The sequence below is a fragment of the Truncatella angustata genome (genome assembly GCF_020726525.1).
Source record: "Truncatella angustata strain MPI-SDFR-AT-0073 chromosome Unknown BKA67scaffold_1, whole genome shotgun sequence".
In the NCBI taxonomy this organism is placed as follows: domain Eukaryota; kingdom Fungi; phylum Ascomycota; class Sordariomycetes; order Amphisphaeriales; family Sporocadaceae; genus Truncatella; species Truncatella angustata.
This window is the reverse complement of record NW_025763381.1, coordinates 1-207,921: the sequence shown is the minus strand read 5'-3', so window position 1 is coordinate 207,921 and position 207,921 is coordinate 1. Positions and strand designations below refer to the sequence as shown.

At 48.7% G+C, this 207,921-nt stretch overlaps 63 protein-coding genes across 63 annotated transcripts; 29 read left to right on the top strand and 34 right to left on the bottom strand.

Moving 5' to 3' along the window:
- Positions 1-1,184: 1,184 nt before the first annotated feature.
- BKA67DRAFT_542981 (palmitoyl protein thioesterase) lies at positions 1,185-2,459 on the top strand. The gene has a single exon (XM_046101165.1). The coding sequence runs from the start codon at positions 1,367-1,369 to the stop codon at positions 2,360-2,362; it is 996 nt and encodes a 331-aa protein (XP_045963060.1). The 5' UTR covers positions 1,185-1,366; the 3' UTR covers positions 2,363-2,459.
- Positions 2,460-2,615: 156 nt separating this feature from the next.
- BKA67DRAFT_589256 (ribosomal protein L1p/L10e family-domain-containing protein) lies at positions 2,616-3,827 on the bottom strand (the record flags this gene model as incomplete). Its single annotated transcript, XM_046104438.1, has 2 exons — positions 2,616-3,432; positions 3,493-3,827. 2 exons carry the CDS (start codon positions 3,825-3,827, stop codon positions 2,616-2,618), a joined length of 1,152 nt encoding a protein of 383 aa, XP_045963059.1.
- A 340-nt stretch (positions 3,828-4,167) lies between these two features.
- On the top strand, positions 4,168-6,016 carry BKA67DRAFT_542979 (cyclin-like protein). Its single transcript, XM_046101164.1, has 3 exons — positions 4,168-4,548; positions 4,628-4,853; positions 4,915-6,016. Exons 1-3 carry the CDS (start codon positions 4,295-4,297, stop codon positions 5,767-5,769), a joined length of 1,335 nt encoding a protein of 444 aa, XP_045963058.1. The 5' UTR covers positions 4,168-4,294; the 3' UTR covers positions 5,770-6,016.
- A 675-nt stretch (positions 6,017-6,691) lies between these two features.
- BKA67DRAFT_510692 (cytochrome P450 51) lies at positions 6,692-8,299 on the top strand (the record flags this gene model as incomplete). The annotated part of the gene is made up of 1 exon (XM_046097346.1): positions 6,692-8,299. One exon carries the CDS (start codon positions 6,692-6,694, stop codon positions 8,297-8,299), a length of 1,608 nt encoding a protein of 535 aa, XP_045963057.1.
- A 1,505-nt stretch (positions 8,300-9,804) lies between these two features.
- On the top strand, positions 9,805-13,013 carry BKA67DRAFT_1465 (uncharacterized protein). The gene has a single exon (XM_046095095.1). The coding sequence runs from the start codon at positions 9,901-9,903 to the stop codon at positions 12,844-12,846; it is 2,946 nt and encodes a 981-aa protein (XP_045963056.1). The 5' UTR covers positions 9,805-9,900; the 3' UTR covers positions 12,847-13,013.
- A 595-nt stretch (positions 13,014-13,608) lies between these two features.
- On the bottom strand, positions 13,609-14,321 carry BKA67DRAFT_1672 (uncharacterized protein). The gene is made up of 2 exons (XM_046095201.1): positions 14,151-14,321; positions 13,609-14,048 (listed from the first exon to the last, which is right to left on the bottom strand). Exons 1-2 carry the CDS (start codon positions 14,186-14,188, stop codon positions 13,652-13,654), a joined length of 435 nt encoding a protein of 144 aa, XP_045963055.1. The 5' UTR covers positions 14,189-14,321; the 3' UTR covers positions 13,609-13,651.
- Positions 14,322-15,167: 846 nt separating this feature from the next.
- Positions 15,168-16,758, bottom strand: BKA67DRAFT_589253 (uncharacterized protein; the record flags this gene model as incomplete). The annotated part of the gene is made up of 2 exons (XM_046104437.1): positions 15,168-15,200; positions 15,262-16,758. The coding sequence occupies 2 exons, from the start codon at positions 16,756-16,758 to the stop codon at positions 15,168-15,170; spliced, it is 1,530 nt and encodes a 509-aa protein (XP_045963054.1).
- A 1,723-nt stretch (positions 16,759-18,481) lies between these two features.
- Positions 18,482-20,990, bottom strand: BKA67DRAFT_1427 (uncharacterized protein). The gene is made up of 4 exons (XM_046095065.1): positions 20,963-20,990; positions 20,781-20,907; positions 20,298-20,693; positions 18,482-20,249 (listed from the first exon to the last, which is right to left on the bottom strand). The coding sequence occupies exons 2-4, from the start codon at positions 20,813-20,815 to the stop codon at positions 18,692-18,694; spliced, it is 1,989 nt and encodes a 662-aa protein (XP_045963053.1). The 5' UTR covers positions 20,816-20,907; positions 20,963-20,990; the 3' UTR covers positions 18,482-18,691.
- Positions 20,991-25,439: 4,449 nt separating this feature from the next.
- On the top strand, positions 25,440-27,260 carry BKA67DRAFT_589252 (beta-glucosidase; the record flags this gene model as incomplete). The annotated part of the gene is made up of 1 exon (XM_046104436.1): positions 25,440-27,260. The coding sequence occupies one exon, from the start codon at positions 25,440-25,442 to the stop codon at positions 27,258-27,260; it is 1,821 nt and encodes a 606-aa protein (XP_045963052.1).
- A 47-nt stretch (positions 27,261-27,307) lies between these two features.
- BKA67DRAFT_589251 (FMN-dependent alpha-hydroxy acid dehydrogenase) lies at positions 27,308-28,649 on the bottom strand (the record flags this gene model as incomplete). Its single annotated transcript, XM_046104435.1, has 4 exons — positions 27,308-28,181; positions 28,253-28,334; positions 28,400-28,563; positions 28,600-28,649. The coding sequence occupies 4 exons, from the start codon at positions 28,647-28,649 to the stop codon at positions 27,308-27,310; spliced, it is 1,170 nt and encodes a 389-aa protein (XP_045963051.1).
- A 2,471-nt stretch (positions 28,650-31,120) lies between these two features.
- Positions 31,121-34,252, top strand: BKA67DRAFT_652197 (uncharacterized protein; the record flags this gene model as incomplete). The annotated part of the gene is made up of 4 exons (XM_046106111.1): positions 31,121-31,302; positions 31,457-31,646; positions 33,504-34,014; positions 34,068-34,252. The coding sequence occupies 4 exons, from the start codon at positions 31,121-31,123 to the stop codon at positions 34,250-34,252; spliced, it is 1,068 nt and encodes a 355-aa protein (XP_045963050.1).
- Positions 34,253-34,701: 449 nt separating this feature from the next.
- On the bottom strand, positions 34,702-39,880 carry BKA67DRAFT_665755 (uncharacterized protein; the record flags this gene model as incomplete). The annotated part of the gene is made up of 3 exons (XM_046108581.1): positions 34,702-35,129; positions 35,185-39,522; positions 39,587-39,880. The coding sequence occupies 3 exons, from the start codon at positions 39,878-39,880 to the stop codon at positions 34,866-34,868; spliced, it is 4,896 nt and encodes a 1,631-aa protein (XP_045963049.1). The 3' UTR covers positions 34,702-34,865.
- A 718-nt stretch (positions 39,881-40,598) lies between these two features.
- Positions 40,599-41,188, bottom strand: BKA67DRAFT_529108 (uncharacterized protein; the record flags this gene model as incomplete). The annotated part of the gene is made up of 2 exons (XM_046099014.1): positions 40,599-40,611; positions 40,728-41,188. 2 exons carry the CDS (start codon positions 41,186-41,188, stop codon positions 40,599-40,601), a joined length of 474 nt encoding a protein of 157 aa, XP_045963048.1.
- Positions 41,189-42,740: 1,552 nt separating this feature from the next.
- BKA67DRAFT_665751 (uncharacterized protein) lies at positions 42,741-43,662 on the bottom strand. Its single transcript, XM_046108580.1, has 2 exons — positions 43,080-43,662; positions 42,741-43,006 (listed from the first exon to the last, which is right to left on the bottom strand). The coding sequence occupies exons 1-2, from the start codon at positions 43,575-43,577 to the stop codon at positions 42,770-42,772; spliced, it is 735 nt and encodes a 244-aa protein (XP_045963047.1). The 5' UTR covers positions 43,578-43,662; the 3' UTR covers positions 42,741-42,769.
- A 1,289-nt stretch (positions 43,663-44,951) lies between these two features.
- Positions 44,952-45,692, top strand: BKA67DRAFT_1266 (putative sugar O-acetyltransferase). Its single transcript, XM_046094976.1, has 2 exons — positions 44,952-45,199; positions 45,258-45,692. The coding sequence occupies exons 1-2, from the start codon at positions 45,099-45,101 to the stop codon at positions 45,496-45,498; spliced, it is 342 nt and encodes a 113-aa protein (XP_045963046.1). The 5' UTR covers positions 44,952-45,098; the 3' UTR covers positions 45,499-45,692.
- Positions 45,693-49,063: 3,371 nt separating this feature from the next.
- On the top strand, positions 49,064-50,123 carry BKA67DRAFT_542947 (Sodium/calcium exchanger protein-domain-containing protein). The gene has a single exon (XM_046101163.1). The coding sequence runs from the start codon at positions 49,196-49,198 to the stop codon at positions 49,916-49,918; it is 723 nt and encodes a 240-aa protein (XP_045963045.1). The 5' UTR covers positions 49,064-49,195; the 3' UTR covers positions 49,919-50,123.
- Positions 50,124-50,179: 56 nt separating this feature from the next.
- BKA67DRAFT_589246 (kinase-like domain-containing protein) lies at positions 50,180-51,404 on the bottom strand (the record flags this gene model as incomplete). Its single annotated transcript, XM_046104434.1, has 2 exons — positions 50,180-50,615; positions 50,686-51,404. 2 exons carry the CDS (start codon positions 51,402-51,404, stop codon positions 50,180-50,182), a joined length of 1,155 nt encoding a protein of 384 aa, XP_045963044.1.
- Positions 51,405-52,301: 897 nt separating this feature from the next.
- Positions 52,302-54,161, bottom strand: BKA67DRAFT_1237 (maltose o-acetyltransferase-like protein). Its single transcript, XM_046094955.1, has 4 exons — positions 53,700-54,161; positions 53,337-53,579; positions 52,943-53,200; positions 52,302-52,595 (listed from the first exon to the last, which is right to left on the bottom strand). The coding sequence occupies exons 1-4, from the start codon at positions 53,801-53,803 to the stop codon at positions 52,553-52,555; spliced, it is 648 nt and encodes a 215-aa protein (XP_045963043.1). The 5' UTR covers positions 53,804-54,161; the 3' UTR covers positions 52,302-52,552.
- A 1,266-nt stretch (positions 54,162-55,427) lies between these two features.
- BKA67DRAFT_529101 (glycoside hydrolase family 5 protein) lies at positions 55,428-57,086 on the bottom strand (the record flags this gene model as incomplete). Its single annotated transcript, XM_046099013.1, has 2 exons — positions 55,428-56,589; positions 56,644-57,086. 2 exons carry the CDS (start codon positions 57,084-57,086, stop codon positions 55,428-55,430), a joined length of 1,605 nt encoding a protein of 534 aa, XP_045963042.1.
- Positions 57,087-61,714: 4,628 nt separating this feature from the next.
- On the bottom strand, positions 61,715-63,238 carry BKA67DRAFT_542936 (Alpha/Beta hydrolase protein). The gene has a single exon (XM_046101162.1). The coding sequence runs from the start codon at positions 62,828-62,830 to the stop codon at positions 61,961-61,963; it is 870 nt and encodes a 289-aa protein (XP_045963041.1). The 5' UTR covers positions 62,831-63,238; the 3' UTR covers positions 61,715-61,960.
- Positions 63,239-64,151: 913 nt separating this feature from the next.
- On the bottom strand, positions 64,152-65,718 carry BKA67DRAFT_652186 (Pre-mRNA cleavage complex II protein Clp1-domain-containing protein; the record flags this gene model as incomplete). The annotated part of the gene is made up of 3 exons (XM_046106110.1): positions 64,152-64,447; positions 64,526-65,615; positions 65,683-65,718. 3 exons carry the CDS (start codon positions 65,716-65,718, stop codon positions 64,152-64,154), a joined length of 1,422 nt encoding a protein of 473 aa, XP_045963040.1.
- Positions 65,719-66,613: 895 nt separating this feature from the next.
- BKA67DRAFT_589242 (inositol polyphosphate kinase-domain-containing protein) lies at positions 66,614-68,053 on the bottom strand (the record flags this gene model as incomplete). The annotated part of the gene is made up of 2 exons (XM_046104433.1): positions 66,614-67,858; positions 67,931-68,053. The coding sequence occupies 2 exons, from the start codon at positions 68,051-68,053 to the stop codon at positions 66,614-66,616; spliced, it is 1,368 nt and encodes a 455-aa protein (XP_045963039.1).
- A 2,171-nt stretch (positions 68,054-70,224) lies between these two features.
- Positions 70,225-72,867, bottom strand: BKA67DRAFT_652184 (uncharacterized protein; the record flags this gene model as incomplete). Its single annotated transcript, XM_046106109.1, has 5 exons — positions 70,225-70,592; positions 70,654-70,807; positions 70,857-70,866; positions 70,928-71,293; positions 72,761-72,867. The coding sequence occupies 5 exons, from the start codon at positions 72,865-72,867 to the stop codon at positions 70,225-70,227; spliced, it is 1,005 nt and encodes a 334-aa protein (XP_045963038.1).
- A 619-nt stretch (positions 72,868-73,486) lies between these two features.
- BKA67DRAFT_509109 (Argonaute complex, subunit Arb1) lies at positions 73,487-74,914 on the top strand (the record flags this gene model as incomplete). The annotated part of the gene is made up of 3 exons (XM_046097213.1): positions 73,487-73,929; positions 73,978-74,281; positions 74,459-74,914. The coding sequence occupies 3 exons, from the start codon at positions 73,487-73,489 to the stop codon at positions 74,912-74,914; spliced, it is 1,203 nt and encodes a 400-aa protein (XP_045963037.1).
- Positions 74,915-75,069: 155 nt separating this feature from the next.
- On the bottom strand, positions 75,070-77,087 carry BKA67DRAFT_508607 (sodium/hydrogen exchanger family protein; the record flags this gene model as incomplete). The annotated part of the gene is made up of 6 exons (XM_046097170.1): positions 75,070-75,476; positions 75,554-76,022; positions 76,084-76,627; positions 76,728-76,860; positions 76,915-76,983; positions 77,039-77,087. The coding sequence occupies 6 exons, from the start codon at positions 77,085-77,087 to the stop codon at positions 75,070-75,072; spliced, it is 1,671 nt and encodes a 556-aa protein (XP_045963036.1).
- An 878-nt stretch (positions 77,088-77,965) lies between these two features.
- BKA67DRAFT_1047 (thioredoxin reductase glit) lies at positions 77,966-79,227 on the bottom strand. The gene is made up of 2 exons (XM_046094849.1): positions 78,764-79,227; positions 77,966-78,694 (listed from the first exon to the last, which is right to left on the bottom strand). The coding sequence occupies exons 1-2, from the start codon at positions 79,159-79,161 to the stop codon at positions 78,136-78,138; spliced, it is 957 nt and encodes a 318-aa protein (XP_045963035.1). The 5' UTR covers positions 79,162-79,227; the 3' UTR covers positions 77,966-78,135.
- Positions 79,228-80,864: 1,637 nt separating this feature from the next.
- Positions 80,865-81,322, top strand: BKA67DRAFT_529093 (uncharacterized protein; the record flags this gene model as incomplete). The annotated part of the gene is made up of 2 exons (XM_046099012.1): positions 80,865-81,174; positions 81,204-81,322. 2 exons carry the CDS (start codon positions 80,865-80,867, stop codon positions 81,320-81,322), a joined length of 429 nt encoding a protein of 142 aa, XP_045963034.1.
- A 3,181-nt stretch (positions 81,323-84,503) lies between these two features.
- BKA67DRAFT_510573 (glycoside hydrolase superfamily) lies at positions 84,504-86,218 on the top strand (the record flags this gene model as incomplete). Its single annotated transcript, XM_046097333.1, has 2 exons — positions 84,504-84,960; positions 85,014-86,218. 2 exons carry the CDS (start codon positions 84,504-84,506, stop codon positions 86,216-86,218), a joined length of 1,662 nt encoding a protein of 553 aa, XP_045963033.1.
- Positions 86,219-88,507: 2,289 nt separating this feature from the next.
- Positions 88,508-90,817, top strand: BKA67DRAFT_542902 (S-adenosyl-L-methionine-dependent methyltransferase). The gene is made up of 9 exons (XM_046101161.1): positions 88,508-89,121; positions 89,173-89,261; positions 89,361-89,449; positions 89,506-89,528; positions 89,599-89,617; positions 89,674-89,793; positions 89,856-90,170; positions 90,227-90,530; positions 90,588-90,817. Exons 1-9 carry the CDS (start codon positions 88,900-88,902, stop codon positions 90,637-90,639), a joined length of 1,233 nt encoding a protein of 410 aa, XP_045963032.1. The 5' UTR covers positions 88,508-88,899; the 3' UTR covers positions 90,640-90,817.
- A 2,052-nt stretch (positions 90,818-92,869) lies between these two features.
- BKA67DRAFT_529090 (uncharacterized protein) lies at positions 92,870-93,223 on the bottom strand (the record flags this gene model as incomplete). The annotated part of the gene is made up of 1 exon (XM_046099011.1): positions 92,870-93,223. One exon carries the CDS (start codon positions 93,221-93,223, stop codon positions 92,870-92,872), a length of 354 nt encoding a protein of 117 aa, XP_045963031.1.
- A 1,756-nt stretch (positions 93,224-94,979) lies between these two features.
- On the bottom strand, positions 94,980-95,717 carry BKA67DRAFT_495508 (uncharacterized protein; the record flags this gene model as incomplete). The annotated part of the gene is made up of 3 exons (XM_046097026.1): positions 94,980-95,063; positions 95,120-95,433; positions 95,534-95,717. Coding segments are annotated over 3 exons (582 nt in total), but the record flags the coding sequence as incomplete, so codon positions are not given.
- Positions 95,718-95,752: 35 nt separating this feature from the next.
- BKA67DRAFT_894 (Muniscin C-terminal mu homology domain-containing protein) lies at positions 95,753-98,967 on the bottom strand. Its single transcript, XM_046109526.1, has 3 exons — positions 98,632-98,967; positions 96,841-98,522; positions 95,753-96,790 (listed from the first exon to the last, which is right to left on the bottom strand). Exons 2-3 carry the CDS (start codon positions 98,468-98,470, stop codon positions 96,081-96,083), a joined length of 2,340 nt encoding a protein of 779 aa, XP_045963029.1. The 5' UTR covers positions 98,471-98,522; positions 98,632-98,967; the 3' UTR covers positions 95,753-96,080.
- Positions 98,968-99,814: 847 nt separating this feature from the next.
- Positions 99,815-101,774, top strand: BKA67DRAFT_850 (kinase-like domain-containing protein). The gene is made up of 4 exons (XM_046109485.1): positions 99,815-100,065; positions 100,121-100,217; positions 100,532-101,482; positions 101,534-101,774. The coding sequence occupies exons 1-4, from the start codon at positions 99,998-100,000 to the stop codon at positions 101,570-101,572; spliced, it is 1,155 nt and encodes a 384-aa protein (XP_045963028.1). The 5' UTR covers positions 99,815-99,997; the 3' UTR covers positions 101,573-101,774.
- Positions 101,775-102,290: 516 nt separating this feature from the next.
- Positions 102,291-103,494, top strand: BKA67DRAFT_841 (uncharacterized protein). The gene has a single exon (XM_046109480.1). The coding sequence runs from the start codon at positions 102,371-102,373 to the stop codon at positions 103,367-103,369; it is 999 nt and encodes a 332-aa protein (XP_045963027.1). The 5' UTR covers positions 102,291-102,370; the 3' UTR covers positions 103,370-103,494.
- A 709-nt stretch (positions 103,495-104,203) lies between these two features.
- Positions 104,204-106,492, bottom strand: BKA67DRAFT_542877 (uncharacterized protein). Its single transcript, XM_046101160.1, has 2 exons — positions 104,489-106,492; positions 104,204-104,423 (listed from the first exon to the last, which is right to left on the bottom strand). The coding sequence occupies exon 1, from the start codon at positions 106,051-106,053 to the stop codon at positions 104,548-104,550; it is 1,506 nt and encodes a 501-aa protein (XP_045963026.1). The 5' UTR covers positions 106,054-106,492; the 3' UTR covers positions 104,204-104,423; positions 104,489-104,547.
- Positions 106,493-107,502: 1,010 nt separating this feature from the next.
- Positions 107,503-108,961, bottom strand: BKA67DRAFT_750 (HD domain-containing protein). Its single transcript, XM_046109409.1, has 4 exons — positions 108,891-108,961; positions 108,605-108,791; positions 108,457-108,548; positions 107,503-108,394 (listed from the first exon to the last, which is right to left on the bottom strand). Exons 2-4 carry the CDS (start codon positions 108,717-108,719, stop codon positions 107,624-107,626), a joined length of 978 nt encoding a protein of 325 aa, XP_045963025.1. The 5' UTR covers positions 108,720-108,791; positions 108,891-108,961; the 3' UTR covers positions 107,503-107,623.
- A 920-nt stretch (positions 108,962-109,881) lies between these two features.
- On the top strand, positions 109,882-110,826 carry BKA67DRAFT_529083 (D-isomer specific 2-hydroxyacid dehydrogenase; the record flags this gene model as incomplete). Its single annotated transcript, XM_046099010.1, has 1 exon — positions 109,882-110,826. The coding sequence occupies one exon, from the start codon at positions 109,882-109,884 to the stop codon at positions 110,824-110,826; it is 945 nt and encodes a 314-aa protein (XP_045963024.1).
- A 476-nt stretch (positions 110,827-111,302) lies between these two features.
- On the bottom strand, positions 111,303-114,275 carry BKA67DRAFT_652171 (uncharacterized protein; the record flags this gene model as incomplete). The annotated part of the gene is made up of 1 exon (XM_046106108.1): positions 111,303-114,275. One exon carries the CDS (start codon positions 114,273-114,275, stop codon positions 111,303-111,305), a length of 2,973 nt encoding a protein of 990 aa, XP_045963023.1.
- Positions 114,276-117,101: 2,826 nt separating this feature from the next.
- On the bottom strand, positions 117,102-118,778 carry BKA67DRAFT_529081 (monooxygenase; the record flags this gene model as incomplete). Its single annotated transcript, XM_046099009.1, has 3 exons — positions 117,102-118,056; positions 118,115-118,452; positions 118,524-118,778. The coding sequence occupies 3 exons, from the start codon at positions 118,776-118,778 to the stop codon at positions 117,102-117,104; spliced, it is 1,548 nt and encodes a 515-aa protein (XP_045963022.1).
- A 323-nt stretch (positions 118,779-119,101) lies between these two features.
- Positions 119,102-121,009, bottom strand: BKA67DRAFT_542867 (uncharacterized protein). Its single transcript, XM_046101159.1, has one exon. The coding sequence runs from the start codon at positions 120,623-120,625 to the stop codon at positions 119,492-119,494; it is 1,134 nt and encodes a 377-aa protein (XP_045963021.1). The 5' UTR covers positions 120,626-121,009; the 3' UTR covers positions 119,102-119,491.
- Positions 121,010-121,600: 591 nt separating this feature from the next.
- Positions 121,601-123,616, top strand: BKA67DRAFT_509876 (uncharacterized protein; the record flags this gene model as incomplete). Its single annotated transcript, XM_046097276.1, has 2 exons — positions 121,601-123,494; positions 123,549-123,616. The coding sequence occupies 2 exons, from the start codon at positions 121,601-121,603 to the stop codon at positions 123,614-123,616; spliced, it is 1,962 nt and encodes a 653-aa protein (XP_045963020.1).
- A 1,826-nt stretch (positions 123,617-125,442) lies between these two features.
- Positions 125,443-126,465, top strand: BKA67DRAFT_542864 (uncharacterized protein; the record flags this gene model as incomplete). The annotated part of the gene is made up of 2 exons (XM_046101158.1): positions 125,443-126,112; positions 126,226-126,465. A coding segment is annotated over exon 1 (289 nt), but the record flags the coding sequence as incomplete, so codon positions are not given.
- Positions 126,466-126,912: 447 nt separating this feature from the next.
- On the top strand, positions 126,913-128,892 carry BKA67DRAFT_426 (cytochrome P450). The gene is made up of 4 exons (XM_046096838.1): positions 126,913-127,329; positions 127,388-128,376; positions 128,432-128,569; positions 128,636-128,892. Exons 1-4 carry the CDS (start codon positions 127,143-127,145, stop codon positions 128,828-128,830), a joined length of 1,509 nt encoding a protein of 502 aa, XP_045963018.1. The 5' UTR covers positions 126,913-127,142; the 3' UTR covers positions 128,831-128,892.
- Positions 128,893-136,256: 7,364 nt separating this feature from the next.
- Positions 136,257-137,030, bottom strand: BKA67DRAFT_529077 (uncharacterized protein; the record flags this gene model as incomplete). Its single annotated transcript, XM_046099008.1, has 3 exons — positions 136,257-136,575; positions 136,758-136,833; positions 136,898-137,030. The coding sequence occupies 3 exons, from the start codon at positions 137,028-137,030 to the stop codon at positions 136,257-136,259; spliced, it is 528 nt and encodes a 175-aa protein (XP_045963017.1).
- Positions 137,031-137,826: 796 nt separating this feature from the next.
- BKA67DRAFT_652166 (uncharacterized protein) lies at positions 137,827-139,434 on the top strand (the record flags this gene model as incomplete). The annotated part of the gene is made up of 1 exon (XM_046106107.1): positions 137,827-139,434. One exon carries the CDS (start codon positions 137,827-137,829, stop codon positions 139,432-139,434), a length of 1,608 nt encoding a protein of 535 aa, XP_045963016.1.
- A 2,488-nt stretch (positions 139,435-141,922) lies between these two features.
- BKA67DRAFT_652165 (P-loop containing nucleoside triphosphate hydrolase protein) lies at positions 141,923-143,623 on the top strand (the record flags this gene model as incomplete). Its single annotated transcript, XM_046106106.1, has 4 exons — positions 141,923-142,080; positions 142,132-142,943; positions 142,997-143,073; positions 143,126-143,623. The coding sequence occupies 4 exons, from the start codon at positions 141,923-141,925 to the stop codon at positions 143,621-143,623; spliced, it is 1,545 nt and encodes a 514-aa protein (XP_045963015.1).
- A 1,828-nt stretch (positions 143,624-145,451) lies between these two features.
- Positions 145,452-151,924, bottom strand: BKA67DRAFT_652164 (NACHT domain protein; the record flags this gene model as incomplete). Its single annotated transcript, XM_046106105.1, has 4 exons — positions 145,452-150,631; positions 150,702-150,977; positions 151,034-151,373; positions 151,448-151,924. 4 exons carry the CDS (start codon positions 151,922-151,924, stop codon positions 145,452-145,454), a joined length of 6,273 nt encoding a protein of 2,090 aa, XP_045963014.1.
- A 2,078-nt stretch (positions 151,925-154,002) lies between these two features.
- On the bottom strand, positions 154,003-156,027 carry BKA67DRAFT_542837 (uncharacterized protein). Its single transcript, XM_046101157.1, has 6 exons — positions 155,578-156,027; positions 155,289-155,525; positions 155,104-155,236; positions 154,814-155,056; positions 154,320-154,748; positions 154,003-154,260 (listed from the first exon to the last, which is right to left on the bottom strand). The coding sequence occupies exons 1-6, from the start codon at positions 155,655-155,657 to the stop codon at positions 154,249-154,251; spliced, it is 1,134 nt and encodes a 377-aa protein (XP_045963013.1). The 5' UTR covers positions 155,658-156,027; the 3' UTR covers positions 154,003-154,248.
- Positions 156,028-157,148: 1,121 nt separating this feature from the next.
- Positions 157,149-158,139, top strand: BKA67DRAFT_529072 (uncharacterized protein; the record flags this gene model as incomplete). Its single annotated transcript, XM_046099007.1, has 2 exons — positions 157,149-157,168; positions 157,347-158,139. The coding sequence occupies 2 exons, from the start codon at positions 157,149-157,151 to the stop codon at positions 158,137-158,139; spliced, it is 813 nt and encodes a 270-aa protein (XP_045963012.1).
- A 1,506-nt stretch (positions 158,140-159,645) lies between these two features.
- BKA67DRAFT_529071 (uncharacterized protein) lies at positions 159,646-160,065 on the bottom strand (the record flags this gene model as incomplete). Its single annotated transcript, XM_046099006.1, has 1 exon — positions 159,646-160,065. The coding sequence occupies one exon, from the start codon at positions 160,063-160,065 to the stop codon at positions 159,646-159,648; it is 420 nt and encodes a 139-aa protein (XP_045963011.1).
- A 670-nt stretch (positions 160,066-160,735) lies between these two features.
- On the bottom strand, positions 160,736-164,408 carry BKA67DRAFT_652159 (major facilitator superfamily domain-containing protein; the record flags this gene model as incomplete). Its single annotated transcript, XM_046106104.1, has 3 exons — positions 160,736-161,086; positions 163,022-163,773; positions 163,838-164,408. The coding sequence occupies 3 exons, from the start codon at positions 164,406-164,408 to the stop codon at positions 160,736-160,738; spliced, it is 1,674 nt and encodes a 557-aa protein (XP_045963010.1).
- An 881-nt stretch (positions 164,409-165,289) lies between these two features.
- BKA67DRAFT_211 (phospho-2-dehydro-3-deoxyheptonate aldolase) lies at positions 165,290-166,936 on the top strand. Its single transcript, XM_046095490.1, has 4 exons — positions 165,290-165,613; positions 165,690-165,747; positions 165,805-166,707; positions 166,764-166,936. Exons 1-4 carry the CDS (start codon positions 165,608-165,610, stop codon positions 166,919-166,921), a joined length of 1,125 nt encoding a protein of 374 aa, XP_045963009.1. The 5' UTR covers positions 165,290-165,607; the 3' UTR covers positions 166,922-166,936.
- Positions 166,937-168,365: 1,429 nt separating this feature from the next.
- Positions 168,366-170,233, bottom strand: BKA67DRAFT_165 (cytochrome P450 family protein). Its single transcript, XM_046095185.1, has 4 exons — positions 169,684-170,233; positions 169,368-169,622; positions 168,686-169,317; positions 168,366-168,635 (listed from the first exon to the last, which is right to left on the bottom strand). The coding sequence occupies exons 1-4, from the start codon at positions 169,982-169,984 to the stop codon at positions 168,483-168,485; spliced, it is 1,341 nt and encodes a 446-aa protein (XP_045963008.1). The 5' UTR covers positions 169,985-170,233; the 3' UTR covers positions 168,366-168,482.
- A 1,164-nt stretch (positions 170,234-171,397) lies between these two features.
- Positions 171,398-173,904, top strand: BKA67DRAFT_652156 (putative phenylalanine ammonia-lyase; the record flags this gene model as incomplete). Its single annotated transcript, XM_046106103.1, has 3 exons — positions 171,398-171,531; positions 171,583-171,683; positions 171,734-173,904. 3 exons carry the CDS (start codon positions 171,398-171,400, stop codon positions 173,902-173,904), a joined length of 2,406 nt encoding a protein of 801 aa, XP_045963007.1.
- Positions 173,905-176,727: 2,823 nt separating this feature from the next.
- On the top strand, positions 176,728-177,818 carry BKA67DRAFT_508962 (uncharacterized protein; the record flags this gene model as incomplete). Its single annotated transcript, XM_046097200.1, has 6 exons — positions 176,728-176,802; positions 176,865-177,064; positions 177,113-177,249; positions 177,329-177,449; positions 177,502-177,544; positions 177,591-177,818. Coding segments are annotated over 6 exons (804 nt in total), but the record flags the coding sequence as incomplete, so codon positions are not given.
- Positions 177,819-188,594: 10,776 nt separating this feature from the next.
- Positions 188,595-188,873, bottom strand: BKA67DRAFT_652154 (uncharacterized protein; the record flags this gene model as incomplete). Its single annotated transcript, XM_046106102.1, has 2 exons — positions 188,595-188,752; positions 188,828-188,873. 2 exons carry the CDS (start codon positions 188,871-188,873, stop codon positions 188,595-188,597), a joined length of 204 nt encoding a protein of 67 aa, XP_045963005.1.
- A 926-nt stretch (positions 188,874-189,799) lies between these two features.
- BKA67DRAFT_615139 (uncharacterized protein) lies at positions 189,800-190,248 on the top strand (the record flags this gene model as incomplete). The annotated part of the gene is made up of 2 exons (XM_046105429.1): positions 189,800-189,830; positions 189,889-190,248. Exons 1-2 carry the CDS (start codon positions 189,810-189,812, stop codon positions 190,246-190,248), a joined length of 381 nt encoding a protein of 126 aa, XP_045963004.1. The 5' UTR covers positions 189,800-189,809.
- Positions 190,249-190,296: 48 nt separating this feature from the next.
- BKA67DRAFT_640231 (uncharacterized protein) lies at positions 190,297-192,853 on the bottom strand. Its single transcript, XM_046105755.1, has 6 exons — positions 192,734-192,853; positions 192,585-192,647; positions 192,431-192,440; positions 191,656-192,097; positions 191,013-191,103; positions 190,297-190,881 (listed from the first exon to the last, which is right to left on the bottom strand). Exons 1-6 carry the CDS (start codon positions 192,807-192,809, stop codon positions 190,607-190,609), a joined length of 957 nt encoding a protein of 318 aa, XP_045963003.1. The 5' UTR covers positions 192,810-192,853; the 3' UTR covers positions 190,297-190,606.
- Positions 192,854-194,802: 1,949 nt separating this feature from the next.
- On the top strand, positions 194,803-195,883 carry BKA67DRAFT_529062 (uncharacterized protein; the record flags this gene model as incomplete). The annotated part of the gene is made up of 2 exons (XM_046099005.1): positions 194,803-195,514; positions 195,639-195,883. 2 exons carry the CDS (start codon positions 194,803-194,805, stop codon positions 195,881-195,883), a joined length of 957 nt encoding a protein of 318 aa, XP_045963002.1.
- A 1,573-nt stretch (positions 195,884-197,456) lies between these two features.
- BKA67DRAFT_529061 (uncharacterized protein) lies at positions 197,457-197,867 on the bottom strand (the record flags this gene model as incomplete). Its single annotated transcript, XM_046099004.1, has 2 exons — positions 197,457-197,621; positions 197,661-197,867. 2 exons carry the CDS (start codon positions 197,865-197,867, stop codon positions 197,457-197,459), a joined length of 372 nt encoding a protein of 123 aa, XP_045963001.1.
- Positions 197,868-200,162: 2,295 nt separating this feature from the next.
- On the top strand, positions 200,163-200,693 carry BKA67DRAFT_511685 (uncharacterized protein; the record flags this gene model as incomplete). Its single annotated transcript, XM_046097417.1, is given in 3 exon segments — positions 200,163-200,350; positions 200,369-200,413; positions 200,450-200,693. Coding segments are annotated over 3 exon segments (477 nt in total), but the record flags the coding sequence as incomplete, so codon positions are not given.
- A 329-nt stretch (positions 200,694-201,022) lies between these two features.
- On the top strand, positions 201,023-201,484 carry BKA67DRAFT_529060 (uncharacterized protein; the record flags this gene model as incomplete). The annotated part of the gene is made up of 1 exon (XM_046099003.1): positions 201,023-201,484. One exon carries the CDS (start codon positions 201,023-201,025, stop codon positions 201,482-201,484), a length of 462 nt encoding a protein of 153 aa, XP_045962999.1.
- A 3,410-nt stretch (positions 201,485-204,894) lies between these two features.
- BKA67DRAFT_652150 (uncharacterized protein) lies at positions 204,895-205,534 on the top strand (the record flags this gene model as incomplete). Its single annotated transcript, XM_046106101.1, has 2 exons — positions 204,895-205,204; positions 205,278-205,534. The coding sequence occupies 2 exons, from the start codon at positions 204,895-204,897 to the stop codon at positions 205,532-205,534; spliced, it is 567 nt and encodes a 188-aa protein (XP_045962998.1).
- Between the last annotated feature and the right edge of the window lie 2,387 nt (positions 205,535-207,921).

Genomic DNA, 207,921 nt, shown 5'->3' with positions numbered 1-207,921 from the left:
CATGTTCTAATACATAGTGGGCACTCACCCATCTGACTCTTGTAGGAGACGTATACCTCGCCGACTATGGCGATATCTTGCGAGATGTCGTAAACGGCCCATTTGTCGAAGTGCGTTAGGATAGGTGTAGGTGCAAAGGAGATGAAGCATAGTTTATTAAAGATGGTTATGTGTTCCCTCACGTTCGAGTAGATCTGGCCATCCTGGAAAGGAATATCGCAGATGTTACTTGAAATGAGAGAGCAGCTGCCAGTAAAAACAGTCAGATAGCATTGCAAAGACAAGAAACAGTACTGGACGTACAAAAGGTAACTAGTTGAAGCAATGTGCCATGTGCGCGATGTCAGTACCAAGCTCGCTGGACACTATAAGATCCCAGGATCTCTGAAAGCACCGACTTTGTAGCCATTGGTTCAGGGATATCCTACGTAGGGAACTCACAATTCCCAGACACCACACGTATTTCCAGCAAATTTCACCAAGTGACCTGAGCCTAAACTAAAGGAATACCGGCTGCTCTACGTGATGTAGCTTTCACAGCGATCTGTGGGGGGGGGTTCCTTTCACCGACTTTTCAGGGTGCGGCAACGATACGCATTAGCAAATCTTCAATATGTGGTCTAGCTTGAGTTTCTTGGACTGATATATAACTATCATGATATTCTTATTGCTCTTCCAGAAATTGTAGTGCTTCCTATACACACTATTAACATGGGGATGAATGATAACAGACTCAGTTCATTTACAGATGGGTAGATGTCAAGTCGATAATTGATAAGTTTTCACTAATAACCCAGATTAATGCTGTGATTTGTTGTGCGGTTTTTTACGTTAGGAGCAATCGGGTTTCCATTTATTGTGATAGTTGGTGATTGCGACTTGTTATGATCGCTGGGGCATGGCTTTCAACAGGAACTTTGAACGTCTTTCGGGCAGCCAGCATTGAGCTTTCTGTTCAATGTAAATGTCTCTCACGAATAACTAATAAGTTTTCTTGATTTCGAGTGAAGAAGCACTATAGGCGTTATCATGCCATACGGACAACATGGCAGCATACTTGTCGAGGCACGTTTCCGCACCGCCCATTTGCAGGTATACATATGGCTTGGCAGGGGCAAAGCATCGACCAATAGCGAGTTTAGCGGCACCACCAGCGTCTGATGACCATTGCCTGCCAAGGCAGTACGAAACCTGTGACGCCGCCAGCTTGATCACCTTCTGTCTTCCACGACAACATCGGCAACACCTCTGCGTCTTGTCGTCGCACATACAAGGCTACCTGAGCACGCATACCTCGAGCGATCATAGAAAGCACATCATCAGAAATACAAATACCTGCAACGAGCGATACCCCAAATCAGCAAGGATGCCGTCCATCCGCACCATCCTGCACCTCCTGCCTCTCGCCACCCTCGGCCTCTGCAATCCCCAGCGACGACAACAGCAACGTCCGCTGTCCAGCGTCTCCGATGGGCCCGCCGACGACACACCCCTCCCCGTTATCATCTGGCATGGCCTCGGCGACAACTTCGCCAACGAGGGCATCCAGTCCGTGGGGTCTCTGATCGAAGAGCTGCACGAGGGGACGCTGGTGTACCTGGTCAAGCTGGCGGGCGACGCATCGGGGGACCAGTCGGCGACCTTCTGGGGCAACGTGACCACGCAGCTGGAGCAGGTGTGCGCGGAGCTGGCCTCGCACCCGATCCTGTCGACGGCGCCGGCCGTCGACGCCGTGGGCTTCTCGCAGGGCGGCCAGTTCCTGCGCGCCTACGTCGAGCGCTGCAACTACCCGCCCGTGCGCAACCTCATCACCTTCGGGTCCCAGCACAACGGCATCGTGGACTACAAGGTGTGCGGCCCGACCGATTTCCTGTGCCGCGGCGCCATGGCCCTGCTGCACGGCAATACCTTCGGCTCGTACGTGCAGTCGCACCTCGTGCCCGCGCAGTACTTCCGGGACCCCGCGCCCGGCCAGATCGAAAAGTACCTCGAGGGGTCCAACTTCCTGGCCGACGTGAACAACGAGCGGGCGCTCAAGAACGAGACCTACAAGAAGAACATTGCCAGTCTGGACAACTTTGTCATGTACATGTTCGAGGACGACACCGTCGTCATCCCGAAGGAGACAGCCTGGTTCGAGGAGGTCAACGGTACGGAGCACATCCCGCTGCGGGCGCGCAAGATGTACGAGGAGGACTGGCTGGGCTTGAGGGAGTTGGATCGCAAGGGTGGGCTCAAGTTCAGAACCACGCCTGGAGACCACATGAGATTGTCGGACGAGGTGCTGAACTCGACGTTTAAGGAGTTCTTTGGACCCTGGGGTAAGAAGTACACGGAGACTTTGGCCATCGGCGAGCTGTAGACTACGGCCGCATAGTACACATAGTTGAGTTGGTCATTAGTTTCAGTGTCTTCGTATTGGAGTTCTTGGAGTACGGCCAAAGGATGCATGGTCAAGAATCAATTGATATTCTTCTATCTCAAAATATGTTTTGCCCTCCAGAACGCCATGCAATGATCCCTTCTACTTGGAGTGGGACAGAATGCAAACTCCAGACGCCTTTGAGAATGTATGCGTGCAGCTATATGCGGTAAAATGTTGTGAGAGCAGCCCATTAAACATCGACAGCTTTCTTGGCTGCTGCCTTCTGCTTCTTCAGCTTGGCCTTGCGCTCTGCGATCTCGTTGTCCAGTTTGGCATCATCACTCTCTGGCAGGGCCTTGGGTTTGCCACCCTTCTTGACCTTCTTTGTGACGGGGGTAGCTTCCTCGGCAGCTCCCTCGAGCGACTTTCGCTTCTTTCCAATGTTGGCCTTCTCGGCGGTCAAGGCTGCCTTGGCCTCCTCGGACTCGTTGGTGACAATGTCCTTCTCGCCGTCCACCCAGAGCTCGTCGGCCATATACACTGGCAACGCAACTGTCTCAGATCCCTTAAGATAAATGCTGCGCACGTTCTTATCCTTCTGTGGCACAAACTTCTCGATGAGTGCTTCGGCGACAACCTTGGCATTGGCGGCGAGCTCCTCGGGCTTCCAATCGGCATAACCGATACGGATGGCAGTGTTGGTTGAGGGAGAAAGATGCACGAGTGCGGAGCCGACGGCCTTCTCGATCTCGGCGGCCAGTTCTGTGGGTGTGCAGGCATTGGGTGTGTTGTCACCCTTGACCTTCTTGACCTTCTTGCCATCCACCTTCTTCCTCGACTCCAGGTTTACGGGGATGGGGCGCTTTGCAGTTGACTTGTAGAATGTCTTGCCGAGGACCTTGGGCAGTCGTGTGATGATGCGCGAATCGCCGAGGAAGATATCGTGCTCGGCGTACAACTTGCGCTGTTCCTCGTATTGCTTGAACTTGGCTTGGAGCTTGCCGACATCAATAACTCTTGTTATCCTCTTGCGCCATTCTTCAGGGAATGACTCGTCGGCAACAAGGCTAAGGAGAACAAGGGTTAGCGAATGCCGGATGATGCAGCGAGAGGGGGCATCTACATACTTCTTGTAGTGGCGCTGGGGGTCAGCACTGATCAAGCAGATGCTCAACTCCGGGTCGGTGTTTAGCGAATGGGGCAGCGAGATCTTGCCAGGCTTGAGGCGGTTCGAGTCGACAATGTGTCGCTTAGTTGTGAGGGTCAACCAGACAGGCTGCTCGTTCAAAGCCTCCTCATCGTCTGCCAGGAGGTTCTTCTTGTCGGCGCTCGCAGCCTTTTCCGTGGAGGCCTTCTTCATATGCGCCAGAAGAGCTTTGGAAGCCTTCAATGTCTGATCCGGGTCGACAAGCTGCAGAGCAGCGTCGGACGAGCGTAATTGCATGGTCTTGGAGGCGGCCATGTCGTGGTATAGAGAACAATTCGCTGACTCTAGATTCCCATGTGTCTGTATGCTGAGAACGCTGAAATCCAAGGGACGCTTGAAATCGATAAACTTTTGGGACGTACGTGGGGCTCGAAAATTTCCAGCTCCAATGAATCTGGCGCTTGATAAGCTTATCATTATTAGCTTCCCAGGCTGCACCGCCACTTTTCTGCACTTACCACAAGCTCAAAAGCTCTACACCGCCACAACCACACCCACACCCACATCCACATCAGACCAGCAGAACGCACGCCGCCACAGGACGAACAGCGGTGGCACGTGCACCGTCCTCCACCATGGCCCGACGCAATGTGCCTTGGAGAGCGGCTCCAACTCCATGGAGCCCTCCATCATCTAGCTCCAGCATCAGTCCTCTGCAGCTAGATCATGACAGCGATTTTGAAGGTTTCGATTCGAGCCGCCTTCATCAACAAATCTCTGACATGACGAACCCCACGGACCAGGCCGTTCAAAACGGCAACACTGAATCTGCTGGTTCACAGAATGGTCACCTCCGCAACTCACGTGCAGTTGGCCCTCTACCTCATCCTGGCCGCGTCTTCACCAGCCAGCAATACTTGTGTGAGGAGTGGATCAATCGACAGGTGCTTCTGATGTTCAGCGATCCTGGCAATGAAATCCGCGAGCGTTTTGACGGTATCGATATGATCGACAATCTAGTTGATGTTTTGCAGCTGTGAGGTTTTTTTTTTTTTTTTTTTTTTTCTCTTTTTCAGTCGCTCACTTTGAGCCGCTAATGCTGACCACTTACCCAGTCCAATTAAGACTTTCGATACTGCATGCACCTTCTTTCACAGACTACGACTTAAGCATGGCGAGAACAAGTTCCTCGGCCAGGATGCCGCCATCGCTTGTCTCTTTGTCGCTTGCAAAGCTGAAGACACTCTCAAGAAGTCGCGTGAGATCATTTGTGCCAACTACAACATGAAGCAGGCCATCTCCAAGACCGATCATCTTGCTCCACGAACTCCTGACGATGTTGTAAGTCATTTATCTCCGGCTTATGTTATCTGTGTATCTTATGGTGCTGACACATTGCCAGATGTTTGAGAAGCCTGCCGTTCTCATCCAAGGCCTGGAGCGTCTGGTACTCGAGGCCATCGGTTTTGACTTTCGTTGTCGCTATCCCCAGAAGTACATGATCAAGCTTTTTAAGATTGTGCTTTCGAAGGAAGAGGCACAGCATGTCTATTCCGTGGCTCTTGATATGTCATACGACTTGTACAAGACCTACAATCCCCTCAAGAACACAAACTTCGGCATGGCTCACGCCCTCGTGGAGCTATCTTCACGACTCACTGGCGAGCACCTCGACAAGATCATGCAGCTCGATATCACACGCTTCAGCACACCCCGCATGCGAATTCGCCAAGGCATGCTGGACTTGCTTGATCTGTACACTAAGCATCACAGCAAGACCAAGCTCGGCGCCAGAATTGATCTTGATACCTTCATACGAGTCAAGATTGATATCAACAAGGAGATCGAGGAGGCTGGTCGAGATGCCCTGCCTCGCTGCCCCTGGCCCCTTCCCCCCAACGAGGACCTACATGCTGCTCCTGTCCCTCCCAACCAGAAGGGTGTCACTAACCGTTTCGTCTTCGACGTCGATGAGGCACGTCGCGAGCAGGGCATTGTCAGGCAGTATTTGGAGGATGAATACGAAGAGGTTGAGGTCGAGGTGGAGGAGGAGATTGGCGAGATCATTCCCGATCGTCCCCGTGACCGCCGCGGACATGGTCATGAGACCCATGGCCATGGCGGCAATCGTGGTGGCCATGGTCATGGTCACGGTCATGGAGGCCGACACGGTGATGATGGTGGATGGGCCCGTGGTGGTCGTCGCCAGAACGATCGTCGCCGTCGCGGTGGTCGTGGCGGCGGTGGTGGCTGGTAGACCAGTTGTCTCATTTCTCATGCATAATACGGCGTTTGGAAGGATGATACCCCCACATTGCATATACTGGTTTGAATGGCTATATAGCTAGTTCTAGGAACAAACAAAGCTTGACCATTAATACGGGACTTCTTCATGCGATATACTGCGAACGTACTGCTAATACTTAGTTCCCTGTAGGAACCGACAGAAAACCATATCATCGAACCGTGTGATTGAAACCTGCATGTGTGCTGCAATACAAGATTCTCTCGATAGATATTACAGCTCCTACGAATGCATGGGGCTCTTGTGTCTATGGCTTGGCTAGCCTCTTTAAGAGGTCTAACTGTGTTTTTCGCAATTGAGTGGATACTAGTTGTGATGCACGTACCAGCCCGCACTCGTATTCGTATTGATCAACCGCCTCCATTAGAGCTATATGGGCTCCGTACTTGGTATGAGGCAGTCGCCTGCTTCGGCCTGTATTTTTGGTAGAGAAAGAGTCCGATCTCCCATGGGCTATGCATATATGAACTCGCCCAAATGCATATAATATACCGATATTTGCAATGAATATCTACTTTCTGAAACTAGTATTACTGCTTAAGGCTTAAGCATCTATCAGGTAAAGTTGGCCAAGTGTCTCGCTCTGAATTGTGTGGTGCCTGGACGACGTGGTCCACGAATCAGTGATGATCAAGGACTCTTTCGCACACATGTGCCAAGGTCATCGAATTTCTCACGATTTATTTAGCTCGAATCTGCACCTGAGACTGGTCCGCTCGTGTAAGAGTTGATAAGTATATATATCTGAACTATGTTCCCTCTTGGTTCTTCCCAGATTATGAGACATATCGGTCAGGGCTCGCATGGTTCACTCCTCGTTCAATCTCATATTAGAAATTCACTTCAGTGAACGAAAAGATTCTTCACCTTCACTATGACAGACTACACATCAATATTCTACTTTTTGACAATCATATTACGCATCGGCTTAGCTGCCATCCTCTTCAATGCTCTCTGGCAAAAGCTACCCCGGTCCAAATCAGAGCCACCCGTCGTTTTCCACTGGTTCCCATTCATTGGCAGTGCGATCTCATACGGTACGGACCCGGTCAAGTTCTACCGCCAATGTCGAGAAAGGCACGGCGACATCTTCACCTTTGTCCTGTTCGGTCGGCACATGACCGTGTACCTCGGAGTCCAGGGAAACGAGTTCATCCTCAACGGCAAGCTACAGGACCTCAACGCCGAGGACATCTACCGCCCGCTGACCCGGCCCGTCTTCGGTAGCGATATCATCTACGACTGCCCCAACTCAAAGCTGATGGAGCAGAAGAAGTTCGTCAAGTTCGGCCTGACGCAGAAGGCCCTCGAGTCCTATGTCCCGCTGATCGAGCGGGAGGTCCTCGACTATTTCGCAGCCACGCCCGCCCTGAATCATGGTCACGACGGAATCGTCGACATACCCTCCATCATGGCCGAGATCACCATTTACACGGCCGGCCGATCGCTGCAGGGGTCGGAGGTGCGAAAGAAGCTTAGCGGGGAGTTCGCGGCACTGTACCACGACCTCGACCTGGGCTTTAGCCCGATCAACTTCGTCATGCCGTGGGCGCCGCTGCCGCAGAACAGACGCCGAGACGTGGCGCACGAGCGCATGCGAAATGTGTACATGGACATCATCAAGGAGCGTCGGAAGAGATCGGCCGGAAACAATAACAACAACGACGACGATGATGACGGAGAAGAAGAAGAAGAACAAGAAGACGAAGGTCAAGAACCCGACATGCTCCGCCATCTGATGGGCTGCGCGTACAAGGACGGGCGGCCCGTGCCAGACAAGGAGATCGCGCACATGATGATCACGATGCTCATGGGCGGGCAGCACTCGTCCTCGTCAGCCAGCGCCTGGGTGCTCCTGCGGCTGGCGTCGCGGCCGGACATCGCTGAGGAGTTGTACCGGGAGCTCTTACAGCAATTGGGTAGCGATGATCAAGGCACGGAAAGATCACTGCGGTACTCGGACCTCGACAAGCTCCCGCTGCTCAGCCAAGTCATCAAGGAGACCCTTAGGGTCCACTCGTCGATTCATTCCATCATGCGCAAGGCCACACGGGACATCCCCGTCCCGGATAGCGACTACGTCGTCTCCGCGGGCAAGGTGCTCGTGTCGTCGCCCATAATGACGCAGCTGAGCGAGGAGCACTTCCAGGACGCCGAGGTCTGGGATCCGCACCGCTGGGACAACGAAGATGATCGCCAAGTCCACGACGAAAACAGCACCAAGGCGGGGGATATGGTCGATTACGGCTATGGGGCCACGTCCAAGGGCACGAGAAGCCCCTATCTGCCATTTGGAGCCGGCCGGCACCGCTGTATCGGTGAAAAGTTTGCGTACCTCAACCTCGCTGTCATCATTGCCACCATGGTTCGGACTTTCAGGTTCAATACACTCGATGGTAAGTCCTGGGTGCCGCCGACGGATTATCAGTCTTTGTTTTCGAGACCGACTGAGCCGGCCAGGGTTGGTTGGCAACGGCGTTAGTTCGCGAGTTCTATAAAGCAGCGCATCCAGTCTCTCACTGTACTTTCATGCTAGTGATGTTGACAAACTGGAATTGAATCTAGACTCAGAATAAAACATCAGCACCATTCATTATATCACATCATTTTATATTAGTTTCCAAATCATGTACAGTAGTAAAACCTTGGCGCGTTTCGAAGGAAAGAACCAATTCAGTGAGAGCAGAATGGAAATAATTCATAGCAGCTCCGAGCAGTGTATTGATACGGGCCAACTCACAAGTTATATAAAGATCTACGGACTTGGAACCATGGTTGCCAGCGGACAGTCACTGATGTCGCATGGAATTACACCAATGTTCATCAGAACTTAATAATTGTCGTGTATACAACTGTTATCGAGTAGAGAGTCGTCGATGCAACATAGAATCAGACAAGCCATCACAGTGATGGCTGTGAATGTTGAAATCTATGCAACCTGTAGACCTCGGAGATAGAGAATTCTTGTGAACGAACGGCTTCCTTGGGAACTGCCAACAGCGCGCCCAGCACTTAGCTTCGATAGGTAAGGACAGGTAACCTTAGGTTGGTGGATTCCCCCCACAACTACGGATCCGTAGCTCTGATTGAATCGGATCCATAGCTGGAGACATGCTAAGAGTAGAGGATCATGATCTGTGTACGGTGTTCTGCTTGCGCTTTCACTGGTGGAGTTCAAGGGTATTAAGAATAAGCAACACGAAGTAAAGTTTATCCCGGAAATCACATTGAACGTCGATCTTCTTTTTTCAAATTTTTTATCCTTTCCGCGAAAAGTCTTTTCACGTCAGCTTTTATGAATGCAGGGTCCATTGACTCCAAAACATGCAAAGATCGCGCTACAGAGAGAGTATCCACCATCCCGTCCGCCCGTGGAACCATCAATTGTACGCACCAATGACGCATGTAGTTTCACTATCGGCGTCTATGAATCCTTGCAACGTCGCTCGCCTGGCTGCTCCTTTGCTCACTACCCCGCAAAGCCCAAATCACAACTGATAGCTCCCCCAGCGACGAGGCCCAGATATTACCTATTGCGTCGTCTGAGTTGCAAGCATGGCCGGTCCTCCTCAGGCTTGTGCTAGACGCTAAATTGGATCCAAGACGAGCATCCCCACAGTCAGTCGATATGTTACTCGCCTGCTCGCGGGGGAAGTTGGAGTGATGAGCGATGGTGCCATTGGTGCACGAGTTGTAGCTGCGTGAGTGGTGTGCCGTCTGGTTGCCTTGCAGCGCAAAGGTGAGGAGAGGAGGAGGGACACGTCGATTCGGCGTCTCCAACTTTCTTCTTCCCTTCTTTTATTCCACCTTTGATCCACTGACCTTGGGCGTGCCTCCATGCTTTGATATTCAAACCTGGCTGACCGGCCTTTGGTATCAAGTTATCACACATCCCAATCCCATTCTGTGGCAGCTGTACCTCGATAGTTTAAACCATCTCTCTGATTGCCCTCACGCAACATCTTCCGAGCTTCCCGCAGGGCCAAGTCAACTATCCGTGTGAAAACCGCAGCTCACAAAGCAATCACTTGTCACAAAAGCTATCGTGACGACTTCGATGATCTAAGTCAGCCCTTGTTCAAGATGTTTACCAACATCGCAACCCAATCCCCATCGCAGGCCGGCATACTTCGTGGCCATGCATTGAGTACTACTCTGCTACGACCGGTCGGGGCTTCGCTGTCCAAATCACGCCCCGGGCAACAAACCCGTGGCTTTCGCTTCGGCATATGGTCATCATACCTCGATCCCGAAACCCAACGTGATTTGCGTCGTCGCCATCGTATGCTGAAGCACAAGTATGCTGAGACAATCATCCGCCGATTGAAGTGGGACCATAGCCCTTTGTCCGAAGATCCTCGAGCTATACTCCGCCGCGTTGTGGGGCGTTACTGCTATCCGGCCGATGTCCACACCAGTCGTGGTGTTAGTAGTGACAGATCGGCGCGCTGGTATGGCAACATACCCAGCGGCGATAACGCAGATGATGGCCGAGCCAAGGCTTCTTCGAATAATACATTTGGGGGCCAGTTCGATTCGTGGAAGTCAGAGCTGGATAGTATGGTCAACTCTTGGACGAAGCAAGCGAACAAGGCTGCGACACGGGCAAAGTCTACTTCCACTCCAGAGGCAAGATCCCAACAGGGCAACACTGCCAGTCCGATCCAGGTCGGAGAGGACTATGTAATTGATCCTATCACGAACCGCAAGGTCATGAAGAAAAGCTATGGCTCCTTTGAGAGTGCACCAGAAGCAACACCTGCCGAAACGTTCAAGTCCTACAGATCTCAATTCGCCATGTTTATCCCGCCAAACATCAGCGGTCCAACCAACCAGCAGCCCGTCTACTCGGATGGACCACCTCCCCCTGAGGAACTGACCAAGTATAATGATGTGGATGTTGATGCGGCAGCGGATCGACTAGCGTCCCTAGATGTTGAAACTCAAAGCGAGGAGTACTCGTTGAATCATCTTCCACCAGAGGAGGCCGCCGAAATTCGAGAGGATGTCGACAAGTACAACGCATCTGAGTATGATCCAGTCCAATCGTCAGGAGAGACGCACACCCAAAAGTATGATGATCTTCACAAGTACAACCCATCCCAATACGACGAGGTCCAAGCGACCTTGGAGGAACCCGCCGAGAAGTATGATGATCTCCACGAATACAAAGCCTACAGGTACAACGAATCGGCAACCCCAGCTAAGGACCCGTCACTGGCATACGATGACTTACACAAATACAGGCCTTACGAACACAATGAAAGCGCCCAAGTTGAGAGGTCTACACCGCAGTATGCGGATTTGGACAAATATGCAAATTTTGAGCAGGACGAGGAGCTCAATACTGATGTTGCCGAGGAGAAGTATAAGGACCTGGACAAGTACAGACCATCGGTATTCTCAGACCGCGCCAGGGTTGAAGAGTCTCCGGCAGCTTATGAAGATTTAGACAAGTACAATCAGCCGTTCCATCATGAAGAAGGGAAGGCACCATCTGAAGCGCAGCAGAAATACGATGACCTGGCCAAGTACCAGCCCAGGGAGTTTGATGATCCTGTAGAGAAACCGTTTGAGCAATATGGCGATTTGAACAAGTACAAGGCGTTTAGATTTCAGGAGCCCGAGGGCAAAGCAGTTCTAGAGAAAGATATTGTTGACGCCTGTCTGAAGGATTTTGATGCAAAGAGTGAAACATGGGAGCACCTGGAACGGTCCCTTTCAAAACACATCGCAGCGTCAGACGCAGCTGATAGAGAAGCGATTGCTAATGTGCAATTATCGCGGCAGAGATCCAGTGCCCAACGGAAGTCAGGGATGACGGGCAACTTTGTCCGTGATTTCCCAGAGGAGTTCTCGAGCACGTGGAGCGAAACTGCTACCGGACTCCAACAAGAGGCCAGCGCGTATGAGCAGCAAGTCCAAGCTCGTGTGCAGAACGCCGAAAAGACCTATTCCGAGAGCCTCTTCAGGACAGCTAATAGCGCAGTTCTGCAACCGGCGTTGGATAGGCAACCCCAGTCTAAGGTTGACACTACATTGAAGCGCAGTAGGAAACTCAAACGTCAAACACCTACCTCACAAATTGAGATTGACCCTTATTCGAGGCCAGGCCCGTTGGAGACGAGCTATGCAGATGAATGCGGATCTGATTCGAGTGGTCCTAGTTACGTCAGAAACTATGGCAGCTATGTCAAGCCCGTCGAGGAGCAGCCCAAGTTCCCCGAGCCGTTCTCGGCGGTATCACTTGACCAGCTTGTCGACAATATCTCATCATCGCAATCAGCCCAAGGGACAAAATCATCCACGATATCAACATCAACAGCAGCAGCCAGCGCCGCCAATACCACCAATGCCGCATCCACATCTTATTCCACAATCAACGCCAAACCAACAATCTACAAGATCTTGGCCTACGACCCCACAATGCAAAACGTCAGTACCGCCGAGACGACGTCGGTGGTGCCGGACCAGGCCTCCCCTCTGACACCCGCAGAGGTTCTCCTCCGCCTCTCTAACCCGATCAAGTTCTTCCCACACTTCGCGCCGTTGGCAACACAGGGCTTTGAGATTGTCTCGGGGAGCGGGGATGTGCTCGTGTTCCGTAAGACCCGAGATGTTGTATCCCCAAAGAAATCAGAATACCAGGTACCGGTCAACCCCATTGACATGATGGGCAAGCCTATGCCCGCATTCCCGCGCGCCGCGGCGTTTGCGAGCCCGACGGGCTTCGTGAATTATGATTGCCCCCCGTCGTCGTCGAGTGCTGTTGCTGAAAGTGAAGAGGTACAGAAGTCCGAGGGGTTCAAGTCTAGTATCCACGTGAGACGCGAGGAGCCCGTCTTTAATGGTCCCAAGACCACTCCGTCCGAACACAGCTCCAGCAGAGAGAGAAGGAAAAAGAGGAGCTTCACCAAGAGGATCCTGATCGGCGGCGTCTCGGTCGCTGGTCTGTCGTACGCCCTAGGTGTCATTGGGGAATATTTCGCCACGGGTGGCGCGGACGGGAGGGGACCGACTGGCTTCTGAAAGGGATCGCTCCGTCCTCAAGGGTGCTTTGAACCAAGCTCGGAATGCGGCTGTTCTGTCGTACCAGAAAACGAACAGAAGGTGTAATTATAGTTTCTTAGGGGATTTCAGCTCAAAGGGTTGGGTTACCGGCGTTGGACTTGGAATTGTGGATGACTTGGGGAACAACCAAACTGTACCACCCGATGCTTTTTCTTTTTCATATCATTTAGCATTCCTGCAGACACCCCCATCATGTTCATGCTACAGCTCAGACAGCTGCCGAAGGCTTGTCATCTTAGGTGCGCTTAGATGCTGTCGGTCTAGTTTTCTCCACTCAATGCTTATAGTAGCAGATGGAAATACAACCATATCAAATGTATACCATAGCACAGGCGGCAAACGAAGTGAAAACGATCATGGCATTGGTTCAATTTGTCAAATTGAAACTGCATAACACATATCTCCTCCCCCTCACTCTGTGGTTTGGGCACTACCCGTGCAACCATCGCAGTCTCGGTTTCCCAAAATGTTTCTCTCTCGTGTTCGTTCTCGGTAAAAGTTCATCCCAACTGTACTTCGGCAGGACACATGGAACCCTCCCTTTCAAATCCACGCACATGTTCTCGATCAACTCGAACATAGCGGCCCTCGAAACCACGCAAGCACAGGCCGACGAGAGCCACCGCCACACAAATCACAGATATACCCCAGCACCACGACCTCCACCAGCCACATGACCGCCGGCCGGTCGTCCAAGGACACGTACACAACCTCACACCGTCCCCTTTTCCGCCGCTGCTTGATCGTTTTCTCTCCTCACTCTTCAGTTCCCACCGCCCTGGCTGAACCCAGCAGCCGGCTTACCTCCGCTCCCCGAGTCCGCCAGCCCAGACATCTTCATCTGCAACTCGTGCTTCTGGTCCTCCTTGTGGTAGCTCTGCTTGCGCTCGTAAGTCGGCTTCCAGGACGAGGTCGACGACATGGCGCGGGCAGCGTCCTTCTCTAGCTGTGGTGAGATGGGGCCTGGTGCGCCTACCGACGAGGAGGAGGTGTCGAGGTTGATCTTGTTTGGGGGTTGTTGTTGAGACATGACTGCTGCTGCTGCTGCTGCTGCTGCTGCTGGGCCGAAGCTGGTGGTGATGACGACCGGTGCTGTGGTGGTGGTGATTGGGAGGGGTATTCCGGATCGTAGATTCAGGCTCAGAAGATGGGGCGAGGGGCTGTTCAGAAGATTTAGCTCGTCAGTTCATTTGGCCTTCAGCATTTTGGAGAGGTGTAAGGGCAATAGACGGGTGAAATTGGATAGGTTGGTTGTAGTACACATGGAGGATCTGCAGACCAGGTGAGGTTGTGTATACATGCGTAGGATGAAGACGAACCCTTGATAGCTCTTCTCAACTGGTACCGGATAAAGCTGTCAATGCAATAAAGATCAAAGCTGTAGGTCTATCCTCACAGTTTGGAACATATGCTTATATATGCTTGAGAAAGGCAGTCAAGTCTAATTCAAAAGGTAGAGAAAAGGATCCGCGAGGATTAGCAGTTAATTGGATTTCCCCCATTACTAGGACATGGCCGACCCCTGTAAGTTTGGCTCAGTCTAGGCGTTTATCGCCACTAAATGTATCAAACGGGCAAGGAGCATGACCGAGCTTCAGTGGCTAATGCGGGGTAGTCTCGCCTGATAATCTTGAGTCGAGGAGGGGCTGAGGGGCTTGAGTTAAGCTCAAAGTGGAGGGGATGAGCTTCTATAGAAGCGGCAATCTTTCCTCGAAGTATGATCATAATCGACTAACCTTAAGCTAGGAACACCTAGGGTACCTCGCCTATGGACAATCACGAGATAGTTTCTGTAAACTTTGGTATTATTATACAATGCTTGAATCATGCCCGGCTTCTGCCTAATAAAGTAGTAGTACGTCAAATGACTTTCATTCAACGTCTTGTGTACAATCTTCCCAGCTTCCGTCTTTTTGGTGTCCTATTCCGTCATAATCGTTCAACGTCTCCTTCTTCTCCAACTCCATCCAGAACAACAATGCTAACAACAACAACAATAAGTAGGGCACATATACTTGAGACAGTCTAGAAACCCTATGCTCCAAGTGCACAACAAAACTGAAACCCGAACATTAGATAACGCCTCGCTATGCACATATCTGACACAATAACAAGATCATTGGGGGTATTGTGCCAATGTGAGAATGATCAATGGTGGAAAAAGGGAGGCCGGTCGTGGCGGCTTGGTGAAGGGGGGGAGAAGCAAAAAAACACCTTCGGAACGACATTGTTCAAATCGCCAATCAAGCAGAACTTCTAACCTATGACAAGTATCAAGTTCAAGGCGTCTTGGGCCGTTTCCAGAAGTATTGCTGCAGCACCACATATTAGTCTCGGCACTTTCCCACCTTGATTCACAGTAAGTTTAGTTACCTTGTGCTGTTTTCTACAAGCTCGCAAGCTTGGTTTTCTCAATCCGTCAGTCACGGCCAGACGTCGCGAGTCATCACTGTCCTTCTCAGGGACATAGTAGTACTCGCTCTCGAGTGGCTTGCCTGCAGCGTCTTTTCCATGTCGCGTAATGATGCCGATGCAGTCAGTTGACTCGATGATCCTTCGCAGATGTCTCTTGGTCAAGTCTCTTTTCTCCTCGGTCGGCAGGTTGTTCATGATACCAGACAAGGGGTTGGAAGACAGGCGGGAGTATGCGAGTTGGTTCACGACATGGTTGGTAATAGCTGACACGTTGAGGTGTTCGGGTAGAGGTGTTTCTTCTGGCTCGGGGATAGGCGGCATCATGAATGTTGGTTGACGGGGAGACGTAGTGAACGCTGCCATACGATTGGAGAGGTTGGCACCGAAAGGGCCGAAAGAGTGCACGATTGGATCGTTCTCCTCATCAGGGTCATTCTCGTCTTCTGGGTCGCTCAAGTCACTCGAAAAGCTGTTAGTCATTTCCGTGGGGGCGAACGAAACATCGACGTCATGGTGTGGCGCGGGTAGCTCTGGCTCGTTATCCTCCTCTGGGTCCTCGTAGATCTGAACATGATCATCAGCTTCATGGGTGGACAAGATGGCGTTCAAGCTTGCCGACGAGCCTGAGGCAGAGGCAGAGGCAGACTTGAGACCTGGCGTTGGTGATTCAGGCGATTGGATACGCGTTTGTCGACGAAGTGGGCTCAAATGAAGCAATTCCGCGTTACGGATGGGTCGAGATCGTGGTGAATCTTCCCACGAGGAGTCTGATAGGTTGGCAACAGACTCGTGGCGGTCGATCTTGGGCCACTGCAGCATGACACGCGCGTTTTGAACATCCACCATCATCTCAGCATCCTCGGTCTCCGACGTGAACGTATCGTCCTTTCGCAGATCCCACGTCTTTCCTTGGCAGTGCAGCTTCAATCCGTTCCATCCAGTACACTTGATCTCTACTCTGTTCGGCTCGAGTGGGGTGGTAGCGGGGATATAACGCGCCCGGACGTGGACACGCGATATGAGGCGATTGGCAGAGAGCTGATAGTGAGACGAGTTGCTCGACCGGCCCATAAGAATCTCCTCGCCATTCTCGTTCAGTTCCAACCTGGGAACTGCGGATAGGGGAGCACGCTCTGACACGGTAGACTGGGGGCGTGCCAAGGCTGGTCTTGAGACGCGTGGAGGAGACGATGATAGGATGCCGGTGCTAGAGGTCGGTACGGGTGTAGGATATTTGTGAATGTTGGAGCCAAAACATCTGTCACCAATAGACTGTCTCTTCGAGGGACGAGGTAGGCCAGGGGAGGAGGACAGAGGTTCGAACGCGGGAAGAAGTGTGGCAGCAGGTCGCTTCACGCCGGCCACGGTGTTAGTGGAGGAAGCAATCGTGGGCGGAAGACTGGGCTCGGCAGCCTCGATGCTGTCTGCCCTTGTCTTTTCTGGTGAATTTAACATTCTGACTGACCAGATCTCATGTCAATGTAGTTGAGTATCGAATTGACCAAGTAAAAAGAAAGGACCAAAATGGCAGTGGGAGAAATTTGGGTGACAGGAGGAGAGTATCACGGGTCTGATGAACTGCAAGGGTAGACGCGATTCGCTAGTGCCAATTCGCGGTGCCAGTGACGCGCATCAGAATTGGAAACTCGCTGGAGCGGCCAATGCCCAGCCAAGCCAATCTTTGGAGCCGGAGCCGATATTAGTGCCCCCTCTCCAGTGCGGTTGCTGCTGTAAGTCGAGAATTACAGGTACAGAACTGGCCTCCCAGCGATTCGCAGAACGGAAAAGAAACTGGTGTGTGTACACGAATTCGGGGAATATGCAGAAATCAAAAAGTCGGTAAAATAGGTCTGGAAACAATTCTGGCCAGACAATTGATTCCGAAATGGTCTGGGAAAGTGGTCGGGTCTGCTGGCAAGAGGCCCTCGAAAGTTGCCAGGGAACACTATTCTGCTTGGTTAAGCCTGGGTTAGTGTGCGTTTTCAAGGCGCCCGGGTCCTCTTCTTTCTCCTCACTTACCCTCCGCCTCCAACTTTTTTTTTCCTCGCGCAGCAAAGCACGCGCGACCGTGTTTCTCGCGTCCAGTGGAGTTTAGGTAATGCTCAGTGGGATTAGGTGATCCGTTAGTGGTCCAATTGGTTCGGTTAGCGGCCTTGTTGCTTCGCCATTTCATAAGTCAAGATGCACATCGCAAGATATAATGTTTCAATCCTTGATAATCCAGAATGCTCTTTGTACCTGCAAAGGATAGGTAATACACTGTGTAGCTTCATCTGCATAGTTGATCCATTTTGTCTGCAATGCAGATTTGACAGAGAGACAAAACATGTGTGAATGAGAGACAATGTCAGTTCTCGTTTGCATTGCCGCCGAGGCTGCTCGTAGTATAATTTTTGCACGCTTTCTTGACGCGCGCCGTTTCCTGTTATGCAGCCCCCCCAAAAGGGGCCTTCGACGACGGAAAACTTTCCCAGTACAGCCACTTGAGTCCAAATACTGCCCAGGATTTGCTGTTGGCAGATCCAGTTGCCTGATCGTTTAAAGACAACAACTGCATTTTCAATAAATTGTGGTGGTTGGTAGTGAAACTTACCTCAGCACTAATAGTTGAATCCACGTGTGATGTGCAGACTCTATCCTACTCTGTGTCTTGTCCTGTCAAACTACACAACGGCGCTATTACGAATGTCCAGATTACAGACTCGAAAAAAGTCAAGACGACAAATACGACGCACAGGAAACCCGCGTTATATTACTCATAAAACCATTGTCGCTATACAAGAGTAATACTACTCATCTTGGTATCATATGCTGTTGTCGCAGAAAAAGAGAAAAAGGTTGTTTCGAGAAATATATATCCCTCCAGCTTGTGCCCAACTCCAAAGATCAAACCAAACCGCTCCGCTCATGTCCAAATGTGTATAAGTCGAAGTATCCACTGGCACGTTGTTCCGCAACGGTGCAGTGAAAACCAGCCTCCAGCACAAAACTTTGCGTCCACCTGCTCCACCGTTGGGAGAGCGCCAATCGAACTAGCTTCCAGCAAGGAAATAAAGGAATCGTGATATCAACCGCCCGACCGCTCGAAATGTAGTAGAAAAATGTTGTTCGTGGATAATCTCCCTATTATCGGTCGAATCATGTTGTTGCTGGAGATAATGATGTCGTCATTGGCGAGTCCGGGTATATCCTCCTCAATGTTCATATATTGCATTGGGACGTATCCAAAATAAAACCAAAATAAAAAATAAAAATAAACTTGGGAAAGCGTGGGGAGGAAGCATCAAAAAAAGTTAAAGCCATGCTGAATTTGAGCAAAAGGCATTGCAAGAGTGCGCAGAGAGATGTGTGCATGAGAGAGTGCTATCGCCAAAAAATGTGTTGTAGCTCACCATGCGGCTCGACTCTTCCGGCCTTCATTCAGCATGATGGTGTATTCGCTCCGCTTCCGGATCAAGAAAGCCAAAGCAAGCATGAAATCGGTCGAGTATTTCTCCGACGAGGTGTGCATCAACGGCTTGAGTATCACACCCGCAAGCCTCTCGGCAGTCATTTCGTTCTTGTCGGCCGCATCTGCGATAGAGGACCACAAGTTCAACAAGAGCTTGAACAAGTTGCGAGCTGGGCCTCGCAAACCCCCCAGCGATTCATCCCAGAAGTCGATGCTCTGATCCAGACGAGTGCCATGCGAGCCGCTCACGCTTGCCTGCTTCGACAGCGATATCCATCGTTTGGCGATACTCTCGGAAATCAATGGCTTTGGTAGCTGTGAAAGGAAGAGAAGTACGACATCTGCAGCATCGTAAACCCCATAGTTGTCCCAGTTGATATCTTCACCATACTTTGGTGGTTCGCTGAACGACGCTTTGAGCTTTTGGACTCGGTAGCCATCACCAGGTTCGGCAAAGATCTCGGGTGCTTCGATGCCTTCTGCTTGCAAAAAGTTGACGCACTTGTGCACACACAGAGGGAATTCGCGCCGAGATGAACCGCTACCGCTGTGGTGGGTTTTGGCCTGACTTTTCGCGGCTTGCATGCTCTTAGACAGAGATACGCCAAAGATGGCGTTGGAGCCGGGAGATGCGGGTCCTTCGGGCTCTTCTAATTCCGTGTTCCACATGGGCAGTCTTTTTATCGATGTTGACAGTCTCCTGCTGCCTCTGCGGACGAGACTGGCTTGCATGATAGGTGTCATTGGTCGTGGTGCAGACTTGGTCGAAGACGATGACGATAAAGATGCAGCACTAGGACTTTCAGATAGTGCATTTTTCATGTGCCCAAAGAATTTGCCAAACCGACCTCGTGAGGCCGGCGGTCCATTGGACGGCTTTCTCCCCCCTGACGTGATTTCGGTAACAACACCGTACAGGTTCTCAGAATCCGTGATGGCTGGTTCGAATGGGGATACCATCGTATTCCGCCGTGCGGCAAGCCGTTTAAGATCCTTCGGCGGTGGAGTCGGTGCTCGGCTCGGATTGTCGTCGATCATCTCACTCATCAAATCGTTGACGTCTTGAATGTACTGGGAGGCTGTACGAGCTTCGAGTACAGGTGACTCGGTGTGCGATGCGTTGTCCGCATGAAATGAAGTATCCGGTGGTGTGTGGAAGTCCCTGAATGAAGACTCGTCGTTGACCTCGATCGCACTGTCTGGCGTCTCCTCTACAGATGAGCCTACTGTCGTCGCTTCACCCAAAATTACACCATCTTCCTCGTCTTTGTTAGGTATTAAGGAGTTGGCGTAGATCTTCAGAGCCACAAGATGTGTTGATAAGCGAGGGAAGAGACCACTGGGCTCAAATAGATCGGATCTCTTCTCTTGTATCTGGTTCATTTCCTCCACTATTCGAAACGCTTCATTTCGAACTTCCGCTTGCCTTTCTTCATTCTCCGTGCTGTCGTAGTTTTCCTGACCCCAGCTATCGTGCAGTTCGCGACCATGTGTACTGTTACCTCGTCAGTAATACTTATTTGATCGTGACAGCAATACCTACACTCCGACAAGATCCAGCGCCAACCCTAACATGGTTCGATGCACCTCGATGATTGGCACCAGTTCGGCAATTTGTTGTTTGCCTACTGAAATCCATTGCGACCGTTTTTGTGGCCGTGATAAAGCGCTTCCGTCTAAAGCCAACAGATCGGCGTCTAGTTCACTTACGACTCGATTACACTGCTGTAGCAAGGCTGGCGTCTCGGTCGCAACCCTCAAAGGTAAAGCCCCAGCGTCGTCCTTTAGCAAATCCAAAACTCTTTGCAAAGAATGTAACTCTCGAGAAACATTGTCCAAATCGGCTCGTGCTTCTCGCACTTCTCGAACAAATTCGTTTAACACCAGCGAGGCCCTCGATATGGTATTGCCAACCTCGATGCAGTCGGTTGTGATGGAACTACCGCCCATGTCGGCTTAGTTCAGGATCAAAAACGTAGAATGTAGCTCTCTATAGCGGACGGAGATTAGCTTTCCACGGACTTACAACGAATCCATCGTGATACTGTTTCTTCCACTCATTGCGGGCGATGCAACGGTTCGCTTCCAAAAGAACAAGATACTCCAGAAAAACAAAACACTCGCATGCAAGTTTCAAGAAAGGTCTACTCCGTCTTGGGAGCGACGGCAATGAGTTGCGAAAGCAAAAGTGGAGAGGGATCAGCTCACATCTCGAAAAGCTCATCAGAGCTGTGCTTGCGGTGTAGGGCCTCAGTTTCATTTAATACATAGTAATCCGTAATATGAGAAGCCTTGTCGTTGCTTGCGTCAGAAGGGCAAACTGACAGGGCTCAAGGGCTCCGCGATCACAGAAGGGATGTGCAAAAGAACATACATATTAAGATTACAGTATGGATCTTTGCTTTTCAAGGTGCGTTGCCTCCCTGCAGCTACCCTTGGCTCTTCGTACCAACGTTTTATTGTACATGGATGGCACCCCCGCTATTGTTCTGATACTACCCTAGGTCATCCCCCAAACCCCTTGGACCACACTCTAGACATACCCGGTCACGCTCAACCACGATGGGTGATATCTAGTATCGACGCGGATGAAAATGTAACTAAGTTATGTGGATTCACAACAGCTTTGCCACTAATCGGCGTTTGGGAACACGAACCACTTGTCTAAGGTTAGCAAGCCTAGGTGGCGCTGGGATCGTTTTCTGACTCGTCCCGTCCACCAAGAAAGCTCCCACATCCACTATTCTCCGCGGGCCTTGGGTACCGCGTTGCCGGACCTCCTACTCAACCTGCCACTAGAATACAGCGTACGATCCGACGAGTCAAGAGCATAAGTTACCAATCAATAGCTAGACAAAGCCCGACCTCCCAATCCTCCCAAGTCCACGATCAGATATCCGGATATCGCATGGTGGGCAAAACCAATGGAGACACCAAATGGTCAGCTAGTCGGCCATTTGTTTGATGGACCGGGCCATAGCACTCTTTCAGGTGCGATTCTCGGGATTTTCTAGTGCCAACCAGGCAAACGTCACCGTCCCCTGTCCATCATTGAAGTCTTCATCGCAACTCAAAGTTGTACACGATGCTACTTCAAAAGAGGGGCCTGGGGGCCTCGGGGGCCTCTGGGCAGATGATAAACTCCACTTGGGCGATATCCAGCGCACACCCTGGACGAAGTCGCTCCACCATTGTGAAAGCTTGTGCAACTTCGAGAGCTCATCGGTTAACTGCCTGTAATCAGGGGGTCTGCATCTGGATTGTGCATCTTGGCCAAGCAGTAAGCAGTACCCGTGCCCACGTGAACCAAAAGATGGTATCAACCACCATCCAACTCCTTCCAACTCTCATCAACCTGAAGGAGTGCGACAATTACTTCACTGCATGGGAAGGAGGCCATCCCTACACCTCGCCTATGCATCATCGTGGCATATGCTACTAAATCCGGCTGTCGTTAGAGCTGCTCTGCCACCACCAACGATAATGTTTGCGCAAACCATCACCATTTCCAACGAACAATCCTGAAGGAAAAGTGTTATGTGATTGTCGATTATTCCAGCTAGACTACGGATTTCTCCGTCAGGAGCGTTTGACTTTTCTCAGTTCCCGAAGACTGACAGCACGAGCCATGCTTATGTATTCCTGCCTTGAGGTTCGGTCTTCGAGTCGGCATCGATTGTGTGCGTCTTGCTGTTGGCCCACTTACCAAAACAACTACTCGGGACGACATCCGCGCTGGCGCTCGGACGACCATATTCTTCAATTCGGTGTGCAATCTGAAGTTGGAATATGTTATGAACTTCCTGTTGCTGGGCTGTTGCAAAATCGCTGGCGCTAAGGAAACGAGGCACGATACTGTAGTAATCCTGACCTTGTCTGACCCCAGATCGCAGCCGAAGTGCATATATAGTACGGCATAATCCCTACCCTTATTTGCCTGGCTTATGGTGCCGATGAAACGGTGCTCTGTTTGCACAGTATTGAGACTTGTCCGGACCAGTGACTCGTCCGAACACAACATGTTTCAACCGCAACAGATCTTTTCGGCGGCGTGTAGACCATATCTTGACATTCGTCACTATGTCTTCTTCTGATTGGATTCAAATTACGAATGACACTAGAGGTGTGATCATAATAACGTCGAAAAAAAAAACCGTGACCCGGTCAGTCAAAGCTTAAAGTTTGCAACGGTGTAGTTACTATGTAGACGATCGTATATGTAGACCCACCGTGTTGCTGCACAGCAAGCATGGAAGGTCTTGTGCAATGCAACCTGCCCGGACTACTCCTTCACGTTTTTGGGGTCAAATCAAGGTTGGGCAGAGCTTGGCCGAACTCCGGTGGATCAACGTCAGGAGTATGCACTCAATTAATTTTCTTGTTCCTGAGCTACCTGAACTGGAAATGCAGTAGTTAGCATCAACTACCGAACACGCTATGGGTGCGAAGACTATGATACTCCATTGCACGGACCCATTGCCGGTTTGACAATGGGAATATGCTCCCATTCTTGCTTTGCCAAAACGTCCAGCTTTCTAAATTTGGTTATAGATTTTTTTCACGAGCACACAATTAACTTGTTGCTTTCCGGCTGTGGCGTAGCGCCCGTGTTTCAGCGACACGGCACAGCAATCACCTCAATTTGTATGCAGTATTGAACCCAGAGCCAGCATGCAGATATCTCAAGCGCCAAGCATAAAGAGCATTGTTCGTTCGAGCATGCAACAAGGATCTTGCGCTGCAAGATCTGATTTAATTTTGGTTGAATTCAAGCAACGTCTGAGGGGTTCATGACCAACACCACCAATGAATACGAATTTATATTATCATTATTTTCTGTACCGTACGGCAGAGTCGAATCCTCATCCAATTTTCGATGATTGAGCAGTTTCAAGCAATATTAAGTTGAGCCTGTTGAAATCTCCAAATGCATCCGGCGAGCGTTGACGATGATCTTGGCTTGATGTCATGGAGGATCGTACGGCGTTTGCAAATATCAAATCAGAGCATGGATCTCATCCTCTGGATCGTATCAGCCTGCATGGCACGCACATATACCGCCTTACTTCGGGCGGTCCGAAGAATCTACTCTGCAATTTATTTGCGGGCAGTTGGGTAGGATTTTTATTGTGCCACAAATGCGTCCCTTCTCGGCCGATAGCATTGATCCTATGACCACGCTGCACCTTGACTCCTCGTTTTTAGCGCTGAGGCGTGAAGCAGTGAATCTGATCCCATTCACTTTCCAGGGCAAACTCAGCCGTGGTCTGCCCACTTTAGAACCCGCAGGGTCCAACTTACAACTGGTCCGTATTGACACCACAAGAAACACGGTTGTTATAGTCTTCGAAAGGATGCGGAATCGGTTGCTTCTGTACCTAAGTCAGACAGACTTCACTGGCTGGCTTAATGAAGGCTTTATTCAGCGCGCACAGACAACTGTCGCAGTCACCTAGGGTCTTTGAGATATCATCCTGATACTCAATATATGGAGCTGGTACCGTTTTGACACTCGACTACGGCCTCCCGGAGATAAATCAGATATCTGATTCAGTAATCTTCACATTGTCGTCCCCACAACCGACTATGCGGCTGAGTCGCGTTGACGGCTTTGTATCCAGTTATCTCTTATCTTTGAGTTCAACACCATCGTGATTCGACAAACAATGTGTTTGATCGAGGTCAAAGGTATTGTGCCACAAGTCTCCAACAGGGTATGCCGCAATCGATACGTAGCCTCGAACCACTACAACGCGGCTATTCTTTCAGATAATAGAACCCGAGCGTACACCAAGCGGTGGAAAATGAAGGCTGTGCAAACATTTGAAAGCCGTAAGGTCATTGCCGTGGGTAAATCAGGCAAGTGTAAACATCTCTCATTCCCTGTCTTGCAGTGGTGCTTTCTCTTCTCAACTTCATCGCGTTGAGCTTTGTCCCGTGATGACTCATGGTGCACTTGCAGCTAGGTTCGCCTGTGAGATTGAGAGAGACGAGGGCTAGTTGGAAAAATGTAGTAACCCAACAACCTCTATTGCAGCGCAAATAACTGCAGCGTGAGCCACCCGGTAATGAGCTTTACTGAGTGTCTATTTGCACTGATGATACAACCACAGTGAATGTCTTGCCCAAATTGGTACAGAGGAGCGAACCCACGATCCACATTCCGGATCTCTCGCTCTCGGCTCGGCTCTCGTCCGGCAGAAATGCCGGAGCCGTAACGTTCATACGAAAAGATCCGCAAATTCAATGTCATTGGCCGTCTGCACAGAATTATGGCCTCACAATTCCGGCAATGTGCAAATTTTGAGAATAACTGTCGTATATTTTCTAGTTCGGGAGCCTCTCTGACCCTGGCTATGAAATTTGGCTTGAGGACGCGTTGAGATGTAGCATCCGACCGATGCTGGCCAAACGACAATGCGGGGCCCCGCAAAGTTACTCCTCACCAGGTCGGGGCAATCGGTCCGAGGTTTACCACTGCAGGGTACTATACCAGTTTCCTAGAGGAGGAGACGCATATAACTCCTCAACCAGAGTTAAGTGGGTGCTCGAAGGGTGATCAGTGACGAATAACGGCAGATAGATGAGGCAGATGAGACCTTTGAATCCGTCGATATATAGCGGTCTTACTTGCCGACTACGTTTTGACCAACCACTAGATTATTCTTTCATTGTGGCATGAAACATGTTGTTGGAGCCTTCAATTGGCGCTCTTGTATGGTTGCTGGCCCAAGGCCATGTCACTCTGGCTGAGTCTGACTATGCGAACTTCACAACTGCGAGACCATGTCTGGTATCGACAGCTTTGCCGACTTATAGCTCATTCAGCTATGAGCAGATGAGCACCAATCGTTTTGCCACCCATCTCCCAACGCCACTTTCGTTATCAACATACGCCCCAGCATTCTCGATGGCGTCTACCCTCCTCCCAGAAAGCATTACTTACACCACGTATAGCCTAGATCGTCTGGCGACGTCATCTGATGATGGCCGCTTTGGACAGAGCGCATACGCGGCTCTCTGGGCAAACTTGACGTATTCAATAGACCCTCCGTTCACCACCACAGTATCTCCCACACCTGTAGCCTCTAGCGAGCTGGTTTATCCTCCTTCACTCCCTGGTCGCCCACTGAACGAAGACAAGTCCTTGAAGCTACCTTGCGATTTCATCTGGGGAGTAGCATCTAGTGCCTGGCAGATTGAAGGCGGACTGCAGTTTGAGGGACGGGGCCCCGGAGTGTTTGACGTTATTGGGGTGGTAGGTAGCAGTCATGGAAATGACTCGAACATCGCGGACATGCACTACCTCTTGTACAAGCAGGACATTGCCCGGCTCGCTGCCCTCGGGGTGCCATACTACTCGTTCTCCATCTCCTGGACACGGGTCATACCTTTCGGCGTCGCCGGCTCGCCAGTCAACACTCAGGCCCTTGACCACTATGAAGATCTTATTCAGACGTGCTATGACTACGGTATCACGCCGGTAGCCACGCTGGTTCATGCTGACAGCCCGGTTGGCATCTTAGCCGACCTCGAGACATTTCCGGAGCATCTCCTGTACTATGCAAAGCAGGTCATGACGCGCTTCGCCGACAGGATCCCGATCTGGTTCACCATCAACGAGCCGAACCTCGCAGTCCCGTACCAGTCCTCTGATTATAACGTCTTTATTGCTCAGGCCAAGGCACATGCGAGCGTGTATCACTGGTACAAAGAGGAGCTGCAAGGGACTGGTCGCGTTAGCACCAAGTTCGCCAACAACCTGGCCGTTCCACTGGATGTCGGAAACCTGAGCCATGTCGAGGCAGCTATTCGCTACCAGGAATTCATGCTTGGCATCATGGCGAACCCCCTGTTTCTCGGGCTGCAGATCCCGAACGTTGTTTTGAACACGCCCGGAGTCAACGTTTCGGCGCTGACATACGAGGAGATCTCTTACCTAAACGCTACGGTGGACTTCTGGGCCTTCGATCCATATGTCGCCCAGTTCGCATACCCGCCCGAGGGTGGCGTCGCGGCCTGCGCCGCCAACTCCTCGCATCCGCTGTGGCCGATGTGCGTCGCTACGGGTGCCGCGCAGGAGAACGGCTGGCTAATGGGCGTGCAGTCGAACGCGTACCCGCTGATTGCGCAGCAGTACGTGCGCGAGCAGTTTGGCTACGTCTGGAACACCTACAGGCCGTCCGGCGGCATCATGGTTACCGAGTTCGGGTTCCCCCAGATCGGCGACTCCGAGCACAGTCTCTTAGTGCAGCGGTACGATTTCGAGCGGTCCATGTACTACCAGAACTTCCTCGCCGAGACCTTGCACGCCATCCATTTGGACGGCATCAACATCATTGGGGCGCTGGCTTGGAGCTGGATTGATAATAATGAGTTTGGCGATTACGGAAATCAATATGGTATGCAGACGGTCAACCGCACCGACGGGTTGTTTACCCGCCACTACAAGAGGAGTTTCTTTGATTATGTGGATTTCTTCCACGATTACATCGAGTCATCGTGAAGAATTCAAGATGGAGCTATTGTGACATTTTTAATTATGCCCGAAAATTAAAAATTAAAGTTAGATAGGGGAGCGCCGAAGTATTCCAACTCGACCTTCCTCGTGTTGATGAAGCTGGTGTTTCCGCGCCACTTGTTCACGTCCACCTGCCCCAGGTTCTGCATCTCCGTGACCAGCTCCGAGTTGAGGATGTCGAGCATGGCCTCGACACCCTCCTGGCCGAAGATGTTGGCGAACATGGGTGGACGTCCCAGGCCCACGGCGCGGGCGCCCAGGGCCAGCAGAGTCAATACATGCGTGCCGCGGCGCACGCCGCCATCCGCGTAGATCTCAATCTGGTCGAATACCTCCGGGTACTGCGCGTGGACATCGAGTAGGACCTCAATGGCGGTCGGGGCGCCATCAATGACGCGGCCGCCGTGGTTGGAGATGTAGACAGCCGGGAAGCCGAGGTCGGCGCACAGCTTGACGTCGCGCGCCGTTTTGATGCCCTTGGGCACGATTGGCAGCGAGGTGAGGTTGCGCAGCTGGGCGAGGGACTCGACAGTGAAGGCGAGGTCGTGGCCCGTGTCGCCGCCCTTGGTGAAGCGCAACGAGCGGTCGCGCACTCCGCCCACCCCGGTGTTGTCCACCGTCAGGAAGATGGCCTTGAATCCGCCCTCCTCGATCTGCCGCAGCTCGTCCGCCACCCGCGTCTTATTCGCCCACAAGTACTCCTGGTGGAACATGATCTGGCCCTCGGCTTTTGCAGCCGCGATCTCCTCTACGCTCAGCGTCGCCGAGATGGACGGCACGTACAGAATCCCCGCCGAGGCCGCCGCCCGCACCAAGTTAGCCTCCGCGCCCACGCTGCCGTGCCCTGCGTTGGCCGCGGGCGCGATAAAGTACGGCGCTGCAAAATTATAGCCCAGGATGGTGGTGCTTTAGAGTGCACTTCTGTTAGTATTCAAAGCCGTCTTATCTCTACTCGAGGGACTGGCTGCATAACGTACTTGAGATTCAACTTTGTTACATCTTGAAAGGCGAAGCCGGTGAAGAGCACCTTGCGATAGACTTCCAAGTTGTTGATGTACGCTACACAGATTTTGACGTCGATTAGCAAAATTTCGCAGATGGTCTCAAGAGGGGTGCGTTCTCACTTGTCTCGTCTAAGGCACCGGTACGGTATTGCGTGTAGTACCTTGCAGACAAGTAGTTCTTGGCGGCGATCTGAAAGTCGTTGAGAGTGATCATGTCACTGATGTTCGGGAGCGTGCCGGTGGTCCAACTGGACGTGTCCAGACCAGTATCGGGGATGCCCTGACTGACCTCCTGGTCGATGACCGCCGCGGAGACGGACTGGGCGAGGGCGAGCCCGCAGGCTACACCAGAGAAGACACGGAACATCATTGCTGAGAATGAGCGAAAAAGAGGTCACAAACGAGCGTGGGAAGGAGAAAGTGCAATGAGCGGACAAATGTGGTGAGCATCAAACGAGGGCAGCACTGGTATTTAGAAGCCAAGAATCAGAGTGTAAGATGCAGCTGACATTGAGAGGCGTTCTGATTTTCCAATATTTGCTCTGGATAATGCTGCAGCAAAAAGATGCAGGACGCAGCATTAGGGTAACATCGGGGGGGCATGCTGCTGCTTTCGTAGCACCGTATAGAGAAGGTGGATGCAACATGCAATCGTCAAGCCCCCCTTTTTCTCTAACGATGATGCGGGTTTCTTTAAGCTCTAAGATCTCAAGAGAGATCATGCAAGGATTTTCTTTCTCTCCCTCTCTCTCTCTCGGAGTCGGATAGCACGTTATCTTGACTCGTTCGTTCCCAATGCAGATCCCTTCGTAAACTTTGATCTGTTATGGGGACCGATCGGCGCGTGGAATACTCCAATCGGAAATTCAATTAATCGAATCTAGGGCGCACCCGATAAGCAGAAGCTTTCATTTCGGTTGCAGAAACAAAAGCTGACTGCAGCAAGCCATGACTGCTATATATAGGATTGAAGAGATGCAGCCAGGTTTTGACTACGGTGTAGCATTATCGCGTCGCTGCTCGGAAGCTCCCGAGGACTGCAACACAATTATCACGATTCAATCAATAAAGCATCTCGCGCCAAGACCGAATCTCACGAACAGGTTCCATTGGGGAATTTAGAGGTGTGTCGTGATTCGCGACTTGTGAAGGCGTTAAATCCCCGCTTGCAGGAAGCGAGAGGCGCTATCGGCGCCCGGGTTTATAGCGTTGAGGGATCTACACCCCATCCCTCAATTCAAACTATATTGACAATTGTCACACCTTGAAACCATTCTGGGATGAGCGAATCAATGCCTCAGCAAGTGTATTCAAGCCGAGAGATACCTAACCTAGTATTGTAAGCGCCAGCCCCCGGCAAGATGGCGCTTTTTAATCTTGGTTATATGCAGCGGAGTATGCAACATGTTTAACGGCCTACCGCACGAGGTATGTTCATGGAGGCTTTAGCGGCAACGGCGGGCCGTTGTTCTTGATTATATCGAATTTTACATTAGTCTGACGTTAGACAATATCGCGATTAGTGTGGTACCTTTGGAGGACAATGCTTCATACATCTGAACGAAACGACCATGTCATACCATACACATGCAACGGATTTGTGGGCTACAATTCATTGTTACTATGAGACAGTCCGTCCTAGCTTGGTTAGAGTTTCTGCAAAGCTCGGTGTTCCAATTCGTGCAACCTTGAAATTCTGTGGTTGGCCTGGCTTTAGAGAGAAACAACAAAGGTAGGTATGACAATATGGTGTCAGTTCGGTCTGGGACCCTGCTAGGTTAGTGAGCTTGGTGCACCAGGCTGTCCCAAGCGCTGTACCCAGAGGCAATGAGATGGGAGATGGGAATTGCTATCCACCATGGAGCTGTGTGTTGATTACACTAGTCCTTTGGCAATTTGCTCTTGGCTGCAGGCACAGTGGTCGATTAAATCGAAAAATATTTGGTTTGAGGCTCATAAGGCGGGTTCACTGCAATTTTAACCCCCGCAGACGGTACGTTTATGTGACTAATTAGTATCTAGTCTATCTGCTCTTCCTGCTTTTCTAGCTGACCACTGGAATTGCAGCCAACCCGCTCGGCGACTATATCTCTATAAGTACGGGTATCGCTGTCTTTCGATGTTAAGTCTGATCTTTCGAATCCTCAATCCCAGTTGTCGGCTTTCGCTCCAAATACGCGGTGATGGCATTCGTCAATGTTGCATGGTGTTGCTCTAATAGATCTTGGGAACTTGGAAGAGCGAAACTATGCCGTGGCAAAGTTCAAGTAAAAATATCGTCACTGCCTGTTTCCCGGATGTTGCACTTCTGTATGCCGAATGCAAGGCATGTAGTAGAGTAGCCAGATCATTTCACGATAACACGGTAAACGTTTCGAGGACTTTATCGGCCAGCTCAGGCAGGTCTTTGTATATCCAACAGAACATGGTACAACTGTGTGGGATATATACCATACGGTAGTTGAAAGCGATGGTCGTAATTATTACTGAGAGAAATTATAGCAGAGGTCGTGTTTAACCTAAAATGCTGCCTAGTACACCAAATCATTCGAAAAGAGTCCGCCGTCGTTGTAGACAAGCAGAAGATACTGCCCACCAAGACCGTACAGCTAGCAACACCGATGGGAATCTTGAATAATGTAGTTATTGCATGGTAAGCTGCAGATCGAGCTTACACACCATGCCTCGTTTGTAGCACCAAACCACACCGCCTTTGGCCAAGGGCTCACCGGTCAGCTTGAAAGCACAGCACAGTACAGCACAGGATACAGTAGATCTTTTTGCGAGACAATATCTAGCGCACAAGCCTCATCAGAATTAAGAAGATCATTCTTGGTCACGATGTCGCCTACAGGTCTACAATCGAAAGAGCCTGCGAAAATCCAGGATCAATACCGCCCGCTAGACATCCCCAAGAATGAAATCTGCCTGCTCTCCTTCGAAGAGACTTCTTCAGAGCCTGCTGAAAACGCCTATTTACACCTCAAACTCCACTACGTAATCTTGGAGGACAGAAAACCTGAGTATGTCGCTTTTTGTGACCGCAACGTAACGATGGATAGCTCCCAGCTGCGGGAAGCCTGGGGCAATCGACTCGAATTCACGACTAGGGCTCCCCAGCACGAGATCTACAATAAGCGTTTCCAGATTTACCTTGGGAGACTACATATGTCTAAGCTATACATGGGGCGCCCTTGGCGAGGACAACGCCACCATCTATGTTGATGGCATGGCCACAGTCGTGAGCATGCACCTGAAGGCAGCTCTGCAAGACCTGCAGGAGAGCTACGAGTGCCGAACTAGAATGAAGGTCTGGGCTTCAATCATCAGGAGGAAATCTTGTGTTGTGCGAGGTGATTCTGATCGAGTATGGTAGGCATGTTCTGTAAGAACTTCTTGGCACCTGCAGTTGTGACTGGGGAGTGGCGGAGGATGAGGACAAACAGCGCATGAGACTAGTGGAGGGCGCTGATGTCTTAGTCTTTGATCAGTACCACTCGGATGATTCGCACGAAGAGGATGAATTTGGATTCGAACGCCATATATGTGATGTAGTTCATGTACAATTGTTGTTTATGTTTCGAAAGAAATACTGGTCGCGCTTGTGGGTTATCCAGGGGCTGGCCGTGATTTCCATGACATCCAAGGTGTACTGGGAAGAGTCGACATTTTACCTATCAACTCTTCAGACCGTATATGAAATTCTGCTTACCTATCACGAGTCTCAACAAGTTTCAACCTTGGCATTCTGGCTGGAGCTGAAGCCTAAATTAGACCTCTTGACATTCATAACCATATGGAGGACGTCGATCTCGTCTGGTGACACGATGGCTCGTTGGACGATACTTATATCCCGCATTTGAAGCTTCTTGCGCACTGCGCGACATGCTCACTTCAGCAAGACAAGGTGTACGGGTTGTTGGGGCTGCTTCCAGCACGTGTGGCATATGTTGTAGGAATCAACTATAATCAAGAGCCGGCCGAGATAGCGGCTGAGTTGATTTACAGGCAGTCCTTTCCGTGATTTTACAGTAGAGCATTATCACGACATTCAGGGCGTTTATGCGCATCGCCGAAGACCCTAATCAAATAGCGTAACGATAAACTTGTTTCTGATACTGTGCTAAACGACAAGCTTGGTCAGGCACCCACTCTAGGACTGCTGAAATAATGATCCATGTACGACTGCCAGCCAGGTTCTACAACATGGCCAACAGCTACGGGGCAATTGGCGGCGCCAATCATTCATACATGGCACAAGGGATTGCCGGTTATGTGTTACGACGTTCATTCTTGATGCTTTGGGCAAACTTCGAGCAACCAGCTACTGCCTGACAAGCACAAAGGTGCAACTTTTTATGAATCAGAATACCGTCTTGAGCGAAGGTACAATCGTTCTCAATATGATTGATCCGTTGACAGATAGATTTGACAGATTAAGCGTAACAATCAAATCAATACTAGAGGATTGCACAATACGACAGCGATCAACGACTTTGGGAACGAGCGTTTGGCATTTTGGATCAGAACTGCAACGGCCGAGGTCAACAGGACTTCGTCAAACCTCTGCGCACACTCGGCGATGGGCAGCGTCAATCAAACCTGAACAAACTTCTCTCCAAACATCATGATCGCATCAAGAAACTGGCTCGAACAGGAATTGATAGGATCGACAACCCGAATCCACAATCCGCGGGACTAGTACAAGCTGCCGTATGCTGGTATTAAGAAGCCACCACACGCAAGGACTTGCTTTCACTGAATGAGTATTCTTCGAGCTTGGACATGTGACAAGATTATCCCACCAAGGCCACGCCCTGGATGCTGAGGCGAAGGCTCAAAGGTCTGAGCAGGAAAAGCTGCAGATTAAGGAGCAATAGATCCAGTTTTGGCCTACATTTCTCCAAAACATCGTAGGTCGCACTTTGTTCGATCTCAAACATCCAACTGCTGTCCACATATACGGATTGTCTCCAGATCGTAAGAATGAACTCCCTGAGTACTTGTTCCGAACTTATGACATGAACAGTCGAGGTATCAACAACCATGCCGTGATGACCTCGGAAGCGACACGGTACGGCAACGCCAATTGCACGACAGACTTGGTGTCCCGGCCCCCAGAGCTAACCGCACAGATTTTGGCAAGTCATGGCTATAATTATCTTCTAGGCGAAGAGGGTCACAGTAATTAGAATGCTGGACGGGTTCTTTGTTTGCCATACAGTATGCCATCTACAAAGCATACAAGGATGCCAAACCCTCGAGAGAGGTCAATATATGTGCTCTACCAACGGACCAATTTCCATACGACCAATTCGCACGAGATACCCAAGTCCTTCATATCTATTCTGACTTCCGAGGCACTGAGCTTGAGAAAGCGCGTAATCTGTACGATTTCCGCTGCAGACACCATTGCTACTACAACAGCGAGTATTTTAGCCAAGAACTGATTGACCACTACGGAAGCTCATCTATAACCACTCTAAAATCGCTTGACGAGAACGGGCTCTACCTATTGTTTCCAGAGCTTGCCGAGGAAGAGGGCCGTGGCAATTGGACCAACCGTGTGCTTGATCTTCGTACGAAATGGGAGGTGCCGACCACCACCACGAAAGAGCAAGTACGTCTCGCTGTTTGTCTCGCTACCAAGTGTTTCGGGCATCTCGACGCTCTAGATATGCCCTTGTGCCTCTTGGCGTTCCAGAACCGCGAATTATCCCCGGATGCCATCTCAGGTAAGCAGTCCACTAGGTTATAAGAAGATCCGTACAGCTTGTTTAACTAACAGTTCTTATCTCATCCGACAAGCTGCAAGATGTACAGACGTCACTTAAGGCAAACGCTTTGAGACCGTTTGAACTACTGAGATTTGCGCTATGTTGCAGAGCTCTTGATATGAAGCAGCTGACCTTGTCGCCTGACACGAGAAGCAACGCCGAGAGCATACTCGATGTGATGTTCGGCTTGGATTAACCCCCAGAAGACGCCCTGCATGCGGCCCTGAGCTGCCCGTTGACTAGGTCACGATCGCCTTATCGCAATCACTTTGACTGGGGCACGCTGTTGCTTTTGATGAGCTATATTGTTGGAACATTGCACCTATCACTACGAAGATCGAAAACCCCAACTCATCGTCTCTGATGCTGCCCGTCGGCTGCACGTGGACCTGGTAAGTCTAAAATTTCCCGAAATGTGTGAGCCTAGTTATTCAAGTTATCGGCTTTAAGGAAAGCTATATAATCATCTTGATTATGTAGGTTTCCCATTTTGTGATGGACGTCGGGGCTGTTCGAGGCAAGATCAGATTACAAAGATTGACAAGTTTAGGAGCCCTTTTAGAACTTGATGTTTGTTGAAGGCAAGCAAACATCATCGTCATGAGATTCAGTAGACGTTAATAGGTCTTTATCAAATTAATTAATGACACATTTCTTGGCAAATCGCGCAGCTTTGATAGAACTAACAATGCGATCCGCAGACCTTGAGGCTGGGTTATCCACCAAAATATGCTATGATTTATGACGTTGGTTGGAGATATCTATTCAATCTATCATCTTTACCCGTAACCATCCAACCCAGGCCGCAATTATACCTTCCGCCTCCCCTTCGTATCGGCGCCCAAGTAGTCGATGGGGTTTCGGCAAAGAGGACATGTGTTCTGGTTGCTACTCTGGAACCACTTGTATAAACATGTCCGGTGGAAGAGATTTTTACAAGTTCCACAGCGCTTATCCGGCATCGTCTTGTCGCTGCTGATGATGCTGTAGCAGATGGCGCACTCGCTTTGGCCCTTGAGCGCACCGGTAATGTTGCGCTTGAAGACCGCCAGACCATCGATAAGACTTCCGCCCTGTGAAATTGTTAGTCGCGCAGATACTTGGGTTTTTGAATACGAAAAGACTGACCGAGAATGTAATGACACCCTTCGTTGTCATGATCCAACTTTGCCATTTTCGTTCATTGACAGCAACGCGGTTGACCCCAACCACTGCAACGGACTCGAGTGGGAAGGCTGGTGGTATCTTGATCGCGATCGAAGCTTGAAATTCGTCGACTTCGTAACCCGCAGTAACCTCTTTTGCAGTCCTGCTGATCTTAACAGCCAACTCCTTTTCATCATCTGCTGGTGGTTCCTGCTCTGATGCCCACTTGGCTACATCGTCAAGTGCCTCAGATACAATGATTGGAGAAAAGTACTTGACCATCCAGTCTTCCACCGCGATTTTGGTTTGCTTAGATCGACAGTCTGTATGCCAAGACTTGAAAAGCCCAGGCACAAATTTCAGCACCAAGTAGTAGAGGTGTATTAGCAGCCATTGCATGTTCCTTTCTTCAGTCTCTGATTCTGCGAGCTTAAGATCATAGTCTCGAATTTGCTCGACTGTAAAGTTCGCTCGGTCAAGGTTTAGCCCATGTGCAGCGGAATGGCCAAGTACATCGAATGTGAAGTTCATCAGAGGTCCGATATAGTTAGCGTTCTTAAGGTTATCTGCATAGTCTCCGCGAACCTTGAAAGAAGCTGTACTAAAAGCGTCAAAGACAAGATGCCACGTAAGAAGATAAGAGCGAATTGGGGTAGGGAATTGGGCCAATGCTTCATCCGAATAGGCTTCCAAAGTAGGCGCTTCGAGTAGAAGAGAAAGCAGCTCGTCAGGAAGCTGAGCAGTCTTCTTGTCGAGAAGAACGTCCACAGCGAGTTGTTCCTGCGTCGCCGGTAAGGCATTGTGTAGTATGGTAAAGCTTGCAGTTTGAATGGCTCTCGAGTCTGATGCTACAAGACTGTACAAGTCAGAGAGATCCTTGATGTGCTCGAGAGGAAGTCTCTCAACTTGTCTGCAAACTATGGCGTCCACCATTTCGAGGGGTTGAGTTTGCCTATCGCGGTCAAGTTTGAGCAGCTCAACCAATGCCAACGATCTCTCCTCGGCTGTTGTTGATAGAGCTTCAACCAGATCGTCATTAGGTTCTTCCAATGATTGGATAGTTGTAGACAGTCTTAGTGTGGTGTGTATAGAAGGGAGCCACTTGTTCAGCTCCTCAGCCGTCAAATTCTTCGTCCAGATATATACACAGAATCCAATTGCACGTTCCCAGTATGATCCATAGACGTCCTTGATACAAGGTAAGAGATATAGCAGACTTCGACAAGTCTCTGCTGCAAATCTGTAGTCCACATCCTGGGGAGCTTCGAGCCAAGACGTAAGTTGCTTGACTGCAAACACGAGACGGTTATTCGCTACAGGTAAATCGCCGGACTCGTAGATTGGCATACATGCATTCAATAGAACTAGGGTCGCCAATGATTTGTCCGTATTCAGTGTCGCGCCGGCAGCATCACTGACGAGTCGATTGCAGAGATTGCTGATGACCTTGAGGGGTGCAAGTGTCGCACCAAACCCACTTAAAATAGCCACAGCAGGCAAAATGGTCATAGGTGTGGACTTCAGAACATCCAAACTTGTTAGCCATCCCTCAGCGCTAGAGGGGAAGCCATGTTTCTCGGAAAGATTCTCAAAGAGTTGGCTCAATACCCGTGCACTGTAAAGTCCGAAAGGTGTCAATTGTTTGGTGCTGTCGAGGAGCTTAATGAAGATATCGTGCACCAGACGGGATTTTGGGGATCCGGACTCTGCGCCTTCTCGCCAGGATGACGCTTCTTCAGTCAACATATCAAAGATGGTTCGGGAAGATGAGATCAGATTTTCGGCATCGGAGGGTACGTCGGCGCCAGTTTTCCATACACTGCCATCTTGGAGCACAGCTAGTTGATCTGCCGTAACCTCGGCGGTGATAGCTGTCAAGATGAGCAGCTCAGCTTGCTTGCTGACCGGCAAAGCATTTTTCCACTCTGATTGCATGAAGCGGATAGTGTATTGGGCCATACGACCAGGAATAGAGCAGCCATTTCGGTCGCGCTTGATCTTGGTTTCTTTAGCTTGTTGTGGAGGAGGGATTAGGTAATAGGCGCCTCGAAGACTACTGGTAAGAGACAAGGACGGGTCAAGCGCATTCCTGTCCAATAGGCTAAGCAGTTCGTTCTCCCAGACACTCGTATCGGGTATTATAGAGGTTGCAAAATCTTCTCCATCCTGGACTTGCGACGCTTGGTGGATCAGAGTGTCGACACCAAGAGAAGATGTGCTAGCATCGTTGAGGTTCTGGGAAATAATACCAACAAAGTTAGCAGATCCGCCAGTGGTCGGCTGGCTTAGAAGGGATCTCAATGTCGCGACACCAGAGCTGTCACTTCTTTCAGAGAGGCTCAAAAGGCTCGTCATCAGACTCATATGAACTTGTTCTCCGGACAGAAGTTCAGGCTTCTTTTGCGCCAACAGAAGTAGAGACTTGATCACTCTGGAACCTGGTTGTTTTGCTAGAAGCGCTGTAAGTTCTTCGGCTAGTCGTTGCCCCGTTTCCCTATCGAGCACGTCGAAAGTTATAGCGGTATCGAAAACAGCCCAAGACTCTGCCGGCGCATCGCTTGTAGCACAGTAAATGCATTTCCGTGCAACTACACCTTGCACCTGGGGCAATTTGTGTGCCAATTTCGATCCAGTCGGACTTGACAGCAGCGTCGTCAGAGCTTGCAGAATCTCGGTGGAACTGTCGTCATCGACCAAGGAAACCAGAACTTCGATGCTTGCCCGCCATATCGTTTCAAAATCTTTGTCTCTTCCGGCAATACTCCCCAAAGAGTTAACACAGGAGAGTATGTATGGCGCACTCGGTGACTTCAACAGAGCAGGCAAATCATCGGATACAGCAGCCTCCAACTCCCGCAATACCTCGCCTGTTGATGCCTCGTTGCTCTGGAAGAGTGATTTGCTGTCCTGAAATGCCGATGCGATTGTCGCTGCGGCCCCGAATGGTTTCAGGTTGCGTTTTTGCAAGAGATCGAAAGCTTCAAGAATCAAGCTGAGCGATGGCTGCTGCACTGGCTTCGCTGGGATGGGGCGATTCGAATTCACAGTCTGTGCATGAGCCTCCAGTATTTTGCCCGTCAAACCGAACCACCGATTGCCTTCATCTGCGATAGCCTTTTGGGACTTTTGGAAGTCTTTCGAGGCTTCAGGGAGCGAGTCACGTATCCGTGACGAGAACTGATCCTTCATCTTCGACCAGTGTTGTGTACTTGCTTCTCTGACCTCGGCGTTTGGAGATGCCGCCGTTGCGGTGTAGGCCTTCAGAATCGGGACTGGACTGCCGACTGACCATTCTGGTCGTTCCGGGAACAGGTATTGCTCGATGAGAGGGAAAATAGAGTCTTGCACGAGTTGAACCTGTCCGCTTGTCAACTTGTCCACAAAGAACCTCCCCAGACTTATGTAGCAAGTCCAAGCATTGACCGCATTATTTCGAGGCTCTTCTCGATTTGTGATGCCTGACTTCAGTGACTTCATGAATTCAATTGCTCCTTCATGATCTGAAGACACAATTTCAGATGGTAGAGAGCTCAGTAATTGGCTGAGTGAGTCCCAGAAAATAGCGGCGCTACCCTGAGAACCCTTTTCGAGAAAGCCCTTGAGCCGGACTGTTGGGGCTTTCTTGCCACGATAGTCTGATGTCCAGATTGTGGGAAATTGTTCTGTCAAGGCGATCAGAGTCTTGACAAATTCCACGGCAGAACCGGTCTGGTTGCTCTTCAAGCCCTCGGAGATGTAGACCTTGCTCAAAAGCCCCAGGTTGGCCTCTATAGTCTCAGGACGCTTCTCAATACAGGTCGCCACGATCTGAGAGGCCAGCCTTCTCACCACAGAATCGTTGACCAGTGCGCTTGTCCAAACCTTGTCGACGCCAAGGAAATGATGGTAAGTATCCTGGTACTTGTCGAGATCGACAGTGTCCATCTTCTGCAGCAGGTTCAGCACCAGTGCTAAGCTGCTACCCAAAACCCTATAGTATTTCGCTTCGGCATCATCGGTACTTGTAGATCGCTCATCGCTAAGGGTATCGGGAGTTTCGAGGATTGCGTCCGAGGCGTACTCGAGGATCTGAGGTTGGCACTTGTTCCAGAACTGAAGGGTCTTGTCGGGAGTCGTCAGAAAAGATGACAGGCCTTCGGTGGCAGCTCGCGACACGCCTCGATCTCTGTCGAAAGTGCCGGCGATCCAGGTTGCGACGATCTTGGGTACACGTCGTTCCATGCGTCTCCTCGCCGACTTCATCAACTCAAGCTGCAGGGTATGGGAGAGTTCGCGCACGCGGCGGGCGTTGTCGATCGAGATTCGGGGGTATACTTGGACCTAGACATGTCGCACGTGAGTGAGTATACGGGGGTTGCGAGGGCGACATGACCGCAGATCTTACCCAAGCCTCCAGTACCGCGTCTTCGGTGCCGCCATTCTGTTGGTGGGGATGTGCTTCCACATAGGTGAGGAGGTCTTCTAGTGCTTTTGTCTTGGTGGTCGGGTCCTTCTTGAGCAGGTTCTTGAAAGAGACCACGGCATTGGCATCTGAGATGGCAGATAAGTCCGGGGGTTCGGTTAGATAGGACAGTTTGCTGCCGCTGGAAGCAGAGGAGAAAGCTCCGAAGCCACCGGAGGCCACGCTACCAAAGGCTTTCCCACTCGCGGCAGTCGATTTGAAGCCTCCACGTTTCATGTCGTATGTTGTAGCAAAGACTGAAAAGCACGGCGCAATGTTCGTCGCCTAGAGCGCAGCGCAATGAGGAACGAGGGCTTTTGAGATTTTGGGACCTCACCTCAGTGTCCTAGACCCCGCGGTGGGGTAGAGATATCGACGTCAGAGTCCAGGTCGGACTGTCCTCTGGCTAGGTTAGTGTGTACCTAGACTGCAGTAATCTAGGTCAGGTTAACCTAGTATCTTATGTAAGGTTACCAGCGCTCAAGTACTTTTCTTAGTACGGATCCGTACTGACCCGACGATGGCGCCAAAACGAAGATTCTAAGAGTTAGAGAGAAGAGCAAGATGGATGGATAAGCATCGCATCACAGTACATGGCAAAGTTGGAGAAAGACGTCCCCCAACTAACACAATCGCGAGATGTCAACAAGAGCTACTCATATTGAGCGTCGTATGTGCATGTACACATCTGGCCGTTGACTCATTGGCCGCCCTGGAGATTAGCGCTAACTTCCTGTGCCATGGTAGTTACTTAAGATCACAGCACTTCTGCAACACCCTGCCTCTAGACTACATAGAACAAACACCGAGAGGCACCCAAGGATTAGGAATTGTGTAAACTTCACCAAACATGGGCACTAACAGTTCGATACAAATAATAGGAATATCTTGTTATTCTATTTCAAATCTTTCCATTTTCATTTTCAAATTCTCTTTATTACATTTCCGTGGACGCTTACTTCTTTTGCCTACCCAGAACAACAATACACACAACTCCTAGTGCTGAGAGAGCATTGTGCAATCCTCAATCTTATAACCTCACCTACCTCGCTCTTTTCTTGTGAGATGGCTTTCCCCCACTTACCAGGCAAAGTCTCCGGACCCGCCACGAATCAGAGTTCGACCCATGAGAGACTCCCGTTGGACTGGCTCCTGGACTGGCTCCAGGACTGGGCTCGCGGGTTTTGCTGTTTGCGCTGCCATTTCGCAGCGAGGCTGAGGCTTTTCGAGTTTCACATCCATCTCAAGCTCATGATTGTTGTGCGATGCGCATTCGACATTGCCGTGCTCATCCATGTCTGTGCCGATTCCGGTCTTGGTAGTATCGGAGTCGGTGTCGCAACCGATGGCGTTGTTGGCCGATGTGTGATAAATCGAAGGCTTACTGAAACCTGTGTCGACAGGGCTAGACATGTACCCACTATGCCTGATAGTCCTGCCCTGGGGACTGACCGGACGAGTAGGCTTCGTGATTTGATGTGCGTAAGTTGGTAGCCCGACATCAGCCTCCGCTCTTTGACGCTTGGAAGGAGACTTAGCATCCATATCTACGTCGTCACTATCGACAGAAATACCCTTTCATTTTAAAGTTCCACGTAGAGTAGAACCAGCTTGATGACCATAACCACCACTACCCGGGGGTAAATTAGGCTTGCCATCACTCGAGAGTGTATCCAAAGGAGCACGGCAACACAGGGGGTTATCTACAGGAGGCTGCACCTCTGAAAACACGCCAGAATTGCTACTGCAACTGCGAAGCTGTAACCTCGCAAGCTGTGATTTCAACTTGTTGATCTCGCACTGGTGTGCATATTCTTCTTCGTGCAGCAGTGTCCGGAGATCCTGGTTCCTTGTCTCGAGCTCGTTGACTTTATTTTGCTAATATAGGTTTATGACTTTGGGGCCTGTCTTCTGTCATCTCGTCGTCGCCATTGCAGTTGTATTCGAACTCGTTTGGCATTTTGCTGCAATCCCAAGCCTGACGGTTCTCGAAGACTCGCACCCGCCTGTCGAGCATTTACTAGTAGGAAGTTCGCTGTTCGTCCCTCCCCATCAGCTGCTCGTTGACGTATCTCTCGAACCCGTTGATGTGCTCCTGGATCTGTACCTTTTAACGTCGGATACCCCCACCTCGTTCTGCTCGAGCAGCTCGAGGATCCTCAAGATCCACTATGCGGTCAATCACGGTCGTCGCGTTGTGCGTAGCAGTGATGATAAACCTCGCGATCGAGTGTTCCAGGAACTCTAGCTCCGAGTTGAGAGCTGAAATCTTCACAATGCAATCGCAATCGTTTGGACGCGACACTTCATGTTCGACACAGCTGGATCCCGCACAGTTTCCGTCAGAACTCGACGATGAAGTAGAACAATATGACAATGAGATGCCTTCAGCGATGGCTTGAATCTTGCTCTGCCGCGTCTTCTTCGCCTTTGCTTTCGGGGCGCTCTGCTTCTTGACGACTCCGGATGGGCTGGCATGTTTCAAAAATGGGCCAGGGCTCGCGCTGGTGGCGGCGCTTCGTGTTTTTGCTCTTGTCATTGCCACTGCCATGCGAATTTGTTGACTACCTTGAGGTAATTTTATAGATGGGAGAGATAACACAACATGGAAGTATTGTTTCTGTATGGGTAAACAAGAACCAAAGTCAATGGATTAGTGTCGGTGAGTGAAGAATTTTCTTTTCTCAGCCGTGGCCCATGGCTACTTTGAATATGTCATGACTGTCATAAAAAGAGTACTTAATAGTGAATGAAGATGTTCTGGTAAAAAAGTACTTGGGCTATTCTACTGCATTGCGGGACAAAGCATTGTGTGTAGGGATGTGTATCCGGGTCTAAACAATATTATTGTATCCCGTAAAAACCAGTAATTGACTGAACCCCTGGATTCATTGGATGATATGCGCAATTGGAACAGCTGGTAAATGACCGTGCAATGTTGCGATGCTTCGCCTGTGGTGGCATCGCGGGTAGTCCGGGGAAAGACTTATTCAAAATGGATACTCTGTGTCTATAACCACATGATCCCATAGCAATACCTATGAATGAATGGTTAATCTAGATTCTAAAGGTTGGAGAAGCTGGGGCAAAACAAAAACCCGTCACCATCGTTGCCTATAACTATGATCAATGAACGCTACTATCCCCGAGACACTCCCCCAATGTCACTAGCTTATATCCGTAACCCCTCGCCTCGTCGATCATGTACTTGGTGAAAGCCTCCACGGTTCCCTCATGGGTATCGTGGACGAGCACAATGAAACTGGAATTCTTGGGACTGGACGAGTTCAGTGCGCTGCTGAAGGTGTTGCGCGATTGTGCATAGTCTTCCTCGTAGTCCTTTGTATCGAGATTGGCTGTAACCTGTATGGGACGTGTGCGTGTGAGCCAATAGAAATTCACCAGCTGGTACAACGTCAATGTAAGGAGAACATACAATATGATAACCCCAGCCCGCCATGTCCCTCTGACAATCCTCAGTGCATGAGAAGAAGGGTGGTCTCATGTACCTGGGCGTGTAGCCGATAATGTCCTCCAGCGCCGAGTCGAGCCGGAACATTTCATCCATCCGCTGGTCCCTTGACAGCAGGGACAGATCCTTATGCGACCACGTGTGGCTACCGACATGGTGACCGCTGGCATAGGCTTTCTGGAGTATCTGGGCGTTGTTGGGATTCGTAATGGGGCCGTTAACATTATTACCATTGACGAAGAACGTGGCGTTCACCCGATTGTCCTTGAGGATCCCCAAGAGTTCTTCCGTGTATGGACCAGGACCATCATCGTAGGCCAGTGCTACCATGCCTGGCTGATTGCATTCCATAACGGTGGTCCCTAGGGGGTTCGTCGATGTGTTTATTTGGTGGCTGGTTAACATTGCATCGACAGGCGAGGAGAAAAACAGCAAAAGCTTCTCTAGAAGGGGGAAACTCATCCTTACAAAAGCTTAGATACCAAAGTGAGTGTGAGTGTGAGTGTTTCAAGGAATGATACTTTGGTTGTTGACTTGTCACAGAAACGAAGGGCACAGAGGTGTATAAATGGTAAAGCAACGCTGGGGTGTAGAATGTGTCACAAACTTCAAAACAGTCCTCGAATCAATACATGGTTTCCTGCATAGAGAATACGAGGCAAATTGTATTATTAGCTCTAGTCATTGGGCTCGACATGCACATGGATACGCTGAAGCTTGATCATATGTATTTGCCAGCGACAGGTACAGCTTAATTGTTAGACACGACTAGCCGTAGAGCACAGCTGCGTTAGCACAGTCGAAGTCCATAGTTTGAGACGCCCTACACATCAAGTCGAAGTTGTTTTCTCTTGCAATAGACTGCACGATAAAAAGCCTTTTCACGATGTCGAGATACTGTTACTGGGGTAACATATTGTTTGAGAGTCAATTGAGTTTGAATCAGTCCAGGGTTTGGTGATTCGCGGATGAGGATAGTTTGGGCCTCACCTTGCCGAATACCTCACCCAGCCAGTTGTCTCATTCGAACGCTACAATCGTTGTAGAATAGAAGACAAGTAAAACACGACAGCGGGATACATTGAGGTACTGAACGTGGGTTTGGGATCGAACCACTGTGGATGATCCAAACCAAAGATCACTAATCTCGACACCCGCAACCTTGACCTTGGTGGTGCAAAACCATCAGAATGTCCGAAGTTAAAATCCAGGTCAAAGTTTCCGGGTATTGCAATGACCACTGCAAATTTGAAGACCTTGTTTACTATCGCCTCGACAAATTCATTTCGTAATGTATGGTGGCGGCGCCACCTTTAATACCTTGGGAAAAGCTGCGCTCGATTCTCAAGAATTGTGCCATTGGTTTCTCATCAATGTCAAAGATCCTGCTGAGAATTGTTGGAGCCTGAAATAGATGATTCGCGCATTTTCAAATTGCTCGGAGTCCTATGCTTATGCATTCAAGAGATGAAACGAATTCTATCGTACCCACGGGAGATCATCAACAGCAGACTTCGCAAACGTGTCTCCAGCGATATCAAATGGTGGCAGAGTAGATCTTAACAGCAACATCCCCGCGAATAAATTCGTTGCTTAAGAGTGGATGGTAGATAAATTCTTTTATATAAAATGTGTGGTCATCTGTGTCCGAATGGACATGTGAAAGGAGCAGATATTGTTTCATGATGGGCAGCCGTGGAATCCAACGACGTTACCAGTTGATGTTGCCAGCTTTCCGAATGGACATTTGAGCCGAAATTCAGCCATGATAGCGTCTGTCGGCGGCTGTTAAAAACTGTATTCGGCATAGTGTAGGCATTGTGCTGGGCATCATTAGTGGGGAACACGTTGAGGAGGGACAACTGTTATAAAACTTTGGAGCCCGTAAGATATCCATTTGTATCTTCTTCTGTTTCTGGTAAGAAACACAATAATTTCTTCAGTTCTGATACCGGTAAAATTGTATTCCTTGAATCGTTAAAGATGGCCAGCAAGGAAAAGGACCCCCAAGCCATTGAAACGGCGAAGAAGCTAGCGAATGTGCCATGGTGTGATGATTACGAGAAGATGATATCGGGCAACTTGTCAGTATAATCCCTGTAGAAGATTAGATTGAGATCAATCATGACTGACATACTCCAGATATAATTGCTTGGCTCCCGAGTTGGTGCAGGGCCGCTTCAAGGCACGTCGTTTTATGCACATGTACAACAATCACTTTCCAGATGATGCTACACCCGAATCGCTAGAGAATGATAGGTTCGAAATGTTGAAGGGCATCATGGGTGGAGTGGGAGAGGGAAGTTTCATTGAACCTCCTATCAGCATCGACTACGGGTGCAACATCATTCTGGGAGAGCGCTTCTACTCCAACTTTAAGTAGGTGCATCTTTTTCACAACGCCGCAAATCGATACTTATATTCATAGTTTGGTCATCTTAGACTGTGGCCTCGTGAACATAGGAAATCGAGTGATGTTTGGACCGAGTGTATCTATCTTCGCAGCGACTCACGAAACGGAGGTTCAGTCGCGCAGAGACTACATCGAGTATGCCAGACCTGTGGCTATCGGCGACGATTGCTGGATAGGCGGCAATGTTACCATCATGCCTGGCGTGAAAATTGGAAAGGGCTGCACAATAGGTGCTGGTTCTGTTGTCACAAAGGACATACCTGATTTCTCGGTCGCAATTGGATCACCAGCCCGTGTTGTCAAGAAGGTCGAAGCTGTCCCAGATATTTGACATCCCGGGATAAGCTAGATCAGTTAGCTATGCACTTAATTGCATCAAAAGTCTAGCCCTAGTGTTAAGGGTCATAGCACTATACTTCGAAAATACCATGCTTATAGAACTCATCGTCCGCTTTCTCCGTCAGTTCAAATGCTCAGGTTGAGCAATCGCTTTTCCGTCGACTATAGCTTTCCTCCAAATGCATCAACACGTTGAATTCCCATTGAATTAGCGTGGCTGTGGTGCGCCTGCTACAAAGTTCTCGACGGACACGTTCGGGTACCACCTCTGCTGGGCTCACATCATACTGGTCAGCTGGAGCAATACAAATGCTGAACTGATATAACTTGGGCAGCTTTGAAGCCTCCAAACGATTTTCTATACATTGAATCATATACCATACGCTTTCCAGAAAATAGACCTTGCAATCGAGGGTGTCAGCGTTGCTGCAATGAAGGTCCTCGAGAATTTAGCCACTTAACAAATCGTCACCTGCTCCTCGGTCGGAAACAAAATCAACGATCCCCAACTGCCGAGGGACAATCCCATATGGCTACTTCCTCTGCTATCCACTGTAATGGTCGTTCACTAGAGTGATTGGTTGGAGAGTACGTGTTAGCTGGAAGTCTTGGACATCATTTGATTGTGATCGCCAAGGTGCCCTGATACGGGAATGCTTACCTGAACCGACACTTGCCAAGCCTTTGAAGTTTTGATAGAAACCTGTAAGAACGACGTGTAATTTTAAATTAATACATACAAACTGGTAAAATTTATATGGCTGCATTCAAGGCTTAAAGCTGTGGCCCATAAGTTTAGAAACTTGTTCAAGTTCTTTCGATAATTCTCTTTTAAGTAGGGACGATCTTTTGTGAGATTCTCCCAGCTAGATCGGAATGTTTAGAATTTGGGAGTATATCACCCGTGAAGTTTCAAGCATCAGAAGGTCAACGACAATAACGTCAATCATGACAAAAGTATCATCTATCGATCTGGAGTGTAGAGACGAGCGGGTGAATGTAGCAATATATGACTTCAAATGTAGTTTACATGGGTACATCCACACAATTGTGTTGACTAAAGGATCAACGATACTGTCCAATAAAGAGCAGCGGTGATCTCGTAAGCAACACTTGGCAATCATACAATGTAGCTAGTAGAATCTTCTTGAGGATATACACAAAACTGGACAATACAAGATAGCCAAACGTATTATGACCCTACTAAGTGCGGTATATTCTTCGCACGTAGCTCAGTGTCTAGTTTAGTCACAATTTTTACATGTAGGCCTAGATACCGAAGTTGTGCATCGAGGCTTTGTTTAATTGCTCGCCAAGAGCAGCACGACTTCACAAAAGCGTACAACATCGAATATTTACACGTTTTCGAGTTGTCTATGTTAAAATGCGATACTAATGATAGACCGCTAGGGATAAAACCCTTGAGGAAGAGCCCTGGAATTTTTGATATGGCGATGTGGCCATCCGAAGCCAGCCCATCAGCGACACAGTCAGCACATCGATCACACGATTCTGTGTGTTCCAAAAGCGTGACAATCAAAAGTCAGGCACAAACAGCGCGCTCTTGTGTTGTGAATATGATTGTAATATTCTGTTAGAACAAGCTACTCCAAGCTTTACGCCAAGCTGGCGGTTGATCTTGGTCAATTATCTACCCAGCGAGCCCAGCTGCCCAGACGCCAAAGTGTTGCTTGAATTAAGCCACGCGTGTAAGTGGAGTTTCGGGATGTTCCGAAGCAACATCCACACCGACTACCAGCCAGTGCTAGAAGGTGGTTGATGACAACCACGCTCTGACTAAGTTTCGCTGTTGGAACGTCAAGGAAGGAATGATTACCTGTCCAGTATGCTGTATGATAAAAGGCAACCCATGGGCGGACTACTAAGAAGATATCGTAACTGCAGAGAACTAGCAAATTTGACTACCGCTCGTAAATTGGAAAGAACAATCGAGACCAGCGTGCCGATCTTCAGATTCAGGGGTCGAGATGCAGAGTGACGCAATTGTTTTTCTTAGCGACGCGATTTAGATCCATCCCCGGAAAACCCACTGAAGCTACGGATTGCCTCCCTTATTTTAATGTCCCACATCTGCCATCTCAACCTTGAATCGGTGGACTTGAAACGTACGCCAAGACGATGAAATGCCAACTGCACCATTCAGAAGACGCCCTTATGACTACGCCGAGCCGCTTGTTGTGAAATTGGAAAGACCGATTTGATCAGCCTTTTCCCTGTTTTGCAGCAAATGCAGGCATGACTTGGTTCCAATTGAATTGAGACCTGGATCAAACTTAGGGCGTTGTTAGTGTTTTTGCTGATCGTGTCTGACTACAGATTACCATAAGATGAGTTATTGACCCATCACTGCATCTTCACTGCAGAGGCCGCCCCTCTAGTTTCCGCAATTTCTGTTTCAAGCGAAGCCATCATTGAATACCATTTAGTTTCATTTTGGACGTGATTTGTCTTCCGTTTCGGCAACTTCAAGGCCTACCAAACAATGAATTCGAGATCTTCAGGCCGAGGCGACGGTGTGGTCCACGAGAAGAGCCCGCGCTTATCTTCTCATCACAACTCTCGCGATCAAGCCCTCCCCAAACACCGAGGCGATATCGTGAACGGAACTCACCATGGCGGTAGAGGGCGGAGACGTGGCGTGCGTGTGAAGACCGCAGGCGAAAGTGGACGAAGAGGAGTCGACCCATTGCACTTCTTTAAGATTATTTGGTCTTCAACGAGTTATCTTTCCCGAGCCGTCAACATTCTCTGGCCATTCGTGCCAGCTGCAATTGCCGTCTACTACACTGTCGAAGAACAACATACACTCAAGTTCATCTTGCTCTACATTGCCATGATTCCCTGTGCCAACCTCATCGGTTTTGCTGGACAAGAATTGGCAAGAAAGATGCCCCCCGTACTTGGTGTTCTGACTGAAACAACGTATGTCACCATCCAGCCTGTAGGTTCGACGTGAGCTAACTTTGACGGTGCCGCTAGCGTTGCCTCATTCGTCGAGATCATCCTGTTCGTACTGCTGCTTGTTCGAGGATCGCAAACAGGAACCTACACGCTTCTGACCGGTGCAATCCTTGGGTCAATCTTGGCAAACATGCTGCTCTGCCTAGGAACCTGTTTCATTGCATCAGGTATCAGACGAGACGATGCAACTTTCGATGAGACCATTAGCGAAGCCGGAAGTGGTCTACTTCTCACAGCGTATGACTCATCTATACCCCTCAGCTACTTTACTGCATGCTGACCATTTAACAGCGGTGTGGGCTTAGCGGTGCCGGCCATTTTTGAGCGTTCAACAAGCGATCTTGGCATGACCCAACAGGAACTGGACTCAAAGCTCATTAGTATCTCGCGTGCTATTGCAGTCCTGCTGCTTCTATCATATGCTCTTTTTGTATGGTTCCAAACCCGTACACATCATGGCCTTTTCACCAAGATGTTTGAGAAAGACGAGGAAAGAGACCACGATCGCGCGAAGGATGCACGGAAGCCGAAGCTGACCTTGACCGAATGCATACTCGCTCTGGCCGTCTCTGTGGCATTGGTGGCCATCATTGCGGTCAACTTGGTTCACGAGATTGACCCCATAATTGAGGAGCACCATATCACGGATCCTTTCATGGGTCTTATCCTTGTACCGCTTGTCGAGAAACTGGCAGAACACCTTACAGCCATTGATGAAGCCTGGGATAACCAAATGAACTTCGCGCTAACTCACTGTGTCGGCGCAACTCTCCAGACCGCTCTGCTGGTTACGCCATTGATTGTGATCATCTCTTGGTGCGCGCAGTGGGATTTCAGCTTGGACTTTCAGATCTTCGACATGGCCATGCTTCTCTTGTCCATAATCACTGTCGGTAACTTCCTTCGTGATCAGAAGTCCAACTACTTGGAGGGCTTCTTATGTGTCGCCGTCTATGTCGCTATTGCCGTCGCAGCATTTTACAACCCCGGCGCCCATGCAGCTGAAGCCGCTGCCTCAACAAGCGAGACAGCTGAGCACCTGATCGCCAAGGTTGTTGGCTCGCTATAGCACCGGGCCACAGACATGATTCTTTTACTTAAATGTTTTTGACTATTAGAACAGAGCGAGCAAGGAGTTAGCTGGTGTTTGACTTGGATTCGGATTACTTGCAGCCTTGCTGCGGATACACGCTGAGCACCTCGAAAACGAATTTGAAATTGTACCAAATGGCTAATTAGAGTTTACACTACCCGATGAAAAAATAATGATATAGTACCATGAAGTTCTAGTATAACTTGCCAATAATGGTGGGTCTCTTCTCGCTGTTCATCATGACTTCGTAACGCCTCTGTCATTTACGACGAAGAGAGACGCCAGGCCACTGCCCTCAAAGAACTTTCGATCCTTCTCCCATCCCTTGATGATAAAGTCCCGTCCGATGGTCAAGCCGGCTACAATTATTTCTGGGGGGATCACCTTTTGGGGCCGCCTTTTGTACCAACCAATCAGATGAACACCTACATAGATGGCAGTCCGAAAAGCCATCTCATCGCTCAATTTACCGTAGCCGTTGATAACACCTTCCATCGTGGATATACCAGCGGCGTTATCATTGAACACTTTCCGTTCATAAAGATCTCCGACAATTTGACCAAGGTCATAAGACCGGTGTCCGAATTGAGCAAACTCCCAGTCGATGATGAAGAGCTTGTTAGTCTCGTCTGCCACTGGCGGCTCTCTCCACGGTGTAGTAGGAATCAGAATGCTGTTCAAAGGTATGATGAGAACCAGTTCGACGGGATCATAAGTTGGGGGGTGGGAGGGCGCGAACTTACTTGCCTGTCCAAAAGTCTCCATGCACGAGTCCCCAGCTGTCACCTGACTCCGTCGATGATTTCTCAAACTCCTTCGCTATGGCATCTCGGATGGTCTCCAGAGTCTCCCGATAGCCATCCAAAAGCTCCGGGTAATTCTCGAGCACCGGTAGAAAGCTGCCGTAGGTATACCCGTACTTCACCTTGCGCATCGGGTCATTCTGCCACATCTGCGCCCGGAGAGCAGCCTGCTCAGGCGCTGAGGTCCATTCATGAAAAGACCGGAGCCACGACCCTAACTGGCGACCGATAAGCGCTGGGCTCGGTTGGGGTAGAAGCTTGTCCGCGTTGGCTGAATACAACACCCATTTGAACCCGTCGGTACCGGTGAAGTCCTCCAGAACCTGGATGTCAGTCTCTCGGTCAAACAGGCAGAGACGCGGTGTCGTGATCACGATGGATGTGGCAATATCAAGGGCTGTAAATCTGGCAAGCGCATTGAGCAGGGACTCCTCAAATGCCTGGTATGAGGCATGCGGGTCGGTGGAATGCTTGATTATGATGGTGCCCGCGGCTCCGTCCTGGGTGTGAATTGGCTGAGCGAGGACGCCGCGGAATACGAAGTTAGCGGGTCGGGTGCTTAGCTGCGATAGCGAGGAGCACGCATATGGAGTTTTTGATAGTCTTTGTAAGACTCGCTTGAAAATAAGGTCTTCCTCTGTCGGTTCCAAAGCCGTCATTGTGGCGGGATTTTGATCGATTGTTAGTGGAAAAGACGATAATGATTTAAGCGCGCAGGTTGTTGGTGAGATGAGCGTATTCATTGCTTGCGGTTTTGTTGTTTATGTACCCAAGGGCGTTTTGTGTGGGGTCTTGCTGCATGATCACCATACGGAATACATAGCTCCATGTACCATGCCATAAGAAGCACAGCGTGAGATCCGTTGGTGCAGGGGGTCTGCATTTGGGTTCATTGCATAATCAGGGTCCAATCAAGGCTTTGGAATTGGTCCAATTCATGTCTCCATATAGTTGACCCTCACGATAGAGTCGGCTTGTCTAACGCTATAACTCCCAGGAGCATGATTTTGTGAAGATCTTCGAGAGACTGGTGGATGATCTCTTGACAATTCGTGAATGATGCTTATCCCCACGAAAAATAGTTCTAAGAACTCATTGTATGTGAACAAGAAATCCGTGATCGCTAATCGCTGAGGTAACCTGTTGAAAGCAGCCTCCTCGTCGTCTGCCACAATGGCCTGGGATCCGTTTGGAAATCGACTGTCGACCTCTATCAGCAGTCGGAAATCTCCCTGAAGTCATGGATTCTTACATACGACCGCGCGAGAGCTGGCCGGACAAAGATCTTGGTTATGCACACATGCATGACGATGTTACCGACGACTTCCGTGAGTTGATTCAAACTCTATATCCCGATAGTTGCTCGCGCATCATCTTGGTAGACAACAGAATAGGCGCACACGTCGCGCAGAAAATCTGCTGATAAGTAATAAACGACAAGCCCCATCCACATCGCTCTACTCGCGTTGTGGCCGACGGCTCACATCGGAGCTAGATACCCTACAATTGGCGAAGGAATATTATTTCTTGACTTTCACTCTCGAAAGAGGAGTGATTAATGATTAAAGTTCCTCGGGAAGGACCGTGATATATGCTTATCTGTAGGTGAACGCTTCTTCCACCGACTGAGCAGCTAAGTGAGTAGTTATAATATGTTGGAGAAGCACAATGAGGGACTTTCCAGGCTTACCAACTCAAACAGAGCAAAGGGCTACTTGTCTCACCAAATCTTGGACACTTATCCCAAGAGACAACCCGTATTTTGTCGCTGAACAGTTTGAGGAGCGATTGGAATGGTTGAGACTTCTCACCGAAGGATTGAAAGCTCTGATGGCTTCAGTGTTGGCGCCCTAGCAAGTGTGGGATTAGCACACGCTTTCTGTCGTTCGCGCAATAAACCAGTGCAACGATTGCACCAACTATATGAAATCTATTGTCACAGTGAACCACGCAAAAGTGCAGCCTCGAAATGTAGACAACAAATCCATCGCAGGCCGTGGTCATCGCGGATAGCCAGGAACTGCCTTTGCTACAAATGAATTCATGTTTTACTCGAACAATAGCAACCCGATTGTCAGCAGCTGAAAGGCATATTCCAGGCTCCGTTGGGCACCGATCAATCTCCATCGTTCAGTCGTGGTTCTGAATGTTATCAAACTTTCGAATGGCCTTGGCAGGCACACCACCTACTACATACCCAGGCTCGACGTTTTTCGTTACCACCGCGCCAGCTGCAACTGTCGCACCTTGTCCGATGCGAACACCGGGCAAGATAGTCGCACGTGCTCCGATCCAACAATCTGACTCGATCCAGATTGGCAATGCAAATGATGTACCATGGGCTTCCCGACGAGCTTGTGGGTGGGCGTCATGCGTCCCGGTGCAGATGCATACATCGGGTCCGATGAGAACACGGTCGCCAATCGTCACAGGCGCGTTGTCGTAGATGGAGACGCTGAGAAAAGGGTAAGTAATCGGTAGCAAAAGCAAGACTTCGGGGAGACCATGGCATTCTATGGGTCGAATTGACATATGATAGGCCAAGAGAATAATCAGACAGACGATGTTTCGCAAGAAGGAGAATTTCTCACCCGCGGTTGATATATACTTGATCGCCCACAAAAATATTACACCCCCACGTTAGAAAGAATGGCGGCTCGATATTGATATTTGCGCCAAGCTTCCCAAGAAGTCCTCTGGCTATGAGCATCCGTCGCGACGTAAGAGACGACAACGTGGCATCATCGGGAATGCTTTCATCATTGAACAACCGCATTTGTCTCATCATGGCAATCTTGTGTTGGACAAGTTTTTGAACTTTGCCGGCTGAAAAGCTGTATCGTCGAAAGCAGCAATGTTAGTGTACTTACATTCTAAGGCAGTAAAAAGTTGCAAGTATGGCCGAGAGTCCAAAGCAACGATTCGCAAGGCATATATGAAGAGGGACGACGAACTGCATTCCACTGATCATCTTTTCGAATTCATCGCACCATGGTACTGGCACTTCACTTTGCTTAACAACATCTATGATGACTAGGTCTTTGCTTGAAGTAGCCATCCCGGACGCAGCTTTCGACGCAGCTAATTCAAATTCTATGAGCGCCACGAAACAACTGTCTGTTAATGGATGCCGTGGTCCGTAATTTCGAAAGGGTTGGGCGGCATACAGTTCTCCAGAATTAAATCTTCAGTCAACTGACGCCCTTCCACACAGAACTGGCGGTAAAAGTTGAATACCCCGCTTTCACTCTGTCATAGATCCGTAGCGGCAGTGCGGCTAGAAGTTCCAGTGAGGTTACGGCTTGGAGCCATCTGATGATACAAAACTGGACAAACGAACAGTCAATGGATAGACTCGAAGCCTGTCGCATCACACATGTGTCGCAATTCTGTACTCTGATTGAATGAACTCGAGGCAGGTTTGAGTAACATTCGCTACACTGAGAGGTGTAATCTTTCCTCCTTGGCAATGCTTATTTACAATGGTTTTAGGTTATACTGTAGTTCACAACGGCCGCCCTTTGCAACAATCTCCGCCCAAACGTCCTGTCAGCATCCTTCAAGCAACAACGACGTACTCGAACATGTGATTGTCACGCATTCTAAGTTGAATTTGCCTAAAGGACGAGCAGTTAGCAGATGGTAGGATAGACGGTCACATTGCCCAGATAGCGCAGTTCAAAACCGACTGTCCACTTACAAGCATCCCACATCTATCTGCATCTATACATTTTCTGAAGTGGATCGCAATACGGTTAGTTTGACGGGTTCTGTCATGCTCTACGTATGCATGTACGTACTGTCCCGGGCAATTAACTCTCTTGTGAATGTTCTTGGGAATTTAGAGAAGGGCGCGGAGGCAGAAAAGCTATACCGACAGACGCTGCAGTTGAGGAAGGCGGTGCTGGGCCCACAACATCCCACGACCAAATTAAGCGAGACAAGCTTGTCTAGAGAAGTCTTTTGTTGCTCAATGCAAGAGCCCTTCGGAAACGATTTACGACGACTCGGCAGAGGAAGGCGGTGCCATCTTATAGGGCTCATTGAAATACAAATAAAACCGAGAACCTGAATAGTGGAAGTTCTACGGAACCGGTGGAAGCAATGTTTGCCACCAACATCAGCGGTGGAGAACACCGTCGAACGATAATGATGTTGTTTGTTTGAGGCAGAGAGAAAGGGGAATAAAACCAACGATACACTTCAATAGAGTATCTCCCTAACAATCTGCTGCCCTATTCTTGTATTCATGTGAAGGTGGTATGCACGGCTAGTTCGTGTGTCAACGTGTTGTGTTGTTTTTACACTGGACTCGAGGATGTCATACCTGGAGCAAATGCCACACATCATCAGCTTGGCGGCGACACGATCTCCCGACACTTGCTGTTGAGACAACTTTGAATGAACAAAAAGTAATTCTTATGAAACCCGAAATCTATGTTCAAGCATTCAATGTTGGAAAAGAACCCACGTGTTTCGATAAACCGTTGAATCGCAGAAGTATCATGGTAATTGAATGATCCATACTTGACCTTCATTGCGTTTGCTTTGCATGGCGTTATGGTCAGATGGTAGATACTGGAGGATACGGTGCCCTCTTGTAATGTTTCAATATGCTCCTCTTGAAGTTTTTTCACCATGTGGCCTATGTCTTTCCTGGCTTCGCTGGTCTGCTTGGCTATTCACAAACACTGTGAATAATAAGTGTTTGAGAAAGTGCAGCTCGATCCAGTCGCGCAGACTGTACAGCCAGTATAAGTCTGTCCACCGCATTGCCCCCATTTTTCGACAGTACAACTGCTAGCACTTGTTGTCGCCGCAGCAGTCGATGAGGTTGTTGAACTCGTTCGCGTGCTGGAGGTAGTACTTGTAGCAAGCGTGGTGGTGCTACCGCCACCAGATGACCCAGTGGTCAATTTGACGGTGACAACGCCCTTTGCCGGAACAGAAATGGTTACCTTGCCACCCGAAAGGGTCGCACCGGTAGCTGCGAAATTATTTCCCTGGGTTGTGAGCCAAGCGCTCACGCTACCGGCTGTAAAGCCACTGAAAGATACCGCTGCACTCTGCTCGTTCGTGCCGCTATTGGTAAACACCAGTACTACACTTCCGTCCGTGTTTTGGAAAGCTCCAGTAATCAAATTGGCGATGCTGCCAGACGTGCCAAGCATGACTGCGCCCGGGCGAATATATCGCGACCACATGGCGAAGGCCCAGAAGATCCCGCTCGGCGTCGGATTTACTCCATCAATCGCGTCGACGAGATGCGCGCCGGATTGGCTCTCCTGGATTTCGAAACCCTCCCAGAACAGATACGCTGAGAGCTGTGCGTTGACCATAGCGACAGCGATCTTATTGGCCCAAGTGAAGCCTTCGTTGTCGGCACCGCTGCTGTACCAGGTGGTTACGAATGCGGAAGATGGGCCGGCTTCCGTGTTCCACTTTGGCAGGTCGGTCTGGTTTATAGGAATCTTGGCATCGTAGCTATAGGCATGTGACGTGATCACGCCTAAGTATTCCGTGGTTCCGGCGTTTAGGAACGCGTTGGTGTACGTGCTAGCTGTATTCCAGCCAAGAGAATCGCAACACGCTATTTCAATATCCACTCCAGCGTCTTGTGCGGTTTGATATAGGACTGGAATGAATTCAATCGCATCTGATGCGTTGGAATTTATTTGCATCTGCGAATAGGACACTTGATAGTCTGGCTCGTTCAAGAAGCCTAGGTGTGTGACCTTCAGACCTTCTTGGGCGTAATATTTGACATATTGAACTAGGAAGTCGGCATAGGATTGCTTCCAGTCTCCCGTGCTGCATGAGTGACCGGTAGTACCGCATAAATATCTAATGAGTATGAGTGTATAGCCCTTACACGGAACATTTTAGGGGCTGGTTTACCCAGGAAGCTGATCACTACCGCTTGTCTTCATGAATCCAGGTGCACTCCACGCATCTGCATAGATGGTCTTAACGCCATAGCTGACAGCTTGCTTGGTGAACCAAATTTGTCCGCTATCATCACCATCCCAAACATAGGTCGGAGTGCTGGTTGCAGAGCCTGGACTAGTTGGCTCAATGCTGTCTCCAGTTCCATTCGAGCCGATGCGATTTCGGATGATAGAGAATCCAGCTCCAGTGGTCGTGTCAAACAGATAGTCCAGCGCTGTCTTTGCCATTGTCGCATCGGCATTCTGAAATTCTTTGGCTCTTCCAAAAGCCTGGGAGAAGCCGAAACCATTGATCGTTTGGTACTTGGCAGCCGCATTGACCGTGATAGCTGTTTGGGCAACGGCTTGAGTTGCGACGCTTGCAAGCGCGAGCAATTTCGTGAGAGTGGACATCTTTGAGCACCGCCAATGAATGGAAATTGACACTTAATCGGCCACATCACAGATTGAATCTCCGCGCTGTTTACGATATATGTTGTTGGGGGGGAGGATTTAGTGAAATATCCAAATGCGGAAATCCGGGTCTTCCAGTCCGTGGCTACCCCATTACTTGACTTCCATTGGCTATAACAAGGAGAACACGCATAAGCGAGGTGATTGATGTCGTATTGCGGAGAGACTCTTTTAATTTTACCTGGAATGCTTCGCGAGATCAACTCTGCGGCCACAACGAGTTCCGGTGATTGGAGGATTTGGACCTTTAAGTGCCCAAACGCAGGTCCGCACTTTGTAAACCGACTGCACCTATAGGAACGTTTCCCGTATAAGATCGTTGTCCGCTACTAGATTATGTATATGTGCGTAATTTGTTAAAATTCTCGTTCAGGTAGATGATTTTTTCGTCTATGGTTAAGTGGAAGGTGTACACTTGTATGGAAGTTCCACTTGAAAATCATTCTCATTTACTGGATACGAAAACTTTCGCCCGAAGAATCTTATACAAACTTGCTTGTAAAAACTTATGTTATAGAACCGATCAAGAACCTCAAATGAATAATTATACCATAAATCGGCCAGGTGTCTGAAATTTTGGTGGAGACAAACGCCTCACGTTCTGTGTGATCCTAGAGTTGGTTGTTATTGTAAGACGCACCGCTTCCCGCTGCGTTTAAACATAACTGCCCCATACTATACAATTCTTTCTTGCTAAATACCTTGCATGGTACAAGGATGCTATAATGTGTCTCGGGATGTGACAAGTGGTCTCCCAGACTAGCAAAAGCTTGTAGGTTGCACCCATTTAACGCATATTTCATCTTGACTATGTGACTGGGGTTAAGCGGCAAAGCCCATCTAAAATAACGACAACCATTGGTTCTTCGTGGTTTGTGATGAGGAGGGGGAAGGGTGGAGCGAATTGAAGAGAAAAAGGACATTTGTCATATTCATGGTTTGTGGTATATCTTCGTTAATGCTGTGTTTTAATTGACCCTTGATACACTTATGGCAGGGTTAGTCGATCGACGCTGTTGATAGTGCGCCCCCAATGGGCGGCTTCAAGAAAATTTTTTTTCAAGGTCAAGTATGCGACCATTTTCCATTGCCATTCATGCAACCTCAAATCCTCTTCTCCATTAACATGGCGTCAATGTTGCTGTTTGAAACACGCAGAATTGTTTCAGGTGATACGGTACTGAGCTGACTGGCGAGGATCAGGAACTATGACAATCTTGTTCTGTCCCTCCTCGATACTAGCCTGGCCACCGTCATCAGCACCGTCCATCTGTCGGCCGAGCTGCAGAAGTTACCTGAAATAATTTCTGACCACCACGGCCGTTTCTCTCGTCGGCCGTGAGTGTAGCCCGTGTCGTACGAAAGCTTGGCGTGGCCGTTGCTGACAAACCCATCTCATGGAACGTAGCATGTTGTAGCTCTTCATTTGGTGGTCTTTTAACTTATGCGAAGGGGTATGTTTCTCCAATGAGGCTGACATCAAATACTATATTGGGCTCTTTGTATCCGTTGAAACTGCAAGGGTGGCCTTTGGCATAACACTTGGCATATTGAGGGCAGTTGAATGGCATCCAACAAGCTAAGGCTTTCTAGAAGAGCCACCCATTGCGTGACAGACCGTTAGAGCTTAAGGGTCCCAAGGGGGGGGGGGGATTGAAAGAAGGAGGATATTAGGGTTGATTGGTGAATGCCAAAGAAGAACATATACCTTGGCCTAGAACGTCGAGTGCGGCGATGAATACAGCCTCCACTTTTGCCAACCCTGGAGATAGGTATCAAGGAAAAGGGAAGTAGAAAAACAATTGAGAAGTAGAAAAAGCTTCAACGGGACTTAAGTACTCTGTGAAATATGGATTGGTCTCACTGCACTCGCTGTAATAAGCCATCACCACACGCCCGGGTCGCAGGTTGGAGGTGTTTGGCGGCTGAACTAGAGTCTTTGGACATTAAAACGGTGCGTTAGAGATCAATTAGATGCACGATACATGTTTACATAGCGAGTAGTTGTAAATCTCCAGATAGATTTACAATGAAAATAGAGAAAAAACCTATAAAGGTGCCTATTATAGAAGCAGCGGAACGTAATTTTTATGTGCAAACTACATGACTGTTGTGGGTCTGATTATAATGTCATCAGATGGAGGTACTTAATTAACCGTGCCCACCCACTTTCGCACGCACCCCCTTTTGCACGCCGATCTTCCGACGCGTCAACAACACCACGCTTTTCTTGTAAATGCTAGAACTCAACCAATTGTAATCCTATCGATCTGATATTTTCAATATGGGTAAACTAAATGAACGCGATGTAGCAGAAGCAATTAGTTTGGTTCGAAACGGCGAAACGATAACGCGCGCAGCCAAAGCTTTCGGTATCGTACGGTCTACTTTGTCGCGACGACTTAACGGGTCGCAACCACATTCCTCAGCCCACGAAACGTCAAAGAACCTATCTGAATTGCAAGAAATGGAGCTTGAGCAATGGATTTTACATGAGGAATTGTGTGGACGCGCTCCGGGCTCGAATATGGTGCGACAAATAGCGGCTAATATCATGACTGGTATCGGCGAAATCGACGATACGGTCACCCCTGGATACAATTGGGTATACAAGTTCCTTAGCCGCCACCCACACTTGAAGACTAAGGTTGGACGTGTAATTGACGCTGAGAGGGTCAAAGGCATTGAAAAACAGACCGTAAAGGACTTTTACACGTATATATCACAGGTCAAAGACACCTATAAGATCCTACCAAAGGACATCTATAATATGGATGAAACAGGTGTACAAGAAGCCGAACAAAGTCAAGGCACAGTCATCGGGACGTCTAGGTCACGTCGTTCACGCGTTGCGAAAAACCCAGCAACTGGATGGATGTCAGTTATCCATAGTATCAACGCTATCGGGTTGAAAACAACGAATACGTATATACTAAGAGGAACAACACTACAAGCACAATGGTTACCTGAGGATCTTGAGGAAGCTGAGTATACAGCGACCCCTAAAGGCTGGACCAACTCAGCAGTGGCGCTGTCATGGTTGTTAGAGGTCTTCGAGCCAGAAACCAGACCACAAGAGTCCCCAGACTGCCCAAACCCATGGAGGATGCTCCTCCTCGATGGCCACAGTACTCATGTTACACCCGGGTTCATGCTAAGGGCATTCAGGAAGAGGATTGCCTTGATATACCTACCAGCACACACAAGCGAAGCGCTCCAACCACTTGACAAGACGGTCTTCTCATCGTTGAAGTCCCACTACCATAGGCTAATAAGCCTATACCGTGGTATTCAAGCTACTGGGCCCGTTAACAAGCAACGGATGCTTAAAGCTTATGATAAAGCTTGTGCCCTTGCTTTTACGAAACAAATTATCGAAAGCGGCTGGGCCAAAACGGGTATTTACCCCTTAAATGAATTAATGGTGTTAGGTGACCCTGAGTTCTTCCCACCATCACCTGACACTCAACCTACAACACCACAAAACGAGTCAGATCTAGCTGAAATTGGTCTGTTTACTCCTCATAATAGTAAGGACCTTCGACTTCAAATTAGGGACGTTACCATCAATCATTCGCAAACTTCTAGAGACGTAAGGGAGTTGCTTGGGAAATGTGCTAAGTCACTTGACATGGCGCTCGCAGAACTAGCAACAACACGTCAAGCAAACCTCGATTTGCAAGCTGAACTAGATAATCACAAGCCTGATAAACGTCAAACAGTTAGAAAAGACCCGAATAAGGTCTTTGCTAGTGTTGCAGAGATCAGACCAGCGCAAGACAAGCTGAAAAGGAAGATGCCTGAGCTACAACGCAATGAACAAGTCCCTATTGACTCGTTCCTCGAAATACAACCTTCCACGCGAAAGCGGACACGTAAATAACCTAGAGATAGTTTATTTGAATTGATTTCATGGTGTTATGGCTGGCAGTTGTTGTATCTATCTATCAGTGTGTTTGAGGAAACGTCGGTAAATCGGCGTGCAAAAGGGGGTGCGTGCAAAAGTGGGTGGGCACGGTTAGGGCATTTAGCTTTCTTGAATATGCGATTGGTGACAAAAGTATTGGCTGGAAATTCAAACGATCATACACTAGGATCAAAGTCGGATGGCGCTAATGAGGCTTTCTTCTCGTAGGACAAAGAAGTTTCAGAGGCTTCTTGGAGAGCTGCGGTCATGGGAAGTAGCAAAGCCAAAACTATGATGTTAAAAAATTGATTATCAGGTTGATGTAGGCAATAGAGAAGTATGGCAAGATAAGTCAAACAAAACTTTTTGACATTTCACTGCAGTTCGTTAGTTACTAACACTAAGTGATTTACAGCAAAGAACTTTTTAGCCAAAACTCAATTAGTATTAAAACGTAGAAGAACATGAATAGCGACTCGTTAATGTTACACAACCACGTAACGAATTATTGGGTGGACCAGGCGCAGTGGTTATCTCAAACCATATCTTCTAGTGTAGCGCTCAATTAATGATCGTGAAAAACATTGCAGTTGGCATAAGGCTTTTGATATCTAGTGGTATAGGTAAGTATAGATTTCAGAAGGTGATGTAAATAATTTGGTTTAACCTAATCAACATATTGGTATTCGGCTAGTGCTGGCCAGCTAGTAAGCTATACCCCTGCCGTGACAAAGTCCATCGCTATTCGCAATATATTCCTGCGTACGATAGGCGAAGATTGACCCGCGGATTTTGGCATGCAGCCATGCATGCTTCATCCATGCTACGAAACATATGCAGCTTAGCGCTGCAACAATCCTACTTAAGAAGTATGTCGGAGATAGTATCTCTCGGCAATGCCAGCAAGCTAGCTCAAGAACCCACCCTGTCTCAACCAAGCCTCACACAATTCCGGCCACCTGCTTACCGGCAAGTCCTTGGTGTCCAATGCGAACCCATGCGGCGCATCCGCAAAGACATGCAGTTCGACCTGTCCACCCGCATTTGTGATGCCTTCCGCAAGCCTGTACGCATTTGCCACCGGCACCACCGGATCGTTGCCAGAATACACGATGAACGTTGGCGGCGGACCCGTCGCGATCTGCACATCCGGCTGCACGACATTGTACAGCTCCTGCTTCGCGGGCGGGTCCAACGGTGCCTTGTTAAGCACGACTGTGCGACCTTTCGCATTGGTCGAGATGGGTCCATAACCTATAATGGCGAACTCCGGCTTCGGTATTTCTAACACCGGCGACGTCCAAGCAGACGGATACTCAGCCAACAACGCAGCGCCCAGATGACCACCCGACGAGAGGCCACAGATACTAATTCCACCATTGTTTGCGGCTGCCAACTCGCCACGTTTCTCAACGATCAGACTCAGCGCCCTCCGCGCATCTTCGAGCGGCGCCTGGGGTCCGGTCTCCACGTTCGGGAACCGGTGCACGAGCACGTATGCATCGAAGCCGAGACCCGTCAACCACTGCGCGACCTGCACGCCCTCGCGGCCGGCCATGAGCTGGATGTAGCCGCCGCCGCCGAGGATGAGGATTGAGCGGCCATTTGATTTGTCCTTCTTGGCTTGAAACCCGAAGAGATATGGACGATGGACTTTGCTCACCACGGCTTGGTCGTGTGGACTATTTGGGTTCTCAAGTTCGAATGCGCCATCTAGCGGTTTGCCGTCATAGAGAGACCATGCTGTGTCGGCACCCATGTCGAGAGATGATGGCATAGTTGCAAATTTGAGTTTGGCTAACTGATATATTTCGGGCAGAAATTGATGGCCAATAGCGATTGCAGAATGAGGAAGTCTATGGTGTTTGCTGGCTCAACCACAAAAGCAATGCGCTGGGAAAAGGTTGTACTAGCTAGACGATCCTTACTGTCAAGTATACAATGGCCTGCGGGGTATCATGTCGCGACGAAACCCACTGAGATGCAGGCTCCATGTCGCTGCCGTTATGGTAGTAGCGAAGCTAGCGCATGTTGTTCCACCAATCAGACTTACGGACCTTTGATTGATTGTGGTTATTGGCAATAGTATAATGAAGACTATACAAGTTCACAGCAAGCGAGGCAATTTCCATGGAACGGCACGCGGCTATGAGACTGAAATATAGACTAAGAAATTGAACAATACCTTATTTGGCGCCTCTACAATAGGTATGAAGCAATCAAGCCATCCGAAACGATACGTTGTAGAACGCGGTTAATTCGGCTTGTGTGCCGGGCCAGAGCCACAAATGAGACTCTCCGCCTTGTTAACTCTACCTGGTGCTCCAATACCTAGAGCCAGGAACCTTAAAACGTACGCACGTTTCGATGCGGAACGATACAGGCCGTTTCTCCTCCACACTGTCAGTTTTTCACCCGATTAATGAACGCATCTTTCGAGATGTCGAGAGGTGAACCTTCCCAGCGTGTTCCGCATATCTGGAGTCAGAATGGTGAAATGCTTCAATGACAATATTCTCTCGAATCTCGGCGTTGGGGAGAGGTGTGGTGAAAGGTGTGAGATGTGCCGCAGATGCGACCGGATGAGGTGGTTGGCTGAACGGAAATTGAAGTCATTTTGTGTAGTTACGCACCAAGGTTTGTAGATTGAAGAAACATGGACCTCGCGCGATGGACCTGGAAATAGTCTATCCTACGACTATTCAGATGGATGAAAACTGTGTATAGTCACGTATGATTGCACCGCCACTAGAACGCATTTCATGCGGGTCTATGTACAAGCTGACACCGGAGCTGATCTGGTCATAGTGTCTTGAAGGAACGGGTTGTCTTTTGAGTTCATGCACCTATGGGATTCTTGAGCGATACAGCCAAATGATACAATATGCTGTTATGGCTTCTGCGGTGGCTTCTGCGATTAATTTCGGAAAATGTTGGCTTGATATAGCTCCCAAAGCCATCTGGGAATATCCTTTTCTGTACCATACGGAACTACTGGCAACACAACACTAATAATATCAAGCCAGTACCGGGCTCCAAACAAAGCTAGGGGTAGCTAGAGTATTTGCCAAATCAAGTCATCTCTGTCTCCAGGCTCTCTAGTCCAGAAGACTGACCATAGGCTCTGGCCAGCTGCCCCATAACAATGGGCGATCTCCAAGTCTGGCATTGACAGGAGACAAAACTTTGAGTCGCTTCCTCGTCTCGTCCACATCGGTAATGTAGACAAATCCCATGACGTTGGCCTCACATACAGCCTCTGAGGAATCGCGAGGTTTCGCGTACATGATGGCCAATGTGCAATTGAGCATCATCATTGAGGGCTCAACTTTTTGAAGCGAGACAGTCGTGGCACCGGGGTCATAGGAGTAGTCGCTGTCGGAGGTTGACTCTGCTGTGATGAAGTCAGTATTCGTGCCACGGAGAGAAAAAAACTAATTTAAGCTGGAAGAGTTGAGCCGTGCAAACATACCTTCAGTTACCTTCCAGACCGTTACGCTTTCGAAGGCTATGTTCTGTGTACCAGGACTGAGTGTTCTCTTGGCATCTCCAAAGAAATACTCTTTAATAGTCCTCTCCCTCATCTGCCGCATGAAAGTTGAATCGCGCTCAACGACGCCGCTGCTCTTGTCCAGCCCAACAACGACAATGTCCTCGCCAAGCGTAGTCTTCAATCCAAAGAAGCGTTTTTCCAACTCGGCGGCAATGATGTCTGACCCCAAACAAATGACAATGTTGACGGAGAACTCGCTCACGATATGTGAAAGGAGATCATAGTTTGGGTTTGTAGCATTGACGGCGCCCGTATCGATCAGCATGCCGGTGTTCCTGACCTCAGGATCCTCGGACAGGCGACTGGTGGAAGCCATGGCGAGGCGGCTGAGCAGACTTCTGAACAGCTTCGCGTTGCCCTCTGGTTGCTCCAGCCCGTAGTAGTACGCAAGGGGAAGCTTGACAGGCACAGCCGCTGGCCCGGAACTTGGTGTTCCGCCCCATTCCGTGGTGATGTCCATCAGTGTTGCGAAGACGGCAGCACTCAAAGTGCCCGGCACGCTCAAAATGCCCTGCGTGGAGTCTGTGTTGACAACAAGTGGTTGTCGTCCCATACGTGTAGCCCAGCTTGCCAACATCCTGACGGCGCTCGTCTTGCCGCTACTGGTTGGTCCTACAACGAGAACACGAGGACCCATGGAGTCACTGTTCTCGCCAGCGGCCGCTGCTGCTCGAAATCCTTCCAACTTCATATGCAGGTTTAGATATGAGACTAGCGGCGTGTCTGCCGCCGTCAACTGGGCAACTTTGGCATTGTAGGGACCGGGGCCGTCGGGGCTGACCTCCAGTTGGCAGCCCTGCCATGTGTTGATCTTGGAGTTGGTGCCCTTGAAGGTGTATGTTACGTTGGGAGCGAGTTCAGAACCATCCTTCTCAGCGGTCCCAGATAGCAGTCGAATGTTCAACGATGAAGAGAAGGATACCTCGAAACGGTATTCCCAGAACGGCTGCAGCGAAATGGTGGTTGTCGTCGATGACGAGGCTGGAGTAGCGGAATTTGCCGGCGTTGACTGAATTGATCACTCGTCAGCAGCGAGGTATTTGGAGAGGGGATTGTAGTGCTTCGCAAGTACTTACCGCCGGGGCGAATTGACCCAAGCCAGGAATCGACATGATCAGCTCACTTCATCGCGATCCTTTGTTGTGATCTTGCTCAGAAGTTTGTTGTTGCTGCTGTGCTAATTGAGAATGCGTGTAGCCTTGCATGGCGGGGCGAGGCTGTTTTTAAGGGAGCTGCTGCAGTGGGTTGGGTTCCTAGGTCAGGTTAGTACAGTACCTGGTCTAGACTAAGGTTAGCTAAGTTACAACTGTAATTGTGCTGATCGGCAACTAATTACAACTGCAACGATGACGCCCGACTTTCGAGTGTCACATGCAAGCAATTGCGGCAGTAACAATGGCAGTAACATTAGGAGAGCAGCAAGCAGAGCAGCTGCAAGCAGAGCAGCAAGCAGAGCAACAAGAAGAGCAGCAGAAAGAGCAACGACAAGGTCAACTCACCAGGGAAGACTTGCCCACATTTCAATCTGACCGGCCATGCATCATTTCTACGAAAAAAAAAAAAAAGCATACTATACGTCACATATCTAAGTGGTGCACAGTACTAGCCGAAAGTATGAGATTGTCATTGTCGTCATGAAAGAACGCCTAAACTACCAGACTCCCTCCAAAGTCCTTTGAGGGTGTTTCTATGTCTAACCCCTGTGCGCCAATGTGATGAAGAGCCATGGCCTTTCTCACCCACTGCCTTATGCAAATGCGTCCTGCCATGGTTATTGTCTTTTTCTTTCTTCCCTTTCCAATGCGTCGCGGAGAAACAGTATGCTGGGAAATGCATTGACAATGCTCTCTCCTCTCACTCACTCACCCACACTCTCACCCTCTTGTTTGCTCTACCTGATATTATACGTTGCGTGGTAGACGCCGGTTCCCCAGCGACAGCGACTAGAATCTCTTCTGCCGTGTAACATAATGTAAGGAGCACTTATTGAAAGCACGCCCATGTGTCTCAATCAAGCATTCGCTTCAAAAGTTTGATGAGACCTCGTACACCTTGAAGTACATTCTCATCCGGTCCTTGTCCAGGATGCCATTTCGCATGGGCGAAATCGATGAGTTTCAAACTGTAGATGTAGGGTTCCGTCGAAAAGTCTTCCTCGTCTGAGTAATCCGACCCATCTTCGTAGACTAGGTCTGCGATGGTAGAATTGAAAACGGCATTGCCGTCTTCATCCATGCCAATGCCACTGTCGATACGAAGATTAGCGCATGGTCCAGATTCCGTGACCTTGTCGAGTACTGACGATCGTGCATTGCTGCGTGCCTCCCGTTCCTCTTCTCTTTTCTGTGCAAGGGCTGTCTTCTCCTCCATGGCAACTCTGAGAGCTTCGCCGTCCCCTTCAAAGACAAACAGCAGACTTGCTGAGTACATTCGACTCTCGTTGGCCATCAAAACTTCCTCTACCATCTCCAGATCTGCGAGGAAAGCCTGTACAACAATCCTGGCCAGCTCTTCGTCAATACCAGCCGACTCGATGAAAAAGAAGTTCTTCCAAAGCATCTCCTGCACGTTATTATCCTTGACTGTGTCGCGACCCCAGTATTTGTCGTAGATTTTGAACCCTTCGTCATCCTGCTTCACAACTTCCCCATCTTCCCCATCTCCGCCCGACTCCTTGGGGAGGTACGGAGTGCCTTGGTAGACACGCATGCCCGCGACACGGAATCCATAATTTTTGTGCGTCGTCGCTTCTGCGATTTCTCTAAAGCGGTCCTTCTTTGCTTGTGGCGCATCAGGGGCCGCGAGGTCGTATCCCAACTTTGCATCCATGATGTTGGCCTTCTTGTAGCCGAAACTCGAGTTGTGCAGTACCACTGCTTTATCAGTTGTGATCTTCCGACTCTTATTCGGGACCCAATCTCCTCCATTCCCAGGATCCGTGACAGTACGATGGAGTTCGGGAGCCGCACCGGGAGCGGGCGAGACTAGCGTGGCCCTCTGATCAAGATGCAGATGCGCCTGGACGTCTTTTTTTGCAGCCTCAGGTACATCCGCCTTGGCGACGATACCGGGGATTTGGGCATGAATCATCTCATCTGTCGTAGTCTCCGTGAGGGAAAGACTACCATAGTAGAGGGGCATCAGATCGGCAAAGTCGGGATGCAGTGTGTGAGCAGACTCGTAGAACTGGATTTCCGACTGGGTGCAGGGTTTGATGAACAGTTCCCCTCGGCGTCGCACAATGTACCAGCACTGTCATAACAAGTCAGTCGCCGCAAAAGAGCATGCGCCAGGCGGTAGAAGGCTGTCTTACTGTCCGGCGACGGCATATTTATAGTCGTTGAGTTCTTCGCGCTTGGGCATCGCTCGATCACCACTCAGGGCGCGTTTCGTCTGTGGGAAGGTGGCGGCCGCAGATAGCAGCTTAGGAGCAATTTCGCGGTCCATAGTGGCGTTGAAAAGTCTGAGGAGAAAAGGAGTACAGATTGTGAGACTCCTTCAGCTCGCCGTCATATCGTGATTTATCGTTGTTTGTTCTCAGGGCATCCGGCGACGTGAGGCTGAGGCTTGGAATGGCACCAGGGTGAGGTGAGGTGAGGTATACACTCTATGTCATATGCAGTGTACGGATCCGTACTTAAGGATGGATGAAATGCAGGGGAAAATGCGGGCGGACAAAGACAAACCAACAAAAACCAGTTGGTTGGCTTCGATCTATTCGTTGTTGGCCGTCAAGGTTTTAAAGAAACAAAATACAGTTTTCGCCGGGCCTCAATTAGTTGTAAATGTGCATCGCATCGCGCGAGAGAAAGGAATGGGGGAATCAAGGTTAGTAAATAAGGGAAGGAATGACCTGGCTGATGTTGCGCTTGGAAGAGGCGAAGTGCAGCCCAGAATCCGAAATGGAAGAAAAGGATCAGATCTCGAAAAAGTTACGCCATGGGATTTCCAAAATGTCAGTGTCTGACAGGGGACCTGTCATTTCAAGGGACCGTAGCGGATCTGTACCTAGGAGAAGATACTATGTACTTACTCCGCAGGTTAGATAGTCACTTGCTAACCCCCCCTTGCCTCCATCTTGCCTGACTTACATGTATTTCCCGGGCTAGTATAGTGCTAGCTATTAATTACATACCTAACTGTAATTACTTACGTAGGCTAGTTGAATCGCCTGCATTGTTCAGGGGCTCTTGGGACCTACACAGGCTATGTATACCCAATCCAAGAAGCCACAAAAGCCAGGAAAACACGGCACCCGAAACGTACCACGTAGGTAGCTGTCGATATCTTAGGCACAGACGGACCGGCACTCTGACTTTGAGATGGCGCCCGCGCCAAATAACCTGAATTTGGTATCCCCTATCCGTGAAAGTGACGAAATTTCCAAAATGCCAAATGTTACATCGTCATATCATCACCAGCGAAGAGCAGCTGATCGCAATTCGTCACCTCCAAAAAAAAAAAAAAAAAAAAGTCATGCGGAGAGTACATCTTTATCTAACCGCAGCTGCCAATACGGAGGTAAGTTTTAAGACAAAAGCAACCATCTGCTGGACCAGCTGTGCATCTGCATTCAATGGTGAGAAAGAAGCGCCCAACCTAGAAGTCTGAAGTTTACCCCACGTCGCAATCAAAAGACTCAAGCTGCTCGAAGCGGCCGGCTATAGCGGCTCCGAGCCAATGGTCCAGGCAGCGCACCACAGATTGTGGCGGATTGTCAACGATTCTGATGCGCTAAGCCACTGCAACTCAGTACCGCATTCTGCCTTGACCTCATAATTGGCTCTGAAACCCCCCTTCAGCTCGCCGCAGCAACAGCAAACACACATCGGGCAACTGTGGTGTGTCATCAAGTCAGGGCATCCACCATCACAGTCAGACACGCACTTTGTCAGCAGCGATTCAGCGTCAGCAGCATACGACAGCTATGCCACGAGGCATACATACGGCAGAAGCGGTCTGTACTTTCACACGAGACTATTTGCTTCAGCTTTGCAGCCAATATGCAACCCCTCCACTAAGGCACGCACGATATGGGACTTGTTTGCTGACTCTCCCCGGCGCTCAGTCTTTTGTTCCACCATCGAATCTATTGTCTCCAGACTTATTATATACCAAGCACATGCGCAGCATGTCGTCACGAAAGCGGCAGTATCGCCGTTTATACGAAAATCAAGGCCAGTTAACTTAGGTAACCGGGTCACGACGACGCCGTGATGTGACCAGTCTCCATTTTGAGTCATATGTTGGTTACTGTTTAACAAGGGAACGTGGTGTAGAACTTTTTGCTTTCTGTTGAATGCTTGTTGACAGTAATGAGCGCAAGCTCAAGTACTAATCGTGTCCTTGCTTATCTCTCAAGCTTTAATGCCTTTAGCTTCATACACGAGCTTCGAAAACCTTTGATAATCAGCGTCGGTGCCAGCCACTGCGGAAAACGGATTGCCTAGGCGGTGGCACTCTTAGGTCGACTCCAATCATGCTGTCTATGTCAAATGTTGCGATGGAGCTGTGTCTAGCATTTACCTCATCCTCGTTCAGGAGCAATGTACGCGCTAGCTTTTCCCTGAAGTGCCCAACCGCAGTTACGACAGCGTCCGCGGGAGAGGGCGCCGCCTTCATGGCTGCCAAGATGCTCTGTGTGCTGCTCCAGCGCCAGAGTTCCTCGAAGAATCGATGTAGGAGGCAACGTGGCTGCAGCGCGCATCCTTGAGCCAGAAGCTATCAGTGGCCGCACCGTCTGGGACGGCCTTTTGCCAGAGCGCCGGATCAAGGCCGATAACGACATGGTCCGGGACAGGTTCCAGCCGCTTGGCGGCGATGCTGGCCCCAAAAGGCTGGAGCAGGTGCTCTTCGTCAATGCCGTACCGGCCCTTGGGCTTGAGTATGTCTCCAAGGTCCACGTTCTCGGCCACAACAGCGATGCGTAGCACCATTAGGAGAACGCAGGCTGTGGTAGAGGAGCCCGCACGTACGCGGCGGTAAGCTATAAAAAAAATCTAGATAAGCATCTGCAGCCGCATTGGCAGGAGCATAGTTGCCCTGACCAGGAGTGCCGAGCACAACCAACACCGAACTTGTCATCAGGAAAAAGCCAAGCGGTACATCGGCCAGAACGGAATACAGGTTCATGGCACTAGAGACCTTGAGCTCACAAGCTGTCTTCCAGTTGCCATAAGGCATGGGATGGAATAAGCCGCCCTATATTGATAAATGCCAGCATGGCTGCTGTCTAGCTCTTGTCATCTACGGCATTCGGCCTGTGGAGGACATGAGCGGGCACCTGCTGAAAGCTTGATGACTTTCTGCGTGGTGACTCACGACGCTGCCAATTTCATGGCTAAGGGATAATCGGAGCCAGTAATGACCAATACTCCTCCGTTGGTCAGGGCATTGCCTTGAACCTGGGTCTTAACGTGGCCCTCTTCTACCTTTTCGTTGGCGGTGTCATCCTGCTGCTTGAAGACAACTTTACCATGGAGTTCCCAGCCGAAAATGCGATCTCTTAGAGCGAACTTGACCGGCTCGGGTGTATCGGACATTCCCAAAATGTCATTCAGTGGACGGGTCCGCGTGAGGCGGCTGATAAACGTCGTCCCATGAGATACACAAAACTCGCGCTTGGGCACGTCTCCGTTCTTAGCGGCCGGCAACTCGGCCAGGCCCCAACTGACCGAGTGGTCTGTACTGTCGTCAAATTATCAGTATCGACGTCCAGGACCCTAAAGCCCAGAGAGGCCTGCTCCGATTGACTGAGCGTATTGCCGCTGGCGGTGCTGATGATGAGGCCACTTGGCTTGACAAGACCACGCACCTTGGAAAGAATAGCTATATTCGCTAGTAACACATCGTAGTACGCGAGTACGAAAAACTGCGAATTCAAGTCTTCCTCTAGATCGTGATCTTTTCATCCGCAGTAGGCACGAGAAAACTGTCGACGTAGAGCTCGAAGGTCATCCCGCCGTATGGAGCAGGCAGTAAAGCCGTCTCATCCTTCTGGGAGATTGCAGCCTCATAAGTGACACTCCCTGGCTGCGCGGAACATGTTCTCGTGTGATGCGAATGGTAGGCCTTGCCGTTTATTTTGACAAGCTTGGCGCGGATCTGCTCCAAGAAAGCCACTGGGTTAGACTAGACTAACCTAGTCTAGTGTGTAGTGGTCGACACAGCTAGTTCTAAGTACACGTCGTCCGCACGCAAAGATATCATCTTGTCGACAGGAATGATCGGGTCGCCACAAATTGGTCAGGGGTCATTGGTTGGTCCGCAGAGTCTACTCGAGTTATTCGTAGCATCTGGGAAGTCAGTGTCCAAACCAATCTTGGAAGAGACGTTTGATCGTATCACTGCTTTCATTGACGAACCGTTGTTATATCCATTTTGGGATACCCATTGTTGCCTGGACAAGCTGTTGGTCCGCTGCCGTGCATGCATTATGCAATGTCAGGGCAATTTGTGGAACAACAACGAAGTCAATAAACCACTAATTTTCATGCCTTTGATGACTCTATTGGCTATGGAAATTAGTAAGCACTAAACGGTCGCCAGGAAAACAGCTGGATCGCTGTTTGTCATCTAAGTGACATGCAGAGGCGTTAAGCGCTTCGACAGCTTTCTAACACTCAATCTAGGGTGATTCAGCAGTTTAATATCATTTGAACACTAATCACTGCTATGGCCATCCAAACGAGTATATGGCTCAACTTGGACGGGCATAACTCTATAACTTACACTAACGTTCTGTGCATGCTTTCGGGCGCCATGAAAGAGCTGCTAGACTTGGAACATATCCGCCCAAGGATCCTCGAGCATATAGAGGCACCGATGGCCAGTATTATAAACCAAGTAAAGAGAAGCCGGCCGGGCACTAACGTGGATGAGGACGACTTTCGATAATTTGGACAGTTTTCGACTATGCAATGCCCTTGACAATTAGTGTGCACTACCTTGTGGAAATGGGTCTAACACTACCTCTGTGAATATATGTGTAGGGAAGATTAGATTGCCATTAAATAGGGGACCATCATGCTTGTCGGCAATAGCGCCTACCAATGCCATTATACTAAAAGCTGCACTAGTAAATACCGATACTTTGCAAGTTTGCAAACAACAGAATAATTCCCAGAGTTGTTTAAGCATTACCACATTATTTACCGGTAGTACATGATAGTTAGAGTGATGCCTCTTTGCTGAGGTGACGATCTGGATACGTTGTACATGAGAACGACAGCATTTACACGTCGTTGAGACTCAAGCTCCATAGCTAATTTTCTGGTTTCGAGAACACACTTATCCGCGATAAACTGGATACCATATGCACTTTCCTTTTATTTTTTTTCCTTGTAACTTTATCATTGCCATTCAATCAATTCTCCCGGGGCAATAATCTGTCACTACCCCCTAGCTTACCTGATACTGACACCGAGCTCTCCACCAAACGCAATCGCACGTTTGGAGGAAGGGCTGTGTCTAATTACCGGTAGCAAACATCTCACTCTTCATTTACCTTGATGTGATGTGGCTGCTCATTTTTAGGAGATTCTCGGCAACCACACCATTTCAATTGGCCTTTGTTCCTTCTCAAACCTTACCTCTCATCAACCCCAATCAACATTAACACAGACCACAAATCAGAGCTCACAACCTACAGCAATGGCTGAGTATAAGAGTCAAGTCCTGATGTCTCAGGCCATATACGTCATGGCTGACACTGACGACAACTTGCTAGGCCAGTCTGTGGCCATGAATGCAACAGCTTCGGCCGCAGTTTCCGAGGAGCAAGCTGGGGCTGTCACCAACCTCGCGGACGACCAGACCGAGGAAGGTGCAGCTTCTATCGGCGACATGTCAAACTCAACTGCCATAACTGAACCTATCGCCATGGAGGCACCGAAGAAAAAGAAGAAGAAGCGCAACAACAGACCTGGCAAGACCCGCCGCGCGATCACTGGTTTCGAGGAGTTCTACGCCGACTCCCCTACAACACCAGCTGAGCATTTAGAGGAGAAAAGTCTGTACTCAAGGGACAAGTCATTTGTTGAGCGCATTGAGCAAGCTGTTCAACGCTATCGCCAAAGTCGAAGATTTGACAACCAACGCAGCCATCTCTTTGACAAGTACCTCGCGCTTGGTGGTATCGAGAGCTGCCAACGCATGTTCCAAGGCTTGGATGCCGAAGATGCCAAGACTATGACCAACGACGAGATCCGTGCCATGAAGGCTCGGGATGTCATTCACTACGGCTTCGGTGGCTCCAAATTTTACGATTCAAGCGACCCAGGAGATTGGACTATTGACTTTCCCATCATCGTGAAGGGCTTTCTGTAAGTTCCAAGACATACGTCGACTGTGCTTTTACTAAATAGATTGAGATCTCGCTGGGTCCCCGAAAATTACCCTCGAAGCGATGAAGGCTACCTCCAAGACATGGAGCAGGCGGGCAATTTCATTCACAACTTCCTGAACTATCTTCAGATGCACGATGTCTGTCCCGAGTACAATGAACAGCTTCTTGTCGCCAAGTCCGTATGCGTTATCGCTCCAGTCGAGTCACGCTATTCTCGCGAGCTGTTTCGAGATCTTCAGGACTCTTTCAACACCGCCGCCAAGTTTCTGTTCTGTGACGGAGGTGTCTTTGAGACTAACAAGGATTCGCCTATAGACAGCACCACCGCCGTCGAAACCCCAGGTCGATGCCTTAGTCGAGATCCTGCAGATCGATTCAGGAAGCTTGACCCGTTCACCCAACTTATTATATTCCGTTTGACTGTGATGGATATTACGAAGAACATCGAACATCTAGCAGTTGGTGACGATCCTCGTAACATCCGAATCGAGTCCACCAAGACCGAGACCTATCAAGTTGTCTCGGTTGGCCGCCGAAAGAAGAAGGAGAAGGCTATGTTAGAGAAGCTTCTCGCTGAACAGGGTCTCTCAGGCAAGGTCATGCCAGCAGGTACAATGATACTTCGTCCTAACATGATCGAGCATGCTTATAGCAACATGCCTCGTCCTGACGAGTTCGATTGGACCAATAAGCCTACGGAGAAATTCATTATGGATGACGATATATTGGAGAAGGTACAGCCTGGCATGAAGATGCAGTTGGTTGTCTGCCAACTGAATGTAGGCATAACTTTTATTAAGAAGGTCCTTGATGTTCGCCCGACATTCGACACTATTTTGCCCCAAAGCCTCATGCTTACTTGGAAGGATCCCGTCACAAATGAGCGACCTGCTCCATCGGTCGATAAACCGGCTTCGGAGGAGAACGCAGATGGTAGTGCTGATATCGAAATTGAGGTCTGAAGACGCGAGCACAGATAATGATGGCAAGGATACTCACCCAAGATGTGATGCCACGTCTAGTTGTACAATAGAAGAACGAGTTGATTAATCATGAGGCATACTATTATGTTATGTTTTCTCTAAGACCATAAAACGCTAATGTCAACACCTTTTTGCTAAACAAGCCTTTCGCCTTTTGGACCTTCCATGCTGTCATGGCGCACAATGCGGTTACCTCCTGCTTTCCCTGTGTCACTATCTCCTAGGCTGCTATGAACTGCCAGTGTCTCATTGGTCGAATTTTCGCGTGGTAGATAACTAGGTCGCTGGAAACGAGGCAGAATGTTTACTTTGACATGAGAATCCTCGCCATCGTCCGGCCGATCAAAGCGATTGAAAGCAATGAATCTGCCGTCCTCCGTTCTAATAGCGTTTGTCGGGGTGGCGACATAGACACTCCTTCGGCGGATCTGCTCGGCATCTTCCTTTAAAGGCTCAGTGCCGCAGAATGTATACGCTGCATTCAATGCTGGGATAGACAGTCCATGCACCACAATCGAGAAGAAGGCAAGAAAATACACGACTGCGAGGTTGACTTGTCAGCATGCGACTTATCATGTGCTCGGGATGTGAGTTATAAGTCGGACTGCAGTAGCTTACCCGGCGTCAGCGCCAACAACAGGTCCTGCTCATCTTGCGTTGCCATTCCGAGAGATAGGAGCATCAACTGTGTATGCTCGAGATAATAGATAGCGCCGACTCCAATGGGACCAAAGTATCCCATAAATACGGCCTCTTTCCAGTTTTGGACTACTGCCGGCATCATCTTGCAGCAAACAAGTAGCGCTGGAATGCGTCTGAATATGAGCACTATGAAGCCAAGGCCGATCAGTCTTGCCCAGGTTATACCTGTGATGTCGGGTTGATGGAATTGGTCCCATGGTAGAGTCACGCCGATAAACATAAATCCGCCATAGCTCAGGAGCACATCAACGCAATTATTGACCTCGTCATGCCGTCGTTTTGTTTCTGCATGGAACCGACCGTCCCAATTCAAGGCGCATCCGGCAATGAAGCATGCGAGCAAGTCGCTCGTACCAATCGCACCGCATGTCCCGACAACAAACAGCTGTGCAAAGTGTTAATTAAACAGCAAAGGCTGCCTAAGCGGGATTGCGACTTTGACTTACACCTAAAGCGGTCGGGAATAAGAGATAACTCTCCGAATCAATCCACTTCCGCGACACTGAATACTCCACGACCTTCCTGCCAACATACCCCACGACAGCTCCATAGGCGATCGCCAGCGCCACGGTATACAGAAGTGCTTCCACAACCCAGTACCGCAGCGCAGCTCCAACTTCCGCTGACGAGAGCTGCGATGATCCGTCGCTTTTCGCCATCTGCAGAATGAAACTAATCCCCAGCATCAAGAACGGTGACGCAAAGCCATCGTTCGCACCAGCTTCTGCCGAAATGATCTCGCGCAGCGGCCGCGCGACAAACTTGTCGGAGAAGGGGCTTTTGGCCACCGCCTGTGATAGGACGGGGTCGGTCGAGGTGACGCACGCAGCAATTATCAGCGCGGGCAATATCCTCATCTTGGGGATTGTCGCAAGCACGCATGCCGTTGTCGCCAGCCACATTAGTGTCATTATGGGCAGGAGGCACACAAGGATCTCTCTAATACGGAAGCGCAAGTAGCGCTTGGGGAGCTGGTAGCCTGCAATGACGCTATTTTGGTTGTCGGCTTCAGCTCTTCTATTTTCTTTTCTCTTCCCTTTGTGCGTTGCGGCGTCCTCATTCTGCATAACTGATCAAGAAGAATACGTACAGTTGAATGCCAATCATCAACCTCATGATACCGAGTGTCACTAAGGCTTGTAGGTCCGAGTCTATCCATCTGTCGGCATCGAGCACCCTTGCAGCAATAGGTCCGAGCATGATACCCACCAGCACAGAAGGCACTGCACAGTCGTAAGTTGGGAGGTTGCGATCAATGACAGTGAGGGGAAACGAACATGCGTCGCCGAGATACCAGACATTCTTGATTTTGAAAGCAATCAATCCGAAGACTACAGTGAAGGTCCCTAATCGGCAATTAGACTCTCCTGGTTCAACTTAGTGAGCCATTGTACTTCTCACCTAGTGTTATAGCAATGATGTTCAGCTCGCTGACGTCGGTAGTCGGCATTTTAGAGGTTTGTGGATGTTGTCGGCAAAGGTCTTGCGCAAGCCGCGTTCGCAGTATAAAGATTCACAGCAATCAGCAACAGAGGTATACGGCTCTACAACAATGCTTCCTGCATGGCGTCGTGTTGTTACTTATCCATTGTCTGCACGCTAGATAACCACATATCGGAAGTGTCCAGAAACGTTGAGCAATTGGAACTATCTACACGAGGTTGCTTCCGCTCTTCATAGAGCCAATCTATAGGCTGCAAAGAGCCGTGTCTCTTAAAACTACCAATCATGGAGAATTCTCATGTTGTTTGCATCAAACAAGTCTTGACTTCGTAACCCTGTACGCTCAGTTTGCTTACACCGTACATTGCCGCATCGATCGAAGACTCCGTTGCCAATCGTTGTCGAACGTAGAACTCGTGATACCTGGACTGCATATAAATAGCTCATTGGAAGCATTGCTGTTCTGCGTGACCAAATGTCTGGTTAACAGAGTGCGTCATATGTCGACCAATTGGCGTGCCATATCCGAGACGTGCCTGAAGAATCACAGATGCGTGAAGGTCTGGACGAACGCGGGTCTCCGACCATCTGCGAAAATCACGAGCGCGCTCGAGGTCGCACCATGTAAGGGTCACCATTGTCTTATAAGTCTGGTACAGCAGCCGACACAAGCACGAGATCTCGACTATTACACGAATCTTGCTTCCATGTTTCATTGATCGGCAGTTGGACAGACTTTGAAAGAGCCTGGCTTAAGCATACATGGTCAAACATTAATTAATCTGTCGATCGTGGATTTGTGACCAATCTCTTACCTGCTTCGCATTGCTGGAGATTTTAGGGGGCAGTTTCTCAAGATTGGCGTATAGCACAGATCTCCAAAGAATGACTAGAATCAAGCTCTCTCGACCCCCGCTGTCCATTCGCTCGCAATCTGTCCACACGACACCATCGTCACCGTGAGTCATCATCAAAATATTCAAAAGGGAGACCACATTTGAGCGCACGTGTGCTCCGCTGCGTCCGTAACATTACGCCGATCCAGAAATAGGGATTCAATCCTCTACATCTTCCTCGGCCTGCAGAGTATGCGCGATACCCACCGCTGCCATACCGCCCATCATGATCGCGGATGGCACGGCTTTCACAAATGTGGCACCATCACCGGCTGCAAAGACACCGGGCACGTTCGTGGAGTTGAACGGTGCCACAGTCTGGATGTGTCCCTGTGGCGCCAACTCAAGTCCAAGCTGCTCCGCAAAAGGGCTTGCCTGCACGGTTTCTGGCGCGTGAGCCACAAAACCCTCCCGGTTCACGGTTCCGTCCTCCAGTGTCACCAGAACGCCTGCGTCGCCAGGGATGGCGGGGTTCTTCTTGAGTTCGACGATCTTGCGGTTTTCGATGTTGAAATTCTTTGTGGATTTTAACAGCTCGCGCAGCTCTGCGCCGAACTCGGGGTTGCCGTTGGTGTATACGTTAACTTTATATGCTAGTCTCGAGGCCATGCGCGAAATGGCTGGGGTGTGTACCGGATTTGCCATAAGTCCCATCGCCAATACCCCGGCAGACTCGTGTCCGCGCTCTTCATATCCGTGACAGAATAGGCAGTGGAAACTGCTGATGGTTAATGATGGAGAGAACAGGGCTGATGTTAGGTTGGGTATAGACTAATTAAGGACTTACATTCCAGTTCCCCACAACTCTTTATACCCAGGAACATCCAGCATGATGTCCCTCACACCCGTTGCGACGACGACCTTCTTCCCGACATATACGCCGTTGTCCGCGTCGACGGCCTCGAAGTAGCCGGTGTCGAGTTTCCTGACCAGCACGACCTCGACATCCTTGAACTGTATCGTGCTGTACCGAGCCAGGATGTCAGACCTGGCCTTCTGCCGAAACTCGCCAGGCGGCCTGTGATCCCAGCCGGGCACATTGTGCATATGTTTGGCGTTGGAGTTGCGAAAATTGGAAGAGTTGAAAACGATGGCTGTGTGCAGCTGGCGTGCGAGGCCGTTGGCTGTCGCAAGGCCCGCTGGGCCGGCGCCGAGTATTAGGACGTCGACCAGTGGTGCACTCATTTTCGAATCAAGCTTTTAGGTACTTTTTTAGCATCTTTTATTCTAAGCTTTATTAGAGAAGAATCGGTACGATTACAAAGAAGATCTCTGGTAGAGGATGGCGCTTTTATAGCAGGTGATATCTTTCCGTGATGAGCGCCGAAAAGTCTCCGTACGGAGACTTTTCAGACAATATTGCGACCCTGGAAACGGAAATCTCTATCTCGAGCTCTTAGTTCACCAGGTTCGTAATTAATTGCACAAAACCGGCAATATCAACGCAAACGGTATTGGAACAGTGACTCTGAAAGCAGAACTCCGAATACGCTGGTGCGTGTTGTCGCGCTCCGCTTCTGGTGAGATTTACTTGCACACTTCGTTTACAACTCAGCAAGGAATTATCCTCACGGTACGCTTGAGGTAAATATGCCACCAAGAGTAGTCTACTAGACCGTGCGCTTGTCACCGGCTACGAGATGATTGAAATCGCGCCCGTTATTCAAATAGGGATCTAGTCTATATCAGTAGAATCATCACATAGAGTAAGACAAGTAGTAGTGTAGTAGTAGTAGTAGTAGTAGTAGTAGTAGTAGTAGTAGTAGTAGTAGTAGTAGTAGTAGTAGTAGTAGTAGTAGTAGTAGTAGTAGTAGTAGTAGAGAAGATATGGTAAGTTGTTCGGTTGATCACTTTAACTTGGCAAACTTGGTCGTCGTAGTCCGTGGTAGGCGCCATTTCATCGATCATCTTGCTAAGGTTTCACCGAGGCCTCTCTACACTGTGTGTGTGGCCGTGTAGACAGCTTGAAGCTTCTGGCGCTTACTGAACAACAGAAAGGTTGATCCTTATCTCGTCCATTACCCAGTATACTACGACGCAACACATGCCTTACTTTTTCGGCAAGTTATCACGTGGTGTGAGGCACTCGTTCCTACATGAACCTAAAAATACGCCGCCTTTGGATGCTATCTAATGAATCCGGTCTAGTCCATACATTGTGTGGCATTATGGATTATAGTTGGCCACAGTGCACGGAGAGCACTCCGTAAGGCGACGAGCTCTCGGATCACCTAACTTGGGAGGTGGTGATCACGTGACTTAACCAGTAGGCATATACCCACTTTCTATATACCAATATTCTCTTTTGTGGACTTAGACTTTTATATACTGCTTAACAGTACCTATACTATCATTTCACGCTTAGAGCGTTACACTTGCAATCCCACGCTTATGCGAGCATTATATTCGCTATTATATGCTCGAGTAGATTCAGGCTCTTCTTTTTAGTACATCAGACCTATCCTTTACTAAAACAGTATTCTATATCAACTGTAGAAACTGTCATACATTGAAATGCAGTGACTATGTTTGAATTAAAGCATGGTATAATTCCGAAAGTTTTCATTACTATTTAGCTACTTGCGACATTACGTGAGCAACTCTGCTCGTGACATCCATCAGAGAAATCTAAGTTGTCAAGGTTATCGCGGTGTGCCATGGAGGAGGCCCCTAGCGTCCTTTCAGAGCCTACGGATTGTGTAGAGGTATCTCATTTAAGGCTGAGGCAGTAGCGCTATCTAAGCTAGACTAGTCTTGACAGGCTCACACCACAGGAATGCTTCTCTATATGCACGACGTTAACCATATTTACACATAAATAGAATTAACATTTCCTTGCCACAATTCTATAAGTTTATCCTCTACACAGCATGAGGTATTTGCAAAACATGGCAAGGCCAACCGTTATCTCTATTCTACCTCTCACTACTCTGCAATGCATTGCCGACGACACTAACTTGCCAGAAATTTCTCAAGACCCTGAAGGTTATAACGACTTAGCGCTCGGAGATGCTGGCTATCATGCATTGCCTCGACGACAACTTCTGCCCCGGAACTCCTACGAACGCCACAAAGGACTATCAGACGACAATACGTATGATGAGGACGATCTAAAAGCCGCGCAAACCTCCCTGGATGACGAGGATAAGCACCTGCTCCTCGGCAATCATCCATGTTCGCTTACCCTACTTCTGTGCAGTATGCCAATAGTGGCTGCTGTCCTATAGGCAACTATTGTGCGCTCAGAGACAGTGAGCTCATCTGTTCACCTACTCCGGGCGCCGGTGGCCAGAAGTCTTGGGTCTGCGCGGGCGCCCTTCAGGCCTTTATATACCCTACAAGCTAGTTGCGCTATGAATAAGTTGTAAGTAGCCTCTGTGTTGACGATGGCATAGTCTCATTTCCTACAGTCTTATAGACTAGAAATCGTCCGGTATAGTGGCGAGAACGACTAACAAGACAAATCTTAGCCTATGTGGGGTAACTGCTGTCCAGAAGGTGCTGGCCTTATATGCGACAACCTCACCATCACTGGCTCGTCCTTTTGCAACTTACCTGCTGGTTTATGCCCTCCCGGATCGAAAAAGCAAAACGCAATCGGCGATAATAGACTGTTGTTTTGCAACAACGAATATATCAGCCTTTGCAAGTGAGATATCATGTGTTAATGCGACGCAAGGGTCAACCATTATTTATGTTCGGTACGCCGATGTCAGAAGCACGACTCCAAGTACTTCGTCCCAACACATTGATGGATCTATCCAAACATTGTCACCGGGCCCAATTGTACGTCAGTTTGCTGGAGCTGCTCCGAGGAAGTATCTCGTCGGAAGGTGCAGTGGCTTGCAACCTACATTCCAATTGTCCCAAAGATGCTTATGGCTGGTTTCATGTCAATAGTATAGTTAATTCGCGCAGGCAAGGAAACCAAGCAGAGGATGGACCACAAGGTTGTAAAGTTTTTGAAAGGATCATATTACTAGGATCATAGATGGGTCAACATGTTACAGCTACAAAATTTGCTCCGCCATGGATGCATCTAGCCACGTAAAACCGCCATGTTTGCCACGTGGTAACAAGGTGCGTTTTTATTGAGGCTGCTTATAATTACCTCATTTTGGGCTATGCGAATATGAATGAGAATAGATGCAGAATGAGCTGCCATTGAAGCAATAATAAGAAACAGTTCGGCCTCGCCCGTTTCAGTCCGAGTTTTGAGGTCCTCTTCATCTTTTTTTCAATAGGTTTGAAAGCAGGTCCACAAACTGTCAATATCTGTATTTGTTATCGTCACAATGAGTACCTCGGTTCATGGGTCGCTCAAACCAGTCTGGGTCGAAACTGGACATATTGCTGGGAGCTAAGCATACTATGTTAGTCGAGGAGTTGGTAGAGCAAGTCACGACATCGCCGCTGATTGTCACGTACGGGCCCTAGGCTTCTGCTATGCGCGGAGAACTAGGGTTAGAGACACCTAAAGTGAATATGTACCCCGTCTCGACAAAGACCGAGGAGGCGACTGGAATCATCTTGTCCCCAATCATCGGAAATTCCAGTCGAGTAGGCATCAAAAGAGACCCGCTGGTCTCCACCAACACCATCATCACCGTCGCTAACCACGCGAATTTAGGGTGTAGAATTCACTATAAATTGTGCATCGGCATATTCTACATCGGTACCCATCTCAAAGACGTTTCCTTCGAGCCAGGTACGTAAATCAGGCTTAATTCCGAGGATACTGTCGCTAGTACTGTTGTTGCTCGATGATTCACCCGCATACCTATCCTATGCCCTATGCCTTCCAGCGCTAGGGATATCACCCGAAAGAGTAGCTACAAAGAGCAATGCATTAAGACGGACATAATCTCCCGTCCTAGATATAAAGCTAAGTTCGATATCTGAGTTTATTTCCCCTCGTCCCGTCAAGCTTGCGTACACGTTTATGTTACAACTGAGTGAGACTATACCGGGTTAACTAGAACTGACGTCGGAAATTTTTGTAGTGAATATGAGTAACGTGATAATACTGCCAGCGATGATGGTTCCTTTTCCGTTAAACATCAAGGCCCCAACCGCCGTCAGATCGGCATCGAAGAACGCGTGGGGTTCTTCGAGTTGAAGAGCCGATAAGATTGTTTCCACCTATGATAGTTTCTACAGTTGGTATAGAATACTGTTCTAGCGAAGGATAGGTCTGATGCACTAAGAAGAAGAGCCGATCAGCATTTATTACTCGCACTTATACTCTTGTAACGGCTAGGGTTAATGCGAAGCTAAGCCTTTTACGTAGAGCTAGGCTATGCAACCGTGTATTTTTACGTGGTTTGCGACTAAGTGTTTTTGTTCCTTAGATTAGGTTAGCTTTCTTATTTTCGAAGTAGACGAGGTATGTAGTGAACTAGGACTACTATCTTATCCCTTTAGTTACGGGCCTCACGATGAGCTCGCAGGCTCTTTCGTAGACTGATTAATAAGTAAAGAGTGGAAAGGATGAGTTTAATAACCAAAATACTATTAATTAATGACAACGAGCCTTTCTCGTCATCTTCGAATACATCGCTGCAAAAACCAACGACTAACTGTACCAAATGTGTAAAAGCATGGAAAGGAAAGCTATGAATCCCATCTCTCAGACCTTATAATGATCAGGCCGAGAACAACTCCGACAAAGGCCGACATGATCCACTTAGCCTTCCCGCTGTAATAGTACAGCCAACACTCACTACTTCAGCAGCAAGCTAAGTCTCTGTTCCTTATTGCAACCGTGACAACTTTGACATATTTTGTCTTGTAATATTTTACTCTTTGTGTTTACACGTTATTGTATCACGGTAGAAGAGTCTTAGATGTAGTGAATAACACGTACGGAACTTTTAACCGCCGCCAATTACTGGTTTCCCATTGGCGGGGGTAGGTAGTTATAGACTAATGCATGAACTTTGTACTAGACTAGTATATGGTATCTGGCCCTGAAAAGCAGTGTGGCGGGTTCTTCACTAGGAGAGGTACAAACCTTTGGGTGCAATAATGTGTCGGAAAAACACCCCTGCTTTCGACCCGGTACCTGCCCATAGTGATATCTTACCCTCCCTGCCATAGTACATCGTCGGTTGGAGCGCCCGGGACAGTGGCCAAGTGAAAGCGGGTTCTAGGATCGGTTTGGAGAACTTCCAATTTGTTGATCCACTTCCCCACAATCACCCCGGAATCAAGCCTTGGCGCTCCATCATTTCAGGGTTCGAGCATAGACTTCGTCGCTGCGAATACGACGTTCCATGCGCGAAACTTTCGTACTTTGAATTCCGTCGGTGCTGGCCGCCGGATTCGTCTTAGTTCGAATTGCCTTCATTGGTGCGGCAGTGGGCATTGCGCTGTAACTATCGCCGCCGGTGATCAGCTGCCGTGCCACCTATAGCAAAAGCATAAAGTCGAAGATCGTCGGGGGTTATATAAGATGGAAAACAAGCCACCTTGGGCATAGCAAACAGGCAACCCATTTGACATCACACTTCGTCGTTGCTGCAGTCATGGGTATATCAAATTATGCTCTCATTGCTCTCGGAGGCGCCTCTCTGGTGGCAGGTCAATCGTTTCAGTCGACGCCCGTGATGGGCTGGAACTCATACAACCAGATGTCCTGCAGTCCCAACAGTGATAAAATCACCACAGCCATCAATTCTCTGGCTGATCGAGGCTTTGTTGACGCCGGCTACAAGTATTTTCAGGTCGATTGCGGCTGGGCTTCACGAGATGGAAACCGCAACGGCACGACTGGAGCATTGAAGGTTGACTTGGACGCATTCCCGGCAGGCCTCAAGCCTTTGAGCGACCTCGCCCGGTCCAAAGGAATGAAGTGGACCATGTATTCTGATGCTGGAGTTCGGATGTGCGACCCTCAAGTACCTAGTCCTGTACTTGGCTCTCTTGGCAACGAAGCCGTCGACGCGGAGTTCTTCAAAACACTGAACACTGAATATGTCAAATGTAATTTCGAGGCTCTCAGTGATCTAGCGATTTGGAGCTGACTTGGTCTCTAGATGACAATTGCTATGCCGACGGGGCCGCATCATCACAGAATGCACCCAAAGATGCCAGGACTGACTTCGTGACTCGCTTCACAACCATGTGGAACGAGCTTCAGCGTGTTGGTATTCCAGGGATGCTGATCTGCCAGTGGGGCACGCCGTACTCGACGTCCAGTGGTCTGGAAGGACCTGCCCAATGGACGAAAGGCATCTCGACGTCATTTCGACTATCAGACGACATTGCCACGGGATGGGCAAACGTCTATCGCATCTACAATCAAGCGATCCACATAGTCAAGTCCGGAATCGTTGGACCGGGCAATGTTGCCGATGCAGATCTTCTCGAAGTCGGCAATGCTGGTATGACCTTTGACGAGCAAGCTACCCACTTTGCGTCATGGGCCATGCTCAAATCTGCGCTGATGATTTCAACCGACGTGGCCGCGCTGTCAGATGAAAGTATTGCGGTACTCCAAAATCAAGATTTGATCGCGATAAACCAAGACTCAGCCGTTACGCCGATAGAGCTTGTACAGCGCTGGACCGGGAATCGAGATCTTTGGACCGGAGACCTTGCCAATGGCGATATTGCAGTGCTCGTCGTGGACCTAAGCAACAGTGCCCGTGCACTGAATTTGCAACTTTCCGAACTCGGAATCGCTTTTGCAACCATCAAAGATCTCTGGAGTGCCGAAACGATCGAGAACACAGCCAGCTATTCTAAGCAAGTCAATGGTCATGGATCTCTTGCACTTCGACTTTCGAATGTTCAGCGCTCATCTGATACAGGAGCAGAGTATACCTATACATCTGTAGCCACTGGCTCCTTATCATCGGGTGCAAACATTCAATCCTGCTCCGGCTGCGCCTCATCCAGCAAAGTTGGAAACTTGGGAGGTGGTTCGAGTGGCCGCGTGGTTCTTTCGAACATTCGTACTTCGCAAGCGACACAGAACGTTCAATTCGACTACATCAACGGCGAAGTCGGGTATCTTGGCGGCAGCAACAATGAACGTCTCGCCTCAATCAGCGTAAATGGAGGCACTGCACAAACGGTGAGCTTTCCCCTGAGCGGCTACAATTGGGACGCCGATGTCTATAAGGGTTACGCTGTTGAACTATCCGGCTTCAATACCAGCGGCCCTAACTCTATCAGCATAACGGGTGTGGGATCTGCATGGGCACCAGACTTTGATAGATTAGGCGTGGTCGCGTAAGTTGGGACGTGTATCAGCCAGCGCAAGGCTTCGCGCGCGGCTTACCTCTGGCGGACGGTAACCCACTCACATTTGAATAGCGCTACATTCTTTACAGCAATAAAAAATTGTAAAATCCACGATGGCATAGATTGGCTATGAAATTTTCAGTGATGAGGACAATTACCTACAATTAGGATTGTCACTGCGTATATTTTGTACATCACGGCCAAGCACAAAGTCGTAGAGACTTGTGACGAGACTGGAAATCGTTGTGTGCACGGTAAGACGGCCAAGCTTGCGTGTCAACTAGGTTAAGTACATCGAACAGCGTCGTGTTTTGCATACATGTTCGCGTAGGTCACAGCCGGTGATATCGGGATATCTTAACCTGCAGCCAATAGCGAGCTTTTGCTTGCCGCTGAACTGAACAAGTACGTATCCAAGCCAATCACAGGGGCCCACCAATCTCGTCAACGACCTTGTTCGGTGTTTATCTCGGTTCTGAAATTGTATTCTTCAAATCGCGTGAAGCATTTTCAAACTGGAATGGATGCCCCAACTGGAACGTAGAGATTTTTCAAGACTCAACATGTTGCAGTGAGATCTTGAAATGCGCTCTAGACTAGACTAGTTAACCTAGACTAACCTAACCTTAGGTTAGTCTAATCTGGACTAACCCATGGAAGCTGCTCAACTCCAATTGAAGTTTGACGCAACGCTATTCATACAGACATCAGTGCCCGCTACGCATCCAATAAGTTATCTAGGGACTTCTTCATTTCTTCATTTAGTAGGAGGTTGTTACCAGTAGACATCCAGATATTTCAACCAAAATACGGCTAGTACGGCACATTCGGCAAGCATCTAATAATGCCATGCGAGTGAGTTTCAAGGATGCGTGTTGGGGTACGTGTCCAAGCACGATCCCGAAGCAACGCAATGTCGTTAGCCTTCTCTCGTCGAAAATTGCCTTCAACACTCACTTTCAATCAGCAACAGCCACATGTTCACCACGTACCACTCGCGGGAGAGGCCAGCGGCATTAATTTGACGTCGCAATAAGAGTTCGACCTTGTTCCGTCGGAGAGCATACCATATAGACCCTGATCGCAGCCTATATATTCACAAAAGCTGTGACGTTGATTGCCCAAGTAGAGTCGATTCCGTAAATTCAATCGACCAGATGTATGCTTTTCGTTCTCTCCATTCTCGACTCATCAGCTCACCGCAGCTGCTATGGATGGCTCGGGCGGCATTCACACATATAACCACTTCCAAATTCAGCGAAGCCAAACCATGAATTTTGCTTCTTGGTCTCGTCGCAATATTCAGAATGCCGCGGTCCAGTAACTAGAATCGCCGCCATAATGTGTCTCGAGTGCCCGCAGTTGGAGTTATACTCGGCAGACTATCTGGCTTATCATTGTTGACATATCTGCATCACTCCTTGAAGTTTGGAAAATGTATCCACTAAAGGACATGAATTGGGCTGATAGACTTGAGGAACGGAGACTTTACGAACTGGAAAAGGTTTCGACAGAATCTAGACAGTAACTTCTTACGCAATCTTGAAGTAAAGCGATCAAGGTACGCTGAGCCACATAGCAGAAGGTCGAAGTAATGCAGTTTTGAACTTTCGGTCCAGTGGAACAATTGGGCTGGGCAGCCTGGGCATGGCAGATCGGCCGGGCTGCATGTATGAATCAAAGGCTGCATGCGATTGAGATGATGTGGGAAGTAATATTGCAATGTATCCCCGAAGGATCAAATCGACGACGCTAGAGGTATGAAATGACACCAGCTTCCCTTTTAACCTGTGATCCATGTTCATTGTGTCCTTCGTTATCTCTATCCCCGGCTCGGCATGCCATAGTTGATTGAGTGGCCGCGTTGGACATGTTAGGCTACGAAGCTTCTGTTGGTTCTCATCCGTGATATGATTGCTTCTAAATCTTCGAACACAGATTAGTCCCAAAGCACATATACATCGATAGTCTGCAACTTCATTTTCCTTTAACCTTTCCGCCAGGGCACGACGATATGCGCTTTACAGAACCATATATGGTACTATACAGACGAGGGTTCAAGGATTGTAGATTGGATGCGCGTTGTACATGTGTCGCAAATATCTGAAATTAGGCTGGTCCCCTGCTGTAGAACCTACCTGCACCTCAACCGCAACACTGGATACCAGGAGAAAGGCTTATTGGCTACTGAGTGACGTTGCTAGGTTAGGTGGTTTGGTCACATCAACCCCAATTACAGTCGGACTTGCTGCGCACCGTTCCTCGCTGGCAAATTTACCTAGCGGCATTCTCGGCGCAGTCAACATCGTCTAAAAGCTGACTATCTGCATGCATCTTCTGGGGCGGCCCGGTGTCCAGATCCAGCATAAGGTGCATGGGAGTGGTTGAAAAGGACACGCCAATCCTAATTGACTGGTCACCTGAAATTATTTGCAATATGGAGCCAGCTTACAAGTCCCCTCATCGTAATCTCAGACACCCGTCACTAAATAACGCTCACTTAACAAAGCGGACTGAACATCAGCAACCTGCAGTACATATTTAGACTTTGTCATATGCACTACCTAGATTTAGGGACGGACCGTGCTATTAGTGCGCTGTTAGGCCAAGACGGCTTGAACTAAAGCACCTAACACACCCGCTGCGATAGAACGGGGCCATCCTGTGGTCACAATGGACCGCACGCCTCCACCACGGAGGCAAGGTGGAAATAGTTGGAGACCTGCGACCTCAGCCACTGGTGGGTCAGAGAACGTAACCTACAAGCGTACTTGGCCCGCTCCACGCCTGGAATTCAGCTCCAGTCCACCGAATCTGTCACAAGTACAGTCGACTATCGTGCAGCATTCTCCAGCTGAACAACGTGACTACAAGTCAAATCGTATTGATACTCCAGTATGTTTGTTCAGCACCTTTGGCTGTTAAAGGTGCTTATACTGTTGGCAGCCCGATTCAATCAGCTTGACGACTTCCCATGAAGAGAACTTTTGGGACGGGTCAGATACTGAGGGGTCTGATGAGGCAGGAGGAGTGAGGTACGGCGTCGCTTTTCCACAGCTCGTCTTCTACGGGTTTCAATTGCTTTTGATGGTTCAATGTTTGCAGAGATTGCGTACTAATATGCTCTCATCTAGAATCCAAAGCAAAGATAGTGCAGTGGGCGCAACAAGAACAGGCTTGGTTCAATCTTTGGCTCGTCGCTTCAGGAAACGATTTCATAAAAGTAAGTCCACTTACAGCAAGATGAAACATGCAGTCTTTTGCTAAAGAAGACGTTAGGAAATGTGCTACCACTGGATAAGGTTCGTTCGTAACAGCGCGACTCTTTGTCTGACACCGTTCACGATATTGCCAGCTAAACTCCTTCTACAGCAAGAACTGGAAAGACATGGTGTTTTTCTACATATCTGTACAAGATTGAATGCATAGCTGCTGACTATAAAACAGATTGGCAGCATGAGATCATGTGTGCTGTTCATGGTGGCAGGCTGCATTTAGCCCCCATTCTGCGACCGAGAAAAGTACTCGATATTGGCACTGGAACAGGGAAATGGGCTGTGGAATTCGGTATTCCAAAATTTTGCTAAACTTCTTAATAGGAAAAGATAACCGTAGCTAATTATGTGCAGCAAAGGTAAATCCCAACACTTCAGTTCTCGGCATCGACCTAAACCCTGTCACGACTACCGAGTTACCTCTAAACTGCCACCTCTTGGTCGCAGATGCCCTTCAAGAATGGAAATTTGGCAATATGTTTGACTTCATTCACGTCAGGAACCTTGGAGATTTCTCACCTGAGCGAAGATATTTGATTGAGCCAATTTTTCAACACCTGGCTCCGGGTGGCTGGGTTCAATTTCAGGAGTGGGTTTACAGTTTCAAATCCGGCAATCATTCCCTGAATGGTACGACATTGAAAGAGTATAGCGATCTGCTCGTACGAGGTTCGTGTATCGGAATACATCCTGCGATATGTTAGGTCATGCTTAGAGGCTAGTAGGTACTCGCCAGTTAAGAGGTGGGCGGAACAGGTCTATTGTTTCGTTCAAAAGCCGTATGGAAATAGCTGGTTTCCAATCAATTACAGAACGGAAATACCCAGTCCCCATCAACCCGTGGCCGCCGAAGGGAAAGTCTAAGAGGCTTGGCGCCATGATGATGCAGAATATGCTCCAGGTTGTAGAGCCGTTATCGTTTGCGACGCTAGTAGGAGGCTTGGGATGGTCACCAGAGGCACTCGATTCCTATGTGTCGCGGGTCAGAGATGACTTGCAGAACACAGACATCCACGGTTATCTTATCTTGTGAGTCGGTTATAACTCCAGATCAATATCCCAAACTTATCACTAACAAACTTGCAGGCTAACAGTATACGGTCAAAAGCCCACAGTGAGCTCTGGGAGTCGGTGTTAGCCGCGCTGCGACAGAACTGTAGTGAGCTCGGCCATTGCTATAAAATTTGAATCAAATCAAAAGTTCTAAGGGGTCTATCAGCGTGATACCGCAGCCATACTGCATAATGCGGAGTGGGAAGAGTGCCGAAAATGGTCATAATTGAACTATTTGATGAGATAACTCAGTGTTATACTACCTTTTTGGTACTGCGTGATTTGCTATTGAAATCGTACAACTACGATTTGAATTGATATGTCTAGCCAGATGTTCATACGCTCCAAGATCATCTTTAGTGGCTGACAGTCCCTGAGACAGAGAAAGTTCTCGGCTAGATCATCAATCAACGAGAATGACGAACGGCTGTCATCATCCGCCTGCAATGTCTTCGACGTCAATAGCAACAGCCGCGACAGTCTCGTTACTTGATATCACGCATGGTTCTGGCTATTGAATAGCCTGACATCAGATCACTTATTTGTCACCTCTGCAAGCATGATAGTATCATCAGCCTCTTCGTGCAGTTGCAGCTTCTTGAGTTGCAACCGCATCTAGCTTACCAAAACAAATGCCAAAATGACATGTTTGGTGGGCACAGTAGCATGTCACCTAGGAATTCATACTCCTCATCAATCTCAATACGGTGGTTTGTGCCAGCTTAGCGCGCTGTCCATGAAATTGCCTCCATTGTCGTTGGTTAATACGAACGTCGCACAGATCAGCACCCCGTCGAAACCGACCAATGTCTTCAGAATCTTTTTTTGCGAGAAGAACGAAGCATTATCCGAAGTTCATGGTCAATTTCATTCCATCAATTACTACGAACTATTTCGCTCAAGGCTAAAGACCGATTGGTGGCTAAAGATCGATAACCTGTTCAGTGGCTGAACGTCGTAATTTTTGATTGGTTCAACCCTGATGTACACCACCTGGTAAAGGACCACGGCAATATCAGGTATGTGTCTGGCGATCAAGTCGCCTTGATGCAGTAACAAGATAGAGGCGGGATGATTGCTGTTGAGTTTGCCACCGGTTTGCCTTCTTCAGAATATGATCTGGTAGTGGCATGCGACGGCGCAACATCACGAACTCGAGCTATCGGTCTCGGCTGCAGTTTACATCATCGTATGGTTCCGACAAACTGCTCTGCAGCTTGTTTCACCATCCCACACAACATTCTAGGCGGCAGCGGGACAAGGAGAATAGTGCACGTGTATAGCGCTGTGGGTGGCGGCCGTATGGATTGCAATTGAACATGATGAATCAGGTGGTAGTCGAGTTACTTTATTGAGCATTCGTCCGCGTGCAATGACGATGCCACATTCCGCTTCGCGAAAGCGCAAAGGAATGAGACAAGGCGCTGAGATAATATGTTGCCGAACAATCTCAAGACTGCCGAAGTTGTAAATAGTATCATGGAAACTGAAGACTTCAAAGCTCTCGAGATTGTTCATTCCAAGCCCCCAATCTTGTACCAAGGGTGTTCTATATTATGTGGTGATGCAGTGTATCCGCAGGGCTCACTAGAACAGGCACGAATCTCGCAGTGGCCGGCGCGTATGTGCTCGCAGGCGAGATCAGTGAACGGTCTGACGACATTGCCGCAACACTTGGAGGTATGAACATCGGATGAGACCCATCATCGACCAACTGCAGCAGATACCATCTCTGATCACGACGTTCAGGGCGCGGCAGACGGCATGGGGAGTGTGGCTGCGAAAAGAAAAAGGTTTTAGCTTCGCCTTGATCGCGTGGACCTGAATCATTGATTTTGTTCAGAAATACTTCTCTAGTGCTTTCGCTTGTGACAGGAAGTATCCAATTCCCAATTATGAAGAAATGAAATAGATACTGAGAAAACTTTATAGCAGAGGAGTTTTGAGCAGTTCGTAGGCCGGCGTCCAGGTCAACATCGAGAACTTGAATAATAGCAGGAATTCACTCTCTCTTCAAATGACAAGTTGCAAGCGTCAGGCCTAGGTTGCAGGCTGTTGCATATGCACACAATGTTGCTTTGCAGACCTCCTGCATTTTCCTAAGTGCGACTCAATGTCCGTTGATGATCTGTCGTAAAGTCAACTTCCCATCTCAATGAGTATCAGCCGTTCAGTTCAAGTTCAATAGGTGGTAGACCTTTGAGTCATCCGACAGATCGTCTCCATTGAGATATGCGAGCACGGACAAGTGATGTAAGAGACGAAAGTAGATCGACGACTTTGAACTTCGGTAGCTCCATCCTCAGTGGGAAAACTCAGAAGTATGTTGAAAGGTTGTACACGATGATACCCATCCAGAAGAGTATTGGCAGAGCATTAGCGACAGCCTGATCCCTATTCGCGGTAATACTCTCAAGTAGCCAACTGTGTACCGCTTGCAGCTGATCATACAATTGGGTCAGAAGTGCAGTGTAAGATTGCCTGCCATAAACGACCTCTATTGTTGGCGATCTGAGGCACATCAACGCGCTCAACCTTACAGCTTTTTGCAGGGCATTTAAGGTGTGCCCGGATCGAAGAGTCCCGTCGCTGGAAGATTCTGGTCTCAGTGCGCTAGCAGCTTTGCATACTATTCTACTTCCTTCCTGTCCCCAGAGGAGCTCAGGCATGGTGATAAGTCTGTAATGGAGAGAGTATTAATCTGTCATCAGGGAATCCGGGTCCAAAGCGTTCGGAGCTGTTTCGCAAATGACGGGAATGGCCTTCGTGAAGAGGCAGACATGTCCAATGAGTTGTGTAACATTGCCATTAACGAGACTGGCCCGAAACCTATGTTGGATTATTGAAATGACAGTTTTGACCGTTCTATCAGCAAATTCTGTTAGTTTGCAGGGATTATACGACCTCAGTTTATATCTCTCGGAAACGTATTTGAAATCTGTGGTGGTGTCCATTACGTGGAAATATTTTCCTTTTGTGCCATATACTTTAACTAAGGCGAGTAAGCTGCGGTGAGAGTAGTCACGTCTCTTTTGCGCCAATATACCTCCGCGGTTATTGCGGAATATAATCCTTAATTGCTGTTGTATCAGCTCTGGTCCCGGCTGGCCGCCATTGATAGACCTTTGTGTTAACTTGAGCAAATGATTCGGGCAATTTGAGAGTGATCTCGAGTTTGTCGGGGAAGCTGGCTTCCTGGGTAGTAGTATTCTGTGAAAGATCAAATCCGGTCGATGATTCAAGATGAGATTTGTTTAATTACCGAGGCACACTCAGCTTGGATTGTTGCGACGTGCCTCTTCACCTCGCAGCCGTTACTAGCCCGATCTGTAGAACTGGTGTAATTCCGACTTGACGTGGTTGATGTCGTCAGCATGTAGCCAACTCGGTTAAAGGTTGCTAGGATGTAAGGTCGCACGTCGCAGCTGTGAAAATAATAGCAAACTTGTAGGCGCTTGCGAAATGGAAAGATGCATTGGCCAAACTGGTTGTTGAACAGATAGCAAAGGATACGTAAGTGACTGCGTTTTTCCACGCGAAACGGACAACCGCTCTCAGCAAATAGCACGCGAGTTATCCGGAATCTCGGTTGCAGCCTGCTGCACAGAAAGGAGACGGTCGTTGGCCAATCAATGGGCACAATACAGCGCTGATACTGGTAAACACCACACCATAGGGTTGTATTGCACTGCGGAATACGAAAGCATAATTGATTGAATTGAGAGGCATGCAAAATGTTTTGCACAGTCGTTTTGGTTATGAACAGCAGAAACTCTCTATGCCTACGTTCCTCCGGCTTGTCTCTGTCCAACGTCATATTTCAATATTAGAAATGCACTACTAGGAAATTGTCTGTATCTCACGTCCCAAATTCAAATCAAAGCGGGAAGACTTCATCATTTACCTCAGTATTTGCGGAACTACCACCATTTTATCTACGTCGCCCAGTTCAGGGGACGACAATATTCGACAGGCTATGTTTCATTGCAGAGCAGGATGCCGATTTTTCAGATGCAGTGACGCGCCAACTGAGGTCTTTATAGTATTAGCATGGGTTCAGTAAGGTAAATGGTTATGAGATTACACTAGCGGGCCATGGTCGACATGTATCTATTGTAGCTAGGTGTGAAAATTTGCTCGGTATTCATATTACATGGCGACTGATCCTAAGTCGAACTAGGACATCATATAAGTTAACCATTGTTCATAGAAACGCATCCATTCTACATAGGATGCAACCGTGCTCTATAGCAACCAAAAGGAACACATAACCATCACCACCAAGCATCTCAATCCCATCGCGTTCGACGCAGCTCCAGCAGTCACAGTGACAACATTCGTAACAGTCTGCGTAGGAGCCGATGTGGATTCAGTCTCCCTCGTAGCGTTCACCAACGTAGCCGCCGCACCACCACTTCCGGCGAACGTGATCGTGGTCGAGTTAAAACAATTCGTGGCGTTTACCTCATGCTCACCACCCAGAGAATCAACAAACGTGATATCGACGCACTTCATTCATCAGCCATATTTCACCCCAGAATAGGCGACTTCGACAGGAGACCCACACTATACATAGCCGCACCATGGACAGCAGCCTCGATGACCTGGATCGTGGCGCGATCACCAGCGTTGATAACATGCCCCGCCGGGACCGGAACCTGCGGCAGGCAAAGGGTGCCCGGGTACGGATTGTTCGAGGGTCCCACGATGTCGAAAGGCGGCAGTAGCGGGACCGAGTAGTTCTCCGGGACATCGCCGAAGCCCATATTGACGTAGATGCGCGCATGTTGATGGCCTGTGAACCACCCAGGCTGGAAAGCGACGGCGCCGCCGGCGACTGGCCATTGAGTGCGGTTGGAGGTTAAGGGCATACCGCCACCTTTGGTTGATTTTAGGACCCTGGTAAGCAAATGTAGAGAACAGTCTCACATCTTGCAAACGATGCAAGTGATGCCCGGTTTTGTGTTATCTCGACTTACATGGGTAGATCCATTGCATCCCATAGGGGAAGATCTCCGCGCTGCCTGACTGCCCTGTGCCGAGTCCGTTGGTGTCCTCGATTGACCCGTTGAGGATGAGGTTATTGCCCCTCCAGCCGGGGTACGTGAGTACCAGATGGCATTGCGCCGAGTCCAACATCAACACCAGAAGTGTGAAGAAAATTATTTTCACCATAGTTACCCGCTGAATCGGTAGTTGTGACAGAAGATGGTAATGGATTAGGGGAACCTAAAGATGAGACATTGACAAGTGCTGCCTGGCGGCTTGGAACGAGGATCTGAGGTGTGATCGTTATGTAGGATTCGCGCAAGGATCAAATTGGCCACACACGAATCAGACAGCATACATCGAACCAATAAGAATGTTAGAATGAACTTGGACCGATCTCTTACCACCAATGCCCGCTAATGTCAAAATGCTTCAATGCTTGAGATGAATGGCAATAGTCAGCCTATTCGTCAAGTACGATCGCATATATGTACGAATGATAACAAAATATACTGGCTTCAACAACACCCAACCGTTCTACGAATGCGCTTCGTACTTGCCGCTGACAAGCTTCCTGGCGGCATGTACATCAACCCAACGTGACCCCTCTCCACTGTCGCTTGCACCTGCGTCCGCGAAAGGGTCGTCCTCACTCAATTCGATCTCTTTGCCTTTACCCTCTTCGAGTCTCGAGATGCTAATACCGTCCGAGAATTGGAGGTTAGGGGTGCATTCCCACCGCGCATCTACTGTTCCAGGTTTCGGCTCAACTCCAGCCTCGCCTATGATCCGGCAAACAATCTTTTGCCAATCTTGGGCGGCGTCTAGCGTGATGTCTCCCAGACGCCAGTATACTAGATGCTTGTCCTTCAAATGGGTTCCTGAAGGCTTGGTTTGAGCGCCCGACGCCTTGCCTTCGTATGCAACAAGGAAGACGACGTTTTGTAAAGTAATGTGGGAGCCAAATTTGAAGGCTGGGTTCAGCTTGTATTGCAGTAGCAAACCAAGTTTGTCACCTTGCGGCTTCCAAACAGGTTTCACCAAGAGGGGCACATGGTCTGTGGGCGGTGTCGTCGGATCGCTGTGCAATCGGTACGAGAAACCAACGGTGGCCTGGGTTTGGCGAAGATGTGACAGATCCAACGTGAACTGATCTGGCTGGTCTGGTGTATGGTTTGCGACGAATATCCGGTTTGGACCGATTGCTTCAAGAGCAAGGAAATTGTTGACGCGAATGGCTTGATGTGCTGAATCAAAATTAGATACCAATTGTCTTTTGAGACTAACGAGAACTTACCTTGAGCGCTTGACGGGTCGGTTGGATTAAACGAAAAGGCTATCTCGCCATTAATTTTGGCGGACTTGACTTGGCCAGCTTCAAAGGTCGCCGACACAGTCTCCATGACAGATGAGTTCAATCCTGGCTCGTGCATGTCAGGATGGTGGAAGTGCGCAATGCTATTCAAGGAGTTGGACGAGCGGATGGACTGCGTGTCCGAAGTGCCGGCCACGCTAACTTCCGAGGTCAAAGCCGCCATAGCCGAAGGCTTCGAGAAGGAAGCCGGAACAGCTGGCGATGGAGGCAGAGGACTATCTTCTGATACAGGTGCGGGCACATAGATGGTGTTCCTAACATCTCTGCGGCCACGGACTGTACCCGTCTTGCGTGTTGGCACGCCAAGCGCTGAGAGACTGTTGGAAAAGTTGGACAAAGCCGCCTGTCTCTCCTCGGGGTCTTCATCGGCGACGGGCTCTTTCTGAATGTTGAGCTTGAATGCTGGCTCACCATCTTCGGGAATCGTCTCACCGGCTTCCCTCTGGGCTGCGGTTATGGGATCATTGGATGGGGCTGGCACGCTGAAACCCTCGGCGTCCTTTTCAGGTTCCCTCTGAGAGGGAGGCGGGCCGGGTGGTGGTGGAACATCGGCAATGTCAGCCGGCAGAATAGTACTTGTGCCATTAACATGAGTGGCTGAAGTCTGCTCCGTAAATGGCGGTGCATCAATTGCGCTGTCGCCTCCAACACCGTTGGTACCCTCGTGACTTGACTTCTCGTTTGCTTCCGACGATCGCGTAGGTTGGCCCGAAGAGTCGGGTCGCTCGGCAAGGGATTCTAATCTGTTATTCGATTCGGCAAGATTGCTCGATGATGCTCGGGGTGACAGGCCGTGACTGCTTCTCGTATTTCTACCGAAAACGGTCGCACCCTTAGCCGGTGATAGTTGACCGAATCCGCCGTGGATGCTCTGTCGTCTTCTGCCCAGCATAGTACCAATGCGACTTCGCAGCTTGTTCTCGCCTCCCTTTTCTTCCCTCAGGCCGGAATGGTCGCTGCGGTCATCGTCGTATGTAGATGGAGCTGTAGGCGGCGCAGGCGGCGCGTTGATGCTTGGTGTTTGGGCGAGTGATGAACCGCCGCCGCCGAGACTCGACGATGCGCGAGTGGTCGTGGGAGGTCGGCTCTGTACTTTGGGCCGGCCAGCTGTCGTCTTTGCTACAAAGGACTGGATCTCGTTGCCTGTATGATAGTCGAGCAGGCTGTTCAAGACAGATTCGGCATCTGCCTGTTTCTGCTGACCTTGTTCGCCTTCGTATGTTCCATACTGGGTCATAACGTCGCGCAGTTGGTTCAGTCGGGTTTCGTCTAGTGCTTGAAGGGATTCGAAGATGAAGGGAGCTTGCGACTCCCACTGGCTTGTTGCAGATTCCAATCTCGAAGCTGCCTGGTCCATTTTGGCGGCGCTCGTCTTCCCAGCCTTTTTGTTGAGGGCTTCCGACTTCTTCTGAGCATCGTCGAGCTCCTTGGCCATGTTGTGTAGATTGCCCTGTATTGTCTGGATGTTCTGCATCTCCTTCTTCATGTGAAAGGTGCGCAGCGGTGTCTCGACGTCCTTTTCGATCTTGGTCGCGAACAGGTGGTGGGACATCGCGATGCCTTCGGCAGACGAGACAATCTTGTCCCATTGTACCTGGAAAGTGCTGCCGAATAGCTCGTGTTAGCCACAGGAAGACTGTCGCATTCATTGGCATTCACTGCGCCATGGGCGGCGTGCAAGAAGCCATGTTTGGAATGTAAGATCCGACGTACCCAAGCTCTGATTGCGCATTAGGGACCCTAAATTGGGTCAACTTCCGGAGACCTTGGACATATTGCTCCTCAACTCTGCGTCTTTCCTAACGTGCCGCAGTTAGTAAGGGCTTGAAAACACAACTGTGTCGATGAGTCGCATACCTGAAGCCAGTCGGCAATCTCGACATTGAGTCTTGAAATGCGCTTCACCCGATCGTTGAGCACTTGAACGGCTTGTGTTGGTTGAAGGTTCGCCTAGCAGGATGACGCACATGTCAGGGGCCATCTGTGGATGTCGCAGTAAAGAACAGCCAGATGAACGCATCGCCAATATGCCAGGTTCAATTGGTACAGAAGTGTACTTACCAGCATAGCTGGGTACTCAACTCGCATTGAATCATCCATTGCGGCGGAGGGGGCTCAATCAGTAAACCACGAGAAGGATTCAGCAGGACCGAATTCATGCATGTACAATGGGAGCGGGCGATAAATGGTGACTGGGCGTTCGAGTTGAGCGGGACGACTTGCGAAACATAAGAAATACTGAATAGTGAGGCATGAAGCAATAGATGAGAATAGATTTTCACATGAGGGAACACAGTGTGGTCTCAGCTGCTCTGACCATGGCTCCAAAATGCGCAGAGATGCAGTCGGTAAATGTATCTCTGACGATGGGCTGGTGACGGAATTAAAGGCTGTCTACGGATCGCTGGACTGACGCCTCGGGCTTCAGCGAGCTTCCTTACTCATTAACGTATTTAGTGGGCCAGTTTCTCATCTTTAGTTCGGGGTTGGGTTTGGGGGCTGGCACGGCTGGTAAATAATAAGCTGAGCTGGGAAGCGCGAAGCTGCCTGGCTGCAAGTCAATGAGTTACGGAGAGATCCGTAGACCAGAACAGCCACTCACAGCACGGGCCATCCTATCCCATCACATCCGAGACTCGCAACTCCAATGCCCAACCCTATCCCAATACGTCAACTCCGACCAATGCCAAAGCCCATCAACAAGCAGTCTAGGTCAGACTAGTCAGGTGGCAGCTGGCGACCGCTTGACGATTATCAACACCAGTTTCCTCATTTATATACTGCAACTCGCATGCCAGAGCGTTGGGCACGCATCAATGTCCGAGAGAATACAGCAACAATTTTCAGCAGGTCAGAGAACGTCGACACGCCCCCACAACAGCATAGGGGCTCGGCTCGAATGCCAACTCCTGCTCTTAATTGAAGCTGCTACTCTGCTGAACCAGCTTGAAGGCGCGTTCTCCTAAAGCATAAGAGACAATTTCTGTCAAGGATATCTCTTTTAAATTTTCAATCAACCCTTGAAGAAGATCCGACTCAACCCATCCAAGGCCTCGGTTCAAGTCGAATATTCACCATCATGGCTTCCAGTACGGGCTGGAGAGTCGCTCTGTCGTCGTTAGATCGATATGAGAACATCCAGAACATGTAAGTCTAGGGGTAGGCGCGGTTCTTTCAGTCAGAAGTCTGACTGCAGATGTAGCAAGGCGGCCATCGAAACTGCCGGTCTATCTATTGCTTCTGCACAGAAAGACGCATTTGCCGTTGAGAACGATGCATACAAAAACTGCGCGACTTTGGTATGATTTTTCCCTATCTCCTCTGCCTGAAATGGCTAGTTGTCGCTTGTTATCGTTGTTTCGTGTTTTCGTCGACGCTGCTGCTGAGCTGCGCGTGCCAGTTTCTATACTTGCTTGGCTCCATCTCTTGCAATTCAACCCGTTCATGATCGCAAAGGTCACTGAAGTCGGTGATTAGTTTCAACATGGCAAGCGCGGGCACAAGCACCATGCGTATTTTCAACTCGAAAGTCGCTCCGGCAAGAATTTTCCCCTGATTGCAGCAATTCTTAGCTGCACCACCGATTGGTCCATGTACCTAACCCAATCTCCAGGATGAGTACAACGCTGCTTGCAAATATGTTCCTCGGCAGACGGAAGCGCCGACTGCCCCAGACGCAATTTCTGCAGAAGATGAAAGCGGCGACGGTTCTGATATCTCCATCGGCTCTTACGCCAACTGCAGTTATGTAGCGAGCGGAGTTACTGCCGAGGTTTACAAGTCCAGAGACCGGGCCTTGAAAGTCATCACAGGAACTAGAAACCTGGAGCCACATAATCCTGCCCGAGAGGCCAAGATACTATCCTCTTTGAAGAAATCTTGCATCCCATTGCTCGAAACTTTCCGCGATCAAGAACAGAGGCTTGTGCTGGTATTCCCCTATATGCCGATGAGCTTGGAACTTCTCATTGCACAAGGGTCGATTTCGTTAGCTCGAGTGAAGAAACATTTTCTAGGTCTCTGTACAGCACTGGAGCATATCCATAGCCAGGGAATAATCCACCGGGATATCAAACCGTCCGCGCTCCTTCTCAAATCGCCGGACGGACCGGCGTACTTGTCAGATTTTGGTACAGCCTGGCATCCGAACATGTCTATCACAACAGAGCCGGCGGACCAAAAGATCTTAGACATAGGCACTGGACCTTATCGCGCACCAGAGGTACTCTTCGGCGACAAAGCATACGGGCCTGCGGTTGATATGTGGGGAGTTGGTACTATGCTTGCAGAATGCATTCGGAGTCCTCCTCAGACACTCTTCGAGTCTCGGCCGGTCCACGAGGATGGTAATCAACTTGGACTCATTTTGAGTATCTTCAAGACAATGGGAAGTCCGACGCGTGATAGTTGGCCTGAAGCTGCCAAGTTCAGAACACCGCCCTTCGGAATGTACAAACACTTCGAGCCGCGAGATTGGGAGGCTATCCTGCCTAATGTCAATGTCGATATGCGAAGCCTCGTGGCAAAGTTGGTCAAGTACAACAGTCGAGCGTCTGCTTCTCAGGTTAGTACACTGTCAGCGTCGACCCGATAAATGTCGCTGATATTTTCACAGGCTTTGGTGTGTTTGTCCGACCTACGATTCGGTGCATAAGCTCACTATATTGTGGGTCCTACTTCCATTGCGAGATAGATTAAGCTTCAACGGCTCAACTGGATACCGAAATTCAGCACAGGTGTATGGTTTCACGTAAATTCTTTTGACGGCCTGGAACGTCTAGCCAGTGACACACAGTTCGGAATGAGTACCTACACTTGTTGCCCGAACTCAAATCTCGTAGACATAACATCATTGGTCGCAAACATGCATATCTCATCCTTTTGTGGCCCATTGTCGAGACCTAGGACGGAGGCAAAGTTCAGATGAATTTCTTGATGTGAGCCTGCTATGGTTTACTTTGATTAGTCAAACAAACAGTAAAACGCCAAAACCTGGCGCTATCTGCATGTACTAGGATCTGTATGTGGCTCAACATGGATGATGGGCTAGAAGCGACATGGGATTTATATGTGCGCATGGACGTGTTTCATTTCAACTTCCATTCTCTTCAACTATGTTTGGGGGCACATACCCACTCTCACAGGGGCTGCAACACATTGCTAACCGCCAGAGACCGCTGTTGAAACCCGAAGGCTCCACTGTTCAACTACAGCATCTCATCTCACATCTTCGTGCGACGAAATGCGTCGCCAAGATCGCTCCTAAATACCGCTTGCGCTTGCCAGTATAGTAGCTCACGGAAATATGGATGAACAAAATCAAGCTTTGGCAGCTACTAGGGTCTACGTGATCACCATAAGATGCGACGAACTGGGATCCGAAGGTTGGAATCCCCAGCCATGGGCGCCGACTTGTTGGAACTTTGCGAATCAAGCTTAACCGAGCGACCCCATGGGCACATTAGTCTGGGTCATGACAATCGAGTATAAAGGTTCGTCAACCCACAGCTTGGCATCTGATCTTGTTCATGTGACATTATCCACTCATTCACCAATTCCTTCTGTATTTGCTATACTTCCTTGGCTGGGCCATTTCACTTCATTGTATTATTCATTTTACCATATCTGCTGGTCAAGTTACTATTCTTCAAAGAGCCACTCAATAAAACTCTCACTTGAATCCAAAATGAAGTTCTTAAACATTCTCGTCCTCGCTGCTTCTGTCAGCGCATTTTCCCTTGACGCCAGACACCACAAGGGCAAAGGTGGCAAGAAGACAGCCAATGCCGCCCGAGCTATTGAAACCGCCGAACGTGCAGTTGAGCACGTCGCACGAGATGTCATTGATTTCGTAGCGCGCAGACTAGACCTCGAGGCGCGCCACCACAAGGGCCGAGCTGGCAAGTCTACCAAGGCCAACCAAGGTGCTGCTACGAACAGCACTGCCAGAGCTATCGACACAGAGGCAAATCTGGGAGTTCGTGACATCGAAGCGCGCCATCACAAGGGCAAAGGCGGCAACGCCAAGGCAAGCAAGAACGGTAACGGTAACGCCAACGCCAACAACACGGCCAGGACCGTTGACGCCCAAGAGCGTGCTGTGCCCGTCGATCTCAATCTAGAGGCTCGTGATATTGAGGCACGCCACCACAAAGGGAAGGGAGGCAAGGCCACCAAGGCCAACAATGCTAGCAAGAACAGTAATGTAAACAACAACGCCACCACTGCGCGATCTGTTGAGCCGGAAACCGAGCCCCGGTCTGCTCCCGTTGCTCTGGATATCTTCCCTCGCGGCGTCGAGGCCCGCCACCACAAAGGAAAAGGAGGCAAGGCCGCTGCTGCCAACAAGGATAACGGCAATGGCAATGCTGCGGCAAACACAACCGCGAGAGCCGTAGACACCGAGGGCAACGCACCAGTGGATCTTATTTCAAGGGCCTTCGTTGCATAGATTAGTTGTTTGGCTGGAGAGGACTTGGTTGGTATTGTCTTTCTGATAACGAGCAGCATTGCCACTATAGAGATGACTTAGCACTTGTTTGAGAGTATAGAGAGATAAACTAGCGATTTGATGGGACCGAATAATTGACCAGGTGTGAAGTGCATATTGTTTTGAGCTCTACTTCAACAGGATCTTTTTCTTCTCCTTCTTTATATCTATATTTTAAAATGTATAGAATCTGAATAAATACGTTCTGGGCGATAAAGCAGATAGTTATACTATAGGATGATTTTCGGGGTTGCCCGAACTTTTTGACCAAACGAGGCATCTTCCTATGGACTACGTCGTAAATTCGCTACTCCTTCCGCATGTCCATCATATTGTTGTGTCTAAGTCCTTCGATATCACGGTTCGGTGACTTCTCCTAAGATTTCCACGAGTGAAGAGCATGGAAGAACAATCGCTAGCCATCGACGCCAGCTATGTTCCGTCTCTATCTCGCTCACTGTGTGGTAGCTTCTTCATCAAATTGTGGTTTACCTGCCACCGCCATGCGGCAACGTTCCGCAATGCTGGTGACGTATACCAGCAATCATAAACGAGGTGGATTTGGACAAAACAATTAAGCTGTACTAGTGGGGCAAAAAATCGCCGAGCGCCTCCTCGTTGGAAACGCATTGTTGTGTACCGCTTGACGGCCGTGTCATTTACCAGTAACCGCCGGACCCCATCCTATCTAGGGAAATATAGTCCACCCGAGCGGAATGATTCTACAATGTATCGCGTTTGTCTTTGGCACAATTTCTTTGCATGTTGCCAATCAACTCAACGCCTGTTACTTGCCATCGTATACTAAAGCTCGTTGTGTAAAATTAACCGAGGCCATCATATGCAACGTGGCCATTGTAACATGTAAGTTTTCAGACGAGAGCGAAACAACAAGCAAAAGTCATTATTTCCAGCGACGTAAAAATTAAATAGTGATCATGCAATATTCATTAGACTTGTATACAAACAACGGCAGCCCGATAGGCTGAGCAGAAGCGGTAAAGCCAAGGCTTTGCTGGAGCCAGTAAGTATCGAGCGACCCATGAAACTCCAAAAACGTAAAGCCAAACAATTACGTACAATGTGACATGGGCTTGATCAATTGCTATGCACGGGTTTGAGTTCGAGTCCTCCTCCGTTTAATCATCCTCCCATGGATCGTGTCCACCATCTTGATCTTCAAACCCATCGACCTCAACAGTGGTCCCTAGAGCTTCCTTGCCTTGTCGGATCATATCCACCAAGCGCGTATTCAAATCGTTGATTCTCGCGTCGGTCTCCTGCTGTTGCTTCATCCGCTTCACGACCATATTGCGCGCCTTAGTGTCGAGCCTCGGACTAGCGCCTTCCACAATCTCCCGGGCAGAACTTTCACGTTTCTTCAACCGGCTCGGTGGTGTAAAAGAGACGGCCGACGCCGTACTTTGGGACCGCCGGTGGCCACGCGCTGAAGATGGGACCGGACTTGCGATCAGGGACTGTGATTGTGACAGCCTGTGCGAAACTGTGCTCGAAGAGCGAGGCCGGGATAATACCGGTAGTCGACTTGGTGTGGCAGGTCTCTCGGGAACGACCACTGAACGCGGGGATGCAAAACTGGCAGGTTGTCGGTTGGTCAGAGTTGAACTGCCGGCATGGCTGACGCTGTTGGAGGTCCCTTGAGCCACGCTAGGATTGCTGATACGGCTAACCGGTTTGCTGATGCGCCGATTCAGTGGCGGCCGTTGCTGCGATACCTTTGGTGGTGAGGATGAACTGACGGGCTGAATCTTGGTGCTGGCATCCTCCTTCACCATGACCCAATTCCGTTGTAACTCATCGTTTGACATGCCGTAAGAAGTCTGTCGGCGCTTCGCGCCAGGAGGACGGGAAGATTCGGGTGCCTCGCGTTCGTATTGGACGGGCGTGAACTCGAGTGGTTCGCTCTCGTCTCGGAAAGGCGAGCATTCAGACTCGGGGAAGCCACCGGGCAATCCGGGTAGCGTTGGGATATCGTGTTCGTTGCACCATATCTGGCCTTGCACTGGTGGTAGGCTCATCCCATAACCTCTACCACCTCCGGCATGAAACCCTGCAAACCCAGCACCTCTGCAGAATTCCCACACCTTGCCAACTACTCCTCCAATTGTTCCCAATCCAAACCAACCCCAACCAGCCGCTGGATGCATTACAGGTGATTGTGCTGTAGGGACATCCTCATCTTCTTGAGGTCGTTTCGAGCCAAGCGCACGTCTATAGTCGATATCCGAATATGTGCTATCATCCATATACCCAGACTGCCTTGGCTCTACTCCATTCGGGGTTCCGACCGAGCCACCATATGTATACCGTATGTCGCGCCCGCCACTTGTTCTTCTTCCAATCTCTTGCCTAACGCCTTTTACGTTGCCAGTTTCCGTTCTTGCATAGCCGCTCGATGGTGGCGAATCTCTCAAGTCGTATCGTTTTCTTTTTATATTAGAAGCTGGCATGGAGACGTCAGAGTATAGGCTCCCACTCGACTTTCCCATATAGACCGAATTTGAGATGGATGGGGAGGCAGATGATTGGAAAATACGGGCGTGAACTCCGCTGAGTGGTGCCGCACCATTGGGGGCTTCGAGATGCAATGCGCCGGCCATGATAACTTGTGATGCAAAGGACATCTCGCGCCCGGCCTGGTGAAAAGGGCGTGGTGGCTCCCCGCCGAGCCTCGAGCGTCAAGCCGACGGCTCGCTGGCCTCTCTTCTGTGTTTCTCGTGGCGGCCTCGTAAATGCGACCCGAACTCTTTGTTGCTCGTAGTTTGCTGTAGGTCGAATAGATGATAAGATGACAGGTCGAGGTAGAAATTGGGGGGGACGTGGTGATCACGAGCACCGGGCCGAGTTAACGTCGCGTGGTGTGTTCCTGGTTGCATCCAAAGCTAAACTAAGGTGCTGTACCTCAACAAATTGAGACTGATTGGCTGAGCTCGATGCAAACCTTGGACGCCGTGAAAGTTGTCGGGTCGCCGTCTACTTCAGAATATCATAGGTATAAGGCGTGCACTTGGGAAGTTGCCCCCCGGAAACTTATGAAAGGGGTTGATTGAATCGCAGTTGCGCTGTGACTGCCTAGTGCTGCAGTATACTGTCTGACAGCTTGCCAGCTCGAACTTTGGAATGCACAAGCGCGCCAGTGTAAATCTGTAGCTCGAAGTCTAGCACCAACTTAACTAGACATGGTTCTAGACTAATGTTGGATACAAAATCCTGGGACATATACACAATGTTCAGGGGATCAATCAAGGAAGGCCAGATGCTTCAATATCTTCCGGCAGGCAGTGAATGTCGGCGATGCTTTGATTCGTTCAGATTGTCGATCAAATGAGCAAAGAGACCCAGATACACCTCCGTTTGTGACGTTTGTGAGGATTGTGACGTAGACAGATCGATCTAAGATGTGTCTGTCGCCATTTGCCGCATGGCAAAGCGTGGCTCTGCGGCTATCGAGTTGAAACACGGCACGTTAGTAAAATGTTAAATGTTAATGTGAACACTTTGGAAAGTGTCGCCAGTTTAGTTGCTTGTCGACACCGAGAGTCGCTGAGCTTTGGTATCCCAAGTTGCCAAAGTAGGGAAAGACCACCCGATCAGATTGACAACCGGGCCCTAGTTCCGTTGAAAGTCGAATGAAACAGGGATGGATGCGTTGCCGGGCCAAATGATTGTAAACATTTTTGACTTTCTAGCGGTTGCAAGATCGGACGGAGGCTTCTACCTAGATCGCACCGCGGGGCAGTTTCCGCATCGCTAAGCCTAAGCCTAAGCCGAAGCACCCCCCCTGAGTACTTACCCCTGAAACCCCTACTTAATTAGCAAATATTCTGCACACGGGCTGACAGGGTTTCGCACATGCTTGTACAGATCCGCATGGTGATCATGATATACAGGTATTGCCAGCAAGTCCCAGTGCCAGAGTGCATTATTGTCGTTATCATAAGATCCTTTGTCATCCTTCATCAGCCACTGATTTTCTATCCCTATTGATTCTCCTGCCCCACCACTCAATTTGTGCCTGAGCAACGCTCATCATCAGATCTTATCACGACGCTAACTTCCCCATCTCAGTCGACCACATAGTCTTCCTACAACTTCGCCAAAGCCGCAGAAAACATATGTATCGCTTGTGCAACTCCACCGCTTTCCAACGGTTCATCTCTTGCATCGAACAACCCAAGGCCCAGGCGTTGCGGCTCAATTATCCTTAGAGTAATAAGCATCTTGCATCTCGACCTTCTCATTCGTCACGCCCCCGTTCTCCTTGCGCTCTCCATGGACATGATCGTCTGCGCCCCAGAAAGCCTCCCGCTCCTTGAGGACGTCCTGTGCCCATTGTTGGGTCTCCGGTAGCACCATCTTGGTTGAAACGTAAGCAAACTCTCCCAAGTCCAAGGTTCGGTTCATTCTCTTCTCGTACTCGACCATCTGGCATAGAAGCTCCATCTTGTCGACGTCATGCACGAAGTGACTCTCGAGAGTCTTGGAGTCCTCATATTCCTGCCAGATTGTCCGGATTTCCTGGCCTGCAAAGCCACCATATACCTTGCCCAGCAGGTTCTTGGTGATGTAGTCCATAGTCTCGGCCTCGCGGCGGCTCTTCTCGGGCTTGCACACGCCATCTACAGGCGTGATGTCTCCCACGAGCGACTCAGCCATGTCGTGGACCAAGCACATCTTCATGCACTTTGTCAAATCGACACGAGATGCGAGCGACGGCGGGCACAGCAAAGTGATGAGTGACATGCGGTACATGTGATCGGCAACGGACTCGCCTTTCTCGATGCCGAACCTCCGCCAACCTTCACGCTTGTTCGTCTTGAGCTTCTCGAGGACGTGGAAGAAGGGGATCGGCGATTCGGAATGGGCCGTCGGCGGCGAAGGTTGCAGTGTTTCGAGAACCTTGTCAACGGACCATGGCTCCGAGATCGCGTGCATTGGAACGTAGCCAGCATCTGTGATGATAGCCTTGTAAGTATGCGCTCAGTTGGAATCATAAAGCTCGCAGAGATCGCAATCTCAAAACTCACCGGCCTTGTTTTGGTTTTCATTTGTAGAAGACGACATAGCAACACGCTTTGCCCCCGCCGATTCGGAAGAATGAACAGTGCAGTTTGTTCGTCTGGCTGTTGAGAGTGACCCGCAAGATGAATGTATAGATGTACCAAATACACTTACGTGGAAATAGAGAAAGGAGGTAGGTTTGACAAAGTGCTGGTGAGATGACAGATGACAGGTGCAAACAAAAGGTTTCGTTCGTCTGTTGTTTCTCCCCAGACGGATTTTCAGACATGCTGGAAAATAGGAAGCCAGATGCCGCTACGTAATAGCGCACAGCCCTTTGGCCCTCCCCCACATTCAATAACTGGTTGGTGTAAGTCACATTTGCAAGGTCGCCATTCGTTGCGCTTGTAGACAGCCAGCCAACGAACTTGACTTGCTTGACTACTGCATCAGTACATACTTGTGACAATTAATGGAATTTCAGCCTCCTCAGTGTGTTTCTGCTGCGCTTACTTATCGCTGTTTGCACAAGTCGTCCAGAAAGGAAAGGAAACGGCAGCGCTGCTCGTTGAAAACGATCAGCTGTGGAATTAATTTGACAATTGAATGGCCGGCCGTTTGGAAATTTGACAAGCAGTGTCCCGTTGTCGTTTCCATTGCTTCATTCATTATACCTCATCGTCCCGTATTATTCCAGATCATTCCCTTTGGTGTCCCTGTGACGCGAATATTTATCCTCGAGTTGGTCATATGCGCGCTCAGCAAGCGGTCATTTGCCGACGGCGCAGACTCGACACATAACCCCAGCGGGACACGACAAAGTCCATCAGATAGTACATCAAAAACCTGTTCGTATGCCTGGCAACAGAGTTCAGAAATACTACATATTTCGAATGCATGCCAGAACATTCGACATGGTTTGCCGATTATCGCTGCGTCGCTGCTTACCATATCTCCTCGTTGCTTTTAAGTAGGGCAGGTCGGACAACAATAGCGGTCTCGGCCTATGTCCAGCCGGCAGTACCCCACCATATCTATGATACCCGAGTCATATGGATGCGGAGGAGCTCCTCCAAAAGCCGAAAATGCGAAAGGCACCAGGAAAACAATGCTGTTTGGGTCTAAATCGGCGGAATTGACGCAGAACGGATATTTCCTATTGGCCAGTATTGGGCGCGGAACCCTTCTGTCGAAGCAATTGCCAGTATGCGACATGTTCAATAGGCAATTGACTCTGAGAAACCATAGCGAGTGTGTACCCTTTCGACACTACATTCCTATGTGACCCCGCATGACGCTATCCCCCACCATCGTTTCCCTTTGTATCGTCGAGCGAGAGCTATATGAATGCGAGTGCAGCCAAAATCCTGTACATGATATTCCGTAATTTACACCGTTCCTCTGCCCCATTACTGAGAGCCAGTCGATTAATCTTCTCCAAATCATCCATCATGAAGCTCCTCTATCCCACATCACTAGCTCTCGATATCAAGAGCCTCGAGGGTTATTCCGTCGCCCTACAGCCTTACGATGTAACAAAGCCCATCCCCGAAGCGCACACAGACGCCTCAATACTCGTAACGTGGACCAACACAGCCGACAACCTCTCGGACGCCTCAAAGCGACTCAAGAACCTCAAGTGGATACAGTCGCTGGCGGCGGGCCCCAATGACGTGCTCAACGCCGGCTTCGACGCCTCCAAGATCAAGATCACAACGGGTTCGGGCTTACACGACCACACGGTCGCCGAGCACGCTTTGGGTCTGTTACTGAATGCCGCGCGCCGCTTCTTCGAGATGCGCGACTACCAGCTGCAGTCCAAGTGGCCGCAACACCTCGGCGGTCCCCAGCCCGACCGCCCCAAGGGGAAGTTCACAACCCTGCGCGACGCCAACGTGCTGATCTGGGGCTACGGCAACATCGCCAAGTCGCTGGCGCCGCACCTACAGGGACTGGGCGCCAAGGTGCGTGGTGTGGCGCGCAGCGCGGGCATCCGGAACGGCGTCGAGGTATACGGCGAGGACAAGCTGGCGGAGCTACTGGCGGAGACGGACGCGCTCGTCATGATTCTGCCCGGCTCCGATAGCACCAAGCACGCACTCAACGCCGAGCGGCTGAAGCAGCTGCCTAACCACGCCTGGGTCGTCAACGTCGGCCGCGGCACATCGATAGACGAGGAGGCCCTGTTCCAGGCTGTGGACGCTGAGCAGATCGGCGGCGCGGCTCTCGACGTGTTCGACAAGGAGCCCTTGCCCGAGGGCTCGAAGCTCTGGAGGGCCAAGAACACTATTGTTAGCCCTCACGCGGCCGGAGGAAGGCCGCAGGGCGCAGAGATATTGATTGCGGAGAACCTGAGAAAGTTTATCGCTGGGCAGGATTTGAAAAATATCGTTTAAAGGTAACTTGTAAATATCACAGGTGGACTTTTACGGTTGAACGGTTCCGACGGTAGACATAACGGAAACATAAGCCCATACATAGTATGCCATAGCGAAACACTTGGGGTGTGTAATGATCATGTAACTTGAGCACTCGTACATGTTTAGATCTGAAATTTTCCTCGTTCACTCGTTTGTTTCAAACCAAGGTGGAATGCAAAATAACCTATGTTGCGGTACTTGCAAACTACCTTTTTTTTTGGGGGGGGGGGGGGGGGGGGGGGTTTGCCGATCGTGCGTTAGAGCATCACCTGAGAGCAAGTCTGATTTTGTCTGTCACTATAATCTACCAGAAAGCATCACGACTCGGTAAGACACTGAAACGTAATCCTAAAGAAGTTCATTTCTCATTATGTGCTATCATTTTGAAATCGCTGCTTCAATTAAACGTTGCTACTCTCCGCGTCGAACCGAACAATTAATCGTCGATTGGTTTACTGCTTCAAATCCTTGAAATATGCACTGATATCATTATCTTCGCCGCACTTAGTACACTTGTGCGTGACGTTGTAACCCGGTCCGAACTTGGATCCGAGAGTGGCGGCAGCACCACTACCCAGTCCGGCAGACGTACCAGCTTCGCGCAATCCAGTGACTTGTTGGGTACCACTTCGATCAGTGGCTAGCGGAGCACCAGCAGTGTTGGCGTCCCGGCCATAGTTGTCCCGTTTGGGAGAGGAGGTGGCGTCGTGTGCATACTTGCCAGAGTGGAGACCAGCGACTCCCGCGCCTAGTCCGGCTGCGGTACCAGAGCCGTGGTGGGAGGATTGAATTTCACTCGTGTCCGAGGTGGGGCTCTGGATGGCAGCGCGCGCGCTGTGCGGTTGCTTGTCGAGCTGAACGCCGGATGGTGTTCCTGAGGAGAGATGGTTATAGCTGTCGCCAGCAGGGTTTCCTGTGGAGTTAGAAGTTGTGCCAGCCTGGTTGTTGTATGCTGATGTTGTCTGGCCAGAAGTTGGGACAGCGACACCAGAAGCGGTACCATCGGAGAGCTTATTGTAAGTCCCTAATCCGCTGCCACTTGTGCTGGTTGTGTTACCGGCTGTCCTGCTACCATCGCGGTCCGAATCCAAGCGGGGGTCAAGAGCGTTAGCTGCGCGAGAGTTGTGAAGCCCAGTACCTCCCTCGCGTTGACCTGAATTGCCTTGCAGCGAAGAGTCACGCTGGCCAATTGAAGGCTCGTTATGGTGTTGAGCAAGGCGCGAAACTCCGTAACCAGCACCGGCCGCAATGGCTCCCGCACCAGCAAGGTTTCGGCCAGTGTGCGATGGATGGTCTTGGCTGTACGCACTTTCCTGGCTGTATGTGCTAGCTGCCTCTGAAGCGTGAGAGGTTGTACCAGCCAAGCCATGAGATGTTCCAGCCTGACCACCCTGAGGAAGAGATGAACCGTGCTGTCCAACGGAAGGCTCGTTGTGGTGGTTACCAAGTTGGGATGCACCGTATCCAGCACCTGCAGCAGCACTAGCGCCGGCAATATCTCGACTAGTGTGAGTAGAGCTATCTCCGCTCAATGGATGGGGTTGACCAGCCACAGTCGTAGCGTGAGAGCCAGGGACTGCGGAGTGCTGCGAGACAGGAGTTTGTCCCGAGGATGTAGTAGACCCATAGTGTCCGCTGGCTTGCGGCTCGTTGTGGTGATGGCCCAACTGAGATGCACCGTATCCTGCACCAGCAGCGGCGCCAAGTCCGGCGAGGTTGCGGCCTGTGTGAGAGTCGTCGGGACCAGAGCGGGTGGCATCATACCCTGAGCCAGACTCTTTACCTAGACCTGACGAAGTAGTATGGGAAGCGGTTTGAGTTGCGCCAGGTGCTCCGGTCAAGGTGGAAATCGGAGTCTCGCCATGGTGGGTGGTGAAGTTAGACTTATCGTGGACTTGCTCATCGACATCCTTGGGCTCCTTGTTGCGGTGCAACAGCCCCAGAACTCCACTATGCTCGTGGTGGCGGCTGGGAGTTTGAGCCTGAGTTGCAGGCTTAGTCTGGTCCTTGTGACGGTGTAAGAGACCTCCTCCGGTCGACGTGTTGTGAGGCTGGTTGGATGTAGAATCCAAGCCAGATTTTGGTTGGTGTGTAGTCGACGCACCATGAGGGACGGCTCGTTGTGCATCGTAGTCGGCACCGATAGACTGTTCGTGGTGTTCATGAGCGCCATAGGCTGCTGCTCCAGCGCCTAGAGCACCAGCCTCGCCGAGGTGGCGATCTCTATGAGAGTTGTCACCATCGCGGCGGCCTGAAGTACCTGACGTGAGTCCAGTACCCGAAATACCTGATGTCCCACCAGTTGAACGACTACCATCATGGTCTGAGTCCACGCGCGGATCAATAGCGTTAGCGACACCATTGTGAGGACCAATATCGCCTTCACGCTGTCCGATGGTACCTGAACTGACAGCCGTACCCGTAGCACCCCCATGGACTGAGCCAGAGTTCAATGGGAACTCCCGCTGATTTCCAGACCCGATGTTCGTGTGATCGTCGCGGTTGCTGCCGTAGCCGGCAAATGCATTGTGGACACCAATACTCTGTGGTGCGCGACTCTCGCCAGATTTTCCGATTCTGGATGCCTCTGATGCATCACCAGTTCGGGGAACGGCGCGGTGCTGTCCAGATGTATTTTCACCGCTGCCATGACCAGTCACGCCGTTATAGACTCCGGCGCCCTGAGGAAGATCACCCCAGTAGGGCTCTTCTGATGTAATTTCAGATTTGACTCCCCCATTTCCAACCTTGTTGTGATCGCCGCCATGGCCCGCAAGCGCTCCCGCCGTAGCAACCCTAGCGCCAGCAGCTGGGCCCGCGCCTGTCCCACTATGGCTGCCAGATTGTGTGTTTCCAGTACCAGTCAGACCGGATGAACCCGTTGTTCCGGTGTGCGCACCGGTCAAACCAGATGATGTGCCAGTTGTGCCCGTGGATGAACCTGTCAAACCCTGTGTTCTCTGCCCAGATCGATCTCCGCCCAGGTCTCTTAATGGTAGAGTGTTGTCATGGTGCGATGAAGGATGTGTTGAAGAGTAAGGGTTAGTAGAGCTGTGCTCAACCTGCTTCAGGCCAGAGCTAGGCTCATTATGGCTGTGCCCAAGTCCCGAGGAGCTCGTGTCGTGTGCGGGATAGCTTGCGTTACCACGAGGATCATCCTTTTTGTGAAGTTTGTTATTAGTAGAGCTCTCTGTGTTATGTTCTGAGGGGCCGGTAATGAGACCAGGATCTTGCAAAGTGCCTCCGAGGTCTCGTTCACCAGAGGATGGTATAGGCTTGGTGCCAACACGAGGTTGGTCCACACCTCCGTGAACATCAGACTCTTCGGGGTAGGCTCCCGGTGTGCGGTGTTCGACGTCTTTCTCGGCATCTGTCGAATGTCCACCCCCCAAAACCGACTTAATCTTATCTCCTAAGCTGCTCATAGTGCGTAATTATAGGGTTATGGTTGTGCGAGGGAATATATGACTGTTGTTGTTGCCGTTACTTTGGGGTATATGGTGAAGAGGTGAACGGTGAGTGCTTGGCTGAATAGTGGCTGCTATTATATAGTTCCCCCCGCAGCCGTATGACCACATAACGTAGTCATGACATAGTTGACGGGTCTTAGTCAAATACACCACTAGCTATAGATCGGTAGCCCACCTATGCTGGCGCAACCCACGAATGGCTGGATCAGGTAAATAAGATGTGACATTAGATCGTCATTCCGCCATCGCTATTAGCTCTGTTGACAATATAGAACATTGCCTAATCAGAAGTGTGGCGTGATCGATTTTCATACTTGTGAGAGCTACGCCATGCAGATAACCGGCTGAGAAGAGAACTTTGCGTGATTGATGGGTTTCTCCAAAAGTCTGATTTCGTCACATGGGCTGTTGGGCTGGCCGCGTTTTCAAAGTGTAGCGTGTGAAACGGGCATTAGTGAAACTAGGCCGTGCTGTCGGTCAATACTCGTACTATAATCGGAGTCAAGTGCGTCAGTGGTTGAGTATTAGCGTATATATTGCAGCACTACGACGTATTCATGGCAGTGAGTTTTCGACTAGACTAGCCTAGCGCCAAAATACGTCAGCCGACTGCCAGGAACTGAGGAATCTGGGGAAATCGGACATATCAGCCCCAAAATCGTCAATTTGGTATGCGGCTCTATTGATTTTCATGCAGCCGAAACCAGGGCAGGCCTCCAATCCGTGCGGGCAACCTTGTCACTTGGCAATTGTGACAGATTCAAGCCGCAGATCTAGGCCCGAGGCCCGCTCATCGCATGCTAACACTGTAGCGGCTCAGACGGCCCAGGTCATCACATTCAAAGCACATTCCGACCTCCCGAAGTTATGACCAATAGCGCAACCTGGTCTTCACAAGGACTTGCCCGATCCTGTTTTCCCTAAGTATGAGGTCGTACAGATCAAGGTAAAACTGCATGTTGTATGTTAAATGGTTCCCACAAGGACCTGCCCGGGAGCTCTAAACAGTCCGTTCACCTAGACCGAACCACGACCTAGTTTCGCGTTTGGACTTCAGTACTCATCAGTACACACAATAGTTGGCAGACTGGCTCGCACACTCCTCTGTGCCATCAATTTGGTTGTATATAACAGCATGAAAGCTATCTTGCCTTGCGATTAAACACACTGATAAGTATTTAGAGTCCGGTGTTGCAACATCAGCAAGCGCTAAGGTACAGCACAACAGTCCAATGCCCGTTGCCGTCTATGGCTTGCGTGTTGTCAGCGGTGGGAATGGTGAAGCGCAGCAAGTAACATGCTATGTGCTGAGACATGGGGAAAGTTGTCTAGATCTAGGGCATGTTCAGCTTCGATTTCGTTTGCAAACCTGCTGAAGCTGACAAGACCTATAATGATGTATACAAAGGTGCTGCCGTTAGCGGATGTCGCCTGGCGATTGCGTCGAATCTTGACAACCTGGACCTGAGCGGGTCGGTTCCAATCTCTGGGCTTGGACGTGGGCTCCTTGATTGTGTGCATCATCCCTGTGTGCGGTACGAATCGAATCAGTTTTTGAGCGTCTTGCACATTTGTGGGATGCTCTTCGGGATCGCTGGCCTGTGCTGGCTGTTTACGTCGTGGGGGATGGTCACAGCCCGCAGGCCGTGGATTTTGCTGGCTTCCTACCGGCCGAGGGATTGGCGTCTTGCTTAAAAAGCTGGGGGTCTTCCCGGGGCGCATTGGGCGCGGCTTGTGAAAAGCTTGGACTGAGAGTCAGGCGCTTCACCTGGTAGAACTTGAAAAGGCGAGGCTCTCGAAGGCTGGGAGCTATTCTCCCCGCGACGCCGGCTTGGACACGACGCCTACCATTGTACCAGAAGTCGTCCAAAGGGGGTCCGCCGAGATTCAGGCGAGAGTTAAATCAATGCAGGATGTTGTGAGCAACGTCAAATGTGTACCGCGGAGGGTGTTGATTACGGATGACTGAGATTCGGGATCTTGAAAGGAAACCTGTTTTTTTGGGCTCTCTTTAAGAGAAAAGAATTGATTTTTGAGCTTTAAGAATTGACTTATGGAGTCCATGATATGACCGTTGAAGAAGAATCTTGATAGATAAATAGCTTTGCTATGAGCTGATGATTCTTAAAGGTTATATCGCCGATGTTCCGAGAACAAAGCGTGTAATGTTGCCAAGTCACACAACTGAGAAGCTCATACTTACGAGAGTATACTTGCTGCTCTGCGCGATATAGCACGGTGTTCTTGTTTGTTAATACATACCTCCTTAGGTACAATGTGGCTCTCGAACTCATGAGTTTACTGCTGACTTTGGTAAATGACCACAACAGCCTACCCTACAGCCGACCTTAACAGAGCTGGGTCAACTTAGCTTGTTGTCAAAGGCCCTAACTAGAGGTCGCTTTCACCACCGTGAGCTGAACCCCACGTTGCTTCAGGCACATATGCATGACCTAACCTCATTTATCGCAGCAGCCAAAAGGTTGATGACCAGAATTCAGGCGTGCATTCTCAAAGTTCTGCCCACCCGATGTAAATGTTATGATGGCGGAAGTCATACAATCGCACACCTCTTCAGCGTTCTGTTGAAGCTACACAATGATGGTTTAAAGCTCTTCACGTAACAGAATGTGTGCAGTTCGGTGAACGGCGAGAATTACAGCGGCTCTGTTTGGGTGATGTATTTACTTGTGGGTACAGCCAAAGCAAATTACCATTCGCGCCGATCAACAAGACGTTTATAATCTTGTCTACGCGTGAAATGACAATTATTCAAACTTTTCACAAGCTCCGCCCGACGTCCCGTCCCTCCTCGTGACGCAAGCCAATCCCATTCCTGATCGGTCCCTCTGACTGGATAATTTTCTTCGGTAGAGCAATTCCGACACCGAAAAAGACAAAGAAAGCCCACTTCCAACGGAACGGGTTGATGATGACGCAGAAAGCGAACCACCAGAGCAATTCCAGGTAGGTAAAGAAGTCAAACGCGCCGGTGGGCGCCGCCATCTTTAGGATCTTGGTCATGTCGATCCAGCGCTCCATCCAGAAGGTACGTGGCCGGGTGAGGGGGTCAACGAGGAACATGAGGAGGATGCGGGTGTAGATGCCGATGTGCCAGTTGCCGACGGTCCCGATGGCGTTGACGTAGGTGCAATTGATGGCCGAGATGGAGGGGTGTGCCGGGGGGAATGTCTGCAAGTACCAGTTGGGCGGGCCGTAGGGCTCGTTGAAGCAGTCGTCGGGCAGAAACTCGAGGCTCGGCCGCTTATAGCCGGTCGCCATGACGATCATGTCGCCGTTGATGACCGTGTTACGTCCCGGGCCGCCGGGTGGTACGCCCCTGTCGCGCTTACTGACCACAATTCCCTTCTCGGTGAAGTCCTCGATGTCGCATCGAATCCATTCTGCATCTCCTCCGCGAAGCTTGTCCATAACATCCGAGTTGACCATTGGCGTCTCCACGAAGATGCCCTTGTCCTTTGGCGCAATGTCCTGCAGATCGCGATAGAAGAACTTGCGGAGAAGAGTCTCGGGGATCCAGGAGAATATGGTCTCTTGTCCTAAGATGTTGAAGGAGAGCAAAACATCAATGAAGGCGTTGCGTGGAATGATCCATTTATCAGACCGGGAGAGGACATAGGTCTTCTTGCAACCTTCCTCAGCAGCGAACTCGAGAGCTTCAACAGCAGATGCGCCGCCGCCAATGATGAGCATTGTCTTGTCCTTGGCATCCTTGCTATCAAAGAGTGAGCTGGTGGGTTCAACCCGTATAGTTGTGTGTTATCACGACTTACCCAGTCAATTGACTTGAATGATACACTTCGCCCTTATACTTATTCATACCACTCATATGAGGAATTTTGGGGTCACCACAAGTGCCTACCGCGGCAATGAGACCTTCGAAGCGACCGTTTGAGGGATCATTCAAAATCCAGCGGCCATGCTCATCTTGATAGACCTTGTCAATCTTCTTGCTGAACCTAGTTCTTGTATCGAGTCCATATCTTTCCCATAGCTGCTTGACCTGACTGACGATCTGCTGCCTATTGGGATATCCTTGTTCCCACTTGACAGAAGGATGAAATCGGTACATGAGCGAGTGGATTTGGAGACCTGAGGTGTTGTTGACTTTCTGCAAAGCACAATCAGTACCAGAAGATGACACGCCAATTGTGAAATGTATTTCCTTAGGTAATTACTTACACTCCAAATTCCTCCTATAGATTTCTCGTCCCCAGCTTCGAATATGACAACGTCGAAACCGTGTCCGATACAGTGAGCAGCTGACGTTACACCTGTGATACCAGCACCAATGACAGCAATCTTAGGCCTACCAAGTCGTGTGCTCGGGTTTGGCGGATCAGGCGACAGGATCTTATCGGTGATCCATTGCATCAATTGGAAGACGAACAGAAATGGGTGTAAGAAGGGATTGTGAACCCTCGACTCGGACGGCATCTTTCCCACAGCAGTCCAAACCAAAGAATGTAGGTTTGTATATTATTGAGTGGGAAAAAAAGGTACCACGATCTTGCCTGCGCACTCAACATAGAATTATAGCTTTCCGCGCAGATGAAGTATAAGTAGAGAAGCACCGTACATTCTATCCAAGGCCAAGAGATGCGGAAAGAGCTCTAACCTAGTTAAATGATAACTTTCAGCGCATCAACATGAGCTGTTGCATCCATGCCAATGACGTCGCCTGTGCACCATGCTTACATAGGTAGATTTACATGTGAAACGAACGCACGTGCCACATTCAGATGACATGAACCATTTGAAAGCTCCATTACGAAGGATATGATCCGAGCCAGAAAACGTCGTCGGCAATTGAAAATCGGATCCGAGGTAGCAACGAACGAGTTTAGTGGGTTGCGGAAGCGGGCCAGTGCTGTGTAATGATCAGTGATTGGACGATCCCTCCATCTTTAACCAAAACGAGGATGCTCCTAGGACGACCAGGCTCCGACGGCCTTTTAACTACTAATGCGCGACAGGATTCGAAGAAACATATGTAGATATGCCGGCTATGAATGCACCTACAGAAAATTGGCAAGAACTGAAGATTTGGTTGGTTTACTGACTTTCCACACGAACGAGAGGACAACCGCAATGATCTCAAGGCAAAGTTGCTCTAGTAATACGGTGTGGTATCGACGACATTCGAAATACTACCTCTTGCCACGATCTCTTCTGCCGCCTTCCATAACCTTGAGTCGTTTCTGGAACCGATCGCCAATCTCTCTTGTACCTTCGTTCAGCCCACTACCACGCCCGCTATCTGCCGTGTCTCTGCCTCTCTTTCGGCTCTTGTCCAGCAAGGCCTTGGTTCCGGATCTTACACCGCCGTTCCGCTTCGTCAACCTCTCGATACGATCAGCACCCTCGCCGAGATCGCGCCAATCTTCACCACCAAACTGCATTCGGGAAGTCTTGCCCTCGGCCTTGTTACGCTTGGTGCGATCCTTCTTGCTCTCGGTTGGCAATCGTACGAAGTTGGTCTCTTCGTAATCGCGACGCCTGTCTTCTTCGGCCCGCTGGGTGGCAGTCTTGACCTTTCTTCCACCGGCAACAATGGTTGTGCCAACACTGGGCTCTGCCATGGGGGCAGTGGAGAGCTCGTTGGAAATGTACTCGTCCATGGTAGCAGATTTCATGGGCCGACGATCACGGGCTTCGCGACGCTCGGTAGTAGGCATAACTGTAGGTGCAAACTTTGGAGGACGGTAGACACCAGTCTTATTTTTTTCTGCTGCTGCCATACCAATAGCGTCGGGGCCGGTAAGGAAGTTGAAGCCCGGAGCGGCGGTACGGTCAGAGGGTCGTGCATTTGCCATGGGATTCATGGCAGGCGCAGAGTCATCGCCGGATTCCTCGCCTTCTGATTCTTGCTCATGCCTCTTGGCTGTGGGTTTGTTTTGGTCGCGATGAGCATTTCGGTCTGCTTCGTCGGCCGATCGCAGAATCTTGTCCAGCTGGAAGCGGAGCTTGTCTTCGAGTGGTCGGACACCCTTCTCAAGATAAAGTCTGAGCTCGACGAGCTTTTCAACGACATGGGCAGACAAGTCAGTCTCGCTGTCCGTTTTTGAGTTGTTGTTGGCAGGCTTCGCATTTCGAATCTTCAAGAGGATGAGGAAGACGAGGTTCTGCAGATAGGAAAGGAGCAGTTCATTCTTGACGTTGAGAAGAGAGACTCCTTCCTCTGGCGACTCAATGCCGGTGAGTTTAGGTGTTGCCTCAATGGCGGAGCTCAGGGACTGGGTCAAGGATGTGAGAAGAGCTGGTAGTGAGGTTTGGACTGCCATGTTGTCGGCGGCTGATTGCAGTCGGTGTTGAGCTGTGTTGTGTCGTGTTGCGACTGCCGGTGCATGTGCCTGTGCTTGTGCCTCAGAGTGGACTTTGACTTTCTGCGGGCGGCAGTGTCGAGAAATCCAAAACTTTTTGTCGGCTGATAGCGATAAGAGGGGGCAGGCAGTTGCCCCACTATGTATCCTTGGGGGGTGGACTTTAAATTCTTTGCGGCAACGCGGAGCAGTCGGCGCTACCTTGCCGGCCCTGACTAAGCTTCGTCACTTTCGTACCTGGTGGTTATGTAATTCGGTATGGCCAAAGGCACTCGGTAGAAATCTTGGCACACCAACTCAATTGAGATTGGACCCATGCAGGCGATGATGTGGCATTCATCCAATCCAACTCTGAACTTTGACTTCTCGTATGCTTCAGGACCCGACAGACCCGTAACGTTGGGCAGGCTACTTGAAATCTACAGTACCAAGACCAACCTGCGAACCTTGTGCAGCACAGCAGAGCTTCACGGCGAGCTTCCAAATCACACTCCTATACCTCCTTTTGTATTCGTGTGACATGACATTTGTATATGATTGAAGAGCAATACTTTTAACGAACCACCTCCGAGCTATCTTCTAGGTTAGCCTACATGAGCGCATTCCTACCGAGTACTGGTACTGCTTGGCAACTCAACTTGCGCTTACAGTCCAAAGTGATTGCTTAGTGCTCGACACGGCCGAGTGTTGCCCTCAACCTGACCATCCTCGAACTTTCTGCATAGCATACGTAAGTCTTCTGATCCACTACCTCGACCCCAACTAGCCGTGCGTGCGTTCTGTTCGTTTTCGTTTACTCCATTCGCTCTGCGAAGGGAACATATCACCTCCCATATACCTAGAACCGCATATACCCAGAACCAACGTAGATAGGCCTTTGCCGCCTCTAACTGACTGTTCTGCAGTGACTTCGGCAAAGTCATCACACATCTAGCCATGAGGAATTTCCTGAATGCGCCTTCAAACGCGCTTCTCACGGCGCTTCTCGCTCTTCCTCAATCCGTATCTGCCTTCTACCTGCCAGGTGTTGCACCAACCTCCTATAAACAGGGCGACAATGTTCCCTTATATGTCAACAGCGTGAAGCCCGTCGCCGCTTCTCAAGACGCTCTTCTACATTCCGTCATGTCCTACGACTACTATCATGACCGATTCCACTTCTGCAAACCTCCCGAACCCGACGGTCCCAAATATGTCTCGGAGAGCTTGGGAAGTATCCTGTTCGGCGACCGAATCATGACTTCTCCCTTCGAACTACACATGGCAAAGAACGAGACCTGCAATACCCTCTGTGATGTATCATACGAGAAGACGTCAGCGCATTTCGTCAACAAGCGCATCGTTCAGGGATATGCTTTGAACTGGTTGGTAGATGGGCTTCCCGCCGGACAGCAGATCATCGACGAGATCACTCAAACAACCTTTTACAGTCCCGGTTTCCAACTGGGTAGTGTCGAAACGACTGCCCAAGGCGCCAAGCCAGCTTTCAACAACCACTATGATATCGTCATTCAGTACCACGAAGTCGGGAACAACCCCAACCAGCTTAGGGTCGTTGGTGTTATTGTTCAGCCTTGGTCGAGAAAGTACGCCGATGGAAATGCAAAGGCCCAGTGCTCCGAGGATCCAGGCAAGCTTGGCCCCCTGGTTCTGTCCGAGACCGACAACACCGCGGTGCAGTTCACCTACAGTGTCTACTGGACCAAATCACCTACAGCCTGGGCTACACGATGGGACAAGTACCTACACGTCTTCGACCCCAAGATCCATTGGTTTTCTCTTGTCAATTCAGCTGTCGTTGTTGTTTTCTTGGTCGTAACTGTAACTTCAGTGCTTTTCAGAGCTCTGAAGAAGGACATCCAGCGATACAACCGTCTCGATTCGATCAACCTCGACGACCTATCTGGCACTTCTGCCCTCGAAGACGGAGTCCAAGAAGATTCGGGCTGGAAGCTTGTACACGGCGACGTGTTCCGAACACCTTCGCATCCTTTGCTGCTTTCCGTCTTCCTCGGCAATGGAGTTCAGCTGTTCGTCATGGCCGGCTTCACCATTTGTTTCGCACTTTTAGGCTTCCTGTCGCCATCCAATCGAGGCTCCCTTGGTACAATCGCAGTGCTGCTTTACACCCTCCTGAGTTTTGTCGGTGGCTACATCTCAGCGCGGAGCTACAAATCTATGAATGGTGACAAGTGGAAGCTCAACATTGGCTTGACACCTCTCTTAGTCCCAGGTCTGGTCTTTGGCACTTTCTTTTTCCTTAACTTGTTCCTGTGGGCCAACCAATCTGCTGGTGCGGTCCCGTTCTCAACTATGTTGGTCATTATTGGTATCTGGTTCGTCATCTCGATTCCTCTGTCCTTTGCAGGTTCTTGGTTCGGCTTCCGCGCTGCGGTCGTCGAACCTCCCGTCCGTACAAACCAGATCCCTCGCCAGATTCCTCCAACAACGACATACCTTAAGCCGATTCCCAGCATGCTGCTTGTCGGTATTCTGCCGTTCGGTGCCATCTTCGTCGAGCTGTACTTCATCATGAGTTCCATCTGGTTCAGCAAGATCTACTACATGTTTGGCTTCCTCTTCCTCTGCTACGGCTTGATGATCATCACATGCGCTGCTGTTACTGTGCTCATGGTCTACTTTTTGCTTTGCGCCGAGAATTACCATTGGCAATGGCGCTCGTTTCTCGCCGCTGGTACTAGTGCTGTGTACATCTTTATGAACGCCTTGATCTACCTTCTGAGCAAACTATCTCTGGGCGGTTTCGCAGGAATTGTGCTGTACATCGGATACAGTGCACTGTTATCATTCTTGTTCTTCATCTTGACTGGTTCGTCATTTTGCGTTCCCTCACACCTCTTTCAATATGCTGACCACAATTCAGGTTCTATTGGTTTCTTTGCCAGTTGGTGGTTCGTCCAGAAAATCTATGGTTCCATCAAGATTGATTAAAGCTAGTCGTCGTAAGCTAAGTCCTTCAACGGAGTTCGGCGAGTCTGCTGTTGCGGTGAAGGAGAAAAGAGAAATGTAACATCATGTGTATGATTCGGCGTGCCTTGCACTAACGATATGCCTGAGGCTGGTCTTGTATGAGGCGTTCGAGACATAGATTTGACAATAGATTGAGACTTGTAAGGCCTCATGACTTGATTATTGCCTTGTTTCAGCAGGTGACTGCATGGTGTGATTAATTAGATGTAGAGGTGGGTATCATACGGCTGCTTGAGGTTCCGATCTCGCGGAAGATGGAAAAGTACGTCAGAGATTGTTCTCTGTCAGTGATCTTGATTTTACTCACGGATAGTTATACATCGCAATCGCTTCCGCGCCAAGGCCAAAGCCAAGGCATCTAATCCATATATGCCGAAGGTGCGCTCCTCTTGCATACCCATGCCGGGTATCTCGTGAGACTAGCAATTCGCCACAAGTAGCTATTCAGCTAGGTCGAAATAATGAACCAACTGACCCCCAGCTCGTTGGCGGTGTTGGCCACGATAACTTTTACCGTCTTCACAAGTTGTGTTTCCAATCACCTACATTCCAGACGATGTGGCAGTACTATGACATGCCCAAGTCATATGACGTCAACGCGGCGACCATACTAGCGGAAGTCTTAAAGGCCAGCCAGATCGGAGAATACATTCAACATTTATTCTTCTTGCCCTTCTTACCCTAAGAGAGGGGCCACCGCAGCCTACGACGTTGAAATAATAACGAGCTCGGCTGTGTAGCCGAACTTTGAGTTTAAACATCAATCAATTGCGGAAGGGCCGTACGGGATAAATGGGCATTGACTTGAAGGCAGACACAACTACCAAGTCTGGGCTCTAGATGTTCGTTCAATGCATCGTGAGTTCAACGTCTGACATGGCCAAGGTACTCCAATGGATCACCAAAATTGGCATCGAGCAATTGATTATCAAGGACGGCTGCAAGCAAGTCTCGACTTCCACTCAGAATGATCACTACGTGCTCGAGCGTTATTGGAATCAAGGACAGGATTAGGATAGAAAATACATAACTATAAGCAGTCTCACGAGTGTTATGCTCATTCACCAAGAAAGTGAAAGACGCCATAGATGAGGTAAAATAAACAGAGGCCCAAAAGCCATGAGAGTAAACTATAATCATTAGAGATTAAAAATCGCGTATCAATATAATCAGTAGTGTGCGGTCTCGGAACATTTGAAACTATGTGTACGTCGATTCTACTCGAAATTTCTACGAGTAACCAGTTCTCAATTCATTGAGAGAGAAAAAACCAATGCAGTTTAAGTTATCAAGGTATTCACTCGCAGAACAACTCGCTCGCGAGTATCTTCCTCACTATCGACATCGTGCGTCAATTTTGCCCCGAGATTTCGCCCTTGGATGAGACTTACATCTCAATCTTAGAGATCACTGCCATTTTGAATTTAGTGACTTGACTTTCTGAAATTTCAAGAGCTGAAGCATGGTGTTTAGCTAACGCTTCGCGATGGCAAAGTGGCGTAAACTGCCAGCACATGACCAAACAGAACTCTGATAGATACGGAAAGGCACCAATGATGGTTCAGAATCCATACGTAAGGTACTCACGGAGTGATATTGTTAGGATCGTAGTGTATGGGAAGTGATTTTGTCCACAGTATACACGGGCCAGTTGTCTTTATCTCTAGGAAGGATATAACCGCGCAACTCACCTAATGAACATCATCTGTAACATCTTCTTTACTGAAAAGGGTAACTTAAAAAGAATTTCCGAATGGGTGTGAATTTACAGAATTACTAAAGTCTCACTTAAGAAGCTCTAATGGCGTCTGGCCGTGGCCCCAACATAGTCTGCTTCGGTAATATCATGACAGTAGGCACCGACGAAGGCATGATGGCAGCTGGGGAATACCAGACTCATTTCGCATCACCAGGAAAACCTGCTGCTCTTCCCAATCTGTTGGATGCGTGTGGTTTCATTTAATCTTCTACTTTTGACATTGCACAATTTGAATTGAGTGTCCGGGGATGCCTGCAAACATACACAGCGACGAACTCCAAATCTAGGAGAGCGATAGCCATCGAATGGGACAGAGGGATCGACCTGCTTGGTCAGCTTGGTTCTTGTCACATCATGCTCTGGTACTTACTCCTGCGATCTTGTTGGGTCCTGAGAGCTTGTCATGGATTTCGAGCCCCTGGAGCTTCGCGTGTTTTCCAGGCAGCTCATTAGCACCCCACTGGGGATTGTCCCCCGGTGACCCACCAAAGTCAAGCTTCGGGAATTTGTCCAGACGCTGGCTACATAGACAGTGCTCCATAAGGGCTACCACGCTACCGTTCCTGGCGCCTCGTTCAACTCTTCTGTCTCTAGTCTAGGACAACAGTTTGTTTGCCCAACCATCCAGATGATTTAGAGCGCAGAAGCCAACTTGATAGTCACTTGCTCCACCCCTGGAAGGGCCAAATAAAGTGGACGTAGGTCACTCCATGCTCTCCTAACGCTTTAGTTTTGGCTTACACAAAATTATGTGAAAACTTCAAAATTAATAAAATTATAGCATGGCGATGCTGATTAATAGCTAAAACAGAACCATAGGTTTAATTTCCCTAGACTAAGAGTCATTACTGCGTTGTTTTATTGTTCAAGGCGCGAAGGAGTATTGCGAAACGATGTGCCCGGTTTATTTTACCCTGAGCGGGGCTGCTGGGTCTTGCCACGGGCCAGGCAAATGCCTGAGATCCTGTCTTTAGAGAATGGATACGGACGATCATTTCTATCCGAGCCTCTTGTGAAAACCTCCGGGACATCGTACAACCTACCTCGCCATGATATTTGCTTGGAGATCTCGGGCTCGATGCTAGTCTTGAACCCGACTTATGTAAGCGGCAATGGCCGCCCAGCGCATCGCAGACTTGTACGCTCCCACATGCCCGCTGACTCATTAACCGGGCGGTGCAGAACTGCCGCTACAATAGATCCTATGACGTTCCATGTCCACTTCCAATCAGACCAACTGCAGAGAACCCCTCAAAAGATGCGCCGCATAGCTTCAGAGATGTGAGACAGTTATCACTATGACTAAGCGGTAAGCTTCATATAATGAAGTCTGGTGGACTCTTGGGCATAATCATGATCAGCTGCAACAGTAACGGAATCGAACAATTGGTCAGTCAGAGAAATGCTGTCTGTCTAATAATCAATGACGAAAAGTCAAACGAATTGGCCATCCTATATTCGGTACTTCTGGCACTTCGGCATCTTGGCAAGCTTCCGTGAACATCACTATACTACATGTAAGTTACCGCGCCAGCTACGCAGATCACATATGCCGCCTGGAATCCACAGGCATGCTTCTTGAAATGCCATCTTAATTTGTAGGGATCGGCAAAGCATACCGAAGTGCCCGAGAAATGGTGGGTATAAAAGGGCTGCTGGGTGCGAGCGATGATGTTAGAAAACAACACGATTTTAAGTATGCAAGAGTTATGACCACGTAGAAAGATCATGTCAATTCAACTCCTAGTTACCGCTGTTGGTTGCGTCGCCATCTTGGCATTGGTACAGTCCTTGCTGTCGCCTCTCCGCTCAATTGGTGGGCCCTTTCTGGCCCGTTTCACAGACCTATGGTATGGCTGGAGGGTTTATAGTGGCCATTTCGAGATAGAAAACCTCGAACTTCACAAAAAGCATGGTAAGGATTCTCTCAAGTCCACGTTTTAATTTACTGACATGGAGGCAAGGCCCCGTAGTTCGCTATGGGCCCAACCGCTTCAGTTTTGACGACCCCGATGTTTTGAGGACGATCTATGGACCTGGGTCACAATTCAAAAAGTCCGACTGGTACGACGCATTCAATTTACCCAAACCGTTGGCGTTTGAGCAGTGGAACATCTTCTCGACGACCGACCCGAAACTGCATTCGGAACAACGCAAGCCATTCACCTCTAATTACTCAATGTCCGCGTTGGTATCTTTCGAACCCTACGTGGATCAATGTGCAGATATTTTCGACCAACGTCTCACTGAAGTCGTGGACACTGGCGTTCCTATCGATTATTCTCATTGGCTTCAGTGCTATGCATTTGATGTGATTGGCGATATCACTTTTGGAAAGCGTTTTGGTTTTCTGGACAGTGGCCACGATGTCGGGGGAGTCATGGCTGCACTTGACACGTCTTTTACCTACTCAGCCACGGTGGGCGTGTTCCCAAGTATACATCCATACCTTTTCAAGCTGATGGGCCTGGCTGCTGGCAAGAAAAATACCGGTATGCAGTATGTCAATGCCTTCACTGAGGACAGCATCAAAGAATTTCGCAATAAGCCCAAGACATCTAAGGCAGCATCAGAAAATAATACCGGCATGAAACCATTGCTTGATAAGTTCTTCAAGAAGCACGAAGAAGACCCTGCGCACTTTTCCTCTTACCACATCTACACTGGTGCTGCGACAAATGTCGGTGCTGGGTCAGATACAACGGGAATCAGCCTCTCTGCAACATTTTACTATCTGTTAAAGAACCCCGGAACATTGAGAAAATTGCGGGATGAGATCGACGATAAATCCACACAGGGACAGCTATCCGATCGGCCGACATTCAAAGAAACACAAGGCATGCCATACCTTCAAGCGGTCATTAAAGAAGCACTGCGACTCCATCCTGCCACAGGATTGCCACTCGAACGCGTAGTCCCTGAGGGAGGTGCAATCATATTAGGCAGGTTCTTTCCTGAAGGTGTAAGTTCTAATTATCATTCAAGTTGCGAAATCAATTCTCTAACATACGCGGCAGACTATCGTTGGGGTGAATACTTGGGTGGAGCATCGAAACAAGCAAGTATGGGGTGAAGACGCTGAGCGTTTCCGCCCAGAAAGGTGGTTCACAGATGATACAGAGAGGATGGGCTTGATGAACCGCCACTGGATTCCCGTAAGTCCTTACGTGTGTTGGTGCATGCCCTCAAAACCCCGGAAGCTGACATTGCTACAAATTCAGTTCGGTGCAGGATCTCGTGTGTGTATCGGCAAAAATATATCACTTCTCGAAATGCAAAAGCTTATTCCTCGGGTTGTCCGTGACTTTAACCTAGAGATCGAGGGCGGCAACCATAGAACCTGGGACACATTGAACCACTGGTTCGTCAAGCCGATAAACTTCCGAGTAAAAGTATCAAAGAGGAAGAAGGAATGACTTACAAGTTCTGAGATGTGTTTGTGGGAGTTCTCGTGTAAATTGCACAGCTGAGCCAAGTTCGATGCCCACCTGCATGTGATGTTGGATTGTTGGGATAGTTTTTATGGACAGACATGGTATTTAGCCTGTGAGTTTCGAACAACGTTTGAACACTATTAGCTTCAGCTGGCTCTTCCTAACGCTGTACGACCAAGACATGGTTGGCGTTGTTGTCGTCGTGCTTCTCATGCACCCACTTGAGCACCTGTAGCGCGAGAGCGGCCAGAGGCAGGGCTGTCTTAAGTAAAAATACGAGTTGTGCAAGCTATTTCCACGGGTAGATCGCGCTATCATCTTCGCGGGTCCGAAGAAACATATGCTTGGAAGCGTCGTCTTGACGGGCCAGAATGAGAGCGTTGATATTCGCACTTCCTAGAACAACGTGTCTAGGCGCTGCTTGGTCATAATCGTCAGGTTCAACGTCCTCCTCATTTGGAATGTCAGAGGCGACGTCACCGGCATCCAGTATTATCGGTCAGTGTCACCCGAGTCTCCATCTTCACTTTCGTCATCGCTTTTGTCATCGCTCTTTGCAAGGCCATATTGCATACAAAGACGGTTGTAGGCATACGGATATATAAAACTAGAGGTTTTGAGAACAAGATATGGCAGACCTTATGCTCAATAGAGCGACTGAATAGTCCTAGCGCATTGCGGCAGCCCACACTGTTCTGTCCAAAACGGCGCATACTGGCGATAGTTAACCCTTTGCCTATTTCAAAATGGATTTTTCAGCATAGCTATCTTTTCGTCACTTAATTTGACACCTTAAAGGATGTCTATTTGGATGTTGACACCGATACAAAGACCCCTCGCGTCACCGAGATTGTTCGTTCCCTATTCACTACGTCAGATAATTTAGAAATATGGGAGCTTGGTAGAGGCAATTTCTGAAATGAATGTACCAGTAACTAGCCACAGAGCAAAGCTGAAAGATTAGGTATCATACTTTTCCCCAGCTTCCGCAACGTCGCCTGAACCCCTAATACACCATGTATTCCTGAATCTCATCTGCAATTGCTCCGCTACTCTCATGATGCCAAGAGAAACGGATTAGCCAGTTGGCGGTATGATATTCTGGTTGAATGGTTAGTAGTTCCATGCATCCTCGTTCAGTACCTCATTTTTGACCTCGTCATCATCAGGCAGTGATACACGACTGTGGCTGACGAAGTTGGACACTAGCTACCTTGTGGAATACAAACTGCTCGACGGACGACTTGCGACTTCGGGACTTCAGGTGCCCGTCGTCCGCGTTCCTCCCACTGAACTCCCACTTGTCCACTTGGTGGAACTTTCCAGATCGAGCGTACCAGGTTCCGCTCCAAGACCAAAATATTCGTAAAGTAATATATGTCAATTCTGGCATCATCAGAGATAAGAACATATAGAGCACGGAAGTTCCATGATTGAATATACAGTCATTAACATCAACTTCCCGAAACTGAGTCAGTTCTCTCTGTACAGCGTCGGAATTCACTATGAAGCAGGTCGGGTCATCGATATCACTAGTGATGTTAGAGAAAGCCTCATGAGCAGAGGTCTAGCTGTACAAAACGGCTCCACGTTCTCGCTCGTTCCTCAAGCACGATCGCTACTGGTCGTTCCTCTCAGCATTGACGCCAGCGACGCCAGCTCATAGGGGCTCATGATAATAAGACGGATCAACACTACAACAATCGTACCACCAACTTATACAGTAGATGCGTGTTAAGCCAAAAGACGTTCTATCATTGAATCAAAACTACAAGGTGACGATTTGCAAGGGCACGATTTCGTCAGCGATCGTACAAGGAATACTTTACAGACCGAGTTGGATAGCGATGACTACGTCAGTGCAGCACTCAACTATTTACACCATCAGAATCGAGATTAGTGGACACAAATCAGCATACAGCCTAGTTGGTATGACTTACTTTTACCAAGTATGCGAGACTCTTCTATTGTGGATGCCACCAGTGCAGCCAATATAACTAGTAGTCGTATGATGCTACGATACTTTAGAGGCTTCTCAAGTTAACAGAATACCCGGTCATAGAACGAGATAGCCAGTGCGTGATCGGGTATAAGCTGAGCGGCACAGAAATTGTTATTTCGATGTTATCCACAGATGGATTGTCACGGGTCGGATGGCATTTGCAACGACAGACCTGGCGGCTCTTTCCTTCATGGGAGTATAGTTACTGGTACAAAACGGCAGAGAATTATTCCAGGACGATGGTACGTATCGGAGATCCAGTTGAAACGTTTCCGCTGCAAACCGTCTTGAGAGAGGGAAACGCTGCCCGGGTTGTGATGAAGGCCAAGTCTACTGGTTATGTCATGGTCGCGATTAACTGGTTCGATTATCTGCCTATCACAATTATCCTCTTGCACGCACTAATTGCCATAATCCACACCATCTGGAGTTTGTGGCGACGACGAACAAGCGAGGCGTAGGACTCGATAACAGAATTACTGGCGTTATAGCAGCAGTCAGCGCCAACCGAGTCAAAGGTGCTAGGCAATACGTGTGCGGGCATCAGAACGATGAAAACAATGGGCAGGGTCACGACCGTTGACATGTGCTCAACTATAAAAAAAATGTTTGTCTTTCCAGGTGTCTACGATCATATGATATGATGCCACCCCAGAAATCAATCGACCAGAAGTAGCTGTAACCTATTAACACTGGATCTCTGCGTGATGCGACCATGATTGTGTTCACCTGATCTGCGTAAAGGCTTTGTCTGCGCTCACCAGTCCAAGAGACACGCCTTGACCAAAGGTGATCTTCTCGCGTAAGACGTCAAGAATGATGGTCGCTACACTTACAACAATTAGTAACTCCTAGATCCGAACAAGTATGATACCAATTGCTAGAGGACATGAACTGCGCGTACCTGCATCTTAGCAGCTACCTGCAAAATCCCCATCTTCAGATCATCATTGCTAGAGTACCCTCGCAACTCCCTCCCAATGAAGTTGCCGCGTAAATGAATCGTCACTAAGACCATAGACACAAAGTCTGGGAGTATGTGGACAGCTGAACTGGACAGAACAGCACGTCGCGACTCGTATACCCAGGACCTTTGGAGACTCATCCCCACGTGTAGTAGCCATTATACCTAAACCAAGCGCCCGTAAAGTAACCGAAAGCGCTGCGCCAGGCCTGAGAAGAGGCTCAAGGGCACGCGCCAGATTTGGGGTTTCCAGAGCCTGTTGAGCGGCTGCCTGTTTCTCACCGCCATGATGAACAACAGTGGACGCACTGCCGCTGTGAATTTCTTGACACACTAGACAACGCCTAGTCACTTTGCAGCAATTTCAAGAAAAAATGAAGGGAAGAAGAAGGGCAACTGAGAAATGTTCAAGAGCCTGGTCTGTTGACGAAATCAGTCAGCATAGCTCAGCTGGTCAGGCCCCTTGTCGAGTCTCGGCGGCACGGCATTTTAGCACTGATAATTATTGGTGATTAATGATATACGGCAACTGTGAGGTTTCTCGGTGCCAGTACGTTGTGACACATAAGTGGTGCACAAAAGAAACAACGGATATTCCAAGAAAGCCCTGAATTAAAGTGAATCAGATTCGACACTGTACGTATCTTCATTTAATTGGTTCAATTCGCAATCTTGAAATGGTCTTCCGGTGGGCTGTCTCTTAGATGAGGCTCGAACTTCCTGTGATCGAAAAGGTATCGATCCGCCGCCCTATCTGTCAATGTGATGCAAGCAGCCTGGACCTTCATGCCCTCCATATTTGTCACCCTTTCCGAGGAAAATGACAGCGCAAACAACCAGCAACAATTTAGGAAGTATGGAATACTTCCACGGCCCCTAGAAAAGCTATATGCTACGACAAAATAACAGTTCAGTCGGTGTTCGAATTTAGTCATGTTTGTAGATGTGCGTAGTGATGCACTGATTAAACTAAGTTGAAACACTGTGGTAAGAGAAGTCACCAGCTGGTTAATACATACTTATCACAATGCAAATAATGATTGGCCTAGAAAGATAAACCAGCTTATGATGACAGTACCACATGCTTTCAAGCCGGTGGCATTAACGTCTATGTGTGGGAGACGGTGGTTCGGAAGGTGCATATTGCTCACAACACACTATATTATTCAACAAACAAACCCTAAAATTTCAGAGATGGCGTTTTTGAAGGATCCCAATGTTAAAAGCTGAGTCGTCTTATAGGTCATTACCCGTAGCATATCCTCTCATTCAGCAGTTATCACACTTAAAACACACCACTTCGAGATCGATCATAATCGCCGAAACAATACTAGATTGCTGTTTTCTATAGTAGCTGTCTATAAGATCACTAATAAATGTGAAATATTACATCACTCGCTATTTATATCTCAACAGCAAATGATTTAGCCTCTATCTTCCAGTTTTCAGTTTCTATCCGTGACTATTGCTTTATCAGCCTAGGTTCAAGTCCAGACTTGACTAATTACTAGCACTCCACTTATAATACCATATCTTCACCAAAACGTCGTCTACAAGAGTATTTCATATACACGCACTACTACAAAGCGATGACAACGGATAAATTCCTCAATCTCAACCAATAGAATATAATGTGGTCAGAGAGGCAGTAGTGATACAGGAGCTGTACTTCAAGTTCAGAGCCACATGGATCAGTGCTTCAGCTAGATATTGGCAACGATCTTCTTGTAACGGCCGATATGAAAGATCGCATTCAAGGCAATGGTTCGACGCTTTGGCGGCCCAAACAGTGCGAAAAGGTAGATAGAGATAGAATATACTAGGTATTTGTCTAATAAAAGTCCGCAATCGTCTAGGTTAGGAGAGCAGAAGAGGCCGGGTGAACGGGCGGTCGCGAGACTGTCGAGACAAGTGAGATCCAGGTGGTATTGGAGCAATAGAAAGAATGAATTGGTATGATGCACCTGACTTGGTGTCAGACGGTTGTGTTGCAAGGGAGTGTTGGGGCGCTAGTATTGACGCGCTGAGTCATACTCTATATCACCTATGGAGGATTACAGCCCTTATATACCCAATAGCAGTCCGACACCGGATAAGCTCTGACACTTGGTTAGCCACTCGCAGAACTTTGGTTTACTCTGGAGCCAAATTGACCAGAATTCTGCCCGGAAACATAAATAGCAGGCCGCCACATGTTTCAAGAGGACCGTATGGATAGCAGATATACAACGTCAAGGCTGCCGAGGCCAAAAATTCATAGTGGTTGACACTCTATTCATCTATAATCTATATTGTGGCACAAAAGCAAAATACTGTTTAACCAACAGCGAATACCGACTCGGACAATAGCTATGAACTGCACGTCAACATGATGGAGATCTGTTCTAATGTTGGAAGCGATACCGCCATAGACTGTCCAGTCGATTCCCAGAGGTATTGGATACGTTATGATTGCATATGCTTGATGATGACTTGCCGTCGAAGACCATGTTGTAATTCATCGGGGGTCTGAGATCTCTTGTAGCAGTTTACATGGTAACATCTCCTTCAGAAGCGACGAGTCGAACTTCTTACCGACTACCTCGTAAGTGGTATGTGCGGTGATTGGAAACCTCTTCACGACAAAGGTCATTGAGGTCCAGGCCCAGCCTTGGCCCAACATTTTATATTACCCGGACTGCCGATCCTATACCCAGCTACTCAACCTGGTATTATACGTATACCTTCCTCGCCCTTCGAGAAATATTTCAGCGACAAGCTCAAGCTCGAGGCCGACAACCATGATATCGAATTGAGTTATGTGGCTCGCATTCCTGGTAAACTCCTCCGAGATGGTTTAGTCTATGAGCCCCGTGACCAGATACTTGTCGCCTCGATATTCTATCACATCTAGTTAGAAGTGGAGGAAGACGAAATTAAACAGCGCCTGTGGCACTACCTTGACGACGTCACTCTGCGCCGAGATCTGATCTCCTTGATATGTTCACCTCTATACGAGGTCCCATGGGAAGTGGTAGCACCACCCTCATGCCTGTCCAGAGTAATCCGTGCTGCGCAGTCCTTAAAGCGTTTAACCCAACCCCACCCACCCCCCCGAGTCATTCAGACACTATTCTCGTTCTTCGAAATAATTTCCATACAATTTGTCTGACAGCGAGCTAAGGAGGGGTCCATGCGTTCGAGGAGTTTGTTATATACAAACCTCTCATCGAGATGGGCATAAAAAATGCCCAGTGTAGCGCACGTCTTCAACGGGACGAGACGCGCGGCATTGCTTTGTCATTACTGTTAACAGCTCGTTGCCAAAGCATTCAATCTGCAAGTACTCTTCGGCACCATCAACCTCAGGAAAAATCCGTCACCCACCTTGTACGCTTGCACCGCCACGGGTCGGTTGACCTACTTGTCTTCTTGCAGAAATGCATTCTCTTCATCACCGACATGAGTGCCGCCCATATTCCTCCGTTTTCAATGCAGATTTCCGAGTTCAGATGTGGTCAAATTCTTTTTCGTCTTGGTAGACTATCAGTTCACGCACGTCGGTGAGAAGATGGCGACCATACGGTGCTGCGATGACGAGGCACCTACCTCTTCCTCTGAAGGCCGGCCGTCGGAGTGAAGGATGGCGACGCCCTTGCTGGGGAAGGGACAGATGGTCGAGATGTATGACCTGGAACTGACGTTACGATGCCAAGGTAACCAGCGAGGTTTGGAGAGCCAGTTGCGATCTGTTTCTCTCCTTCCTTATCACGATCTTTGCCCATCACTAGGTAGACCACAGAGAAAATGTAGGATTATTTGCGGCCATAATGTTCGCCCCTACATATTTGTGTTTGTCGAGTCTCATTGCCTCTGGCACTGTGTTGAATGCTGCTGGACTGGTCGCTAGTTGGAAACCCCAGGTGGGTTGGAGCGCAGCTAGATCTCTCAGTATTATTGGTTGCAGCCTTTCACCTCTACGAAGAAGTTGAGAATCTACCAATGATCACGATGGGCAAAATGGGTCGCGTTCGCTCGCCAAACCCGGATCTGGTGGTGAATGCAAATTGTATAGTCTACCAAAGTGAAGCCCCACTTAGCCGGCCTCATCTGTCGATCTGTGCGGATTACACAGCGCCGAGACGGTGTCTGAAAGACGCTGCAAGCTACATGCAAGGCGTAGCAACTTAGTTACCCGGCGGTGCAGTAAAGCGTGGATCATACCCAACCCGGGTCATGTACCCTTCCTGGCGAACATAACGCCACATAGCGCTCAGATTCGGCATATTGTAGTCCGTTCGGGACGCTCTCACTGTCCTTTTTCGTCTGCCCGTCTACGATGTTCAGACAGAACATCGACCATGATCAGAATGGTTACGGATTGCCTTCCAGACGGTTCAAGCCTTCGAGGCCGCGGAAATTGGTGAAGCATTTGGGAACCTGCATCTGTGCAATCATACTATCTAACACCATCGAGACCGCCGCGCCAGAACCGGATGCGTCCGAGTCTGCGGTGTGCTGAAGCACGGCGTTTGGCGGCTGCGGCGTATAGTTGTGGTAGTGGTGAAATCAATGCCATCGATGGTCTCAAAGATAAGATGATGTCGTGGTACAAACGAAGTCCCGCTCAGAGGCGTGGTCCACGGCTGTGTCGGGACGGTACCTTGAGAACGAACACCATTATGAACTGCGCCCGAAGGCTGCGGTACCGCCAACTCCAAAGTCGTATTACGTGCGTGGCCATCTATGTATTTGCAACAATCGAAATCCGCGACAGCATTACTGCATTGATACATTGTAACCATTAACCGGCCTCGGGGCCAACTTTGACTCCATGGCGTTCGCGACAGGGTGGCAAAGCAGAGATCTCATTGACTATGCTCCGCAAACCCGATGATAAGAATTCCACATTAGCTCGACGGAACGTTTACGCTAACAGACGGCGAACAACCGTGGAAGCTTACAAGTATAGTCCGCCGACGAGGATAGCGCGGTTTACAATCGAAATCCAACTCTCTTGCCTCTTTTGGCGGTGTGTAACTAAAATAGAACATGTAGAGTATGGTCTAGGAATATTGGTATTGGGTATGTTAGACGATCTAACCTTGCGCCCATATCAGCTCCATACGAGAAAATGTGCAGATTAGCCTCACCGCCGACCAGCGTTGCAAATTGCGATGCAACGCCAGCACACGACTAACGCCCGATATTGCGACCTTGAAAGCCTTTTTTGACATGGTTTAAAATCCGAAAGGAATGCAGGGTCCCCATTGGCAAATTATACCATTTATAGCTAGCGTTTTACCGCTAGCCGGCACGCGGACGATGGAACTCTCAGCTCATCGATTTCATTCCAGTTACATTAAATAGTTTCCTGACCGGCGTGAAAGGAGACTCGAATGAAAGTGCGCATTTATTTATTGAAATATTTGTTTATTTAAACAGGCTGTTGTGATGTATTTTTAGTGCTTGATGAGAGTCCAGGCGGGCTTAAAGAGGCAGGTATCCCAACCACTTTGCATTACACTAGCCTCGCAAGCTCACGAACTGCAGTTTGCAGCCACGAATTACTAACTGCAGAAGAGTCCGACGCTGATCAATATGCTCGGCACCAACCGAACGTGGGACATTCCCCAGCCCATGGGCAACGGGTACAATCCCGGAACAAACCGACACTCCGATTGGAGAGGTACTTTGTGAACTTATCGAAATCCACCAGGCCGGATCGTGTGAACATACTGGAGATTATGATGTACGGTCAGCTTGGTGGATGCGCCTACGCCCAAAATGCAACCTGATCTACATGCTAAGGTGTAGCTGACGTGATTTTTCACGATTAGGCTCACGATCGCCATTGTTCCGCATTCGCATGTAACTAGATTCTCTGTTTTGCTGACTCGTTTTGGCTCGTATATTTCAGGCCTATCCCCACCTCTTTTTTTCTTCTTATCTGACCTGACGTGCCCGTGTTCTTTTCTTGACAAGCTGCGCACCAGTCCTCTTATTTAATCTTAATTCTATAATCTTGCTCGAATGCGTGCATCTCGTGCTGTGGCGGCTCTCGCTGCTGCGGCCCTATCGGGAACAGCCTATGCTCAGTGCGAAGAAGTTCAACCAGCACAGTATGTTGGTACACCCTTCGACAGCAGCCTCGCATCAACACATGATCGATCCGTGAAGACATTCTTCAAGATAAGGGACCCATCCGGACAGCATGTTTGCACTTCTGATGCCGCCGGAGACCTGAGTCTCTTGACCTTCCAATCTCTCAACACCACTGGAGGGCGACCTGTCGATGCCGACTTGAGGAGAGCTGTCATCGTGATACATGGCGCAAGAAACGACCCATGGAATTACCATGCAGCCATGATCCAGGCCTTGCAAAAGGTAGTCGAAGACACCACAATCAGTTTGGACACGGTTGCTATCACAGCACCATACTTTCCGAACGACGATGATGCGGGCACCGGTTTTCCATATAACCCCGATGGTGCTACCCCGGCTGAAAAATACCCATCGCCTGCTCTGGCTTGGTATTATGATAACTGGTCGGGCGGTGCCAACAACGAGTATCCTCCTAATACACAGACCGTCTCCGGCTTCGACGTACTCGACCAGCTAATCCAATGGTACGGCAACAAGGAGCAGTTCCCGAACATCAATCAGATAGTGGTCTCTGGTCACTCCATGGGCGCTCAGATGGTCAACCGATTTGCTGCCGTAGGCAAAACCGGAGCCCAGCTTGGCGTTGATACGCCAGTGAGCTACTGGATCGGAGATCCCAACAGCATGGTCTGGTTTTCCGAAACTCGACCTCTTTCGACCGGCAAGTGTCCTACTGGCTTCGATGACTGGCGCGAGGGCTTTGACAACTACGACTCTTACGGCACTCCAGAATCAACCGCCATGACATACAACACCGAGTTGGTCGCTTCCGGCCGAGAAGCTCTTCTGGCCAATTATCAGAGCCGAACCATTGCATATGCCCGAGCAACAAGAGACAAAGGCGACTACAACCCCGACAAGCTTTGTGCGACCTACACGACAGGTGCAGACCGTAGTGAAAGATTTTTTGAGTTCCTCAAAACTTTCCCACCCAACTGCGCGAACCCTGCGGGACCTTGCGTCACTGTCGACATTGTCAACTCCAGCCACGACGCACCCACCATGTTTCAAGATGTTTCTGGCCGCGCTCGTTTATTCCGGGATAACTGGGATGGCACCGGAAGTCGTGCATACGACTACGGCTACCCTCGTTATGCAGAATATGACGACCCATACCCCGACCCCGCGCTGAGCTCCCAGCCTCTAATTGGAACGGATACCAAAGTATATGCCGGTAACAAGGTGTATAAGGGTTGCTGGACCGATGTTGACAACGCGCAGAGTGTGGGGGCATTGCCTGTGGCTGCTTACCTTGGCGCGGACAACTCCCGTGTCTACTGCTCAAACCTGTGCACCCAGCTGGGCTACACGATCGCCGGCATCAGCTGGCAGAATTGTTATTGCGGCAACGCGATGGGCAGCCAAAGTACGCAAGTGGTCGAAACTTCTTGTGCTGGCGCGTGCCCAGCTGCAGGTGCAGTCGGAGCTTGCGGTGGTGCAAATCGCCTTTCAGTATTTTCTAGCGTTGGGCTCTAACCTACTTAGTAGTATGACTAGCTAAAACTTGACCATAATACAGAGGTACACAGCATCTCCAAAAGATACCAGCGTTGCATAACGTAATTTTAAGGTTTATCCTACATTTGGCACATTTACCATGTATTTGGTACGGCGGATGTGGTGTACCTTTTCCATCTGTGTTCTCAAAGTGACGCGAAAGAAGATCTCGACCAAACCGACGACGTGCTTCGGTGCTATCGGTGCTATCGGTTGTCGGATATGAGGGATAGTGTCGTCAATCAATCAACTGTGCGAGGGTTGTATTGCGGAGGATCGCAGAGGATCTTCTGATAAGGTTGGGTCGCATTCTGCAAACCCCTGCTAGCCTCATTGCACCACATTCATTATTGAATTGAGCAGAAACGAGTCAGCTGCGACACGGCCAAGCTTCAGAATGCCGTATTGACGTGTTGCATGCTCAATGGTCTGTTACCAAAGTTCTTAACTACTCTGTACGGTCCCGAATAACGACCACACAGGTTGTCAATTGTGAAATGGCCTAGGATCTAGCCAGCATAGAAAGATGGCCCTTGTCTTGAAGATGTTGCATCTCTTGGCAGGATTCAGTGCCCTACTTTCCGCGAATGATATAAATCGCGGAGGTTGACTAAACCTTGTTGTTGTTGTTGTTGTTGTTGTCCATAGAATTATGCATTGTCTCGTATCGTCATTTTGCATGCACATGTATGATAGAAACAGTCCACTTTATTATGGCATAGTCCTGGAAATCACAGTGGGGCGGGCACTCCGGTAAAGAAGATATATTTGATTGGGAGCTTAACAACGCGAAAAACACCCCGTAGGGATTTCTGACCTTCGATACCATAGCTAGTAGTTTCTCAATAACACATCCGGGGCGCGGTTATAACAGTTGAACTTGAATTTTTAAACTCCTGGGATGAGAGAACTCCGTGGTAACAACTTTAACGTGCGCGAAAACTCTCATTGTACGCCAGTCCGGGGCGCGGCAGTGAAACCTACAATCCATCAATAATTCATATTTGCGGTGGGACGAATTCGGGACATTAGTGCAGCGTGATCAAGATCACACATGGCTCTAACTACGAGACTTTAAGATGGTGTGTTTTTAGAAGCGCGAGTACAAGTAGCAGCAATAGATGGCTCATGCTACAAAAAGCCGCACACCGGCTACTCTTTCAGCCGCGTCTGCCCAGATCGATCTTGACTCCGTGTCACAGGCTTTTCATGTCAACACATGGCACCCCTGGCCGACCACGGTTTGTGTGGAAGCACTGGAATTGGGCGTTCGTCCGACTATGCTGACATTTTATTTTGTGGAGACCACACCGATCAAAATACCACTTTCGGAAATGAATGGTCCTATAGTTAGTACGTAGTGTACAACGTGTTCGACATATGCTTAAGATGGTGTAGGATCTATTTGATCAATGTTTGTTATGCTTTCCGGCACGAATGGGCACCGATGATCATGAAAGTGAATTCTTTTGGTGTCGAGAGTATATAACTATAGTATCAATGCACTCCCCCCCGCCCCACAGCGCTAGCTATTTGTAGAGGTCCTAAACATCCCCGCCGATATGACCCCGCCACACCCCGCACAAGCTAATTTACCTCTACGGAGTGAAGGCAGATGGAAATGTGTATAGCCCAACCAAAACCGCTCTTGGTATGGTATGTCATTGACTGATACAGCGAGACGGAATGCAGCGATGTCGGCAAGTATCTTGTAGTAGAAACCCGAGTGACGGCAATTGCGGCGATCAAATAGTTCTTCCCGCTGAAGCTGCTAGCATACCTTCTTAAGCAGCCAAACTCACAACCGACTTGAGCACTATACACATGTGAATACAGTAGAGAGAGCTGCTCAGTACTTGATTATGAGCCAATCACAAGTTGCGCACCTATACACTGATCAAATAAGAATCTTGGGCTGTACGGAGCATTGTGCAAAGCTTCCAATATTGTTAAAGTCGTATGGTAAGCAGCCTTAACGCCATCACAGTAATCATCACAGCGGATGCTTGTACGAGAAACCAATGTATGACACAAATCAAGGTAAGCCAAACACCAGGATATCGTACCATTCATGGCATTGCGCTTCGAAACCACCCAAGTGCTCCCCAGAGTGTCTCCAGTCACACGCCAACACAGAGAGCAGCCCGGCAGTGGTTGAGACGTCGAAGTCATTGTTACCCCCTTGGTGTTTTGCTTTGCCAACGAATTGCAGGCCAATCAGGCTGGGACAGACTGCCTTATCACCCCGCACTTCAAACCGCCTACTGGATTCAGCATGTTCAATCAATCCAAGACTCTTGGCTAGGATCGTGATCCCACTAGGCTGCCTGGATGCGCTCGAGAACGTGGATAACACTTGGCCATTTCAGTTGACTTCTACTCCTCATCCGACTCATGTTTGATGTAAAATTCTTGGTCGCTTGCGCAGCTGGGCCTTTGTCATTGCAATACTCACACTTCAATAACGATGGACTCTTTCGAGCCGTTTACTCTCATCACGGAGACCGGTGGGTCTGGGCCGGAATTCTTCCACCCATACCTTGATCGTACCTCCGCAAGAGTTGCTGATATCCAGACACATCTCCTCACAGATCTGAGAAAGCAGTATCCAGAGCTCATCATCACGTACATATCCATAACCAAGTGCCAAAAATCGGGCAGCTAATAACCTGGCAGTATCGTTCCGGCAAATAATGTCAATTTCCTACAGTTTGCTGCTGCTGGATATGCTCAAACTGAGCTTGATCTTGACGACGAGCCCATTGTCAGGTGGAGAGGCTATAGCCCGCCGCCGACTCGACATGCACACGGCACGCTAGCAGAGTCGCGATTTTTCGCCAAGTATCGGTATGCCTGGAATGACGAGCATTTTATCCTGTACAGCGTTGTTGTCGGCATGACGCAGCTGCAGTACATCCTGATAGAGCCACGCGCAGATGAAACAACGTTGTCCAACTCTGCCATTACTGACGAACTTATATCAACGATAGGAAAATGGTACACAAGAGATGAGGACGTTATCTACGTTTATGATGGATATTGGTCTGCCTCAAAGGAACTGTGGGAGCAAGTCCAGAAAGCGTCCTGGAATAGAGTAATCCTGGATCCCAAAATGAAGAAGGATCTCACGGAAGTCAGCGGAAAGTTCTTTGACAATAAAGCGGTCTACGAAGAATACGGAGTACCTTGGAAGCGTGGTCTCATATTTCATGGACCTGTTGGCAATGGCAAAACCATATCCATCAAGGCCTTGATGCACACACTATACCAGCGCAGGCAGAAGATCCCATCGCTCTATGTGAAGAGTGCACCTCAGACCTACAGTATTCGGACCGTATTTCAATTCGCCCGGTCCATGGCACCTTGTCTTCTGGTTCTGGAGGATATCGAAACCATCGTGACCCCCGCGACAAGATCTTACTTCTTCAATGAAGTTGATGGGCTGGAGGATAACGACGGCATCTTGATGATCGCCACCACGAACTATCGTAAGCAGGGCGTTTTCAAATTTCCCATCATCGATCTAACAATAATTTCACAGTTGATCGTCTGGACCCAGGATTATCGAAGCGCCCTAGCCGATTCGATAGAAAGTACCTGTTTCCCTTGCCCAGTCTGGTATGTCTCTTGCCGGATAGTTCTCAACGCAGGCAGCGCTGATTCTCTACAGGACGAGCGTGTACTATACTGCAGGTATTGGCAAAGTAGGCTTGCCGGAAAATTGAATGTCGACTTTCCCGAAGCTCTGTGCCGACCGATCGCGGAGTTGATGGATGATTTCTCATTCGCGTACATGCAAGAAGCGTTTGTGGCGACGTTGCTCGTCCTTGCAAGAGGACATGAGCCCGGCGCAAATTTCATGGGGGCTCTGGGGGCTGAGAAACATGATCCAGATGGCTATGAGTTCTATGTACTTATGAAGGACCAGGTTGCAATCCTCCGTCACGACGTGGGAAGCTCCCCCTTGACGGTGTCGAGCAATTTGGTTCCGGAGCATTCTCGTGCCGAGATTTGTTCGTCGAATGAACGCCCGAAGAATCATGTTGGGCAAATGCGAAGGCAGGAAGTACACGAGATATTGGCGACGGGTAGTTCTCAACTCCTGCCTGCGATGCAAGCTGAGGAGAGCGTCGGTGTGCTGTCCCAAGGTCTTCCGACCCGACATTAGACGGGTAAGCGGTTCTCTGTAATGACTGGTCGAGGTGGGCTGTGAACGGATGCGGACAACATGATTGGGTTTCCATATCTACATTCAATTGCGTATGATCAAAGCATGTGCGTCTTCGAAATAACTTGCCCGAATACAGGAACAACCAAGGCATTTAGCTCATGCCTCGCCGGCACCCTTCAACCCGCGGCTTCAGCTGTTATCAAAATCGGCCCCCGAGCGAAACGCAAGTCCCATGTCCGCTGTCCAACGCAAGATAAAAACCACTGAGCCCAGGGGTCTGTTGTTTTAATGAGATCCTAGGAGAGGCCCACTTACCTTCACTAATCGCCAGGAAACGCCATGCAGTTTCCCTTAGGAAGACAGAATGCGATGCGCCGTTTTTTTTCTTCTTCTTCTTTTCTTCTCCCTACAGAGCATAATTCCAATCTCCAGCAGGTGTTCAGCCGGGTTGCGGCACTGTTGTAACGGCCGGCCCCTGCCGCTGAGACCCGTTATAAGTTACCGGTGACGCTAACTTTGTCTATTCGCTAAACATTTCCACAATTGAGGCGGAGTCGCGATTGCGTCGCAAAACAAGACCAGCAACAGGAAACCACGATTCCGGACAAGTTTTGCAAGACCACAAAAGTCATCTTACAGCAATCATCCTAACAAGTATGGAAGCCAATCGAGCAAGCATTTTTAGTTTACCTCCAACTAGCAAAGAAAATCGAAGACACTCCTCGAGCAGTGGTACGAAGCCTAGGGAAGTGTTTTATATCTTCGCTCGTCTAGCTTGCAAGTTTCCAGTGACTTCGTGACTATCACGCAAGTCGTTTGCTTAGGTTGGTGAGAGGTACAATGCCATACTAATCAAGCACGTCAGAGTTGCACAGGGCCACCGCTCCTGAGAATATTCGTTTGTTCGTTCCTCGTCGTGTGGTATCGCTGACACCGCCTGTGGAACGCTGACTTGTTGTACTGAGGGCGTGCAATGCCGAATGGTTGGATTGTGAGCACCACCAACGCTTCACTGTCCAAGCATCCCGTGTGGGTTGTTCGCCATAGTTGCTGCCATACCACCATCTCGCGAGCACTATTTTCTTTCCATGCGACTGCGATAATATGGGCTTATGCGTCTCATTTTGAGCCTATTCCATATCGCACGCCTGCGGACAATGCTTCGAGCTCCAGCCAAGCATTCAAACGGCACCCTCGAAAACTTGCCAGTTATTTTCATTATGACCTTCATAGAGCTGGGCTTCGCTTGTTCGGATTCACGTTGTTTCGCCAGAACAATGGAGTCTGGCAACTGGAGAAGGCGTTTCACTGGAACCCGCGCACCCTAAATTCCATGAACGCATAATGTAGCCCGGGGCCTCTTTGCGGATGTGTTTCGAAACTTCATTATTGAAAAATGTTGTTATTGACCATCCAGCTGGTCATTAAAAACATGCAAAGGGATGCTGTTTGAAGGCGGTGGATGTCGTGTGGGTATGGTGTAGTTGTGTGGTTCAGTTGTGTCCTGAAAGCGCTCTGGTGTCAACGCTAGGATGTTAGTCTACCTACTTTTGCCAATGTTGTTGCCATGGCTGTTGTGCACTCGAGAGACGACTCTTTGAACTGACGATAAGCTTGCGGAAGTGCTTCCGTTGATGTCATAACAATCGTAGGGTTCTGATCACAGCCAGTCACCGACTTGGCCACCTTTTGCAGAAATGTGCACGTAAAATGAACAGTCACATATTTACAGAAGTTGCATTTGAGTCAATGTCTGCGGTCGTGATTCAAATCGAATAACTCCACAACAATGTTCAAGTCAAGAATAGCAATGGACATCTATTCCCTACAGCTCCTTTTCCGCATCTTCTCGTACGACGTCATGAACTATCTCCCAGATTTTGATGTCATCTGGCTTCACCAAATCATCGTCTGCTTCAGCTTTACCACCGCCAAACTTTTTGATATTCCACTTCTCAACTCCTTCGACTCCATCCAAATCCTCAAGAAATTCCCGAAACACATCAGCGTTCAAGTGTTCATATTCGGAGTAGTCCTTTGGATAGTCACCAAGCCGTTCAAGAGCAAGCTTGAGGAGATGCAAATGCTGACGGACCCGCTGACCGTCTGACTGGTCTGTTTGGTTTCCATCTGCAAAGAGGTCGCCTGCAAGGGCGAGCAATGGCGGTGGTGATTCAGAGCCGCCACCAATGAAGGAGCCGCTTGCTCTTCGATCACTATAGCAGCTATCCACTAGCGCCCCTCCAGCCACGCTAGCGTAGCTTGGATCGCTGAAGACGCGTAGCACACTTTCATGGATAGCAGCGCTTTTCTTGTAGTAGCGATTTGCCATGTCTCCGAGCCCAGCAGACCCATCTTGACCATTTCCCGGGCCATGCTGATATTTCCGAGCGATACTGGAGTACAGTTGGGATAGCAGTATGGACATCTCCAGCGTGGCAGGGTGGCGTAGACCGTGCACGCGCCTGCAGTTGTATACAATGTGCTCAGTCATGCGTAGTGCTGCCATGGTATCACCGACCATGTAGCGCGCCAAAATAAAGCGGCGAGCAAGGACAAATGTCACGTTAGGAGGCCAGTCGGTTTGCACCTCGCGGCTGTTCCAAAGAGTGGTTAGCAGCGAGGCCAATGTCGTGTAATCCTGCTGCTCGCCCAGGAGCTTGATCAACTGGTTGAGATGCTTCAGGGCCATCTGCGCCAAGTTGATCTTCAGTTCTCCCATGACACGCAAAACGTCCTGGATAATGATTTGCGAGGTTTGAAGAAGTTTTTTGCGCGCTGCCGTGTCGGCCTTGGCCATCCCACCACCGATGGACATGCCCATGATTAACATGAGCTTGGTCATCTTCGTTGTGCGGTATGATTTGTGTGCTGACACGTAAGTGAAACACATGAGAGCCAGGTCAGAAGCCTCTTCGTACCGGCGCCCCTTTAGGAGTTGGTCAGCCTGCGCGTTTCCTATGATGCCCACGGACCGGACCATGTCGTTAGACTTGTGATCTTTGAAATGGTTCAAGATGCTGTGAAGGAAAAGCTTCGTCTGTGGTGAAGGCTGTGCTTTGAAAGCTGTTCGCTTGACTTCAACTTCGGCGAACCACTTGTCAAAACGATCAAACACAGACGCGGCAGTCGCATGCTTGCCACAAGCCAACAGATAGTGATGCAGCCTTGCTGTGGCCGACGCTACATCCTTGAAGTTGCTGGAGTTGCTTCGGATGAGACCGTTGAATTCGCTGAAGTACACATACTGCATGTTTAATGCAGCGAGTGTCTCGGCCAGAGTCGCGGAATTACGACGAAGACTAAACTCCAGCTGGGCCAAGAAGACAAGTACTTCTCGACCGCGCGACGACACATCAAAGTGGGACTGCTTGATGTTACCAGTCTCTTTCAAGAAAACCTGCCTGTACATCTCGTCTCTGAGTTCTGTCACCTTTTGTACCTGATTGGAAGCAAGATAATTGGAGGCAATGGTCGAGGCAGCAGCCATCAGCCGGACTGACGAGGTCTCTGTTGACAGCACACGGCTGGTGGTCTCTTGGAGCTCGCGGATGACGGCGTCGCTCTGCTGCTGCTTGTTGTAGAACGCGATAAGCTCAGTCAATCTGGACAAGGACTCTTCATTCGCCCAACCCTGCGCTTCGCGGGTCTTGTTTATCTGCTTTTGTAGCACAGTGACAGCGCGCGTGATCTGTTCTGTGGACATTGAATTTGAGCTCGATGAGATCATGAGGGCGGTCTCCTCTTCTTGGATCCTGTCTAATACAATCGTGATCTCCTTCTGGTCTATCTCGACTGAGTCCAACTTCCGGAGCTCCTCGTACAAGGCGACGGCTTGTTTCTCACAGCTTTCTGACTGCTGACAAAGCCTCGCCAGGCTCAAGGCTGCCTGAATGGTAATGGAGGCGCTAGCCCCGTAGAGCATCTTGCAGCGGGCATGGTACTCAGTCGTGATGTCGTGAAGAACCGGATATGACGTGCGAATACTGCGCAAGCATTGAATGTATCGATCAAAAGATTCGCGGACGAAGTCATAGTCCTGAAAAACGGATCGCGTTTTGGGTGCCTTGAAGAATGTGGCAAACAACACCCTGTAGTATGGCAGTGCGTCAGAGAACAGACCTTTGCTCCACAGCTCCGCAGCCACGATCATCACAGGCTGAAGGACCTCCGCCTTGCTTACGTCGGAATCTTTGTTGACGATCCGAATCAGTCTTTGGTAGTACTCGATGAAAATGGGTCGAGGCCGGGTCAATTCCGCCAGATCACCAAGCATCTTGATGACAGTGGGATGCTCGGCGCCAAGGTGCTCAGTATAGTCGTCAAGCCTCTCTTCTCGAATGGCGATGATCGCTTCGGCCTGTGAAGTACGATCGTAGAAAGACAGGAGCTCAGATGTCGACTGTTCACGAAGTTTATCGTCGATCTTCCGACCAATTCTCAAAGCGCGATGAACTCGTACACGAATGTCCTCTTCCTTGCTCTGCCGCCTGCGAGTGCGGTAGCACTCTGCAAGCCGGCCAGCGAGCTCAACACAACTTTCGACGTCCTGTCTAGGTATACAGACATCTTGGACACTAGCCGAAAACAACGAGGGCCAGATTCCGCGGAGGACCCTCTTCAGGAAGTGGGTTGCGTCGACCCAGCGATGCTGCGAGAAGAACAAGGTTGCCAGACTCTTCGTCGCCGCGAAGGTGGTTTGATCCATCGAGGTGAATGAGCTTGACGATTCCAGGAGCATCTCCTCTAATGTAGTTTCAAAGGTGGTAATGTGCGACGCACCAGCTGACTTCAATACCTCTTGGGACGTCGCATGCATGATTTGCTGCACGTCCTTGCTCACTGATGCATCTGCGCTATGCTGAGAGCAGTGCTTGAAAACGGCCAGCGCCTCTGTCAAGTTACCAAGTGACTTCAACACTCTGCCGATTTGCAAGAGTACTGAAATCGATGCTTCTGTAAAGGCCACGCTTCCGTGGTGCATATCCTCCCAAGTACTGATAAGGGTGGCAGAAGCTTCGGCAGGGCGCTTCTGGTTATGCAGAAATTTGGCATAGCCAAGTGCAGCTTTCAGATGTGTTTCCGCACAAGACTCTGACCGGTGCTCACGATATTCTCGGCTTGTGCGCTGCCAGACTTCGACGTAAACTCGGTCGGCCACGTCCATCTTGTGCTCCGAAATGGCAGACTCGATGCGCTTCATGCCTAGATCGAGGTCAAGCGTTTCAATACTCTCGATCATCTCGTCCTGTTCTTTGACATCAAGATGCAACGAGACTTCGCTCGACGACTCCGTCGAATCTCTTCTCTGCTTCAACTGAACCTGCAGGTCGTGCTCGCCTTCGACTAATATACCTTCAGGCCCGGCTGCTGTGATGGAATTGATAGATAGATTGATTTGCTTGATCTTCTGCTCCTCTTTGGTCATCTGATAATGCTCGGCTAGCTGTCGGAGAATAGTAACCACTTTTGTCGACGTGGTACCAAATTGGCTCTTGTAGCATTCGACAAGGATGGTGAGGACTTCTTCCCTCTTGGTCATCATGTCAGTTCTTGAGGCAGTAACATTGGAATTAGTCAACTCGATGAACCAATCGGCCATCTGCATCGTCAAGGAATCGCCTGCGCCGAGGAGCTTTTTGCTCATGATAGCTGCCTCGAAGAATAAGACGGCTGCCTTGTCGGTCATATTCACTTGGCGGTGGAGAATAGCAAGGAAAATGACTGATTGCAACGTCAGAGGACTCTTCGTGCCGAAAAGGTGGCGATAGACGTCCGTTACTATAGCTTGATAAGCGAGTAGCAATGGCTTCGGTCTGTGTTCCCAGAGACTGGCCTGAAGAAGGATTGCTGTCGTGGAGGTGGGATAAAACCTGGAAAATGCCTTGGCTGCGGCGGAGCTACCTTCCTTCTTGAACACGGTCGTTTGCGTGAGATGATAGGGCCAGTGCCTAACGGCGAAATCAAGGAGCTGGTATTTATGGAGGAACTGGCTGGTTTCGTTGTGATCAAGAACGCCGATCGTCGGCTTTCGTTGCTCGTTGACAGCACTTCTGATGGATAACAACAATCGGCTGACGAGATCTGCATGCGCATCTTTCACGGTCGAGACCAGCTGTCCCCTGACCACCAACTCGTGCAGCGATGAACGAATCATTCCGTGTCGGATGTAAAGAAGCCCATCCTGGAGAAAGACAAGATTTTGCGCAGGCCTCAAGGTTGCCAAGACGTCAGAGCTCTTCTCCAAAACTGTGCCCTGGTCCAGCTGAATCGAAAGCAATGATCCGAGCTCCCTCGGGGAAATGGGCCGCTGTGCTATGGAAAGCCACATGAGCATGAGTCTCGCATCTTCAGTCATGCTGGACGACTGCAGATTGCGGAGCACAAAATCAGTAATGCTTGGCTTGGCCTTCACCACCGCATCCACTGCGTGGCGGAACTTGTCAAGCCCAACCTCCCGACGAAGACGCTTGGTGGCGAGCTTGGCCCACAGGAATGAACCATCAGAAGCTTCGCTGATCCTTGTGATGATGGACTCCTGTTCGAATTCAGACATGGTAGAAAATTCATTGTCCGAGTCAAAGTGACTCCTGACCACGGCGACGATATCATCAAAGATCAAGTCGTCATTGATTTGAACATCGGATAGCCCCACGGAACGGGGATGACGTTCCGTGCCCAAGACGATGAGCTTAACATTTGAGCCGTGGGCAGTAGCCTTATTTAACCTTTCAAACATGACTTTCTCCCCACAAGAGGCTTCATCGATACCGTCGACAACAATGATGAGCTCTCTTGCGCCGGGTGAAGCAGCTGCAAGTGCGCGCTCTAACGCCGACCACACAATGTTGTCGTAGTCTTCATTGCTGGTGGCCAAGTTGCTGCGTTGATAGGCATCATATAAAATGTGCAGCAACTCAACATTACCGATGCGCTTCTCGAAAAGTTGGCACATGATAGCCTTGGCAATAGCACGGCTTGATGTTTCCGCGGATATTCTACTGTCTGAACCAGCTGCTGTTAGTCATCCCAACATAGACATTGACATGCTACAGTAAGGAGACAGTAAACTTACTGATAGGAATGAACAGGGCATTGTAATGAACACCTGATATGGGTCGCTGCAGGTAGTCTACAATGACAGAAGCCACAATACTCTTTCCAGAGCCGGCTTTGCCATGAATAGAGAGGACCGTGTCTTGACTCTTGAGGAAACGAGTCAAGTATGGACCAACCCAGAGGCAGGTCAACTCTTCACGATCATGTGCCAGGAGTGAAAGCCCGACAGCAACATTGGTAAGCGCTCTGTCTTCTGGGGCAATCCAAGCCTCGACAGATTTGATATCCGATGCTTTGAGTCAGGTTAGTACTTTGGACACTGTATAACTATTAGGATGTTGCACATACCTTCCTCTGTGCTGAGGTTTTCTACCAGAAGTTGATGTTGCCACATCAACGCCGCAATCCTCTCACAGCGATCATTGAAGACCTTGATTTGGTTCGAGAATGTGCTATATATGTTGACCGAAACGGAAGTAGTTGACGCGTCGTGGATGGCTTTGTGGAAATAGCTTGCGACACTGGCGACCAAGGTCACCAAATCCGACATAGCGAGCACCAGTTGCTCTCTAGTGTTCTGAGAAACACCAAAGAGCTCAGTTCGTTCCAAGAGGTTGACTAGACTCATGGAAATTCCGTAGAAGAATCCGAAAGAGATCATTAAAGCTGGAGCGTTCTCGTTGCCTAACTGATCGCGTAAAGAGGGGTAGTCAGCAAACACATAAAACACCGATTGTACCTGTACTGTATGGGCGTACTTACATCAAGCAGCATAGCACAGTAGCCGTATGCGAGCTGAGCTGCGAGATAACTATCACCGGAGAATTCCTGAATAGCCAGGTCGAAGGAGTCAATCCTCTCGACAAATAGTTGAGTCCACGTAAGCACCTTGTCGTAGCTGCTTCCCTCTGGGGGAAGATGACTCATGCGCTGAGCAGCAATCCAGTCTCGGATGGAGTCGTAAGTCTCATTGAGAAGCCTGGCAGACGCGTTGGAGCCCAGCTCATTGCTGCTACGCCTCTTCAATGAGTATACCAGATTTGATATGGCCGAATTATCCACTGTGGAGCTGCTCCTCATGGCGTGCCTGCCAGAAACCACGCGAAGACCACCGTTATTCATAGGGAACCTACTATCCTGCATACCAAGGGCATGTCTGGAAAATGACCTCCCCTCGGAGCTCATGTATGATGAGGCCATGGCTGGCACGCCAGAGGACACGAGTGCGGCAGGCGCCATATCGATTATAAGCGCTTATCTGTCATAAACAAAGAATGAACCTAATGGTCGCTTTGTGATGAGGATTCCTGATTCAAATTATTCGTTCCTGTATCAGTAAGATCGTGACCGTGAATGTTTATCAGGGAATGCGGTGGTCTGGATCAAGGTAAACGAAAGGCGTGAGTTGTGTTTACTAGCAGTAGATGACTTGATTACGTGAACATGAGCTTATCTCTTGCACGAGAGATGGACTACTTCCCGGCAGATCCGGTGTGGATTGTTTGCATTACCTCATACCTCGAATGATCGTCCATGGTCTTGTATTGCTAAGGGCCTCCGTTGACTAGTTGGCCATCGTAGTAGCTGCATATGTTGTTCATTGCATCTTTACTATGGTACATCTGAGCCTTAAGTGAACTAAGAAGACATGCAAAGTATCATTGGCTGTCGTACGGTTGAGAGTGTGCTTGAAGATGACCGAACGAACTCAATACTAAAGGATCGATCATGGTATTCAGTAGAAGAAAGTCTCCCATTGATTGACTACGGAATTTAGGCGCCTTTAGTTGATTTTCACTCGGAGTGTATGTAAATCTTATGGTCATAAAGATATCGCGAGTCCTACAGCATAATTGTATGCATGATCGAGCGTCCACCCTGGAGTATTTTACCTATGCATGATAGAGAAAAGTCTTTACACACAGGGACTTTATCTACCATGCGGACCGTGTACTGTGTAGACAATGTACTGATTTAGGCTTTATGCATGCTACCGCCTCGTAGGGCCGTATTCTGCCAATTACATCATGATATTAGCAAGCGTGTCTGTAAGTGGAAAGGTAAACGTGCTTGTGGATTGCTTGAGATGGTATACGATCGCCGATCACAAAAAGTACGGGATCGGCTGGCCCCGTGATTAGCCAAGTTCATCTCGAAATGAATAAATGTTGACTTTGTCATTATGAATGCTTCTCCGACTCAATTTCTGGCGGCATGACCCGAACTCCCCGGCACTTATCACATCCGACTATCGACGTTGCGGCGGAGAAACAATTCGCGGTAGCATAAATTCAGTATCCCGGAGGACCTAAAAGCAGCTAATGAAGAACCATACCTTGTGCTTACAGTCATCAACAAAGCATAACGGCTGAGCGAGAATCAAGCCGCGTAGCTTTGCTCGCTGCAGAATGGCTGCATATCACTTAGGTTATCCATTGTGCATTAGTATGGAGTATAATCGTGTCTCCTACAGCGCCGATATCGACCCGCCCGGTGCTTCGTATGACGCCTTGGCTCATAGCTAAGACTGTCCGTTTCTCGTTTTTGAGGTTTAGCCACACCCTACCTACGTAAATACTAGGGTGAATTCTAAACCACGTAGTCGACTATAGCTGTCGCCATTTCAACACATGTTAGATTATTTATTACAAGCAGCGTTATGTTTCTGCAGCAAGAAGCGTCATACTTCTGTTCCACGCAACGTTACACTAGTATTTCTAATATACGCGTTGAATTTCTAGCTCACGAAACGTTGTTTTTCTAGCTGACGCAGCGCTACATTTATAGGGCACGTAGCGCTGTATTTTTAGGGCAAGCAGCGCTTTATTTCTAGCGCACGTAACACTATACTCATAGAGCATGTAGCGCTCTAGTTTTCAAACATCACGTTGTCTTTCATATGTAAGATTGCATGTCTAATGGCTGTATTATAGTATTATACGTATGAAAGTTAGATCTAGGTTACCATATTTAACAGCCATGAATTTCCCAGATTTTGTAGCTGGCAGCAGCCTGGATCCATTACACCTTACACCGTAGGCGAAGGAACCCCCTCCCCCCAAGAAACGAACAGTCTGAGCTATGAGCCCATCGTACCGCAGTAGGAAGAGGTTAGGTTGTACTAGCTGCAGAGTGCTTTGAACTTGACGCTATAGTCAAGCTAAAATCCGGTTTGGCTGCAAATTGAATTTCACCAGTCCGATATGATCAGCCATGAACCGCGATTGACAGAACGTCCAGCGTCTCAGTTACGTATGCATGATACTTTAACATGCTAGTCGATGAGCCACTGCAAGACCCAACTTAGCGAGAGCGCGCAATGACTCTGGACAACGCCACACATGACAGTTTTCGTGGAAAGACAGGTGTGATCGTGCCTGCTTGCGATGATCAAAGCTTTGGAAAGTCTGCAGCGTCCACGTGATGGACTTTCGTCTGGCAAAGAACGCTTCGCACGAGTCGGATATATGTGCGATACAATGTTGATAATTAAATGTTATTTACTAATCTCGAATCGTTTGACTCGGCGTCAACTAGGCATGCATAACTAAACAACTCTAGATCTACCATTGAACCTGTTTGCATCGGTTAGTTGAGGGACATCAAGACGCAGAACTCAGAATAAGAGGCTTACAAGATTGCCGCTGATGTTCCTTAAGTCGGCGACGCCAGTGTTGCCGGCGTCCCAGGCTAGCTCTTGTCGAAGAAGGTCGATGGCCTTCTCAACGCCCTCGCGGCCATATACATTTGCGTACATGAATGGGCGGCCGAGTCCGACAGCTCGAACTCCGAGAGAAAGTAGTCGGAGAACGTCGGATCCGTAGCGCACGCCGCCATCTGCATAAACCTCGATTTGTGAAAAGACCTCAGGAGCTTGTTGACGTATGTCCAGCGCAACTTCTAATGGTGATCGTATGCCATCGGTCTGACGACCGCCATGATTTGAGAGGTAAATGGCGTCGACATTTCTAGCGACGGCTTCTTGAGCATCCTCAACGCTCTGAATACCTTTGATGATGATTGGTAGGTCTGTCATGGTCTTCAATCGCGCGTACTCATCCCACTGTGAAGCGAACGCCAATTCAGTAAAAACATAAAACTTAGTCTCTGCAACATGTTTGTACTCACAGTGATGTATGAGTAACTGGAATCGGCAGAACCAACGCCGAATCGAGCTGCACGGTGGCGCACACCGTTTGCTGGGCTATCAACGGTGTAAACAATGGCCTTGGCGCCGGCGGCGGCGGCTTTGTCAAAGATATCCTGAGTTTCAGTGTCATTCTGGTTGAGATATACTTGACGGAAGATCGTCTGGTTATCCGACGCAAGCGCTCCTATCTCTTCCATCTGCAAGTTGGCGTAAAATGCAGCCTGAAACAAGTCAGCCTATAAGCTGCACCAAACGCTGTCAAACATACCATGTACAAGATGTTTTTGGCTGCTGCGCCCTCAATCAGTCCTCTTTCAGCTCCTTCTGGGTTCCCATAGGCTCCCCTCGAGCAGGGGGCGATGAAGAAGGGCGCCGAGACGTTGTGGCCCAGGATTGTGGTTCTATTGCGAAGAATTAGTGTAGCCATGGGCGTCAGCAATAGACCGGACGTACGGCAAGGTTGACTCGACATTCGTAATGTCAATCATTGCTCTTGGCCTCAAGGGGAACTTGTTGTGGATCTCGAGGTTGTTCCGGTAAGACCACTCGCCACCAGCGCCATTACGATAATACGAATAATTCGCCAGACTCATTGCTCGCCTTGCGGCCCAGTCGAAGTCGGGTAGACCAACAATGCCATCAAGGGGAATCAGCTCGCCGGCAGGAGTGTTGCCGAAGACATCGTCGATCCTAAATTTAACACGGTTAGCATGATGGTTTTCTTTTGGCATGTAAGGCATACCCAGTATCGGCCTCATTTATGAATGGGCGCTCTCCGAAGGTCTTGCCGAGCAACGCAAGGGTGAAAAAGAGTGACAGCATGTTGCTGAAAGCTGATGTGTCCAATAGGTCGCGATAACGAAACCTCAATTGTGGTCGATGGGACTGCCATTATATAGAACCTATAAATCCCTGGCTGAACAGGACTGATTGCTTGATCGTATTAGGAAGTCGCAAACCGCAGTGCATGTGCTTGACTTGATATCCATGTATGTCACAAGGATTATAGGGCTTGGCTCCGGCGTGGTAGGGATGCTGCAGATAACCAAAATACTACCTTAAAAGCATGTCACGGACCGGAAGCTTTTAATCACGCAAAATCAGATAAAATTATGATCTCATACTGAAACCTTGCAGGCAAGCGTTACATGCCAAGGTTCTCGATAAAATGATTGGAACCGTGTCCCTGCTAGCATGCCTGCCGGCAACCAGTTTTTGTGAGGCAACGCCAAGCAGACCCGCATGAAATGTCAAATTGGGACATTAAGCTCTCTTATCCAGAATACAACTCCCGAGAGCCGCGGCAATTTCCAACGTGAAGTTAGTTCTCTAAGTATCCAAAGTCGCGCAATGCCTTGTTTGCCCTCCTGGTAGTGGATGACTCAGGCTGCCTTGTCAATTGCTTAGGCGAACACGGGCCCTGATCCACCTTCGATCCGAAACATTCATGACTTTGCGACTTTGTAGCTTTGTGATTGTGGTGAAACGCTCATGATCGTATGGGAAGGACTTCATAGATGGCTGAGCTAAAGAAACATCAGAACTGACCAGACGGTAAAGCAAGGGATCTGTGGTGAAGTTGAAGTCAAATGTGTACTTTTCTATACACCCATTTGCCAATTCCGGAACGGTTACTCGGGCCGGCTAGGGAGCTTACAAGTTGTATAGCTTATAATAAGCTGATTAGTAAAGGTTGTTATATAACATTTTTGAATAAACATCATTCTAGTATGTTTAGTTTAAGTTTTAATATATTCATATCAAAATCAAGTAATAAAGATATTAAAGGGAATTCTTTTACGTTTATATATGGATGTCTCTTAATCTCTACCCAGAATAGATCTACAGACATGACGTGTTACTAGCCCATATCAACTCTACAGTTCGTGACGTTATAAGCTCATAGTCTTAGACTATTATCATCTATCCTGACAATATCCATCGCTCGGACATATACTCTTACAGTAGTATTTCGCAAGACGGGGATCTACAGAACCAACGGTGGATTACGCTAGCCAAGAACTCAAGGTCGGACCTGGCATACGAAAAGCTTGGTATCGAGCTCCCTCGATTCAGGGTGTATGTCAGAGAGGGTAGTATCAAGCCTCTCGAGGTTGTTTAAGCATATAACCTAGATCAGCGTAATCGTCAGGCCCAACCGCGATCGAACCTACGCATGGTCTGCAAGGTCTCGAAGGTCCGCAGACTGTCCTAACAACAGCGTGCGTTCTGTGCTTTGTATATTAGCCCCCTGATCTGTGTTAACTTGTACGCGTTGTGGTGGCAAATGACCTTCTTCCTTTCCTCTTCTCCATGAGATTCAACTCCTCGCAGTATGTGACATGAAGAAGAATGCTGAGAGTCATGGTACATACGTGCAGCGAAGTGACGCTGGCCCTCATACCTCGTCTGTCTGGCTCCAACTGTCAACGAGGCAAGGAGGTGCCTGGTCTTCTCCGTTGTTTGGTTTTGGAATAAGGCATGAGCGGGCACTTGAAGACCTTCGCATAGTCCTTTTTCCTCTTCTCTCCCGTGGAACACCGCAGTTCGTAACACTATCATCCTTACACTTCTCTTTCTCTCTCTCTCTCTCCCCCTTTCTCCAACCATCGTCTTCGTGGCATCTGTTTGCCCGGCACCTGCCCATACAGCAGACACGGCAGCCATTTCGGAGCTCCGAGGGTTCCACGACTTTCTGATGTTCATGATATACAGTGTACACACGTGCGCCGTCCCGGTCGGGTATGTAGTCGCAAAGGATGCCACCCTCTGGCTGCGGGTTCCCGGAGATTCTTCAGCACCTGGCACGAACCAAGGAGCAGCCTGTGGATACCTGCTACTACCGGTGGGGGCCTGTTGTGGCGAGGACTGCTGTCATCTTGCCCGTGCAGTGGGGTCCAAAGCTGCAGGATCAGGACTGCAGACACATGCTGCGGGAGTGGCATCCCATCTGCAAGGCTCACTATGGCCCGAGCATAGAGAGCTCGATGACCACACGTTCTGGTTCTTGTTTTTCGATTCTGCGCTTGCGTGGCAGGGACTCGAAGCAGCGGAAAAGGAAATTGGCAGGCAGCAGTTCGCCATCAGCACCCCTACCGCTTCCGAGGAGAATTTTGCTACTGCGACCATCCACGGCAGCCAAGCTGGGACAAATGAAATAGCTGAGTTCCACCCGCCGAGATATCCAGCAAAGCTGTGCAGAGCGCTTCCAGCTTCGACTTCGACCACCTCCAACCCTTCCACAGCAACTTCGACCACTAAGCCTCACGCCCACCTCCAATGCCATGAGCCATTCGAAGGATGAAATCGAGACAGGCTTTCTTGGTCATGAAAGAGACGATTCTTGTTGGCCTAATCAGACGAGCAGGTGAGGAGGAGGCTCGGCAAGGTAGAGCAGCCCAGTTGGCCCAATCTCGCGGGGGGACTTTGAAGGCCGCTCGTTCAAAGATATCTGGGTCGCAGAAGAAGGTAGTGGAAGGCTGGGGAAGGAAGGAGAAGCGGAAAGCCAAACCCAGCGAAGTAGTTAGGCGCTACAGCGTGGAGGCACGCTGTAGGGTCTTTTGTCTAACTGTCAAAACCATGGCAGCGTTAGCCACGATGCTTGCCACCCAAATGATGTCATCACTATTTGGCCCGGCGACGCTGAGATGAGCTTTCAGGTCGGCATCAATCATTACGCCGTCCAAGTACACGACATATGATAGGAGATTGACGCGCTCGAGGGGCACGATGAGGACAATGCTGGCAGCCAGGCCTAGGGATAAGCGCGGGCTGCACATGGTTACCTCGGGTTGGAAAGCAGGGTCCTGACCCCGTCCGCGACCGCAGGCGCGAGCATTAGGGCTATGAGAAACACTACTGCGGCTGTCTTCTGGTAGATATCAAACATCATCGTGCATGGTCACTGTACATGGCCATCCACCAACTGCCACCGAGCGCCTCGGATCTCCGACAAGCAAGGTGCGACAGCTCTTTAGCTGCGTGCTTGGTCGAACCGAGCATGCCCCAGATAAGGTGGCCTGGGTGGAGCTTTTACCGCCGATACAAAAAAAAAAAAAAGTCACCAGTCCTTGTGTACAACACCGTTGAGGCGATGAAAGATGACGTCTTTATCGGAGGCGTTGCCTGGTTGTTGCAAAGGCGAAAGGCATCCTGTTCTGCGTTACGTCTTCGGAGCCTGGTATGAGTTAAGAGCCGCTGGGCCCCTACAGCCTGCCAGGTAAGTTTTGCTATAGCTCCTATGAAAATTGTCAGCGCTCATGTCCATGAGATACCTTTGATGCTCGAGCCGATGGGTTTCCTGCCTTGAGGCGCCAAACAGACGGGTAGTCGAACGCTTCCGGATACGTGTTGATGCTAAAGCCGCTTTTATGTCTAGCATCGTGCTTCGCAACAAGGCAGCTCACATCACAGGCGTAATCATGGACTATTAAGATGAGGAGGTTGGTCTGTAGGGTCCCATGTCCAGCGTCGGATTCGGTTGGTTTTCGCGTCCAGGAATCGTGGAGGAAAGGCATTGAGTACTACGAGAGCAGTGGGATATACAGAATTATACAAATTAAAGACGATTTCAAAGATGTACTTATGGCAAGATCCTCTATCTCGTTATCTGATCTCATTATTTCACGAGCACAAAGCTATGATACACTTCTATATGTTTAAATGGCTCTCTGGGTATCCGGTCGTTGATCTGGTCTTCTACTTGTTGAAGGCGCTTAACAAAAATCTAGATAAATGAACAGGCGGAGACTCAGTGATCGGCGTGGTCGGCTTGGTTGGCGTTATATTGGGCGACAGGCTGTAGGTCCTGCTAGTCATTGGCTGAGGAGCTCGAGCGCTTCTCTAGTGCAGTCTGAAGGTGTTGCACCTGTCCTTGAGTCTTCTGCAACTCAACCTCGAGCTTCTCCATGCGCTTCTGTCGCTCATCTTGATGTTTCTGGAAATGGTGATTCGAGTCGGCGGCCGCCCTTGCCTCGTTCTCCATATTCTCAACACAGTGACGAAAATGTCGATGATTGGACTCGACATCCTGAAACTGTTGCTCAGTAACTTCGGCCGAATTCTGCAGCTTCATCATGAGTCCTCTCATGTAGGTATGGACGTGGTGCGTATTGGTCATCCAGATCATATTGTGACGGTCGAGTTTTGCCTTCTGCTCCGACGTCAGGATGGAATCGAATTTACTGAACATGGACTCGATGCTGTTGAGATCTACGTCCGTAATCTTCATGTTCTCGTACTAGACCCCTTTACCTTTACAGTTAACCATATCTTTGCCCTAGTTGGTGTGGTTAAATTCCTCAAGCTCGCCGTATTCGTTGACCTCGTCGTCATCTTCAACATCTACGCCGAGGAGCTGATGGATTTGCTTCTTGAAGCGCGCCTAGTTGAAAATCATCTGCTGCTGCCGGCCTTTACTAGCAGCTGGGAAGAACATTTCGTCTACTTCGGGTGATATTAATAGCATGTACTCGTGCTGGTGGACCTTGTACTCGACGACGCAGTAATGGCTGGCCGGGACGTTCGACTTGGCTCTCTCGACAGCGTCCTTGATGTCCCAGGCTCGAAGAAATGGGATTCTTTTGATGAGATTGCGTCCCGTGTTCTTCTCGAGTAGGTGCTTCAGATTTCTCCGAGGCCAGGTACAACATATTGAGAACCTCGATGGCGTAGGCGTTCCAGGTGTTGGCCGTGGTGTCGTCTGTGCCGTATGGTGGACGAAACACTCGTGTTCCGTTTGTCTTGAGTCCCATCGGTAGGCCGGGGGCTGGCTTCATCCTGTACTTCGAAAGGAGCATTTTGAAGAAGGTTCTGATCTAGTAAGGGTGGCCACCCTGCTTCAGTGTCCTTTCTCTTACAAGCGCCTCCAAGATGATGTTGCGAGCGCACGGAGGGATGTTCTAGTCCTCATCATCCAGCCGCAACTGTCTTAGCCAGCCAGCGTCTTGGTCCTTGAGACGGTCCTTCTGCTTGCAGTCACCATCATGGTTGCATCCAAGATCCCGCCAATACGCTGCGGGTCGTTCATAAGCATCGGTGAACTTGGACGGTATGTCTTTCGTCTGCGCAGCGTCATCTTGCAACTCCTCTTTTTCTCCCGCTTGTGTCTCATCATCCGAGTCTCCATCGTTGTCTCCAGACTCGTCGTCAGGTTCATCGTCGGGTTCGGTCCCAGAGATGGGGTCTGTGCCGCCAACCAGATCGGCAATGCCAATGGAACGCTTGTCTCGAGTTGGTTCGAAGTCGGAATCCTCACAAAAGTCAATAACACTCTTATCATCTCCTTAGTTTGGTCGTTCGTCATTCGATAAGCCCAGAATTCCTGGAATGGAGAATACATCATCACAGGCCTTCGAAATGCCTTTGCAATCTGCTCCCTCGTCCTCCACATTTTCAACCTGTTTCGGGGTCCGCCCAGGAGCAGCAATTTGCATGTCCTGGTCAGACGCATGTGCGATAGCTGTCGGAGTGGTCTACCTAGAGATGGTACATTCTGGCTACTTGGCAGCATTGAGCATGGACTGCTGGGATGGGCTGGAATGCGTTGTAATATGATAGGAACAGTAGATGAGGCGGGTGTAGCAGGTGTAGTGTGTAAAAGATGGTGAAAGTGGAGGAGAGGTAAAGAAAAGAGAGGTAAAGAAAAGAGAGGTAAAGAAAGGGAAAAGGGGAGAACAACTAATAGAGTAACATGGAATAATAACTGAACAGAGTAAGTAATAAAGGAATGATTATATATTATTTATACTAGGGCTATTATCATTAAAATACTTTATGTAGAGGGATAACAACTAGCTTTACTAGCGTTAGCGATAGGTATACTATGCCTAATTCTAAGCTATATATACTATAATATGTGCCCCCGGAACAGAAAGAAATGCCAGCGTCCCCGCGGGTAACTTAGCCACGCAGCATATACGGGTTCCGCTTGGCGAAAGAGCCAAAAGTATGTACCGAACGTAAATCTATATGCCGTAGATCGTAGAATCGATCATTCTAAGCCTTCTTTCTTCGCAAGCTTCGTGTCTTGTGACATGCCTACCAAAAGGGTCCGATTAAAGTTTATGTGACATGCTTATAGTAAGGATTGACGATTTCCATGTAAAGATATTTATAGAGATGTCGATTCCGTCGAGCCGCAAGCAATCGACGATAAAGAGGATACCGTGCAGCATTACGGTACTCGGTATCCGTAGTACCGCAATGCGTTTGGACGAAGTCTGCGCGTAAGTGGTGTTGATTGAGTTATTATGACAGTTTCTACAGTTGGTATAGAAACACTGTTTTGGTGAAGGTTAGGTCTAATGCACTGAAAGGAAGAGCCCTGGGTACTGTCAAGTAGTATATACAAGTCTACGTCTACAAAAGAGAATATCGGTGTACAGAAAGCGGGCATATGCCCACTGGCTAAGTCACGCGATCACCCATTTCTAGATTAGGTAATCCGAGAGCTCCTCGCCTTAGTATACGGAGTGCTCTCCGTTGACTGTGGCCATCTATAGTCGTCCATATTGCCACAGTTGTCCTCTAATCTAATTATCACTTCCAAAATGCGTTATTTTAAGGCATGGCAACCAGCCAACTGGCGTTAGCCACAGGTATACCATGCCTATTCCTGAGCCACATATACTGTGACAATACTCGTTATATAATAATAATGCTTATCCCCGCCGCTGGGGTGTTTGGCCGCTAGACTAACCTAGTGCTTTATTAACCTCGTAAGCACCCCTAATGCAGCACTAATTTAGCACAAATGCCCACTAAAATGTGGCAGGATCCGTTGTGCGGAACGCACCGTTGCGGGCCACCCTTATTCAGACGAGAGGGCCCTGTAAAGATAGCACTAACCAAATCCGGCGACGAATGTCTTGACGTAAAGCTGGCCACGAGTGCGTCATGAAAGCTTGCCAGTTTAGTTTAATATAAGGTCTCCACTAGTCGGTGGTCACGCGGACTCCTAAAAAGTCTTGCAAGGTTCATTCTGGGTCTTAGAGACTAATAGTTACTTCTAGGGTAGACTCATTGTTGACAACAGCGTATACCATTTATATATCAAGCACAAAGCTAAAAGAAAAAAAAATCTGACTATAGATAGATTAGCTACTCAGCTTAGTCAGGCTGACCTCATAACCTTAGTGTATTATGCAGGCTACGTCTGCTTTTGTATGTCTTGGTCAGATCTTTACCGAAAGCTTCAAGCCCACCCTCAAGATGCGCACAGAAGTAAGAATCGCCGCAGAAACCATGAACATAGTTCCACACCAGACGATTAGACCCGTCCAATTCCTTTCCGGGCTGCTCCCGAGGATAGCACCTGCCGCAGGGCTACCAATGAGCGCACCGAGGCCGATGATAGCAAAACTCATACCTAGCCGTGTGCCCCAGATGCTCTTGTCGGGCGTGAGACTCGTCACTATGGGGATAGGGAGGGAGACGTAAGGGGCAGACACGAAGCCATAGATGGCTGTGAATGCAACGACGCCAGCAGTGCTTTTGATGCCTATGAGAGCAAAAGCCAAGGCACCAGAGATAATTCCAAGAATTATTTGCACGTTCAGCAGCCCAAGGCGCCCGGCGAGGTAGTTCGGAATGAGACGGCCGAAAAATGATCCTGCATTTAGAATGGCAAGAAGATAGGAAGCAAGGCTGGGACTGGTACCAACGACTTCCGTGGCGTAAAGGTTGATGTAGTAATAAAAGACGTAGAGTCCCAGGAAGCTCACAAAAAAGCTTAGGCAACTGAGAAGATATAGGATGTCCTTGAAATGCTTCAGGTCCAGGATTTTTCTCTTCCGTGAGCCCTTCTCGATTCGTACGCGCATCACTGCAATAGCAAAGAGCATGCAAGCAAGGACCATGAAAGCCATGATCCGTACCGTCCATGCAAATCCAATCTGTGGCATGAGGCGTTGAAGCATTATGGGATATACGACAGCACCTAAAGAAGAGTTAATCACGTATTCATTTCCCAACACTGTCGTTGTAGATGGCAAAAAGCTTACCAATACTTGATCCGGTCGTCGAGACCCCAATGGCGAACGCAGCATGGGTAGAAAACCACTGCGGCACAATTCCTGAAGCTGGCAAGAAGACAAATCCGAAGCCAATTCCTGTTACGACTGTTTGTGCCAGAAAGAACTGGTAGTACTCATGACACAGGCTGAGCATCATTAAGCCAAAGACCATAATTATGGTGCCCACGCCGAGCAGGAAGCGAACATGCCCTGCATCCCAAACCGGACCAGTAAAAATGCAAACAACATAGCAGATGAGGAACTGGGCTGAGCCGATCCATGAAATTGCTGAGGCGGTCTCCTGCTGAAGAATATCCGTCTCGTAGATGGCTTGGAACTGGCCATACGTGTTGAGCAAGCCAAGAACATTGAACATGATCAGCCAGGAGGCGGCAACCTGCGTCCAGGCCTTGAATCCCCCATCTGGCGGGACGGGTGCCTGTTTCTGATCATCATGAATATCTGAAGAAGGCGGACCCGAGGCCTGCGGAATGTTGCTGCCCTCTTCAAAAAGCGTCGGAGAGTCGGAGCCTGGCAGTTCCTGTTTCTGGGATGCCATTTTGGAGGACGTTGCTCGCCAGCTTGAGCGAAACGACAAGACAACGGGAGTGAAAAGGGTCGAACGTCTTTGGAATGAATGTAAGGACTGGTTGACTGCCTAGATGGTGCTTAATGGGCGGCAAAGAATCTTGGCTGGCCGATTGGTAAGCACGGTCGTCACGGATTCAGCGTTACACAAGTTGTGACGTGATGACGATTGTAGTGATGTGAAGGGCGCACTAGGCGATCTGTCTCGGGCTAGACAGCGGCCACGGTTTACAACGATATCTAAATATACGCAAAAGTGCAAAGAACAGACAGTTGCCAGACAAGCTTTTTTCCCCGGCTTTAGTCGCCGTCGGATATGATCAGAGTTTCACTGCATGTGGTGATGCAAGAGGCGTCTAGTGCTGACAAGGATTCTGCACGAGCAAAGCTGAACTCCGAAAACGGAATGATAGACACATGCGAGGCACCAAATCCGTTTGCTATAGCCTTGTCTACTTCTCCCCACGCGCGCGACGACCCCTCCTAGTCAGGAAGTCCCCCAAACCACAGTGGGGTGGGTGGTAGTTTTGCTAGGGGAGGAATTAAGGTTTTGCCAGCTGAAAGCGCGACGAAACACCCCTGTTCTGTTCTCGAGCCGGGTAACTGACCCGCTGAGTTTCCAACCCCTCGTAACACATCATATCCTAGACAAAGAAGTCTTCAAATCGTGACCTATCTCTGGGTGAGGCAATTTTAGTATGCCCCAAGGCAACGACTTTGTTGCTCTCTGGAATGGTCGCCGTCAGCATGCATGATGGTACGTCAGTCAGCCACAACCACAAATCGAGGACTGATGCATTGAGGGTCTGAACCTTGCAATCGATGACTTACTATTGGACAGTAGTCTCAACATGCAGGACATCCTCAGCCAGGTGCGCGTCATAACGGCCGAGACACATAAGCTCAGGGATGCTACCGCTGGTAGCGTTCGAGCACTGGTGACGGCAGAGGATTATGCAGATGTTTGTGTCAAGCTGAGGGTCTTTCTGGCAGCAGTCACTTGTCATATCTCGCTGAAGGAGCTCAGAGCAGAAAATCATCAATCGACCACCTTCTCGCAAATATCTGCAATCTGGAGAGCAGTCATAGTCTCCAATTACCTGTCTACATCACGAGATCGGGTCAATCTGTTCGTTTCTTCTTAGCATTTGCAGAACAAGACCAGGCATCATGTCTGTGAGTCCCACCTGCCGCTTCCACCCACACCAAAAACATATGCTTCTGGACTTGGCACCTCTGACTTACCGCGCAGGGCTTTTTTATCGAGAACAATAACGTGGGCAACAAGCTCGACAGTGAGGACTGGAGAAGTGAGTTTTCAAGAAGGACTCAGAAGGCAAGGACCGAGACTAATCCTGCCATAACAGTTCGCGGCTACAGCCCCCTCACTCCCCCTGATCTGCTCCAACATGAGATCCCTCAGACGCCCAACTCTAACAAGACGGTGCTCGAGTCACGCGAGGAGGTTGCCTCCGTTGTACAGGGGACCGACTCCCAGAACCGCCTGCTCGTTGTCATCGGCCCTTGTTCGATCCACGACCCGGCCGCCGCGCTGGAGTATTGCGACATGCTGCTGAAGGAAAAGGAAAAGCATAAAGACGAGCTGCTTATCGTGATGCGCGCTTACTTAGAGAAGCCGCGTACGACGGTCGGCTGGAAGGGCTTCATTAACGACCCGGAGATCGATAATTCATTTAGTATCAACAAGGGCCTACGCCTTAGCCGCCAGCTTTTCGTCGATTTGACCGACAAAGGTATGCCTATCGCTAGCGAGATGCTCGATACTATCTCACCCCAATTTACCGCCGACCTATTGTCCGTTGGCGCCGTCGGCGCCCGTACTACCGAGTCCCAGCTGCACCGGGAGCTAGCGAGCGGTCTATCCTTCCCAGTTGGCTTTAAAAACGGCACCGATGGCAATCTAGACGTCGCTATTAATGCTATCGACGCCGTCAAATATCCTCACCACTTCTTATCAGTCACCAAGCCTGGAATTATAGCTATCGTCGGTACAACAGGTAATGAAGACTGCTTCGTCATCCTGCGTGGGGGCAAGGGCACCACAAATTACGATGCCAAAAGCATCGCCGAGGCCAAGGCAGCCTTGGCCAAGTGTGATGTCCGCAAGCGCCTCATGGTCGATTGTAGCCATGGCAACTCACTCAAAAACCACAAAAACCAGCCCAAGGTTGCCACCGAGCTGGCCGACCAGATCCGTAAGGGCGAGAACGACATCATGGGCGTCATGATCGAAAGTAACATCAACGAGGGTAAGCGTGCCAAGATGTCACGTTTGAGAGAGATAACATGCTGACAAACTTACCAGGCAACCAGAAGGTCCCTCCCGAGGGCAAGAGTAGCCTGAAATACGGTGTAAGCATCACAGATGCCTGCATCGGCTGGCATGATACCGAAAGCGTTCTACAGAATCTGGCGGATGCTGTAAAGCAGAGGCGGGCGTTTGCGGCCACGAAGGGCCACTAAGCGCGACCAAGCGTGTCATTCTATCTTTTTTAAGGGTCTCTTCGTAATGTCTCAGAACCATAACATGATTTCACAGAAAATGTCAGGCACAGTTGAATGAAGGGGAGTAGAACCGTCGTTTGATTTCCGAGCATCTTTGCAAATATACTGGTCCAATGAAGATGGAAAACCCTTTCGAAAAGCATTGTTTGAAGAGTCTTCTCGATTATGCCTCGCCCGTGTCGAAATGTTAGGTGTGGGGCATTACACATCTTTTGCTCATGTATAATTAGGATGTACACGCTAGCTGAACATGCAATCTCCAACAATCTCAATACACTTGAATCCTATCATATATATCTTGACAGTCTGGGCAGCGGCCAGGAAGCGTGCAGCCATTTTGGCACAGCGGTCTGGGGTCAAGTCCAAGGTCGAAGAGCGCCCCTTTGGTGTGCCATTGGGGGTAAGAGCATCAACGATTCGAGGGTAAGACGAGGAGTCCGCTATGCCCTTTCAGGCATGGACTTGGCTTGAAGGATTTGAAGACCAGTGACGTAGTCGGCGTCGACTGAATGTCGAGGGTGCCTCGTGCCGCTATAAATGCAGCTAACGATGGTGTACATAATGGTAGTCAACTTGATGAAGAGAACATTCAACCTACACCATATTCTAATCAGCGGTTTGAATAGAGAGGGCTGAATGACTATCTTACTACGCTAGGTCTTACAGGATTGAAGACGTACAAAAGTTGAAGCCTCCATACGATGTTACTATGTTGCGACAATACGATCTTTCGAATCGCCCTTGCTGCGACCATCCCATCACAGTCTGACGCCATCTGCAGCGTCCTCACACAAACAGTCGTGTTCACAGGTAGCAACAAGTGTTGCTTTAAAACAGAAAGAATTCAGGTAAACAAGGTTTCTCATAGTAACGGTAACGATTGAAATCAGAACAGTGAGCAGAGCTTTATGTTCTTTATGGTTGTATATATGTCCGATTCCATTGTGCTTGGTCGCTGAAGTTGCTTAAGCTTTTTGAGACGATCTTCAGCACCTTGGGCCACTTCCTGCTTGAGCCGTCATGTTGTGATCTTAATATTTCAGCTTCGCATGAATCTGAGTTCTTAGTAGCATGCCGTGCCTTTAGTATCTCCATCTCACCTCAACGCTACGCGTGGATAGCTTGGTTTGTGGGACCCTTCCGCCTCGGCTTTATGGTCACTTGAAGATCTTCTATTTTAATAAAAACCCTTCGGAAAGTCAGCTTTATATGCACCTTGGAGTAGCAGTTTCTGAACACATCCCACTTACCATGCAAGTTCTCTTGTTTTAATGTTGGGATCAGAGAATTCAACCTCATAGTCGTGAAACAATGTTGGCATCAGCTACATTACATCAGTTTAGCGTCAGGCAACAATGGATTGAGCTCACCTTTGACATCTCAAGCCAGCCCACATCTTGTACTGGGTCAGACAGTGTTCTCGCATGTGGGAGTATCAAGAAACTTACTTCGTCCTATACAATATCGGGATCCAGCACCAAAACTAAGGAAGTTGCGCCCTGTCTTATGTCAGAAACATCTACTGGAGGGTAGAATAAGGACCAAGATTCGTACTCATATTGCTAACGCGGTTAGGATCTTCCATCCACCTCTCTGGACGGAATTTATCCGCATCTTCGCCAAAGACCTCTTTATCTAGGTGTATTACCCAGGCGTTCGCACTAATTCCGGACTACATCGTATCAGTATGTAAACGTTAAAGGGGGCTCAAGATAGACTTACTCCTCCAGGGATGTACTGCCCACCTATCTTCATTCCCACTGGAGGTACGACTCGACCGAGGGACACTCCGACTGCTGGATGGCAGCGAAGGGCCTCATACATACAAGCTTGTAAGTACGGCATATTATTGATCACGTCTAGATCAAATACGGCGCCCCGGCTGACGTTTTCAGCTTCTGCCTTGGCATCCACTTCCTCTATCAATTTTCGTTTGCAATCAGGATTTCGCAGGACGTGGTAGAGAAAAGCTGAAATAGAGACGGATGTTGAGTCACTTCCGGCAAAGATATTGCTGGCAGCCATTGACGTAACAGAGATATCATCCAACTTATCCGGCTTTTCCCGTTGAACATCAAAGAGCTGCTCAAGCATATCGTGATGATCAGTTCCACGTTGCTTGCGCTCCTTTATTTCGTTAGCCGCCAGGTTCAAAAGCTTGCCCTGGCGTTGCATAACGGCGAGACGATTGCCTATTACTGGAGAAAGCCAAACATTGATCCAATAGAACCAAGGTATGTGTCCCACCCAATTCGCGCAATACAAGATGTTGTCGATCATGGTGAAGGCGCCGTCGTCTTTGCCTTCATCGATGAAGCCGAATCGTTTCGAGAACGTTACTTCACCAATCACATCTACAGAGTTCAGTCAGATTCATGACATAAAAGGATAGGGTGCTACTGACCGTAGGCAAAGAGCCTCACCCATTTGTTCACATCGATTCGTTGGCCTTCCATTGTAGACAATTTGGTGAGGAAGAACGTGATCGCATTATCAACATAGGGCTCCAACTTCTTCATGCTGGATAGCGAGTATATATGACTCACTAATCTCCGCTGTGATCGGTGAATGTCCTCGTTACGTTCTGAGAAAAGGTCCCATTTGCGGCTGCCCTGCCACACGCTATACCAGTCACTCTTGCGAAAATCATTACCTGCACCTATGGGACTGTTAGTGGCGCCGCTCCTGAAAATTGTGCTGCCAGAAGACGAGTGACTGACCGTATATGGTTTTGAGAGACTCTATGTCCGCAGTGCTCACTTCGTTTGGTCCGACTCGGACCAAGGTTCCATATTTCTTGTGCACTTCGATCATCTTCCGGTGGATATGCCCCTTGCGGCAATGATACACTAACCAAAGGTTCGACCATTTTGCCCAAAAAGGTCCAGGTACTGATGATAGGGGATTACGAGATCGAATGAACAATACAATCGAGATGAACGCAATCCCTGCGGCCAAAACATAGGGAAGAACATCTCGCCTCTCGGCCTTGAGCAACGAGAAAGTCAGGCTCTCAGCCATGGCACTGAAAGCGGTTTTAGATTGGACTTCTGATGAAATCAACGAAGGCAGGAGGCTTGATATCGGATTCTAATGAAGTCTAACGTTGTTAACATTACAAAAGAATCAGCTTGTGAATTCGGGAACTATATATAGCTTAACTTGGTGGCTTTGCGAGTGATGTACACACCAGAGGGGAATAACAGCCGTATGATTACCTCATCGGCATCGTCCAAGTTTAAGTAAATTATGCATATAGGCATAACAGAGCCCCCAATGGACGTTAAGCGAGAAATTACGATCCATCGGCGATCATCGGCCCCGCGGAGTTTCCTTAGGACCGAAGCCACGCGCAGATCGGTCACCGCCCATTGGTGCGCACTTCGGATAGAGCGCCCGGGGGGTCACAGCAGTAAGCGAAACTTTTCTGTTCCGATTCGTCGTCGATAAGAGCTGAGAGATTAAGCTTCAGGAAAGCTTGGTGAAAGCTTGGTACTGCTTAGTTTGGGTAGCACTACCGTTTCAACATCCTCGCAATCCTCTTACTATAATTCCCTCTATAGCCGCGACGGCGTTTTGTAGGATGCAAAGCTGACATGCAAGCCTCGTGTCGATCACCGTTTCTGTACCATAGATTGATAGAATATGGAAGGATGTCGCCGCGTGAGAAATTGTCAGAAAGTACCATGGAAGGACCATAGGGTAAGCTCGGTAATGCATATGATCGTCAGCGGCTTCAGAGCGTATGTGCAGGGCTTGGAAAACGTGTCCAAGATTGTCGTCAGTGGCTTCCCAACGTTCAACGGCAAAATAAAGCTGACGAACCAAGATTCCAAGTCCTAGCGATCGGCATGCTTAGTTGTAAGAGATATCTCAAAAAGGCAAGTCCTTGGATTCGCCTTGAACAGATAGGATGATATACGCCGTCATCGGCTTGATAAGTGTGCAGGCTCTATGCACGCCTACATGACATTGTGACAACCTCAACGCAATATCCCGCGTCCAAGGCGTAATCAACCACTTTGGTCGAAGTCAGGTCCATTGACAGCTGCCACTGCCGACGTATCGACGGTTGTGTGGAAGTTATGTGAAAATTGGTCAGAAAACTAACGCGTAATGAGCGAGATATGGCCATTTCTGGTATAGCTATACCACAAGCACGAGAGAAGTGGTATTGGACCCTGACGAAGGAAGGTTGGGAGACGAAACATGGTGGAATGGGAAATGATCTGAGGTATTTACGAGTCGTAATCAGGGCCAAAAATTAGAAGGAAAGGTGAATGCGAAAAAAGAACGAGTATATAGCCTCCGGATAAGAACCATTTTTTGATCCTGATTGTCTTCATCCTCGCACGAACAATTTTAAGTCAACCCCTTGCCTTGCTATAACTCTTATTTCTTACACCACAGACTTTATATATATCGACACACAAGATGGCGCTTGGCTCATTACAAAACGTGTGCTTGTCCCATTGGCAGGAAATTGCTGCAAAGTTGCAGGGACATGGTGCTAGCCGACCCGTCGATGGAAAATCTCTTGATCTAGCTACTGTCGTTGCAGTAGCAAGGTAATTCAAAACCATGATCGTCGAATTTTGAGATGCTGATCTGGGCGGTAGATATGGCTTGTCTGTTCAAATTTCTGAACAAAGTATTGAGGCGGTTATCAAGAGCGCCGACATGGTTCAAGCAAGTATTGCTAGAGGAGAGGTCGTATATGGTGAGTTGATAATGGTTAATCCATCAGTGCTAGCTGATCTTTTCTACTAGGTGTGAACACTGGCTTTGGTGGCAGTGCCAACACCCGGACAAATGCTGTGGAGGAGCTCCAGAAGAACCTCCTGCGTATGCTACAGTTCGGTGTTGTCTCAGGACCACGACCCATCAAACCAGTCCAGGAGGCGTCGCACGATGAAGGCTTGAATAGCCTGATTCATGATTCGGCTCTGCCTCTTGACGATCCAGTAGCTGCGACATCGATGCCAGAGTCCTGGGTCAGAGCTTCTATGCTAATTCGCCTGAATTCGCTCGCTTCAGGTTTCTCAGGCGTGCAGGAGAATACCATTCGGACTTTGCAGAAGATCCTCGAGGTCGGAATCACTCCCCAAGTACCTCTCAAGGGAAGCATTTCAGCGTCTGGAGACCTCAGTCCACTCTCCTATGTTGGAGGCGTTATTTCAGGAAAGCCTGGCTTGAACGTATGGACTCGAAACGCCAATGGCGAACGATCGTTGAAGCGAGCTGACGTTGCGCTCGCTGAGAAAGGCATCCAACCCGTCACGCTAGGTGCGAAGGAAGGTTTAGCACTTGTGAATGGCACAGCCTTCTCCTGTGCAGTTGGGTCACTAGCGTTGCACGATGCTCTAGGGCAAGCATATCTCGCGCAGGCTCTTACAGCAATGACTGTTGAAGCTCTCTGTGGCACAGACGAGAGTTTTGACAAGTTCTTTGCGGAGGTGAGACCCCATCCTGGTCAAGTCGAATCAGCTCAGAACATTCGCGCCTTTCTGGAGAAGTCTCAGCTTGTTCAACACAGTGACAACGCTGAAGAAGGCGAATTGCGTCAAGATCGATATGCCGTGCGGACAGCATCGCAGTGGATCGGCCCAGTGTTAGAGGACTTGCACCTTGCATATCAACAGATCGCCATAGAGATGAATTCGACCACCGATAACCCTCTAATCGACCCCAGCCAAGGGGGCAAGATGTTGCATGGAGGCAATTTCCAAGCACGTGCTGTCACAAGTGCGATGGAGAAGACCAGACAGTCACTACAGACGATCGGTCGAATGCTCTTCGCACAATGCACAGAGTTGATTAACCCTGCAACGAACAATGGATTACCACCTAACCTCGTAGCCGAAGAGCCAAGTCAGTCATTCATCTGGAAAGGTACGGACATCATGGTCGCCGCTTTGCAGGCAGAGTTGGGGTTCTTGGCGAATCCTGTTGGTAGTCACGTGCAAACTGCAGAAATGGGCAATCAAGCTATCAACTCTCTTGCGCTCATTTCCGGTCGATACACTCTGGAAGCGGTCCAAACGCTCTCACAGTTGGCAGCAGCCCATCTGGTTGCCGTCCTCCAGGCTCTTGACATTCGCGCCATGAACGTTAGATTCCTTGAATCCTTGCTACCAGCCTGGAGTACCTTGATAGACGAGATGTTGCTACCCCATTTGCAAGCGACGATATCTTCCAGTGTGCTCCAATCTGAGCTTTGGGCGGCTTTCCGAAAATCATTGGAAAGCCTTACCCACTTCGACTCGCCCAAGCGATTCTCTACTGCTGTGGAGTCTTTGCAACCGCTTGTCCTCAAGTTCGTCACTCCTTCTGCCGACGCAATTCTTGCTCTTCAGTCCTGGACCGAGGAATGCACTTCCAAAGCACTGGAAATTTTCCTCAGGCAACGTGACGCCTATTTCATGTACCCAGATGCAACTCCTTACATCGGAGAGGCCTCAGCCCGAATTTACAGATTCGTACGCAATGAGGTGGGCGTACCTTTCATTGGGAATGAGAATATCACGTCCCCACGAGGTGAGATTGACGAGTTTGATTGGGGACGAGCAGGCTCAGAACAAGACGCCAGAAAAGGAGCGACGATGGGTGGCATGATAACAAAGGTATATGAAGCCATGCGTACTGGCGTTCTGTACCACGTTGTAATGGACTGCGTATCCGATGTTGCTCAGGAACTTGACTCCGTGCAGATAAAGTCTCTTCCAGTCGATGGCGTCAGAGATATTTGGCCGGCTTATGCCCGTTCAACCTTTGCGGACCGTAGCAATAGTAGCGATTCCGATTCAACTAGTGGTGACGATAAAGGTAAAATCTTCACGCCAGCGCAGGGCTCGAGTTCAAAGGTTACGACAATCGTAGATCCTCTTGACGATTATAAAATAGATTTTATAAAGAGAGAGGACGAGTCAAAAGAGAGTTAAGGAGATAATCTCTTAAAATAAGAATAAAAACCTTCCTATTAAATATATAATAAAGTTTTTATCCGTTATATATAAATTAAATAATTACGATTAACTTATAAGAATTAAAGAGCAAGGTCTTAATCCGTTATATAAGTTAAGTAGTTATAATTAACTTTAAATTAATTCTTTTTGATTCTTTTTTATATATATTATTATATAACGTATATAAATGTAACAATTACGGTAGAGTCACCAGGTAATAAGCTCCTTCGGGCATTAGTTATATTTAAAGACTTATTCTTAAGGAGTTGAGAATAGAATGTCTCTATCGCTAGTTACGAAGCGGGGGTTTTACACTGACTACGCACGGGAGCCGAAAGGAAGCTGGTCGACGTCCTTTTAGATTGTATGTAGTCTAGATTTCTATAGTGTATCTTATATTACGATAACCTCTTTTCACGAAATTACGCTAATAGTAGAGTAGTTGACATTAAAATAAATCATGTGTTACGTCAAGTTGACAATACGTATTCTAAAGTCGAGAATTTGCAAACAAATAAGAATTTCGATGACATTATAAAATGGCTTACACCCCTTAATGTCTCCACTAGGCCGGCGGCTTTTAGAAAGTGAAGCATATAAAAAGTGTGAAACCGGGCAAAGCTCTTTTCTTTGGCTATATAGAGCAGATGCGGAGAGCAATTAGGTCTACCCAAAGTCTGTAGCAAAAGCACGCCCTAACGTTAATCAAACTGACCCACTCTTCAAGTCACGATCGAGCAAAAGAGATGGAAGCATGCTAGCACCAAGACTGCCGTGCGTCTGTTTGCCCAATAGGCCGTATATTGGTCTGATGAAAGTGCCCCCTCGACCTTGCTTAGCACGACTCTACAGGTTAAAGGAGCCTATGGCCTTTTGTACAATCGGCACGAGAGGCTAACTAACAACAATAGTTCATAGTTTCACCATCTCATATAGGTATGGAGATAGAAGATTGCTAAGTATATAGGTTACATACTACGATGTCCGTTAGCACTAGTCCGTCGAAAGTGCGCGATAACGTTACTCTTAAAAGGGGTATCCTAAGATTCTTTAACACGACCCTTCAGTTATATTCTCCACCAATTATGCTAGATATAAGCTAATAACTGTCGAGATAGCTGTTCTATTACATGTATCGATTTAAGCAAATCGCATAGGACTGTTAGCATATGATACCTCCTCTTAGCTCGATTATTTTGTCTTTATATTTTAACTTTGTATTTTTGTCTAAAATGGGCCACATGACTAAGAACACGAGACTTTATCCGCCGTATATTTAGGTTAATACTAATTACGCTCTTTTACGTCCTAGTTAGGTTATCTAAGAATCATTAACCTAAACCTGAAACAATGTTGATTTAGGCGCAAAATTATTATAGATGGTGTTGTTAACGAAGTAATGACCGGTTCAGAAAGTGCCGCCACTGGGCGCGAACCTCAAGCGGTCGAGTCCCTAGCTTCTGTCGCTTCACCCTAAGTAAGCTATGGCGGGAATTACCGGCTAGCCCGGCCACAGCTGATGTTTCAGAGCTTTGTCCACTAGGATGCTGATGTCTTAGCTATCAGGGATTGCCGTTAACGTCCAAACTTTTGTAAATAGTGTAGGCCTCTCAGCCAATCCGACTAACCTAGTGGCTACGTAAATATGTTAGTTTGTAGGGGTTTAATACATTGGCCAAAGGCTTAACCAAACACTGGCCGCACAGAACTTACATTAAGTTGAAAAAATCAATATTATACTTATTGTTCCCTACTTAAGATGAATATTACCTAAACTACTAACAGTACTACTGTGAGGGCCGTTCAATCTTGCCACAAGTTCTTAGGTTTGTTCAAATAACGTAGGTGGACCAACGGATCGTGTTGTGAAAATCAAAAGTAGTTAAGAATCTAGCCTTGAGTATAAGGTTGCTCTAAGCCCAATAGTGAGTTTTTGTTTTATCGCAAAATACAGAAATTTATATTAGCCTTGTTTCAACTTTCTAGACACTTCTATTATACGCGAGGCATTATCTAAGTACGGCTTAGTAGTCCAACTCAAGATGCGTCGTAATTAGAAATACATTTTTACAGGACAAGGCGTTACGAAATTGAACTCCTTCATTGCATTGAATAGATCTCTTTTTTTTTTTTTCGAAGTTCGGTATAGACGGAATTCCTCATATCCTCATGGATTCCAGTGATTCTATAAACCAGTTAGGACAATGGGTGCATCTCCCTGCCTGCTTTACTATTCATTTGAATCGACTATCTTATCACGACGGATTAACGGCATCTCAAATGTAGCTTACTGAAATCCCATCATGAAAGTTACGTGGCTAGTGCTAGCCTCTATAAGTTCTCTCTTCTGAGATCTGGCGTAATAAAGGCGTCATGCTTTTATGTTACAAGATGTTTAGATCTTATGGTAAGACATAATAAGCTTTGTTCGCTATGGCCGAGTAGCAAGTGATTCATTTCGTCCAATGACTTGAGTCAACCAGAAGAGCGATAGAACACAAATTGTTCAGCTATATTCACTTAAAAAAGAATATAAGTAGCAATTGGTGTGGATATAGATGATCCAAGTATTAAAATTAAATGTTTACCTTCATTTCAAATCCTACATAAACGTCAAACTTACGCCTATTACGAGCAAGCCATTTACTCTCAGACGTATAGAATGACTTTATTTCCAACACCATCTATAGGATTGACTATAGAGTGCTGGCTTTGGTACACGATTACTATTTGTATAATTTCCACCAGATTGTCCGTTTCCAAAACCTCCCTTATAGCACTAAATTAACATTTCCTAGTATATCACAGTATATTGTTTTAAATCGCCCTTGGACGACGGCTCCCTCAGATGACATTCTTATGATAATCATCCTGGTATGAAAAACTATCCTTTCCTTTTTAGAATGTGTATTAAAAAGACTTCCATTCTACCATAGGCAACCTATACTATTGCAGTAACGAGTCTTTATATATATGAAGGCATTATAACGAACACAAATTTCGAGGAGTTGACTGAGGAGCAAAAAGTATTCTATGGTCGACAGTTAGGTATTCTCAACATACTAGCAGAAACAGCAATCCAGACTACTTTATGGGGGAATAAATGCTGCTTTCTCATTCTATATCACCGTTTAGCGTACGTTATCAACCTCATAATACTACACTTTTATTAACTCTATGACAGTATCTTCCTCCACCAAGGCGCTATTCTCAACATTGTGTCTGGTTACATCGTAGCGTCTTACGTTGCCGTTATTGTGGCTCTGTTTGGTGGGTGGTGCAGACCATTCTCACAATACCTTGTGTTACAACCAGATGTTGGTAAGTCAGATTGAACGATGCTGTTAGGGGCCTCTGAAACTTGACCAAGATGCATTCAAGCTGATTCCTCATGGTCTAGATGCATGCTTAACGTGGAGGAATTACAATATCCTTCAAATGGGCCTGAACCTTACCACAGACGCCATGTGTATCATCATTCCTACCACGTCTTTCATTCGTTTGCAATTGAATGCCCTGAAGTAAGCGACCAGGTCAAGATTAATTAGGGGCTGTATTGACTCACTTAAGCAGAAAATTATTCCTCATTTGTCTTTCCAGCCTGGGTATCTTTGTGGTATGTTCGAAAGTGGAAGCCGTTTCTATTTCTAACATGGTCCTAGATGATCGCTGCGATTATGATGAAGTATAATGTTTTTATAAATCCTATGGAGCCCGTCTGGTTTCCGTGGTGCATTCGAGAGGTGAGTACCGCCACGATTGTTAGTAACATCCCATTATGTGTTCCAGTACTTCAAAATGGTTTGAAGCTTCTTGGCAATCTGGTGCGTCGATTCTCAACGTGGACTATTAGAGGTACCGGGAACCGTTTTGTTTACCGAAGTGTGTGAGTTACCTATAATTCAAGGAAGCCGGATTGACAAAGGAAGTAACTTTCAAAAATTATCTTCCTCGTCAGATATGAACCACACTTTCTAGTCTCTTGTATGTAATAAGAACGTATTGGACCAGTGTATAAGTGCGTGCCAAGTTCGCTATCATTTTGTGTCGTTCAGCGACCCGTGTTATAAAAAAGAAAACTTAATAGAGACTGGAAGACTTGAGTATCCTTGTTAATATCGCCTTTATAACTAGGCAAGTCGTTGACAATGCTCGAGAAATCCTCTTATATCGCGGCAGGGTGTTACGAACGAAGGCCAGGAACCAGGCCGGAAGTGGAGAAAAGGAGCGTGGGGCAACCAGTCACCACTGCTAAGATTCTATTGGACAAGGACAGCACAGGACTCTGGGTCACGTGACTTAGGAGCAACACAGGGACGGCGCTCCATGCGACTCTAGGAGCGATGAAGGCGCCGCGCTCCAAGCGCTCCAGGAGCGACAGGAGCATCGCGCTCCCAGCGCTCCAAGGGTTATCAGTAGTAGTAGTAGTAGTAGTAGCTGTATTTAACGTCGTGGCAGGCTCGTATAACGAGGCCCGCGGGCCTCCCTTGGGGCACTTGACGTGCTAGGCTAGAGTCTATGGTATGCTACTTGGGAGCCTCTATCTGCAGTCGACTTCCTCAGCCCCCTTTTCACCGACCTCGTCTATCTAGCAGCTTCTCCGCCTTATGACTTGTGTTCTCCGTTCCTTCTGTCCTCGCCGGTTAGGGCAGCGTGGCCCGGTTGTTCTGCGCAGGCAGGACCTGCAGACAATGGCTATAGGCTATCGGCTAGGCATTGTTGTTTCCTAGCCTATATAAGTGCCTATTGCCCCGGTTTTACCGAGGGCATATCTCGCTGTAAAACTGTGTTACGTCGAGTAGTGTTTTAAAGGCTTCCGGGGTCTTCATAATCCATCCCCAGTACCTCATATGGTCTCTCTGGGTTATAAGCTCCGGGACCGGCGGTGTCCTTGGGGGTTCCCCGTCTTCTACCCGCACCGGTGGCCTCGGCCAGTCCTCTATCGTCTTCTTCGCTTCTACGCAAAAGACGATGTGCTCTACCGTTTTTAGATGTCGGCAGGAACATCGTAGTTCGGCATCCTTGTGGTCGAACTTTCTGTGGTACCAGGCAAAGTCTCCGTGGCCCGACCTCATTGCCAGATACCTGTGCAGCCCTCTTCTTGTCAGGCTCTTCAGCTCTTCTGGTGGCTTCCCGGGCGTGTACCCGAAGCCGATCGACTTATAACGCTTTGGCTGGTACGCTTCCTTCTCCCACCAGTCATCTGCTTGGTCCCGGATCGCCTTTCTTGCAATCGCTTTGATTCCCGACGAGGACGTTTCCGACTTGTCGTCGTATGGTCCCAATTTTGTTCCGCTTTTGGCTAGCTTGTCGGCGGCCTCGTTACCCTCGATGTCAGTATGCCCTGGGCACCATCTTGTCTTGACTTCGTGTCGCTCTGCTAGTGCGTGTATCCTTCGGAACACGTGCTGCGACGATATTGATGCATCTTTCTGAATACACCACAGCACCGCCGTGTTGTCGATACAGAGCCAGATTGTCGCCGTCCGGTCGATGTCTAGTGCGCGCTCTAGCCCCCTCAGGGCTCCATACGCCTCTGCGTCGAATACCTGATTGCCGTCTGCTATCGAGGCTTGGGCTGTTGCCACCGCCTCTCCTGCTTGGTATATTGCGTAGCCGTAGCCTATGCCATCTTTCGTCCTAGACCCGTCTGAGTAGACGAGGAGCTCGTGGGCGCCTCTCTCTTTCGCCCAAGCCTCGAAGTCCTTGGCCGCATCTTCCTTGGGGATCCCCATGGTGGGCTCCCGTCTCGATCCCGGGCCGTACCTGGGTGCGTACAGCACTGGCCGCCTAATGTGAGGCAGGAGCCGGGCTGTCCGCTGCAATTTCGTCCTAAGTCTCTGGTATTCCCCGCTGCCCCTGCCTCTGTGGTTGAGCCTCGGTTCAATCCTTGGCGCGAGCGGGTGTGTTTCGTCTACCGTCCGTAGTCTGTAGGCAAATTGATATCGTCCCTGGTCTAGGGCCATCTGGGCCGTAGGCAGCCCGCTATCTCGGAATAGAGTGTCGATCGGCGTGGTCGCCCAGACCGGGAGAGTTGCCTTCGCTGCCAGTTTAAAGACCCTTTCCATCGCCTTAACGTGGGTCCCTATTCTGGCACGCACTTCATTCATTTTCCCGTCCGCCTTCTGTTGTGCTACGTTCTTTGCCAGTGACGTTCTGCCTCCGTACCACACTTCCGCCCCGTAAAGGGCCGCCGGGAGGACACATGCCAACGTGGCCTTGGCGATCGAGGCCGCTGGCGGCCCGTGTACTGTATTTGCTAGGCTTCGTAGATGCTGTGCTACCTTCATGGCTGCCGCGGCCCTCTTCTCTACATGGCCTTTGAAGTTGAGCTTCCTGTCGAACCATACGCCGAGCCACCTGAGAAGAGGTGTCACGCCTTCTCCTTCCTGCTCTCCGACCGGCGCAATCGTGACGTGTTTGGTCGTTAGTCTTGGGTTATGTCCGCCCCTCTCCCTGGTAATATGAAGCATTTCCACCTTGTCCGGTGCGAAGTGAATCTTGTTTGCCAGTCCGTACTCCCAGATCTCGTCCACTTCCGTTTCGAGCGCAGCGATATTGTCGTCTAGGGACCTGGACGCTTTATAGATACAGATATCGTCCGCATATCCAAACCAGCGTTTTGGGTTTTGTTTAAGTAGCTCTGCCAGGTAGAGCATATATAGCACTGGCGACAACGGCGACCCCTGGGGGGTTCCGCAGGCCTGCACCACGTAGCCAGTCGTTGCATCTTCCAGCCTCACCCGAACCTCCCTATCGGACAGGAAGCCCCGTATCAGTCTGACTAGGCCTATTGGCCAGCCCTGCCGTATAAGTCTTTGTAGGAGTCGTCTCTTGAGCAGGGCATCGAAGGCTCCCTGTACGTCGAGGGTTATCATCGTCACTTTCTCCCCGCTAGCCAAGGCGAGTTCTGCGTCGTGGCTGAACGCTGCCACCAGATCCGTCGCAGACCTTGTGGGCAGCGCGCCGCAGTGTTGCGGGCTGAGCAGTCCGTGCTGTAGCGCTACCCAGGCCATCCGTCCTGCGATCAGCCTTTCGAGGCCCTTGCCGAGGCAGGACAACAGGGCTATCGGCCTCCACGACCTGTAGCTTGAGAAGTCCGTTTTGCCTGCCTTTGGCAGCATTACCACCTCGGCTTTCTTCCATTGGCGAGGAAAGTGGGACAAGTGTAGGCATTTTTCGAATATGATCTTGACGGGTCCTCGCATATGCTCCCAACAGGCTTTGAGCAGCCGTGCTGTAATGCCGTCTACTCCTGGGGACGTGCTGGCGACCCCGATCGTGTGTTTTTCCACCTCTTCCTCGGTGGTCGTGGCGTGCCAGGGTAAGGTCTCGGGCGCCTGCTCCGTTTCTATAGGGTCATACTCTAGGTCATCTCCACTCGAGAATCTCTGCAGAACTAGGCGGAGCAGCGCGGCTGCCTTCCCCTCCGTGTCCTCAATCAGCGCCTCCCCGTCCCTTAGGGGAGGTGATTTGAGTCTTGGGGTGCTCTTGTGCCAGTTAACCACGTTCCATAGCTTAGCTCCGTCCGTCGCGGCGTCTATCCTGTCCCGCCAGTACTGCCTCTTCGCCTGTCGGACTGTCTTGAGAAACTCCCTGTGCTGTGGAGAGTATTCTCCAAACTCTGGGACCCAGTCCTTCTCCGGGTCGTCTTCCGCCGCTCGGTATGCTGTCCACGCCTGGTGGCACTCTTCCGACCACCACGGCGCCGATTTCCCAGTCGTCCTGTCCTGTTCTCCCACCGCGCCGATCGCCATCTCTATTATCTCCGTAAGGGCGTCCACCGCCGCCTCTAACTGTTCCGTGTTTTTGATCTTGTCTAGTTTTGGGAGTCTTGCCGTTCCTATCCCGACCAGCTCGGCAAAGCTTTCAAGCTTGTTTTCTGGGACTCTCCATCTCACTTGTTCGAGTGCCTCCTGTCCACGCCCTGGGATTGTGATCAGTATGGGGTAGTGGTCTGACCCAGCATCCAGTTCTTTATCGACTCTCGACTCCGCAAACGGCACGTTGGAGAATGCCAGATCGAGGGTGTGCCCTTCCCTGTGCGTAGCTTCCCCAGGCCTACCTATAAACGGTATTCCCGCCGCCACAGACCAGTCGGCCAGGCGGACACCCCCTCCTGCGCCTGTTACCCCTGGTTCGAATGTTGCATGTTTAGCGTTAAAGTCCCCCACGACCAGCGTGTTAGGCGGTGGTTGCAGGTTGGTGACGTATTCTATAACCGCCTCCATTTCCGGTTGTCTATATGCGTTTAGGATTGTAATACCGTTGACGTCTAGCCATAGCATATCTCGGCCTTGTACCGGTCTCCTCTGGGTAGCTTTGAGCTTTTTCCCCCGGCGGATATAGGTTAGAACCCTTGGTCTGTCTTGTGTCGTGCTCCAGTGGTCTACCGGTGCGTACATATCCCATGCCGGGTGGCTTTTCGTCCGGCTACCGTCTTGCGTCCACGGCTCCTGTACGACCGCGAGGTCTATGTTATTCTCAAAGCATTTCTGAAGAAATGCGTCATGTGAGCCACCGGACCTCCGCGTGTTGAGAGATGCAACTCGTAGAGCTTTTGGTGTCCGATGTCTTCGCCATCCCTGGTATTTCTGTTTTTGTTTCCTATTCATCAAGTGTCAGATTCTGATAATAGCCTAGGCTTTCGCGCATTCTGGTTTCCGCCGTCTGGCTTGACAGCCTCTGGGGCCTTCGCGACGAGGGGCCTTTTGTGTTCTCCGCCTCCCGCATCTCGGTGTCTGTCTGGTTAGGGGGCGTTGAGTCTGCTGGGGTATCCCCTTCCATCGCCCTCTTCCTGCCTCGCAGTGCTCGGGCGTCGGTGGTCGGGCGCCCGGCCACAGTGCGTTCCGACCCTGTCAAAGCCTCTTGCGCCTCTTGCGCCTCTTGCGCCTCTACCGGCTCTGCCGACTCTGCTGTCTCGATCATTGCGTGGAGATCGACGAATCTCCGGCTTCCAATCTTCCGAATGGCCTTAACCTGGCTCTTCGTCTTGTGCAGGATTTTGCCGTGTACTTTCTGTGGTCTAGCCGGGCATTGCGGATTGTCCGCTCTGTGTGGTCCATAGCAGTTCGCGCATTTAGGCGGCTTCTCGCAGGGGACTCCTGGGCCGTGCTCGTCCTTCCGTCCGCTACAGCGGCCGCACCTAGCGATTCTTGTGCAGAATCTTCCGCGGTGGTGTCCTTGGCAGTTCTCACACCTGATTATTGTTATCTTCTTTTCATATACTCGTGAGAGCTCGCTGGCGGAGAAGAGCCGAAATCTCTGGGTTGGTTGTCTGAAGCTGACATGCCATGTGGCCGTGCCTTTTGCAGGGTCTACTCCGTGGCGGGAGATCCGAACATCTGCCGGCGTGCTTCCGGTCTGCGCGATCACCTCTTCGATGACCATCTCGGGTGTGACTATCTGCTGAGTTCTTTGTAGATAATCTACTATCGCCCCCGGTACTCCTGGGACGATGTAGCTAGCCCATGTTTCTGGGAGTTCTACTGCCTCCGCTTGGAGGGCTCTGCTGAGGCGGGGCTTGTTCTCTGGTCCCATGACTTTGTCCCGGAGCTCTGCCGTGGCTAGCTTGATCGCAAAGCCGGTTGCGGTCGGTTTCGCGTCCGGAACGTCTTTAAGCGTTAGCTGGAACTCTGATACTACCGCCTGCCGGACGGCATACGGCTGTATAGCTCGCGCAGTCGGTGTGGCAGGCATCCTGATCAGGATTCTTAGGTCCTCTTGTGGCGCAGGCGCTGATGTCCTGGTCTCCGTGGTCTTAGCAGTCGAGTGTTGGCTCTTCGTGTTAGTGGTCGGAGGCGTTACCCTCGCTCGTCCTCCCTTTTTCGGGCCTTTTGCCACCGTGGCCCACGTCTGATTTGCGGGGGTTTCCTTTGGTCGGTTGTGGCTTCCCAAACCTGATTCCTCGGACTCTTGTGTCTGCTCTGGGCTGCTCTCGACCCTGATAGGAGCGTATAGGTGCCCATCGGTCTCTGCAAATACTGCCGTGTTGAGATGCCTCGCTAGGACGTTGACGAGCTCTCTTGCCGTCCTGCGCTGGGTGCTAAGGTGATCTCCCTGAAAGGATTCAACGAAGCCGTCGAGTGTTCCTGCCAGCTTCGTGATCACTTCTTTCTTGACTCTGAGGTCTCTCTCCACTTGAGCCAGTTGGCCTGTCATCATTGACTGGACCGTCTCTTCCAATCTAGCGGCCTTCCTAGGTAGTTTCTCGGGGGCCCTGAAGCTCAGGGTCTTGGGCTTCTTCCGCTGTTTGATGTTTTCATTTGATGGCGTGTTTGGCCCTGTTTCGCGGGTGTGATGGGCCTGTTCCTCGGCCGGCGGCCTTATTGGGGTGGTGATGTCGACGTCCATCGCGAGATTTTCGTCTTGGTGTTGATATTTTCGGGTCCCACTATGGGCCCACTGTTATGGAGTTGGTGTGCTATGCGCCGAGTTGCTAACAGTTGCTTGCGCTCGGACAGTAAATAGAAGGGAAGGTGCAAGGGTTATCAGTGAAGGAATGAATGGATATAATAAGGAAGGATTTCCTACTCTATATAGAGAGTCATTACTTTAGTGATCAATCTAAGCATCTAGCCGAGCACGTCTTTGAGGCGCAGCTGATTTCTGACTTCTTCACCTTGTGGTTGGATACGGGTCACCTCAACAATCAAAACCCTGAGCCAGCCAACCCAAGACAGAAGTACAGCTGTCAGAGTATAAAGAGAACAGTTCTTAATGATGTCTACTACAACGGCAATAAATTAGTATTCATACGCTACCTCATGCAAGAGTTGGGTAGTAAGAGACATCTGGATCGCTTGACTATCTACAAGTCTCGTCCCAACAGAGCGAAAGGATCAGTAGGTCGAATAACCGAGAATCTTTTTCTTTTCAAATACTAATCGTGAAATGGTAGATCTTCGGCGGCTACCTTCCAACATCAATTGAGTCATATAAAGACATGACTGCAGAGGCCCAGATTCTCGCCATTAAAGAGATGGGTACTGAAGTAGTGAGTGTTGGCTGTACTAATACTACAAGGGAGCCAAGTGGGTCGTACGACCTTCGTCGTGGTTGTCCAGGGTCTGATCAGTATAAGGTCGAAGGGATGGAACTTCTAAATAGTCCAAGGGCCATGCTTCTTCATACTTTTGACTACGGTCGCGTGGTTAGTTTTTGCAGCAGTGCATTCGGAAGACGACGAGAAGGCTCGTCGTCACTAATTAATGTTATTTTGGTCATCAAGTTCATTCTTTCCATTCATTTCTTAGTGATCAGTCCGCGAGTGAACCAGCGAGTTCGTCGTGAGGCTCATAACCCAAGGGACAAGACAGTGGTCCTGGTTCAGTACGTGTTCTCTAAGTATTACTATCTACCCCACGGGCAAAGGGACTGATACACAATTGCAGGAATGATGTTTGAATACTTGAAGAATGATGAGATATGGCCTAAATTCTGTGCCACATACGAGGGCATCTATGACAAGATGGGCGAGTTTGACGCAGTGAGTATCACCCACCCCTCGCTAGTCAACTTTCCCTAAGGTAACGTTTCTGATTAGCGTAATCCTACCGGCCCTGGTCTCCAAAAAGAGTGGAAGGACTATATGCGCGCATCGCTTGAGTCCATCGTCCTAAATTCGCAGGAAAACCTCAACCTCTATATCCTCCAGAGAATGTACGTATTTCACGGGTTCTAAGTTATCCTTATAACTTCACTTGTTAATTTTTTACTAACACCGAAAAGACAGAGTTTAAGGTATGAAACGCATTGGGGCATTATTTAAAACTTACGCCGTTGTATAATTAAGGACGACCAGGTTTATAAGAACATGGACCCTAGTAATACGTAGCTTAAACTAATAAATGCCTTAATTTATAAAAATTATTATCTCGGAAAAGCGGCGTATTATATTAACTTTATTTATAAGTGAAATAAATAAAGCTTTATAGCTTTTATAAGATTAAATAGCTTTAATTTATGTTCAAGGTTATGTGTATATCATATAACGTTGATTAGGCGGAAGCACTTGATTCGAAGTAATACTCGGAGGTAGAGTAAAGAGAGTATAAGTAAATGTATTTATAAGCTTGCTTAAGGAAAGCGTTTAGAGATATCGAGGATATCTCTTTATATATACTAAGGTAAATACCTTAGAATAATCTAGAATAATCTTATTAATCCATTAGATTAATAATTACTGAAGTAGTGAGTGTTGGCTGTACCAATACTACAAGGGAGCCAAGTGGGTCGTACGACCTTCGTCCTGGTTGTCCAGGGTCTGATCAGTATAAGGTCGAAGGGATGGAACTTGTAAATAGTCGAACGGGCATGCTTCTTCACACTTTTGACTTCGGTAGCATGGTCAGTTCATGTAGCAGTGCATTCGGAAGACGACGAGAATGGCTCGTCGTCACTAATTAACGTTATTTTGGTCATCAAGTTCATTCTTTCCATTCATTCATAAGTGATCAGTCCGCGAGTGAACCAGCGAGTTCGTCGTGAGGCTTATAACCCAAGGGACAAGACAGTGGTCCTGGTTCATTACTTGGATTATAAATCGTGGTGGATTTATAATAACCGTAAAAGTAAATAGAACGTGAGAGAACTTTAGTGGCGAAACTATTACAGGGTAGTTTCGCCTAAGTGGGGAAAAGAGTGTGGGGAACATTAGAGTTCCTACTAACTGTATAACGGATAACTCTATGAGTTTTAACCGTATACTAATAATAAGATATGCGTTTAAACGCCAATTTCTCATTTAACAAGATGCCGTGTTAACATACTTGTTACAATTTATAATAAATTTAAATCTTATTAAAATTAAAATTTATTTTTAATTATTAAAGTTATAAATTTAAGAATAAGTAATTGTAACGACCTAGCCTAAGTGCCAGCCTGGCGCTTAAGCAGCGTACGGAGTACGCCCGTGCGTAGTTAGTGTAAAAACCCCGCTTCGTGACTAGCGATGGAGACATTTTATCCTCCCCTCCTTAAGAATAAGTCTTAATATAACTACTGCCCGAAGGAGCTTATCACCTGGTGACTTTACCGTAATTATTATAGTAATAACTTTTAAATTAAAAGCTTATTAGATAATTATATTACTTTTTTCTATAATTATTTATAAATAAACTTACGTTTATTAACATATTTAAATAAAAGGAATTAATATTAAATAAAATAAAATAATAAAATAAAGGTTTAAATAAAGCCTTTCTTTTAGCTATCGCTAGTTACGAAGCGGGGGTTTTACGCCGACTACGCACGGGCGTTCCTCGTGCACTGCTCGAGCGCTAGTGTTACAGTACCCACAGCGGGGCTGTGGGACATGACAGGTATATAGACAGATCTCTCTGTCCTGTACCTAGAATAGCTTTGAAGACAAGACATATTACAAGCCCATATTAACTTTACAGTTCGTGACGTTATAGGCTTGTTGTCTCACACCAGTGTTGTCAACTCTTACAGCTTAGTGCTAACCGCACCCATATTCTCACAGCTAGGCTAGCGCTTTGGCCAGGTCGTTATAGGGTAATACGCTAATTGGTTTGGAAAAGGGAAGGGGATACTAAATTCGTATACACTGAAGTAGTGAGTGTTGGCTGTACCATTACAGCAGGAAGGCTAAGTGGGTCATACGGCCTTTTTCGGAGTTGTTCTCGGCCTGATTATGATGAGGTCTAATTGTGGCAATATGGATGACTATAGACGTCCACAGTGTACGGAGAGCACTCCGTACACTAAGGCTACGAGCTCGCGGATCACCGAACTTGGGAAGTGGTGATCACGTGACTAGGCCAGTGGGTATATGCCCACATTCTGTACACCGATATTCTCTTTTGTACTCTTAGACTTCTATATACTGCTTGACAGTACCTATACTATCATTTCACGCCTAGAGCGTTACACCTACGATCCCATGCTCAGGCAAGCACCGTATTCGCTATCCTATGCTCTAGTATATTTAGGCTCTTCCTTTCAGTGCATCACACCAGACCTTCACTACAACAGCCCTCTATATTAATTGTAGAAACTGTCATACTAATAAATAGAACTTGTAAATAGTTTTCTTTAGCGTGCTTTTCACACTTTTGTACAGTTAGTCGTTGGTTTTTACAGTAGTGCATTCGGAAGACAACGAGAATGGCTCGTTATCGCTGATCAATACTATTTTGGGTATTAAACTCATCCTTTCCACTCTTTACTGATTAATCAGTCCACGAACGAGCCTGCGAGCTCATCGTCAGGCCTATAACCAAAGGACAAGACAGTGGTCTGGTTTAATGCGTAAGCTCCGCCTTCGAGTAGCAACTAAGTATAGTATCGCCAAGCCGAAAATTTACGACCATGGTCTCGACATGACATCGCCGGAATTGAGAGTCATACTGAAAAACTCATTAGTTCGAACGTTGGCACGCTTGTGTAGTATCTTTCTATCGTGCTCGTATCTCCATCTTGATAGCCGGATCTAGCAGGGGATTCATGCCGAAGTCATGGACCAAAGTAGCCTGCTTCCCAAGCAACTTTCATTCGTAGTCGTGCAGTAAATGCACGAGTGCGATCTTCAGCTCGTTCGCTGCGAAGAAGCGACCGGAGCATTCGTGCTTTCTGTGTCCGAATCCCAGGTGGCTCTCGCTAATGGACACGAGCTACGACACGTGTTCCTTGCCGGGCAGTTGTCACAGGTTTGGGAACCTGTGAGCGTCCCACTGCTCCGGGTTCGCGTACACCTTGGGGTCCCACAGACGGTGACTGGAGACGTACGACGCGGTAACCTTGGGGATGAAGGTGCCATCGGAGATGGTGACGTCTCTCAGGGCCACGCGTTGCATGCTTACTGCGTGTCACGAGTTATGTTAGAGATGCCGATTACTGATCCCATTACGCCTATGTAAGAGGTGAAGGAACTTACTGAGCTGCAAAGGCTTCATTCGCTGACTCTCCTTGGTCGACGCCATCCCGTAGAACAGGAAACCTGCCTTGTAGTTGAATATAACGATAGCCGTGCGACCAACCAGAATACAGACTCGGCTGGTAATCAGACTGACAGTTTGGTGTCGAGGGATGAGTTTGAACGGAGTAATACCTCGGGCCTAGGAGCTTATCACCTAGTGACTTTATCGTAATTATTACAGAAATCCAATCTTTATTATATCCATTTATTCTTTTATTAATATACTTTAAAGCGATAAGAACGCGATGTTCTTATCGCCCTTAGAGCGCTCAAAGCGCGGCGCCTTTATCGCTCCTAGAGTCGTATAAAGCGCTGTGCTTATATTGCTCCTAAATTACGTGACCGAGGATCCTGTACTGCCTTCTGCGTAATGATATCATTGTAGTGGTGATTGGTTGCGTTAAGTTTCTCCTCCCCACTACAGGCCTGGTTCCTGGCCTTCGTTCGTAAGTGGTACGCGTCTCCGGTTTTAGCCAGGGATTTGCTCCTCTAGGCTCCAGCCATAAGAGGCCTATATCCACGAATATAAGGTAGCGTTAAGGAGTCCTCAACCTTTTAATATTATGTTTCAAACACCTTTACTCTTATCGCAATGACAGACTCGGCTCAATTCAAAGCAGCAGTGTTGGTCAACGCCATATCAGCGGTCGACGACCTCTTCAAGGCTGCATTTCAAAAATGCATTAGCAGCGCCTGCCCTGGCGCGTTGGTGGATTTCTTCGATCCAATAGAAGCCCAGATATACCCCGAGCCAACTCATTATGACCTAATTGTTTTGACTGGCGGCACCGCAGACGCAATGGCAAAGGATATTCCTTGGGTACTGAAGATGCAAGATTTTCTAAGAAAGACGGTGGATGAGTACCCAACGCAGAAGATTGTTGGGATCTGTTGGGGCCATCAAACAATCAACATCGCTTTCGGGGGCGTGGTCGGTCCTATGGACAATAATAAGTTTGAGGTTTGTAGTTTCTTGAATATGAAAGCCGGGGTCTGTATTTGCTAACACATTATTTTAGGTCGGCGTGATGCCTATCAAACTGACTAGCGACGGCTCCTCCTTCTTCACTTCTTACCTCCCATCAACAGAGGTTTACAAAATCCAAGAATTCCACGAGCGGGAGGTCAAGACCCCCGGCAAGAATTTCATCGCGCTGGCGGAAGAAAATCAGTGTTTCATCAACGCAGCCAATACCATTCTAACTTTCCAGGGTCATCCGGAGATGTCCGCAGAATTGACGAGGCTCCTGTTGAAAGATGTGCCAGAGTATATGGGCCGTAATGCGGCGGAGAAGAAGGCGTTGGAGATGAAAATTGATAGCCGGCACGATGGGATGGCGCTGTGGAAGAGGATCGTAGAGTGGGCTGGCAAGGCGTGAGGCTGTTGGGGTTAAAGGACTCGATAAATGTAGAGACATATTTCAAGTGGGAACTATAAGTCTTATAAGTTTTATTAATCGCGTTTGTGTAGTGTAATTGTCACAATCTATATGGTCCATTCCGCGTCAACGTCGTCATCATCAAGTCCACTGACAATCACCCGCTTCAGCATCCGTTCGAACGACCCAGTAGTCCAGGCGACAGATATAAGTCGTGAATACCGCGATCAACATCCTCTAAGATATTGTCCCAAGAAACAACAAGCCTCGCCCAATTTCTTTCTCTAATCCTTGACTATCGACGACTTTGTTCCGGAAGTCGACATCAGATTTCACATACATCTTTATAGCAAATGTATCAATTCCGAACAATAGCCACTTCATCGAGGCTGACCGTTTTTTGTATGACATGGGCAAGGCCAACGCTGAGGATGAAAAGAGTATCATGAGTCGAGTGGAGGTGAAATGGGTTCTCGAAGAAGACCCGAGTAAAGAGATTGTACGTTTTCAGAGCTATATCGCGCATCTCTGTATTGACGTGGAGCACGGCAGGTATTGGTGTGGTGACCTTGCAGTATACGTTGGGAATCTGTTTGCTTCGAGCAGTCGCTTCGGTCAGCTCAGGCTGAAATTCTGGAAGCTATAGGCATAGGGTATTCGAAGCCACTTTCGATTGAGCATGATTTATTCCTGTCGCTGGAAAAGGAAGCTGAAAGAAATAGAGAGTGGATGATAGAAACAGAAACCTAAAATCCTGAATTTACCTTCGATCTTTGGAGTTCGAGCTCTAGCCTTGAATCTTAGGCAGCAGTTTGTTTTCAGATCCGTCATGAAATGTGGATAGAGTGCGGGGTACTGTTCCGTGTGGCAGCCTTGTATAAATATACTATCTATAGCAGCCATATAGATGAGGACGGTTTATCAATAAGCTAACAGATGTTTACAGGTCGGACGAGACTATTTTGTGAGTATTAGAAGTGACAAGAGTTTGAAAGCAGAGCTTTAGTAGAAAAAAACTCTTGCGCCATGAAAGGACGCTGCCCGCAGATCAGGCCTAAGGGCGACGACACGAGCGTAATTTTTTTGATGGGAGGGCTTCAAGAGCTTCGAGAGTAGCCACTGGATACGATTTGCATAGAATCTTGGGTTTTACCGATGTGTGTTCAAATTACTCCATGTCAAAGTACCTATCATTTTTTCCTGTACGCAGGGTTTTCCGCTACGTAGGAATGGAGGTTAGGGACCTTTTGATGCTTCTCAAATTGCTTCAGGTATGTGCCAAGCGGCTATATAGGATATTCCGTGTCCGGCCTGGACGTTTTCTTTCCGTCCCATCTGTAACTCGAGATTCATTCAATCGGTGATCCCCGACGCGCTTCTTCTTTTCCTTCTAGGCTTCGCACTTACTTCAAATTGGCTGATGAGAGGCTGCGCCTTGGCCTTATGCAGTACACGAACTCGCACCAAGGTTGGAACCGAATCAACCAAGTAATGTACCTCGCCATCAATATATTCCTTACCAAGAATCCTGTGGAATTCTCGATCACGGAAACCGTCCTCAACTAGCGCGACGTAGCGGTGTCTTGCCTCCAGGATAATACTAGTGCCTTCGATCGTGGCAGTGCTGGGTCTGAAGCGGTACCATGACGGAGAGTGGGAAAGCTCATCATCATCGTCACTATAGGGATCCTTAGCATCAGTCTTGGGATCAATATCGTGGACTGAGTTAGAGGTGTCGTGATGCTCAGCCGAGGACCAGCCATTTTGCTGTTCAAACAAGTCCACTACAGGAATCCGAGGACAGACTTTGAGACGCGTAGTAGGTTGTGCAACTTCTTCGTCATTGTCACTACAACAAAAAGAGGAATCTGCATGTGTGGCAATATGGATGACTATAGATGGCCACAGTATACGGGAAGCACTCCGTAGACTAAGGCGACGGGCTCGCCGATCACCGAACGAGGGGAGTGATGATCACGCGACTTAACCAGTGGGTATATGCCCACTTTCTGTACACCGATATTCCCTTTTGTAGACTTAGACTTCTATATACTGCTTGACAGTACCTATACTATCATTTCACGCTTAGAGCGTTACACTTGCGATCCCACGCTCATGCGAGCACAGGATTCACTATCCCATGCTCAAGTAGACTCAGGGTCTTCCTTTCAGTGCATCATACCAGACCTTCACTACAACAGTGTTCTATATCAACTGTAGAAACTTTCATAGCATGTGTCAGTCTACACTTTTCTATCATGCACGTGCACGCATATCTGGAGTGCTGCCCCAAGGCCCTGATTTGGACCGTTTTAAACCGCTATTCTCAAACGCACTCTCGACGTCGCTCTTCGGGGTTCCACAATCGCTGCTGCTGTCGAAAAATTTTGGTAAATTACCTAGAATCCCTCAGATACGCACATAGCATCAGGAAGGTTATACTGACTCTGATTCCTCGTTCGTTTGCCTTACCCCTTTGCTCTACCATTCGATGAGTGAGAGGGCGTAGCGGTTATATTCAGAGACTTATTCTTAAGGAGGGGAGAATGGAATGTCTCCATCGTTAGTTACGAAGCGGGGGGTTTACACTGACTACGCACGGGCGTACTTCGTACGCTGCTCGAGCGCTAGGCTGGCACCTTGGCCAGGTCGTTACAATTTCTTACTTTAGCAATTAATTTAAGCATCTATTTGCTTATTTTATAATACGATTATGTATGTAAATAAAGATTTATAACTTTAATATAATTTTAATTAATTAATATAAATTATCTCTATTTAAACAAATTTAATTTTTATTATTTAACTTCTTATAATATATATTTGTTACGAACGAAGGCCAGGAACCCGGCCTTATGTGGAGACGAACGCCTAGGGAGGCCAATCACTGCCACACTGTCCTCATTGGGCAAAGGAACAGAACAGGTGGGTCTCAGGACCTCATTGTCACGTGACAGGATCTGGGGATCTGGAGCAGATCCAATGATCCAAGAGGGATCTATAGATCTGGAGCAGATCCAATGATCCAGGAGGGATCTATAGATCTGGAGCAGATCCATAGATCCAGAAACATCAGTGAAGGAATGAATGGATATAATAAGGATCAGGTTTCCTACTCTACATAGACAGTCATTACTTCAGTGATCAATCTAAGCATCTATCTTACCCGTAGGTAAAGCTCACGCTTTGACGACTACACTTATGAATCTCTTTGCTTAGTATATCCCTGAAGGTCTATCTCTATAGTCTTCTCTTCGTGGCTAGCATATCTTGTTAGCATAAACCCCCTTGCATTATATTATTTGTGGTTGTGCAACCCGATAGTATAATCGTCACAATATTTTATTTATTATTAAATACACCGTAAGACTCAAAGTCCCTCGGTACCTCGACTCTATAAAATGCCATTACTGCCCATATCAATGGATTACCCCTATTACGACAGCCGTAACTCGTGGTTTTCTCAAGAAAATGCTGGTGGACCCAAGCCCGAGTTCCCAAGATACTCAGTGAGACAAATTAACCAATTCCGTGATACCGCTAAGGTCTGAACCCATTGCCCTCAAGTGAACACCCAAGCTGTATCTAGACCCTACTACGTCCGCCAGTTGGCATGTGGCCTTTTGACATTATAGCACTCGCTCTGATGTACATCTGTTTACAGGCTTGGCAGAAAAAGTGACAGTTGCATCTGATAGTGGCTGTAGACAGATGGGCGAGCTCAGATAAGGCTTCTTGGTTGCGCATTCAGTCGGACCTGCTGCTCCCAAAAACGACTGACCATGGCCAAATGCAGAGTCTAAGTGTTCAATCCGTCGCCGTGTGCTCTCTGTCTGAGCCGACAAGGCCGGCGTAGACTCACACCCTCTAGCAGCTGGATCAGAACATTCGAGTGCCAACAGAAGTTGGACTACCTGTTCGTCCGTACAAGAGCTCTCGGTAGCGTTTTCCTCGGCCTCAGCCGATGGCCACACAGGATATGGCTTTTGGCGGTGTCAAGAGTGATGGCCACGGAGTAGAGCTTTATGGCCGAGACTGCTGCGAGATTCCCTCTTCTCTTATAAGAGTGGGCACAAATAAATGAGCAGTGAGGAAATGAGGGATTGGCTTGATGGGATTTGCTGAAATTGCGCAAGAATCTCAGTAAGATAGCGGGAAGAAGGCGCCTCTTATATAGCCAGACGCCTTCGATTCGGATAGATTTCGTTCTGGCCTCGTAGAAGCTATGTTCGAGTTGGTCCGACAATTACTACGGCTTCTCTCACGTCGCCGATGTCCCATTAGTCTTGGTGCTAAAGCAAAGCATATCGCTGACAATTGCTATGGTATAGGCGGTAGTTGTGACTGCAAGGTGAACCAACAGCACAGCTCAAGCAAAGAATGGATCGCGAGTTCATCAGAGATGTTATGATTTGTGCGTGCACAAACTGGATGATTCTGTTCCCTTTATTTTCTCAGCTCTTCACGTAGTCCAATCAAATACTGGCAAATCCCGACTTTAGACAGTATATATTGTAATTACTGAGGCTAAGCCACAGCGACGACATCGTATCTATGTTTGGCCACGGAAGGCTTAGCGAGCGTCGACATGGCTATCGGACATATAGCCCATGTCTGCCTCTTTCCTATCCTTCAGTTTCGAGGCAGATAAGAATGGCGGCGAAGAAAGAAATCCCTCCCAAAGATGCCCCTACTACAGAAAAGAGAAGGACCAGCCTTCGTCAAGCGGCAAAACAGGAAGAGATACAGAGAAGAACGTCCCCATCAGAGGATAAATCCAGTAATAAACATCAAAGTGTACTCCAGAGCCTTGCAGAGGAGATAAACAAGTTGGATAATATAGAGGTTGATAAACAAGATAATGAGGAAGATAACAACGACGAGGAGCGCGAGCTTACTAAGAGCGGTCATAATCATGTCACAGAAACAGGTAAGCTGAAAGGCGTTGAGGAGGAAGATACTACCAAAATGGAAGGAACAAAAGGCTCAAGACGGTCTCCAGGTGTAAACTCGGATATAGCAGTCGAAAGCGTCGAAAGCGCCGAAAGCAAGACCAAAGAAGACTCGAAACAAGACCCTGACGTTGCTATCCTTACCAGCTTACTAGAACACGTAGGTCTCACTTCAGAGGTAGACGACGAAACGCCGATTGGCTGGGTGAAACATGGTTACGGACGAAAAGTGATGTTACAGTATGGACCACAAAGCTCACCTTCATATTGTATCAAACCAGGGAAGGAAGTTCCAGATTTCGTTGCCCAGGATGGTAACCAGGAGTTCAGTAAACACAGAATTAGCAAAAGCAAGGCGGTAAAGCCCCAAAAATCCAAGATTAGAGGCCGTGGATTAGCTCTACCCAGACTATCACGATTGCCCTGTCGAGCTTCTAGCTCCGGAAGATTGGCCAACTTATAAGAATGGCGCGCCTTTGCCTCCAGCCACGTTAATCAAGGTTACCGAGCGCGACGAACAAGAACACTGGACAAGCTGGGAAACAAGAGACACAACCAGGGAGATCTTTGGCCAAAAGGTGGTCATGCTCAAGAATGATGTCAAGCTGGACGATCGAGTGATTCTCCCCAAGTCGTATCGGATCGCAAAAGCAGCCGCAATCATCTTAGCCACAACAGTCTAGGCCGAACATCTTCATAAACAGTGGCGCAACGGAAATCGGGCCGTTCAAAACGAGTCTTCTACACCCAATCCAGATACCGGCGAACTATAATAAAGGAAGTGATGATCCACTATATTACGCAATGTACCAACACCACCAACATTCAATCATGGGCAATGTTATTGTTTGATGAACGGAAAGGGGATGTTATAGTCCATCGCGGCACTACTTGGGTCCATAAACCTACCTTCAAGTCAGATCCAGAATTGGATTGTCCGTACTTAAAAAGAGAGAGAAACAAAAGAGGTTTGATTCTGCCTATAACTCAAATCATGGTAACATGCTCACCTGTGTCGTCCAACATGCTCGTCTTTCGTGCTCTTCGGCCTGTTACCATAATTATCACAAGTGAATGATCAATATAGTAATCCAGCCTCATACATAATTCTATTTAACCTCCAATCGTATTTAGGCCATTCAGTTTAACTCGGAGCTTAGAACTACCACTCCCAGCTCGTCTCTCACACACTCGCCTGGCCTTCTCGCTAACCTCACTTCTCGAGCTTCATGACGCTCAAATCTTGCTTGTCGCCGAGATATTCCCTTGATTCACCTAGAAATCTTTTCCAAATAACCTCTACTATCAGCATCATCACCATGAATACTCATATTCAGTCATCCAATCTACCCGCCGAACGACAACACGAGACAATGGAAGATAGAAATGGGCGTAATGTTAACAATCATGCATGCAACCCTGGTCAATACTGGCTTTCATCATCGACTGCTAGGGTCCCGCGCTATGAAAAACAAAAACCCAAACTGCCCCCACAAAACACCGTCCTGGTCGATTTGGGATTTGTTGAACTCCGTCCTATTTGGGGCGCCGGTGATTTCGCCATCCACCAATATTACCAGAAGTTGTCGGCTCGGCAGGACGAATTGCGTGCGATGAAGGACAAGTTATCACAGCCAGAACGACAGGATCAGAGATACAATGGTTATTCTTGAGAGCTAGTGCGCACACAAAGTGTTTGGTGATACAAGTTCAGAAGCTGCATCGGGTTTTATCATTGGTCTCAGTCACAAGGCAGGTACACGCAGCTTTTACTACAGAAAACGGAACGAATGAGAAAAAGGAATGAAGAGCAAAGTGCGGCATTATCCAGCCTGTTCATACCAAAAGAAATTGAAAACAAGGTAATAGTTCCAATCGACAGGTCTTAGAGCTTAATGGCCGTGCCTTTACGCAAAGAATAAGGCAACACAATATGCAATTCAACAGATCAGAACAGTCGCCGTACAGTATGAGGCTGCTGTTTAGAAGGTCTGTTATGTTCATGTCGGAGAAAATATTGATTGACATAGTCCCTAGTGATGCAATTTAGGCTCGAAACTCTGTGACTCGACTCCTCTATACTAACTATGGCAGCAGCTCATGTAAATCTCATACTAGACCATTTTTCACTACTTCATGCCACGAGAGAAATATAAATCCAGCCGATTAACACTGTAAGTCTAAAGTCTTGCTGATAGTATATACCAAATGAATCTAACCGTTATTTTTACCCTAGCCAACCCTACTAGTACAAACTCATTCTTGCGTTGGCTGAATTTCATATAAAGCTTGTCGCTTAACGTCGCCGCTCGTCACATCTTCCGCCTTTCTCTTCAGGGTGTTGCTTATCCTAGACTCATCTCTATACGTCTCCACCAAAGCCATCAACTCATCATACGGGTAACTTTCAGGCGGAGCTCTCTGCGTTGGGGTATATATTGGACTAGATCCGGAACATACTGGATGCTGAGAATGAGCCGCTGAGTTATAGTTATTCTGCTCAGACAAAAAACATTCGGCCTTTGCTTGCTGGGTTTCCATTGCGCAGATAAGAACGTTTTGGCGCTCCAGCATTTGCTCTTGGCATTTTTGAGACGCACGCAATTCTTCGATGTGCTTGAGTAATTCTTGATTCTCGCGTTGAATTTGTTCATTCTCTCGCTGCATACTATTTGTGTATGTCTGGAGTTGGTGGAAGTGATTGGTAAACTCTTGAATGGTGATGTAGAAGATTGTGATAGGAGCATGTGCGTGGGAGCGCCGTTATCACGAGTGGGACTTGCCATGGCCATTATACCAGTTGGTGATTGTGAATCTCTCGATCTAACCAAGATTTTATCAGGTGGCTGTTCCGTGAATTTATTGATCTTGACAATATCACCTTCCACGGCGGCGTTTGAAGCTTAGGGCGGTCATAAGACCGATTTGGAAGTGGATGTCATTGCAAGGAATTACTCCAGTCTTTGAGCCTCTACTCATGAACACGAAGATCTGGAAATGAAACTCGAGACGGGGATCCATCAGAAGCCTAGATTCCGAAAGGCCAATCTTTGACCTAGACGAGAAGTCTGCGAGCACCTCAAGGCAAAGTGGTGAGCCGGTTATAGCTCGCAGATTGTACGTAGGACTTCTGAGAACACCAGCGCAGTACAGTATCAAACATTGGAGCACCTAAGAGGATGATTTGGCCCTTTTGGGAAATTAAGACTAAAATTTACATGATATGTACCGTAGTTGACACGTCAAGTACAGAGATGAAAAATAGACCTGGAATCAACACTATCTGTAACAGGATTTCTTGCAGGCCACAAGAACAGGTTTACCTTTATAAGGAATGGTTCCAGCGTCACAGAAGTGTACCAAGCTTGTGTGAGCCAGGTAGTACTTTTGTGTATAGCGCCACATTAGTCACACTTTTCCATGAAGAATCCAAAAATGGCTCCGGGGAGAAATTATCTCCCGTCCAAAAGCACGAAAGCCGTCTTTTAACCGAATTTACAGCACTTTCTTGATACATATACTGTATACTACAATACATTCTAGTTCCTGGTTATGCCTCTCTTCTCTGGAATCCGTACCGGAACGGATGGGATCCGATACGCATTAAGCGCTCGATCCGATAGGACATACTATGACCAGAAATGGACCGAGCCTGAGACGCTGGTCCAATACAGAGAACCTTGAACCAGGCATTGACTTAGGACACGACGCCCGGTCATCGGAACCAAGACGACAAAGTCTCCTACGTGATAACCCCCCTCGCCGAACCGAAAGGATAGAGGTACATATCATCCCAAGCTCGATCCATGTCATTCAAAAAAAGAGTTCGCATTGTTCAAAGTCCGTCCGGCATCACTTTTTCATAAATAACGAGAGTTATTTAACTATTACGGAAATTCAAAAAGCCTAAGCATTATTACTTATACGCCAGAATTTAACAAACGAACCTTTATCGTTATAACGACCTAGCTTAGGTGCCAGCCTAGCGCTTAAGCAACGCACGGAGTACGTCCGTGCGTAGTCAGTGTAAAACCCCCGCTTCGTAACTAGCGATGGAGACATTCTATCCTCTGCTCCTTAAGAATAAGTCTTTAAATATAACTACTACCCGAAGGAACTTATCACCTAGTAACTTTACCGTAATTATTACACTTTAAAAAGGTTAAAGTTATTAACTACTTTACTAATAATAATAGATTTATTATATAAGATTACATAAACTAAGAAGAAGCTAAGAATGCCTCCCTTAATAATAAAGGCGTAGTTTAATAATAAATTACTAAAGATAAGAAAACCAGAGTAATAAAAGCCTTTTTATTACGTTATAAAATAGCCGTTAATATTATTATACCTAATAACGAAAATGTTAGAATATACTATTCGCGGTCTCGTACGACGGTTGACTACGTAGTATAGGTAGTCACCGGCGTGCTAGTAGTAAGCCACCACAGCCACGATGTGGCTGTCGGCAGCTAGCAGCCGTGCGGGTGAACCCCTATCTATAGACCACGTACGAGGGGAAGAATCCTTCTTCTCCTTCGTACGATAGCGCTAAATAGATCTATTTGTCGCCCAAACTGTACGGAAAGAAATGAATGGAGAAGCGATTCCACAGCTCCAATATAGGCTCAAGATTTGGTTCTGGCCTTTGTGAACAAATATTCGCAGTGTTAGAGAGCGGAAACCGGCTCGTGGGATACCAGCCCTAGTGATGAAGTATTTGAAGAACTGAAGACACCCTACTGTAACTTTGCCGCACACTTCACGAGGTCTTTCCTTACCTGCTACTTCTCAATTTGTCTTGACTTATTGAACCTAATGGCGGACAGTATAAAAAGCTTTGCACATGTTGCTACTTTGCCACCTAGACAAAGGCGTGATTTGTACATCAAGATGCTGATCGAGAATGACCAATCTGTGGATTGGTATTACGCCATCTTACCCAAGGTGCTTAACTAGACTTTGTTGGCAGGCTACATCGTTCTCCCTTCCACATTTACGACTATGAATCGCTCCGAAGCTTTTAACACCATGATGGAAGACAATGAGCTTGCACTGAAGGCATTTCAATATCCTCCTTTACTCGTTCTTGTTTCATTCTTGTTTATTGTTTCTCTGCTAGGGTTAATGTATATATGGTGGGTCTGGAAGTGCAATTATATCTAGAGTCTGAACAATATTATCACGCAAGTCCATCAGAGGTTCTTTTTGAGGTTAGATAGTAACCTTTCTAACGACTGAAGGTCTAGGCCACTCCTCACAAACTCATTACTTGGCTTTAGCACGACTTTGCTAAACGTATACGCTGTACAGGATGGTATATGGTCGGCTATCGCCGTAGCTTCCCTAAGTGCAACGAGCTTCTGCTTACTTATAGCTATTGTTGGGTATACAATCTATAGTATATGGCTATTGAAACCGATAAGAGCCGCCCAGGTCGCTGAAGGCTGTAGCACGGCCGACACCGCGACCCACGGGAAAAGAGTAACGTGAAATATGATTAATCCTTCCGACAAATCATCGCCTGGTAAATCCAAGGTGTCAGGGCGAAGACGTTGGCTTGGCGAAATGACACTGACGTTACTATCCTATGTACTACTTAATGGGTATAACATAAGAGACGAAGGAGAAAAGAGAGAATAGTTCATAACACCGAGATTGTCTCGGTGTTATTATAATCGAAAATGTAATGCCACCGGTTTCCATTTCATTCTATGACATCGTGATGTTTTCTTGTTCGATAGCAGTCACATAGTGCGATATATCATGATCAAGAACATCAAAATATCCGAACAATCTTCTATCCACAATATTGAGCCACGATGAAGCTGCTTGGTGGAGCCATTTGCATGCTTTCGACTGCAGCATCTATGCCGTCTACCTTCCAAAGCGTTGGGCAGCGAAAACGTTCCTGTGCTACCGCTAACCAGGTTGTTGTAGCAATTAACAACTATGTTATCGAGGTAACCCAGGTAAATGATGTCATCGATAACAACGGCCTAAACGAAACTTCCAACACCTTTCAGGAGGCTGTCAGCTCGGGGCTCTTCTTCGAAACTGATGAGACGATCCAGCTCACCTCTCTAAGCAATATCTGCAACCCAAGAGAGGAAGCGAATGGCGCCGCTTACTCGGTTGCTATCAACACAGTTCAATCAGCCACGCAACAGGTACTAGGCGCTATTATAGACAACCAGAAAGGGGTCGGTGCGGTGCAAGACAGTCTCGACATTATCGACCAACATATCTGTACTACGGTATATTGGGGCAAGGCTTGGGATTAATATGTTCGTATGTGGATTGGCTGCATTATTTGGGCCACCTGTTACGCTAATTTCCGATGCGTCTGTACCTTCTGCTTCGGTTTGGTTGGCCATTCTGTGCATACACCCCGTCACACACAGATGGATACTCATCTAGCTATGCTGCTGTAGGCCAGGTCTTCCAGCTTTTTAGCACCACGAATCGCCGCCGTCGATGCGGGGTCAAACGTCGAAACGCAATTGTCGCCATTGACAGCCCTCCACATGCAGTTTGAATAAAAGACATAGACATATCCTTTCGACATGAACCTTGCCCGACTTGGAGCGTTTCAATTGAGCACCGTTTGATGACATGGTGCGTGGTTCCATTTCTCGTAGTTTTTGTAATCATCAGGTGCTAGCTGGACTGATGGATTTGCTGTTGGTGGCCTAAGCTCCTCCATTTGTGAGTACGAAATGTGATCGCAATATCCGATTGGGAACAACTGGAGAGTATGCCGCACGCAGCTCTTGGGTGCGCTTAATCAAGGTCTCAGAGCTGGATGGGTTAGTCAGAATCTGGATGTCACATCATCGCTGCGACGAATCTTGCATGCTTTCAGATGTGTTCATGGGGCACCATTTCGCACTAGTTCTTTGTGATGGAGAAAGTCCCGAAGCAGCTTCGGTGGCCCCAGTCTCGTCAACTGGCGTGCAAGCAATTCTTGTGACCGTTTGTAGACTGTACGGAGACCAGAAATACACTTCAGGTATTATTCTGACATGGATGGCCTGGTGGATATTTGTGAGAAGAGTCATTCTGCTTCGTACTGATCGTTCTGCCATTTGGTCAACAGAAATTCAATCAGTCGATGTTGTCGGCTGCTCTGGAACATATATTCGTCAATTGCGCCAGTTCACACGGTTCTTAACCTTGGAACACATCATCCTCCAGGTGTGGCTTGCCTCTAAACATTGACTTACTCTAAGACTTCAGAAATGAATCACGCTGAGAATGTCGTCGCCAACCAAGGTCTTCCTGCCGTCCATACAGAAACCTCTTACGCCGTCATGAAAGGCTGTCAATCCTACATAGAACAGCTAGAAGCTTTCGCGACAGCAGTCGTCCAAGAAACAATCGGCTACAAAAACAAGTTGTCCATCTGTCGAAAGAACTCCACTAGGCGAGGGACCTAACCGTTTTTCCCCCCACAACAAGCCGACCGATGCGCTCCTCTTCTGTACTCCCTGTCGAAAATGGGACTGCCCAAAAGTGGCTACCGACGAAAGCACGACTCAAAACCAGGCCTGTCCAGCCCCCCGAACGATCGCAACGGTCGTGACATTTGTGCTCCGTGAGAAATGCTGAGCAATAAGAGGTCGTTGTGACTGCATTCGCCTTTATTCGCTTGGTTCATTCCGTCCATTTCGTCCGTTTGCTTCGACAGAATGTTGTTGTGGGGGCGCAGAGCATATGAAGTGGTGATCACGTGACTAGGCCAGTGGGTATATGCCCACTTTCTGTACAGCCGGCTTCTGGAGGTTGGTCGACATCGTTTCCGAGGGCCATTGATGGTAATTTTGGACCAGCTTTCAATTCAACAACGGCAAGCAGTATCAGCATTGAGCCCAATCGATGGCGGTGTCATATCTGGAATTCGGTGTTCCAGATTCTGCTTTCGTCCATGACAACTTCCCAGCACGTCTAGTTTCGACAGCATCGAGAGGAAGGAGGCATTGTTTCGGCCGTTGCTACTGGACATCGGTCTATCAGGGACTAAGCTCTTTCCTGCCGGGCTGGACATCGGTCTTTATTCTTTTTGGTATATTCCAAATTCCTGAGGGAGTTGGGTGGCACTTTCAAAGTTCTCTAAAAGAAAAAAAAAGAAAAAAGAGCTTCAACCATTTTGTTTCATGGTAGTCGAAGGGCTTCGCTGGCAGTGGACGGATTTTAATCAACAAGAAGCATTTACCGTATTGCTGCACTACATATGTGTCCTGGCAATATATTCTAATCAATGAAATGATTCGGTTGAATGAGATCGTAAGCTCCACAAAAGTAAGGTAAAAAACATAAGAAGATAAACAAACTCATAGCGGAGCAAAATTAGCTACGCACTTTTTTCGCTCTTGATACATACGCATCTCTCTCTCCTCTAGTATTTATTGAGATAATTGATACTATCATTGATCTCCGATAACAGTTCATGGATTGGCATCCATATTTTAGACAACTTATGCACCTCTTGCCTGAGTGATTCATTTGCCTCATACGTCGTGAGTCTAGTTTGATCAAGAAGTATGTCTTTTCAAGAACGATCTTTGAGCTGGAACTGTCTCAACTCATAATCTTCATTCACCAGGCTTGCTTTAGTTTCTATCATTGTCACCAATCCGTGAGCTCATTGTAACCAGCTGGCTTTTATTGGTTGATCCCGTTCCTGCACGGTACTTTGTGGAGCCCAGCATGGGCCCATGGCTAGACGTTCGCTAAAGAATAATAATTGACTGTGCACGATACGCTAAACAGGTGAGTCTTAGTATCAGATCACCAACAGTAATCCCAGTTTGTTGGCTCCCTGAGCCAATTGAGTGGCTGGCTTTGCGGACCTAGTCAACTTCTCTTCGGATTAGGTCAGGCATCACAAAGCTTAGCGAACAGCACAGTGCAAATTCAAACCTTGCTTTCGAAGTAATCAACTCTCGGTAGGAGCATGGGACAGCCAGGAAGTGGAGAGAAAGTTTAGATCCAACTCCACAGTAATAACATGTAAGCATAAGTATAAACTTATGTTTTCATGGTAATGAATTCCATCCCTTCCATCCACCTCGTCGGGATAGAGCTCAAAGCGGTGTAACTTGGTAACAAGACCACCCATAGATACCAAGTAAGCACCGAGGCATATCAGACCGGTGTCTCTGTTATGCTTTGGGCTGCAGTGGTTTTATGAAAGAAGAACAATGATAATGGAGGCTAATAATGTGCATTCGAGGGACCTTTCAAGGGTTCACCAGGCACACACGGAGTATACGCCTGTGTTCAGCGTAGTGCCGAGGCCGTTCATTCCTTACTGGCTAATCAAATTATGGGCGGGTGGTCCCTTGCAGCTTGTCAGGTAAGTACAAATAACCTTTTTCTCTTAAGTTCAATATATCGGACATCAGATCATTTATCAGATCATTCAACTGAACCTAAATAGATTTTCTAATGAAATAATCACCGAAATAAAAGTGGAGCCGCCTTGGATACCATGCCTCATGCAGACTCATATTAGGTGGACGAATTTCTCACACCCGTAACAATATTGCCAAGGACTCCTTCAGCCATTTGTTACACTGCAAGACAGCTTCGATATAAATTGGTCTCAATCCTCCGCCCTTCCTTCTCTTTTTTCCCCATCAGAACATCCGAACTCTCATATCAGCTTGTTGAAAGAGCTACCGCTAACACCATGTTACCCATTCACACGCTCTTTTCCCTGTTGGCTGGCTCAGCCGTCGCTGCCGTCCTCCCTGGTGGTCTCAAAGATGGTGTCTACCGTACTTATCTCGATAGTCAAGGGAATGAGGTACACGAGAAACTGTCTGACCCCATCAATCAATCACCTGAGCCCGTTGTGTCAATCAATTTCACTCCGGCGTCGCCCCTGCTTAGCAAGCGTGACCCGGTGATATACTGCGGGTGTGGCTATGGCATGGACCATAGTTACTGTGACGCGGCTGTTGCGGACCTCAAGACCCAAGTTGGCAGTGGTGTGCATAGTAAGCTTTTCTTTTTTCCTCCCTTTTATTACAGGTGTGAAGAAGACTTGTGCTAACCATTTGACGTCTACAGTCGCGCCGGCCACGTCATATTACTCGATTCGCGGCTCTGTCGTGGCCTTTGCCTGCGAATACACTGGTGTCGGTACCATGTTCATCAGTGGTTCCGACATCACGTACATGGCCGCCGACATAACCAGCGCTTGCGGATTGTATATTGCCGGCTCATACAAATATGGCGGAACCAACGCTGCTTTTGGTTATATGCGATATACATCTGGCTTGAACTTCTGTGCAAATGCCCTGTCATCGTCAGCCCACAGCTGCTAGGTTGCGGATCTCACTCGGGTTACTTTGGAAGGAGGTGAGGAGGCGACCACCTTGCACAAAAGCCAACATCGCTGTCTTAATTGGACGGGCAAGGGAACAGGGGTAGTTATATAGTCAGAAGTTGAAGAATTTTAGGCATGGTTGATACTTATAGTGACCTGACAAGTTGAATACAAGTTAGTTTGGAGTCATGTCGTCTGTAGACAATCATTGCAGCGAGTGATAAACCAATTACCTGTGGTGAGATGATAAATGTCGTAATATATTTAGCTAGGCTTGGTGTTAGCGGGGAAAATACACGGAAAACACGATCACCTGTCCAGATTCAGACGAGAACTCTGATGCTTGCGGTGTGTGTCTCACTGGTGGGTTTCAGATTGCGGATACGATTCGACTTATTACCCCTAAGTTCGTCTTCTTGGGACGATTGCTATTAATCGTGCCTGTGCATCTAGCTATTTCTGTGAGATCCTAAGCTAAAGCCCGAATTATGCTTGTGTTTTGCTTGCTCCGAGAATACCTTTGGTGTCATGCTTAAGAGCGGAACTGGTGTTATATCATCATGTATATAGATAACTACGTTTCGACAACTACAACAGAACGCGTGGCGGTTGTTCCGCTTGTGAGTTATAACCATATACAAAGACTCGACATTGTAGGATTGCTTTAAGCCTCATCTCCTCACTTACACCTCTCCACTTATGTTATATCGGCCGACGAGTTATCGATATTAACACCCGGGACCAAGAACGGTTTCAATAGTGACACTTTATTGTCGTCCTTATAAGTATGCATTGCGCCGTATACCCTTTGCGGATTTAAATTTAGTGATAGAAAACTAGCGCTAAGGATTAACTAGGGGTATACGGATTTTCAAAGGATAAGTATACGGATTTATTAGGAAACCAATGTTCTTATTATCGTAACAAGCTATAATTTTAATGAATAAATAATTTAACTATTATAACCTTAAATTAGTTGTTAAATTCCGGATTAAACTTATAACTATAGAGATATTCTAATAAGAAAAGTTAGGGTAGAAATATAAATGTTCCTCGCTAGAAATATATAGTGAAGTAGTGAGTGTTAGCTATACTAATATTATAAGGGAGCTAAGTGGGTCGTACGACCTTTGTCGTAGTTGTCCGGGGTCTGATTAATATAAGGTCGAAGGGATAGAACTTATAAATAGTTAAAAAGGGCATGCTTTTTCACACTTTTAATTTCGGTAGCATAGTTAGTTTATATAACAGTGCATTCGGAAGACGACGAGAATGGCTCGTTGTTACTAATTAACATTATTTTAGTTATTAAGTTCATTCTTTCCATTCATTTATAAGTAATTAGTCCGCGAGTAAATTAGCGAGTTCGTCGTAAGGCTTATAACTTAAGGGACAAGACAATGGTCTTAGTTTAATTAACTGCCTTATTAAGGGTCGAACTTAAAGCCTTTAAATTAACAGTTTAACACTTATATACGAAGAGTCGAACATATATAACATGGAAAACAGATTTAGTTAAGGTTAAGAAGCATTAAGAACATCGTGATTAAGAAGTTATAAAATTAACGAAGACTTTAAAAGCACGATAAGTACGAAGATAACAATAAGGTTAGACCTTATACAAAACTTACCAAACATGGGTAAGAAGCGACAACTTATATAATAAACTAAGAAAAAGGGACTATTATAATACGAACCTAATATAACCTTATAAGGGGTAAGCTTATACGGACTTAAATATACCGCTTAGAGTATAGCTTAACGAATAAAGGTTAACACTTTAAAAAGAAGGTCTTTATACACTTTGGAATCCCTTATCTTAAGTGTTAGCGAGATTATAATGGAGCTAATTAAGAGCGTAACGTGTACGGCTCGAATGATTAAGTGGTTATTAGAGAGTCTTAAAGCTCGACTAATAAATGTTAAGTTTAAGAATGGGCGGTATTAAAGGGCGAGTAACGATAATACATTATAATAAGACGAAGCTTTAGAAAGGCTTAAACTACGTTGTTAATTATGTTAAAATAATGATTAAGATATACTTAAGTATAAAGGGATAAAGGGGTATATCGGGAAGAAGGAAGGTATTATATTAAACATTACGATATTATTAAGAGATCTTACTCCGGTTAAAACTCGAGAAGACGTTAATTAACTTACTTAGTAAACGGCAATGACTACACCTTATACGATAAAGTAGTTTAAAGGTATATAATATATTTTCCCGGACGTTACTTAATACCTTAATCTACGATTCGACGGGCGGGAAGCTACCTTTTACTTAAAAGGAGTTTATTAAATCTTTAAAGTGTATAATATAACCGAGGAAGGTATAATTACGGAGTTATTATATTAAACGAGGAATAAGACATTAAAAGAAAGAGT

Coding starts and splice junctions, on each gene's coding strand:
- BKA67DRAFT_165 (XM_046095185.1), bottom strand. CDS start 169,984: ATGGCTGAGAGCCTGACTTTCTCGTTGCTCAAGGCCGAGAGGCGAGAT. Junction 169,623..169,683: donor GTCTCTCAAAACCATATACG/GTCAGTCACTCG, acceptor ACAGTCCCATAG/GTGCAGGTAATGATTTTCGC. Junction 168,636..168,685: donor GGCAGTACATCCCTGGAGGA/GTAAGTCTATCT, acceptor GATACGATGTAG/TCCGGAATTAGTGCGAACGC.
- BKA67DRAFT_1427 (XM_046095065.1), bottom strand. CDS start 20,815: ATGAGTGGAAGAAACAGTATCACGATGGATTCGTT. Junction 20,694..20,780: donor AGTATCACGATGGATTCGTT/GTAAGTCCGTGG, acceptor CATGGGCGGTAG/TTCCATCACAACCGACTGCA. Junction 20,250..20,297: donor GCGCTGGATCTTGTCGGAGT/GTAGGTATTGCT, acceptor ACGAGGTAACAG/TACACATGGTCGCGAACTGC.
- BKA67DRAFT_542981 (XM_046101165.1), top strand. CDS start 1,367: ATGCCGTCCATCCGCACCATCCTGCACCTCCTGCCTCTCGCCACCCTC.
- BKA67DRAFT_1465 (XM_046095095.1), top strand. CDS start 9,901: ATGTTTACCAACATCGCAACCCAATCCCCATCGCAGGCCGGCATACTT.
- BKA67DRAFT_750 (XM_046109409.1), bottom strand. CDS start 108,719: ATGTCTGAAAATCCGTCTGGGGAGAAACAACAGACGAACGAAACCTTT. Junction 108,549..108,604: donor CCTCCTTTCTCTATTTCCAC/GTAAGTGTATTT, acceptor CTCAACAGCCAG/ACGAACAAACTGCACTGTTC. Junction 108,395..108,456: donor TGAAAACCAAAACAAGGCCG/GTGAGTTTTGAG, acceptor CATACTTACAAG/GCTATCATCACAGATGCTGG.
- BKA67DRAFT_542902 (XM_046101161.1), top strand. CDS start 88,900: ATGGACCGCACGCCTCCACCACGGAGGCAAGGTGGAAATAGTTGGAGA. Junction 89,122..89,172: donor CAAATCGTATTGATACTCCA/GTATGTTTGTTC, acceptor TACTGTTGGCAG/CCCGATTCAATCAGCTTGAC. Junction 89,794..89,855: donor GAAATGGGCTGTGGAATTCG/GTATTCCAAAAT, acceptor AATTATGTGCAG/CAAAGGTAAATCCCAACACT.
- BKA67DRAFT_542837 (XM_046101157.1), bottom strand. CDS start 155,657: ATGCTGTCACTCTTTTTCACCCTTGCGTTGCTCGGCAAGACCTTCGGA. Junction 155,526..155,577: donor ATAAATGAGGCCGATACTGG/GTATGCCTTACA, acceptor TGTTAAATTTAG/GATCGACGATGTCTTCGGCA. Junction 155,237..155,288: donor AATGTCGAGTCAACCTTGCC/GTACGTCCGGTC, acceptor TCTTCGCAATAG/AACCACAATCCTGGGCCACA.
- BKA67DRAFT_640231 (XM_046105755.1), bottom strand. CDS start 192,809: ATGGAGACATTCCATTCTCCCCTCCTTAAGAATAAGTCTCTGAATATA. Junction 192,648..192,733: donor GCCCTCTCACTCATCGAATG/GTAGAGCAAAGG, acceptor GAGGGATTCTAG/GTAATTTACCAAAATTTTTC. Junction 190,882..191,012: donor TCGAACTCCAAAGATCGAAG/GTAAATTCAGGA, acceptor TATAGCTTCCAG/AATTTCAGCCTGAGCTGACC.
- BKA67DRAFT_665751 (XM_046108580.1), bottom strand. CDS start 43,577: ATGAGTTTCCCCCTTCTAGAGAAGCTTTTGCTGTTTTTCTCCTCGCCT. Junction 43,007..43,079: donor CGGGCTGGGGTTATCATATT/GTATGTTCTCCT, acceptor CGTCCCATACAG/GTTACAGCCAATCTCGATAC.
- BKA67DRAFT_1237 (XM_046094955.1), bottom strand. CDS start 53,803: ATGGCTACTTCAAGCAAAGACCTAGTCATCATAGATGTTGTTAAGCAA. Junction 53,580..53,699: donor AAGATGATCAGTGGAATGCA/GTTCGTCGTCCC, acceptor TCGACGATACAG/CTTTTCAGCCGGCAAAGTTC. Junction 53,201..53,336: donor CAAGTATATATCAACCGCGG/GTGAGAAATTCT, acceptor CCCTTTTCTCAG/CGTCTCCATCTACGACAACG.
- BKA67DRAFT_542877 (XM_046101160.1), bottom strand. CDS start 106,053: ATGTCCTTTGCATCACAAGTTATCATGGCCGGCGCATTGCATCTCGAA.
- BKA67DRAFT_542867 (XM_046101159.1), bottom strand. CDS start 120,625: ATGGCAGTCCAAACCTCACTACCAGCTCTTCTCACATCCTTGACCCAG.
- BKA67DRAFT_426 (XM_046096838.1), top strand. CDS start 127,143: ATGTCAATTCAACTCCTAGTTACCGCTGTTGGTTGCGTCGCCATCTTG. Junction 127,330..127,387: donor CGAACTTCACAAAAAGCATG/GTAAGGATTCTC, acceptor AAGGCCCCGTAG/TTCGCTATGGGCCCAACCGC. Junction 128,570..128,635: donor TGAACCGCCACTGGATTCCC/GTAAGTCCTTAC, acceptor CTACAAATTCAG/TTCGGTGCAGGATCTCGTGT.
- BKA67DRAFT_542979 (XM_046101164.1), top strand. CDS start 4,295: ATGACGAACCCCACGGACCAGGCCGTTCAAAACGGCAACACTGAATCT. Junction 4,549..4,627: donor CTAGTTGATGTTTTGCAGCT/GTGAGGTTTTTT, acceptor CCACTTACCCAG/TCCAATTAAGACTTTCGATA. Junction 4,854..4,914: donor CACGAACTCCTGACGATGTT/GTAAGTCATTTA, acceptor ACACATTGCCAG/ATGTTTGAGAAGCCTGCCGT.
- BKA67DRAFT_542947 (XM_046101163.1), top strand. CDS start 49,196: ATGACCCAACAGGAACTGGACTCAAAGCTCATTAGTATCTCGCGTGCT.
- BKA67DRAFT_841 (XM_046109480.1), top strand. CDS start 102,371: ATGGGCACATTAGTCTGGGTCATGACAATCGAGTATAAAGGTTCGTCA.
- BKA67DRAFT_894 (XM_046109526.1), bottom strand. CDS start 98,470: ATGTCCCACCACCTGTTCGCGACCAAGATCGAAAAGGACGTCGAGACA. Junction 96,791..96,840: donor CGACCCGTCAAGCGCTCAAG/GTAAGTTCTCGT, acceptor ATTTTGATTCAG/CACATCAAGCCATTCGCGTC.
- BKA67DRAFT_850 (XM_046109485.1), top strand. CDS start 99,998: ATGGCTTCCAGTACGGGCTGGAGAGTCGCTCTGTCGTCGTTAGATCGA. Junction 100,218..100,531: donor ACAAAAACTGCGCGACTTTG/GTATGATTTTTC, acceptor CCCAATCTCCAG/GATGAGTACAACGCTGCTTG. Junction 101,483..101,533: donor GTCGAGCGTCTGCTTCTCAG/GTTAGTACACTG, acceptor ATATTTTCACAG/GCTTTGGTGTGTTTGTCCGA.
- BKA67DRAFT_1266 (XM_046094976.1), top strand. CDS start 45,099: ATGGCCAGCAAGGAAAAGGACCCCCAAGCCATTGAAACGGCGAAGAAG. Junction 45,200..45,257: donor AAGATGATATCGGGCAACTT/GTCAGTATAATC, acceptor GACATACTCCAG/ATATAATTGCTTGGCTCCCG.
- BKA67DRAFT_211 (XM_046095490.1), top strand. Junction 165,748..165,804: donor CGACAGTGAGGACTGGAGAA/GTGAGTTTTCAA, acceptor CTGCCATAACAG/TTCGCGGCTACAGCCCCCTC. Junction 166,708..166,763: donor CGAAAGTAACATCAACGAGG/GTAAGCGTGCCA, acceptor CAAACTTACCAG/GCAACCAGAAGGTCCCTCCC.
- BKA67DRAFT_1047 (XM_046094849.1), bottom strand. CDS start 79,161: ATGAGTGCACCACTGGTCGACGTCCTAATACTCGGCGCCGGCCCAGCG. Junction 78,695..78,763: donor GAGTTGTGGGGAACTGGAAT/GTAAGTCCTTAA, acceptor AACCATCAGCAG/TTTCCACTGCCTATTCTGTC.
- BKA67DRAFT_1672 (XM_046095201.1), bottom strand. CDS start 14,188: ATGTATACACAACCTCACCTGGTCTGCAGATCCTCCAT. Junction 14,049..14,150: donor CTGGTCTGCAGATCCTCCAT/GTGTACTACAAC, acceptor TCTTCTGAACAG/CCCCTCGCCCCATCTTCTGA.
- BKA67DRAFT_542936 (XM_046101162.1), bottom strand. CDS start 62,830: ATGCCATCATCTCTCGACATGGGTGCCGACACAGCATGGTCTCTCTAT.